At 49.4% G+C, this 286,914-nt stretch overlaps 3 protein-coding genes across 4 annotated transcripts in view; all 3 read left to right on the top strand.

Moving 5' to 3' along the window:
* Positions 1-65,607: 65,607 nt before the first annotated feature.
* RPS6KA2 (ribosomal protein S6 kinase A2) lies at positions 65,608-227,140 on the top strand. Its single transcript, XM_081250651.1, has 21 exons — positions 65,608-65,921; positions 138,989-139,105; positions 144,814-144,895; positions 159,030-159,110; positions 161,353-161,432; positions 164,207-164,313; positions 167,168-167,205; positions 169,509-169,651; positions 173,005-173,075; positions 174,742-174,830; positions 187,252-187,316; positions 195,035-195,137; positions 202,025-202,155; positions 203,164-203,289; positions 212,286-212,375; positions 214,141-214,299; positions 215,793-215,954; positions 218,504-218,580; positions 219,823-219,940; positions 223,265-223,402; positions 224,064-227,140. The coding sequence occupies exons 1-21, from the start codon at positions 65,823-65,825 to the stop codon at positions 224,187-224,189; spliced, it is 2,202 nt and encodes a 733-aa protein (XP_081106777.1). The 5' UTR covers positions 65,608-65,822; the 3' UTR covers positions 224,190-227,140.
* Positions 227,141-242,886: 15,746 nt separating this feature from the next.
* On the top strand, positions 242,887-255,011 carry MPC1 (mitochondrial pyruvate carrier 1). Its single transcript, XM_081250837.1, has 5 exons — positions 242,887-243,115; positions 250,802-250,805; positions 253,288-253,384; positions 254,013-254,145; positions 254,474-255,011. The coding sequence occupies exons 1-5, from the start codon at positions 243,045-243,047 to the stop codon at positions 254,496-254,498; spliced, it is 330 nt and encodes a 109-aa protein (XP_081106963.1). The 5' UTR covers positions 242,887-243,044; the 3' UTR covers positions 254,499-255,011.
* A 24,538-nt stretch (positions 255,012-279,549) lies between these two features.
* The window catches only part of SFT2D1 (SFT2 domain containing 1), a 15,332-nt gene continuing 7,967 nt past the window's right edge, over positions 279,550-286,914 (top strand). For both annotated transcript variants that reach the window (XM_081250481.1, XM_081250480.1), the window contains exon 1: positions 279,550-279,653. In XM_081250481.1, the coding sequence (XP_081106607.1) occupies positions 279,591-279,653 (63 nt within the window). In that variant the 5' untranslated portion in view covers positions 279,550-279,590. The remainder of the gene's footprint in view (positions 279,654-286,914) is intronic.

Genomic DNA, 286,914 nt, shown 5'->3' with positions numbered 1-286,914 from the left:
CTTTTTTGAGTCAGCGTACTTAACTTTTTATTCATTTAATTTTAGAAAACTTTAATTCTGCCCAAAGCAACTGAAATCATCCATAAAATTCTTTAAGGCATACTTAGATTTAGATATAAACTGTGAAATTTGCATATCATGCTCCACCTTTGTCATGAGGTCTCATAACTTTGTTATCAGAAAAAATTTTACAAAACATTGTATTTCATCATAGAAATTGATGTCACTCATATTGCTATTTTTATCATTTCTTAAAGTAGCCTCTGGTTCCACACAGTGGAGATGAAAGAATCAGCAGCGTGTCCACGTGTGTGGACGGATGTTTAGGGGAACAGGTTCACGGTCAGGAAGGACGTGACTTGTTGAATATTGTAAAATCTTCCTCAGCTGCCCCCCGCAATTTTTGCAGATCCCACAGTGCTGCTTAAATCGTGCATCGGCACGTGAAGAGAAGCGAGGAAACGTGCAGGTGGCAGCCGTGGGAAGGGTGTCCACACTGAGAGCGGCCTTGACTCGCCTTGTCTAGCTCGGCGCGGCCCGTCCACACCCGCGCCGCGGACCGTGTCCGTCTGTCTGTCTGTGTCTCCCAGGTCACCGCACTCACCCTCACGGCACCCACCTTCGTGGGGTTTGACTCTGCGGCTGAGAGTTTGGAATAGCAGTTCCTGGATCCTGAACAGAGCCGGTCACGACACCAACCCCTCGGGGCATGGGTTGTGCTGAGATTGTGAAGGCGAGGACCCCTGAAGCACAGGCCCAGGCTCTGGGTCTGGGGGTGCGACTGTCCTTACGAGGGCAAGTAAGGTACCCCCCGCCCCGGCCCGCAGGGCCCTGAGGACAGGGGGCGACAGAGCAGGACGCGGCTGTTTGCGGGCAGGGCGACCCAGAGTGCTCTGGAAGCGCAAAGGGTGGGTCAGAGATGCCCCCTGAGAGCTGAACGGCGGAGCCAGCGTCCGGGCTGACGGTGCCGAGCTGAGGAGAGTGTGGGTGAGGCCGGGCTGGCCGAGCGGGAGAGCAGGTCGGGCCTCGGGCGCGGATCTAAAAGGTTTGGGCTCCTCCCTGAGGATGACGAGGGTCCTGGAGGATTTAAGGTTCTCATTTTAGAGCCGGTCTGGATGCTCCGTGGAGAATGGGTTGAGACGGAAGACTGGACCTGGAGGTCCCGGGCGGGGCCGGGGGTGGCGGTCCTGCAGGAATCCGGGGGACACGCAGCACCCGCCGGGGGGCAGAGGCTGGCGATACAAAGACAGGGCGGAGAGACGGGTCGGTGTGGGGAACAGAAACCACTTCCCCTTTTCTGTCCTGAGTCACTGGGTGGAGGACGTGCCGTCGCTGGGACGATGTCCTGCGCAAGCAGGGAGGGGGTGGGGAAGGAGTTCCGTGTGGATGTCCGGAACCGCGTTGCCTGCTGGACGCCCAGAGGACCTATTCAGCAGGTGGTAGGTGCCGGGTTCTGCAGCTCAGGAGTAGGTGTCGGCTAGAGACCCCGCTTGGATCTGGCAGTCTGTGCGTGATGTTTAGAGCCGTGGGGAGAAGCCAGCCTCACCTTCCTGGGGCCTGGAATTACAGCCTTATTGACAACAGCCAACAGTGTCCCCTGCCATTTACCCTGGCCACACACGTCGCAGGTAATGGGAGGTGGAGGCCATGCGGCCAGCCTTGGCGCTGGCGGTGTCAAAGGTCTTTTCATTTGATCAGGAGCTCCATCCTCACCTCTTCGACGTTACTGGAAATCTCTGCACAGTGCAACAGTGACCGGGTCTAGGTACCACGATGGTGACTTCACTGTGCTGGAAGACGGTGGACAGAGGGGTGATTTCCAGCGACACGGGAAAAAAAGCAGGCGAACTTCTCCTGCTCTTCTGAGACCTAGGTGATCGCTTCACCAGGAAACAAACGCGTGGTTTCTGTGTAGGTATGATCTGCCCAGTGGAATTCTTTCCCAAGCCTTTAGTCTCCACGTGGTAGAAAAACCACGTGTGGGCAGCGGAGAGCATTTGGACGGGCCTCCCTGGGAGATTTATGGGCACAAAGGTACGCTGTACCTTCCTGTTAAAGATGATTCTTGTTAAAGAAATTTCCGAGGAACGGCAAATCCAGGTAATGCACGATAGAGACATTTCTTGATTTTGTCATTCAGTGGAATGGTGAGACTCATAATTAAGTGAGGGAAGAATGTCCTTGCGGGGTGGACGGAGAGACACCTATAACTAAGGTCATGTGAACTGAGGTGCCGGCCCCATCGCTCAGCAAACCAGGCCAGTAACCTTTGACTAAGAGGTGTGTCAGCCAGAGCATGATGGGTGGAGTTTATTTTGTACGAATTGCCTTTATTTTGCTGCTTTCCCCCAAAATTGCTAATCCCAATTAAGCTGCTCTTGGGAAAGCACAGAACAAAAATCTAGTGGCTGTGGGTGGAATTTGAAGTTGGTGGACATGCTGTACTAACGGGGAAACAGAACCACGCCGCCTCACCGCTGTAGACTTTTTTAACGACATCATTACAAAACTGCTGGGAACATTGTCTGAATAATCTGAGTCTACTTTAGCTACTCGTGGCTACAGATGGGGAGAGAGGTTCTGATTTAGGACCCTAAGGAGAACAGCCTGGACATGGGGAACAGAGAATCCTCTTTGTGGCTTTGTGGTCAAGCTGTGTGGCCTCGGACTCAGTTCTCCCAGTGTTAAGTTTCTTCTGGAGAGGACCTACCCAGGGTGCCAGGAGGTCAGAGTTTCAAAATGACACCAATAGAGTCTCCAAGAAAAAAAATGCATAAAAACAATATCAACAATGCCATTAAGAATCCCTTTCTTGGAGACCACTCTGCAGCCTTCCAGGTGAGCAGAGGGACCAGAACACTGCACGTGGCAGTGAGGCCAGTGCCCGCGGCTCGGTGCTGCCCTGTCACCTTTTGGCTACACGACAGTGGCTGGCTCAAGACAGGCAGGCTTGCAGCAGAACAGGTGGCCAAGCTTGGAAAGCTTGCCGCCCACGGAAATAGCAGGCCCTATATTAAGTAAATGACCCTGAGGCGCTCGATTAAGTCAGTTACTAAAAGCGGTTCTGACTTACCCTCGCCCCAAGGAAGCGGGGCTGTGTCCTCGCCCCCTTTTCGGGTGACGAACCTGCCTGAATGTTTACAAACTTCTCATAGAGGTTTGCTCTCTGACACATGGATGAGTAAGAGCCTCGATGCCTGAAGAGGAAGGCTGCTTGGTTCCCCGGCCATAACTGACATCATTTCTCATTAGGGGTCATGCTCTCCTGCCTCCACCAAGCCTTCTCCAGATTCTATGGGGCACTGTTAGTAAGTACCTTGGCTTACGTTTTTACAGAGCCCTTTGGAGTGTGCAGGGCTTTCTTTTCAACACGGTCCCCAATCCTATTTGGAAGTCAACTGGCCAGTCACTTAGGTAATGATTTTTTCAAAGTCACGCATGACATTTGTAACCCTTTTCCCCCCTCTCTTCTTATTTTCGTTAATGTCAAACTTCGAGTATGATGTTTTAAACATTCACTTGTCTCATTTTTGTCTTCATTTGGGCCCAGTCTTGTTCTCTTTTATTTCTATTTTCCTTTCAGTTTTGGCGTGCAGAAGCACCCCGTTCTGCAGAGCAGGGCCTCTGTCTCCTGTTACTTGATCTTGTTCTTGTGTTTGCTGAAGTTCTTTTTGTCCCGTGTGTCTCTGCACAGGTTCTGCTCACAGGGCTGTGTGCTTACGGGGGACATCCCTGTGGTTTCTTTACAGTGAGGGCTGATTTCAGTTTATCTGAAGCCTGAGCACTAGCCAGTGGGAGAGCTGTGTTTTCTCTGCTGTTTCTCTCGTACCTCTTCTCTCCATCTTTCCTTTGTCTTTTTCTCCTTATTTTATTCTGCTTTCCTCCTTTTCCTCCCCATGCTTCCTTCCCTAAGACAGCAGGTGCTGGGAGGGTGACCGTCATCCGGGAGGTGGGATCCTTGTCCTGGGCCTGGTCTGTGGGACTTTGTCTCAAGGACCCTCACTCCCATCTCTCTGTTACCCCTCTAGAATGTTGTTCGATTTAATTGCATCTTTGCTAATTTGTAGTTCTTTTCCCCCAACACGGGGATACCCTGTCCCGTTACTGATCCCAGATAAAGGGGATGATTTTAATTGATGGGCAGTGCTTCACTGAGCATCGTGAATGCTGCAGCGGGCCTGTGGCCTGGGTAGCTTCCTTCCAGTCTACTGTGCTTCTTGCTCTTCTGTTCTGGGCTGTGGATAAGTAAGTAATTACCTAAGTGAATGCCTGAAATGTACTGAGCACTGTTCTTTGGAATGTGCCTTCGGTCCTTCTGAGGATAAGCTATTTAGATAGGGGTCCTTAGAAACCATTCCATCCCTTGTGTGTCACGCACGTGGTGGTGTGGATGCAGGGTGCAGACAGAATCCGGAGTCTGGTGCGTGCCGTGGTTAGGAAAGCATCACGGAGAGGGTCAGGCCTCGCTGGGCCCTGCAGGGTTGAAGGCGTCCAGAGGGGACACTGGCTGAGAGCCCCGCACCCTGGAGGACTGGGGATGGGGGGTGCAACGTGGGAGCGATGAGGGCAGCGGGCCACGGGGAGAGGGAGGCGTCTGAGCGGGTGGCCCAGAGCAGAGGTGTCTGGGGACATTGGCCGGGCAGGTGTCACGCTGGACCGCTTTGTGTCCCAGAGCAGGTTTGATTAGTTGCTCTGGACACATCGTACACATTTGTGTGAGAGCCTCGGACAAAGGCCTCTGCAGCTCCAACAGTGGAGCTAACGACGGGTGTGGAGCTGGGAGGTGACCAAGGGCAGGGGCGTCCTGACCGGGACTTTCACATCTGGGGGTCAGGGATGTACAGCTTCTCGCCTTTATCCTCCCCCTCCACTCCCACCATGGACTTTCCCTGGACAGGCCACCTCCCAGGGCCCTCGTGGGAAGGGATGTGGTCAGGACCCCTGGCTCTGCCAGCAAGATCGGGGACCTCGGAGATGCTGGTAGTCCCACTCCAACTTCCTATCAGTCAACTTGGAGGCAGAATACCAACCTGGCAGGTGGCTTCACTGGTCACAGCCTCCTTCTGCAGCATGGGGCGTCCTCTGGAGCAGATAGACGCCCATCCTCCCAGCAAACTGCCCCGGGATCTGGGCTCAGCCCCGGGCAGTGAAGGCCTGGCAGGTGCCGGCTTCCTGAGTTACAGGTGGACAGTTTTGTTCAGAGGTGCCAAATATTTGCCTAGGGACTATGTGGGGGGGCACTTATTTAAATGAACTTATTTACAAAACAGAAAGAGACAGACGTAGAAAACAAATTTATGGTTACCAGAGGGCAAAGGGGGGAGGGATACATTAGGAGTCTGGGATGAACATATACACACTACTATATATAAAATAGATAAAGAACAAGGACCTACTGTAGAGCACAGGGAACTCTATTCAGTATTTTGTAATACCTATAAAGGAAAAGAATCTGAAAAAGAATAGATATATGTATGTCTAAATGAACCACTTTGCTGTGTGTCTGAAACTAATGTGCTACTGTAAATCAACTATACTTCAGTTTTTAAAAAGTGGGTGTTGGATATTGTCTAATGCCTATTAGCATCCAAGAATCTGAAAAAAATAAATGCACACGGCTGCTAGCAGCTGAAATGGTTGCATCTACTGCCCACGCCTATCCTGTGGGGTCCGTCCAGCTGGTCCAGGGCTGGGGCGGCAGCAGGGAGGGTCTGATCCGGGAGAAGCACTGGGAACTAAGTGGTGGAACTGGCCCGGCTCAAGCCCGACCTCCACGCTCCTCGGCATCCTTTACTTGCTCATTCAAGGAGATGGCGACTGTTTTTCATATGGTGCCTGTAGTTTTGCTCTTTTCATCAGACTGAGGGAACACACGCACACATACCCGTGGCGGGGCGCTCAGAGGTCTGCGTCAGAGGTTTCCTTGAAATTGTCACAATCTCTGCTCTCAATCCCAGGAGCCTGGGTTTGAGTGTCTCTTCCTGTGAATTCAGACATGAATTCTGCTTGCAGAAGGGGAACCAGTCCTTCTATAGTAGAAGAAATAGTGTAGATTCATACAGAAGCGTGAGGGACCTGGGGTTGGGAAACCAGTGGTTTTATGGCATGAAGTTTTTAGGGCAGCAGCCATGAGTACCCAGAGTGAGGTCTGGGGGCCGGCACTGATCCTGGCTGGTCTTACATGGAGCCGAGAGGAAGGTGGCTTTAGAGGCTGCCTTTGGGTGGAGCCTGGTTACGTTTAAGTGGTTTCAGTTGTTTGGACTGAAGAAAGGGAAAGGTATCTCTACTTCAGCTGAAGTGCTTCACTTCCATTCAGAGGACGGCCAGGCAGAGGCCCTTTCTCAGGAAATGTGATCATTTGACAGAAACGGCCAAGGTCAAAAGCAGGCCCGTTAGGCAGCTGCGTCTTGGAGAAACAGATGCAGCCCCAGCCCCGTGGGCAGAGGGACCCTCTCTCCCCAGAAGGAGCTGAGCCCGGCGAATACTGGGGAAAGGCGGCCTGAGATGGCGATGGGGAGGGACAGCACCCCGTGGCGTCACGGACGGAGGTACCCGCACCTCTGGGCTGCGTCTGCCCGCCATGTGCTGGCAAACGCGCTCCTTGTTTCCCGAGCTCGGGCTCTGCTACCCGATGAGTGAGCTTTTCTGAGCAGGGGGGACGGTGCAGATGAGGGGAAGGAAAGGGTCCGGGCCAGGAGAGGCGGGCGCGCCATGAGTCGGGGTCTTGGGGGCAGCGGTCGGGATCTGCTGGAGGCACAGGGTGCCGTCAGGGCACAGCGTGTGCTGGGGCAGGTGGACGGCCTGGGGCTCATTCCTTCCCGTGTCCCTGGAGTCGCACTCTGTCTGTACACCCCGTGGATTTGGGGGTCTTCCTTTGTGTTTGGCCTCCACCTTGAAGGGGTTCCCTCTGCATCGTGAGCCCTTATCTGCTTACTGGGGGTTACGCCCAGGTTTTCTTGATGATCGTGACTTCCTGGGGCTCAGGTGTGCGTGGGTGTGCAGGTGTGTGCAGGTATGCATGGGGGCTGACCTGTGGCTCACACTCTAGGGATCCCTGATCCCTGCGCTGGTCCATTTCCTCTCTACCTTTCAGCTCCGACCTCGCTCCCATAGCTGCCGTGACAAATATGTTCTCACCCCGGGTCTCTTCCTAATTCACCGATTCCTTGACGTTAACGGTAGGTCCTCGTTGCTTAGAGATCTGAAATTCTCATTCCCCGATTAAAAGTTCGCCAAGCACATCCCACATAATAATTCATTTAACTCTTCATAATTCTTGCCCCCCCACACACAATTACTATCCCATTTTACAGGTGAGGAAACCGAGGTGCTTATGTGTGAATATGTCGGTGGGTATAAAGCTGTCCCCAAGCTCTCCTTGCGTACAGGATCGCGTCCGGCAGCTGAGCTGGGCGTTTCCCCAGCGCCGCACACACCTGTGGTTCTCCTCGGTCACCCCGGCTCCACTCGGCCGGCCTCACCCACACCTTCCCCTGCCCAGGTGTCACGTCACCGTGTGCCCTTGGTTAGCTGTCTTTCTTCCCTAGAAAGTTATCAGTGGTGATAAATTGCTTCTGCCGTTTGCTGAGTTTCCATGAGTGGACGTGGTGAGGCTAACAGAGTGCTGACCTGGGATGAGGGGTCCTCACTGCCGGCCTCCCGGGAGTCCTGCCCTCCACAGGTGTGTGGCTCACGTGTGGGAACGTGACCCCCTAGCGGGGACCTTGGGGGTGAGAGAGCAGAGCCTCCACCCTCTGGCCCCAGGCCCCCGTGGCACGGTGGGTCCACCAGGCGCAGACGCAGACTCGGCTCCTTTTCAAATCGCCCCGGATGTCCTGATGCGCAGCTTTGGGGAGCAGGGAAGACAGGCCCAATGTTCTGGGGGGCAGGTGGAGAAGGAGAAAGACTACACCCACCATCTCACAGGAAACCCAGAAATCCTGCTTCATCTTCTGCCTCCAGACACCCCTGCCCGCTGTACCCCTGCCCGGGCTTTCCCGCCCCCAACGCACAGCCCTCCCACCCAAGCCCAGGCCCAGCGGCCCCTGCTCGAATCCTCCCCCCACTCCACCCCCTTCCCCCGCCTTCCTCTCCCCTCTCTCCCCGCCATCAAATTCCAGTCCCACCCGACCGGAAGCAGAGCTACTCTGCTTGCCCAGCTCTTCCCAAGCTGGGAGGTCCGGACTGGTGATGAACCCCTCCGGCCAGCGCAGGCCGGAGCCTTGGGCGTGAGCACACACGCAGCATGAGAGCAGTTCTGGGGACACGGTTACTTGCGGTTGTGCTCCCTGTCCTGACAAACCCTGATAGCATTTCACACAGGGTGGTGTCCGCGAGCCACTGCCGCTTGCTCAGAGACGGTGCTGTGCCTTCTTTAAACATTCCCACATTTAATTTGTTTGAACATTCTGTGTTTGCTGTTCAGCACAGAAAATCAAAGTCTAACAAGCTCCATCTGGGCAAATATAAATGATTGGATACATGCAATCCAAATAATCCAGTAAACTGTCTTCATGGAAAAACAAATATGATGACATCAGATGGACACCAACAGTTTTATAAAATTTTTTAGCAGACTCTTTTTCCTCGAAACCACCTGTTTTTCTTCAGTTTTAGTGGCAGGAAATTCCACTGCCTCTGCGGGTCTGGCCCTGACTCCCAAGCCCCTGGAGGGATGCCCCGGGACAGAAGGGGCTGCGGCCACTCTTTCAGGAGTGAGTATTTCAACAGCACCAATTTACCCTCCATAATAGTGGTTTATACCGTCAAGCACTTGAGCATGTAACTGTCCAGTGCAGTTCACAGCTTCACTTTCCTCGTCTGAAAGTTGAGCCTGAAGAGGGTGCCTGCCTCTCAGCCCGAGGTCAAGATCAGGTGAGGTCAGGCAGGGCAAGCGGTCACCTCTGCTCTGCATGCAGTAGACACTAAGCATGCGGAGCTGTTGTGATTAGGGGCTGTCACGTTGTCAGAGATGGTGGAAGCGGGAGGGGGGAGGGGAGGACCACGTAGCTGCGCTTCCGTTTCTCTGGCCTCGAGCGGTTGTGGGCAGAAGTGCAGGTGGCCAGAGACTGGGCCCATGTCCTCTCTTCCACGTGGGGTGTTCCAACAGCACGGGGAAGGGCTGCTGTAACCGTGACCTGCAGCTGCCGCTCACACTGGACTCGGTCCTTCCCGGCTTGTCCTGGGGCCGGACTCTGCCACCGCTGATGAAGGAGCCCCACAAAGACGAATGAGCACCCACTGCAGAGACGCAGAGATGAACACAGGGCCCTCAGCTGGACTGAAAGCATTGCCACAGACGTTGTGGAAAGACAGACGAAAGATGTGTAATCTAGGGCAGTCAAGGCAGGCTTCCTGGAAGAAGTGGCAAGTCCCACAGGAGAAACAGGCTGGGCCAGGGTAGGCAGAGAGGAGGGCACACAGGCTGGGGCACAAAGGGCTGTGGGTGCGCCTGAGTCTGTAGGCAGAGGACAGGCTGCGGGGCGTGGTGTGTGCTGGGCGGGGTTTATCCTGAATGACCCGAAGGTAGAGAGGAGGGCAGAGGCTGGGGGTCTTTCCACTCTGGATCCGAGGGAGGAGGGGCGGGAGCACAGTGATGGAAGTGACCAGGGCATCATCGTCCCCGCAGCCCTCAGAATCCCTCCGTCCTCCCGCCCGTGCATCTGTGCCTGTGCTTAAAGCCTCTGTGAGCATCTTCACGCTGCTGCCTGCTGCGAGGGGCTGAGCAGGAGGCCCTGGCGGGGCGGGGGCTGCTGCCCAACACCGACACCTACCCTCCCCCAGCATCCTTTTTGGGAAAAAAATCAAGTTGTTTGGGGGAAAGTGTTTGATAAACGTTCATGCTGGGAGGTGAAGCTGATGAGGGCTTGTGGGGTCCCTGGGCCCTCTGGGGCAGGCAGCCGCGAGACCCCACCTCTGCCTGGGAGGGTTACCTGGCCCTCGGTGTCCACACAGCTGGATGACAAGACCTCCTAATAGACTCACTCGTTGCCCTAGTTTGTTGCGGGACGTGTGGGACTGATGCTGCAAGGTGGAATTCGGGCTCTGGAACCCTTTGCTGTGAACCCCAGTGGGCTCTGGGTCTCAATGCAGGAGAAACTCACGGGAAGCAGAGGGGACACTGTGTCGCTGGATGCCTGCGGCCAGTCTGGGGTCCAATCCTGAGAGGCCAGGTGGCGGCCGACGCTCCCAGACCCCTCTCTGGCTCACAGTCTGTGGCTGGTGCGGGGACCGGCTCCGCCGTCTAAACTGTGGGTTTCCACCCCTCAGGCTTCAAGGCTCTGGGTACATTCTCCCTCTGTGCTTCTTAATCCGAGATGCTCTGGGGGCATTTCTGTGTATATAGTGATTTTCCTGACAGGGACGCACTGCCAGGAAAAGGGACCTTTATTGATTAATGGAGGGAACTGTTTTAGTCCTGGATCATCCTTCGATGAATCACTGATTTATTGCAAATGAAACTCGACATTACGTGACCACGTAAGTAATTACGTAAATTCAAAACTAATCGTCCACACTGGGACCAGTTGAAATATTTCTGATCTCTGGGACGGAGGGAAGGTGGCCTGTAGATTGTAATGGACTCCGAGAAGCAGACGTTTTGTGCTATTTACTTGTTGCTGGATTTGGAGAATACTGTGTCCTTTCTTGCCTTTTCAGTGTTTTCTCCTAATTAAAAGAACATAAGTGCATATCATTTATAAATTAAAACCTTCTGAGGCTCTAGACGTCTGCGATCTGCAGTAGCGTGCTATACAGAGACCCTGTGTCAACTGCGACTGAGGATGCATTTGCTTCTGTGTTCAGCTTTGCCTCTGTGGCCAGGGTGCTGACAGAGGCCTTCCTGGGAGCTCCTGCCCTGTGGGTGACACTGGCCTTGGGGTGAGGCGGGAGTCCCTTCCGACAGGAATGCAGCTCAGTGACCTCAGGGCTGGCTTCACCAGACCAGCGACTGGACCATGTGCCCACCTGCTGCCTGACCTTCCTTCCCATCATCCCTCATTTAATTTTCTCATTTATTTTTTCACTTTTTAAATAGAGTGATGTGGCTGTAAAGAACATGATGATAAAAGGACTTGAATGACTAAAGGTCTTACAAGGAACATCAGTTGCAGAAGGGAATGCAAGTCTTAGGACGCCATGGAAGCACGGCTGTGTTTTTCCTTGAAGTGGGAGGTCAGAGAACATTCTGAGGACAGACAGACAAGGCAGTGGTTTCACTGGGTTGGGGATGGAGGCTTATTTTTGTTTTCCAGTTTTGTTTCAGAGTGTCTGATGAATCATCTTGTTTTAGGTATGAAACAACCCCTGTCTCCTTTGTGTCACTGTATTTTTCTCAGCAGACTCTGGCGGAGCCTCAGGGACCCCACGGCTCTGGCCAACCCCTCTGGAGCTCGCCCTCCGCACCTCGTCCCCGGGCTCTCCCAGCCTGGCCTGTACAGGGCCAGCACCTTGCGGGCTGCGGGAGCTCTGGGCTCTGATGGGGCGAGGTGAGCAGAGGTCCGCTGCTTTGATGGTGTGAGCTGGGTGTCAGCCCCGAGCACTAATATTCATTGTCTTACAGTGAGTGGCCTTTCAACACCAGTGCTTTATTAAATTAAAGGGACTGAAAGAAGAGCTAAGTGGTGCATGTGCCTTTATTTTTTTAAATAATTTTTTATAATTTTATTTTATTTATTTTTGGCTGTGTTGGGTCTTCATTGCTGCGCGTGGACTTTCTCTAGTTGCGGCTAGCAGGGACTACTCTTCATTGCAGTGCACGGGCTTCTCTTGTTGCAGAGCACGGGCTCTAGGCACACGGGCTTCAGTAGTTGTGGCATGTGGGCTCAGTAGTGGTGGCTCGCAGGCTCTAGAGTGCAGGCTCAGTAGTTGTGGTGCATGGGCTTAGGTGCTCCGCGGCATGCGGGATCTTCCCGGACCAGGGCTCAAACCCATATCCCCTGCATTGGCAGGCGGATTCTTAACCACTGAGCCACCAGGGAAGTCCCTGTGCCTTTATTTTTAATTGAGCTTTTATGTTCCCCAATTCATTAACAAAGGAAAAGGAGAAGCTGGTACATTTTATTGCCTATAATTATTCAGTGGAAGTTTATTTTGAAACGTATTCCTTGGGTAAATTGCCCACAGGTTAAATGTAAAAGCAGCATCTGAAAACCCTTAGACCTCTCCTTAAGGATGAGCAAAATTTCACAATAAACAATATATTGTGTAGGCCATCTTTCTTTTATATTCTTATTTATCGTCATAAGCCTTAAACCTAAGCCCCCATCCTGAGAGAGAGTGGCCTGGTGGGGGCTGAGAGGCATGCAGGGGGAATTGAGTACAGGATTCCCTCCCAGGACCGCTAGCCAGGGGCCCTGGAGGGTCGGCGGGATTAGCATCCTGGAGGATGTGTTGGGGGTGTCAGGGCCCCAGCCCCAGCTCCTGGGGGTCAAGATGGGACGTTTGTCTCTGAGAGAGAGGCCCCCAGGAGCAAATCTGGAGCAGAAACTAAGCAGAAGCGCAGTTCTAGGACCTGGGGTCTCGTGAGGAGGGGACTGAGGCTGGGAGCCGCCCAGGCACGGTCTCCCCTTGGATGCCCAGAATCCCAGGCGCAACCAGCAGAAAGAAGGCTCGGCCTTCCTGGGGTCCAGGCCAGCACCAAGAGGCAGGCGCGAGAGAAGAACGGAGGGCAGTCCTGCCGGGTGAGGATGCCGAGTGGGCTTGCTGATGGGGGACTTGGCCCCTGTGTCAAGACAGAGCTTGGAACTGGGGCTTGGCTTTCAGCGGGGCAATGATTCCGTGTATAGTAGTGCCTCCCAGGCCGTCGGCTATGGGTCACTTGTATGAGGGATGGTAAAAGTCAAACCCACCAGGCGGCCCCCTGATTCTTTCTGTCTTGGAGTGTGGTGTCTGTTTCTTGTCCTCAGATGACTCTTCAGAGTGCAGTGTTCTAAGCTGTGGAGTCTTGCTTATACGTCTTTGAATTTTTCGGAATCTGGGTGATGTTTCGTGGAATAGATGCTTTTGCTCCTGCTCTAATGTTCACTCCCTTTTTCCTTCTGGCTCTTTTCTTTGACTCCCCTCCTGTCTTTGGTCTTAACTGTGGAACAAAGACTTACTTAGAGCAGAAACGGGTAAGAAGAGACAGAGGAGACAAGGGACTGCTGGGGAAGACGAGCATTCCTGAGTCTAGAGCTGCTCAGTCGGCCCACAGGCAGGCCTCCCAGAATTAAAGACAAGAGGAAAATGGCCGTGAGGCTGGAGCATTTCTGACTTCACATCTAGCTGACACTTGACCTACGTTGCTGGTTGCAGAATGTCTCATTTTACTTTTATGTCCTCTTTTTGACTACGTTCTGCATGTTTTCTCAGCTTTTCTTAATTTGCATTGTCTTAAATGGCAAATCTAAGTGAAAATATTTATAGTCATCTCTCAGTATCCGCAGGAGACTGTTTCACAACCCTCGCGGTTACCAGAATTGGTGGATGCTCAAGTCTATTATCTAAAATGGTGTAAGATTTGCAAGTAACCTACATACACCCTCCCATAATACTTTAAATCATCTCTAGATTGCTTATAATACTTAATACAGCGTAAATGCTATGTAAATAGTTGTAAATACAATGTAAATGTTGCCAACACTCTGCAAATACAAGTTTTGTTTTGTGGAATTTTCTGTAATTTTTTTCAAGTAGTTTTAATCCACAGTGGGTTGAATCCAAGGATGCAGAATCCATGGATATGGAGGGTAGACTGTACTACTTTTTTGTTGTCTTGTGACTTAAAAAGCAGCATCTCCCACTTAACTTGTCTTTTTGTTTACAGTTTTATTCTCAAGACTTACTATTTTCTTAGTTATTTGTGCTGCTAGTTGGTCAAGCCAGGTTTTGCGATGTGAACTAAATCCTATAGAATTAATATTTGTGGTTAAAAAAATTATGATTTTATGTACTAATGGAAATGATCCAAAATTTATTCTAATAAATAATAAATTCACTTGTGGAATAGACATCTAAATCTGCACAGTTCCTACAGTTTAAACTCTTGCCACAGTTTAGAAATGCATTTGCGGTCACCAGATATTTCCTATGTACTTGTGTATTAAATATGGTGAGCAAGGTGGGCAGGGGCTGCAGCAGAAGATGGAATGATGGATAACCAGCAAGGACCTACTATATAGCACAGCGAACTATACTCAATATTTTGCAATGAGCTTTAAGGGAAGAGAATCTGAAAAAGAATAGATATGTGTATACATAACTGAATCACTTCACTGTACACCTGAAACTAACACATCATTGTAAATGAACTATACTTCAACTGAAAAAGGAAAGAAAAGAAAAAACCACACTTTGAACCTTTTGGGCCGCTTCCCAGCTGGAGTCTGATGCAGGTCTCCTGGCCTCTTTGAAGCTCAGTCTCTCACCTTGCCTCACAGCCACCCCTCCCCTGGGTAAGAGTCATGAATCATAGTAATTCCCGTGTGTCGGGTGAGGTATGAGAACATCTGCAGAAACGATCTCACCTGTTGGGAAAGATGCTGGTGCATCATCCTCACCTGGCAGAGCTTCAGTCTTACTCAGGAGAACCAACATTTCTTATGTGAAACAAAGGAGAGAAGAAATGAAGGCAGAAACTTGTGTCTTTATTTAAATTGCTTTTAAGTGAAATAAAAGTTGAAGAAGACTTGGAGCTGCCTTGTTGTGGGATTCATCTTCCTTTGTTCTGTGGACTTTCGGGGCATCTTGAAGACTGGAGCTGTGGACAGATTTGATTCCACAGGCGGAGGATGAAGGCACATTCAAGGGGGTGAGGAGATGCTCTGAACAACGGAGCAGCCTTTCTAGGGAACAGAGAGGATCTGAGGCCCTGAGAGCAGCTGAGTGGAGGAAATAAGGCGAAACGGGGAGCGGGATGAGGACGTGGCCCCCATGGTGGGAGACTGTGGTGAGACGTTACAGAGCCTGGCGGCCGTGTGTCCCTGAGCTGGGCTGGCCAAGGGGAAACACCGCACAAGTTCGGTTCAGTGCAGAAAGTTAGTTCTGTATTTGCTCAGGGCTCCAGCTACGTCTGAGCACACTGGCTTTAAACGTGGCTTATTCCATGCTGCTCTACGAGTGGTTTTGGTATTAGAAGCTTTTTAAAAGCCATAACCTCTACAAATAATATACAACCACAGTCATTTGCTTGAGAGGTTAAATCCCTTCCTGCAAGCACATATAGAAGAAAAGAGTTGAACAGACCTCCATGGATGTGTCACCACAGTTATATAATTTCAAAAATTATCAAGGAAAAGCCAGTCTTATTTTATTTATGCATCTACCCTCTCTGCCTACCCCCACTCCAGATTATTCTGAGACAAATCGTAGTCATCATATAATTTAGTCCAAAAATATCCTCCCCCAATTTTTTAAGTGGCAAAAATTAAGTAGCACCAATACCTACTTAAGGTTGGTAGATGAAATTGATGTGGACAGGTTTATTATTATTTTTAAATGCTCTATGGTGAGATCTTGTACCTCCTCCTGTGTGTCCCCCTTGCTGGTTCCCATTTCTCAGTACCAGGCGGTCCCACCTCCTGTGTGTAAAATCCAGCCGAGTTGGGTCTCCGGGGAGGGGAGCCAGCACTGACCCAGCTCCCTGGGGGAGTTGTTGAGATTTCCAGAAGTTCTGTCTTTATACATTTTCAAAATAGGCAAACAGCTCTACGGAAATTCCCCTACGTTTGGTAGAATTCAGTCCATTTGCGACAGGAGAGTCTTCCCCCAAGTTAACTAAAGAACTCCACGGGAGAGAACTCCAGATGTTCAGGCACCGTTTCCTTCTGTGCTGGGTTGTGGAAGAAGCCTGCCCAGGATTCCAGGGTCCATAGTAAGTGATCGGTCAGAGCGTGGAGGCAACGGGAAGAATAGTTCAGTGGTGATGATCAGCCATGACCGTGCTCGGTGGTGCAGGTGACGTGCAAAGGTGTAAACTGCCGGAGTTTGAATCTGATTGGGAGTAAGCGTGTAGACTCTCAGTGGTGTTCACACCACAAGTTCAAACGTGTTATCAGGCGGGGGTCCACAGAGTCTGCTGCCGGTGGGCATGGCACGGGGATGCCCCCAGAGGGGCTGGGCAGGAGGAAGCGGGACCATCTGGGGCCTGCCTACTCGGGGTAGGTAAGATCTTACCTTCATGGCTGTAAATGAGAACGAGGGATTATAAAGTGTGAGACAGATGCGGAGCCACTGAGGATTTCAGAAGCCAAGGGGCAGGGATGGAATTCACTCCAGGAGATTAATCTGCCCCGTTTTATAGGGGAGACCAGGGAAGGGCTGTCTCAGAACTTCAGGAGAGAAGAGATGGATAAGGATGGTCTGAAGCTGGTCCACCCTGGAGCTGTCGTCTGTGAGCAGTAAATTCCCATATCGAGGCAAAGCCAGTTTGCACTTGGCTTTCTGTCCTTAGCTGGAGAGAAAACAAGACAGTGACCTCAGAGAAGCAGAGAGAGCTCGGAGAACAGATGAGACCTTAAAACCCGAGCGATCTCCGGGCTTCCCTGGTGGCGCAGTGGTTGAGAGTCCGCCTGCCGATGCAGGGGACACGGGTTCATGCCCCGATCCGGGAAGATCCCACATTCCGCGGAGCGGCTGGGCCCGTGTGCCATGGCCGCTGAGCCTGCGCGTCCGGAGCCTGTGCTCCGCAACGGGAGAGGCCACGACAGTGAGAGGCCCGCGTACCGCTGAAACAAACAACAAACAAAAAAACCTGAGAGATCTGAGAACATACGTCACTAAAGCCATGACTAAACGGGATGGGATGAAGAAGGCGTAATCGAGGGAGAAGAAAGCGTTCTTTTAGACTTAAAACATATTTGCTGGGAAAAAAACCCAGAAATAGCGGGGAAATGCTGACGAATTATTCTAGTATGAAGGAAAAAGACACAGAAAATATGATTGAAAAGAGAAGAAAGTTCCTTAGATCTTCATCTGTCATGGCAGTGAGTCCGTCACGTTCTTGACTCACCAGGGAGGAAGGGACCTGATCATTGTCCACACCCGCAGAGGGAACCACCCAGAAAGGCTGAAACCAGGACCAGGTGACACAGGGGGCTTATGAACTGAGGGGAGCCACAGGGCGACTTGGGAGCAGGGCTGGGAGGTGAGGCCGGGAGGGACTGAAGGTGCCGGGGGCGTGGGGGGGGGGCGGGTCCCCTCCCCTCCCCCGGGAACAAGTGAGGGGGGGCAAGGTTCCACAGGCCTGCCCGGGGCTCTCTGCTTCTTCCTGAGTCCTTTTCCAATGAGGAGGTGGGTGCTGACACCGACCGGGCACTTGTCTGTCCGTGAGCTGGGCAGGCGAGCACGGAGCCCAGGCCGAGGGCCCTGGAAGCGGGAGGAGGACCTCTGGAACCCCGGGGCATGACTTCTTTGTTTGCCGCAGATACTTTTCATATATCTCTGTTAGTGTCAGAAATATTTTGCAGAAACACGAGTTGAAACAGTTTGCTTTGGGATCATGGTGTTTATTTCTGGTTCACTTCCCACTTCTCTCAAGTAGGAGCTCTGTCTGCAAATAAGTTGTGAGCGTCTCCCTAAATTTCCTGCTCTGTGCTTCCTAATTCCCAGATGCTCAACTCAGCCGCCCCCCTGCAGAGGCATCAGCCCGTTGTTCTGTGTCCGGCGGGCTTCGCAGCCGGCTGTCCCCTCAGACCCAAGGCGCTGACAGCTGGCCATCTCCCTCCCTCCCTGGGACTGGACGGAAACGCAGTGTTCCCCTCGCTCTCTGCTGCCCGCTGCCCGGCCAGGCAGGGTTCCCGCTGAGAGCCCGCCTGCCTGTGTGTTCAAAGCACTGTTGTCCTGAATCAGAGGCAACCAATCTTCAAATAAGAGCTTCCCTGTTTCACAGAGATATAACTTCCTGAACGCGTTACATTGCTCTCCTTTTTAAAAATAATCTATTTATTGCCACGGATGCCTATAACGGATTGTCTCGGCGAGGAGCTCTCGCCACTTCCTGGGTTTGGACTCTGCAGGGGCGTGAGAGCGCTGGTGCCCGTGTTCTTTATCAGAAGGAAGAACTCCTTCCCCCGAGACAGCGCCTCCCCTCGGTGCCCGCGGGCACTCTGCGGACAGGAGTGCTCACAGCGCACGTCACCAAGGGCCAGAGTCCTTGGGCTCTTTTTTGTTTATCGGATGGCAACCTTTCTGAACAAGCACATTAAGACCGAGTGACAAATCAAGGCTATTTTTGGTGCAAACGGGGAGGAAACGGTGCCCACCTCGGAAGCCTGGCTGCAGCCTGCACACCCTCTGTGTGTGCCCTCGGCCAGCGCTCACCCCGCCCAGCATACCTGCAGGTGCTCTGGAGCTGGGGTCGGCTGGGAACTCAAAGAACCCGTCCAGGAGGGTCCCTGGCGGGTGATCAGGCGGCCAGGGCACACCAGGCCGTGGGCTCTGTGCGCTGCCCGCCGGGGGTTGGCAAAGGGGGAAGAGGCTCCGGCCCCGGGGACCAGTGCTCCCCAAGGCCTTTCCCAGTGCAGAGCCCAGCTCTCAGGCCAACTGACTGGGGCCCTAGATGTGTGTGTGTGCGGAGGAGGGAGGCTGAGCACGGGGCGGGGGGCACGGAGGGGCCCAGGTCCCACGGGGCTGTCCTGATAGTAAGCGTGTGTCTGACGGGGAGGTGGAAGGAGATGAGGAGGGCGGGAGGAGGGCGGGAGGAGGGCTGTCCGGGGCTGGACCCCCTCCGGCCCCTTTCCCGTGGCTCCCAAAGCCGGGGGCACAGGAGACTGTGAGGCCTGCTTCTGCGAAGGCTTCGGCCCAAGGTGAGCCTTTGTCCGTCAGCCGAGAAGGCTTCCCTCTTGAGAGGCAAGAACTTCCTGTCTCTACACGCAGAGTCCGAAGCCTTCCCGGGATGGGAGGGGAGGCCGCGTGTCCCGAGATGCTCTGGTGTCTGACGATCTGACCCCGTCTGAGACCGTGTCCTGGTAAAACGCTCGCGGCCGTCAGAATCGCAACAGACGGTTTAGAGCACTGAGCAGTTTCTGAATTTTTCTTGTCTGGGATCAAGGAAAAGATGCAGAGAGATCTGATGAAAGTGAAGTATCACCCTGTCTCCACTGCACTCAAAGAACCAAGATAGAGATTTGAAAATTTTCCACCTGTTACTAGCCGAGTGTTCGAAGATGGGGAATTCAGGAAATCATGGGATTTAGTCTCTGTGGGTTAATTAATTATGCTTGTTGTCTGGTGTGACACTAACAGATGAGTGTTACCAGCTGACTGTTCTTACCTGCCCTGAATCTTGGAGGCACGTCACTTGGGTTCCGGAGGCCTGCGGCGCTCTCACTGGCGGGTCCCCTCTTCCATCCCATGTCCGCCGTGGCAGGGCCTCCTTCTACAGAACTCTGTGTGCCTTTAGTCTCCGCTGATTATATTTCAAGACCATATTCTTCTTTGTTTTTATGTATTCTCTCCAGACAGACGTCAGAATATACACACAACCTGTAATCCCTCAGCTGGTAGGACCGTCCAGAGACTCAGGGGCTGTGTACGTGGCTCCGACTTGTAAGTCGGGATGAGGTGGGCAGGGGCTGCGTCTGGCAGGAAGGCTGATTTCAGACCTTCAGCATCTCCCCCTCCACCGAGCATCGACCTTTCTGATTCTGCCCCGTCTGCCTGTAAATCTGAGCCTTGGAGAGCTCTTATCCCGATTCAGACCTCGGAGGCTGCTGGTTCACAGATGGGGAATTAGAAAATCCAGCTCCCCCTGAGATTCCCAGTGTGGGCTGGTCCAGCCCTGACTCTGGCTTGCTGGGCAGCGCCTCCCATTCAGCCTGTGACTTCGCCCAGGCTTTGCATTTCTCCCTTCACTCGGTTGATCTCAGAGCCTAGAGGTGAAGGCAGATGCTGGTGAAGCTGACGTAGCAACCTGAGGCTGTGCGATGCCTTTTCCCAGCATGACAGCTCAGCTGGGCTGGTACCACTGAGCGTGAGTGTCTGTGTTCTGATGTTGAGGAGACTCATGCTCTGGGGTGTCTGTCCCTCCACCGTCCACACACCACTGGGGGTGACACCACCTGCCTGGGGATTTCACATCCAGTAATCACAGCTGTTCATAAGAAATGCCTTCTACCTGATGCAGCTGCGGCTTGGTGCGTTGTGTCCAGTTATGCGTCGAGGTGGTTACCAGACACACCTGCCCTAACGTGCCCCGTTTAGGTGGGGCTGGAGGGATGGACGCGATGTGCTCCCTCTACCCGAGTTGTACTCCACTTAAACCTGTCTGACCGTTTACTCTGCGGTGCGCTGGCAAAAAAGAAAGCAGGAAAATTGCATTTAAGTAACACTTTGGACCCTTAGTGGAATTGTAGAGCAATGCCTTTCATTCCTACCATCTGTAGGAACTATAAGTTGTCACATTTCAACGGTGACAAGTAAAATTTTGGATAAAAGGCTCTCAGAGGTGAGGATCACACTGTGACGTGGTACACAGTTGCCTGCTTTACCTTGGCAATCTTGATGAATTAGTGCATAAGATTATGTTTATGTTTAAAGAGGAATAAGCATTAAAAACTAATCATCTCAAACTCTGGGAGTCATGTTATCTCACAGTTAAGTAGTATGTTTCAGCTTTTTACTCTCTGTATTAAGTACCTTTTAATGGTTAGCAATGTACCCCAAAACTTATCGTCATTAAAAAAACAGGCATTTTTAATGCCTGTGGCTAGGGCTGTGGTCTCACCTGAAGGCCTGACTTGTGGGGAATTGCTTCCACGCTCGCTCATGAGACTGTTGGCCTCGGTCCCTCGCCACATGGGCTGTTCCGCAGGTCCGAGTTACAGCATGGCAGCTGGCTCCCCCCAGGGCGAGCCATCCAAGGGGTAACGAGGAAGCACCAAGACGGAAGCCATAGTCTTGTTGTAACTTACATCCCGTCACTTCTGCTGTATTCTGCATGTTGAAAGCAAGTTACTAGGTCCAGCTGGAATTCAGGGGGAGGGGATTGTACAAGTGGGTAAATGCCAGGGGGCAAGGATCATTTGGGACATTTTGGAGGCTGCCCAGGACACTCCTGCTTAAGGCAGGAATTATTCATTTTCATGGGGAAAGAGGAGAGAAAGAAAGATCACAGCTAACATCTTCCTTAGAAATCATGTTTCCATATTATTTTGGGTTTTTTTGATGGAGAGGAGGATGATTATTGCTATTATTTTGTCAGTGTTGTGAAAATCCTTAAGGGCGTGAGACTGGAAAAGATGCTTTTTTGGATCACTCCTGAATCACAAATTCTATAAGCAAATTTCAAATCTTATGGAGGGTTAATATTCACTGTTGCCTAGATCTTTCCGTAGTCGGCATGAATTTCTTTTACAGTAATAGCATGGATATAAGAAATGCCATTTAAGGCTTCCCTGGTGGCGCAGTGGTTGAGAGTCCACCTGCCGATGCAGGGGACACGGGTTCGTGCCCCAGTCCGGGAAGATCCCACATGCCGCAGAACGGCTGGGCCTGTGAGCCATGGCCGCTGAGCCTGTGCATCCGGAGCCTGTGCTCCGCAACGGGAGAGGCCGCAACAGTGAGAGGCCCGCGTACCATAAAAAAAAAAAAAAAAAAAAAAAAGAAATGTCATTTAAAAAAATTCCTTTAAACCAATTTCGTCTGCTCTGAGTCTGTTCCCCCCAGACTAGCAAGGGCGGCCCAGAAATTCAGTCCTGTCATTAACTGTTCTCTTCTTCTTTGCATTTTCCCATCCCAAGCCCCGTCAGGAAACTCCATGGCATTCTTAAGCCAGGAGGACATGTGGGGAGGACTCTCCTCTGCAGTCAGACCTGGTGGAGGAGAAGCACAGCTCGCTTCCCCCAGGGCAGAGGGTGCGAGAGGGAAGCCCCATCACACGAGTGTCACATCAGCCAATGGCCCACCGACCAGAGCAAGTCATGGGCCGAACTCATCATCTCAGGGTGAAGTGGCTGCAGGTGACGTGGCAAAGCGCAGGGCTTCGTGGGCGGGTGAAGAATTGGGGCGTTGGTGCCACCTGGTTAGTGACACTGGGAAGGCCGTCCTGAGGATGGGACTTGAGCGACGGCACTGACTGGAACAGAATATTCTCCATTTTCAATTAAGGTGGCGGTGCTTTGGTTTGCACGTCTGTGAGCTTGGTGAGTGTGAGCCACCCGGAAGGGCTGAGGTTCTGGGCCTGCACGTGCGAGGGCAGCCCCCAGCCTGGTGACTGCCAGGCCACGCCTCCCAAGGAGGATGTTCTTGAGTGTCTTTAGATCTCGGCCTTTATATTACACACTTTTTGTTAAAATAACTGGTGTGGTTTCTAGTGACCTGATTGGCCCTGAGTCGTCCACATGCCGAGCCTGTGCCCGACTGCAAGGAAGTTCGTGTTTGGATGCTCTGTGACTTGGGGATGAAAACGGCCACAGTCAGGCTGGAAGCAACGTGCTCTCGGTGCTGAGTCAGCCTGTGAACTTAGGGGCGAAGTTCAAAGGGCCCCTAAGCGCAGGATTTGTGACTGTGCTTTTCTGTTCTGGGCTGTAGGCGGCCTCCTCACTCTGTTTTCTGCAGTTTGTCCAAGTGTTCCAGTAACCCTTCATCATTGCTCTGTGGTCTCACATTCCAGGACCAGTCCCCCAAATTTGTGTTTGCCCCTCTGGCCTTCCAGGGCCCCCATGCTCCCGTGCGCTGTCTGCTTCCATCAGGGAGATTTTGTTCAGTGGGTAGGTTACTCACTTCCCGAACTTCTCCTGGGCTCCCATGAAAGGTCCTGTAGTGTTCACACCAAGTACTCTGGATCCCGCATCCAGATCTTCCAAATTTCGTCATATTCAAAATATGTAACCAATGGCATTACAAGTGTGGTTCCCCCAGGAGCTGTTTATGATGTTCTGTTTACCCGGCCACTGTCTTCGGCATATGTTTCTGCATCTTCACAATAGGCGGGATTGCAGTGAGCTCTTTTTGACCCATCCAGGTGGTCTACAGTGGGGAAATTTTGAAAGCTGCTGTCTGTAAAGAACTGTGCATTCTTCTGATACATTTTGTTGACTAAATGACATGAAATCTGGCCGGTGTGCCTGTTCTGTGAAGAGGTCTGAGCGTTTAGATTTTACACAGATACATACAGCACCAAAAAGTTTCAGTATGAATTATAAATTCAACTATGGTTCGATCATGTTAAAACAAAATAGCAGGACAACAAGCTATTTTCATTGAGTTTATATGTGCAGCAGTTTTTCATCCTCACATTAAAAAAATTTTAATTGTGGTAAACTATGCATAACGTACAATTTACCCTCCTAACCATTTATCAGTGTCCAACTTAGTGGGATTAAGTGCATTCATATTGTTGTACAGGCATGATCACCACCCATCTCCTCACGCATCTCTTTCTCCTGCAGAACTGAAACTCTGCACCCATTAAACAGTAACTCCCATCTCCCTCCCCCTGGCCCCGGGCACCCATCCTTCTACCAACACTTCTGTCTCTGGCGCTGGTGACTCTCAGTAGCTGTCCTTTGTGACTGACTGCTTCACTGAGCATAATGTCGTCTTCAGGGCTCATCCACGTTTGTAGCAAGCGTCAGAATGTGTCTCCTTTTTGAGACTGCCTAGCACCCTGCTGTATGCATGGCCCACGTTTTGTTTATCCCCTCCTCTGTCGGTGGACATGAGCTGCTCCCCCCTTTTGGCAATTGTGCATAACGCTGCTGTGAGGGGGGGGTGCAGATGTCTCTGTGGGACTCTACTTTCAATTCTTTGGGGTCTATATACTCAGAAGTGGGATTTCTGGATCATATAATAATGCTATGGTTAATTTTGTGAGTACCCGCCATGCTGTTTCCAGAGCATTTTATATCCCCACCAACTGGGCACAAGAGTTCTGATTTCTCGGGCTTCCCTGGTGGCGCAGTGGTTGAGCGTCCGCCTGCCGATGCAGGGGACACGGGTTCGTGCCGCGGTCCGGGAAGATCCCACATGCCGCGGAGCGGCTGGGCCCGTGAGCCATGGCCGCTGAGCCTGCACGTCCGGAGCCTGTGCTCCGCAACGGGAGAGGCCGCAACAGTGAGAGGCCCGCGTGCCGCAAAAAAAAAAAAAAAAAAACCGAGTTCTGATTTCTCTACATCCTCACCAACACTTATTTTCTGTTATGTTTTTTTTTTCTTTATTATAGCCATTCTAGTAGGTGTGAGGTGGTATTTTCAAAGTGGCTTTGATTTGGATTTCCCTAATGATTAACAACGTGGAGCATCTTTTCACATGCTGTTAGCCATTTGTATATCTTCTTTAGAAAATTTATCCTCGTGTTTGACAAATGAAAACAAAAATATATTGGCATTTTAAAATGGTATTTTATAGCACTTCTACAGATCAGACAAATGTCAGATTCCGATACCTGACTGACCAGTTAACCAAATGGAACTTTATTGACGTCAGCAGGAAGAAGGATTGTTTTACAAACCATCAGCAACATTTACAGAGGCCCCTGTGGCCTGCGTCCCCGGGAAGATGCCACATGACCTGCCGTCTCTCTGACGTACAAGAGAACATGCAGGCCTAGTGGACGTGGGTGACCCAGGCGTGCCTTACAGAGAGAGTCTCCAGTTTTAGAGCTTTTGCCAAGGTCACGAACTTCTGACAAGAGTTCAGCTTTTTTCTTCCATCGTTTCTGGATCCATCAGCTGGAAAAAGATTGCCTTTCAGTAACTCTTTTATTTTGGGATCGCTAATCACTGCTCTTCTCAGCTCACAGGCCCACGGGAGGGTGAAGTGGACGATGAGCCCTCTTGATGTTTCCCACTTTGATGTAAGCCGTGCGTGTGTAATCAGGCTCAGCACCCTGACTCAAGGCAGATTCTCAGGACTGTGAATTTCTTCTCTGAATTTCCCCTCAGCGGCAGCCGGGCTGTGCCAGCCAAGCAGGGTCATCTGCTCTGTTCTGAGCCGCTCCTGCTTCTGCAAAGGTCCCTGCTTTCTCCCTCCCTCACCTTCCTTCTTGGTGACGTGGGGACAGAAAACCAAATTAGTCCCCAAGCGAAGCTCGGAACAAGTTCTGAGGGATGCACTTTTCATTCCACCCTGGATTTTGGTTGGGGCTTTGCTTCCAGCTCGCTGGGTGATCTTAGAAAGTAACTTCCTGCCTCCGGTCTTGTTTTGAATGAGGGTTGCACCAGCTCTGGGGTCTCCCAGAGTGTAAATGTGACTCTGAATGTTTCTGTGCTTGTGCTTGGTTTCTGTACTTGATTCTTTCCTGAACTATGATTGTCTGCACGAATGGGGACAGCCACCTGGATGTTTCCCAGAGGAGAGAGTGGGACTGAGCTCCCGGAGTTTTTGCTGGAGGTTTTGTCTGACCACTGCTACAATGGAGCCTTCGTTAGGTTTGGTAATAGTGCCTGTAGACGCACAGGAGAAAGCCCAGTGCCAGATGCAAAGGGTTTTATAACATACTTTGATTCCTTTAAGCCTTTACTTTGTATTCTTAACACCAATTTAGGGACGCTGTGACTTGAGTGCCTTGTGAATTCAACCATGGTGTGTGTGCCTCACGACAGATCCCCAGGGATCTCCTTCACCTGCCTCAGCATCATCCGGGGCCGTTTCTCTGTGCACCTGCCCTGTAGATTTTGTCCTGTTTGCAAAGCAGAACCCACCTGAACATCTCAGCAGCTGTGAGACTGCAGGCTGGTTTTATTTAGTGCTGCTCCTCTGAGTGTAAATGGATACACCTAAGAGGTGTGCTGCTTCTCCTTCCTGGAGAATCCCATAAACAAATGACTCTTTTCAGCACCCTGATAGCTCCCACACTTCCCATGTTTCCAATGATCTAGAACTCTCCTCCTTTATTAAAAAAGAAATCTTTTTGAAAGCTATTTCAAATACAGATGGCTATACCAAAATTTGGTAATAGATGGTTCTGTAAAATCGTTCTTACATTCATTCTTCACATTTATTTATCATGTGCTGTGGGCCAGGTAGCTAGGTATTTCGATAGACTCAGGTCTCAGTAGAGCACAGCTGGGACATGCAGGCCTCGTGGGTGGACGGTTCATGGGCTAACTGCTGTGGCTTCACGTTCAATGCCGTGATAAGAAACAAATGAAGTACTTTGTGCCAGCCGGTGAGGTGCCTGTCGAGGCAGGGCACCAAACCACCCTGTGTAGATGAGTCAGGAGAACAGCAGGACAGGCGGACGTGACGGCACGAACAAAGGCCCTGAGGCACAGAGGAGAGTGGGCCTCGGAGACGCGCACCAGCTGTTGGAGGAGGTGGTGCCGAAAACAGAAGCTAGAATGTCAGATAAAATAATACCCACAAAGCGCCACGTGGGACATGCATGTCTGAGCCCACGGGACAGGAATCTGGGAGAGCGACGTGCTCAGACTTATGCAGGCAGGTTGGGGGGCAGAGGGTATTTAGTGAGGTCATTGTGCTCTTAAGGGAAGAGCTGGAGAGCTGCAGAGGAATGCGGATGAGAATTCGAGAAATTTACAGTAGTAACATTATATTATTGGCATAAAAATATTGGGCCCTCTAGTTTATGTTTATTAAACTAAGGATTAAAATAGGGCCATTATTCTCAACTGGATATGGAATCCCATAGCTTCATTTGTGGAAACATGCTACAGGCTTGTGAGGTAGAAATGACCCCGGCTGTACTGGGGAAGAGGTGAGGGTCCAGAGGCGTCCAGAGCTTTTGCCAAGGTCACACCGCTGTGTGGCTGAACCACGACTGGACTTTGGTAACTGGTTATAATTTCTATTCATTTACCATCTTTTTTTAGTATGTATGCCTGCTGTTTGATATAGAAGAAGCCAAAAAGCTAGGCTGTATTGAATTTTGTATATGGATAGTGGGGGTAGAGGGGAGAGTTCATGCTGCAGACATCCACAGGCCTGTGGAAAGTTCTGCTGGAAATTCCAGCAGCTAATTTTGGGTACATACACTTTGGCCAGAAGGAACCATGCTGTAGCCTTAAGTAAAAGACTGATTTGCAAAGTTTGACATGGCCTGCTTGAATTGGTGATCAACCAATGATTAGTAAGATTTTTTTTATTTTATTTTTTTTTGCGGTACGCGGGCCTCTCACTGTTGTGGCCTCTCCCGTTGCGGAGCACAGGCTCCGGACGCGCAGGCTCAGCGGCCATGGCTCACGGGCCCAGCCGCTCCGCGGCACGTGGGATCCTCCCGGACCGGGGCACAAACCTGTGTCCCCTGCATCGGCAGGCGGACTCTCAACCACTGCGCCACCAGGGAAGCCCCTAGTAAGATATTTTTAAACATCCGTTTAGTCTTTACCATTTTGTTGTCGTGTTGACCCAGTATTGGTGTTGGACCGTCTGGTTCCCACCAGGTCTAAACCCAGAGCGAACACTCTCACCTTAAAGATCTTCCTGAGGCTGATGGCTTGGATTGTTGCTGCCACTGCTCAGTCACGGGGGTGACCGTGAAGCAGTGACCCTTTTGCCCTACCTTCCCCTGCCAAGCATGGCCAGCATGACTGTTCAGCCCAGAGGAAGCAGAAACGCCGAGATGAGCCGAGGTGCGCCCCTCGTCCACCACAACCACTGGGGCACCCAGAACTCTGGAGAGCAACAGCCACTGTCTCTCTGCCTTAGCCCAGCCCAGCCGGGAGTTCAGAGACCTCGCCCTCCAGTCCACATGGGAAAGTCCCTCGATGAGCTCCTGTGCTTTTCCCACCCTGGGGCTGGGTCGTGAGAGCACAGCAGAGCAGAGATCAAAGCAGCATGACTGCAGTGTTGTTGATCCATACGTGGTAACACAGTCAGTACCGTCCAGCCTGAAATGATAGCCGTGGAGGGAAATGAATGGGACGCCCGTTGACAGGTGTAGGAATCCCGTTGATACACCTGTTGGCAAGGTGGGCTTCCAGAGGGGCTCCACCACGGACAGGAAGTGTCCTCTCATCCTCCCACATCCTTCCTAAACCTGTGTGTCCAATTTTTCCTTATACAACTGAGTACGTGACAGAGAAGAGTGCGTAAGACAAGACAAGCCAGGCATCTTTGGTGATCGTGTGGCCATGATTTGGGGTTCAGACACTTGCTCTTGATCTCAGAAAGCAAACTAGTAGAGAGCTGTGAGGACACACTTGGAAATCGGTCCCACCTCGAGATTTGCTTCTGGCTGCTGTTCTTCATGTGCTGTTGTGTGGATGGCATTGGACCCAAGTTCAAGAGCCTGGGCTCCGTCCCCAGATGGTCTTAAGTGTACCAGGATCCTTAAGCCTCTGTTTCTTCATATGCAAAATAAGACATTTGATGAAAGCAGTGGGTCCCAGCCTTCTAATCATCTTTGTCATTATGCTTCCATGTTTTCTAAGACTTTTGTATCAAAACTAATAAGCAAAATATATTTTCAGAGAACTTTTATTATTCAAACACATAACTGCCAAATTCTGATCCGGATAAGTCAACCAGTTGTACCATGCCAAGTAGCTATAACTGTAGCCAAAAGCATAGAGACTTATCTCTTTTGTCAGTTTTATCATGGGAAAAAGTTTTATAAGAGACTTTTCAAAATTTGAAAATCTGGGAACACGATTACTGCTTAAGAAGGCCCACAGGGATCCCAAGAATAACATTCTTTGTCAGGTTTCTAAAGCTTCTTCTGGTGTCAGAATTCTATGATTGAGGGACTTCTGTGGCGGTCCGGTGGTTAAGACTCCACGCTTCCACTGTAGGGGGTGCGGGTTTGATCCCTGGTCCAGGAACTAAGATCCTGTGTGCCACGCAGAGCAGCCAAAAAACAAAAAAAAATTCTATGATCAGTGCAAAAAAACCCAAAAGACCTTATTATTTTCAAAAACATTTTTAGTACAGCAGGTTCTTGTTAGTTATCCATTTTATACATATTAGTGTATATATGTCAATCCCCAAAGGCCTTATTTTTTAGAGCGGTTTTAGATCACAGCAAGGCTGAGAGGAAGGTGCAGCGGTTTTCGATAGGCCCACTGCCTTCAGGCATGTACAGCCTCCTCTGCTGGTAGCATCCCCATCAGTGTAAGCTGATGAACTTACATCAACACACTGTACTCACCAAAGTCCATAGTGTACCAGTTACCCAGAGTCCATAGCCCATTGGGATTCACTCTCGGTGTTGCAGTCTATTAAAATTAGTAAAATTTTCAAGGTATAAAGATAAACTCGATGGACGAATGGGTAGAGAGGATGTGGTACGTATGTACAGTGGCCTGTTGCTCAGCCATAGAGAGGAACACAGTTGGGTCATCTGTAGAGACGTGGATGGAGCTAGAGGCTGTCATGCAGAGCGAAGTAAGTCGGAAAGAGAAAAACAAATATCATATATTAACGCATATATGTGGAACCTAGAAAAATGGTACAGATGGACCGGTTTGCAGGGCAGAAATAGAGACACAGATGCAGAGAACAAACGTATGGACACCAAGGGGGCAAAGTGGTGGGAGGAGGTGGTGGTGGTGGGATGAACTGGGAGATTGGGATTGACCTGTATACACTGATGTGTATATGGAGAACTATTAAGAACCTGCTGTATACAATAAATAAATAAAAATTTAAAAAAATTAAAAAGTAATAAACTCATTACTGTTATACTTTGGGAAAGGATGAAGCCAAAATGGAAAAGGAAAAGTTGACTTTTGTGTAGGCACCACTGTCTCAGGCCCAACGTTATGAACTTGGGGAATGAGGTCCTCATTCTGGGAAGTAAGGGGGTCACATGAGGACCGCATCCCCTCATCGCATCGCTCTGCCTAACCCGTGCGCCCGCGAGGGGAGGGGCTCCGTGCAGGGGACGGGGTTGCCAGGGCGGGCAGGGAAGCCCAGGCTGCTGGGGGTGGGTCTCGTCCAGCTGGAGACACGCCAGTGATCGAAACCGTTGAGGTGGGAGGAACGCCGGGCGAGGAAGTCTAGAAAGGCGGCCGTGGACGAGGGGCAGGCAAGCAGCCTCCCAGAGGAAGCTCTGCTGAGCTGAGGCCGGTGGCAGAGCCTCCAGGGAGTGGACGGGGCCCCAGGAGGTGCAGGTGGGACGTGGCGACTTGAGACCTGTGAGAACTCAGACTCCCCAGAGCGTGAGTGGTGCGGGGGGTTGAGTCTGGGAAGGAAGGTGGGATGCAGGTTTGGGAGGCGCCTCCTAGATGGCAAAGCGGCACAGGGTTCAGGTGGGGGCGGAGAAGAGCCAGGGCCAGGGGAGCTGGGGGCCTGGCGAGCAGACAGGGACAGCCTGTTTGCAGTCAGTGCAGGTGTCCAGAGCTGGGTATGTGTTTCATAAGGCTCAGAGACCTGCCTGCAGAGTTACTTTCCCTTAAACCCCGGGATACAGTAAGGAAGGCGCGGGCCCACGGGGGCGGCTGCAGCTGCATCACCGACCAGGCTGGTGAGGCCGCCGGCTCAGGCGGGGACCAGGCCTGGCCGTGGCCGCTCTGTGCCCTTGGGCTGCGCTTGAAGGGCTCACAGAGGCCACAGCGCAGCTCTCAGGCTCCCGATGCTTCTGTCGGCAGGACCGTGGACTGTGAACACCAAACGGCACGCTTTGCAGAGGGAGGAAAGCATGGTGAGATGACTCCCCTGTGACCTGTCGGAAGGAGCATCGTGGCTGGAGCCCAGGGCTCTCTGTGTCCCGGGAGCAGCGCCATCAGCTCCCAGCCCCGCAGGCTGGCTCACGAGGCCATGAAGGTCGGTGAAGCCCGTGGCCCGTGCCCTCTCTCTGTCAGGACAGACACCGCCCCACAGCATCAAAGGGACACCTGCTTAGCAGGGTGATTCCGTGACCAAATCCTGGCAACTCCCCTTTTCCTCTCAATCCCACCCGCTCAAAGTCTGCGATCTTTGGCTGAAATTTGGCTTTAAAATCAGATCAGGATTTGAACTCTGATTTTGTATTTACTAACTGTGAAGTGACGTATTTGCTCTTACTCTCAACTTCCAAATCTGCGAAATGGAGCCTCTGCCCCTGGGGTGGTCATGAGGATTATGTGATTTAAGGAGAGTGAAGCCTGCCGTTTGCACCCCAGATCTCGGAGGTGCTGTCAGTTGTAATGTCTCCTCTTTTTCTAGTTCAGCCACTGCGGAATAATCTCTCACAAATACCACGTAACAGGCCATTTTCTTCTTCTGTAGGTTCTAAAATATAATATACAAAATTGTAATTTTTATTTAGAAATAGACAAAATTTTGGAAATTTAATGTGACTCAGCCTAATAATTTGTTTATTATACCATTCAAGATTCTTTACTGACGGCTTTGCAATTCCTATTCTTAAACAAACAAGTAAAACACAATGAAACAAAATAAAACAAAAGTGGGTGTATGTGCGTAAGTATTTGTGTGTGTGTGTGTGTGTGTGTGTGTGTGTGTATTCCTCAATCTCTCAAGAACAGGCCCTTTAAAGCATCTTTTAAAGTTCACATTTGATACTGAGTATTTGTATGAGTGGTTCTAAGAACATTTTATTCATAAGTGAATATCCCAAACATTGGCTGTGACTCTTGTCTCTCTTAAACTGTGTTTATTTTCCATTTACTGGTGGCACTGGGCTTTGTAGGAAGAGGCATAATGCCTTGTTTGTTGCCAAGGTTTACTCAGAATGACAGCCAGTAGAGACAAAAACAGAAACATCATGGTGATGTTCATTATGGCCTTGGAAGCTGAACAGAGCAAGGGAAATTAAATCAAGTTCAAGCGTGATGCTAAAAAGAGTGGCCTGCGCCATTTGCTACGTGCAGATGGACAAGTAAGATGCTAAGAGTTCTAACAAGTTTCCTCTATAAATTTAAAGTTTACAAAGCATTTTCAACCATTACTGAACTTTCCAGAAAACCTATGAGTTGGGTAGAGCTTGTCCTGTTTTACGGGTAATAAAACTGAGACATCTCTTGTCCAAGTAGTCTGTTTAAAGACCCACAGCTAAAGGATCACCAATTTAGAGCTTAAAGGCCAGCCTGGACAGGGAATCTTCTGCCGTTTGCTGATACTGAATTCCTCCCTTTCAGCAGTGAATGAGTACAGCGCCACATGCTGGTTTCCTGGGCGCTCAAGCCAGTCGCGGTGGCCGTGTTCCCGTTCTGTCTTCGGGGACTCTTCTCCCGCCTGCCACCCCCTCCTCCAAAGCCCTTTCAGGGGGAGGTGAGGACCTCCAGCACCTGCTTCTCGTCCAGGTGCTGTTCTAGGGGATCCAGGTTCCTTGAAGGACAGTGGGAGTCGTTATTCTAACCATCCAGAAAAGAAGGTACTCCTTTTGGAGCAACAAAGTGGGGGGTGCCCCGGGCTTCCCTGGTGGCGCAGTGGTTGAGAGTCCGCCTGCCGATGCAGGGGACGCGGGTTCGTGCCCCGGTCCGGGAAGATCCCACATGCCGCGGAGCGGCTGGGCCCGTGAGCCATGGCCGCTGAGCCTGCGCATCTGGAGCCTGTGCTCCGCGACGGGAGAGGCCACAGCAGTGAGAGGCCTGCGTACCGCAAAAAAAAGGGGGTGCCCCTTTCATGCCCCCCATCCTTTGGGGCATCCCTGGAGCACCCCTCAACATGGTGGGGAAGCCACCTGGTCTCTGCATTTTCAGGGGTGAACTCTGGGTTTTGGGGGTGAGGTGGGCAGCAGGGGCTCTGAGCATCACAGCTGCAGACCGCAAGGCCCTCCTACTCCCCCAGAGCTGTCTTTTCAAACTGCGTCTATAGCTCCCCGGTGAAGCCTAGCGTGTCAGAGGAAAGATTTCATTCTTACGGGCAAGTCCAGAGAGGTAGGTTATCCATCGGTTTTTGTTTCATGACAGTGTTTCAGTTCAGATCCCTGGTGGGGAAGCAGTGGACATGCCAGTTTTCTGTTAATGTACTATTCTCCTCGGACTGCCATAGCAAAGTGCCTCAGACTGGGGGGATAAAACAGCAGACGTTTATTTCTCGAAGTTCCAGAGGCTGCAAGTCCAAGAGCAAGATGTCAGCAGGTTGGTTTCTTCTGAGGCCTCTCTCCTCCGCTTGCAGTCAGCCATCTTCCTGTTGCCCCTCCTCATGGCCATCCCCTCTGTGCAACAGCAGCCCTGGTGTCTGGGTCCAGGTTTCCTCTTCTTATAAGGTCACGGGTCAGATGGGGTCAGGGCCCACCCTAGGGGCCTCATTTTAACTTAGTCACCTCTTTAAAGGCTCTATCTCCAAATGCAGTCACATTCTGAGGTCCTGAGAGTTAGAACTTCAACCTCTGAATTTGAGAGATGGGTACAATTAAGCCCATAACAGTTACTTTTGTTTAATGGGTTGTGATGAAATGTTGGATTTATACGCAAAATCAGAGAGCCCAGGTATGTGCTACATGAGTCACATTTCTGTGCCCCCGACACTGTGTCTGGTTACACTCACATGCATTCAGTGATGTCGCTGTGTTAAGCTTATTTTCTGTTTGCTCCCACATTTACACTGAGTGCAGTGAGCCAGGCAGGCACAGATGGTTGTGCATGAGGATGGGCTGGTTCCAGACGGAATATTTGTTCACCTGTTGTGTTTACATTAAGAAATCAGTCTTCTCTTTTGTATTTCACTTTTGGTCTCTTTCCATATTTCTGCATGCAAGGACCTGGTGTTAATTGATTGATGTTGATACATAAACAACCCCTTGTAATGCTAAGTGACGCTTTCCAAATATGGAAACAGGGGGGTTGGGCTTGCAGGCAGAGCTGTTCCTACAGCCCCACCCCCGAAAGCAGACAACTCACCGGAGTCCTGTAATCTGCAATCTGACGAGTCTCCGTATCCCCGGAGCCAGCCATCTCTCACCACTCCTGCATCAGATGTGGCCATTGCCTGCCAACTGAGAGCTAACTTACCTCCCCCAAAAGCCTTCACCCCACCTTTGCATCACATATTAGAATGGCAACATCCCAGAAAGAGGAGGACCAAAGAATTAAATTCATGTGAAGCAATGAATTGTACAGCTGTGATCATCTTAAAAGAGAAAAGAGTAATTTGGTAAAATCTAAGGTGTTTGTAATCTTAAGATAGTAAATAGTTAGAAATATTTGTAAGATGATAAAGAAAACCTGTCTTCTTCACATAAGGCAGCACTATTAAGTCAGGAGCAAGGCAAGGATTCCCACAAACCCCACTAAGAATTCATGTCGGTGAGGTGCTGCACAGGAGTGAAACAGCCTGAGGTAGTTCTTTAATACTTAGTGTGTAATGAAAGAATCCTCAAAATTGGGGGAGATATATACAATCAATAAGTCATGTTGGAAAGCTGAGTATGGGTCATGAAGACCCTCACTTTATTATGTGCTCCAAAACCAACTCCAGACGGGCTATAGTTAAAGAGAAATTACTAAATCATAAAGAAATGAAAATATGGTTGAGTATTTAACTGATCTCAGAATGGGTAAGGGCTTTCAAAGCATATAATGGAAAGGAAGGAAAAAAATCTCACAAAAAGAGATCTTTTGATTTGACTTACTAAAATACTGAGAACTGAATAATTTGACATTATATGTTAAATTTTATAAATAAGATGATAAAGCAATAGACTAGGAAAATATATATACCCAAACTTTGATAAGGGCTAATTCCTTAATATATAAAGAACTCTTGGAAAATAGTGAGAAAATACTAACTTGCCAATAGAAAAAATGGGCCAATAATATGCATATACTTTACAAAATAAAAAAATACAGCCGCCAAATTTTTTAAACATTACTGAAATAAATGCAAAATAAAATAGTAAACAATTTTAAATATTTATTATTAATAATAAATAAAATAGTAAAACAATTTTTTAAATATTTATTTATATATTTGGCCACGTCAGGTCTTAGTTGCGGCATGTGGGATCTTTGTTGTGGCACGCGGGCTTCTCTAGTTGTGACGCGCAGGCTCCAGAGCACACGGGCTCAGTAGTTGCGGTTCGTGGGCTTAGTTGCCCCACGTCATGTGGGATCTTAGTTCCCCGACCAGGGATTGAACCCGCGTCCCCTGCATTGGAAGGCGGATTCTTAACCACTGGACCACCAGGGAAGCCCCAATAAACGATTTTTGACCTTGCAAATTGGCACTTTTTTAAGGACAATACTTACTACTAGTAGGTGTTCTTTGAGTGATGTGGTTTAACTCTGCTGGGGAGCGTGAATTGATTCAGCTTTTGAAAAACAACTTGAGGTATGTATTATTAACCTCAAAATTTTTGTGATTTTTAACTCAGTATTCCAACTTGTAGGAAAATATTCTAAGAAAATAAGACGTTAGTTAATGATTTATGTTCAAGAATACTCCTTGCAGTATTATTTTTAACTTAAGAAATATAACAATGGGGAAATGATCAAACTGCACTATCCCATATCATGATACTATGATGAAACCATTAGAAAGCCTGTGGAAATGCCTGTTACACAATCAGGCTTGAAAACTGAATGTCCTGTAAAGCCTTAGTGTGGTGGGTGTTCTCCTGTTATACACGCTCATGTCACCCAAATTGTTCTTTGCGACACTTGATCTTTTGTGATTAAACCATTAATTGTGAAAATAATTGTTTATGCTTTTCCAGATAGAATTTATGCTCCTGAGGTAGGAACTGTGTTTATTTTAGTTGTACCCCCAGGAAGGATATTCCCAGCATGCTGTGTTGTGTGTTAGGCAGGCACTCAAATATTTGTTCAATAATCTCTCTCTTGCTCTCTGGCAGACACACACATGCACGCACACAGAGTGAGATGCAGGCGGACTCACACCCACACATTGGAAGAGAATATACCAAAATAATAGTACTGTTATATAAGTAAGATTCTTTACTTTAAAAAACATGCCATTATGTTTCCATCCAATTTATGAAACAATTACCCATTATAAGTACTGTAAAGGAATTGAGAGTGAAATTCCTTAGTTCTCCTAGTGGGGAATATTAATGCGCTGCACTTATCTAGTACTTTCCAGTTTATAAAACTAATTTTTGAATATTCTTAATTTCCCTTGATTCCTTTGATTCACCTACTAAGATAAGAGCAAACATCCCCCTGTGTTCCCACTAAGGAGATGGGGTCCAGGAGGCGCTATCCCTGGTCACATGGTTGGTGTAGGAGCCAGAGGACAGCAGGCCAGGGGCTGGAGAGTGAGGCCGCTGAGTCTGGACACTCACCCCGGTGCAGTCCCATCACTGCCTCGGGGACCAGCGGCACTGAACCACCGTCCCCCTTCTGCCCAAGTCCCTGGAATTAATAACCCACTACACTTGCAGGAAGTGAAATGCACATTCATGGCTCTAGTCCCCATTTAGAAAGAAGAAAACAAAACTTGGAAGCAAATCCTTTCTTTGCAGGGTAGTGAAGAAAAAGAAGTAAGCCCGTCACCCCTGAAAAACCTCAGCTCTGTCCTTCTGCAGAGCGGGTGAGCTTTCTGCAGCTGGCATCACCGGGAGGTGTCCTAGGACCGTCAGGGCCAGCAGGGAACAGCTGGGGGAGATTTTTCATGCAATTAGTTTTCTCGACCAGTATTTAAAATAAAGACTTAATGAGTGATCCGACATAATTTTAAATTTGATTTTTAATTAATAGGGCTGACGTTGGGAAATGGCACCTTTTGTCTTCATATATTTAGCCTATTTAACTTGTTTTTCTTCCTGCTGCATTAGCACTTCCTTTCAGATATCTGTCCAATTTGTATCATCAGCTGGTGACTCCGTGGTCCCCGCGTAAGTGCCACGAAGGCCCCTGGAAGTGAAGTTGCTTTATGGTCCCGTGCGGTGGGGCTGAGGAGGGAAGGACAGATGGTCACATGATGGTGGAGTTCACTCGGGGGGCAGATATGATCCTGGAGGGGCTGGAGGGTGGTACTTGTCAGGGGGCAGATTTGGCGGTCTTCGTTCCAGGGTATTTAATTATCCGGTTAAATGTCAGGGATGTTACATCAGGGCTACGAGGCGTGTTCCCAGCACGTCCCACCTCTTTGTCTGAGCGCTCCTGTGTCACATGCTGACATGCCTGCTGCACAGGACAGACAGGAAACGGGGCAGAGTCGGCCGGGCTACCCTGCGTTGATGCCTCGCTGCTTCCCCGTCTCGGGCGCAGCCCCTGCTCCAAGAACACACCGCTGGTCCACGTCCAAGGACTCACGGTCGGAGTCTGTCCACTCCAGCCCCCAAGGACAAGTTCCAGCCACAGCTTCTACTCTCTTGTCTTGTCCTCTGCTGTCGGGGACGGGGAAGTTTAGGGTCTTGCGTTGCCGGGATTACATGGCTCAGCAAGCCCCCTGGAGATGCTGGAGGTCAGGATCGCCCACGTGAAAGCCACAGCCGAACCACGTGGGGAAGCCTGGCGGCTCCCGCTTTGGTGGGTTTCTCGGCTGTTTCTGGTGTCTTCTCCTCCCAGAGCCCCTGGATGATTCTCTTGAGGTGTCAAGGTGCATCCTCAGGTTGATGATGGCTCTTATGAAGCAGTTTGGCCTCTTTGTCTAAAAGACCTTCAGCACATAATTTTAAAGTAGCCTCTGACCCAGGATGCTGACCTGCCTGATGCGTGTCATGTCTGAAGCCAGCATAACGTGAAGAGTCCGCGAGTTGCAGCGGCAGAGGGTGTGTGATGCTGCCCGGGCGGGACTCGGATGGAGCCTGGTCCCAAGTCTTCAGCTTAAACTCCCGAGGCCTCGGTCACCTGTGTACCACGGGCTGTCGGGAAACTTAGTGAGACTCTACATGGGCTCTTAGCAGGGTGATGGACACAGAGTAGACACTCAGTGTTGACACCTGTGGTTGATTCGGGGCAACCTTCCTCATTGCTCCCCATCTGTCACAAATGATCCTCGAGTCAGAAATCAGCCCTGGCTGAGAACCGTCAGTTCATCCCAGCTCACCTTTGGCTGAACTGCACCTAAGTTTCCGTTCTCTGTCCTAAGACGTCTCATAGGTATTTGCATGGCTTCTTGCCTCAAAACCTGCTTTTCCCCATGTCCTTTAGGGATGAAACCTGCTTAAATGTGAGGCCTTGCCGCTCTCCAGCTCCCTCCCGCCCCGACACCCTTCTGCACATCCTGGCTCAGAAAGGATGCGTCTCTGCATGTGCTTCCCGTGTGGTCCCTTGCTGCGAGCCCCACACAGCCCTCCTGCAGCTCCCCAGAGGTTAGTCTTTCGTTACAGGAAATGAGGGATATTACGGTTATGCATATTTGAGCCTCATCTATGCCATCATTTGGTGAACTTACGTTTTTTATCATTAAAACATATTTGTCTCTCCTAGTGTCTATTTAAAGCTTCCCTAAAGTTTTCTTTTTTCAGAAAATCAGCAACGGTGGGACAAACTGTTTGGCATCTAGCATTTACCCAACACAAGGACACTTGTCCTGTCACCCAGCCTTACTCACTGTTCTGTTTCTTTAAACTGGAAGTGACACCCTCGCCCAGGTGGTGGATTCCATATCCCGTGATGACTTTTTAAAAATTTTATTGAAGTCTAGTTGATTTACAATGCTGTGTTTAATTTCTGCTGCACAACAAAGTGATTCAGTTACACACACACACACACACACACACACACACATATATATATATATTCATTCTTGTTTATATCCTTTCCCTTATGGTTTATCACAGGATATTGAATATAGTTCCCTGTGCTTTACAGTAGGACCTTGTTGTTTATCCATTCTATATATAATAATTGGCATCTGCCGACCCCAACCTCCCACTCCATCCCTCCCCCACCCCCTCTCCCCCTTGGCAACCATAAGTCTGTCCTCCAGGTCCGTGAGTCTGTTTTTGTTTCATAGATACATTCATCTGTGTTGTATTTTAGATTCCACATATAAGCGGTATCATAAGGTATCTGTCTTTCTCTTTCTGACTTACTTTGCTTAGAATGGTAATCTCTAGGTAGATCCATGTGGCTGCAAATGCCATTATTTCATTCTTTTTAATGGCTGAGTAATATTCCATTGTATATATGTACCTCATCTTCTTTATCCATTCCACTGTTGATGGACACTTAGGTCGCTTCCACGTTGTGGCTATTGTGAGCAGTGCTGCTATGAACATAGGGGTGCATATATCTTTTCAAATTATAGTTTTGTCTGGATATATACCCAGGAGTGGAATTGCTGGATCATATGGCAACTCTATTTTTAGTTTTTTGAGGAAACTTCATGCTGTTTTCCATAGTGGCTGCACCAATTTACATTCCCACCAATAATGTACGAGGGTTCCCTTTTCGCCCCACCCTCTCCAGCATTTGTTACTTGTAGACTTTTTAATGATGGCCATTCTGACTGGTGTGAGGGGGGTACCTCGTAGTTTCAATTTGCAATTCTCTAATAATTAAAAGCGATGAGCATCTTTTCATGTGCCTCTGGGCTATCTGTATGTCTTCTTTGGAGAAATGTCCATTTAGGTCTTCTGCCCACTGGTGATGACATTTTAACTTTTATCTTGTGGCTCCTGGGGCTCAGGGACCAATGACGCTGCTTTTTAGCCTCGAGCCCACCTTCCATCTCTTATCTCATTGGCTCATCCCCCCTCCCAACTAGGTGGTTATTCCCATTTTGTAGGTGAGAAAGCAGAAACTCAGAAGGCTTAAGTCTCTTGCCCAAAGCCATGGAGGGAGTTAGTGACTCAGATCCTGATCCTAAGAACAGAGCAGCTGTCCTGTCCTCTTTTTTCGGTCAAGGTCTCACCAAACCCAGATGCTGACAAGAGTAGCTCTGTTGGTTGAGCACCGTCAGTTACCAGGACATTTACCCGAACCATCGGCTATCGGTCAGCAGCTCTTGGGAGGGGCTGTACCTTCTTGGACAAAGGGGGTTGAGAGGTTCTGAAATGTTCCAGCCTGTGCCAGAGCCTGTGTTCTGGGTCAGGGCCGTCCCCCTGCACATCCTGCCTCGCTCCGTGCTGAACTGAGTCCAGTGATGGGCAGAGATGACGTCTCTCTGGGGGCCTGTCATGGGCATCCTGGTGCACTGGCCTTCAGCTTGGGGTGCAAACGCTCGTCTTCCTCTCAGCCTAAATCAAGAGCTCCTTGAAATCAGGCACCGCACCGTGCTGCCTTCTAATCTCTGTCTGAGCACGGAGCCGGGGTGCTGGGCGGAGGAAGGGTTACGTAAGCACTGATCGAACCACTCCGTTCTGTGCTGATCAATATACACTTGCTGATTTCAGCCTCCTGCCAGTGGCTCTATTTTAGGCAACTTGCAGTCTCTAATTCGGGAAGCACACAGCGAGGGGACACGCACTGCGTCTGAGTCACACCTTGTAAGGCATGTGGGGTGAGCACCCACGTGGTCAACAGAGTTCCATCTGGGCTCACGGCACCTCAGACCTCGGAGGGGCTATCTGAGCCGGGCTGGGAGGAAGAGCATCTCTCATTAGTCTGAAACACAGTTCACATGCACGAAGGGTGCCTGGAGGACAAACCTACAGCTGAAGAAATGACCAGACACCCCACTCAGGCCGGCCAGCCCTCCTCCCATTCCAGAGGACACAGTCGCCCCAAGCGCTGTTTCCTTAGCGTTTACCCCCGTGGCGTGTCCTGAGCAAGAAGTGTGTTTCCCCTGTTTTTGAAGTTCATGTAAACAGAAACCATCTTCGCCCTTTCTTTTGTGTCTCTCTTCTCTCGCTCATCCTACATTCACGAAGAGTCTCCATGTCACCGCGTGTGGTTGCAGCTCCCTGTTCTCTCGTTGGAGATGCTCTCCTGCCTGCTTTGCCTCAGTGTGTGTGTTCCTTCCACCATGACAGGTCATTTCCAGCGCGAGGTGACTTCCTGGGCGTGTCTCTGAGCATTCAGCTGCCACATTCTATATGGTGGCTGAGGTCTGCAGTCCTGAGCCACGGCGCGTGAAGACCTGCAACCTTCCCAGATGGTTGCTTTCCAAACTGGTCACACCAGTTTACTCTCTTGCCAGCCAGTTGCTCTGCATTCTTGCCAACCTTGAGTAGCAAGCAGGATTTTAATAGCTGTGAGCTATTTCGAAATTTAGCAAGAAAGGAATATGGATCTTCTGGATACTTTTAATTTTTTATTTGCTAACTTTTGTGAAGTTAGTAACAAATAGAATCTCTCTTGTCCGACCTCCCATCACCCGCCCACCAGCCTAACCTGCTCTCAGCCCCGTCCCATGTGAAGAGCATGCAGCCCACACCCCTGGGCTGCACAGCCATGGCCATGGCCAGGGCGGAATCCTCCAGCAGGTCGGTGTGGCTCAGCTCCACCAGTGAAGTTACAAGCTTTCCAAGAGCCACCTGTACTGGTCCCCTAGCCTGTCCACACTACTTTGTGCACGTGGCACCATTTACTATAGGAGTGAACACCGTCACTGAACTCCGATGCTTCTTACAATCACGCTGTGTCACATCGAGTGGGCAGTGTGTTTGCGTCCTGGGTGAGGTGTAAATAATAGTGCCCCTTGCAATCAGTGTTACCTGAGGTTCACGAGGTATGATAATTAATTACTACAAACAGATGAACCTTGAGTGTGGAGAAAAGAAAGCAATATCTATGGAAGGTAAATTGAATACTTTGGAAACAGTCAACATACATGAACACGGACGACAACTGCTATTGAAAAGCGCTGGGTGAGATACTTGTAAACATTTGCGGGGGAGAGTCGCAGTTGTTCCGAGGGAGTCTCTGCCCCTGGGTGCTTTGCGAAGTTAATTTAAATTCTCCCCTATCCTTCTACCATGAGAATTCACATCCAGAAACCGTGGGGTGCTGGAAACCCCTGGTGACCACTCACATCAGCTTCTCCGTCTCTTCTTCCCAGGATGCTGCTTTTGTTCAGGTGTTGTCCCCTCACCTCTACACCCATGTGCTTCGGGACAGACTTCATCTCAGCCCAAGAATGGGTGCACAGCCCACCACACTACGCCCTACTCCCTGAGGCAGGCAGCATCTAACTGGCACCTGACATTCTCTTACAGTGCTGTTGGTCTGGGGGTGAGCCTGTGACCTAAACTGGCCAATTAAACCAAGGGTAAAATTTCCTCATATCTCACTGGTGCTGAGATGTACCTTTTTTTACATGTTAATACTACTGAAAATGGAATGCATTTTAGAATGGGTAGCATCTCCGAAGAGATGAAGTATAGGATTCTGTAATGGGGGCGAGTTCTCACCTTCCAGCTGAATGGATGGAGCCCTGCTTCACTTATGACTCTGAGGAGAGATGCACTTTGCGTCGGGCTGACCTTGTGGATTGCAGGGGAGAGTGGGAAGGAGCTGGGACCTGAGCTGGCATTAACCCTTGGAGCCCTAGATACGGGAATAAGGAATTTGTTATTACTTATGCCGGGTTGAATGGCTTGCAACTGAAAATAGCCTGCTACAGCCCAGTATGCGGGGGTATGATTTAGCCAAAGAAGAAAATGGACCCACATTCAAAGAAGCCTACCTAAAACATTTGGCAAATAAATACATGGGTTTCATGTTAAAATGGAGTGTTTGGGGAGTTGATCTCATTTTTTTCATAGTTTCCTTTATTTTAGCCAAAACTTCGCATTTCCGATACATTGCTGGTAGTGACTGGTCAGGTGAGACAGTCTCTGCTGAGTCCTGGGAAGAAACAAAGGCGTAAGGGGGCGTGGAGGGGGGTGGAGGACTGGGGGGGGGCGTGGTCTCTCCAGGGTGCCTGTGACCCCCAGAAGCTGGATACCTTTCAAGCTGGCTTTTGGAGGCCGAGCACACCCGCTCGTATATCTGGACACAGAGTTTGTAGGCTGAACGGTCTTGTGCTTCGAGATAGGATAGCATTTAGCACCCCTGCTGTCCTTGTCCCTGGGCCATGGCGGGAGTTCCCCCCCTTTCTTGCTCATAGACAGACACGGGATGGAACTAGGACTTCCTGTGATGATGGAAATGTTCCGGAAACGTGGCCAGTGTGACTAAGAAACTACATTTTGTTTTGTTTTGTTCCGGCTTTTGTTTTGAAATACTTCTAGATTTACAGAAAAGTTGCTGAGATAGAGGGGTCCTTGTGTGTTCCTCAGTCAGTTTCCCTATTAACAGCTTAAATGGCACGGCCACAGTACGATTGTCAAAACTAAGAAACCAACATTGGTATGTTATTATTATTAACTGAACTGCAGACTTGACTTGGATTTTTATCCGTTTTCCCTTTAATGGAGCTCAGCTTTAAATTGCATTCAATTTTAGTTAATTTGAAGTTAAGGAGCCTCGTGCGGCAGGTGGCTCCTGATTGGACAGCTCGGCTGTGGACTGTTTTCGCCATGACAGCCGAGGCCCCGTGGCGACTTTAGCTGTAGCTGCCCCTCCCCCGCTTCTCTCCCAGTGAAAGCTGAGCCCTCGCCCTGCCTGCAAGCGCCCCACACTCCCCGTCCTCGTGTCCCTGGACCCGCCCTCTTGCTCACCCTACCCAGCATGGCCTCTGGGAGCAGAGGGAAGTCATGGTGCTGGTTAACAGTTTTGGTTCACATCACACAGGCAAAGACCTTCTTTCTTAGCCGCGCCGGGTCTGCAGGTGGGAGAGCGTTGGGCTCCAGAGACAGGACCACCTGATTCCTTAGTGGCCTCAGCACGTATGTACTGCTGGTCTTTGCCATGCCAGGCCCTCTTCTGAGTGCTGGGGGGACCAGCGGAAGGAACAGGCAAAGTCTCCATCAGCAGGGAGCTTGCCTTCTAATCGGGAGCACCAGAAAACGAAGCAATAAACAGAGGTGTATAATAAGCCAGGTGCTGATAAGTAACATGAAGAATGTAAAGGAGCCACCTAGACGGCGCTACTCTCAAAGCAGGGGCCTTCGAATCCCAGCTTCACGCCTCTCCAGCCGAGCGTTCTTGCACAAGGAGCTAACTTTGCTGATGATCCGTGTCTTCATCGGTAGGATGGGGATGTGCGTTCTCCTTGATCACAGTGGGGATGAGGTGGGATATTCCCGAGGTGCCCAGCGGGACGCTGTACGTGCAGGCGTTCTAGTAACCTTCCTGTCTTCTCCTTCCTCCTTATTAGAACCTTGGGCCACAAGGTCGGGAGGAGGGTGCATTTACCAGAGTTTGGTTATTCGTGTAAATGCGTAACTGTATTGAGGGGGAAGGTTTAGAACGCACCCCCGAGAGCATCCATTAGAAACCACGCATTATAATCCAACTGCTGAGACTTTGCCCAACAAACCGAATGTATCTTTCTCTAGTTTTCTTGGGGGATTTAGTAAATAATACGGAGAGAGAGGGGCAAAAGATCATTATTTTTTCTGGCAATTTCCTTTACATTTCTCCTTCAAGATGGTAAGACCGTTAGGGGAAGGTTGGTTGGGGCACAGTTACATAATCTGAACTTGAGGCACAAGTTACATAATCTGAACTATCTATCTCGCCTATCATCCCTGTCGTGCTCATCCGTCACAAAGGGAAATGTCATCTTTACAAAGAGGATCACCAGACGGAACGTGGTAACTCAGTGATGGTCACTTGGCTCCCCGGGCCTCCAGAGACACTGCAATGCCAGGTACTCTGGTTGCCGGCACTCTTCCTGCAAATATTCTATCTTTACCTCTAATCAAGAAGAAACAACGAGGCAAGTCCAGGCTGTGAAGCATCCCCCAGGACAACTACCTGGGGCGCTTGTCACAAGTGTAAATGTCATAAAACCAAACACAAATAGAGGACACTCCCGTAGATCAAAGAATACTACGGAGACGTGACAAATGAATGTAAAACTTGATCCTTGGCTGGATCTTGGATGGAGCAAAATAAGCTGTTTTAAGGGTATTTGGGGGAAACTTGCAGAAATTGAAAACGGACTGCAAATTAAATAAATAACATTGTACACGTGCTAACTCTCTAGGCCGTGTTAACGACTGTGATTGTGTCGAGTTTGTTAGGAGATGCATGCTGAAGCATTTTAGGGGTGAAGTGTCATGATAGCTACAGTTTGCTTTCAAAACCACCTAGTGAAAACATGTGTAGAAATTTTTATATGCATATGCATATGAATGAGAGAAAAACAGTAAATGTGGCGCAGTGTTCACAAATCGGTGCATTTAGATGAAAGGTGTGCAGGACTACTGTACTCTTTCTGTAGGTTTTCAGTTTTTCAAAAATAAAAACTTAGATGGGGCTTCTCTGGTGGCACAGTGGTTGAGAGTCCGCCTGCCGATGCAGGGGACACGGGTTCATGCCCCGGTCCGGGAAGATCCCACATGCCGTGGAGCGGCTGGGCCCGTGAGCCATGGCCACTGAGCCTGCGCATCCGGAGCCTGTGCTCCGCAACGGGAGAGGCCACAGCAGTGAGAGGCCTGCGTACCACACACAAAAATAAATAAATAAATAAATAAATAAATAAATAAATAAATAAATAAAAAGTTAGAGAAAAAGAAAAAATGCAATGGCAGACTAACAGGCCTTGAAGAACAAAGAAGCGTTTTAAATGACATCTAATAAAACTCTGGGGGGAAATAAGTGACGTCACCACTGGATTTCTCAGGTTTTGGGAACTCCCTTTCCAGTCCTAAGCTGGCTCCCCCTGCAGGCCGATGGCCATGGAGGGAGTTGGCTCCACTGCGTTCCTTGGTCTAGTGGGTCTCTGACAACATAAGCAAGTCATGGGGTGACAAGATGCAGAGCTGAAGGTGGGGAGCATCCCTTAGGCCTCTGAGGCCCCCGTGGCCTCGGGGTCCACAGCAGCTCTTCACCCTCTCGGAGGCTGATTACCCACCCCTACCCCTGCCACGTGGCTCTGGGTGATGTGGAAAGGAAATGCCATGTGGAAAAAGAAGCTCCATCAGGGAGACACCCTGATGGACTGTATTTCACAAATTCCCAGTAATTTCCTCTTCCTTAAGAAAATGAGATGCTTTGACCATAACGTGTTGGAAATTATCTATGAGATCATCCAGTAAAACACGCTGACTTTACAGAGGACTAGAGGCTGAGAGTGATAAGCTGCCTAAGATCATAAACGCAGAACGCAGCATAACCCCAGCGTAACCTCAGCCTCACCGCCCACACCTCTTCCCCACCTCGTGGGTCTGCGAGAAGGTCTGTGTCTGTGCGAAGGTCTGCTGTAATTCACGGAGCTCACAGACGGGACCTAAGCCCTTTCATGCCCAATACAGCCAGTAAGGTTGCTTGTTCCATGTTCAATACTTGATGGAAAGCATTTGATTATCTTTATTGTGGTTCTGTAATATTATCTGCAGAAAAATATCGAATTTTCAGAAGAGTAACGTGCAGCAGTGGCTGCTTTATTTTCTATCATTTACCCTTTTTCCTTTTAATAGTTTGGAGACAAACACTTATTAAATAGAGGACATTAAGAATCTTTTACCCCGGAGTATGGGGAAGTGTTTTTGAAAACTTGACCAACATGGTTGAAGAATAATTCAATTTAGCTAAAAATACAACCTGCTATTACCTCTCATTCGTCTTCCTCGTTTCACAAAAGATATTTTTCGTACGAGGGTTCTGCCCGGTATCACAGTGGGTGGTGGGAAGGATGTCCTTGTGACACAGATTGAGACTATTCATGACTTTGGCAAAGCATTATGATCCACAATAGCAAGCGTTTGAAAATGTGTTTCTACTCGGTGCCACTCCATTTATTTCTGTGCTTATTATAACTGAGGAAGCCCCTGCTTAGACGAGCACAGCACTTCTTAGACCTAATGTCAGTTATCATTCCTTTCTCTCTTCCATCTGTTTAGTTCATAAAATGAACCAAGGGTCACAAATAAAATGCCACTAGCTATTGTCATCAGGTCATAGGAAATCTGTGCCAGGCTGGGTTCCTCTACACTCTGCACTCCTGGTTATTCATAGGAAGTCCAGGGAAATATCTGTGCTTTTCTAGGAAGAGAAGATGGTTTGTGCAAAGGCTTACGAGCCTTTCTAAATGCTGATGACAATGTAGATTCTGTCTTCTTGCCTGATTCACGAACAGAGGGGCCCAGCTTGATTGGAGCTCAGACCAAGATTGAGCCTGGTGGTTTGATGGGAATGATTTACCTCCTCAAAAAAAGACTTACGGGCTTCCCTGGTGGCGCAGTGGTTGAGAGTCTGCCTGCCAATGCAGGGGACACGGGTTCGTGCCCCGGTCCAGGAGGATCCCACATGCTGCGGAGTGGCTGGGCCCGTGAGCCATGGCCACTGAGCCTGTGCGTCCGGAGCCTGTGCTCCGCAACGGGAGAGGCCACAACAGTGAGAGGCCCGCGTACCACAAAAAAAAAAAAAAAAAAAAAAAAGACTTAGGAGAAAACAGTGGCCTAATGAACCACATCGTGGCAGGTTCCGGGGTTCAGGGCTACTCTGGGGAACACATCCCCCACATCCCGACGTGCAGCTCGTGGGGAGCGAGTGTGACAGAGGCCGAGAGGCCGGTGCAGCTGGGGGCGGTGGGGGGATGGCGTACCACGTGTGCTCGGTGTGGCTGATGGCAGGGAGAAGTTAAATAGGGCGCTTGCCTGTTTAATTAAAGAGAGCGTCCCTTAGTCTACACTGACCAAGACAGGGGGCTGGAAAACCCCGGAGCAGCTCCCAGGGACCAGCAGGCCTTCCAAGCCGCTGGACATGCTCTGACCCCAAGCCAAGCCGAGCAGCCGCTCTGGGGTTTTAGCAACCAGGTGCTTAGAGCAGCATCGGATGATGTCACCTTCTGCCACGGGGGCGGGCTGTTTATCAAGGACGCAAAGCAGCTCCTTAGGAGCAAAAAGAGGAAATAATTTGGTTCAGTCAAGAAGTGGTGTTGGGTTCATTGTCGCATCACCTGAAAGCCATCTCCCTGTGTCTTTGGCTAAGTTCCTCAACCATCACAAAGTGAAGAGTTAAACTTCGTCTGGTAACATTTAAAGGAAAGCAAACGAATTTCTTTTATGTTGAAGACTAAGTACTTTCAACCATCCTTCGAGTAAACCCAGTTGGTGTGAATGTCCCAAGAAAAGTTAATTTAGCTCTGTAAACTGTTTGAGGTCGGGAAGAGAATCGGAATGTAAAATGCACATAATAATAAGTTTCTATCAAGACTTTTTTAAAAATAGCAAATAGAGATAAGAGGGTGTCATACCCCAAAATGGCCTTTGCCACGTGTAATTTTCAGGTTTTTCCTCTTTCTGAGGCAATCTGCAGCGCTAGCCCTCCGACTTCTACTTTCTGTGTAGTGAAGATGTTCAAAGGGCAATATTCTCCTAGAGCCTCTATTTTAACCTTCTCTACCATTCTTAAATTCTTTTAGCATCAGTGGTTTTGAAAACCCAGTAGCAGAAACAGACGACGGTCTAGTGAAAGTGTACCAGTCATGAGGACACGCTTTCAAAAGGCCTCCTGCCCCCCAGATCTGTGCACTGTCAGCATTTGGGGCCGAGCAGACAGGGACTGGTCTGGCCCACAGTGACGTGGGCGCCTGCGATAACACAGAGCCACGGCTCACACGTGGATTACTCGGGAGAGAGCACTTTCCAAATGGGATGCATTCAACTGAATATTCAGCTGGCAGTGTGCTGTATCCATGCCTCTTTTTTTTTTAAGACTTATTTACTATTTTTTAAGTTTACTTAGTTTTGGCTGCGTCGGGTCTTAGTTGTGGCATGCGGGATCTCGGTTGAGTCATGCAGGATCTTTCATTGTGGCGTGTAGGCTTCTCTCTAGTTGTGGCGTTCAGATTTTCACTTCTCTAGTTGAGGCACGCAGGCTCCAGCGCACGTGAGCTCTGCAGTTTGCAGCACACGGGCTCTCTAGTTGAGGCGCGCGAGCTCAGTAGTCGTGGTGCCTGGGGTTAGTTGCCCCGCGGCATGTGGGATCTTAGTTCCCTGACCAGGGATCGAACCCGTGTCCCCTGCATTGTTAGGTGGATTCTTTACCACTGAACCACCAGGGAAGTCCCTGTATCCACGCCTCTTAAGCATACACACGTCGCTACCTGAATGTCATTGTCATCCCTCGCCAGTGAGTTAGACATAATATTTAAGAATCCTGGGGCTTCCCTGGTGGCGCAGTGGTTGAGAGTCCGCCTGACGATGCAGGGGATGTGGGTTTGTGCTCCAGTCCGGGAGGATCCCACATGCCGCGGAGTGGCTGGGCCCGTGAGCCATGGCCGCTTAGCCTGTGCGTCCGGAGCCTGTGGTCCGCAACGGGAGAGGCCACAACAGTGAGAGGCCCGCGTACCGCAAAAAAACAAAACAAACCAAAAAAAAAGATTCCTGCATAAGGGTTGTTGGCATCTCTGATGGCTTCTAAGCAAGCTTAGCAACTGGTGGCATATTTGATCACTGTCACCAGTATTTCAAAGTGACAGCATAAAGTGCTTCAAGGACAGTTTTCTCCCTTCCTTGAGATAAAAGCAGTCATACTTTTCCTTGGGTTTCCTTTGTCACCCTGTGAAGGATTGTCTCCTATTGATAAAATGTTCTTGCTATGCAAGGAAATAGCCTAGCGGGTATCACAAATCCTTTGCAAGGTTGAGAAATACAACAGAAGTGAATCAACTGCACTTCTCTAGTTTTACTCCTTGTAACGGCCTGTTTTTCAGGTGCACTTACATAATGCTGTGCATTGAGGTAATTGCGTAATCTGGTTAAAAAAAAATCTTTGAATCGCTGCCCACATGATACAACACTTTTCTGTACTTGCTGAGCTGCACAAATGGTTGCAGATGGTCGATTACAAGAAGATATGTTCTGCTTTTCACCAAAAAGAATTATAATATTAAGATGTAACTATGAGATAGAGTAGAAAAAGGACCACAGTGAAGTTGAGAGCTCTGGGTTCCAACCGAAAATGTGCTCGTGAGCAAAGCACTGGTGTTTCCTGGTGGGCAGGTGTCCCCAGCTCTCAGAGGAGGTGCTGGGTGAGGCTCTGTAATGGGGTCACCTCGGGTTCAGGTCCTGCAGACAGGGGACCTTTGCACGGAGCCATCCATGGGACATAGTTTTAGGTGCCAGAAATAAACAAACAAACAAAATGGCCTGTCCAGGGGCTAGACCCAAACCGACCTGAGCATCCACAGCTTCCACACCTCCTCAAACCCGAAAAGCTGCCCAGCGTGGATGAGTCCTGCAGTCCTGTCCGAGGTCCCGGGGGGAACCTTTCTACAGATGGGTCTGAGGGTCGACACCATTTAGAATTTCAGCTGAGACATCAGGGAGAGAGAAAGAGAAGGAGGGAAGAGAGAGAGAGGGAACTGGGGAGTTTGAAGCCAACTAATTCAATTCTTCCCACCCATGGAATGTCGCCTTTGCTTACATGCCTGAATCAGCTTACCTTTACGCCCAGCATTACAGGATATTGATGCTTTAGGACTTTGCGTCTGAGGCAAGCTGTAGTGCATACAGGACGCGGGCGTGAAAAAAGGTCATCCTTTCTTGACGCTAAAGTGATGATAGTGGAAAGAGGACGATAAAAAGGGACCCCCACTCCCTCTGCCTCTGGGCGGCAGGAGATTCTCCTCTCTCTCGTCAGCCTCTCCTTGTGCCGGCTGCAATTTGGATGTCGCGTATTGTTTCAGTGTCTGTGAGTAAGAATGCCGTGATGAAGGACTTCCCAGGAGGACCCCAGAATAGAAAGCCCAGCAGGGCTAGTCTCATTCCCACAGAGGGAGAAAGGGAATCTGGCTCGGCAGCTTGGGGTGTAAGGAATGGTAATTCCCAGCAAAACAAATGAGCATGATGCTGAGGGAATCTTCCTCGTGAATATAAATCTCTGCTTTTAAGGGACAAGAGCCCATCATGTTACCCCGACTAACAGTTCAGCCTTCAGGCCTTTGTTCTTTTAAGGGAGACAACGACTTTTTAAATAAGAATAGTTTAAAGAAAGACCACCATCTTTCTACCCTCAGGGTGACCACTACCTGTCAACTTAGGTCTGACACACGATTCCAGATTCTGCGCTAGGAGCCCGTTGTTGTGAAAGGTGGCAGAAAGACAAGGCTCCAGACAGCCCTGTGCTTCCGGTAGCACCAATCATGGGGGACATCACCGTGGTCCCCGCTTCACCTGCACACAAGCCCACGTGCCTGACGAGGTGCAGGGGATCCTCCGGCATCAACCCACTCAAGTGTCTGCAGTCCAGTCCCAAACCCTAATCTCTTACTGAACACCTGCTACGTGCAAGATGCTGTCCTCAAAGTGGAGGCCACATGGAGTAACGTAGATCCCTGCCTGTAGGGAGCAGAGACTTAACAGGAAGGATCACACAAGAGCGAACACAGGCAGCCTCGGAGCCACTGCGGGCTCGGGCCCAGACACCGCAAATAAAGCAAATATCACTGGGCTTTCCTGGTGGTGCAGTGGTTGAGAGTCCACCTGCCGATGCAGGGGACGCGGGTTCGTGCCCCGGTCCGGGAAGATCCCACATGCCACGGAGCGGCTGGGCCCGTGAGCCATGGCTGCTGAGCCTGCGCATCCGGAGCCTGTGCTCCACAACGGGAGAGGCCACGACAGTGAGAGGCCCACGTACTGCAAAAAAAAAAAAGTGAGTATCACAATAAAGCCAGTGACATGAATTTTTTGGTTTCCTACTGCTTATAAAAGTTTGTTTACACTATACTGTAGTCTGTTAAGTGTGCAGTAGCGCTACGTCTAAAAAAAAAGGATGTACACCTTTTAATTAAAAAATACTGTATTGCTAACTTATCAAAAAATGCTAACTTATCACTCTCGTCAGGGGAAGTTGAGGGCTGAGCAGTGTAGGGGCACGAGTCTGTTAGTGATGCGTGAACTGGACTGAAGTTGAGGAAGGAGGTCGGCGAGGAGAGCCTAGACCCGGGGGCAGAGGTGGTCGACGGGAAAGTGAATCTTTGAGACGCCGCACAGGTGAATTCCACGGGCCCTGGCAATTGGTGGAACGCCTAAGGGGTAGTGCGAGGGAAGAGTAAAAGCGCCGCTGGTGCCAGGCACCCTCGTTCCGAGACTGAGTGAGCAAGGGACGGGTGATGCCGTTATGAAGTTCAGGGCGTTGGAGGAGATGCATGTGTGGGCATAAATCTTAGAAATACAGATCGGAGCATCCACATGGAGCCGTCCAGCAGACAGTTATAAATATGAGATCGGAGCCATCGAGAGCTTTCGGAGCTGGAAGTATAGGGTTAGAAATTAGCTGTGTAAAGGTGATAGATGAAAATGCTCAAACGGTGAGTCCCTGAGTGAGAATCATTGGTTCACAAATACCTGAATTCATTTATTCATTCAATCAAGGAATATCTGTTAAATGTCCCTCTGGTGCCAGTTGCCTTCTTGTCAGCTGGGACACAGCTTCCACTCTCTTGGCTGTTTGTCCAGTCACAGGTACAAAGGCAAGTGAGCCAGCATGGTGGTTGTAAAGTGTGTGATGCAGGTGTGTATATTACAGTGGAGGTGCACAGGGAAAGAGCATGAAAATCAGGGGTGGGGCAATGTGTGTGTGGGGATGTCTGTATCAGTGTGTGCACACACACGTGTGTGTGTAGGAAAGTTTCCCAAAAGAGGTGGTTCTAAATGAATTCTTGAAGGATCAGAGGAAATTGAAGAAATGAAGATTCTGTTTTTTGAAAAATAACAGACACACTCTGTTTGGGTGATTTAAAGTAAGTCAGAACCACTGTAGTAAAGAGTTCCTATTCTTGAGAAGCAGGGAAAGAGGTTGAAGAGGTATGTGGGCACCTTGCGGGTTCATCTAAGGCGCTTGACCTTCTTCCTGAAAAGTATGGGAAATCATAGAAGTCATAGATAAAGGGGGGCTTGACCAGACTTTTAAAGCATATCCGAATGGCTTGTGGAATGACCCCCAAACTCAGAAGCCCTCACCGCATACCTGAGAGGGTCCTAGGGCCACGGGAGGCAGGAGGCTTCCCACACGCCCTCCACAGCCATTTCCTGCCCTGAGTGCGGAGGCTGGCATGCCGCGGGCACAGAGGTGCAAGTGTGTAATACCTCGACCAGCAGAGGTCAGTCCGCACAGCCGGGCTGTGGACAGAAGGGAAAGCAGCTCAGACAAGGAAAGATTGAACCCGGGAAGCACGATGCCCATCCTGAGTGGGGCTGGGTCACCCCACAGTCAGTACATTCCCAGAGGCCGTAGGAGAAACAAAACAAAATAAATCTTCTACCAAAAGAAGAGCTGTAGTATTCAAAGAACAAAATTAAGCCGTGGAATTGACGGTCAGCGGCATTGACATGGAAAGGATAAGTCCTAGGAGAGGAGGGAACCCCAAGTAGGGCGGGTCTACTCTTTTTTCCAGAGGCTGTGTCTGTGCAGAGGGAGCCCCCCGCCGGGGTGGCCTGTCCTGGGGCTCAGTCTCTATCCTGGACACGTCCTCCTGGCTCACCCGGCCCTCCCTGAAGGCGGGATCATCTTCTGGGAGGCAGTGTCGGGGACCCTAATTCTTTCTACAGGGGGGCTTCTTGCACCAGTACTTCTCGAAGAAGTGACCCCCAAGGCCCCCGCCCTGCCCCCGGCTCTCATGATGCTCTCCCCTTGCCAAGGCGTTGGCAGGGCTGTGCTCCCTGAAGGTGCTGGAGAATCTGTCTCCAGCTTCTGGTGCTGGCGGGTCTTGGCGTTCCCTGGCGCGTAGACGCATCGCTCCAATCCCTGTCTCCATGGTTGCATGGTATTCTCTCTGTGGGTGTGTGTCTTACAAGGGCACCAGACATTGGGTTTAGGGCCAACCTTCACCCAGTTGTGACCACATCTTAACCTGATTGCATTTGCAAAGACCCGATTTCCAATGAGGTCTCACTCACAGCTGTGTGGGTGGGGACACCAGCCACACCCCCAGTCATGTTAAGGCTACGTGAAAACGACAAATTCCCAGGTTTTTCATATTTTTAGACCGCCGTTTAAAATATTTCCAAGCTAAAATGCTTTTGCAGTATGCTTTCATGTTTGCAACTTCAGTCAAATCCTTCTTGAGAAGGTTGGGAGATTTAGCTGAGGCAGTTGCTCCTGGCAGAGTGTGGCAGGATTGGAGTCTCTGACTTCCTGAAGTCACCAGACTCCCAGCCAGTTGTCCCGGGAAGGAAGCACAGTCACAAGAATAACCGGAAGCAGCGACGTCATGGGCTGGAGGAGCAGACACCGGAGATGGGGCACGTTGGCTCAGAAATGTGGGTTGTACACAGCGTCGAACTTCAGGATGTACCATTGTGAGTCTGACATCTGTTCCCTGTGAAAGAATTCTCTTTTTTTTGGAAAGTATATGTCATATGTCCTTAGCATACAGCTGATTTGGCCCTCAGTTATGGGAGGTGATGTGCTAATTACTGGCTGAAAGACAGGAAGAAGGAGGGAGAGAAGAAGAGGGTGGGGAGCTGATCTTTCCAAGTCAGTCCGCATTCTACCCTCCGTCCTGCGTCACAAAAGCACATTGTGTTGAAAGCACTGGTGGCTCTCGGCCTGGCAGTCCACTGCCTGATTCGCTCATATGTCCACTCAGCAAATCTTTGCTTTGCATGTTCAGGCATCATGACAGGCAGTGTGGTTAGTGGTTTGCAAAATAGACACGATTCCTGCCCTTGTAGAGTCTACAGTCCGTTGGGAACAAGAGCATTAACCAAATCGTCACACATGGACACCTGAGTATTCCAGTCTAAATAGTTGCCATCGCCTTAAGAGCATCTCAGTTGGGGACTGGCTGATTCTGGGGGTTCTTGGAAAGCATCTCTGAAGGACTGGTATTGGAGGTGAGAGCTAGAGGTGGAGTCTGACCTCGTGAGTGCGAGTGGGAGCACGGCATGGTCCAGATGGGGGTAACTGGATGTGCAGTGGCCCCGAGAGAACAAGGAGGGGGCATATCTGAGAGCTGAGAGCAGGTCAGTGTAGCTGGAGCTCGGGAGCAGGAGAAGAGTGTGGAGAGATGAGTCAGAAGGGCTGAGGTCAGTTCAGTTCTTGACATCAGGCTCTTTCCATAGATTTGGGTGAGGACTGGCAGCCCTGCTTGGGTGTGTAGGAAAAGGAAGGCAGCCCAAGGCACTGATCTGGAAATAAGTTTGAGATTTGTGTCAAAACGTTATGGCTGTTTCTTAAAGCCTCTGATAGAGGGAATCCTATTAAAATTGTACTTAAAACTTTTCCAATCATATGGGGTTATTGATAATGACATAAAAGTGATCCTTGTGGTATGGTAAGAAAAATCAATCTACATGGCAACAATTACTTGTGAGATTTTTTTTTAGATAGTTTACTGCTCTGTGCTTTGTGCCTAGATTAAAACATGGTCAACGTTTTGTGAATATTTCATATGAACTTGGAAAGAATGCACAATCTAAAGTGGTTGGATATATATATATATATTCTTTATGTCAACTTTCTTAAATGTATTGTTTAATTATTCAAATATTTACTGATTTTTGTTCCTCTGCTTGATTTATCATTTATTGCGAGATGTGTTGGATATTTCCCCAAACGATAATGGATTTGTCAATTTCTCCTCTTGATTCTGTCAATTTTTGATTAATATGTTTTGAAACTTTATTATCTGGGGCATACAAGTTTGGAAGTATTGTATCTTCCTGGTGAATTTAAACCATCAATATGTAGTGAGTTTTTTATATCTTCACATGCTTGTTGTGTAATTTGTATTGCGTTTATATTGCTTCATCAGCTCTCCTCTCATTAGTATTTGCATGATAGATCTTTTCCATTCTTTTATTTCAGATTTTCTGTGTCTCTAATTTTAGAAATGTCTCTATAACTAAATTCATTTTAAACCAGTTTGGCACTGCTTGTCTTTGAACTGGAGAGTTTAGCGCACTCACACCGATTGTAATTTTTGATATATTTTTATTTGTTCCTATGCTGTTAGTTTGTGTAAGGTCTAGGATCTGACTCTGCCTTACTTACAAACTAACAATTAGCATGTTCCCGTTTTATGCGTGTTGTAAGAAGACATAAGCTTCCAGGATCAGAGAGAAGGGACGTTACCAGTCTAGTGACATGAGTACCAGATTTGCATTGGTTTCCTTTGCCCCCCACCACTCAAGGTGCAGTGAAGGGGGACGAGATGGATGCCATGTTCACAGTGAACCTGCGTCCCAGCCGAGGAACACTGAGCCTGGGGACCTTGTGTTTAGAGCAAGGGGTAAGCAGGCCTGTTCTTCGTCCTGGAGGAAAATGTTACCTCATCCTGCAAAGTTGCTCACTGCAAACACAGCCCTGAGAAATGGGTTAAGAGTGCTCAGTGTGCAGTGTGTTCCTCACACACTCGGCATGAATGGATGAGGAATGCAGAGACGCTCTGGCCCCTGGTGGTTGCCACTCCCAACAGCTTGTGTTTTCCCCTTATCCTCCTTTTTCTGAATTTCTTTTTTCCCTTCTTTCTTGTCTACTTCTGGAATATTTTCTTGCTCTATACTTTTGTCTCTATTAAGTTAAGAATTCCAGTCAGCTCTCCCATATCTGCAAATTCAGCATCTATGGATTCAACCAACCTTGGATCCACCAATGGTACGACAACATTTTATAAACGGGATTGAGCATCTGCAGATTTGGGTATCCGAGGGGGTCTTGGAACCAGTTCCCCATGGACACCAATTGACAACTGTACACAGTGAATTTCTACTTTTTCATGGGTTGCCCTAGAAATTTTAGCATGTATATTTAACTCAGTCTAAAAGGAATCTGCATCTTTATTGACTTCCAGAAAAAATACAAGAACGTTAGAAGATTGTAACTCTGATCACCCTCCTTATGCATATGCTGTTTTTTCAATCAGGGTTTCATTTCTAACTTGATTTTTATTTCTTTTTATGCAGTCCATGAGTGTTTAGCTCTCCCCATATGTTTTCATTGGTAGTGAACCTTCTCAGGTTCTTGATCTGGAAGTGTCCTTCTGGTTTGCATTCTGTCAATTTTCAGCAGATCTAACTTTTCCTTTATCAACTCTTTCTTGGACTTTGTCTAAAGTGCTATTTAATCTACCTGTTTTAAAATTTACATCATTACGATTTTATTTATTTATTTATTTTTGCAGTACGCAAAAAAGGCCACTGTTGTGGCCTCTCCCGTTGCGGAGCACAGGCTCCGGACGCGCAGGCTCAGCGGCCATGGCTCACGGGCCCAGCCGCTCCGGGGCATGTGGGATCCTCCCAGACCAGGGCACGAACCCGTGTCCCCTGCATCGGCAGGCGGACTCTCAACCACTGCGCCACCAGGGAAGCCCCTGATTTTATTTTTAAAGTTCTACTTTTGTTTACAAATCTGCTGGACCATTTTATAACCTCTAATTTCCTTGTAATGCCTTCAGGCCCCCTTTTTGGTCTTCAAACATATTAAGCAAATGTATTTTATATTATTTATACGAAAGTTTCAGCCTCTGCAGTCTTCATGCGTCTGATTCTGCAACTTGCTGTTTCTACTCACTCTGTGCTCCCGGTGGCTTACCTCCTCGTGTATTTAGCAATTCATGATCGTGAGCCCATATTCCTGATAATTTTCTCCGTGGTTTAACTTTGAGACCCCTCCAGAGTACTGACATTTGCTTCCATGTGGCCCTCGGGCTGCTATAAGCTGGGATCTTTAAAAGGTAAATATCTGGCTTGGAGTTTTTCAGAGTGTGAATTTTGGCCTCCACTGGCGTGAAGAGGAGGCACAGAAACATCAGAGGAGAATTCTCTTTCTCTTTCCAGCCCTCATACCTGCATAAGCAACTCTCCTCCTGCAGGGAGAGAATTTCCCAGCTTACCTTAGGGTCTGCCCCGCCAGGGTCCTGACTTTCAGGGTGGGTCTGCCCTGCCCTCCCACCTGCGTGTGGGCCCCAGGCTTTCTCCAGTTCTCCCGCAACCTGCCCATACCCCACACCCTGATAAGACCTGGGTCTCGATCACAGGGATTGACACTGGCCACAGGACAAATGCTGCTCAGAACACTGCTTACCTTTGGAGAACATCTTCTCATCCTCATCCTTTGTCTAAGTTTGTTTTCCCCCCCTTACTATTGGCCCAGCCGTGCTTTAAAAAAAAGAGAGAGGATTTTCCCTTTGTTTTACGTATCTCAGGAAATCTGCCTCTACATACGTAACCCACTGTATTGCCAGGAATGCCCTCACCCTGCCCCAGCCTGGTCCTGTGGCCTTCTGATGAGGATGATGAGGGATGGACCACAGGACACTACACGCCATGGAGCCTAAACCCCTACTGTTTTGTTGTTAGTGTCCCTGAGTATTTTTTCATGTGCTCATCTAGTTCCCATCCCTAACATAAATATCTAGTGCCTGAAAGGCTGTAGATGTCTATGAAACATTTTTTAAAAGATGAACATTTCCGGGCTTCCCTGGTAGCGCAGTGGTTGAGAGTCTGCCTGCCGATGCAGGGGACACGGGTTCGTGCCCCGGTCTGGGAAGATCCCACGTGCCGCGGAGCGGCTGGGCCCGTGAGCCATGGCCACTGAGCCTGCACGTCCGGAGCCTGTGCTCCGCAACGGGAGAGGCCACAGCAGTGAGAGGCCTGCATACCACAAAAAAAAAAAAAAAAAAGATGAACATTTCCTGCTAAAAAAAATTCTGGCAAGGATTTCACATTCTCCTTTGTACCCAATTCCAGGTCTTGAGAGACTTTTCTATTATAAGAGGTTTTTTTTTTTCTTTTTAAGTTACAAAAATCCTTCCTGCTGTAGTTTTCACCTGTTTCCTCTTTCCGGCTAACTCCCTTCCTTTTAAAGTTCCTCTCTAATTTATGTATAGGCTCAGGTTGACAAGAAAAAGCCTTTATTTCTCTATTCACAGGTCAGTTTCCTCACATACTGTTAATTCTCCATCCAGTCGTGAGCCTTCCTACTGACTGTCTTTGTCGTGAAGGTTCACTGCACATTTGTGGGATGAGAAGTGTGTTTGTCTCCACAACAAAGGGCTGCCGGCACAAAGCCCCACCAACGGGGTGGCTTCAAACAACAGAAATGTATTGTCTCATCATTCTGAAGGCCGGAAGTCCAAGATCAAGACATCAGGAGGTCCCTGGTCCTCTGAAACCCGTAGGGGACTCTTTCCTGCCTCTTCTAGCTTCTGGCCATGGCTACATCTCTCCCTTCTCTGCCTCCGTCCACGTGGCCTCCTCCACTGTCTCTGCCTTCACGTGGCCTTCGTACGAGGACACCAGTCACACTGGATTATGCCCGCCCCACTCCAGCGTGACCTCATCTTACTGTGTCTGCGATGACCCTATTTTAAAATAAGGCCACATTCTGAGGTCCTGGGGGTCAGGGTTCTAACATGCTTTTAGAGGGGACACAACCCAACCTGTAACAACACGTAAACAATAGTGAAGCTCAAACCCGGAAGTCCTACGGATGCCGTCGCCTCCCGGTGACAGAATGTGGGGTTTTGCCCCTCCCCGCTTTAAAACACTGATAATTAGAAAAGACCAAGTGAGAGCACCGGCATTAATGTTTTCAAATGTCCTACGGCGGCACGGACGTGTAGTCAGAAGCCTCACCTTGGTGCCCCTCCGCTGCATCCTGAGTAAACTAAGTTTTCACAAGGAAACCGAGCCTTTCTCCTCCCAGAGCACAGCATTCTTTTGCCAAAGGCACTCACGCTGTCTGTCCCCAAGGCCATAATGAAGCCACTGGAGGCTGCCACCTGGACTTCTGTCTGTGAGATGCTCCGATGGCAGACTCTTGGCCCCAGTGGCATTTCCTGGGCAAGTGCAGTTGTCTAGGGAAGTGAGGACCCCAGCCTGTCACCCCTTGGTTGCCACCCCTCTTGTGCTTTCTTTTGATGCCCATCCACTATTGCTTGATACACTGTGAACCTGTGAGGTCCTGGACGTGCAGACCTTGTCTGAATTCTTCTCTTGTTGTGTCAGTTTAGACGGTTGGTTCACCTCCCTGGGCCTCAGTTTCTCCACCTCATAAGATGAGGTTCACTGTATCTGCTTCATGGAGTTCCCAGTGTGTTACAGAGATGGAATAATAATGTAGGCCCAGATCTTCATAACCAACAGATCTCTGATAACAGTCATCACAGAATCCCTTTAAGCCAGCGTGCACAGAGTGCTTGCTGCAGACAGTGGCCATCCCATGTGCTTCCAGGTGGGTAAGAGACACACGGAAGCCAGGAGTCGTAAACCGGCACAGTAAGTAAAACAAGGACCCCAGGGGAGGACTCCCTAGCACAGCCTGCGGGTGCGGGGATTCCATTAGGCTTCCCAGCAACAATAGTGAATCTTGAAGAAGGTGGGAAAGCGGGTGGGAAGGACATCCAGGCAGTGGCCACAGCGCAGTGGAGGCTGGACGTTCCTGTTGACACAGGTGTCCGCGCAGTGGGCACAGGAGGAGAGGGCGCCGTGATGGAGGAGAACACGGCCTCCTGGCTCTGGGGTCGCACTTCATTCCTGCAGACGCTGGAGCTATGGCGTGCTATTTGCTTCTAAACAGATTGCTTTGGTAGTGGGATTGCAGACGGGTTGCGGGGGTGGGGGGGCAGCATTGAGCCAGGACTTACTATATTCCTGCACGAACAGTTACTGATTGCGGGGCTGGAAGGAAGGGAGACAGGGACGCTGCTTAGAAAGCGTCACAAGTCTGGGTCATTACGCATACGGAATGAAGGAGTGACAGAGTGGCTGGTAGTTCTCATCTTCTGCTTCAGGCGGTGGGGTGACTGGCCGTGCCCTGCACAGCACAATAGAGTTTAACGGAGAGAGCTTTCAGGCCAAAATTCTAGAAGAGGGGTATCTACTCCTTTCCCAGGCGTGTCATTGATTTTTCTGTGTGAAACTCCAGGATTTTAACACGTAGCATCTTGGTTGAGCGCTGTACAATTTACGGAGCACCTCCTCCGACTGCTTTCCTGTGTGGCGTTGCCAGTTCTGTAGGTGACAACCTTGTGAGGAAAGTAGACAGGTTTCTCCCCTCCCCCCTCCCCTCCCCCGCTCCCCCGTCATCACACAAAGCAGGCTTTCTGGACCTCAGCGCTGACGCGTTTGGGATGGGCTCGTTCTTGGTGGGGATGGCCTGTGTGCTGCGGAGATTCATCGGCATCCCTGGCCTCTGCCCACTAGATGCCAGCAGCATCCTTCCTGTCACCCCCACTTGTGACAACCCAAAATGTCTGCAGACGTTGCCAAATGTCCCCTTGACAAAGTCACCCCCAGTTCTAAAGGCTCGGAGGATTTTGGCAAAGGTGAAGTCATAATCGGAACAGTGGGTAGAAATTTAATTCAAGATGTTTAACCTTCTGACGTGCATTCCACGGTGCGATGCTTCTTACCACGGTACGTTTTTAGATATCGCTCCCTGAGCCACAGCTATGTCGTATTTGCCCTTTAACAAGGAGGACATTTATGTTCAGCTACATCTATTCCGTGTCCAGGACTACATTGTTTCATTTCCAGAAGTACTTTATTCATTTTTACAGTCTCTTGTTTGTTCATCACATTTTCATTTCTTCCTCTTATTTCCTTAAACATATTAGATTTGATAGTTTTCCATTCGACGTCTGCTAAGTCCAGCAGCTGAAGTCCACGCGTCTGATGCTGTGGTTGGTTGTCTTGCTGGCTTTGCCGACACCCCGTGTCCTTGTGAACTGTGCGTTCAGTGGCTGTGAGCTTGTGCTCCTGGTAACTGTGTGCGAGGAATTCTTTGAATCCTGGGTTTAATGTGGATTTCTCTAGAGAGCATTTCTGTGTGTTTCTGCTGGGCACCTGGGCTTAGAACCATCTGAGCCCACTTTAAGTTCTCAACTTCAGTTTTCGTTGTTGCTTTTGCTTACATGGAAAGTGAATTAGGTCCACAAGCCGGTGTCAGAGCTGCCTTCCCTGCCACCCCACCCTGCGTGGCTGGGCGTCTGACCTCCGTGGCCCTTGAAGGTTAAATTTGAATCTCCAGGTTGCAACCGTGGACGGCATTCTCGACTCCGCACTGACCACTTCCATTGTAACTGGTTTGTTGCACAAACCTGGCTTGTGCTTGGATCATCACACACCTTCCACTCTTTGTCGGAAGAGTGGACAATGAAAGGACCCTGGCAATTTCGACGGCTTTCCTTCCCTCTCTTGAACAAGAGACAACTGCATGCACTTTAGGTTTTAAACTTGATCAGGAAGTTAGTGTTTCCAGTCCTAGGACTGATCAGACTCAGACATTCTCTTTGCCCAGCTTGAATTTCCATCACACTGGAAGCCTGCAGCATCCTTTTCAGGGTCAGAGCGGGAGGAGAGGAGAGATGAAGACGTACTTAAACTGCTCCTGGCCCGGCTGAGCCCCTCTCTCATGCTCAGCTGTCTCGTCTTCTTCCGCGGTTACTGTATCTGGAGACCCTCCCCCGTGCCCTCTCCCCCCAGCTGCAGCCCACTTACAGGACAGCGGCCTTTCATTTTGGGGGTTACTTAGAATTCCTCCCTCAGCCTTGGGCTTGGTGCCGGGCAGGGCCTCAGGGACCTCCACACGTGCCCGTCTCCAGCACGGCCACGTCTCCTCTGTCGGAGACATTGATATATCCTTTTCCCCACAAGCCCCGGGAACGCAGGCCACTCCGTGAGCCGTCCCTCCTGGTGCCTCCCTGGGGCCGTGGCCGTCCTGCTCCCTCCTTTAGAAGCCAGGCCCCAGCACATCACAGCTGTCACGGTGGGGCTCGAAATATAGGAGAGGGCGTCCCCCCACCCCCGGAAGGTCCTTTGGGAGGAGGGAAGGGAAGGTGGAACGGCACAGGGTTTGCCAGTCACGTTGCTGAGAAAAGCCTCCCTCCCCTGCCTGCCCAGGGCATCCTGCGTTCTCAGGGACGGGGCAGCTCCAGGCCTTGGGAAGCTCTCGGTTATCATCCTTGGAATTCTGAAATCGTTAACCTCTTGTGTATCGGGGACTTGGTAGGAACTCTACTTTCCGTTCATCCATCATGAAATTCTGTTGTTCCAAGTTCTCCATAATCTTGTTCTTCCGCAGCTGGGGACCGCGTCCCCTCTGTCCAGGACACACATCCTTGTCTGCAGAGCTCACCCCAAATGCCGCCTCCTCGGCTTCTCCAGTTAGGATTCGCTCCTCATTTAGCTCTGTTCTTGTAGCATTTCCTTACATGTTTCTTTCACATTATGTAAAACCTGCATCCGATTTGTCTATTCGCTTTCCTTCTCTAACACACGGCAGTGTACTTCTGGAGGTCAGGAGCCGCGTCATAATCACGTCCGTTTCCCCTGGGCCGAGCACTGGGCCAGGTGCTCAGAGGAGCTCCATAATCGTGTGTTCAACTGAATCGAATGCACACCAGCCAGTCTGGTCCTCTCTTGGAAGCAGCATTAGCCATGGAATTCAGTCCCAGACCGATCGTGCTTAAGTCAGGGAGAAACTCAAGATAATCAGGTGTCTGCTGAGCTCTTGGTCTTCTCTCCAAGCTTCCCCACCCCATCATCTGGGCACCAGCCCAGCCTTTATTAAGCTCACTTTTTCTTTCCCAAAATTTGCTAGGGATCATTTGGACCCAGGTTAAAGTGGGCCCTGATACCTACCCCAGATTTGGTGGTCTGGAGGGTTTGGTGGTCAATGATTGCCAGAGACTTTGATATACCTCTGTTTTACTGGCAGAAGGGCAAACACACTTGTTCTAGCAATGAAATGAATTTCTCAGTTGAAATATGGAAGCTGCTTTTTTTTTTCTTTTGAGATGTCCAAGTTCAATAGAGCCATTTTGTAGCACTCAGTTGTGAGGGATTGTGGATGTCCCATAAGACACTGTCTTCCCAGTCCTGTTACACCAGGTCAAAATGCTCTTTTAAAAAAAAATTTTTTTTTTAAATTTATTTACTTATTTGGCTGCACCGGGTCTTCGTTGCAGCATATGGGCTCTTAATTGCGGCATGCGGGATCTAGTTCCCTGACCAGGGATCAAACCCAGGCCCCCTGCATTGGGAGTGTGGAGTCTTAACCACTGGACCACCAGGGAAGTCTCAAAATGCTCTTGTTGGTAAAACACAAGCCTTGTGTTAAAACACAAGCCTGCCCCAAGGCTATTGCTCTGAGCAGGGTGCCCCTGAGCTAGAATCATTGACAAACCATACTCCTGTCTCTGAGTAGTTGTACCATCTACCCACAGCCGGCTTCTTCCTCATTCTTGGAGCAGGTGACCAGACCGATGTCTGATGTCCGTCAGCTGCTGTCTTTTCCAGAGAAGCAACATGGCACAGCCCTGGCCTGTCTTTGTTTGCTTAGAGCTGGGATACCTGAGTGGTGGTGGCGGGACACCCAGGGTGGTAAGAAGCTCATTCCCAGCATAGGGATAATGGCCCTCCAGCAGAAGAATCCTTGCGGGAAGCAGGAACCGGTTTGGGGCATACTTTCATCTTAGGGATGCACAGTGGGAACACAAAACATGCAAGTGTGCTCAAGCTCATCAGGCAAGGAATGGCAGTGCCAGCATCTTGATGCTAAGCTGTGCTTACCACCATTAAACCCCAGGGAGACTATCTGACCTCACCTCTTGACCCAGATGCAGCATGAACCTACCAGTTCTTATCTGGGAGCATCCTCTGTCTTTACTCACTTTAGCAAAGATAGCCTGACACAAGTATTAATGCGACCTTGGATTAAGCCAAGGGATGATATGACATGTAGATTTTTCACAATCTGCCTAGCAAAGCAGTACTTGGCACACAGCAGCGGGTGCAAAAATGCTTCTGGACTTTTCAGGGGGTGGTGGCAGTATGCTAATGAGATTGTGTGGCCCTGTTTTAAACATAAAAATACGTGGACAGTGCACAAGAGGAAAACAAAAGACTGCACAGAGTCCTAAGCTCACAAATCCAGAACTGCCTACAGCCCTCTGGTGAGCATTTCTAGGAAAAAAAGAAAAACAAAGGGTGTTCCCCTTTAAGGTAAATCCCCTGCAGCCCTGCAGCTGGTTTCTGAGAGCCCTGACTCAGGACACTCTGTGTTTAGGCCCTGATAAGTCATCCGTTTGGATAATTTTCTATACATGGAGTCGGAGGTCATGGAGAACGGATGTGTCTTTGTTCTCCAAACACTGCCCTGGGAGGCTTCTCCAGCTGGCTGCCGGCGTCCCGGGCTGCGTGGGGATCCGTTCATCACCCGGGCAAGGACTGGCGGACCCCCAGGTCGGGCGCCCGGGCCGCGGGGACGGGCTCAAGAAGAGAGCCCCAGGGGCCAAGGGTTGAGGAGAGGTGCAGAGCGCACGTGTGCAGGCTCATGGTGCACCCCTCCACCCTTTTGTTCCATGTTCTAGAAGTGTTTGCTAATCAGCGATTAAAGTTTTGTACAGCACAGAAGAGCATGATTCCAGGGTGCTTTAAGGAAAGAAAACATGACACCCCAAGCTAGAAAAAAGCCCAACAGGCCAATGAAGTAGAACAGAGAGTAGGCGACAGGCACAGCTGAGCCGCCTCACCGCTCACCGCCCGCCCCGCGCGGCGCAGCAGTCCTCCGCGGGCTCATCAGGCATGCGCCGCCGAGGGCGCTGATTGGCGGAGGGGGCGGTGGGCGGGGCAGAGCCGCAGAGAGCAAGTACTTGGAGGCGGGTGGGGTGGGGGGGAGGAGAAGTGAGAGCCTGGGGCTGTAGGGCGGTGGGCGCTGATTGGCGGTAGTGGCTGAGAAGAAGGAGGTGGGCGTGGCTGGGCGCGCCGGCGGGCTCTGATTGGCGGTAGTGGCGGGGGCCTGTTCCTCCCTGGGCCTGAGGAGGAGGAGGAGGAGGAGAAGGGGGAGGAGGAGGAGGGAGAGCTTGGGGCGGCGGACTCTGATTGGCGATAGTGGCGGAGGGCCGGGCGGGGCGGCAGGTGCTGATTGGCAGTAGTGGCTGGGGGCGGGGCGGGGCGGGGCTGCCCGGGGCTGGTCCTCGCAGGCAGTAGGAGGAGGAGGAGGGAGCGCTGGGCCCCCGGCCGCCGTGGCCGGCTCGGCCTGCCCTTTGTGACCGCAGCCCGCGCCCCGTGCCGATGGCCGCTGCGCCGGGCTTCCCGACCGCTCGCGCCCGCAGACGGACCTAACCCCGCGCGCCTGGGATGCGCCGGGGATGCCCGTCCTCCGGCCCTGCGGCTCCTCGCGGCTGGGCGCCGGGCGATGGAGCTGAGCATGAAGAAGTTCACCGTGCGCAGGTTCTTCTCCGTGTACCTGCGCAAGAAGTCGCGCTCCAAGAGCTCCAGTCTTAGCCGACTCGAGGTAAATGCCCTCGCCTCTGAGCGCGCAGGTACCCAGGTCCCCGCCGCGCCCTGGAGGATGCTGCGGGTCTTGGGGCCATCCCGAGCCCTTTCCTATTGTCACATGCACGGTCACCCTGAGACCCATGTCAGGGAGTTAAAGTTGAAAGCTGGTCCGGTTTTCCTAAAACCGAACGTTATTGTTGGGACTTATAACTGGACCGGTCCTCGGGTCCTCAACAGGGACTAAACTTTGCCCCCATTGAATTTCTAACTAATTTTGTTCTACGCTCTGCGCAGGGTTTGGGGTAGTCGCCCTGGGTGCCCACAGGGGTGCTCCGGGTGGGGAGGGCTTTTCAGCCCGTGTCGCTCGCTATGGCACCTCAGAAGTCCCAAGTACAGAACCTGCCCAGCCCCACCCTAGGCTGGTGTTGATCGGGTTTATTTTGCCTTGACCCAGAGCCACACAAATACTACCATGTAGTGTAGATTGTTCGTGTATTTGAAATCAGTGTAGAATTGACAAAAAGGGATTTTTTTTTTTTTAAAGGCAGCAACACAATTTACTTGGACCAGTCTGAAACGGTGCTCAGTAGTAAAGTGCCTGATGCAATATCTCTGCAGCTCGGGGTTTGATATAGATTCGTCCCGAAAGCCTGAGGACCCTGAAAATAGTGTCCTTTTCTCGGGTCCTGCATCATGTCATCTTCAGGTTTCCAAGTCATCTGTGGACGGTTCTCTAATGTGTTTTGTATTTCAACAATCACATCTTATTCTCTTCATCCCAGTGTCCAGAGTACGTGGTTGAATGAATCTATAGATGACCAAACTGTGAAGCATGTTTAAGTAAAAAAAAAAAAAAAAAAAAAAAAGACATTGTGGGGTTTGGGGGGAGGGGGTGGGAGCTGATGACACAGCCTAGAGATTTCTTTTGACATTGCTCTCGCCTGTGCCACAAGGCTGGCACCTATGGAGGTTTTGATGTGTTTTTTTCTAGCGAAGTCAAATCAATTGGAACAATGTCACATTTTTCATCTTGAGTTTCTTTGTCCTGGCTGCCATGATATTAGATACAGGCATGGGTTCTGCAACAATTAAGAGGGCTTTAGGGAAAGCTCAGGAATAGACATGAAAGCAACAGGGAATTACTTGTTTAAAAAGTTTCTGTTATGATATCACTAAATCAGAATTTTAAGAACTAGGCTAGGTTTCTGAGGGTAAAACATATCTTTCAAACAAATACAACTATTAATTAAATTGTGGAGGAGGGCTTGCTTTAAACCTCATGCTGACAGAGATGAAGCATAAGTTCATCGAGATAAGTCATTTTCCTGGGTCTCAGGCACTCAAAAAACGAAAGTGGATGAGAATAGAAACTCAGAAGAGTATTCACCTTTATACCTAGTATGTCTTTATTCATCGAAATGCCAAGTTTATTATTCAGCTCCTTGTCCCCTTCCATTTATTGTCCTTGTCAAGGCGAGGCAGTGAACTCCCGGAGTCGTTTAAGAAGAGGAGCATAAACACTGGCAAACCCGTGGGGGTCAGGAATCCTCTCTCAGCACGATATACTCACCTCTGGTGTTCTGGTTTGCCAAGGAGAACCGGGTTGTGGAAGTGCCTCAAAAATATATATAATAGGAACCAAGTGTTGCTTAGAAACGATGTTGCTTCAATGTGAAAATAAAATTTCTGTATACAAAATAAAACTATAAATAAACCATCAGCTATGCAGAAGGTCAAGCTGACGAGGAAGAAATGTAGTCTGTCAGCATGTGGTCAGTGAGCACTTCGTCTGACCCAGGTGCCTGTGCTGGGGGCTGGACAGAAGGTCTGATAAAGATGCCCAGCCCTGATCCAGTGCTCTCTTCTCTGCAGATGCTCTCAGCAGCTGCTTGCAGTTGATACTTGTGAAAATCCAGGTAGACATGTGTTACTATCCTCATTCTACTGCTAGGGAGGAAAAACCCTGAGAACAAAACCTGAGAATCATGCTGAACACCGAACAACTAATTCACTCTGCAAGTGTTTACTGAGAACCTCCTATGTGTGCAGCTCTTTTCTGGGCATGGTAGGTCCAAAAAATGTAAGACGTAGCAGCCCTGGCCTCATGGTGCCTCCACCTAGTGGGGGATCGAATCAGTGACTGACTGACCTGTGCTTCAGTCCAGTAAATTCCATGTTCCTGCCCGGCTACCTTCCATCATTTCCCAAAGAAGCCTGTCTATTCGTTTGTATAGTCAGAGCAGATTATAGACCAAGAAGCACTCACCAAAAATTGTGAAATTTAAGAAGCAGGTTTGTCAATAATTTGAGGTTGAGAAATAGGACATATAAAGTACTTAACAGGGATATGTACAAAGTCCTCTGTTTGGACTAATGAAAAAGATAACTCATTTTGTAAAAAGAAACCTGGTTATTTTTAAACTCTTTCTGTGAAATTTATATTTTAAAATATACACAGAGACTTTGAAAATTTTTGTTTTCTTTACATTCAAAATCTAGTGATATTAACAGGAAAGTAACAGTACTTACTTTAAGGTTGAAACAGTATCATCTTTGTCAAAAAGACTTTTAGGGAGAGGATTAGTGTTTCACACTTGCTTTTAAATTTGACTTGACTTTCCAATCTAGAACTCAGCACTCTAACCACCAGAGAAGCCAGGTTGTTTGATCAGATTTGGAATCAGTTTATGAATTACATCTTAAATGCTTTTACAGTGTATCAGCATTGCAGCAGCTGAGACGGCTAGATCTTGGACTCTGGCAAGGATGATTTGGGGGGTTTCTAAAGGCAACTTGGATGTCTTGCACAGATTTCTATGTGCATGGCCTAGAATGGTTTCAGGGCTCAGCGTCTGCCAGACCCTCACCCCCGAGAAAGCTCTGATATCAGGTCATTGACAACATTGCCTGCGAGCCATAGTACCTCTAGAAGGTGTAACCATTGCCTCATCTAACTGTCCATTTCATAGATGAGAAAATGGGGCCCAGGGAAGCAAAATGACTTGCTTATGCTCCTAAAATGTTTGACAGGGAGTTCTTTACTATAAGAGCATGTACTGTTTATTATTAATTTTAGCCATTTCAGGTTGCATGGTTATTGGAGTTTACCAAGTATTAGATGATGCATGAATGAAAGCTATTACAAGTTTTAAAAGAAAACTACTCTAGGGGATATTTTGGAATGTGCTTCATAACCTAAAGTTATTCTAGAAAACCTTTTCTGGAAGTTAGAAAGTTCCAGGTGAATTTGGGCTTTGCATCAGATTTACTCAAATTGGATTCTCACTTCTACCTCTCACAGCAGGGCAGTTCCTTAAACTCCCTAAGCCTCATTTTTCTCCACTGTGAAATGGGGATGGTAATAGTTCCTGCCTCTTGTGGTTAATATGAGGCGTATGAGCTACCATATGTAAAGGCTTAACGCGGAGTCTGGATGATAAAATCAATAATCAATCATTGTTAGCTATGGATATTGATAAAATATTTCCCGGGTTTATTGATATTTTTCATATTGTTTAGTGTCTGCTGGTTCTGTCTGAAGCTGAGGTTGCCCCTACGGCCTGCGGAACCCATGGCTTGTGCTGTCTCCCAGCCTGGTAATTAATTAATCGTTGAGGCGCCCTTGCTGAGCGCCTTGGGGAAGAAAAGGCAGAGATCAGTCTTCCCAGGCTGGATTCCAGCCTGTTTCATTCGATAGGACTGGCCCCATTTGCTAAGATGACAGCCCCAGTCCGTCATCTGGCTGGGATGGTGATATTCCTTTTCCTTATCTTGCCTGTCACCCTGGGATCTGAGAATGCATTACAGTGCAGGTCCTGGAGCCGCGGCACCCAGAGCTCAGGCTGCTTCTAGAGTCAGGACCTGCCCCAGCGTCAACGTCCTGACTTAGCAGAGCTTTGGGAAGGAAGCCTGCCTGCTCATCCCTCAGTAGCCCAGGAAAACCTCCAAAGTGTGAGCAAACTCCAAAGCCTAGCCTTGGGGCTGGGGAAGGTTGAGAGAGGTTGGCCAGGAAAGGCTTGGGAGAAAATATTGGGTTTCAATTAGTGAAAAGTGCTATTGTTTACTCGGGGTAAGATTTATCTACCCATCTGCTAAACGTGTCAGTACTCAGTGTCGGTTCATTTAGGGAACACGTATTTTGCTTGAGGTTATCGCCAAAGACGGGAAGTTGGTTCTCTTTGTTTACCTATCATTTCATCTGGTTTTGACATTTTTACTGAAAGACAGTTGCGGGTGGGTGAGAAGGACAAAAGACAAGTCCTCTCTCTGGGGTATTGATGGTGGTAAACTGTTGAGTGGAGGAGAATTTCATTTATTTAGTAGCTCAGTTATCTACATACTCGGACTTTTTAGTGTAGACCATGTGCATTGTGCAAAGCAGTTGAGATATAAAGGTCTGATCCCTGCCCTCAGTGAACTTAACGTCTAGTGAGAGAGGCAAACACGTAAATGGAAGCCCCCTATGTAGGGTGTAAGTCCTGTGAAATTATTGGCATCATTGGCATTCAATGGTCTGATTACATCAATTGTCAATTTGTTCCGATTTCCAACGCTCACAGATAATCAAGCATTATCTATGTGCACATGGGCACACATGAATATATTTTAATTGCTTACCCCTTTTTAAAGGAAACATGGTATCCTAATAAATTAAATGTTAGGGGACTCTTAGCAAACAGAGCAGTGTTGGCTCCGGTCATGAAAAAAAAAAAAAAGAAAGAAAACTTCCTGGAAAGTTGAACATTCAAGCTTATTCTTGGTCCTTGACTGGTAAGCTCTTCTTGATATTAGGAGGTTTCCAGGAAAACCATTTCTAATTAAAATAATTTTCAGGTAATTTCAGTAAATACACCCTAAGAAATTCTGTGTTAATCCTGATTTTGTTGGGCTTTTGGATAGCAATAACAACAACAGAAAGTCAGAGAAGACCACAAGAAATAGTCCCTTTTAGTGAATACTTAATTTGCTTATTGTTTTGCTTATTTGTGCTTTGTTCTGTTTTGAAGACACTAGACTTAATTCCTTATTTGTGGTCTGCCTTATCTTTGCAATTTCATTACATACTTTTCTCTCCTTACATCCAAGAAAACTCCCCAAAGTACTGTTTCTTATTTAAAAATATGTGAAAAGACAACCCAAAATATTACTTCACCCCCCCCTTTTTTTTTTTTTTTTTTGCGGTACGCAGGCCTCTCACTGTTGCGGCCTCTCCCATTGCGGAGCACAGGCTCCGGATGCGCAGGCTCAGCGGCCATGGCTCACGGGCCTAGCCGCTCAGCGGTATGTGGGATCTTCCCGGACCGTGGCATGAACCCGTGTCCCCTGCATCGGCAGGCGGACTCTCAACCACTGCGCCACCAGGGAAGCCCATACTTCACCCCTTTTTAAAAAAATTTATTTTATTCAAGTATAGTTGATTACAATGTTGTGTTAATTTCTGCTGTACAGCAAAGTGATTCAGTTATACATATATGTACATTCTTTTTCATGTTCTTTTCCATGATTGTTTATCCCAGGACATTGAATATAGTTCCCTCTGCTCTACAGTAGGACCTTGTTGTTTATCCATTTCTATATATAATCGTTTGCATCTGCTAATCCCAAACTCCCAGTCCATCCCTCCCTCACCCCTTCCCCCTTGGCAACCACAAGTCTGTTCTCTCTGTCTGTGAGTCTGTTTCATAGATTCACCCTTTTTTTTTCTCCACCTCTTTGACCTATCCATTCTGAGTGTCTTCCACCACACACCCCGATGCAGCAAAGACTATTTATGTATATTTTTCATGCATTCAGAAATACAAGAATAAAATGAAATCACACTAAGTAAAAACTGGAATATCTGTCCACATCATCTGATTTGCTGCTTACCCAGGATTTCACTCTGTTTCTTGCATGCTGGGTGGGCGATTTCCTAGATGTGGCAAATTTATAAGTGGGTAGGAGGCCTCAGAACCCTGAGGCAGGGAGAGACCAGGGGCTTGAGCAGGAGGTGAAGAGTGAGCCTTGTGAGCCGAGGATTAGTCAGTGCAGGGCTCCAGTGGGGAGTGCCGCTTTCCAATGTAGGCAGACTGGGGGTGAGCTTGTTCTGTATGAAATCCAGTTGGTAACCAGCAGTTTAGCCAGAAATGTTCTTCATCTTTGGTCCAAGCTTCTGTGCTTGTTAAATAAGTAAAGCCAGTGTAGCACTAAAAGCATTCTCTAGAATGCTCTGCCTTTATTTCCGATGACGCTGGGTTCTGTTGTGTTGTATTTTTCCCCCAGTGTCATATGTTTGCTGATATATTTTCACTGGTAAAAGCTATTAACTTAAACTCAAGTAGGAATTATCAACAAATAGTCTGTTAAGCTACAGTGTGATTTAATCAAGCAAATGGCTCAGGCACAAATGTATTCAGTATAAAATATTGTTCATCGTATCTGATTTGCAGCTGTGTAGGAAGCCTTTCCTGCTGATGAGTTGGCTAAGGAGACGTAATGGTGGTGCAGCTATACTTAAACCTGGGAACCTGCCCCCTGGGCTTTGGGGGTGACTGCAGTGGCCGCATCTCCGTGGTTGATCACCAAGTGGGCAGGAGCCAGTGTTCGGGACCACCGAGATGCGCACTGACAAAGCTCTCCTCCCTCAAACTTTAGCCCGGCTCCCCGGCCCCTCTTTTCACCTAGGCCGGACCTTGGGCTTCTGTGTCATCCTTGCTGAGCCTGCAAAACCCGGTTTAGCAAGAATTCTGCTGAGTTGATTTAGAGAGCACCCCTATCCATCCTCGGCGTTTGATCACCCTCTATATCTGGTCCAGTTCCCCATCCCCACATCCCCAGGTGAGATGAGATGACCCTGACCTGCCTTCAGCTCAGTTTAGAAGGAACTGCCCTACCCCACCGCCCCTCACCTGCCCCTTGGCTGCAGATCCCCACGTGTCCTTCTTGTGTGGGGTCTGAGCTCCATCTCATCCCCCCTGTGGCAAGCCCCACTACAGTGGTCCCTTGAATAAAGTCTTCCTCACCGTCTTTAACAAGTGCCAGAATCACTTTGCTTGAGCAGCACCTATCATTAGTAATAATTTGCATGTGTTCCTTGAGATCTCTTAACGGGGGTCCCAGGAACACCACTGATCAGAGAGCCCTACTTGATTCCAACCAGCAAACACTCAGCAGCCGACCTTTCTCCACGAGCTTTGGTTTGCAAAGGTCCCTAGGGTCTGCAGGCCGCCCTCCCCCTGAGAGCCCCAAGATTCTGTCCCCGTGGGCCAGGCGGAGGTGCTTTCCTCCTCTCCCTGCATTGGGCCCCCTTCCCCGGCCCGGGGCTCCCACGCTTCCTCCGCTGGATGTGCCCGGATCTTGCTGGCTACCGTTCTCCTGGCCCCGGGCACTTCCCTCGTTCTCCTGCTGGCAGCCCCACCAGGCCACTTCATGCTTTTGAGCTCCTATCTCCTCAGCTACAAAACAGGGATTCCCCCGTGGTAATGCTGTGTCCTCAGGTTATTAAATGCTTAGAAGGTGAAATGGGCCTGATCAGGGAGGAGTTCGCCCTTGGCATTCTGTGATGTCACACAAAGCTGGCTTTGATTGGACCCCGTGTGGAAGGGGGTTTGCGCTACATTTTGGGGGAAGAAAGCTTTCCCTCCTCTGCCAGCCTCCTCTCCCTCGCGCTTCTGAGGACTCGTCTGTTTCAAGTTAGTCCTGGAACCACGGAGCTAGCCTTCCTAGGTTGTAGCTACGCTGAGGTTCCTGGGAGTGATGCTCTCATCCCTGTTGCTGTCGCTTTAAACATAATTCATGGAAACAACAGCTCTCGTAAAGCTGAGAGGTTCATGCTCGTGCTGTTCCTGGTGTCAGCCCTACAGCCAGGGGCTGAAGAACCGGTAGAAATGATCTGGCTTCTTAGGGAGAAGAACGGCTTTTTTTTTTTTTGCGGTACGCGGGCCTCTCACTGTTGTGGCCTCTCCCGTTGCGGAGCACAGGCTCCGGACGTGCAGGCTCAGCGGCCATGGCTCACGGGCCCAGCTGCTCTGCGGCATGTGGGATCCTCCCGGACCGGGGCACGAACCCGTGTCCCCTGCATCGGCAGGCGGACTCTCAGCTGCTGCGCCACCAGGGAAGCCCAAGAACTGCTTTTTCTTTTGGGTGGTCTCCTCTCCCACGTTAAATTAATAAGATTCAAAACCACAAATCAGAGGAGTGTTTACTTTGTTGGCCTGCGTGTTTCCTCCTGTCGCCCAGGAAAAGAAGGTTCTGAGTAAGACTGAGAAGCTCTGAAAAATCTGCCTCACACGCTGGGGTGATTTGGGTGCCGTATCATCAGTCTTGGGATTTTCGGGTGGATATTAGCCAGACCTCGCGTCCGGGACCTCTTTGACGTGTCTGTGCAGTCAACGTGAGCCGTGACATTCTTTGAGTCAGGACACCCAAGCCACACCAGCCTGCTCGAGGTAGCTTTTACTCCTCAAAACATGCGGTCAGATCTTTAAGGAAAAGGGACGGAGGGATTTACTTTGAAAGACTCTTCTGGAACGCCTGCGGCGGAAATGCTCCAGCGACTGCTTAGGAACTCGCTCATTCAGGCCCCAATTCTAACACTTTTGGCCCAGGATAATTGCCAACTTTCCACAACTAAGGAAAGTTAGTTATATTATCTAATATAATATTATATTAGATATAATATTAACCTGCAAATATATATTTAACATGCAAAATATAGTGTGGACAATCACTTTCTAAGAATGAAAAACTAAGAAAGCTTCTTATTCTGAAAAGTGAGTAGAACGCAGATCGGAGAAGGTGCTCTGGAGAGCCTTGGCGGGCGGGAGGCTGGGGGTGCAGGCTGGGAGGTCAGCGGCAGAGAGGAGCCGCGAGAGCGGGACGGCTGGGCGGGCTCTGTGCCCCGAGACCCCCGAGCTGCGCGGGCAAGGGGGCCACAGGAGGGACACTCTTGCCTTTGACTTGCTGCAGTGACTCTGTTTGGCTGACTTTGAAGATAAAGTAAAGAAAAAAAAAACAGAAAAAGCAGAAAGGAGCACTTCGTTTGAGAACACCTTCGGCTTCTTGCATCCTGCTTAGTTTGTAATCAGGTTAGGGAACAGGGCAGATGGGCTGCTGGAACAAGGTTGCGATTATTGCTCCCTGCCTTCACCCCAGAGAACCCCAAGAAGCAGCGTGAGGTTGGGCGTGACTTTTGTATTTCTAGATCTCAGCAAAAAAGAGAAGGCGTGAATTTTTTAAATATATACTTACATTCTTAATAGGATTCCCCTTCATTCTCTCTCTTTTTTAAAAAAATAGATTTATTTATATATTTATTTACTTTTCTGGCTGTGTTGGGTCTTCGTTGCTGTGCATGGGCTTTCTCTAGTTGCATTGAGCGGGGGCTACTCTTCGTTGCGGCGTGTGGGCTTCTCGTTGTGGTGGCTTCTCTTGCTGCAGAGCACGGGCTCTAGGCGCGCGGTAGTTGTGGCATGTGAGCTCAGTAGTTGTGGCTCGCGGGCTCAGTAGTTGTGGCTCATGGGCTCTAGAGCGCAGGCTCAGTAGTTGTGGCACATGGGCACAGTAGTTGCGGCATGTGGGCTTCAGTAGTTGTGGCTCATGGGCTCTAGAGCGCAGGCTCAGTAGTTGTGGCACACGGGTTCAGTAGTTGCGGCACGTGGGCTTCAGTAGTTGTGGCTCGTGGGCTCTAGAGCGCAGGCTCAGTAGTTGTGGTGCACGGGCTTAGTTGCTCCGCGGCATGTGGGATCTTCCCGGACCAGGGCTCGAACCCATGTCCCCTGCTTGGGCAGGCAGATTCTTAACCACTGCGCCACCAGGGAAGCCCCCAAAGGCATGAATTTTGATGTGTGACTCAGTTAAGACTTTGCAGAATCCACCCCGACAGAGATGTGAATAAAAATGTTCAACCTGGTCAGAAGATGCTGAAGCCCATCTGTGAAGGGTCGGTGTGCAGGACAGCTGGGGTACTTAGAGCCCCGTCTTACGCCTTCATCAGCGTGTCCCACTTTCTTCTTTGACTCGTTGCTGAGGTTCGCCACAGTGGAACTCCAACAGTGGGTGTAAGGAAGTGAGACTGATTTGTCAGAGTGAACCGGCTGTAGTCGCTGTGTATGTGCATGAGGATGGGGTTTATGCTCAGCGGGGTGACGGACATTTGCCCAGACCATCACGGGAGTGGGAGCAGCACCTGCGATTCCTGCCAGTGCCTCCACTTCCCACCCAGCTGAGTGAGCTCGGCAGAGCCCCTGTCCCCCTCCGTTGGACCCTCCTTCCCTCCACCCAGCCTGTTCCATCTGCGGCCCCCCGCTCCATGCACACCCTCCTGTGACGCCTGCCACTCAGGCACCTGGCAGCCCACATCCATCCACCTGCTTCCATTCCCAGCCTCCCCCTTGGCTCTGAGCTGACCCGTGGCTTAGATTCAGGACCATCACTTTCTTCCGAAGATTCTGGCCTGCCGCACTTGGATTTGGACAGGGGAGATCTGTGGGAATTGGGGAGAAGTATTCATTGCTGTGTGGCCCAGGGTGGCATGGAGCCCGCTGCCGGAGTCGGAGCCTGCCAGGGCGGTTCGTGTTCATCACACCCCATCTCCAGAGGAGGGTGCTGGGCAGAGAAGCCACTAGAAGAGTTCCTCCTGGTGGCCTGGGCTCTGTCACCCATTTCCATCAAGTTCTGGGTTTAAGGAAGTTCACTGAATCACAGAGCATCCCGCGGGGCCAGGCTGGGCCCGGGAGCTGCATGCCACCTCCGCTGTTGGGGAGATACCCCTGTCCTCTCTGAGGGCATCCTCCCTGTGGACACTGCCCGCACCTCCGCGCGAGCTCCGAGCCGAGCCTCGTTGCTGTGCGTGAATTTGCATAAAACCTTCTTTAGCCAGCTTGTGGTTGGTCTGGGACACGTCAGGCTCGGCTCCGGTGGCTCTGTGTCCAGGGACAGCTGTGGGTGGCTGTCAGGACCCTTGCCCTGCCGTGTCCCGCACGCGTGTTCTCTGTGGTGCGTGCCTTCTGGGTCAATGTGTGTGAAGTCTGTGAAGGTCTTCTCGGAACTTCTGTCTTAGGTATTAACTGAACATTCACCGTGTGCCTGGAGATTATCTGTAGGACTTGAGTTTAGAGGGTTAAAAAGTAGGAAGAAATGGCCTTGACCTAAGACTAATTGTGGCAGACTAAAACCTCTGTAGAAGTGAAGTAACAAAGAAGCCATTACAAAAGCACACACCCGCTTGAGGTAGGCCCACATACGGCAGTTCACAAACTGCAAGTCTGCTGTTTGGCGTTTAAAATCTTCCATAGAAAGAATGTCTCATCTACATTCACAATATAGCTGAGAGAGTGTCACCTGCAGGAAAAAGTATGGAAAAACAAAAGAAATCATTTTCATCCCTTAAAAAATTTTAAAGCAGTAAAATATCTTCGAAGGGTGAGAAACTGTCAACATTTTAAAAGCAAATTCAGAAATTTCAAAATGTTTGAATACTGGGCTTCCCTGGGTGAAAAACTGTCAACATTTTAAAAGCAAATTCAGAAATTTCAAAATGTTTGAATACTGGGCTTCCCTGGTGCCACAGTGGTTGAGAGTCCGCCTGCCGATGCAGGGGACACGGGTTTGTGCGGGAAGATCCCACATGCCGCGGAGTGGCTGGGCCCGTGAGTGAGCCATGGCCGCTGAGCCTGCGCGTCCGGAGCCTGTGCTCCACAACGGGAGAGGCCACAGCAGCGAGAGGCCCGCGTACCGCAAAAAAAAAAAAAAAAAGTTTGAATACTAGCAATTTTTAAAAACTGAAAAACGCTAAAAGTCAAGGGGGCTTTTATTTTAAAAGCCGGTGCTTACAGAGGAATAGGGTTAATTCCAGGAAGATGGCTTTTATGACATCTTGAAGCAATTTCTAGTCAAATTTAAAAGCTTTTGACTTCCTAATGTTGAGTTTTGTGATGCGCGATTTCACTTTAAAGCCTACCAGCCCACGACTGTGCCCTAGCTCTTGAGAGGGAATGGAGTGCCCTCCTCCCAGGAGGAGCCTGGTTCTCTGAAGGATTCCCTCTGTGCTTGGGACCTCGGGCCCCTTCCTTAGGGACACAGTGGCCGGCTGGGCGCCCTCTGCTCCCAGCGCCACGCCTGGGCTCGCAGCCCGCGGAGCACATGAGCCTGCGCCCCTGCAGGAAGGCCCTGGAAGGCCCCACCTGCGGCCCCCAAACCCTGTACCTGGCGGGCCGATCCCTGTGCCCTGCTCCGCCGTCCTGGGCGTGTGGCCCAGGCCGGGGCAGGAGCAGGACAAGAAGGACGGCCGGCCTCCGGGGACCCTGGGAGCAGGTGCCCGAAAGCCCAGGGTCCAGTTTGTCTTCCTGGCGTCTCTGGCCCCGAGCAGCCCCCAGCCCTGAGAAGGAGCTCCACCCACCCCGTGGGGAGTGTGACTGAGACGACCCCGCTCAGGAAACAGGAGTGCCTTGCTGGTTGCTGGCTGTGCAGGGGCTTAGCCTTTGCCAGTGACGTATAGTTATTTCTCCTGCCTTGGCTTCACACCTCACCCTGACCCGCACCACAGCCAGCTAGGTTGTTCCTGCCTGTGACACAAATGGCCAGTGGGGTCAGAGGAGACCCCACGTTTCTGTTGCTGCTCAGCCACTTAGTTCTTGTGTGGCTTCTGCAGGTGGCCAGCTAACCCTTCCTGAGGCTCAGTTTCCTTCTCTGAAAATTGGTACAATACCTGCCTGCAGGATCTAGCCAGGAATAGATGGAATGGCCTGTCCACGGGCCCCGGCGGGCACTTAGTTAAAAAAAAAACAACAACTCCATGTTTCCCATTACACTGCAATCTGTTTACGAAATTCAGTCCTAGCTTCCTGCAGCACTGCTTCTAGCCTGTACACCAGCCTCAGGGTCCGGCACACCAGCCTCAGGGTCCCGCACGCCGGTCACTGGGTCCCGCACGCCGGTCACTGGGTCCCGCACGCCAGTCTTGGGTCCTGCACACCAGTCTCGGGATCCTGCATACCAGTGGCAGCCAGACGTGCTGCAATCAGGGGGTTTCTTAAATACAACATCAGAAGCATTAGTAAAAAATTACAAATGCCACTTAAAGTGAAGGGTTCCAGGCAGAGGCACTCACATTTCAGGACTGGACTTTTTCCTGACTACTAGATCAAACTTCCCTTCCAACCTAGAAAATTTAGGTGCCTGCTTTTCATTAAAGGCTTGAAATATAAGGAAAGGTTCTGAAAGTTCAATACAAATGGACAGCTCCATTTCCTGTGGCTAAGCCTGCTCTCTGAGCCCTGATAACACCAAACTGCTGCTTAGTTTTGAAAGGTAATAGAGGAGTGGGAGTGGAGGAGAGAGAAGGGGGGGAAACAGAGAAGGGAAGAGGAGGGGAGGGATGAGTGAAAGAAACAGGGAGGATGCCGGCAGCAGAGGCCAGGAGGGAGCAGGGACAGGTGGGAAAGACACAGAAAGAAAGATGCCTTGAGAAGGAGGGGGACTGGCACTGAGGAGATCTGAGGTGGCCGCTTAGGGAAAAACACCAGCATGTGGGAAGCAGTTACATCCAAACTGTAGAGTCTGGGCGCCCTCACCCCCCGAGCGTGAAAGCAGCACACGCCTGGCCCTGTGATAGACAGAGTGTCACCTGTGGACTCCCCAAAGGTGTTTCTGACTCAATTAGAGTCATAGGATTAGACACAGTCAAGAGGAAAGGGTCAGCGAGCAGCCAGCAGGGATGCTAGACAGAGCTCCTCACTCTGGTCCCCTTGCCCTGTTTGTAGCTGAGGCACAAGGTGTGGAAAGTTCCAGAGCATGAACCTGGGGTGAAGGCTACGTTCCTGTAGGGGACCCAGAAGCATGTGAAATCTTCCTGCTAAAGAAGAGCTAGGATTCTGGATTCCACCAATGCGCTTGTAGGGAGGACCAGCATTGTCAGCAGATGGCCGAGGTACCAGAAATACTGGAGTCGCGGATTCCTTGCTTATGTCATACCTGGTGGACACGGCAGGATAGGACCGGGAATCTCCAGGCCCTTCTTCGGGGAACAGCTGAAGACGTCCCTCCTGCCGCCCCAAGCCCTCCCTGAGACGAGTGGGCAGAGCCTGGCATCCAGGGTTGAACAGCAAAGAAAAACTGGAGGAAAAAACAAACAGGATTTGGAAAGGGACCTTGGACACACAGTCATATGCTTCACGAATTCACAGAGTCTCTCCTGCAGTTAGCAAGTGCAGCAGGTAGGCAGGGCAAGGTGGCCCTGCTCTCAGAGGATGCTTGTACTTGGGTGACTGGCTGCCCGTGCACAACCCCCCACCCCCTCTCGAGATCCACGTTTGTGCCTTCCCTCCAGCCCAGTGGGGACATCCCTGGCCCGCTGGTGGGGCAAGATGAGTTTTGAAAACGATTTAAAGCTTTATGGAAATGTAGGAAGGTACTGTATTGTCCTCCACACAACAGTGGAAAACATTTCTTAGGAGCCCACAGGACTGATTTTATAGAGTTTTTACAATGTCTGTAAAGAAAGAATCCAGAATGGCAACTTACAAGGATTTGTTTTCCTTCCCCGAATTCTTTGTAACCAACATATTCTATGAATTGAACTCTTTTACAGTCTTATGTCAGCATCAGCAACTCACCTTTGTGTTTGAAAAGACATGGTTATCCGTAATTACCGTTCAAGTGCATTTCATGTTTCCAGACACACATCTGCCACTGAAGTAGTGAAAGATACTCTCACTCCCAGAGCTCTTCCATCTGGGAGAAAAGAAGTAGAGACAAGGGCTTCCCTGGTGGCGCAGTGGTTGAGAGTCCACCTGCTGATGCAGGGGACACGGGTTCGTGCCCCGGTCCGGGAAGATCCCACATGCTGCGGAGTGGCTGGGCCCGTGAGCCATGGCCGCTGAGCCTGCACGTCCGGAGCCTGTGCTCCGCAACAGGAGAGGCCACAACAGTGAGAGGCCCGCATACAGCCAAAAAAAAAAAAAAAAGTAGAGACAAAATCAGGATTAAAATAACTATTATTTTTCCAGCCAACAGATCTTTCATGCACTTTATAGGTTTTAAGGTGAAGGGGTCTGAACCATTTGAAAACTAAATAATACGAGTTTTCTTTCTCAGCAAAGATGAGTTTGAAATATTCACTTTGTCAGCCTGGAGATTAAAATGATCAGCTCTCTATAAATATTTAAGTTTTTATGTACATGTTTTAAACTATATGTGTGTGTGTGTGTGTGTGTGTGTGTGTATGAGGGCACACACTGCATGTGGCGTTTTCCTGGCCACAGTGATTAGCTCAGAGTTGAGCGTGCGGTCCAAGACAGTCAAAATGGGATGTAACTTGGGACCTTTGTTCATCGGCTGTGGAGGAACAAGGAGGCGTGGAGCCTGGGAGCTTTCTGAGACCAGGAGGTCACCCAGCCTACAGAGCAGCCAACACAGAGAGGAGAGCAGAGCTGAGAAAACCGTAGAGAAGGGAGGCTGGAGCCTTGATCAGCCCATGCCTGAAGTCCTTATTACCTGGGGACACTGTGGTTACGTGACCCGACCAGTTCCACGTATTGTTTAAGCCAGTTTGATTTGGGTTTTCTCTTATGCAAAGAGAATCGTCCCAATACACTTACTATCTAATTAACTCTTTACTAGAACCCTAAAAATGAGTACAATTATATTCTTTTCATAGATGAGGCAACTATATTAAAAGATCAAATAACTTGACTGAGGTCATCCTGATAGCAAGTGGGGAATCAGGTATCAAATTGGTTCTATTTTCCTGCAAAGCTTGTGCCTTTAACCACCGTCATATATACTAGACCTAAAATAACACGTTTAGACCAGATAATTCTGTTCTGTTCACACTGGCCAGGAAACTGCTCTCCTGAAGATGTTTTCTGTCTAAAAAAAAATCACAAGGGGATTTGCTTACAAGTTATACATTGTGTTTAAGGTTCAGGCTGCCTTGTAGCAGGTGCCTGGTGTACCTAGGTGCTCAGTTAAAATAAGTGGTGAAGGAATGAGCGTGTGAATGCTTCCTGGCCCTCTCCCGGGGGACCTGAGAGCTCAGTGGGGCCAGCCCCTCCGGGTCCAGGGTTCCAGATGCCACTAAAACACAGTGCTATTGTTGCCTTTGTAATTACAGAAGAGGCATGTCCCCATCTTCCTTTTTGCTCACCTTTTGTGTCCCGAGGTAAAGGTCCCAGTGAGAGGCAGGATGAGGATACTGGAAAGTACAGGTGAGGCTTGTGCTCGTCCCCAGAGGTCGTTCCAGCCTGTTGGCTTCTCTGCCTGGGGGCGGGGTCCTGCTGATGCATGTGTGTTGTTGGTTCATTTGGATGAAGGGACATATGTGGTATATTTAACAGTTTTGCAAATGTAGATAGAATTCTGCCAGGTGGCTGTCTGTGAAGAATAGGGACATGTCGTCATAGGATAATAACATACATTATTTGGAAAATATAATAATACCTTTAAATTTATGTTTCAAGACATAGTAGAAAGACTTTTTTTCAGATTTTCCAGTTCAATTGAGATGGCAAATTGGGAACATTAAAATTAACTTTTTTTATTCATTAAAAAACTGATGTTTTTTAAAATTTACTTTATTGAAGTATAGTTGATTTCCAATGTTGTATTCATTTCTGCTGTACAGCAAAGTGATTAAGTTATAAATATATATTATTATATATGTATGTGATTATATATACATTATAATATATGTAATACATATATATATATTATATGTATATATGTGTATATATATACAATCTTTTTCATATTCTTTTCCATTATGGTTTATCACAGGGTATTGAATATAGTTCTCTGTGCTAAAAACTGAAATGTATTATTTTATGTTTGCAACCATTCTTTGTGTGTTTAGTGGGTCTAAGAATACTTTTGTTCCTTTTCTGACTACTTTTCTTTGTCATAACTATCTCCAGTCTAAAGTCTAGACTATGTAAATAATAATTTAAAGAAATAAGGATTCAAAACAAGTTAGAAGTGGTATTGATTCTAGAAAGAGTATTTTGTTTATTATACTTAGTTTCCTGCTCTTAAAATTATTCAGCCATATAACTCTATGTAAAAATGGATATGCATATATTCATTTTATAGAATACATTTTGTGAAAACACCGTAACATTGTTTTCTTTGCCATTATTTTTCATATACTTTTACATCCAAATTTTTGCCAACACTATCTTTTAACTGTAGTGGTCACATTTTGATAAATTGTTAGAAAGAATTTGTTATATAAAACAATGTACAAAACTATGATATATAAGATAAAGACTCGTGAGCAAGCAGCCTTTTCTACCCTGGAAGTATCCACAAACTTTGTACTCAGTGCATTTCTAAGTGTTTGCCATCATGGAACGTATAACCTAATTGCATCGGATTTTATCTTTTTTAACCGTCAAGAGTTCTTTCCTTTGAATTGTGTCCTTGATTTTTGCTTATACATGATGGACAGCTAATTCCTTCAGAATTCAGGAAATTCACATTAATTTCCTGCCCCTCACTCTGCCACCAGTGTCTGTGTTGGTTTGATTATCTTTTTATTCACAGGGATGAAAACGAGAGAGCCTTTTCATTTTCTTCCATGGTGGTGTCATACTGCTTGATTGCAGAATAATGTCTTGCTTTCATACATTTATTAAATGATAAGCCACACCCTGTAGTAAATGCCTTCATGCTCACAGAGCCATTTCAGAAGACCTTTTTTACATGATATTTACCAGTAAGTATTGCTGTTTCTAGCAAGCTACTTAGTAGTGAAAGATATTGTGTCGAAATAAATATCAAGAGATATAGTAAGGAGAAGGGAGTGGAGAAATAAATTAAAACAAGAAAAAAAAAAGAGTAAGAAGGACAGAAAAAGAGAACAAGAATAAGTGATTTAAAGCTAATAAATTCTCTTTATCTTGAAAGAGTGTAGATGGATATTTTCTGATTACATGAGTATTCTAGTTTGTGAATTCCCCATTTCCAAATAAGTACAAGTTAACAAAATATACTTGGCGCTAAAACTTCTCTGAATAAAACTAAGCTTTTGATAATTCAGAATGTACTTTATGGTGTTTCCATATTCCTAGGTCATCAATATAAATATCCAACATTGTGGTCCAGCACTGTAGCTATAACAATACCGTATCATAGAAAAACGATGGAATCATTTGATCTAACGGTCAAGCAGCTCAGCGGCCCTTCCTGTAATTACCCTGAAAGTAAATTTGAATCAGGGTTTTTCCATTTGTCTATTACACTGGAATCCTGTTTCCAAACATCTCATGCGGACCTGCAGTACATGAAACAGATTTTGAAGAAGAGCCACTTTGGTTGCAAGGGGATGAGAGGGTCTTGGCCTCCCCCCTCCCCCATCGATCTGTGGCCAGATCACAGGACCCCAGGGTCCCAGAGAACCCCAGTTTGAAAAGCAACCAGTCTAGACAAGCAACTAGATAGCAGCCTTGTCCCCTTTATTGTCTCTACACATTAGTCCTAGAGCAAAGTTGACAGAACAGCCTGCTCTCTTCTCTCCAAATGTCAGCAGAGACCAGGTTGGATTTGGGCTGTGACCCTACTGTATATTCCTAAAGCTGTGCTTCAGAGTCAGTCCCCGATCCTAAATTGTTTAGTTATTCACGTTTAGTTCATTTTTCTCTTTCATAAAAGTTCTGTTTTTAAAAAATGTCCTTAGCATCCTGGTTGTTTGGATCTGGGAATAAACATGACTTTACGTCTAACTGTGTATCAGCTGTGGAAGACACAGAATAAACACCCCCATCCAAGAGAGCGGCCACAACTGAGAAAATCTTTGCTCGTAGAGCAGGACTGGAAAGGGGTCAGCAGACCCTTTTTCCAAGCTCTGCAGGGTGGCCTCTATCTGTGCAGGATCCAGGGACATTGCTTTCATATGCCTTTTAGATCTAAACGGTAGGCAAAATGTTATGTTTTCCCCAAGACTCAAAAGTTACTCCTGATTTCATCTCCCTCACAGACGGAAATGATTCCGAATCTGTAACTGGAAATTCTGGATGGGGATTTTTTTTCTTCCATGTACTGATAGACTGTTAAATTAGATGTGAGAATTTTGAGCCAAACATTTTTTTATTTTTGTAGCACCAAATTGGATTAAGTTTTCTTGGATATAGAGATACTTGTTGTTACCACATACAATTAAAGTTTCCAACTTCTAAACTGTGAGTGGTTGTTTTATACCATTGTTAAGGGAGGGTTGTCTATACCCTGGAAACTCTGTTTCCAAAACGTGTTAAATGCCCATCCTAAATTCTCTTGCACTGTCAGTAAGCAAATATCCTGGGAGACTGCTCCTCATACATTCAGCCAGTATCTCCTGGGTGTGTGGGGGGGGCTGTCTTTGTGAAAAATTCTAAAAATTTTCCTGAGAACTGACGCAGAATTAAAATCAGATACATGAGAAGCGTGTACGCTGCTTCGTTTTTTAATGTGCACTTTATGAAAGGTACCAAGAAAGTTCTCCTTTGAATCACCTCAGTAGTTGTTTTGTCCTAAGTTCCCTTGAATACTATGACTTTTTTCTTGTTTCTATAAACAGCTTTATGAGATCTAGTTCACATACCATACAATTCACCCCTTTAAAGTGTACAGTGCCAAGGTATATCCACAGAGCTGTACAACCATCACCACAATCTAGAACTTTTTCATCACCCCAAAGTAAACTCTGGACCCATTGCCCATGACCCTCCATTTCTGCATCCACTGCCCCTCCTTGCAACAGCCCAGGTTAACTGCTAATTGCTTTTACTCACTATAGGTTGGCCTATTCTGCACATTTTATATAAATGGAATCATAGAATAGGTGGTGTTTTGTGACTGGCTTCGTTCATTTATCACAGTGTGTCCACGGTTCATCCATGCTGTAGCAGATATTTCTCTTTATCACCAGATACTCCATTGCATGGTCATAGCACATATTATTATCCAGGAATCAGCTGATAGACATTTAGGTTGTTTCCACTATTTGGCTATTGTGACTAAAGCTGCTGTGAACATTTGTGAACAGGTTTTTGTGTGGACATATGTTTTCATTTCTCTCGGGTAGATACCTAGGACTGGAATTGCTGGGTCATATGGTAACTCTATGTTTAAGCTTTTGAGGAACGTCCAGTCTTTTCCAGAGTGGTTGCAGCACTTTACCTTCCCACCAGCAGTGATCGAGGGGTCCAGTTTCTCACCAACACTTGTTACTGCTCACCTTTTTGATTAGAGCCATCCTAGTGGGTGTGAAGTGGTGTCTCACTGTGGTTTTGGGTTGTGTTGCCTGATGACTAGTGGTATTGGCATCTTTTCATGTGTTTATTGGCCACATCTTCCTTGGAGAAATATCTATTCAGATCACCTTTTATAAATATTAGGTGATTTTTTAACTGTTGGGTTGTAAGAGTTGTTTTTTTATATTCTGGATACAAGTCCCTTACCAGCTATATTATTTGCAAATATTTTCCCCCATTTTGTGGGTTGTCTTTTCGTTTTCTTGATGGTATCATTTGCGACATAAGTGCCATGGCTTCTGTGTTTACCCCGTCACCCCACCATGATTTGCAGTCACTTTCAAGGCCCTTTCCAACCCTGCTTGGACATCCACATTTCCAGTGGGTGTTGTGTCCAGGATATATCTTTTTTTTTTAACATCTTTATTGGAGTATAATTGCTTTACAATGGTGTGTTACTTTCTGCTTTATAACTAAGTGAATCAGCTATGCATATACATATATCCCTATATCCCCTCCCTCTTGAGTCTCCCTCCCACCTTCCCTATTCCCACCCCTCTAGGTGGTCACAAAGCACCGAGCTGATCTCCTTGTGCTATGTGGCTGCTTCCCACTAGCTATCTATTTTACGTTTGGTAGTGTATACATGTCCATGCCACTCTCTCATTTTGTCCCAGCTTACCCTCCCCACTCCCCGTGTCCTCAGGTCCATTCTCTAGAAGGTCTGCGTCTTTATTTCCGTCCTGCCCCTATAGGATATATCTTTGAAGAATTGAATTCACAGGGCCCCTTGATTTTCTCATGTAATAAAGCAAGGAAGGCAAGGGAGACCCTTAGCTTGGTTTCCCCACTGTGAACAGCTAGTTGTATTTCAAAGGAATCCATCTTAACTCCTACAAGTACTCAGGTCTATGGGTCTCAAAAGAAATAGGGTACAGTTGGCTGAAATCTGATCTATTTATTCTTGTACTGCGTCCACCATCTTGTTTTCAAATGGGCAGGAATTGCTAAAACCACAACCCAGGGCTGTAGCTATAACAAAAAAGGATTGAAGAATCTCATGTATGGAGTCTGCCCTGCTCCCGTCCCATCCCAGTGCAAGGGTAGCCTTGCACTGGCTTTGCTTTCATGTAAACGCTAATCAAGGTTTTCAACCTGCAGTAGGGAATCAGGACCCAGAGGCCAATGATCTGATAACAGGTGGTGATTTTGTGCCTTAGGCTAAATTTGTATCAGCCTGCAAAGTAAAAAAGCTTTCTATTTGGGTTGTCATGTCTTTGGCACGGTAAAGCCTTTATATCTCAACCATTGATCATATATTTTCATTTCAGGCCTTATTACCACAGAAAGCAATCTTTGGGTTTGCTCTTTTCAGTAAAATGTGTATGCTATTTTTATTTTTATGTCACCTTTAGAACATCTCAGCTGAATGCATAACGGGGAGTGTATGGGTGTTCCCGCCTGCGTTTCTATCTAAAACGCCTACCCCACAGCCCTTTCACAGTTAGAATCATAGCCTGCATGTTCATTTGTTGCTATAATGTCACATCAGATTTTGAGTGCCTAGAGAGAAAGCATGGTATTTTAAAACTTAAATAGGAAAATCTACTAGAAACTTACAAAGATAAATTCTGATATTTTAATTGGATTAAGCCTAAACAAGCAAGTTTAAGTTCCAAGCCAGAACTTTAGGACCCCGTATTTCATCTTGTTTTCAAGGCTAAGTGGTGACCCAAGGGTTGCCTTTTAAGGGGCATATAATCGAATTAAGGAGACAAGAGTAATATTCTTGCAGTAATTATGAATGCTGTAAGATTTTGTCACATGCATGGCATAAATTACCTATCCTAAATCTATTGTAAATCAACCGTAAGACCATAGGGTCTGCGAAGAAAGAGAAGTCTCTGAGGGCGGAGCTCTTCAGTGATGGAATGAACTCATGTCCCTTGACCCTGGGAACCAGGACCCGAATGCAGATGACTTGTTGCAGGTTGCAGCTTCCACCCAGCCGGAATCTCTAGAGAAAGTCTGATTGGGGGAGGTTTTAGGAGAGGCACAGAGGGGGTAGGATGGCGAATGTGAGAGTGGACGGGTGCTCCGAGTGAGGACACCACGCCGGTGAAGCCCCTGGTGGAGGTGGTAGGGGAGCAGCTGCAGGGAGCCTATGTGCACAGCCCCAGCCGGCGCCCATTAGGTGGGGCAGGCTTGCGCAGGCCTGTTGGTGGTCTGGAGTGACGTGAACCATTGCTTTGCTGGAGAAATCTCTGCGTTTCTTAGTGGTTTGCTTCCTCAGGTCCCAGATGCACTGTGCTCTAAGCAGGCTCCATATTTATGTTTGATCCTCACGACAGCCCCACGATGTAAGTGCTTTTATTCACTTGCCCTGCAGGTGAGGCCGTGAAGGTACCAAATGATTCCATGACTGGCTGAAGGTCCGCAGGACCACGTGTGCATCCCAGCCTCACGTCCAGCTCAGCTGGCCCCAGCCCAGAAGGCCTTTCCATCCTGTCTGACAGAAGTCTGCTGTTTGCACGCTAGTTGAATTAGCTCAAGACGATTTCAGTCCCTCTCGCAGGGAGCCATGGGCCCTTGTGGACAGTATTAAATGTGGAGGTCATCCCTTTATTTGCTTCTGGCTTTTTCCTTTTTCCTTTTTTGTTTTTTGAGTTTTCCACAAGCTCATTCCAAAACCCCCAGATAGGTCACATAAGCAAACCTCTGTTGGGGAAAGTTTTAAGAAGAAAGTAAGACATTTTTCTACTTTTTACTAGTGCACTGTGATGTTCCCATTTAAGTAAACTCTGAAACTTCCAAACACTGATTTTAAAGGAGTTATTTCCTAGACCATTTGTCCAAATCACGTCTCGATGCCAGAGTGTCTGTAAGGGGAAAGTATTAGTACACATGTCTTCTGAAACAGTGTTGCTCACAGTAAAAACTTTAAATTGGAACAGTCTCCTGCTTGGGAATGTTTCCATGGAGGGTTAGTAAGAACAGAGCTTTTAGAAATGTTTTCATTGTCACTTGTTTTTAAATCTTTTGGCGTCTCGTTCCTCTTACTCTGCAGGCCTTCGCCTTTTTCCTTCGTGACCTTTAGGAGGGGCAGGCGTGGGCCCGGTTGGAGAAGTTCTCAGCGACAGCCTCACCCCCTCCCACGTGGACACGTGGCACTTGTCCAGTCTCTGCCTGCAGCAGCATTGGCTGCCAGTTTGGCGGGTGTTGGGGGAGGGGTCTTTGGATCCCCCACCATCCCTGACATTCCGTCCTGCTGCTCAGGATGAGGGGGCTCATTTGGTGCACCTGGGCCCGCCCCCTCCAAGGCTCTGCGCTGTTGAGGGTCCTTTGTGATGCCTGTGACTTTGCTCACCTGGTACCTGGGTCAGCTTGAACTTGCCGTCTTTCCTGGCACTCTGCCAGGGAAAGTGGGGAAAACCACCGTTAAAATCCTCCCCACAACCTCTCGGGAGCCTCACTGTCTCACAGGAGAGCTCTCTACCCGGGCGTCCTCGACTCCCAAAGGGAACTCGGACGCCCCAACGCCGATCCCATGTCGAGCCAGATGAAGCGCTAAAGAGCCCGCGTCTGACCCCAGCCCTGTGTTCCTGTCGGATGATGGATTGGAAGGAGGGCGTCACCCCACTCCCATAGCTGTGCCGCCACCCCACCCCACCCCGTGCTCCAAGACTACATCCAGTTCCCGAGTGACTACGTGAACTAAGGAGCACAGTGCTTTTTGGAAGTGCCACGCCCATCAAGGCAAGAATGCACATGGCGGATTCCAGCGTAGCTTGCCTCCCTCCGCAGCCGCGGCGTGGGTCACGTGGCTCTCAGAGGGGGAGGAGTTAGCAGAAGGAAAGGTCTTTCTGGATCTAGAATATTCAGTTCTTGACCCCCCAGTACCCTTTTATGCTGAGGGCTTATATCGTCATTTCAGAAGAACATAACGTCAACAGCCTATGTAGATTTAGGTGAATGTTCACACTGACAATCACTGAGCTTTTAGTCTTCGAACAAACTCATTCAGAGGGTGAAAGCCACGTCTCTCTCTCCACATTTCGCGACTACATACGTAGCCTGTTGCTCTGCAGAAAAGGGCCTCGATTCAGTAAACAAATATTGACTTAACTCCTTTCTCATTATTATTATGAGATATTTCAGACATAAATGCAAATAAAAAATACTCTAACAGACACCTGCATACCCATAATTCAGCTTAGGAAATAAACATGATCAATACAGCTCCCCGACCTCCTTCCTGTCCTTCGCATCCAGAAGTTACCGTTCCCGGATTCTATGTCGTCATCCCTCTTAATTTCTTCTGATTTTTCCTATGTATATATCCTAGACACTATCATAGTTTTTCATGATGTACATGCTTTATAAATGGAATCACATTGCATATATTTTAATGCACTGTGATATTGTTGGGATACATTCATGTTGATCCAATAGCTTGGTTCCTTATGTTTGCATCTGTGTGGTGTTTGCTGTCTACTCTATGAATATTCATGATCAGTCCTCCTGTGGGTGGACGCCTGCAGGCTCCTTCTGTCTTTACTGTGAACAGTGCTGCTTGTACACATGGGGGAGGGTATTTTCTAGGACATATTCCTGGGAGTGAGGTTGCTGGGCTGTGGAGCACAAGTTCTTCAACTTTACGAAATGTTGCCAAATTTCCCTCCGAGAGGGTCGTATAACCTGTAGCCCCAGGAGCAATAGACGCGGTCCAGGTCTCCGCATTCGCACTGTCAGCGGGCGTCGCAAGTTAGGCGTCTGCCCTGTGATGCCTGTGGGGTGATGTCTCGTGGTTCGAACTCACTCGGCCCACGACGGGTGTGGTTGGCCCTCTTTCACGTGTCATTGGTCATTTGCATTTCCAGTTGCACTGCCCCTTTGTGTAATTGTTTTCAATTCTCCTTTTCTCTGGCTCTTTACTTGTTTTCTGGGAGTTGTTTATGTATTCTGAATAAGAATTCTTCATCCGCTAGATGTAAGGTAGACAGCTTCTAGTGCGTGACCCATCGTTTAACCTTTTTATGCAGAAGTCTTTAGTTTTTACGTAGCTGAATCTGTCAGTCTTTTTCTTTATGGTTTGTGCTTTCTGCATTTAATCTGTTCTTACTCTGAAATCATAAGGACAGTCTGTTTTCATCTAAAAGTTATAAAGTTTATTTTGGCCTTTAACTACTGGACATGAATTCTTTTAAAGCCTTTGTATATGGAACTAATTTTGTTTCCTGTCTTTTTAAATAATGTAACCGTTTTCTCAGCCCCATTTGTTGAATTGTCCATCTTTTCTCCACCGCACGGCCTCTCTGCCACATCGCGGGATTCCCAGAAGGACTGGGTCCATTTCTGTCCCATTTATCTAACCTGTGCTGAAACCACCGTCACTTCCTATTGATTTAAAATAAGTCTTGGTATCAAATTCAGCAAGTCTTTCCTACCTCCACATTGTTTTTCTTCAGTATTATCTTAGCTTTGATGGCAGTTTATCATTGACACAAATCTTGAACCTACCTGGATTAACTTATTTTCAAGTCAGCTAAGATGTTTTCTGTGGAAGTGTTTTATAAGCAGTGGGGAGCTACACAGATTTAAGTTGTGGGTATTTACATCATGAAAGTGTTGTGATTTCTATGGATTTAAGAAAATTTTATGTATTCCATGGATCAGCTAGTATGTAACTTGCTTACAAGAAATATGGCCTGATTTTCATTGTTTTCTCTTTATAATGTCATGTAGCCTCTAGGTGCTCAGTAAGTATTGTCTGAATGGAATCATCAGTCAGTCAGGCTCAAGGTCGATGAGTTAGCTCTTTGGTTGGTTGGGGTTTGTTTTTTTTTTTTTTAATATTTCTGACTCTTCCTTCCTTTATTCACATCTTTTTGAGGTGAGGGCAGGAGGTTTTTTTTTTTTCTTTTAAGAAGTACTAGATACACAAGGTATTTTAATGAATTGCTCCCTTTGTCTACTAGGCAAAAGCAAAACAAATTTAATAGGAATATTATAATAAAAATGGCTTCAAGTTTAAAATTTAATTTCCTACTGATTTTGATAAGACCATTTGCCATTGTATTCACTTTGTGAACTAAAGAGCTTTTTTCACTGATTTCTATACATTCGGAATTTCATTTCACTTTAAAAAATTCTACATGCAACTTTATTATTTAGTCAGCAACTTTTATGTTAAAAGAATTATCGTTTGTTCTCCCGTCATTTATTCAACCAGGCTTTGGGCCTGATACTCTAACCGGTGCTTGTTCAAAGATGAATTAGGCACACTCCCTGCACTAGAGGATCTTAAATCCATCAAGAGTAAGAGGTGTCCCTGAGTTCCCAAGGAGTATGCCAAAGAGGACAAGTTAGAGGAATTCGGATAGGAAAGCCACATCTGACGGAATGACTCGTTCACGTCTTTGTGAACATGTCCGTATGGAATTTCGACAGCATGCCAGGCGCCGCCTTGGGAAAACCTCCAAGAATGAGACAGAGACCGTCTCTGCGCTCGGAGCCCGTGGTCTGCTTGGGAAGACAGACGTTGGAGCAGCAGTTTTAGCGTCCTGAGTGGAGTCGTAGAGAGTGCCGTGGTGCATGTAACTGAAGGGTGTAGTCTGGGAAGGGAGAACAGAGAGACCAGCACAGGCCAAAGCCCAAGGGTGTGTCTGGGAGCCAGTGTGGCAGGGCCCCACTGGACGTGACCTGACCCGCCCAGAGGAGACTTACGTTGTCATCTCCCTGTTGCGTGTAGAGCTCATCCCATCCTTGTCACCATCACGTGGTGAACGCACGTTGGGCTAAAACCTGTTGCTAGTGTGACTCCTCTAGTCTGTGGCTTATTCGTTTTTTGTTTGACAAGAGTAAGACCTTACGTTTATTTTTGTGACTTTAACTTGTTGGTAAGTTCAGCCTCGCAATTTATTGGTACTTTTGGTAACATGTATTCTGTCTTCTTGCAAAGGACAGGAAGCATCCTGCTTCACACAGGCACCTGGACAAACGCTGCATAGAAGAAGGCAAGGCTGGCCCGTCAGAAACTTTCCTGGTTGACGTGGGTTGCTTAATTACTCTCCTCTGGTTAAGGCAGCTATTAATCCATCCGTCATTAGTTCTTCGTTTTATCCAGTGTACCAATGAGAGAAACCTCATAGAACGTCTTCCCATGTTTACCATCTCCCTTACCTATCTATCAGGTAACCTCAACGACGTAGAAAAGGAGGCCCGCCTACCTTTCGTGTAACTCTCTGATTACTGTTGATCCCAGCTTTCTGTCTCACACGTTCTCCACTGCCCTCAAGCCTCCCGGCCTGTACTTCACAGAACGCACCTTTTCTAAAAGCCTTTGCGTGGTTTCAGTTCTTCCTGTCAGTTCAGACTCTTCAGACATCGCCAAGAGTAGGTCTTCAAGTCGCAGTCGCTGAGCTGTGACACAGGTATGAACCCAGGTGAGCAGTTACAGCATGTTAGATGTACAGGTGACCTGGGCAGTGCCTGTACACCTGCTTCCCAGCCATCCCTACCCTCCTGGGTCGTGAGGGGCCGGCAATCCATCCCATCCTCTGAGAGTGGCCCAGGGGTCTGATGGGGCTGAGTCCTGATCCACTGGGAAGGGGACAGGGATGGAGGGAAGAAAGAAGAGAGGCAGAAAAGAGAGATGCTGGGCGCTTAGACAAAGAAAACCCTTTTCGTTTCCTGGATCGTGACAGATTCTAGGAGGATCGGGACACGATTTCTCTTCCCCGCCTCCATTCTCCCAAAGAAAACAGGCTTCCTTTTCCTGACACAAGAGGAAAGAATGTTGTATAAACAGAGGCACTTAGAACCAAAATGTTTAGAGCTTTTACCCACACGAACCACACAGGATTTAGTTCACGATGAGCGGATTCCAGGTTGTGTAACCAAAAGTCTTGACGTCCAAAGGGTCATCTTTTTCCAGCTTCTCTCTCCAGGGCTGGCTCTGAAGTTGCATCAGCCCTGAATGTGGGTGGCTTCTCAGTCGCTTCGTTGGCCCTGCCTGTCTCCACTGTGGAGTCCAGTCTTAATTCTGCAAACCATTTCATCCATCCATAGGCCTCTTTAACTCGTTCCTGTAAGAGCATACATGCCTATGAGAAAATAAAACGAGCTATGTCTGCCTCACTGCCTCTGGCAGGGACCCCCGCCCACCATCCAGGCTGTGGAGGAGGGCAGAGGGGCGGGGCCCCAGGAGGCCGAAGCCTTCAGCGGGGGCAGCTCCTGTGCTCCCACCGCCCCCCACACGCCTTCTCTCCCCTCCCTCCTGAGAAGCGTTTTATGTGCTTTCTGCCTGAGAGGTGAGCAGTAAGGGGAAATAACAGCAACACTATGGTTGTTCGGAGCCCCTGGAAGAGCAAACCGTGTCCCAGTGGGACTGGAGGTGTCTCCTGAGCCATTTGGATGGGACCAGAGTGGCACGTTTTAACAGAGGAAGGAGAATGCCATTTGCACAAAAGCTCTGCTGCATGACTGCGGTGCTTCTAGGAGGCGGACAGGAGCTCCCAATACAGCCGGAGCTGCTGGTGGAGAAAGCCCAGCCCAGGCCGGGTGCAGCAGCCGGCACAGCGGAGGGCAGAGCCAGGCAGCTGGACCACTTTCACCATCCTCAGGCTCTGGACCTGTTTCTCCTCTCCTCTGCCCTCCATGGCGTCTTGCCCCTTGGGGACTGCTTGTCTCTTTATGTTTAGTTATTTGAAAGGTCCATGTGTATGTTACTGTTAAATCCAAAGAAAAAATCATGAACGTTTTGCTTTTGCCTGTGTTATCGATCAGATCAACAGTTTTGTATATCATCAAAATCATTGCATTTCCTTTCTAACATCCCTGATATTTTCATTGAACTTTTTCCCTTATCTACTGAATATCTTTATCTGCACACCAACCTCTCCCCCTCTTTTTGTTCCAGAAGAAGAGAAATTCTTCCTTCTTTACTGACAAATTCTCCCTTAGCTTCCTGACCCCTTGTCTCCTCTGGCTGTAGGCCTCCCTCCCTGGAAACGCTTCCCCTCCTACATCGACAGCTGCTCCTGCGCTGGGAGGATGCGCAGGTCCCTGGGTCGTACCGGCTGCCAGCGCGTCTCTTCTGTTCCAGCTTCAGCCCTGGAGCTGCGCTTTCTAGAGCTTCGTGCCAGCCAGCCCCTCTGAAGACCCCGCTTTTCTCCACGGTTGCACAGCCCTTATCTGGTGCCACCTCCCCTCCCTCCCTCCCTCCTGCCCGCCACGTGGCAGCCTGTCTTGTTTCTCCTCCTTTCTCTCTGAGATCCCACTCTGCGAGGTGTTCGCTGATTCCTCCTTTCCCCAGCAAACGCGGCAGGCTCCACAGTTAGGTGCTTAGGGTCCGGGTCTCAGCCCTCTCCCTGCCCCAGCTGCACACCCCCCACCCGGTCCCCCGTCTCTAGCTGCACAGCTGCGGAGATACACCACGTGCCCCTCCGATCTCCCTTCTCCGTATCTCTGTGTGTTGGTTTTGTAACCTCTCCTAGTCACAGTGAAAATCTCAATGGTGGAAACCCTCCAGCCTCTCATCTCCCACGTCCAGGTCACCTTTTCCTTCCTTCACTCTGGTCCTTACCCTGTTCCCTCCCCTCAGTGGCTGGTGACCACGCCTTCCAGACTCTACTGCATGTCACCTGCAGAGCAGCGTCCCTGGCATCTGAGTGCAGTTCACAGATTTTAAACCCATCGAAACGCTTTCCCTTCCTGCAAGGTCAGATACCAGTGAGTGTTCAGAGATGTCTATATCCAGACCCGGCTCTAGACTTCCACGCTGTCTTATTTTAAGCTTGTTAAAACTGTCTGAATACCATTCCCATAAATTCTAAGAGGCATTCCACGTCTAGAGGTCTTGATCTGTGATTGGCTTGGATTGGTCATCAGGCCGGCCAGTAAGGGATCCCGTTCGTTGATTCGGTAATAATCAGTTGAATTCGTTAAAAGCTCTTCTGTCTTTCTTTTCTATCCTTTACCCATCTTTGTCAGCGTAGATCAGGTCGGCACAGAATGTCTCTGAAGGTCAACGCACATTAGATGAGTCTCTAAAATGTGTGGACTGGGTTTCCTAACAAGACAGCTTCTTAGCAGTATGGGTCTCAGTGTAGTTACATAGGGTTTTTGTAAAGTTATTACGATTTCTAGAGGTTACTAATGTGTAAAAATATGTGCTCACTGGCAAAATAGAACCAGCTGTGACTGTCCCACTTTTCTATTTTTCAGAGTGGAAGAGGGGCTTACGATTAAAAAGTTATCCGAGGAGTGAAGTCCCAGTGGATGGGCCTCGTCTGGCGGGACCTGGGGCCCAGCCCACCTCCCTGAGACTTCCTATTGTTGAGCCCCAGGCTTTGGAATTGTGACACAGCATCACAGACTTTCAGAGGACAAAGTTGCATTAGGAATTACACGATGGTGTAACCTTTACAGTATTTTTCTTCCAAACACTTAGAATTCTTTTTTCAGGAGCCAAAAATCCACATTGAGATTTCAGGGTCCCCAGATACACATAATTGGAGCTCTCCAATTGCTTTCCTGCAAGCAAGCACTTCTGTCACAGAGGCTGCGGAGTGATCAGCTCCAAGACCTTGACTAACTACAATACCTTTGTTTGGCCCTCTTGTGTGATTAATACTGGGATAGATGTTGACTTAGAGGTTCAAGATCCTTCCCCTCCAGATTTCATGCTGATGTTTTTGTTCTCAGATGTCTAAGGATCCCTTTTTATTGATTCATACTCATGAATAAGTGAATGTAATTAGGAGAGGTTGCTGGTATGGTCTCTCCACAAGCCTCTTCTGTAAATAAGAGAGGACAAGTCCGAGGGTGGTGTTCCTGTTAGGCAGCAGGTGGGCTGGGACCCCGCAGGTTGCCAGGTAAGGATGCTTCACTGGAAGAAGTGCTCCAGGCAGCCCTCGCCTGCAGGGCGGCCTGCCTGCTCTCCCCTCTCCTCCCCCCGCCCCTCCGTGCCTCTCTCTTTTATCCCCCGGGGTCTGATTGGGACAGGCATTAATTAACTCAAGTTCTGACTGGCTTCTTTGCATGTATCTTGCGCTGTAGTAGGTAGAGTGGTCGGAAACCTTGCCTCTGGGTCCTGGCCTCAGACTCCACTTGCTAGTCAGGGGAGGAGCTCGTCAGTTACTTTGTCTCCCTTGTGTAAAGCGAGGTTAACAAGCAGGGCCTAACTCAAAGCTCGTGTTAATCCGTTAGCGCACATGGTGCTCTGAGGACAGGGCCTGGCACGTGGTAGCCACTAAGGGTCAGCGGTCACTGTCAGTGTGCGCAGTGCCCACGCCAGGCCCCTTCTTTCCCTGGAGAGCTGTCCTCTGGTTTCAGCTGGAGACAACACCCAGCTGATGCGCTGGAGGCCGGCTCTTCCCGGTTCAGTGGCTCGTCAGTTACCCTATTGATTTCCTCCTGACTCCCACCTACTGTTTATAGTTTTTGACCCTGCAGTTCCCTTGAGAAATAGTACCCTTTCTGCTGGTTTGTAACATCAGTTTCCTCTTTCCCACCTTTCAGGCTTTCTGCAAACTTTCCCAGCCATTGCTGCATCCTGACAGGTTGTCCAGCAAGGTTGTAGGGTGATTTTTTTTTTTTATTATTAAGTAAATCTTCCATCATTTTCTCATTTTCCAAGCTCTGATCAAGTTCTCTGTCACAGATGTTCTCTGTTCCTTGAAGGTACAAAAGATTCATCAGTCCTTTGGGTCGGGGTTGGTTCAGGTTTGGTCGCTGTTATTATAAAATTTGTGATACTGATTTTGCACAGTGTAGGCAAACTCGGAAGGGGTCATGGTGGGTCACCGCGGGCCATTGGTGTCCTGGTGATGGTTTAGGAAAAGTCGCGGTGCTGGCTACATGCTGGGTTCATTTCCTGTGGTTGTCAGAACAGACTACCACAAACTGGTGGGCGCATCAACAGAAATCCATGTTCTCACAGCTCTGGAGCCCAAAAGTCTGAAGTCAAAGTGTGAGTAGGGCTGTGGCTGTGCTCTCTTCAAGCCCCTCGGGGTGGTGGTGGTGGTGGTGGTGGGGTCCTGCCTGCCTTCTCCAGCTTCTGGTGGCTCCAGGTGCTCCTTGGCTTGGAGATGTGTCACTCTAACCTCTGCCGTCACCTGGCTCTCCTCCGTGTGTCTGTCTTCACGCGGCCTTCTTACAAGGACAGACTACATTAGGCCACCCTACTACAGCCTGACCTCGTCTTAACTAAGTACCTTTGCAGTGACCCTATTTCCAGATGAGGGCACATGCTCAGGGACTGGGGCTAGGACTTCAACATATATTTTTGGAGGAGACATAATTCAACCCATAACACATGCCAGTGACCATTTTGACCAGAGCAGCCCCACCACTGCCCGTCTAAAAACATACTGCTAATGCCACAGGGAAGTTTTCCATCGCCCAGCTTTTAGCTTTGTTCCCGTATCTTGACGTCACTCAGATACGCTTTCAGTACTTTCTGGAAGAAGACGGCCCGGTCGGTATCTTTGCTGAGCCCTTGAGATCGGCTCTGTTTCCATCCCCTGCATCTATTAAAAATGAAAGCAGTCCGTCTCAGGTGCTCCGTGCCCTGAAATAGGATCTTCTCTCTCCCAAATCTGAGGGAGATCGGAGGTCACCTCCGGTAATCTGTAAATTAAGTTTAAGTTGATGTTTTATCTGCCAGACCCTAGTGCCTCTCATACCTCCCAGATCTTGGGGCGTCCTTGCTCCTCTTGGCCTGTTGATGTGGAAACTAGTAACTTGCTATTCTGATCTTATTTCCGACTATTTCCAAGTTTTATGTAAGAAGTAAAAAACAAAACAAAACAATGGCAGACGTAGTCTCTATTGTTCGAATGGCGCCAGCACCAGCCCCTGTGTCTTTCACTTGGGCTGCTTTGTCCCTCCTGGAACGCCCTGCCCCACCATAATCTTCAGTCCCTCCCGGAAGCGGGCCCCAGCCACACCAGCCCGTCCCCGCTCCTGTGACCTCTCCTGCTGTCATCTGTCGTGCATCTCACGTTGCATGTCCATGACCTTGGACGCCTGTGTTTGGGGATAGATGATCTGCCTCTCCAGTTAGATTACAAGTTTCTCTCCATTCTGTTCATTTTACCAGAGTTCACTTTGTATTGTATACAAAGTAAGGGAGTTAGACATTTTGAAAATGTTTCTAACAGTTACCACGTTGGGCCTGAATAGTCCATGAGATTCTTTTTATGAGACTGACATTGCACGCCCTGTTTTAATGAAAAGCTGTGTCTCTAAAACGCAGCCCTACTCTGCACTGCATTTCCTCTAGAAATCGGCATTGAAGCGAAGCTGCAAGTCCAGAGGTCCCGGTCTCCTAATCCGCTTTTTGAGCTGGGTTAGAAGTTCTTATTAATAAAATGGAATGGAAGGAAAAAAATAAAATAAGGATAAAGCAGAAGACCTAAGGGCAGAATGGCATCGTGAGTGCAGTTTTTCTACAAATCATGGCTCATTTCTACTGATTTCCGGTTGGAAGTCACAGCCCCTCCTGCCAGGAGGAGAATGGATTCTGATCACGGGGGCAAGGTCGTTGGGCCAGTGAGTCAGGCTGGCTCACCTTCCAGTTCCAGGGTGGATTGTAAGGGTGGTAATTCAGAACATGTGTTTGCAAAACCTCCCACTTAGTCCAGTAGTTCTGCAGACGAATTCCGCCCGTCCCTTTTCTTTCTTCCCGTGAAAGTGAGCAGAGATGCCCACGAGGGCTTCCGGCTTCCGCGGGAGGTAGGAGGCGACCGGCCCCATGGCCAGTGTTTTCGTTTTCAACCTGACCATCTGTTTCCGGAACGTGTGAGCTCTTTTATAAAGCACTTAATTTTTGAAAGAGGGGCGACACCCCGATGTCCTTGGGAGGCACGTTACTAATTTCAGTCGTGATTCATCAAAGGCTGAGAGCTTTTTCCTCCTGTTCTGCAGCGGGCCGACCCTGGCCAGCCACCTCCTAGATTCCCTGACCCATTCACTCCTCCTCGCCCATTCGCAAATAAGCCCTGCGGGAGCGACCCCACCCCTTCCACAGCCGGAGGGGTGGCACCCGGGATTCTGTGCGGAGCCTCCTGGTCCTGTGGACACGGAACAAGGGCGTGTGTCTGGCCCTGGGCTGAATGTGCAGCAGCGTTTTCCTGGGCGCTGCTACCTCTCCTGTTCTCTCGGGGCCCCGGGCCTCCAGGAACCCCTGGGTCCATCCTCAGGGCCACAGTAGAAACCCCGGGCTGCAGTGTTCCTCAGTCACCCGAGCCACCAAGTCGACAACTGTAGGAACTGAGGTCAGGATCCACGCTGCCTCTGATGGTTTTCCTGTAGGAATATGAACCACGCTCGTGCAGAGCTAAAATCAGCACTGGAAACCGCTCTCAGGCTAAGTGCCATCAGCCTGGCCTGGGTGAGGGGTGGAGGCTGCAGAACTTCCCGGCCCTGTGCTGGCTTGGCCCTCCCTGGAGAGAAGGCAGTGAGGCGCGTCTGTGCCAGCAACGGGGAGGCGTCCCCTGAGACCCGGAGTCCCAGCAGCCATGTGCCCTGGGTCCATGCGCACCTGAGTGCCCTGCTCACCCACCCAGCAGAGACTTACTCCTTCCCCGCCTGAAAATAGTGACTCATTTTTTTGGAGCAACTTCCGTGTGGCAAGCCTTATAAATGGTGCTTTGAATATTTCTTTAAAACTTTCAATTTTTTATCTGATCCTCAGAACGATCTTACTGTAAATATTATCTTCCACATCGTCCTGATGAGGAAGAAAGTCGGTTCGTGGAGGGTAACAAAGGTCCACGGCTGTTAAATGGTGGAGGTGATGGAATTTAGCTCAGATTCATTTGATCCAAAGAGCGGTGCACACACATGCATACACATGCACTCACGTGCATGCACACACACACATACTATTTCCGTGAAAGCATTTGATGATGCTGCCCGCATCCCCTCTGAATGTGGAGCAGACTGCTTGGAGGTCTCTGACCCTCTTTTCAAACCTCACGCCAAAAGCAGCCGAGGGTGGAGGCTGAGCGGGGTTGGGGGGGGCTGAGTTCCCACCTTCTCCTTGGGCGCACCTGGGTTACTTCAGATCTCGACTTAGGCTTTTAAATTGGGGAGCAAAATGGAGGAACCTCCTGTTTCTTTGGGAGAAGTCCAGGTTTAGTTCCTGGTCCTAAAATTCTTGAACTGTCACCAGTTGGGGGGAGCCCACATCTATGCAGGGCAGGGGGCCAGGCCCTCCCAACGCTACAGGGAAACGAGTGTTAGCGAAATCGTGCCGTATGTGCCACTGTCACCACCGTGAGAGCCAGGAGGAAGTCACACTGCTGAAAATTTCAGCAAGACCAAACCTTTGGTTTTATCATCTCAAGATGTATTTTTTTCAGAGATTCAGGCTTTCCATCTTATGCTTCCAAATTTGTTTATATATCATGTTTATTTTATGATGGCTTGCTTTCTTGATCTTTTGCTACAGAAGCACAAACTTTTTCAAGGAAGGTATTGTGTCACCGTATCAGATATTCACGAGTCATCATCATAATGTCTCATGACAAGTAGTATTTTGAGGGCCTACCATGTGCCAGGTATTGTGACGAGTGTTTTGCATGTGTTACCTCATTTATTTCTCACTTCAGTCAATCAAGGTAGGATCGTCCCATTCGGCGGAGAAGCGGACGGAAATAAAGAGTAAGGTGCCTGCCTAGAATGACAGTGACTGGAACTGGCTTGGGTGAGCGGCTTCCCAGCTTGTGCTCATTTATTCTCCAGTCACTTCGTCCTTACCCACAGTGTGTGAGCTTAGAAGACGTCCGCTAACCCAGCATTTCTCGGGCTGCAGAGTCACGCGGGGGCTCTGGACTTTGCTGCTGTTTTGGTGCCGTGCCCTGTGTGATACTGCAGTGAGGTAACAAAAGCAAGATTCGTTTCTTGCTCAAGTATCAGCCAAATGTCAGTGTTCCTGGTCGGTGGGCAGTTTTCTTCTGCACCAAGTTAGGGCTTCAGGCTCCTTCATCTTACAGCTCCACCCCTCCCAGGGCCTGGAAGGCTCTGCATTCCCAGGAGAGGGGGGAGACTGAAGGAGAAGGCAGCTGCTTCTGAAAGGTCCACCCCTGCTCCCCTTCCATTGGCCAGAGCTTTGTCACGTGACCACACCTGGCCGCAAGGAGGGCTGGGAAATGTAGTTCGGGCTGGGAGGCCCTCATCGTGCAGCCCACCTATGAGGGGAGAAGGTGGATTGCAGTTGACGGTGGTATTCAGGACATGGGACTCCACGTGTAACTGATTTACACTGTCTGTCACTACTTCAGAATAAACCTTGGTAATTTTATGGAGCAGTTCCTAAGCATTATTAAAAAATCTTTTGATAGCATGTTTGAGTTTTTCCCTTTAATGTTATAAAATCATCCTGGGCAATTGCGCACAGTTATAAATAAATTTCAAAATTAGGTCTGTACTTAGATCGACAACCAGCCATAATGGAGAACTGTTAACTAATCAATACAAATATGTAAGCACACCTCAGTTCCTCACTTCCCAAAGGGAAACACTTATAATTCAGAAGCTGTAGTTGAACATGTGAGAATGAAATGATACCCCAGTGAGGTGTCTTGATTTCCCAACCCTTGTACTCACTACCATCTACACGTAGCCAGTGTCATATCTACTTGTATATTGTGGGACATTCTGGGGGGAAAGGAAAATATGGAGAGAACCTAGGCTTCCAGAGCCCCCATCCTTGCAGGCACTTGTCTGTGCGCACGCGGCCTCCAGAGGGGCAGAGACGCTGAGAAGGTGCAGGTCCCTGCATCAGTTGCCATAGTAGAAATCTGCCGTGTGTTTCTCAGACACTCTGACGTGCCACCGCCTCCGATGACGTTAAAATATCCCCCGGTGAATCTTTAGTCGCTGTTGTTCGTGTAAACCCCCTGCGTTCTGCCAAATGTTCCTGAGTTTCTGGACCAGTATCTCATTGCAAATAGATCATTCAAGATCTGCTCAATGGGAGATGATTCCTTTTGGAATGATCTTTGTGTCCACAGCTCTTCCCTGAATTTATTGACTGAAAACTTGGCATGGCAGCCTAACTGCTTTGTCTCATTAAACTTTCAGTTGGACCCACTGTAAACTAAGGTTGAAAAAGTGACAGATGTGATCACAATCACAGATAAAAATGAGCCAATGGGTGCGCTATATGACTCAGTATGTTGCATGCTGTAGGGCTGTGTGCTAGGCATAGAGTGCCTAAGCATTTTTCATTTATTGACAGTATTTCATGGCATAACTGCATGGTATATCCTGCCCATAAAATAGATTTTAAGATGTAAACTTTTATTGGCCCTTAATTGGAGTGTCTCTCTCACCACTGGGTGAGCTTATGAAATTGCTCTAAATAGATGTATTGACTGTTGCGCTGTTAGCTATGTCACCATTAAATAGACCCTGTAGTGCCTTTATGGAAATAAAATGCTGTAGAAAAATATGAGAACCAGCGAACGTGCACATTTCTTTTTGAACAGATTCATTTTTCATTTTGTACAGTGCTTCCTTGGGTGGAGATGAACCTAAACAGAGACATCCATGGCCCCTGAGAGTGGGGAGCCAGGAATCTGATGATAGTTGTCAGTTCTTTGGGCTTTTAATAAACATCCAAAAGGAGTTTAACGGGCTTGGCCTAAGTTTCCTATGTCATACTGTCAGATGCAAACCTTCCGCAGGGGTGTGAGGTGGAGAGTCACAAAGGTGTGGGGCGAGCAGAATCAAGGGAGTCATTCCCACAGGTCAAAGGGGACAGTGTGATGGTCCTGCCAGGACGCGGTCATTTAGACCCTGGTCACTGACGCTGGACATCTCACAGATGAGGGCCATGTGCTTTCTTTCTTTTTTTTTTTTTTAACATCTTTATTGGAGTATAATTGCTTTACAATGGTGTGTTAGTTTCTGCTTTATAACAAAGTGAATCAGTTATACATATACATATGTTCCCATATCTCTTCCCTCTTGCATCTCCCTCCCTCCCACCCTCCCTATCCCACCCGTCTAGGTGGTCACAAAGCACCGAGCTGATCTCCCTGTGCTATGCAGCTGCTTCCCACTAGGTAGCTATTTTACGTTTGGTAGTGTATAGATGTCCATGCCACTCTCTCACTTCGTCCCAGCTTACCCTTCCCCCTCCCCATATCCTCAAGTCCATTCTCTAGTAGGTCTGTGTCTTTATTCCTGTCCTGCCCCTAGGTTCTTCAGAACTTTTTTTTCTTAATTTTAGATTCCATATATATGTGTTAGCATATGGTATTTGCTTTTCTCTTTCTGACTTACTTCACTCTATATGACAGTCTCTAGGTCCATCCACCTCACTACAGATAACTCAATTTTGTTTCTTTTGATGGCTGAGTAATATTCCATTGTATATATGTGCCACATCTTCTTTATCCATTCATCTGTTGATGGACACTTAGGTTGCTTCTATGTCCTGGCTATTGTAAATAGTGCTGCAATGAACATTGGGGTCCACGTGTCTTTTTGAATTACGGTTTTTTCAGGGTATATGCCCAGTAGTGGGATTGCTGGGTCGTATGGTAGTTCTATTTTTAGTTTTTTAAGGAACCTCCATACTGTTCTCCATAGTGGCTGTATCAATTTACATTCCCACCAACAGTGCAAGAGGGTTCCCTTTTCTCCACACCCTCTCCAGCATTTATTGTTTGTAGATTTTTTTGATGATGGCCATTCTGACCAGTGTGAGGTGTTATCTCATTGTAGTTTTGATTTGCATTTCTCTAATGATTAGTGATGTTGAGCATCCTTTCATGTGTTTGTTGGCAATCTGTATATCTTTTTTTGAGAAATTTTTTTTGTCTATTTAGATCTTCTGCCCATTTTTGGATTGGCCATGTGCCTTCTAAACAAGCACAAATTCAGTGCTTTTAGCTCATAAATAGTAATTTGGTAGTTTCCAGGAACTAATTTATGTGTAATATGATACTTTGATAAAAACACCCAAAGTTAGCGTAAAACTTATCAATTGAAAGAGAAATAAAGAAAACCATCCCACTTACAGTGGCACCAGAAAGAATAAAATACCCATAAATAAATTTAACCACGGAAGTGAAAGACCTATATACTGGAAACTGTAAGACATTAGTGAAAGGAATTGAAGACACAAATAAATGGAAAGATAGTCTGTGCTCATGGATTGCAAGACAAGCTCACAGACACAGAGAACAGACGGGTGGTTGCCAGCAGCAGAGGGTGGGGGTGGGAGAAATGGATTTTAAAATTGCTATATCTTTTTTTTTTTAATTTTTTTTTTTTATTAACAGTCTTTGTTTTTTGTGGGGTTTTTTTTTGCGTTACACGGGCCTCTCACTGCTGTGGCCTCTCCCGTTGCAGAGCACAGGCTTCGGACGCGCAGGCTCAGCAGCCATGGCTCGCGGGCCCAGCCGCTCCGCGGCATGTGAGATCTTCCCAGACCGGGGCACGAACCCGCGTCCCCTGCATCGGCAGGCAGACTCTCAACCACTGCGCCACCAGGGAAGCCCTAAAATTGCTATATCTTAATTAGAATTGATGCTGGAATAACTATTTTGTTTTCCAAGTTCAATATTTATATGTGCTTTAATTCTATTTTCTGCAAATGATATTTTCGTGAATAAACAAAATTAAATTGAATGTATTTGAAAGTAGGTTCTGAGAAAGCATGGAGGATAAAAATATACTGAGGTGTTTTTCCTTCAAAGTACTGTCCACATCAAATTACAAAAAATATTTTAGCTTTTACTGTTCAACGTTTTTTTTTTTTTTCCCCTTGGTAAATGGGATGCATAATAATGTTCCTTACATAAAACTCTAAAAGTTTCTTTCAGAGTATTCTGGCTTTTTCAGTTAAGATGGAAATCACAACTAGCATTTTTAATAGTGGAAATTTTATTACTGTCTGTTTATTTTTTGGCACTTTTTCCATAGAGAAAATAAATGCCTATTAAATTTTGTATGCATTTCTGTTATGCTGTGGATTTGGTAAAAATTAATTGCTACTATAAAACTTGTGATTAAAAAAAGAACTCTCACAGTTCCGTGACACATTTGAGTAGTGAAATATAATTTGTGCTTCTAAGGTTACTGCACGTTCATGGACACCAGTTAAAGAGGTCACTGGTGCCAGGCCACTGGGAATGATCCATGCGATGGGTTAGTAATGGTCATTTAAACATCTTTCACTTTCCCTAGGAGTTTGGTTTTATTTATTTAAATACAAAGGCTTTATTTCAAAGAGTTCATGTCCCTAGAAGCCAGCCTAGCAGATCCAAATAACACTTGATGACCCATAGTTGAGATGGGCCCTGGTCTGCATTCTCCCTGGTCCTTTGTCTGGGCCCCCTACCCCGGCTGCACCTGCTCAGCCAAGGTGAGATGCAAGTGATGATTTCTAAGGGCTTTTCAAGTCATGTGTCTGGGCCCACGTCCACGTAATTCAACGTGAAGGGTACAGTGGAGGAGAGGTTCTCAATGACACCAGCCACCCAACCAGCTAGAAGCTGACCCCTCATCTATGGCCTGACCTTCTGCTCGGGCCTCTCCCTGGGCTCGTGGGAAATAACTGAATCCCTTCTCGGGGGAGGAAAAACTGCCGAGAGGGGACATCACCTCCCTCGCTGTGGTTGGGCGGGGGTCAAGGTGGACCCAGGCACCCAGGTGGGGGTGGGCCTGTGGCGGGTCTGGTGGAGAAGGCCTGGCGGTCAGAGAGGCCCAGGGGCCATCGGGATGGGCACCTAGGCACGCTCGGCCTCCTGTGTCCGTGTTCCTGGCACATGTGTCCCAGGGAAAGTGTTTGTAGTGGGAAAAGTAGACGATATCAAAGGTGGACTGGATATTTGAGTGAATTTTCAAGTAGAGAATTATAGGCAATATGGATATGCAGTGGGGATGATTTAATTGCTGTGTTTTGTGTCTTTCTCCATATAAAGGTTTAACATCCCCACTCATTCTCCCTCCATCAGACCCAACATCCAGTCCTCCCCCAGCGGCTTTGGTCTTCCCCAGGGGCAGGCAGCCCCAGGAGGGAGGGGGCTGGGCTGAACTCTCACCCCGGGTGGGAAGTTCCCCCGGCAAGTGTGACCTTGACCTGTGCTACCCTTGGTGGGAATTGTCCACGGAAATAATCAATAAACAATCTATAAAAGGAATAGAAAAGAGTTTTACTTGAGCCAAACGGCATGAGACTCCTGGTGGAAGTTCGCGTAGCTGAACCAGAGGTCTCATTCAGCAGGCGGGCCGGCACCCTGCATTTCAGCACCCCTACAGGCTCAGATGCCATCTGTCCTGGAGGACCAGTTTTGCAAACCCTCACCTCTACATTTGAGCCAAGAGGGAGTGTTTAAGCCAGGAGAGAAGCAAGCAGTGAGTTAACAGTGGGAGCCAAGATTCCTCACATGCTCGCTTTGCTCTGAATAATGTAACGTGCTTAGACTTCACTGGTGAAGCCCCCGTCTCTGCTTTGCAGAAGAGAGAAGTGAGTAAGGTGCAGAACGGCCACGGTACTTGCCAGGGTCACACGGCTCACGATACTGGTGCCAGGACCTGGGCCCAGGCAGCCCCCGACACCAGCATCCTCCAGGCTCAGGGCTCGTGCTCTCCTAAGGTGTATCTTTCAGACTCACTGTTTCAGAAGCCTTGTATTTCCTAAGATTTCCGAGTGTAAGCTCATTTTACAGAATGTCTGTACATGTGTGTGTGTGGCAGCCACGTATTCGGGGCAGGGATGAAGGGCCACGGCAGGTGCTTCCCGATAGAAGGAGCGCTAGGTGAGTGTTGGGGTCACAGGACCCCGGGTTCCAGGCCTGCCTTGTGCTGTTAGTGACTTCAAGTCATTTCACTCTCGACTTAAGAATCATTTCTTCATCTGAAATGATGGATGTCCTGACGAGTTCCCTTTTGCCTGAAAATTTTATTCTTCCAACTCAATCCATGGAGGGATTTCTGTTTTAAAAAGACATGGTGGGGCTTCCCTGGTGGCACAGTGGTTGAGAGTCCGCCTGCCGATGCAGGGGACACGGGTTCGTGCCCCGGTCCGGGAAGATCCCACATGGCGCGGAGCGGCTGGGCCCGTGAGCCATGGCCGCTGAGCCTGCGCGTCCGGAGCCTGTGCTCCGCAACGGGAGAGGCCACAACAGTGAGAGGCCCGCATACCGCAAAAAAAAAAAAAAAAAAGACATGTGATCCTTACTGGTAAAGAGACAACAACCCATCAGGTTTTTGTTGTTGTTGTTCTTTGTTTTTCGGTTCATCTAGGGGGTGGGTGTTGTTCTGAGCTCTTAACTCTCTTCAGATAAGCTGTTCAGTAACAAAGAACCTGCAAAAGCAGTTAAGTGGTGAGATATTTCCAGATGTAGAGAGAATAAACAAAAAGTAACGCCAAACTCATTGGCAAATCAGTGCATCATCAATTAAAACAGAAATTGCCTTTTTTTCTCTGAAAAGCTCCACTTCTCACATAAACTAAACAGGAAATGAGCACTCTTGCTCCTATGAAGTGCTTTTTGTCTTGGCAAATAAGGTACCCGCTCTTGCTGGATTTGGCAAGTCCGGACTCCACGCCGAAGCCAGTGCTGGAAATAGCCCTTCTCAGTACGTTTGGGAGAGCCCTTACCTGCTTCCCCAACCCCGATCAGGCATGTAATCTGGGGTCACGTTTCTGACTTTTTAATGTAAAGACAAAAAAATTCACAGAAACCATTATAATTCTTCACAGTTTAACTTCACCCTTTTATATTTTAAAAAATCTTCCCTCCACCGTGGTATGAGAAGTTGTAAAGCTTTTACCAACGTGCAACTTGTAGAAGCAGAAGCTGTGCACAAGCAGCTTGGTGATTTATGTTTATAGTTTTGGCTGCGGCAATAACTCTGGTTGTTGGGAAGTGAGCAACGTTAGTGTAGAAACTGTGGGTTTTTAAGTATTTGCTACATCTTGGTTTGTTAGTTTAAAGTCATTCTTGTCTGTTGGTAAAAATGGGACCCCCTCGGAACTCTTCCTGATTGTCTTAATAAGATTATTGTATTTTAAAGTAATAAAAGCTTTCTTTTTATGAAGGCCATTACTCAGATATTTTACTACTTCAGAAAGTCCTGCTTTTCAAGCTGCCTGCTGAATTAACAGGGTTTTCGTGCAGTTATTTGTATGGTTCCTGTTTCCGTTTTACCGTCATATTGATGTACACTTACCTCTGACGTACTCTTGTGGGCCGCCGTGAGTCCGTGCATCAGGACGTATGGATGGAAAGCATGTGGAGTCCATGTGTTACCTGTCTGTGGGATAGAGAGATGTATAATTACCTGTGATGTTGGCTAACTGCACCTTGATCAGACTGAATAGAAATGGGTTAGAGTTTATTAGAACTGAAAATCTTTTGCCTTTGAACTCTTTAAGGTTTTTTTTGAGATATCTATAACGTTATTTCAAAGTTGGCAAAATCCCAGACCACTTGACGACCCAGCTTATCGATTCTAGGTTGGACTCCCTCCCTCTCCAGCTCTAATGACCGTGGGAATCTCAGGAAGAACTTATCCCAGGACAGTCGATACAATAAGCCCCTGTGACCTTTACGGTGAAGAATCACTCTGTAAACAGAGGGATTGCTCTGGATGCTCCCGGGGCGGGGTGCACGGAGACACCTGGCCACCTCCCCGGCAGGTGTCTGTCGCTCCACCCTCTGGGTGAGAAGCAGCAGCCCGCTGGTGGACATGCACACGGCGTGCTGTCCTTGACCCCAAGAAGGACAGATGCACCCTGCAAGCCTCGCCCTTCTCCTCCGCAGCAGATCACAGGGTGAGGTCTGCGTCCGTGCGCACAGAGCATGCAGTTCAAGGGCACTAACCAGAGGTCAGGGCGGCTTCTCCGGGGCGTGTAAGGCCCGGAACTGGTGTGGCGCGGCTGGGCTTCGCGGGGCTGGCCTTGTCTCTGAAACAGCCTTTCCGCGTCTGGCGCAGCTTCACGGATGGAGGATAAGGCAGGAGGCTGCCCCCGCCAGAGAGGGAGGGCCACTTCCCAGTGGTTCCTGACAGCCCCGGGCACCCGTGGGCGCTCGCCGGCACCGCTGTCCCCTGGTGGGGGAGGGGTCTCCCCACCCCACGGCTTCTGTGCCCGAGCCCGAGGGGCTCCTCTCCCAGACTGTAGGGACCCTGGGGCCCTGGGAGCTCTGGTCTCGCATCCTCCGTGTAGGGGGCACCCATGGTGTCCTTAGTGACCGGTCCAGGTGTGGGTCCTGCTGCCCCTCGGGACCTGGGCAGCCGGAGGGACAGGAGCGCTGGCAGGTCCGGCTCCACACCCAGCGTCCCAGGTACGAAACCCTGCCCAGGGGGCCCGGGGGCTCAGCCGGGAGCCTTTGAGGAGGGGACCGGCCACCTGGAGAGCCGATCAGGGACTTGTTTCATTCGTGACCCGTAGAAAGCATCTCAGTCCTCTAGGGAGCTGCCCCCAGCACAGAGCTGGTAGGGGTCCTTCCCGTGAAACCTGAGGAGTGGGCATCCCTCCACGCTCAGGAGCGCCAGGCGACGGCCACTGCCACCGGCTGCTACCAGGGGGATGGTCCTCTTACACTGATCAGTTCTTAATTAATTTAGTTTTACAAGAGGTTTCTGTTCTTTTCCTAATATAAAATGAGTAATTGCGTATGCTTATGTCAGAAATTGGAAACACTTTCCTTCTTTTTACCAATACTTATTAGCTACTATATGGAAGACACTACACCAGCATGCAGAAAATGATCACAAAAGTTAGAATCCTCCTAAATCCCACCACTCAGACCTAAATATATGACATTTGGGGACGTTTTCATTCTTTCTGAAGTGCATGCCTGCATAATTTTGCTATAATTCTGAACACAGAATTTTGTATCCCTTAAAATAACTGAATATTATAGTATGTTTCCATGTCATTAAATATCATAAATGAATTTTATTTTATATGTAAAGATCTGTTGTATGTCTTTAATTTATTTCAACAACACAGAATACTAAGTGCTTTTCTTTTCCCTCATGTGTTTCACTGTGATTAATGCTAAAATGGCGTCCTTACACGTAAGTATTTGTCCCTCCCTCTGATTATTTCCAAAGATTTTGAAAGTGAAATCACTTGTTTCAAGATTAAGGTTTTTGGTACAAAGGTGCCGACTTGCTTTCCAGAACAAGTGTTGAATCTCAGTTTGCCCTGACAGTTACCAGCAGGTGATCACTACAGTTTGGCAAACACTGGATATTTTTATTTTCAGCATCTTGGCTATTAGCTAGGTAGACAGAAAAGTCTCATTTATTTAATTGTATAGGGAGTCCAACCTAGAATCTGGGATAGCTGGTGAGGTACTTTAAAAAACAATTTTCTTGGGGTTCCCTGGTGGCGCAGTGGTTGAGAGTCCGCCTGCCGATGCAGGGGACACGGGTTCGTGCCCCGGTCCGGGAAGATCCCACATGCCGCGGAGCGGCTGGGCCCGTGAGCCATGGCCGCTGAGCCTGCGCGTCCGGAGCCTGTGCTCCGCAACGGGAGGGGCCACAACAGTGAGAGGCCCGCGTACCGCAAAAAAAAAAAAAAAAAAAAAAACAATTTTCTTGGATATTTAATTTCCTTACATGTAAACCCTCTCCTCTTTCCATTGACCACTTCTCCATTTGTAGTGCCGGCACCTGCACGCAGACACACACACACACATCACATCACAGACATACACACACATCACACCATAGACACAAACCACACAAATCATGCCACAGACACACACATCACACACACACACACACACACATACACACACATTAACTGTTGCTTTGGTTCCAGGTATTTTTCCCTGTTTGACACTGGCCTTTTAAGTGTTGTTTATGGGCTCTTAACACCTAGAACTTTTTCCGTAGTCACATCTCTTTCTGCTTTGCCCCTGCCTCTACCTGCTGTCCTCCCATCCTGAGAGCAGGATGCCTTCATGTCTGCATTTCCTAGTTTTCCACGGTGTGTGTGCCTTGACCTTAAACCAGCTGGAAGGTGTTTTGGTAGCTCATGTTGGCTGGAGAGGGGCTGGGTTCCCCCGATACCAGGCTGTTCTCCCGGTTTGCTTGCGGGTTGAGTGGGGCGTCCCCGTCACCGAGCGCTGGCTCTCCACCCCAGGTCAGCCTCTGTGTCCAGCGGGTCTGCCCACCAAGCTGGCAGCTCCTGCACCTGCTCCACACTTGGTACCTGTTCCAGACTTACAATATAGGTCAGCGCCTGACAGGGCACACTCCCCTGGAATGCTTTCCATTTCCCCCAGATTTCTGTCCTACTCTTTATTATTTCATGTAAAATTTAGAGAAATCATATCTTTAAAAAATCTCTAAAGAAGCCCCTTAAAATTTGAATTTAAGCAGCGTTATAAATATGTGAAGTGGTGGATGTTAATTACCTCGACGGGGGGTACATCCTTTCACGATGTACACGCAGATCAAACCACCACGATGTACTCTTAAAATATCTTACACTTTTATTTGTCAATTATACCTGAATTAAGCTGAAACTTTAGAAAATTTAAAATAACAGGAAAACTGAGCTAAACCTCCATTACATTGGAAAGAATTAACAACATCCAGGCTTGCCAGCATTTCCTGCTACTCATTCAAATCCACTTTTGTGTCTCTGTAATGTTTTGGTCTACTTTTCTATATACCATTTAGTTGTTATTTTTAGTATTTTATTACTCCTTTGAATGTTATCTGGTTTCCCTGTTGCATTCACTATCGTGATAATTTTGAGTTATAAGGATGGAATTGAGTTTTGTATTTTGTTTTGCATCCAAACCTTCTATTATTAGATCTAATATATTTATTTTGGTTTATGCTCTTAGTATATGCTAAACATACTCGCTACTGCCTTTGACTTACATTTGTAATTCTTATTTCTATTTCTGTGCTTATTGCATTTTCTAGAATTTCCAAGAGACTGTTAAATAATGATGGTAATTATGTGTGTTTTTGTAAGCCTTGTAGTTTGCCGGGGGTTGTTTCTGTTTTTGCAGATGAAATACGAGAAAGAAAGATTAAAGCGTTGTCATTGCCGACATTAATTTCTGACTGTGGAACGGTTATAGCTGTCCAGGTAACTTCCGATCAGGTCGGTGGGCAGAAGGCAGCTGAGACCAGATTGCATGACCCCTTTGTGTCCTTGGATGGCTCTCGGGAATTCTGGGCATTCTGTGACACGTGTCCTGCGTGTGTGCACTTGTGTGATTTTCTGGGAAGAAGAGGCCAAGGATTCTGTCACATTCTCAAGGATTTCTGTCACCCCAGGAAAGTTGAAATCTGCTGCATGCAACGAAGTTCCTTTTGGTGGTTACAGGGGACGGGGAGCGGCAGACGGGGGACAGGGTGGTTCCTGGACCCGCAAGTGAGGGCGCTCTGGGCAGTGGGCGTCTGTCCTCATCCTCCAGACCAGAGATGAGACCCAGCCCTTGGGTTTCCCAGGAACAGGGCTGCTCTGGCGTGGATGCTGCAGGAATTCCACTTCGGTGCTGCTCTTTCCCCAGCTGAGTTGGCTTTTAGATTAAGACAAAGGAGATGGGTTTCTCTGGGCCATTTTCGAGCAGACCCTTGGTGAATTTAAGTTGATCCCGGATTACCTGAGAGAGGTGTACGCTCCTGTGTTCCGCTGGTCTGAGCAGGTCTCCCTGTCGCATTGCAGCACCTGGGTTTCCTCCGAGCAGACCTTCCAGTGCAGACGGGCTGGGTCTCATCCCAGCTCCATTTCAGCGATGCAGTGAGTTGCACATCCTGTTATAATCACCTGCTGATGTGGCTCTCTCTGCTTGGAGCTATTAGCCTCCTGGTCAAGAATTATTTTCTTGCATACCTAGTACTGTTAACACGTCAGCATTTCTGTGGAGTTAATCTGTCCAAGTCTACACTCTTGTATTAAATTGGAGCCCTGGGAAATGGACCAAAATTAGTTCTCTTTTTCTTATTTCCCCTTTGGGTGTTGCTCACCTCTTACTGTCTCTCTAACTTGGCCGTCCATTTTTCGTTCTGGTTTTTGAGTCACTGCTTTGAATCTTCTGGCTGCAGCTTCTGTTAATCACTCATGCCCAGCGCCACGTATGGAAAACATATACCAAGATCAGGTCCAGGTTTGCAGGCCAGCAGCCAAGGACCCGGGCCGTCACTAGCAAGTCCCTGGAGCACCACTTCTCAAGTCATGGTTAACCTGTAGTCAACCCAATTTAAGAGTCTGTTTTTAGCGAAAAAGGTATTTGCAGAAGAGTGTTAAGAGGACCCCTGATGTTTTAATGTCTTCCTAATTTACCTCAATAGCTCATCATGGATCTCTTTATCCATTAATTCATCTGACCCTGTTCTAGAAGCTGTTTTCTGCATACTCCCAACTCTTTGGGCCTTCACTTTACATTTGCCGTCTGCTGTGTAAATAGGGCTTTTCTTTTGTGAGTCAGTAGAATCTTTTTTTTTTTTGCTCAGTTCACCCTCTGTGACATGATGGCCTGTGCTCCTCTGGCCCTAGGCCTCTGGGCAGCTGCTGTGTGACCTTGAGCCATCCTTGAGCCTCTCTGGGCCCAGGTGGGTGCAGGTGTGAGGAGGAAGCGCTGTCCCTCCAGCCTCTCAGCAGGTGGAGCCCCTCGCCCAGAGGCCTGAGGGCCAGAAGTGAACAGAAAGGCTTGGGGAGACTCCAGGCCAGCGCTGGGTGATGCTCAGAAACTGAGGGGACCAGACGCAGGGGAGGCCTTGGGGCAGACGACAGGGTTTTGCACAAACGCCCCTGTCCCCACCTGGTGAGTTCTACCCACCGGGACCCCCAGGGCCGATGCGTCCGAGTCATCCAGAGACGAACCTCTCGCCGTACCTGGGGGCAGAAGCTCCACACCCACAGGGACGTGGTCAATCAAGGCGACAGAGGATAGGCAGCACGGTTCCCCCCTCAGGAGGCTGGGCAGGGGAGCAGGGGGAGCGGGGGCTGGGCACACTCGTCGGGCTGGGACCCTGCACGAGAGAGGGTCCCTTTGCAGGTGCTGAGAAACAGCCGGTGGGCGCTTTCAAGGGGGAACATTCAGAAACGACACTGATGTAGGCCCCTCCTACAGAGGAAGGTAGCCTCGTCCTACAGTGACGGCAGTGAGAGGGCCTAGGACATTGGGTTCGGGGATGGACGAATCTCGTGCCCACCTGATGGTAAGTGGTCACGTATTCAGACGTCACTTACAGGCGAAGCCCTGAATTCTAGTCTCTGGGTTGATGTGAAGACCTTCCATTCTTTATCCCTTCCCGGGTTCCAGGTGTCTCTCTTGAGAGGCAGTTATCAGAGCGACATGGCAGCTTTACACCCAGACAGGTGGCCTTCCTCCTGGCATCCTGGCTGCAGAATTCACGGGCAGTGTCTCCTGAGATGGCCTGAGGTGACTCTGGACCCACTTGGGATCCTGTGCGCCTGCACGCGGCTCAGAGCTTGCCGTCTCCAGGGATGCTGTCTGGGGGCTGGAGTCCACCCTGGTCCGTGCTGGCCCTCCACAGGCTGCACACCACCTGTCCAGGCTGGCGCTGGGCTCCCACGGCCGGTAATTCACGGGCTCAGGGCATCCACTACTGATTACGGTCTAAACCATCTGGGCCTGGCTCTGCTCTGCTGCCAGGTCCCGGCGCAGCTGAGGAACAGAGAGCTGATGGCACTTGGGGACCAGCCAGGCCCACCTGGGGAGCAGCTACTGGGCCACATGTGCAGCGGAGGGGCCGAGCGCACTCGGGGAAGCCCTTCCGGGCTGGCGGCGGGGCAGGACCACCGAGACCCTGACCGTCCCCGACGTTGCCCAGGGTCACTGCCAGCTCAGGCGTTTGCGCCCCGGGGCCTGGTGAGCCAGAATAAAACACGCATCGAGAGCCTCCTGGGGGGCGCTGGAGAAAAGACAAACGTAGGATGTGAAAGAGAGAATCCAGGACTTTAATTTTTAAGATTCCTTCTCATTGTCACGGCTGTCTTTCAGCTTAAAGAGTGGACCTGTCCCCTGAGTTTAATGATTTGGAATTGGTTGTAAATTAAATTATTTGGATGGGAGAGAGGCAGGGGAGCCAGAACCCCTCAGCAGGTGGCCGAGCAGCGTGTCATCCTAACCCAGCTCTCGTGTCACAGGCCAGCATGAGCGGGACCAGTCTGAGGATTGTTCAGCTTTTATAAAAGGCCCGTGCGAGCCGTTAACCTAGATTCACTGATAGATTCATTTTAGTGGTTGAATAAAATTGGCTTCTCTGAAGCACATCTGCATCGTTTAAAACAATTTTATACCGTAGAACACGAAGCGTGGCTTTGGGTGAGATTTTTGTAGAAGACCCATTTTCCTTTTCTCTTTTAAGTGTTAGGGATTTACTTCCCGAGCCTCTGAGAGGAGACAAGCTGATTCCTTCTTACACAAGGGGCTGCTGCTATTTCTTAAAACCCCGTGGTGTGGAAGTCCCGTTGGATGAGGGGGTCTTCTCGCTCACATGAACGTCAAGCAGGAAACACCCTTCCCACCTCATCCAGCAGCCGCTGGTCGTCCGCTCTGCCCGCTGCTGCAGCCTCTTGAGGGTAATTAAGTCAAAGCCGCTCAGTTAGCACTACCAGGTCACGGCCCCAGGTGGACGGCTCCGGCACGGGGCATCACGTATCCTCCGTCCCCTCCTGGACACCCGGCTCTGCTGAGACGAGGCCTGACCACTCGGGGTCGCTGAGGAAAGGCTGTCCTCCACCACAGTGAACGGACACCCTAGTGGTGACCAGGACCAGGTGACCTCGAGGAGAGCATGTATGCACACCCCAACCTGGAGGAAGGTCCATTTAAATTATTGTTACTACTACTGAAAATAATAGCCCTGGGTTTCTTTGCTTTTTGAAATGGTCGGTAGGTTGAACACACTTCCCTCAGGGTGGTAGCGAGGGCTTGAACCCCAGGTGCACACGCTGGTGAGAGGCCAGGACCCCCGGAGGAAGAAACGCCACGTTGGGCTGAGAAACGCTCCCAAAGGACCACAGGACAGGCCACCTGCATGGGAATGAGTGGCCACTGGTGGCATTTCTTGGGACCTACGCTCGGGGAAGGGTCAGGGAAGAAGAGAAGATAAAAATAAGACAATTCTAAGGATGGCACAGGCTCGGACCAGGAAGCCGGTCTTTCCCTTCGCGGGGGAGCGATGTGGGGGGAGGTGCACCCGAGCCCGTGTCCCCTGCAGCACTTGGTCCCCTGTGCCCAGCGCCCGGGATGCTGGTGACAACTCCATTCTCTTCGTCTGCTACTACTTACCTGTCCCTGTGGACGTGGGTTTTGTTGCCCTACCCAATGACACATCCCCTCTGGGCATGTCAAGACCCTGAACCCCATCTGAATTCTGATCACACATCTCAAGGGGCGGGCATGGAAGGCAGCACTGTTCATTACGCCGCTGCCTTGTGACACGTGCCTTAGGAGAGTCATTTCTTCAGGAAGACAAAGCAGATAATGTATTAATTTTGTATCTTCCTTCATTGTGCTTGGTTAGTATTTATTGTAAGGTACTTGTTAAGACCTTTAAAGAGATGCTGAGACTAGTTTTTCTTTGAAATAAAAATCTATTTCATTGAAGCACATTGAAATATGTGCTTACAGTCCCAGGAACTGGACAGTAGATCCAGATCCATAAGGTAGGAAGGTGTGGGTCGCGGTGTGCGTCGGTGTCCTGGCTGATGGCCTGTGTCCAGGTGTGGCAGGGGGTGTGCAGTCTGAACGGAGCACACGTCCGTGTAAATAGCTTTGCTCTGCATCTTGCAGCACAAGTGACCAGGAAGCTTCCCGTGGTGTGACTCCGTGTCAGCTCACACCCGCATCTTCTCCAGTGTCTTCCCAAACACCATGAGAAGAAATGACTGATAGTTCTTGGAAAATATGGGCCATTGGTCCTAGCATAGATTTCCTCTTCTTGGTAACATTTAAGAGAACACGATGACCATTTTTACTCAGACATGTTACTGAACCTCAGCAAAGTCTATTAGTGGTATTTTAGACCTAGGATGTAGATATTGACTACAGTGTAATTATTAACTAGTGTTTAATAAGAAAAGTGCTCATCACTTAGCACAGTGCTTTCCCACCCATTCTGACTGAAGGTTTCAGTGTTCAGAAATTGTCTGAGGACGTGCGTATTTGGCTGATGGGTGCACGTTTGGGAAATGAGGTGGTGCCGGTAAAACTCGGACGTCATAGACTCCCGCCCCAGTATTTCCTCCTAAGTTCTAGACTTGCAGCTCTCTGTGTGTTGAAAAAGAAAACACAAGCTGTCCGGAACCCCTGCTCTCCGCACTCCACGCATCAGGAGATGGCGGTGCCTGGAGCGTCACACTCCAGTCCCAAAGGCCTCCAGCTCCAACCAAGTCTAATCCTCTTGTGAGGGTTTGGATATCCTCACACTATTCATTTTTGAACATCAGGATCCTATGTTCCCTCATTCTAAATGGCAAACGTTATAACATGTCCCCAGCTCCACCAACTCAAAAGCATAATCCTTTTCCTTGAATATCGCTAAAACTCTCTGAAACTCCAACAGGATAATCACCCCAGGATTCCTGCCAGACACAGAGCACGGGAGACCCAGGCTGGCTGTCCCCGTGTTCACGGTGGGGTCCGTCTCGGACGAGCCACGGCTGACATCCAGCTGCACAAGCTCACCTCTCGAGCGTCCTGACTTTGAACTTCCTCCCGCTGGGCAGGCTTCTCGGCCCCTTAGACTCACCCACTTCCTTCAGGGGGTTTTCTATCATCTTAGAGGACATTTCCATTCCCCAGGTGGGGCAGACGACAGTGACACCCCACACCTATAGCACCTTGGGCATGGCCCCCATCCTGTGGGAGGAGAGCAGCCTCTCCCGCCTTCTCATCGGTCCTAAGGGCTGTCACTGGGGCACACGTGTGGTCCAGGCTGTCCCAGGCTTCCTGCATGGGGGGTGAACTGGGGGGAACACATCCTGCAAGTCATTATAGGGAATATTAGGAACGTGAGGGTTCAGAGATGGGGATCCCGTATATAAATTAAGAGCCCAGAATGATTTCAAGTTTTATTTTGATCTCTTGATACTTGCCTGGGAGTAACTTGACTATCTTGTAATTTATCTCTATTACTTCCTTACGTTATAGAAAACACTAGTTGTTTTAGTACGTGGCATTATATCTTCATTAACACTTTATTTATTTATTTATTTATTTATTTTCGGTACGCAGGGTTCTCACTGCTGTGGCCTCTCCCGTTGCGGAGCACAGGCTCCGGACGCGCAGGCTCAGCGGCCATGCCTCACGGGCCCAGCCGCTCCGCGGCATGCGGGATCTTCCCGGACCGGGGCACGAACCCGTGTCCCCTGCATCGGCAGGTGGACTCTCAACCACTGCGCCACCAGGGAAGCCCAACACTTTTTTTTTTGCTAACACACAGCCATGCAAACCCAAATCCAATTTTTCTCCTTTCAGCTTGGCTGACAGAAAAACTCTCTCAGTTGGGATGTTGGGTAGAGGAGATATTGGCGTAATTCAGTCCGTTCATTTTCCCCAAGCTCCACAACAGAACTTCAAGTGAACTTGAACTGAGTCACAGCCAGGTGCGATGAGACACCACTCAGCGTGAGAACAGTCCAGTTCCGGGGTGACCCGAGCTGCCCACTGTCGAAAGTCTACAGGGGCTTGGTTACCAGGACCCCATTTATGTTGGTCAGAGAGGCTTCAGGGCTTCATCTCCGCAGGCGAGCCTGGGAAGGATGACCTGCAGCCAGGCATGTGTCCCTGTGCACTCAGGCCTCCCTTGTGTCTGCTGCTGTGTGTCGGGGGAGGGAGCTGCCCAGCTCACTGCGCAGACGGGATGAGGGCGTACTCACCATGGGCTCTGCCCCGTGCACAGTCAGTGCCATTGGACGACCAGAAAAGACAGCATATTTGGTAAAGCAGGGTATTATCCGTAGGCACTGGTTAGTGCCCCTGGCATCTGGGTGTTGGCATTTGGCTTCTTGGCACTGGTCTAACTGGGAAGGTGTGGAGTTGTTGGGACAACGGACACCAGTTATACACCCAGTTCATGCCCATCACCCCAAGCCTCCAACAGGCTCTTAAGGTGGCCTCGGTAAGAGGATGGAACACGTTTCTTAGAGCAGTGTACTCTTATCAAGAGTACCCAGACAAGCCTTTGGGTTTGGTTTGGTGTCTGGTAGAACTTTTTGGAAGACTACAGGTCCTTTACCTGGAATAATGATGCTCAATTCAGACAATTGGATGCAAAAGTGTTATGTTCTGCATGAAAACAGCAACTTCAGATTCTCTCTTGATAATGTTCTTCTGTGTAAAGGAAGGTGTGCGTTGCTTCCTGGTTCATCTGGCCTCATCAAGTGCCACCTGCCCACACGTGAGTCTGTTCCAGGCCATTCCCGACAGTGTTCCTTCCTGGGGGTGGGAGTCTCCTGCCCTCTAAGTACTAAGTGATCTTCAACCGCAGCTCTTATGGAAGTTCACGTTTCTTCTAAGATGAAGGACCAGTTTGCTGAAAAGACCCATTGATTCAGAGGGGAGATGAGCATATATAGGTACTTTTCAATGGGTGTAGGAATGGTCTTTTCCATAATGTCAAGTATTAAGAGGAAAGCCTTCAGGGGCTCACAGGTCAAGAAAAATGAAAATGTGATGATAATGACATTCGGGTGGATTGAGCACCTAGTGTGCAGGGCCAGGTCCCTCACACAGCCATTCCTGTCACGCCAGGCAGGCGACACAGCTGCTCGGGAGCTGGAGTGGGGTCTCCTGTGGAGGGGAGGCTTCCTGATGACCTGGAACTTGGGAGAAGGAGCACAGAACAGCCCGGGAACAGACTGCTTGCTGAGTCCCCAGGAGATTAGCTCTGGGTGAAGGACGTGCTGATCATTCCTGGCTCGTCAGAGACAGAGACTCAGAAGTCGCCTCTTTTCCCCCCAGGTTTCCAGATGTGGCCCCTCCGTGCGGCACTCACTGTCCCCAACGATCTGCCCCCTCAAGAGCCTCACATACGTGCTTTCATGCTTGTCATGGTCCATTCAGGCTCCTGTTACACAATTCCACAGACCGAGTGGCTGACGTACAGCAGAAATTTATTGATTGAGGTCCTGGAGGCTCAACGTCTAATTCAGTGTCGGGTGAGGACCCGCTTCCTGGTTCATAGATGCCGTCTTCTCGCTGCGTCCTCACGTGGCAGAGGGGCGGGGAAGCTCTCTGGGTCTCTTCTGTAAGGGCAGAAATCCCATTCCTGAGGGCTCCACCCTCCTGACCAATCACCTCCCAAAGGCCCAGCTCCTGTTACCATCACATTGGGGTTAGGGCTTCAGTCTTTGAATCTCGAGGGACACATTCAGTTCAAGGCAGTGTCCTGGGACGTCTCTGTCACCTTCACCCTTAGTGGTCCCTTGTCTAGAGGCCAGCATCCCTCAATCCCTTTCCTTTCCTCAAAAAGGACACTCTCGATCGATGATGACTCTGTGTCCTCTGTCAGAATGAAGAAATCTCAGATATTGGAGCTGATAGGAGTGTCTCAGAAAGAGAGGTGTGAAAAACCATGATGTGGAGAAGGACCCTGTCTTGTCCGTTGTGTAGATCCTACCACATCCCTGCGAGGAAAGCAGGTTTGTTTGCTTAGGCGCAGCGTTCCTGGTTCAAGCTGTTTCAGTACATCTCAGTCCAAATTGCTGAAGAAATGGGTCATTTTTACATGGTGTTTATTGAATGGATGTTTTCTGTCATCACTTGGACCGTATTCTAGCTACACAGGGAAAAGGTCAAGGAATGAAAAATCCCTGAACTCATTTCAAAATCAGGTTTTTAAAATGACCGATTAATTTATCTTTGTAAAACTCATCACTGCCTTTCGTTTGCTGGTCCCTGAGTGTACGTGCAATTTGAGTATTTTTAAGACTTTCGATAGAGTTGCTGGTGGTGTCGTCCAGAGTGTCTCCTCAGCTTTACCCGGGGTGGAAGGTCACACTGTTTTCTCAAAAAACCAAAAAAAGAAACCCGCCACGCTTTCCGGCAACGCGTTGGTTTGCTTGCTTGGTCTCATGTCTGATGGGCCAGTGTGTGTCCTTTGGGGACCGTGGCCAAGGGACACCGTGTCCTTACTACCACCAGCACATCTGCCTCTGTCTTCTCGTCCAGTGAAGGCTTGAGACTCAGGCTTTATTCCTGCGCCTCTCTGTCCACCTCCTCTAAACAGCGTGCACATTCGGAGTCAGGGAGAAGAGGGCACGGAAGCTCCCCTGGGCTTTGTATTCAGTCAGCAGCTCCCAGTCCAGTTCTTAATTCTTTGTGTCCAGTTTTCACAACAAAAGAGACAGGTTACGCTTTGTCTCACATCCACCTTAGAAAGCGGGCCTGGCGATCTGGGAATATTGTAGTCACGAGGCTTGAGACAGAAGTTGAGATGTGCACAAACTAGTGAAAATTTGCAGAGCTCGCACTTAAGGAAAGGGGTAGGAGTAATTTCCCAGGGAATCATTATTTGAGAAGTTCGAAGGATAATGAGAAAACGACGTCACTCTGTGGGAAGAAGTAGCTGAAAGCTGAACTTATGAACTGTCAGCTGCTTCACCAATCATCCCAAGAGCTGCCTGAGATCATTCCCTGGAGTCCCCCTGCGCGCGCGCGCACACACACACACACACACGCACACGGAGGGCTGGGTGCAATTTCAGCCACCACTTTGGGGCAGCCTGCTGGCGAGAGCCCCTTCCTAGACACAGATGCTCTTTTCCCATGAACAGTCTCTGACCTAAACCTGTGATTTTCCCAGTGGGGCTCAGTTCTGGGTAAGATCCAAAAGGACGATGGAAATCCCAGTGGGATCTGCACTGGTGCTCCAGAGCCATCATTCTGGGAAAGAAGAGCAGCTGGGAGACATTCAACAACAGACGATAGTCGGCTGGTTGTCCTCCTTCAGTCTATCAGTGTGTAACTGCCGACAGAAAACAGCCAAGTCCATTTAAAGCCGTGCCACGTTTGGCTCAGGAATAAAGTCATTGACAGGGAGATGCGCCACACGTGTGATACTGGGACAGCTGAGTCAGGGCAGGACACAGCGGGGAGAGAGAGGAGAGGGCACTGGGACGGAGGGTCCCTGCTGCTCTGCCCAGGAGGCCTGCCACTCACGACTCCACCAGTGGGTGCCAGTCTGTTTAAATGAATCCTGGTCCTTGTAAGCATTGCTTGTATCAAGGAGTTTAACCAAAAAAATAGAAAAAATAGTGTGAAAACACATGAGTAAGTGGCCAAGGTACTTGATACCTACAGCGTATGAGCTCAGCCTACCATGAGAATTTTAAATCCAGCAGTATTATATGAGTGCGCTCATATGTTAGGTGATTATGGAACCATTCAGACTGAACACTGTTGACCTAGCCTGGTAGATGGCATGTTACAGCTTGACCGCAGAAGTGACACAGCACCTGCAGCTGTCGCCAGGCTCCCAGCCTGCATCCGAGGTTCAGGGCTTAGGTGTGATGGTTGGTTCATCACTGCTGTATCACCGAGTAAAGAATTAGTTGTCTTTGTCGGAAATGATAGAACTTTTACTCAGCAGTTTGGAATAATAGCCTCAGCTGAAGGGGTTTTCTAAACAAATTTTCAAATCACTTTTTCTGGTATAAATAGTTAATTTTTGACATACTACTACCAGAGTCTCATAAAAGTCTTGGGATTTTCTCCATCATCACTTAAGCCTGTTGTAGACAAAGTGTGTGATCTTGAAGTACAGCAAGATACCTGGAATTGCTGGATGGGGCTGAAGCATTTTGGCAAAACCCAAGCTAAGATAGACTTTTACAAACTTTTATAATATGATTTCTTTGAATTTCAAAATCGTATATAATGCAGATCATGACTCCACGAATGTGGGAAGTTCCCAAGCCCATGTCTTACACCATGAATGAGATTGCGTCTCAGCAGGTTGGCTCGGTTGTGCTGCAGGCCTGGTTCTGCAGACGTACTCTGGACCGAGCATCCCATGGATAACAGACGTGAGGGCGTTCAGTGCACCTTGTTTAAAGCACCCACAAGGTCTTCATTTATTCCTGTACAAACACGTATTGAGTAAATGCTGTGTGCTGGGCGCTTTGAGATAGGAGGGTACCACCGAGGACAAAACAGGTATTTGCACAGAGGGGCCAGGCCGATGGGGGGTTCAACTGGTGATGACAGTGATGTTGTATGTACCCTGTGTGTAAGCTCTGATTTCTCCAAGAACTGTTTGCAGGTCAGCTGCTTCTCTCAAACAGCCTCACAGGTCATTGCGTAACAATCAGCTTGAGTCAGATGAAACCCGTCTACTGTGGAGTAAAATTTTAATTGTCCAGATTCCTCGGTGGCCCTGCAGGCGTCCTTGGGTTCTCAGTCTCTGGTGCTTTGGGAACCGTGGCCATGCTGGTCGCAGGGCGCTGCATGGCAACAAGTCCACTGTACCCTGTAAACCAAATCAGTTTGTCACCTCACTTGACATACTTCATCTGTGCTCATGCCTGTTTGGAAATCTGCAACTTTGGCTTTTAGGGGCAAAAGCTAACCTATGTGTGGAGTTCACCAGGTAGCTTCATTGCATTTGAGGGGTCACTTGGGGCCGAGTTCTCGCAGCTCTGACAGCTCCACCCTTGGGGGTGGAGGGCAGTGTGATGTGGATGGGCTGATGGGGGCATTTGAAGACTTTAACACGCATCTGATTTTTTTATCAGAATGTTTTATCATTTTTTTTTTTTTTTTTTTTTTTTGCGGTATGCAGGCCTCTCACTGTTGTGGCCTCTCCCGTTGCAGAGCACAGGCTCCGGATGCGCAGGCCCAGCGGCCATGGCTCACGGGCCCAGCCGCTCCGCGACATATGGGATCCTCCCAGACCGGGGCACGAACCCGTATCCCCTGCATCGGCAGGCGGACTCTCAACCACTGCGCCACCAGGGAGGCCCTATCATTTTTTTAAATGTCAACTAAGTTGGTTTTAAAAAGAGGAAGAGGGATGGTTATTCAGCTAACTTCTTTGAATGAGGTTTTTGGCCAAAAGTTTCATGTTTTCAAAAATTTGGAAACCTGATAAAAGCACATTATCACTGAAATTGTTTAAGCTTAATTCTGAAGGTCATGACTGTTTTCTGTCTGGATTCTGTTTGTAAAAATCTTCGGGATAAGAAAGGGGATACAGCCAGGGCTAGCTCCATGTCATGTGTGTTCTGAGAGTCTGATGGCCAACCTGGCAGTCTTCTCTAAGGATATTTGGGACGATCTACTTTCAGCAGGAAAAAATGGCTGGGACCCGAGTGTTCACAGAAGTTCTCATCTGCTGCCCTAAGCATCGCCCTCATGCATTGGCCTTGTATGGGGGATGCCACTCACGTGGAAACTCCCCTCGAAGATTTAGGGATTATTATTAATCCAACACACATACACATTACAAAAGTGACTACAGTTGATTTTGCTTAGATTACTACTCACGACTGTTGAAGAAAAAAAATTTAAACCCTTTTATATTTATATCTATGAAACTATTTAAGAGATAGAAATTTATCACACAAGTCATTTTGTCTAATACGCCATAGCAGACAGTCATCTCTAATTTCACTTTAAAACTTTTTTTCCCTCATTTTTCAGTTTCCAGTAAATTCATACCACCCACCTCCCAGGAAAAAATTCTATTAACTCCCTGGCCGCCTGCCAGGCTGGGAAGTTTGTGTTGGTCTCTGCGTTGCACATTCTTGTGTTTACCATCTGTGCCCTGATTGCAAATACTGTATTCATCCACAAGATGAACTTTGCATGTTGAGTTTAAAATTTTTAATAGCTTTAAAAATATCGAGCCTTTCTTTTTCACCAAATGGTAGGCTTATTCTTCGCATCCAAAAAAAGGTATCCAAATTCTTTCATGTTGGCTTCCATCTTTTTGTATTCTTGCAGCAAGTTATTTGATCTTATCTGCTTTTCAAAACTCACAGTTCATTTTGCATAAAGTTTCCACTGTATTTCAGTTTAGCTGGATATGGTAGCAGTGGGTGAATATAGGAATCCCACATCGATGGTTAACAAGGTGACTTTATTGATTTAAAGTTTCTTATATGGAAGCCTGAGTCTTCTTGCTCACATTTACATTTCTATGTAACAGATTTAGAGAACAAAGGAAAGAAAATTAATCACTTACACGTCTCTAATACTGTCATTGCGAACTTCTTGATGTGTTTCCCACTGATGTTTTTCCAACAGCTCTTTGAAAGTCAACATAGTCATCATATACATAAAATTTACTTACTGCCTTCTTTAATTTAAACTCTTATAACAAGGCTCTTTCAACATTGCAAGTAGACTTTAAAATCACTTTTTAAAAATATTTTATTCTGAAATAATTGTAAAATAGCAGAAAGTTATAGAAACTAGTACGGAGGTCCTATCTGCCCTTCCCTCAATTCCTCCACTGGTAATATCTTGTATAACCACAGTACAGTATAAAAACTAGGAGTTTGGGCTTCCCTGGTGGCGCAGTGGTTGAGCGTCTGCCTGCCGAGGCAGGGGACACGGGTTTGTGCCCCGGTCCGGGAAGATCGCACATGCCGCAGAGCGGCTGGGCCCGTGAGCCATGGCCGCTGAGCCTGCGTGTTCGGAGCCTGTGCTCCGCAACGGGAGAGGCCACGGCAGTGAGAGGCCCACGTACCGCAAACAAACAAACAAACAAAACAAAACTTGGAGTTTGACACTTGATGCAATCAACAGAATTTATACAGATTTCACCAGTTTTTCATATACTCTTTTGTGTGTGTGTGTGTGGTTCTACGCAGTTTCATCACACGTGTAGATTCGCGTAACCTGCACCACAATCAAGACAGAATTTTTCCATCTCCACAGAGACCCCTCCTGTTACTCTTTTATGCAAAACACACACATGCACACATGCACACGGGCACACAATCCCTTACCTCTGGCAACCACTAATCTCTTCTTTTTCTCTAAGATTTTGTCATTTCAAGATGTTATAGGGCTTCCTGGTGGCACAGTGGTTGAGGGTCCACCTGCCGATGCAGGGGACACGGGTTCGAGCCCCAGTTCGGGAAGATCTCACATGCCGCGGAGCGGCTGGGCCCGTGAGCCATGGCCGCTGAGCCTGCACGTCTGGAGCCTGTACTCCGCAATGGGAGAGGCCACAACAGTGAGAGGCCCGCACACCGCGATGAAGAGTGGCCCCCACTCCCCGCAACTGGAGAAAGCCCTCGCGCAGAAGTGAAGACCCAACACAGCCCAAAATAAATAAATAAATAAATAATTTTAAAAAAAGAAAAAGATGTTATAAAGGGCTTCCCTGGTGGCATAGTGGTTAAGAATCCGCCTGCCAATGCAGGGCACATGGGTTCGAGCCCTGGTCCAGGAAGATCCCACATGCCACGGAGCAACTAAGCCTGTGCGCCACAACTACTGAGCCTGCACTCTAGAGCCCGCGAGCCACAACTACTGAAGCCCGTGCGCCTGGAGCCCGTGCTCTGCAACAAGAGAAGCCACCGCAGTGAGAAGCCCGCACACCACAATGAAGAGTAGCCCACAGCAACTAGAGAAAAGCCCGCGCTCAGCAACAAAGACCCAAGGCAGCCCAAAAAAAAAAAAAAAGATGTTATACAAATGGGAATCATATTGTTGATGAAAAGTTAATCAATAGTCAATCTAAGAAAGAAATAGAAATTTTAATTTGAGCCAATCTGAGCATTATAAGCCTAGAGACAGTCTCTTAGAGAGCTCTGAGGACTGAAGAGGTAAGGGGGAGTATATACTCCCCAGTATATACGTGATTTTCACAAAGGGGGTACATGCAATCAAGCACACATTATTTTTTCTTTTTTTTTTTTTGCGGTACATGGGCCTTTCACTGTTGTGGCCTCTCACGTTGCAGAGCACAGGCTCCGGACACGCAGGCTCAGCAGCCATGGCTCACGGGCCCAGCCGCTCCGCGGCACGTGGGATCCTCCCGGACCGGGGCACAAACCCGTGTCCCCTGCATCGGCAGGCAGACTCTCAACCACTGCGCCACCAGGGAAGCCCAAGCACACATCTTGATAGAAGGTTACTGCTAAGTACAAGGAAAAGACATCTTAGTTAATGGTTTCAGTGCTTTGGTAAGTATGGGAAGATGCAAGAATCCAGGTTCATAAAAGCTTCTCAGAATATCTAACTCTCTGAGGGCCGGTTCTGCCCGTTTTCCCAGAGCACAGAGTGCCTCATCCTTATCTTTGTTCTGAATTCCATTCAGGGTGTGTTGTATGTCAGCAACTGCAGTGGCTAATGATTTGATTCTTGTAGAACTGGATGGTAAGCAACAGTCTTTATTTTGCAATCCCTTCCCTTTCAATCTTAGTTTTGACCAGGGTTTGAGAGGCATTTCCTGACCAATTTGCCCCAAGGCGCTAGGAACGCTTATCCCCAGGTCAGGGTAGGATTTTGTCGAGAGGTCACTCCAAGTGCTGTTACTGGACTAGGTCCTGTTAACAGCAGCCAAAAGCCTGTGGACCACCTGTCTTACTGGTCTGTTATGGTCCAGGAAACAGTGCCCTCTTGTTGCTTCTTCCCAAATCTAGAGTTAACACTGTTACAATCATTCATCTTGTAGGACTATATGTTTGATTAATCCTTTCAAGTCACCTAATCATTGTTATTTTTATCTGACACTCAGTCACACATTTGGTAATGCAAGAACCAATAATCTTGTAAAAGAGGCGGAATACAAGTAATATAACTGGTAACATTAATAAGGTCATAAGTAGGTATTTAAGCTAAGAACTTCCCTTAGGTGTGGCTCAGTATCTCCTCAGGTTGTTTTACCAGACTGCTCAGCACCAATCACTATATTTAAAGGAATCGATGTATTGGCATTGGACATAAGGCTTGTCTGCACGTACAAGGCTAGTGGTGGGTGATCATGACCCCTTACGGTATTGAGGAAGGAATGCTATCTTCTAAGGAGTTGTATGGCTGACACAGAAGGAGTAAATTTGATCTTCATGGCTGAGCTGGCATTACTGCCATTGGGGAGGTCTGGTTAATGTATAATGCAGCTGCACAGAGCAAACTAGAGGGGAGGGAGGAGGCCCAAACAGGCAGAGAAAACGTTTTATGTTTACATTTTTCTTGTCTTGCCTCAAAATAGGAATTTTTATTTCATCAGTGTAAATATAATCTTTTGAGATTGGCTTTCTTCACTCAGCATCATTCTGCGGAGACTCACTCATGTCGTGTGTATCCGTAGTTTGTCCCTTTTTTATTGTTGCCGGATGATGTGTCCCAGTTCGCTTAAGCATTTAAGTTAGAGGACGTCTGGGTTGTTTCCTGTTTGGGTGTAAGGCTGCTGTGAACTATCACATTCAGGTTTTTGTGTGAACGTACGCTTCATTTCTCTGGGATGAATGTGCGAGAATGCAATTACTGGGTTGTACGGTAAGTTCGTGTTTCATTTTGTAAGAAGCTACCTGACTGTTTTCCAGCAGCTGATCCATTTTCCATTCCCACCAGCAATGGATGAGAGATCCAGTTTCCCTGCATCCTCACCAGCATTTGATGTTATCACTATATTTTCTATTTTAGCCACTGATATGTGTGTAGTGATATCTTACGGTGGTTTTGCCTTTCTCTCATGGCTAATGATGTTGAATATATTTTCAGGTGCTTGTTTGCCATTTGTATATCTTCTTTGGTGAAATGACTGTTTATCTCTTTTACCCATTTTCTAATTGGATTATTTGTTTTATTTTATTGTTGAGTTTTGAGAATTTTTATTTGTTATAGCTACAAGACCTTTGTTGCATAAGTGGTTTGCAGGTGTTTTCTTCCAGGCTATAGCTTCTCTTTTCATCTTCTTAGCAGAGTCTTTGTAGAACAAAAGTTTTAAATTTTGATTAAGTTCAATTTACTGATTTTCCCTTCTATGGATCATGCTTTGGAGATCATATCTAACAATTTTTCCCTTATTCCTAGGTCCTGAAGCTTTTCTCTTAAAAGTTTTATAGTTTGATGTTTTACATTTAAGTCTGTGATCCAATTTTGGTTCATTGTATAAAACGGGATTTAGGTCTGTTTTGTTTTGTTTGGGTTTTTTTGCCTTGAAGGTCCAGTGCTCCAACACCATTTGTCGAAAAGACTTTCTTTCCTCCATTGAATTTCTTCTTCAACCCTCTCAAAAATCAGTTGGGTGTATTTGAATGGGATGGGTTCATGCCCAGGCTCTCTGTTCTGTTCCATTAGTCTGTGTGTCTGTCCTTCCACCAGTACCTCACCGTCTTGATTACTGTAGCCACGTTGTAAGCCTTAACATCAGTAGAGTGATTCCTCCCACTTTATTATTCTTTTTGAAAATTGTGTTTAGGGATTCTAGGTCATTTGCATTTCCATATAAATTTTATTTTTATTTTTTTATACATCTTTATTGGAGTATAATTGCTTCACAATGCTGTGTTAGTTTCTGTTGTACAACAAAGTGAATCAGCCATATGCATACATATACCCTATGGAGGTTCCTTAAAAAAACTAAAATAGAACTACCATATGACCCAGCAATCCCACTACTGGGCATATACCCTGAGAAAACCATAATTCAAAAAGAGACATGTACCAATGTTCATTACAGGACTATTTACAATAGCCAGGACATGGAAGCAACCTAAATGTCCATCAACAGATGAATGGATAAAGAAGATGTGGCACATATATACAATGGAATATTACTCAACCATAAAGGGGAACAAAATTGAGTTTTTTATAGTGAGGTGGATGGACCTAGAGACTGTCATACAGAGTGAAGTAAGTCAGAAAGAGAAAAACAAATACTGTATACGAATACATACATATGTAATCCATATAAATTTTAGAGTAAGCTTATCTATATCTACAAAAAGCCTTGTTCAGATTTTGATGGGAATTGCATTATACCTACAGATCAATGTTTGGAGAATTATACTCTTTACTGAGTCTTCCAATCTGTCAACATGAATGTCCCTTCATTTTTTTACCTCTTCTCTGATTTTGTTCAGTCGCGTTCAGTAATTTTCAGCAGACAGATACTGTACGTGTTTTGTTAGTTTTCTCCTAAGTATTTCATTATTCTGGGAGCAACTGTAAATGGTGTAATCACTTTTAATGCCTTTGTAAAATTTCATTTGGTGGATGTCATCATTTACTCAATTCTTCCACTGTTTGCTGGACATTTAAATTGTTTCTCATTTCTTCACTCTTATTTAAAAAAACATTGTAACAAACAGCTTTCCATATTCAGATTCTTTTGATAAAGTCTGAGGAGTGAGATCCCTGGGTCAGGCGGTGTGAACGTGTGTGCCTCTTGGTGACCGTGGGATTTGTGTGTGAATAAAAGCAGGCTTCCTGCTCAGTGCCCACCAGTCTGCCCAGTTGTCCAGTAAGACCGATGGCTTTCTGTGCATCATGGCATATAATTTTCCAAGACGTGGACTCAGTGGTTTTTAGATCCTTTCCTGCCTTGTGACTGATTACTCTCTGTCAAAATATAAAATTCTTTGTAGGGCACATTGTTTTCCCAAACACGTGACCTCGTCCTGCACACGTGCCCACGTGGTAAAGTGTGCCGCCATCATCCCACTCACCCAAGTGGCCGCTTATGAGCCTTTTGCAAATTATTCCCATTTGCTAAGATGTTACCAGTTTGAATAATTCATCCTTATCTACACCCCACAGATTCTGCTTTGTCCGCCCTCATGAAGATCACAAACATGCCTACTAATGAGAGGGGCACCAACATCACTTTTTTTTTAATACATTTATTTATTTTTAATTTTGGCTGTGTTGGGTCTTCATTGCTGCGTGCGGGCTTTCTCTAGTTGCAGCAAGCAGGGGCTACTCTTGGTTGTGGTGTGTGGGCTTCTCATTGCAGTGGCTTCTCTTGTTGCAGAGCACGGACTCTAGGCGCACAGGCTTCAGTAGTTGTGGCACACGGGCCCAGTAGTTGTGGCTCACAGGCTCTAGAGCGCAGGCTCAGTAGTTGTGGTGCACGGGCTCTAGAGCACAGGCTCAGTAGTTGTGGCGCACGGGCTTAGATGGTCCACGGCATGTGGGATCTTCCTGGACCAGGGCTCGAACCCGTGTCCCCTGCATTGGCAGGCAGATTCTTTGAGGAAGAAGTGATCTCTACTTTGAGGAAGGGCTATAAATATAGACATTCCAGCATAAGACGTTCCCAATCATAGCGATCAGTTTTAGTAACTGTTGCTGTGTGTTTTTTGCACCATTAAAAAAAGCTTGTTACTTTAGCAGTGTTTTCTTTGCAGAAACCAAATGGCCCTTCTCCACATAAGTGTTGCTTAGAGATGCCCAATCAGTGCCTGCTCACTGGACAGGAGGGTGCAGTGTACTGGTCTGTGGTACCCGAGTCCGGTGTCTTCAGAGGATGTCTGAGTGATTGGATGGATACAGCCCAGAGCTTTTGCTATAGTTTGGTGTTTACCCTTGAGTCACTGTTTATGTCTAGTGTGCCAGTGGGTGATGGAGGATCTGTACTTTCGTTACAATTTGTACCTTTGACTTAAATGTTCCCATGCACAAATTTACAGTGATGCTCTTCCCAGTAGAGCAAGAAAAACACAAACAATCCACTAGACTTTGAATTTTCACATTATCTTTGAGAATATTCTTGCTCTTTTGAACATTCCAACCTACCATCTGACGACCAGCTTCGAATGCAAAGAAATTCTTACGGATGGTTCTGGAGGACCTTTCGTTTCATACCTGAAGAGGAAAATAAATGGAACCTTTGTAATGATGCTGGTAGATGTTCTGCCGCTAATTACGGGTCCCTATGAGTCCGTCACCTTTTACTAGAGAAAGAGCACGAGCTGGCCTCATGGAATAGTGAGAATTGACATCCAGCTGTCTGTACGGGTGGCTCAGCCTGTTTTTGTTGTGGAGAGAGCACAGTCGTGACCGGGGAATGCTGGGCCTTCCGTTGACAATAGATACAGAGACTTGGAACAGAAAACAGCCTGGCAGGAGGGACACATCCCACGGGCACAGAGTCCCTGACACCAGCTGACTCAGCATGTCCTTACCTCTATCAGAAACATCACAGTTATCAACAACTTGTTCTGATAGAGATATTTACCGAAATGTTGATTTTGAAAACAAAAATTGGATATCAGGTCAGAAATATGTAAATAATTAAGTCTTGGAGATGATGATATTCAGATAAGTGAAATTTTCCCTTTTCTGGAAAAAAACGTGAAGCTGTCCCAGTCGATCTCACTGGGATGAGACTATAGTTACACCGATAGTGGGTGATCATCGCGGAGGTTTTTCGTTTGGGAATTTCAAGCCCACGTTGTCAGCTTTTCTCAGCTCTCGGTGCAGCCTCTCTCGCTTTCACACCACGCATCTCAGATCCGAAGTGACAATGCTCTGAGTATGAGGATGGATGGGAAACGGTGATAATTGCCTGTTCGGTGCACGGCAGGCAGGCAGCCTGGTATCATTTTATCACCCACTTTACTCAGCACTATTTTTCAAGTTGTACTAAAGAATAAAGACTTGGCCCCGTCAGCACACATCCCACTGCCCCAGGACGGACCCTGTCCCCATACGGAGCTGTGTTCCGTAAGGAAACTCCTCTGCTTTGGGACCTAGCGATATACGTCTCCATCCACAGTTTTGAGGCTCTTTGGCGATTCCTCAGTGCCTCTTGACAAGTGCAGATAACGACTTCCTCATCCGTGTGCCAAGTGACTCTTTACAAAGCACATCCTTGAAGGTGGCTGTCCGGGTGAGATGGAAATTGTCCACGGCCACATCTAGAGCCTCTGCGCCTGAAACACCACACCCAGGTACCAGCACCTCTGTCATTTCACAGCTCATGTTCCACAGAACGCTGATTTCTCCGGGGGCTCAAGGATTGATGGAACTGACTAGAACTAACCCACCTGAGGGACGTCGAGGGGGCGGAACCTGGGAGCCTGCAGCCCGTGTGCTGTGGGCGCCTGTGCCCTCCTCTCTCTGTGCAGGAACGCTGCTCGTCTGCCCGTCACCGCTCTAATCACAGCTTCCAGGGCGTCCAATTTGCATAGACTGTGATTTATAAAAATACCAGCAGACCGAGAGGCTTTCAGAAGGATGGAAGGGAAGATAATTTGAGGGAACGACAGGCAAGGAGGGCGAAGGAAGAAGCCGTGACGGGGGGGCACTTTCCTTTAAAAACAGAGGGAAAAGCCCACCTTGCCTTTAATAACAAAATTAATAAAAGGGAGGTAGAGGGCAAAAGTCTGGATGGGAAGGAGAAGGCAGAGAATAAAAATGAGACGAGTCTTGGTTGTTCCTCCTCCCCTCTCCTCTGAGTTTCTTCCCTTCCCCCTGCTGTGATGTCTGAGTCCCAAGTTCGGCCCAGTTCAGACCCTGAGGGGCTTCAGGAGCCGCTCAAGTTTTCTTTCTGAAGGTGGACACACCTGGCAGGTTGTCCCTGCGTGTGAGTTACTGCCGTGACTGCCCTGGGGACTGGGTCACTTTCTTTGGTAAAAAAAAAAAAAAAAGGGAAAACGCCATTCCAAGATGCATGAGGAAAGAGTGCCCTGCGTGCCCTGCACGATCTGTCCCTCGGGGAGTTGCAGCATCCAGGCGGGCGTTGCACCAGGTGGGTCTGCGGTTCAGGCCCTGGACCCCACCCGGTGGACCCCAGGCAGGGGCCACCGCTCCGTGCATCGTCCTTCTGAACCTCAGAGCCGCTGCCTCCGGCCAATGGTTTCCTCCAGCGTTTTCCTTTTTCGTTCCCTTGCTCCTGTGCCTTCACGCAGGGTTTGTTCTTCTTCAGTGGGCCGTCTTTGTTCTGTCTAGAGGCCAGGAAGTGCCCATAGAACCAGCTGGAGTCCCACTCTCGTTGGGGAAGTGTCGCCATCCTAAATGCCTTAGCTTATATTTAGCCCTTTGGAAACGGAGTGGAAACTTTCAGTAGAAATAGTTTCCCAAGGAACCGATTGGACCAGTGCAGCTGGTCCTGTAATTTCATCTCACATTTGCTCACGCCAGCGGGAGCAGACACATTGGCGGAGACGTGTGAAGGGCAATTTAAAGAGCAGAGAAGAGTCTGCAATGCATGAGCCACTGCGTCTCAGAAGCTTCCTCGGGCGGGAGGGAGAGGAAGCCGCGCTGCCCGGAGCCCACATCCCATCCGGGCCCCGGGAGGTCGGGATCCGCTTGCGGCTCGGCCTCTGGGTTCCCTTGGAGAAGCCACCGGACCTGCCTAGAAGGAGGAGGTTCCTTCTGGCTCTGAGTCTGAGGCTCATGCCTGGTCTTTCTACCTGGTGTTATAACGTGTGCACAGCCATCTCCTCGGGGGTCTTTGTAGTGAACGGCCTGTGTCGTTGATTCTGGACGCTTTACTGGGGTGGGGTGCGCCTCCCCGAGGGACTTTTCAAGGGTCCCCTGTCTTCACTCCCTGGAAGAGACTGATGAGCTACTTGGTGACTTCTCTCCACTTTCAAAGCATTTCTGAACTTTGCTCCTAGCAGTACGGTGGGCTAGGTGTGGTGAGCCCTCTTGCTAAAAACAATTGAAAGTATGGATAAAATATCTCTTTTAAACAGTATCATTGATGAGCTGGGAAGTGGTAGGAGATACTCAGAGGCCTTGCCCCGGGTCAGAGCAGCTGACAGGGCAGAGGACCAGCGACAAATGCCAGGCTTGCCCCGTATCCCTTTCCCCTGCCCGCGTAGAGCGGAGGCCCTGGGAGGCTCCCAGCCCCTGCGGTCTCCCCGACTACACGCGCGCTCAGGACCTCACCTGGGATGAGCCTCACGTCTGGAGTTCTGGGGACAGGTCCAGACCTGAGAGCTGTCGGTGGTGTTCAGACGGTAACACAAAAGCCCCGAGACAGGACTAGGTCCCGGGGGGGTGATGACGGGGAAGAAGGGCCGGGGTCCAGGGGATGTTGGGAGACCGGGAGATGAGGAGACGGGAGAGAGGGGGTGTCGGGAGACCCGGGGGGCGTGGTGTCCCGGAATCCAAGTGAGGGAAGTGCTTCGAGGAAGATGGGGTGGTGGATGGTGCCCAGTGCGGCGGACCCTGAGGTCTGACCCCTGGGTTGAGCCCCGTGGAGGGTTTTTTTTTTTTTTTTTTTTTTTGCAGTACACGGGCCTCTCACTGTTGTGGCCTCTCCCATTGCGGAGCACAGGCTCCGGACGCGCAGGCTCAGCGGCCATGGCTCACGGGCCCAGCCGCTCCGCGGCACGTGGGATCCTCCCGGACCAGGGCACGAACCCGTGTCCCCTGCATCGGCAGGCGGACTCTCAACCACTGCGCCACCAGGGAAGCCCCCGTGGAGGGTTTTGATGACTTGATGAGGTGAAGAGAATGGGTGGCAGTGGGTGTGAGAGAGGAGAGGAGGGAAGTGAGGCAGCGAGTGTGGAAATCCCTTCAGAGAGCTGGCGGGCGGCGGTGGGACCACGCAGTCTGTTTCCTGAGCAGGATGCGGACAGGACAGCCTGTTTGTGTGCCGCAGGGAACCGCCCTGCAGGACGGGGAGTGGGGCTGGAGGTGAAGTCCCATCCTTCGCAGAGATTCCAGGCTCCATAGTCCCGCCCGGGGCCTGGAATCTGCATTTTTAACGAGTTCCCTGGTGGTTCTGATGCAGGGGCACCACGGCCACAGCCTCTGGAACAAGATGTCATTCCCTGACGAGGACAGCCTGTTTTGGGGTCTAGAAGAGGGAGCCGTGGTGCCCTGATGGGAGATGCCTCCGGCCGTTTCCATCACTGTCCCTGTGTCTCTAATACCTGCACAGGAATTTCCTCCATCTGTCAGAATTTCAACAGGGAGTCTAAAATTCACTGTCATAAATTATTTTGTCCTATGTTGATGTCATTTCAGCAATTCATTTCTCTAGTTTTTCTCTCTTGCATTAGAACATTTTTGAAATCCTTGCTTACAGAGCAAGTGCCTGACCACGACACCAGGTTCTCCCCACAGATTTCTCAATTTATTTAAAAAAAAATACTCTTTCATAGGAGTTATGCTACAAACCAAATTTTTAGTGCTATATGTAGAGGGAACAGGCTTTATTTTCTTAAGGGAATGGCATTAAAATCCACATCGAATTCTAGAAAAAATGACCTGCCTCATAAAAGGGAAAAGGCATTTATTTCAAAATGAAGCATAGACACTATTTTATGTCTGGTTGCCCTTTAAGGCAATAGTCACAAAATGATTCAGAAAATATCACTGTCCACTCTGGAAACAGAAGCAGACAGGCCCAGGCATGTTCTCCGTGCTCCCATCTGGGTGTTTCCTGTGCACACAGCAATCAGCATTGGATTCCAGACCTTTTCTCTTTTTTTTCTTTCTTTTTTTTTTTTTTTTTTTAATTCTTGGGAAAGAGGAAAACAAAATATCTCAAGCAAGTTCAAGCCAAAATGTCACTATGAACGCAGAACTCTAAAATCTAAAATGTGAAACTCTTGGTTCCTTTTTCTGTGGGTAGTTGAGACTCTTTGCTGCTCAAGACCTTACTGATTTTAAATGAGACATCAGCTGCCTTGCAGCCTTATCTGGGAGCAGCCTGAGGTTTTAACGCCTTTCCCGAGGAGGAGGTTAGCTATGTGCTTTGAGTGAGTTTGCTGTAAATACTTGGACAGCAAGAATCTACACAAAGTGAAATGTTAGGAGAGATCTGCTTCTAAGCCTTTGAGTCGAAACGTTCGGGCAGTGATGACTCGGGAAGGTGAATACTGACGTGTTGGTGGGATGCGCTGGGCTGGGGAGACCTGGTGGCCTGGGTGCTGGACTGCTTGTTCACAGCAGGGGTGAAGCGGGGCCCTGGGCGGGGATCCTGGGGTCCGGGGCACGGACCCCTCCGGGGATGCTGCACTGCAGGATCTGGGTCACCTGCCTGCTGAGGGGGTCACAGCAGGTTGAGTGACCTCATGCACCTCCCCACAGGAAAACACCTACTTTACAGTTTTTCCATGTCAAATAGCTGGTGGTGGGTAGGTGGCAATGACCCCTTACAGGTGCAATAATATGTCTCTGGGGACAGGTAGTTCTCTGATGAGAATTTGTAGTGATTTCTGCCAGTGTTTTAATTTAAAGATCAAGGGCCTTTTTTTCCTACTGGGAAGGCTTCTGGACTGGCAGAAAATCCTATCTGACTGCTTCTTCTGAAATATAAGCTTTGGGATGGCAATGAATCATTCTTCGCATTAGCTCTGGCAAAAATATAAGGGAGAGTAGAATGATAAGAAGGAGGAGAAAAAAATCTGCGTTTCACAGATGACTTCTGCCTGTGGATCCTATTGGTGACCTTCTTCTTCTTTTTTTTTTTTTTTTTTTTTTTTGCTGTACGCGGGCCTCTCACTGTTGTGGCCTCTCCCGTTGCGGCTCCAGACGCGCAGGCTCAGCAGCCATGGCTCACGGGCCCAGCCGCTCCGTGGCATGTGGGATCCTCCCGGACCGGGGCACGAACCCATGTCCCCTGCATCGGCAGGCGGACTCTCAACCACTGTGCCACCAGGGAAGCCCCTGATAACCTTTTTGACCACAGCAGTGTAGACGTTAAGACAGATTCTCAGAGGTTCGTTTTGTTCCGTGGTTCCCACATTCCTCCCTGTCCAAAATTTTGCCCAAACTGTTAAGAAGCAGAATGGATTTCACTGAGATATTGGTAAGACCATATGACACAACTCCATGGGGTAAAGAAACAGTTAAAGGCTCACAAACGGAATCATTGGTATAAATAAGCAAGTTGATTTTGTAAAGCTCTGTGGTGTCACAGCTTTAAACTCCTATCCTGAAGATCCATAACGTACCCGACTTGTTGTAACTTCAGAGGACGAATCCAGAGGAACCCCTTGATTTGTATTTTTGTCATTTTTCTCTTGCAGGAAGAAGGCATCGTGAAGGAGATTGACATCAGTCATCATGTGAAAGCAGGCTTTGAAAAGGCCGACCCTTCCCAGTTTGAACTGTTAAAAGTTTTGGGACAAGGGTCCTATGGAAAGGTAAGTTAGGTCCATGGTTCCCTCCAAGTGGGTCTCATTCCCCTGGGGCTTGTCCCGCATGTCAGGGCGAAGCACTTGAATGTCTGGTGAAGGAGACGGCAGAGGTACCTCCTGAGCCCAAGGGAGAGGTGGCCCCAAGCTGAGGGAATGAAAAGTACAGGCAGCGCCCACATGGTGGGTCCCGTGGTGGCTGGAGCTGGGGCCTCAGTTTGCCTGAAGCCCGTGACCGTGGAGCTGAGCTTAGGGACACCACACACCTTCCCTCTCCTGTAGCTTCCGTGGGACTTTAGTGTATCACCGTGCTGGCTAGATCACTTGAGCCATGCATCTTTGGAAGTGCATACCCCACAAGTATTTCTCAAAAAGAAAGAAAAAGTAGGAGAACAAGGAAGAAAGGAACAGAGAAGGCAGTTCCCTTCGGGACCGGTTCATGTGACTGTCACCAAGGAGTCAAGGAGGCTGGGACTACAGGCTGGCTCCCCTCACCCTACGTGTAAACTGTGCAGATATTTTGCCTGTCCAAGCCTCAGTTTCCCCATCTATGAAAGGGACATAATGTGAACTACTTTCTATAATTATTCTGTGGATTAAATAAGACATGACTCCTAGACGTCTAGCAATCGTCTACGATGAATCTGTGCACTAGAATTTTTCGTTTCCTTTCGTTTTTACCTTCAAATTAAAATGAAAACTGATTTCTCTCAGGAAATGAGAAATAGTTGTCTCTTTATATAGGGCCACATCCATATACAGCACGATGTCAATACATCTTTCACGAGGATAAGTGAATTATTGCAGGGCAGTGCTAATATCTCTACATCCTTGGTGTAACTGTTAGAAAGTATACAGACTTAGGATTTCTAGAATACAAGGGCCTGAGGTAGACAACGAAGCCAGCCTTTCCTAGAGTTTAAGCAGAACAGAGTCCTGGCTTTTTAAAGTAACTATTTTTGTATGGTATGTGGACATTCACCAAATTTCCCCATTCTTCATAGGACTTTGTGCCAAGATGAAATCTGGCGCATGTCGATTTCATGTAGGATTAATAGTTTGTTAGTGATGTTCTAGATAATCTCTTACAGACCACGAAAATTTGATTGTTTGTGAAATCTCTCTTTCGGCATTCTTAAACGGTAGAATGTCTTTTTATTTTATTTTTTCTTTTCCACACAATGTGGTACAGACATGTGTTTATACTAATGTATCTACAGACATGTTCGTTTGAACCATATGAAATTACCAGTGTTCAAAATGTTGTGGCCTCCAAAAATGGCTATTTCATATGGTTTATAAGGCATTTATGAAAGTAGGAAAATGAAGGTTTCAGGCTCTCAGGGTAAAAAGCTGTTACTAAAACATAGAGGCAGGCCTATTTATGTGGTAATGGACTGTCTTCCCATTAATCAGAAATGTTGGAAAAAGATGAAGCAGCGTAAGTCTTTCTCTAAGAACCATGACGTGGAAATAGGAACAAGCAAGGTGCCCCTTGCTCCCTTTCAGAGACGCTGCCCACAAGTTGTTTCTTGAGAACACGCGGGACCAGTGCAGCTGAATCACCTCTGTCCCCAGTGATGGAGATTGGGACCCACCTTGCAGGCGAGGCCCAGGGTTGCTGGGTGGGCACTGGCTGATGCCCTGGCCTATTGCAGGACCCTGATTTCACTGAGCGCCCTCCCCCCAGGGTGTCTGGAAGCAGCAGAGGTGGAAAATGCCTTCTGAGCTCAAGGAAAATGGATCTGAGCCTGTCCGTTCAAAACTCGACTGAACAAAAGCTACATTGACGATGCCCTGCTCAGAGATCTGGGCATTAAAAATGAAAGGAGAAAAGACTTTTTCCAATTCCCTGCAAATTTTGAATTTCAATTTTAATTAAAAAAAAAAAATTCTTTGGGAAACAAGTGAAATCCTGGTGTCGGGTGGAATCCCCTTGGAATGACAAGCTTTGTAACACTCCACACTTTTCCTTCCCAGCCATCGTTGTATGAGGCATAAGAAAGTAAAGTTTAAAAGATTAATATCTTCTGATATTAATAAATAAAGAGATTAATTAAGAGATTAAAAGTAAACTAAGTAAGTGAAGGGAAATAAAAGGAAGTGGCGGTGGCGACGCCTACAGATGTTCAACCTCCATTAACTACTGACTCACGAGCTCAACCGCTGCCTGTGTGTTGGGCCTGGTCACCGGATCAGGACCGTTGCAGACACTGGAGGTGAGGCTCAGGATTCCCGGTGGACGAGGCTGCTGTGCTGACGCAACAGGGCTCTGGAAAGCTCCACCCAGAGGTCCCCTGGGAACGGTGGGCACTAGAGAACCACAATCACAAATCTTATGTGTCCACACAGCAGTATTTGTTATGAATGTTTTATAAAAGCCAAACTAACGACGAGAGGGGGAAATCCATATGTCCTACCATCCATATTATTTTATTCTTCATCTCTAAATAGAAATCACATGTCCTTATGCAGGAGTATCTTCGTTTTGCTCTCGGTAAGAGAGAAGAATGGCACAACTACGTGTTTCCATCCTGCAGGAAGCTCCTGTTAAACGGACGTCTCTTGCAGAGACCCCAAAGAGTGGGGAGCTGGCGTGAACCTGGGCTCCGGGGTCACGTTCACCCCCCACCAGGTCCCTGTGTTCTTTCTCTCACCCCTTCAGTGACTGCAGCTGTTGGAGGCGTGGAAATGGATAAAATGCCACCAAGACCTCCTCGCTCATGCCTGCTGCTGGCCCCACACTGCTCCTGGGCATCGCCCAAGTGACCTTATCCTCCGCCCTCACCCGTCAGTCCCCTTTCCTCAGCCCCCACAAGGCAGCTGGCAGGTCGTTCCTGGAGAGGAGCAGCGTTCAACCCCAAGGGGCAGCCCCGGCTTAGGGTTAGGGTCTCTCACAGGGATGGTTGAGGCTGGCGGCCTCAGGATTGTCCCTAGACGGGACCACACAAAGGGCAGCATGCTCTGCCATCCCCACACTCCGCCCTGCAGAGCCTAGGGAGCCAAGTAGCCCGTTTGCTGAAGGAAGTTGCTGGGAATCATGGGGACAGTTTCTGGCCATTAGTAATTTGGTCAAACCATGATTATTTCAGTGATGGCCGGAGAGCAGGGGGTCGTAGTGCTTGGGACCAGAGGAAGACAGCCTGTCCTTAACGGCCAAGCAGGCAGTGGGAAAGCAGCGAAACACTCTGAGGAACGGGGCAGAGGGTGTCTGAGTGTTAAAATGTATGGTGCTGCCCAGATGTTCCCCGAAACCTTCAAGGAAGGTGGAAACAAAGCTTTTGCCCCCTCCCTGGCTCGTCACCTGCCCCTCGGTCTCCCCAGGCAGATAAGGACTGGATTGGGATTCCATGTTCTGAGGTGGGACCAAACCCCAGTGAGAAGCGTCCTCGCTCCCCTGTGACTAAGCAGTGGGGTTGGTAAGAGCAGGTCTGTAAATGTCTGCCTCTGGGGGGAAGGTTGGTGCCCTGGCATCCTCTGGAAACGCACGGCTGCCATCCACTTGGGTCGTGCGCTGGGAAGACGCTGCAGACCAGTTGCCAGGCTCGTGTGTTGAGGGGACGCTGCAGACCAGTTCCAGGCTCGAGTGTTGAGGGGACGCTGCAGACCAGTTGCCAGGCTCGAGTGTTGAGGGGACGCTGCAGATCAGTTGCCAGGCTCGAGTGTTGAGGGGACGCTGCAGACCAGTTGCCAGGCTCGTGTGTTGAGGGAACACTGCAGACCAGTTGCCAGGTTCCGGTTCTGAGACAGGGTTGAAAATCTCGCTCAGAGAATGAGGTAGTGATTTGGCTGATCGCGGTGATACGTGGAGACTAGGGCAGCTTCGGGTGGCACGGCATCTGTCTCCACGTGTGCTCTCGGAAGCGCTTTGCAGAGTCTCGGCTGAGCTTCTGAAGAAGCAGCTCTAAAAATAAAACGCGGGAGCGCATGAAAAGTCCCCTGGGTTAAGTGTTAGAGATTCGGCAGCTGTCTTTGTTGAAATTGTCCAGTCGTTTGGGAACTTATCTCACTACATTAGAATGTGTTCCTGAATCACGTAAGGATGAAGAGGCAAGAGGTACGGGATGCCTCGGACGGGAGGGCTCTCCCGGGGCAGACAGAGACAACCTCTTCACTTTTAAGTCGATTGTTACCGTATTTTGTTGTTTCTCTCGAAATGCGTTTGTCTCCTTTTGGATGCTCTGCTTGCTGTAGGGCTGTTCCTGCTGCGTTTCTTGCAGGACCTGGCGTGTGGCAGGAGCCTGACAAATATTGGTAGTGTGGTGATTTTTCCCCTGTTCTTTTGAAAATAAAAATAGAACTCCTTTGTAAAACAGATGAATATAAATAGCCATCATTATCCATCATCTCATTTTTACTAATAAAACCTGAGTTGCAATAAAAGAAAAAAGGTTCATGTGAAGCGATCCATGGCAAGATTTGCATCCTTGAAACTAAACCATCATGTGGTCAGATGCCATGTGAACATGGCCTTCCGTGTGGACTTGAGTGGACAGTCTTCCCTACTTCTGAACCCACGCATGTACCTCATATACATATTCACGTGTGAGCTCCTACGGACCCCCTTATATTGTGGGGAAGAGGCGGAGAAAGGAATGAAAAGGGGGACAGAAAAGACCGACTCTGGATATTCCAGAGGCTCGACCTTCCGGACGCACATCCTTCCTACACCTGTCCTCATTTTTCTCCGTCGTCCCCTCGTTCTGAAAGAGGGGTCTTACTCTTGTCACTAGCGTTCCGATGACGAATGCCTCGTCTTGGGGCTAACGGGTCACCTTCACTGCAGTACGGTGGGTAGATCACCCTGTCCCACAGCCCCTGTGGGTTTGAACACGATCCGTGGCGACTGCACGCAGGGAAGCTCCAAGCACACACGTGGGCAGCACCTGTGCCTTCTGGACACACACGTCTGCACCCGCGTGTCTGTCATGACAGCAGATTTTTGCATCTATTGGTAAATACTGTTAGGAAAAGCCAATACTGTTGTTTCATCTGCGTGGAAGGTGTTCTGTTCGTAACGGATACCCCAGGTTGGTTGGTTTGTTTTTTACTAATTTTGTTCAACAACTATGAATGTGACTTTTAAGCTCAGCCTCTCAAACAATTGTCTTTTCCTCCATGATACACGTCAAAATGTATCCCAGCAGATGTTGTGTCCACATAAGATGATGTAAGAGCCATTTAGAAACCAACTCCAACTATAAACTTAAGCTACTCAAAGCTGAAATTTGGGTGAAGAAAGCTCAAAATAAGAGAGTCTAGCTCATCTTGAGAGTCAGAGAGTGTCCTGTGTGGTTCACAGTGACTCTCAGGGTGGCCTTCGCCTTGGGGATTTACAGGGCATATTCACAATAAACCAAATGACCCCCCTGAAAACTTCTGAATAGTGTCTGTTTTTCTAAACAACTGGTCTTTTTTTAAAAGGAGGGTGCTATTCCCTCTGATATAAAATGTTTCATAGAAAGTGAGTGGTGCCGAAAACAAACGCGATTCTTCATACGAACACGTAACACAGCTCCTCACAGGGTGGTAATAAATTAGATGAACTTTTCCTGACATCCCAGATGTTGGAGAAGATTTTACATTTAGGTTTTTCCTACAGTGTATTTATTTTCTTGGAGTTTCCTAAACTCCCTATGTATCCCTGTGTCAAATCAAATAAGGAAAATGAATTTACAGTCATATCAACTGCAGGTGTTCTGTGTTCTCTTTCTCAGGTGTTCCTGGTGAGGAAGGTCAAGGGGTCGGATGCTGGGCAGCTCTACGCAATGAAGGTTCTGAAGAAGGCCACCTTGAAAGGTGAGAGGTCACAGAGGGGGAGACACGTAACTGTGGTTTATCCTCTGCTTGTTATTGGGGGAAATAGACATTCTGTTTAGTGTTGCATGATTTCTGTATGTCGACATGTTACTCTCTGATTGATAATACACATTAAAAGCATGTCCCTGAGTATCTAACATAGCCCTGCAAAATTTCCACAGTCTTCAGAGGGAAAGCCATATTGTGTAAATACCATCCTCCACATATGCTCTGCTGTAACGTGCCATTTGGGGAAAAGAGCATTGAGGAGGAAAGCAAAAGCAGGTTGTTTTGGCTGTATTGGGCAACAAATCAGCCTAAATTCATCCTTCAGGCTGGATTGCTCAGTTTTAAACAAAATGTGATTCACGGCTGTATTATTTCCCTTTCTTCCCCCGGACTGGGTTTTAGAAATTCAGTCCAACACCTGATTCCCTGCTTCTATACTCCTCCCCTCCAGAAAAGTACACGCACATAACGCAGGTCAAGGTAAGCTATTATCTAAAATCTCTATTCTAAGCTCAGGGTCATTTAACCAGCAATACGTACAGCTGAGCACCAACTACATCTGCTCTGATCACCTCCTATTCACCCATTGGTGAGGGAGGGATCCGTGTCCTAAATAGTGCTAGAGGCTGGGCACACGACACCTGGCCTGGGCAGGTGAGACGACAGAGCTTATCAGTCACCTACACTTCTCACTGGGGGCGGAGGGCACTGCACAGCATGCTGGGCCACGAGGGGCTGCACAGGAGCAGAGTGAGTTGCAGGGACTGTGAGATGCAGGCTTTGTAGTAACAAGAGGGTGGGGTGGCCCCTGGTTCCAGGGAAGATGTGATGGGCTTATTTGAATAGTTCTGTGGGCTGGCAGGGAACTGAACATGTTAGGTTAAAGACCAGATGGGGTACAGCTGGTCTGGCTTAGAGGGAACCAACAGAGTGGGGAGCCTTTCCTGCTAGGCGGGGGGGCATATCTGTCAAGGGCAGGGGAACTCGTGGTTAAGCCTTTCGGGCCCATGAAGCTCAGAGGTGTCAAGGCAGCTCTTGAATTTTTAGGTCTTATATCACAATGTCCTCAGCACCTACATGCAGGGGACAGTACAAAAATATGTCATTCTCTGCCTTCAAGTCACTTACTGTCTAGCTGGTAAATAAGATATATTTTGAGCCACACAGAACCAATAATATAGAACACTAAATGCATAGACCAAATATATATAGACCTAAACATTTTAGATACAAAGGAAGAAAGAGTTCTTCCACATGAGGCCATTCAAAAAGGTTTTAGAAGGTGAACGAGACAGTTCTTAAAGGATGGGTAAATACTTCTATAGAAAACAGCAATCAAGTTGACACTGTCAGCACAACCCATGAAAGAAAATACAAAAACTGCCACTTTGGCCAGACTGGAGCCTGCATCAGAATCACCTATATGTGTTTGGGGAAAGTTGTTAAAAATAGATCCCAAGGCCCCACTTCTGGCCTCCTGGATTGTAATCTCTTGGGGCAGAGCCTAGAATTGGAGTTTTCTAACAAACTGTCCCAGTAATTCTTCTGTACACAAAAGTTTAGGGTTCTATGATACAGTTTTGGTTTTATAGTTTATTGTTGACACTGGAGTTTTTAATTCAACAACATAATTTAAACCGTGCTATTTATAGTGAACGTTTTTTTATTGTAGCTATAATAATGTTTCTAAAATTGTTTGTCGATTGATCGTGGCCAAATCGTCCAAGATCCTCATAATAATATAATTCTAAAGAATGTTTGTTAAAAGACCTATAGGAAACAAAGCAGGTTTGGGCTTTCTATCCCCAACTTTGAATAAAATGATCTCTTCACTAAACAGTAGTTCCATAGAAATAGAAAATCAAATTAAACATATGTTAGTTCAAGATCATCGGACTGTCTAAAAGAGTGAACAGCTTCTCTGACACTGCCTCAAAAGTTAAATAGAGTTACCGTATGATCCAACTATTCTAGCCTAGGTGTATAACCAGGAGAAGCGAAAACATACACCTACACAAAAACTTGTGTACATGAATGTTCGTAGCAGCACTAGCTAATTCACAGTAGCCAAAAAGTGGAAAAACCCCAAATATCCATGGACTCATGGATAAAGTATGGTACATCCACACAGCGGAATATTATTTGGCAATACAAAAAATGAAACACTGACGCATGTGCCTTAGCCTGGAGGAACCTTGAAAACATTACGCTGGGTGAAAAGAAGCCAGTCACAAAGTTTCCCACATCGTAGGACTCCATTTATGTGAAAATCCAGAAGAGGTAGCTTCCACAGAGACAGGAAGTAGATTAGTGGTTGCCGGGGCCTGGGACGTTAGGGAGACAGGGTGTGGCTTAATGACTATGGGGTTTCTTTTGGGGGTGATGACAATGTTTTCTAATTGACTGTGGTGATGGTTGCACAACTCTGAATATTCCAAAAACCATCGAATTGTGCATGTGGGGTGGATTGAGTGGTACATGAATTATATCTCGGTAAAGCTGTTTTTATTTTTATTTTTTGCATTACGCGGGCCTCTCACTGTTGTGGCCTCTCCCGTTGCGGAGCACAGGCTCCGGACACGCAGGCTCAGCGGCCATGGCTCACGGGCCCAGCCGCTCCGCGCCATGTGGGATCTTCCCGGACCGGGGCACGAACCCGCGTCCCCCGCATCGGCAGGCGGACTCTCAACCACTGCGCCACCAGGGAAGCCCATAAAGCTGTTATTTTTTAAATGAACAGGTGGTACGTAACATGGCCATTTGCTAAAACCCACTCTCTCATCCTCAAAGCATGGAGGTTTACTCTCTCAGACACAGAGCAGGCAGCTCCCTGTGGTTGAAGATGAGGGCAGGTCGAAGCAGAAGCTCATCGTCTGACCAGGCTGTTCCTGGTGAGATCCCCCGCCCATCGCACCTTCCATCAGCACGTCTGATAACCTCACCAGCACGTGCTCAGTGCCCTTCAATTGTTCCCTTTCTCCTCAAGTTGTAACTGTTCCTTCTTTCCCATCAAATACCATCTCACCCTCTCCTGCCCCCAAAGGAGGGAGAGGGGGAAGTGGGAGGGAAATTGGAACCGTGGGGGAACTTGTGTGTTCACCCTGCTCTGGAGGCGTGAGAGAGGAGCAGCCCGTCCATCAGCCCCAGCCTTGACCTCATCTCGGTGATCTCAGCTTCCACGGGAACGCAAGTCTCCACGTGTGTTTATGATCCGATCCAGTGTCCTTGAGAAAGCGCTCCTGATACAAGGTTACATGGATTAGGCAGGATATGAAACTGTGTTACAGAACGATAGAGATGTTAAATGCATGTGTGCCTCCATTTGTACAGGTAGATGCCTCTGTGTGTGTACGAATATTGAATATATGTCGTGCTCGTCAGAAATATGCCAAAACAAAAACACTCATAGGATTACTGGGAGCCTTTATTTTCTTCTCTGTGTTCTATATTTCAACTTTTCATCAAACGTAGAATCTATTTGACTTTGTATAATATAAAGTTTTTTGTGTAATATTCCAGAACAATACGCTTAACTATGTAAAATCATTTTTACATTGTGAGAATGAGCCATATAAGCATAAAACTTACAAGCACAAAGTCAGAAAAATTTCCCACTTCCTAGTGCTCCTTTAAAAGCCAGCTTTTGAACCAAACGTTATCTTGTATCATCTACTATTTCAGCTTTTCAAAATGGTCCATCACTAAAGAATAGATTTTTCCCCAGAAGTGCAATCAGAGCTTATTTCCCTAAGAGAAGATATAGAAGTTTTACAAAACAGTCCTTTGTGTGAGGTGGTGCTTGGACCCATGATAGGAGGACCAAGTACGTCCAGCACGGAGGCCAGGTCTCTGAGCCACCGAGGGACCTTCTGAGCTTTCTAGGCATTCCTTTCTCCTCCCACGTGAAAGAAGCCGGTTGTTTAGATTTGTTTTGGCTCCAACACCTCTGCATTCTGTTAGCCTGAGAGATTCGAATATTCGTAAGCCATTCTCCATCCTCAAATCCTCACCAGTTTGCAGGCTCATTAGTGAATCAGAAGAACGGGTTAGAAAAGAAATGTGGGTGAAAGCAGCGCCCTCCAGGAGTGCAGACCAGGAACTTCAATAGTGAAATTATTTTGAAAAGGGGAAAACGGAGAGGGGGGCGGAGGACTCATGGCAATGACTGCAAACTTCCGGATGGTTTCTCAGAAACGCGGATGGCTGTCCCGTGTACAGAAGGGAGTGTCGTCGTCATTTGGATTCCAAATAACTTGGCAAACGGATAATAGTCTCTGACAGCTCTGTTTCTCCTTTAAATGGGTTTGGAGGGGTCAGGCGCCTGCCTCCGCCTTTCTTTAAAGAGGTGGCACGCCATTTCTAAGGAAAATGTCAACGGCTGAAGCAGCTGACAGTGTGACGAGCAGGCAGGCGTGAGCCGCCCCCAGCCTAACCCGCAGCCCCCCTCACGAGCAGGGATGGTGCTGCTTTCCCCCCCATCGCTTAAGGACCCTTTCAAAGTGTTCAATGTCTCTGATTGACAAAGTTTCTGTATTCGTGACTCAACACTGAATTATCGCAGGTGACAGTTCTATGTAAGGAATTCCAAACATAATGAATTCCAAAGGGTGACGCCCCACTTTGTGTTGTAGAGGAATTCGGTTTAAAAGACTGTCAGTGTATTCCCAAGCATGAAACCACAAGTGAAGCAAGCCTGGTCTCCATCCCCCATTTAGTGAGCTGGCAAGTGGGGACTGTCACCCACGTTAATAAGGTGGTTCCCAGCCTTGGCCACAAGCTGGAATGGCCTGCAGGACTTTCACAAAATGCTGAGGTCACTTCAGGTCAACTCCTCGAATCCCTGGTCTGGATGTGGTCTGGGTATGAGGATCCGGGTGTCTCTAGGGTACTGCCAGCAAGAGGACCCCGATGCAGCAGCTGGGAGCACAGACACTGGACCCTGGGACCCCATCCGGCTTAGACTCCACGGGCTGTGTCACCCTGGGGAACCTCTCCTGGCCTCTGTTTCCTCCTACTTAAATGAGATGATGTCAGTAATAGTATCTACCTCACAGCGTTGTTGATGTGAGGATTAAATCTGTCAATGCACGTGAGGTGCTGCTGCTGGCACAAGGTTCACCGTCACCTGTATTCATTTCTGGTCCTTTTCTCCATGAAAACTGGCATTGGAGGTGTGTTAGGACTCTTCTGGTCTAGGTTTGGCTTAGGTCTGATTAAGTGGGGGGCGGGGGGGCGGTGAGGAGGAGGGTTGAGCGTTAATTACCATCTGGTTAGAAAGACTTACGTCTCTGTTCAGCCCCAGTTCCTCCAGCTACGTGAAGAGCCTGTGATGGTGTTAGTTACTAAGGGTGCCTGGCACCTGCTGGGGACCACAAACATCCACCCAAGGAGGGCTCCTCTTGTAGAATTCCAGTGAGGATTGAAACACCTCTCCACAATGTGGAGAGCTTCTATGTGAAATATGTCTTTGCAATGAAAATTTTCTGGTAGGACTTCATCTATGTTCTCATGCCTAACTAATTTTTCAGCCGTTTTCCTTATAAGTCAACTTTCTAAGCCCAAAGGTAATACATGCTTCTTTCGTTGAAGGAAGGAAGTTGTGTCCTGTTGATTCTAAAGGAAGAAAATATTATTCTGGCAAATCTCTTTGTTTAGTAAGTAACTAATAGACCGTTACGGTCACTTCATGGGTGTTTCTGGCCAGCTGTGCGTGTGGGTTACTGCCAGAGCCTGGCTGGGAGACAAGATGGAAATGGTCCCGAACGGTGCTTTCTGAGCCTGTCGGATTGTCCTTTGGAGCCCAGTTTCTGTCACTCCTCTATCCTTTCTTTAAGTAGAGCTCTGATTCCATCCCTCGAATGTCAGCAGATACAGGAGGGAATGCGGGAGTGTGCGGGGTGACCAGGACAGAAATTCATGGATTACATTCACGCTGATTACAACATTTTGAAATAGCCCCTGGTCAGAGTTAGCCTGGTTGGTTTCAAACCTCAGAATGTGGTTTCCAGCACCATTTTATTTCCTTTTCTCTTACACCAAGATGCTTTGTTTTAAAAACACTGACTTAGAAACTAAGCTTTAATCGGTGCCTTAGTTTGAACAGCTGTTATTTCCATGCTAATTCATTTATGTCATTTGATTCACATTTGGATGATTACAGATTCCTAGGGGGGAAGGTAAGGCAAGTTCCAAGCACACGTTTTAAGTGCCCTTATTGGTATTGTAGGAAACTGAGTCACAATGCAGTGAAGCCACACACTCAGAATCACATGATTTGGAGGTGGCGGGGTCTCTATCCCGTGTTCCTCCCCTCCCAGGAAGGGGGCACCTGGGACCAGCCGTGCCCCCCACCCCCAGGGCATCATTTCCTCATCAGGAAGCCTCATCCAGCTATCCCTGGGGTATTTACTATTCAGGGGAGCTGTTTTCCCAGTAGATGATCTAAGACAAAAAGTAACATGTAAACATCATCCTTAAGTAATAGCTCTCCCGTTTGTTGTAATACACCGGCTGTGTGCCTTGGCATCGTTTATATGTTAATTTCTACCAGAATTGCATTTCTTACATTGTAGAGAAAAAGTAGGAAAGAGATTTTTTTTTCACTACTTGCATCTTTAATGCCTGTAAATATGAAAACATAATGGGCTGAAGATTTACCCACAGAAGGATTCTCTGGTAAAGAAGTTAGTTAAGTAACCATGTCAGTCTTGGTTTAAATAATCTAGCATAGAGACAAATCTTGGGGAATTGTGCCCGATAGAATCATCAGTGTGGCTAACGTTTTAATTTTCATCATGCCTGGTTTTCTTCCTTTTCTCTCTGAGGTGATGAGCAGTACAAAGTTTTGGTCACCAAACATTTAGCAACACAGCTTCCCACGGGAGGCCCCTCTTTGCTATGAATTAGACCTTTGAAGGTTAAAAGATATTGTGTGAAGGTGGATTTTTATTCCGTATCCAGGAGACCGCTCGGGATATAACTGCAGACCTGGCAGGTTTTTGTGGACAGAGGCAGGAGGCAGTAAGTGTGGTCACTCAGCTGGGCAGAGCCTGAGTTCTTCACCAGCCTGGTGTCCAGCTCCAGTTAAAAGGCTCAGGCCTCCCCGTGACCGCGGCCGCCTGCAGATGCACGGCTGCGTGCAGCGCGTGCGGTCCCGCGCCCCGCAGTCCCTGAGGGATGTCGCAGCCCCGTCCACAGCAACCCCGGGCTTTTCTAAGATGTACCTCCTACCTGGCCATCTCTCATCTTCACCGTGACCGATAGGACTTGTTTTTATCTCACGTTTCATTCTCTTTTCAAATACAGTCTCTATATAGTAGAATATAATGTAACATAATGTAACATGATATGACATGATATATAGTGTAGCGTAAAAGTAATGTGTATTGAGGGAGGTCATTTAAAAACAGGCAAATACAGGCAATGGTGTCCAACTCTAACAAGAGGATTTCGTCCCAGCCTCATTGCAGGTGGAGCTCTCCTAAGTAAATCCATCCTCCAAAGTAGGTTAATGATTCTTACCAGGGGTTCTTATGCAGCTTGCAGTTGCCACGTACTTCAAGATCAGTTTCATGAGCATTTCCCGACTGGCTCTAGGAGATCGTATGGACCATTTTTCAGAGAGTTGTGGTGACTCACAGAGGGTGGGGATGCAGGAAATCCCAGGAGGCTTCAAGGCTCAAATCCGCTCAGGGCGCCAAGCCGTCGGCTGGCTGGCAAAAGGGACCTGCGTGCATTGTGGTTCGTCACTTGCCAGAGACTTCAAAGGACTACGGATGTTGAGACTTTTTTTTTTGTTAGGGCACAAGGGGCATTAGCCAACTTTTTAACTCCAGAAGTCCAGAACAGGCCAAGTGGTTGAGGAAAGAAAATCAACAGGGTAGCATGACCTGCACCTTCAGTTCCACAGGAGCACCTGGGAGCATGTGCCCCTGAAGTTGTCTGATGGAGAGGGGGGCGTGGAAGCCTTGGGGACGTGGGCCCAATCCGAAAAATGTGTGTGTGTGGGGTCCAGAAAGCAGCTCTGGTTTTGTGTTGTGTGTCACGTCCAGCAGGGTAATCCCACAGTGTGCTTCATCCTCTACTTTCCTGGGAAGGAAACTGTGCCTTTCAGGTAGGACGAGTTTACAGGCGCTCCTGCCTTCATGTCAGCCCCAGGGGCAGCCCCGGGCCCGGAAGGCTGAAGGACGCGGGAAGGTCACAGCCGGCGCCTGGAGCTGCAGGTTACCGTACAGAGCAAAGCACATCACCGTAATCCTTCGCATGGCGGGTCAGCCACAAGTACAGGGTTGATGTGAAGTGTAAAAGATTTTAATTTATCACCGATGTCTACGGTTTATTAGTGAATCTCAAAATAGTCTAGGACATTTGGGTTTTTCCATCTATACGGTCAAGCCCCGCTCGATTCCAGACTCACATGTCTCATGCCAGAGAGTAAATATCACAGGGAGGCAGTGGCCTGGCTCCAGACCCCACGCCGGTCCAGAACACCCAGCGGGAGATTACTGGGGACGTGTCGCCTCAGGCTGGCGTGTCTCACCATTTCTGTAACTCGTTGGCACGGTAGCAATGGAAGGATGAAGGAAACATCTCTCTGGGCTTTTTTTTTTTTTTTTTTTTTAATGCATCTGAGTCTTGGAACTCAAAATCCCTTGGAATCCTTAGCCTCCAGGGGCAGCTTGAACTGCTCAGCATCAGAAATGAAGCACTTGCTCTCATGTCGGTTTTCTTTCTTGGTGGAGGGACCACTCTGCAGCTGCCCGTCAGATGGCTGAGGCACCGTTCAGGGCCTTTCCCTCCATCCCTGGTGGCCCGAGTGACTGCCGCCACCCAGAGAGGGCGGTGGTGAGGTCTGGTGCCGGTTCAGCCCGGCAAAGCCAGAACTTGCAGACCCGGAGATGCCCAGTCACCTTTGCAGGGCTGGCCTCACGCCTGCTGTTTCACATCTGAAGGGCATTGCCTGTGTGACAGCTGTCCTTGCGCATCGTGTTAGCTTGGCCCCGGTCAGTTCCCCCGTTGGCCGTCTGCAGTGATAAAATCCTGCGCCTCCATGAACACAGCCTTTCCCTTTTCCTGCTACCTTGGACCCAGTATGCTTGTGTTTCAGCAGTTTATGCCCCGGGGGTCAGCCTTACCAAACATGTTTGTGAAGGCATCTTCCCCAAAGCGATGTGTCTTATCTGTGCTCCATTAGGTTCACTGTTGGGGCTGGAGTCTTGGTTTCTCCTCTGTTACTTTAGACAGAATAAGAGTATTTAGATAGTGTGTGTATTTAGGCTCCTGGCCCTTTTTCTGTTTGTTTCAGATAATCTCTGAATTTTTTGTCTGCCTTTTAATTTTATGACCTTTTGGATGGGAAATCTGTTTGGTAACTCAGTCTATCACTCTCTCCTAGGTTATTTCTTCCATTGCTTTTATTTAAAACAAAATAAAATGTCCCACCCAGACATCAGATGAGTATTCATCTTTGTTACCATTTTTACAGCTTGTTTTTTTTTTAACATTTCCCTCTTTAATCGATCTTGGATTTATTGTTGTATAAAATGTAGGGAAGAAATATGTATTTATTTTACCCCTATAACTGGACAGCCCCTTGGAAATTTGAATGTAAGCATCTTTTTCTAATTTTGTCACCAGGCTTATTGTGGCCTTTGCTTTCCATGACAAATACTATCTTCAGATACGTAAGTAACACAAAGCAGTGTTCCTCATTCCAAAGAGGTCTGAACCCAAGATAATAACATCAGTCCCATTTAGAGGATTTTTAGATTTTCTTAACCAAAGTCAAAGAGTGAGCTTTGCAAGGAGATGGCAGGACGGGGGTGGGAACACAGTGTCCCGGTCCCCTGCCACCTGCTTCACCAGATCACGTCATGGGGGTGGGAGTGGACCAGGGCTTCTCCCCAGAGGAGGACGTGCCTGGGGGTGGCAGTACATGGGGGTGACAGAAGACTGCCTCCCGCGGGCCCTTCTCAGCCGGCTCCGCTCCCTGAGGCAAAGGACGCAGGAGCCTGAGGCAAAGGATGCAGGAGCCTGAGATGCGTTGGATGAGGTTCCCACCATGAAGAGCCCGTGGGCCCGCACAGCAGCTGCTCAGAGAGGCGTCTTGTCGGCCAGGGCTGGGAGGGGCGGCCCCAGGCCCCCTGTCACTGACGCATCCCCCCTTCCTTCCTGTGACCCTGTCCCACCCAAGGTCTCCTCCTCAGCCTGCGCACGTTTGGAGAGACGTCTTTCGGATCCCACTGCTTATGTGGGATCCCGTTCTCCCTTCAGGGTCTTTAGCTGGCATCCTCTGCGTCTTTTATTGAATGAATGGGTCTCAGCTTTTGCTTCTGTTGACTCTCCTGAAACCCGTTCTCTGCTGTTCTCCGTGGCAGAGCCACTGGAACCTGTAACTCGGGATAGACAGGAAATGGAGCGACTCTTTGTGCCGTCTGCCTGGGAACTGTCTGCTTCTGCCCCCTTTGTTCATTCTCCTAAGTGGTGGCCGTGCCGGGGTGTCCACGGCCAGAATTCCCAAGGGATGGGCTTGTGTTGGGGACGTGTCCTGATGGAGCTGCACAGATGCTGCCATAAAACCTTCTCTCTGGTGTAGCTGCAGTCGTGTTCAACAACAGACCCTCTTATTTTTACCTCTACCATAAACTACTTTTTAAAGAATGAATAGATGAAATGTGTTTTAATGAAGAAGCATATCAAAACTTCTTAAAACGACACCAAAAAAAGCCACCCAGAGACACCAACCTCTCCTCGGGTCTTGCTCACCAACGCCATCACACACCCGGTGTCTCCCCTCCCTCCAGGGGTGAAAACAGTCATGGCTGCGTCCCCAGCGGAGGAGTGCTGCCCTCCCGGGGCCCCTGAAGGTGGCATCCATGGAGACTCCCCCGGGCGCCTGGCCCCCGCTGCCCCGGGCGCACAGCCCTCGGGAGGCTCCCCTGCTTCCCTCTTCACACTGTGGCCCCCAGACTCCCGCTTGCCGGGGCAGCTCTGCGTCCTGTATGCCAGTGCTCAGCCCTTCCAGCGTCTCAGGGATTCGGGGCCACTGCAGTCATAGGGGTCTGTATCGGACCAGGAACAGCCAAGCATCAGAGCAGAGAGGAAGGTCAGGGAAAAGCCCTTGACTCTTATCATGCAGTGAAGCTGACTCCACTTACTAGGCAGTAAAATGACCCCAGCGCAGGCATGGCCTTGGCTGTGGGACCAGCACCGTCGTGCTCACACGCTACCCGTTGTTCTCGTCATGACCCCGTGAGGCAGGTACCATCTTCACCCCAGATTACAGAGGAGGAAGCTGAGCAGGGAGCCACCTGTGCGCTGGGAGAGACGGAGCCTGGGTGTGTGTGCTCCAGGCCGCGGGCCCCGGGCTCTCAGCCACAGACCCACCGGGAAGGTGAGCGGCCAGGGCACCAAAGCAGAGGTGGACCCCAGGGAGCCTGAGCACCTGAGTGTGAAAGAGGAAGCCAGTCATGGAGCAAAATGCAGGAGACTGTCCTGGGGCCCAGGGACAGGAAGGACTTCTGTTCTCTTTAATTGTGATAAAATATACATAATAGTACCAAACGTAAGGTAGATAGCTAGTGGGAAGCAGCCGCATAGCACAGGGAGATCAGCTCGGTGCTTTGTGACCGCCTGGAGGGGTGGGATAGGGAGGGTGGGAGGGAGACGCAAAAGGGAGGGGATATGGGAACGTATGTATATGTATAACTGATTAAATTTGTTATAAAGCAAAAAAAAATAAAAAATAAAAAAATAAATATATATATATACATAATAGGATATCCATCATTTTAACCATTTGTAAGTGGTGTTAGTAAATACATTTGCAACATTGTATAACCATCACCGCTATCTATACCCCAGACTTTCTCATCATCCCTAGCAGAAGCTCTGTCCCCATTAGAACAATTCCCCACTTCCCTCCTCCAGCCCCTGGCACCTACCCTTCTACTTTCTGTCTCTATGAATTTGACTTCTCCAGGGACCTCATATAAGTAGAATTATATGGTATTTGTCCTTTTTATGTCTGGCTTACTTTGCTTGGTGTAGTATTCTTAAGGTTTATCCCTGCTGTAGTGTGTGTCAGAGTTTTATTTTTTAGGGCTGAGTCATAGTCCATTGCGTGGACAAACTCCCTTTTGCTTATTCAGGCATCCATCAGTGGACCCTTGGGTTGCTGCCATATTTTTGCTATGGTGAATAATACTGCTGTGAATGTGGGTGTCCAGTATCTGTTGGAATTCCTGTTTTCAGTTCTTTGGGGAATGGAATTGCTGGTATTTCTGTGTTTAACTTTGTGAGGAACTGCCAAACTGTTTTCTACAGTGGCTGCACCATTTTACATTCCCACCAACTTCTCCACATCCTCACCTACACTTGTTATTTTCCATTATTTGTGGGGTTTTTTTTTATTATAGCCATCCTTTGGGAGGGACTTTTTAAATAAAACTTTAAAAGTACATATCATAAGACCAAAGTATGAACGACTTAAATACTTGGTCCATACGGTGGTATTCATCATACTTGTCACACTTAGGAATATTTGAGGAAAGTTTCTGCCTTCACACACGCAGGGCTGTAGGACGTCACTCGGACATTGCCCTGGGTGTACCAATTTGCTTGTGGAATCTTGGAGTTGTTCTTATTCTCAAGTGGTGATTTTGTTTGGTTTTTTGTTTATTTTTTCCTCAAAACTAATCCCATCTGTATTCCCAGATGGCTAAACTTTAGGCAATGTCAGCACCGAAAAGAATAATATTGTAATTGGTTATTTTTAAATAACCAATTGTAATTGGTCATTTTTTTTAAAAAAAATCCATAATCCATAGTTATCCTCAGGAAGAGGAAGAGAAGGGATTTTCCTCTTGATTTCTAGTCCCATCAGAAATGAGAACATTGCCATTTTGTAACCCTAAATGACTCACGCATCCTTGATCCGTATAAGCAAGGATCGTATATGTAAGCTAACGGATGAAGGATTGTAAGGGAACCCACAGGTCATTCCATACCAAAATATCACCCCTCACGTTATTTGTTACTTACAAGGGGATGTACACATCTTTGCAGTGAGAGGCTGATGACTTGACCCAGTGGAATTTAGCATCACTGAGCAAGGGTAGTGCGGCACCCCTCCCCGCATCTGCTGCACCTTGAGGTCTGCAGCATCACCCGGGAGGTATTTTTGCCAAAAATGTTTAGCCTTGGGGCTTCCCTGGCGGCGCAGTGGTTGAGAGTCCGCCTGCTGATGCAGGGGACGCGGGTTCATGCCCCGGTCCGGGAAGATCCCACATGCCGCAGAGCGGCTGGGCCGGTGAGCCATGGCCGCTGAGCCTGCGCATCCGGAGCCTGTGCTCCGCAATGGGAGAGGCCACAACAGTGAGAGGCCCGCGTACCGCCAAAAATATATATATATATATTTAGCCTCAACCTTATAAAGCCTCCAGACCTAACCTCGGTTTATAAGAAATATAGGAGTTAGAGCAACCAGTAAAGAAACAATCAGACACACGTAGGAACAATCTACAAGAAAACTGACCTGGACTTAACCAAAAAGCCCACAAAAAGCACAGGGGAAAAAAAGATGCGGGACCATTGTATTCTAGAAGCAAAAGGAATAAGGAAGTATAACAACCAGATCTAACGTGTGAACCTTGACCGAATCCGAGGTTGGAAAAAATAACAGCTATAAATGACATGGCAGGACGGGCAGGATTGGAATATGTACCAGATGTTAGATGATATTATGGAATGCTGGTGAATGTTCTTCAGGGCGACAGTCGCGTTAGGGTTATGTAAGAGATTACCCTGTTCTTAGGGCATGCTGCATGTAAATGCACCTAGGCGTCAAGTGTCACAGCGTCGACAATATATTGTCAGATTTGTGGCTAAAATGTGTGTATGTGTGCGGAAAGAGAGGGAGATAGAGAGAGGGGAGAGAACATGTATCGAAATGTAAGCAGTTGTTGAGTCTATAGGTGGAGGACTCAGGGGAGGCCATTCCACCTACTCTTTCAACTTTTGTGTATGTTTGAAAAGTTTGTACAAAAAGTTGGGGGAAATTATTTATATCTAATGTCTTGTGTTTCACATCCTGCCTTTGAAAGCCTTCGATTTTTCTGTCTTGCAGTTCGGGACCGAGTCAGATCGAAGATGGAGAGAGACATTTTGGCAGAAGTGAATCACCCTTTCATCGTAAAGCTTCATTACGGTAAAGGGAGGGAAAAAAATTCCCAGCTGTTGAGAGGACCTAGACCAACCCTCCCCCAAATCGGAGGAAATCGGCATCGATTCCTTGTCTCAGCGTCCGGCGCTGTCTGGGGTGGAGCTTTCTCCCCCCGGGTTCCTGAGCCTCAGATTCTTCTTCTCTGGGGGAGGAAGATGCCCTGTTTCATCTCGAAAAACCGAATCTGAGGGAGCGAGAGGTTACCCTTAATTAAATTATCAACATGGAGAAAGTGGTTTTAAAAAATGGTCTCAACCTAGATGGGGTGAATGTATGACATATTTTTGTGTTGTTTCAGAGTAAAGTGCCTATGACCCCATAGTTTCTTTAAACCAGAATGGTAACATCTCCTGCATTTTAAGTAAAGACTATATTTTAGACATTTGAAAGACGGTAGAGCCCTCAAAACTGCCTTTCAAGGTAGGCTATTGTTTCCATTTCTCAGAAGAGAAAACTGAGACTCAGATGGAATAATTCTGATTTCTGAGGCCACATATCTGCAATGCCACACAAGGCTTCTTCGTTTGCTTTCTGCCATTTTACCTCCTCGGAGAAGCAATAAGTGAAATCTTCAAATTAAAAATAATGAGATGGCGGCTCCAGAGTCATGGCAGACTGCATTACAGCTTTGTGCCCTAATCGAGTAATTAATGTGGGCGAAGCGCTGGGCACAACAAGGACAAGTCCCGTACCTTGTTGGTACAGGGTTCGGGGGGGGGCACAGTTGGAGGAGACTGTCCGTGACTTTCACCCACGTCGGGAGTGAAGGCATGAACACACGCAAAGGCGGGAGGACAGAGCTCTTTGCTCGTGAACTTCTGATATTCCTAAGAAGACAGTGTAGAAAGTCCTGTTTGGAAAGCACGGGGCCTCTCCTTTCAGAAATAATAAGAGCCAACATGGATGTGACCTTGCGGGCAGCCGCGTGGTGGCCGGATCCCTCGGGCCACGGGCAGGTGCCCTTAGATCCCACCGGTGGCGGCAGGCTGACCCCCCTCTATCACACGGCCGCCTCAGTGCTGCTGATTCGCTGGTGTCAGATCCGATCCAGGTGTCGTTTCGGTTGGTTTCCCGGGTGTTTTTCTGAAGCAGTTGAGAACTGGGGTCTTGCAGAGATTTTTAAAGGCATCCTCCACGTGACCTCTGTGATGGATCACAAGCTACTTGTCCTCTGTCTGCCTGTCAAGCCCTAGGAGGGAGCATTCATCCACGCTGCAGTTTACACAATTCTGACAAAGGGGTTTCTAGTTAGAGGCTTTATGTTTCTAAAACCCCAACAGTTATAATGCTTCTGGCATTGACTTTTAGAAAATGAAAAGTTCCCAAGTGTGTGGGGATGTCAGCACCCCTTCCAGCCATACTTCCTTTGTGTGTAAAATAGATGCCACGTGCCAGACCAGCGGGAACATTGAATTGACCATCCAGTAGCCACGGTGGTTAGTTTCTCTTGAGCCTCACACGCATGCACCGTGCCCGCCTTTGACCAAGGCGTGCCCTTGCTGGTGGCAGGCGGGGCCTGAACCGTGAGCTCCATGCCCATAACTGTGGCCCTCAAGGGCCAAAGGGAGAGCACGAGCGCTGCTGCTACCAGGTACAGGCAGCTGGGCCGACCCGTCCCCGGCGCAGCCGTAAAAGAAGGAACAGGTGGTGGATATCCTTGAGCCCTGAGTTGTACCGAGCACAGTTCCATAGGAGGGGGAGGGGACTCGTCCCAGATGTCGCGGCGATCGCCCTGCTGCTCACCAGCCACCTTCCAGCAAAGCCAAGTCTCTAACAAGACACGGTTGTGCCCAAAGCCCCGTGTCGGTAGTGGTGATGAGAGCAAGTGGAACCTACACATACTTCTCTCCGTGTGTCTTTCAATCCCTTTGTGATTAAAAAAAGGCAGGAAGAAGGAGAGGGAGGGAAGGAAGAAGGAAGGAAAGAGGAAGGAGGCGGGGAAGGGGCGGGGAGAGGAGGAGAAATAACCTCCAGACCATGAAGAAAAGTGAGAGAGACAGAACTCCTCACCGTCCACTCCCTTCCCCAAGTCCTGCCCTCACTCTGCTGTGCGGTCTCCAGCCCGGCCCCAGTCCTGTTTCTGAAATGACCCAGGGTTACAGGCTACGCGGTATTGTTTGAGCCAACAAGAGACGGGCTTTTTGCACTCAGAGCCTGGACCCAGGGGATTGATGTCCACCGCAGGGGACCATGACACCGAAATGCTCTCAACTCTCTCCTTCCGCAGCCTTCCAGACGGAGGGAAAACTCTATCTGATTCTGGACTTCCTGCGCGGAGGAGACCTCTTCACCAGGCTCTCCAAAGAGGTACACGGAGTGCGGGCTGTGGGTTTCTGCCTAGAATTCGAGGGACAGGAGAGCACGGGGCAGGGTGGGGTGTGTGTGCGTGCGTGTGTGTGTGGTGTGTGTGCAAGAGAATTATGAAAGTGCGTGTACATGCACGCACATTGTGTGGTGGGTGGCGTGTGTATGTGTAAGTGTGTGTGTGGTGTGTGTATGTATTTGGTGTGAGGGCGTATGGTGTGTGGTGTGTGCGTGTGTTTTAAAGATGTCTCACAAGTCACACAGGGAAGAAATCTGTTGTCCTGGAAAGTTCTTAAGAAAACGGACTCTTCCCAAGACCCCCGTGGAGCTCTAGAACCTTCCCTGTGTAGAGCAGATGGAAACTTGATTTATGTTACATAGGGAAGACTTTACGTCACAACGTTTCACTTTCCACCGTAGGAAGACGCTATTAACACGCTGACCACACATCCTGGGAGGGGCGTCGGGAGCGTCTAATTAGGGCTTCACCCGTGAGCGCTCCGTGACCCCCAGGGCTTGTCCTTGACCCCCACTACCTGACTTAGGAACATTCCAGGATGTCTTGCAGCGCAACGTGAAAGCTCTCTGGCCCCTGCTTCATGGGATGGAAAACCCAGCATCCTGCTCGAGGCAGTGATAATGCCAGGCTTTTAATCCTGTTGATTCTGTATAAAGTTTCCTTTATACAGAAGAGAGCATGATGAAGGTGACAGCGTGTTGACACGATGCACAGAACAGGTTCCCGGCCCTTCTGACGCAACCTCAGCCGGCACCGGGGTTCTTACTGGGCTGTAACGGGGTTCGGGCTGCCCTCCCCCTTTCCTCACCGCCCACTTTTTCAGCAGGAGGTCCCTCCATCCTGTGCGAAACTCCAAAGTGCAGTCAATCAAGGTGGAGCGTCAGTGGGGTCCCCAAGACCTCGAGCTGCTCTCTCCCTGTTTCCTGATGGTCCCTCGGGCAATGGCACTATTGACGTATTGGACTCTTGGCGATAGAGGTTGAAAGCACGGGCTGGAGGATTCAGATCCAAGTTCTCCAAAAGCCCTTTCGGATCAGGTCTCTGGTCCCTTAACCTGCCTCACAGCTGAGCTCACGTTTCCAAAGATGGCGAATCATTGACCTCGGCCAGTTTCTCATCTGATGCCTATTGATTTGCTTCCTTCCCACCCCCGCCAAAGGAAGTCAGGCCACTGGGGGTTGGTCTGTCCAGCATCCAGTGTGACACACCCTGTTGTTGGGCTTCTTGACCAAAAAGGCCACACGCAAGGTACCCATAGGACCCTTTATTTCAGAGTAGAAGTGAAGTTGTCCAGCCTGGGCTCAACAGGGTCTCAGAGTTCACAGAAACACAGGAAATGAATGATACCCTAACCCTAACCCTGTGTAAAAAAGTATTTCCCTTCCATCGTCTTCACCGAGCCCACTAGACAGCATCCTTGTGTGTGTCGGTCTCCGTACTGACTGCCTTCAGGAACTCACATCCATAGAGAAACCCTTTGCATTTGCACTTGGTGGCCACGCAGATCTGTGCCCTAAGAGCAGCCAAGGAGAGTAATATGGCCGCCCCTGAGCACTAAGCTGTAGACGTGCCTGTGTGGTTATACACAGAGATGGAGAAAGTCGGGCCAAAGAGAATTCGACAGCCAGCAGGATTTCCTACAGGGAACTCCTTCTCACAGGGAAGCCCACTGAGTATGCTAACCAATTTAGAGAAGAAATACCCAGCCAGGAAAGGTGCCGGTCAAGTGTGGAAGACAGAACAGGAGATTCCAGAGGCCAGAGGGGCAGCGAGGGTTGGTGGCACCCAAGTGTCATCCAGGACTTGGGGTGCATGTCCTCCCCACTGGGAGGCATCCCTTTTGTGAAATGGATGTGCTCCACCTTCATTAGCCTGATGTATTCACTGTTCAGTTCCCCAAATTGCCCTTATTCTGATTCTGAGCTTCCCAGGCAACCTTCTGATCATGTATTGATTTTTCACGCGTCTGCCTTCAGAGAGAATTCAGTCATGACGTGGATTTCTAGTCTCTGTGACATTCATTTCTCATGGGGCGGGTAAAGAATGGTTTCTGATATCATCTGGCTTGCTGGTAAGGTGACTACAAAATTACATGCTGGTTCTCACAACCGCAGGGACAGGGAAACAGTAGGAGACGATGACCTTGAGGTCTGCTGGGCGCCATGGCCTCGTGTGTGTTTTAGCTAAACCAGGGTCCCTCTCCCGCCAGCCTCTCCGGCAAGGGGCACCCACCGATGCTACACGGGTGGGTTGTATTTGGTAAGACTCGTCCCGCTCTGGGGAGATGTCAGTTCCTAGTTTGCATAAACCCAAGGGGTGAAGAGGTGAACTTGAAGGAGGAGGGATGACATTTGAGACGTATTTTCGGTAAATCCTTCAGGCCTGTTTATGTCAGACCTTCACAGTGTGGTTTAGTTTTTTGTATTAAAGTGTTATATCAGAAGCACGCATATTAAAACATAAACCCAGAAATACACTCCAGAGCTGCATGGTTTGTGGGGCAAGAAAGCTCGGGGGAGGGAACTCTGCCCGGGGCTCCGCCCACAAGGCCTAGTCGCTGTGTGAGGAGTGCCCCCTCCCCTTCACGGGTCCTAAAACTTTGCTGACAGCTCACGTTTCCATTGTAGCAGTTGGAAGAGCCTTGTCTGGGGGCCGCGGTCTGCAGAGCGGAGCGCAGTCTTGGTGGGGCTGAGTGCCTCTCTGTCTTTAACGCCAGCAGCCGCAGCGCAGGCTGAGGTCTTGTCCTCTCTCCCGCCAGGTGATGTTCACGGAGGAGGACGTCAAGTTCTACCTGGCCGAGCTGGCCCTGGCGCTAGACCACCTGCACAGCCTGGGGATCATCTACAGAGACCTGAAGCCGGAAAAGTGAGTGCGGACGAGGCGGGGCGGGGCCCTCTTGCTGCCCACGTCGCCTTGTCCCCGTACTTAATTCCCCAGTGAGGCCGTAGCCTGGGGACGTTCCGGTGCTGGCACCCCACAGGCAGGGATGCCACATGCCCGCCCCTGGAAAGGTGCCCAGACATAGGTGTGGCTTGTGCTGATTTGTGTGGGATGGTCCCAGCCTATTCTCACCTGACCCTCATAACACCCCCCAAGGGAGGCAGGGCCGGGCCTGCATCCCTGTGGTCCAGGGGAGGCTGGGCAGGTAGGCAGCCCACTATTCCTCCTCCCACACCCCGTGCCCTCCCTCCTTAGATGGGCCCCATCCTGCACTGGGAATGTCTCACACGTCACCTCCTCGCTAGTTTGTGTCTTCTGTGCCGGTCTCTTCCCCATCTCCACCTCCACCTTGGAAAGCCCTTTCAGCTGTCTTGACAGACCCATTTCTAGGTGACGAGTCAGATGAGCCTTTCTGAGTTTTTCCAAAAGACGGTGGCACCAGGTTCCCAGCCCAAATTCCAAGAAGGTTTGTGTATCTTTGGCCATGATCACCTGCAATATTACTTCCAGGTTTTCTTCCTGCTATTTTCTGTGTCGAGCTGCCACAAACTAGGAGGGGCCCACTGAAGAGGAAGGATCTAGAGGATCTAGAGGAGATTCTGTTTTAAGTTCATTTGGTTGGCCTGACAGTGGTCCCTGCAGCGAAGTTGATGATTTTCTCCCTCTGGCCTGTGACGTGGTGCATAACGGCCCCCTGTCCCCCTATAGACTGAGGGCCATGCCTGCCCCTGGATATATGGGGCCTGGTGGGACCCCAAGACTTGGAGCACAAGGCAGCCCAGGACCTGAGGGCACAGGAAGTAGATCCCAGCCCTTGTTCCTGGTCCCTTAACTTCTTCACCTGCAGGGAACTGAGAAAAATGCGAACTCTGCTGAGAAGTGGCAGGCGTTTAAGGGAAACGCCTGGGTTTGCCTAGAGACCAGGAACGTTGCGTATGTCCCTGAATCAAAGCGTATTTGCCTGTGACCAGAGGGAAGTGCTCCCCACGCACAGCTTCAGCTTAACCGCCGGCTGGGTAGAGCATCACTGGCTGCACGTGTAAATGATGTTTAAATAACCATGAGAGGCCCTCTCCTGAGTATCCCCATACTAAGAGCCACGTCCCGCCAACTCAGCATCGCCTTCAGAAAACAGGCGCTGAGGCCACTGTCACAGCCAGCTCGGCTGACCTGCTCACCCCTGCTGTGGGCTCTGCCCCATGAAGGCAGCACCCCGATTCTCCCTCTAGTTAAAGGTCAAAGGGATCTTTATAGTTAAAAATAGTAATATGCAATTGCAGGATTGAAGAAAAAGGATTTCGTTGTTCATTAGAATTAGAAGGGAATTAATCTTGGAAGTTGCTCACTTCTGGGCAAAGATTAAGTATAACTGAAAAGCAGAGATAAGAACATTTGCTTCTTTCATGATAAATTGTCATCTTAATTATACACTGTAACTTTTTCCTTCCCATTTCCATAAAATAATAGGTATGATTTTTATTCCCATGGCAGATTTTTTTAAACTGTGGTAAGATAAAGATGACATAAAATTTACCACCTTGACTATTTTCAAGTGCACAGTTCAGTCGTGTTCAGAGCATTCACACCATTTGTGCAATCGTCTCCACCATCCATCTCCCAGACTTCTTTCATCCTGCAAAATTGACACCCTGTCCCATGAAACACTAACTCCCCACCACCCTCCCCCAGCCCCTGGCACCCTCCCTTCTATTTTCTGTCTCTGTGGATCTGACTGCTCTAGGGACCACATGTAAGTAGGATCACAGAGTATTTGTCCTTTTGTGGCTGGCTTATTGCACTCGGCGTGGTGTCCTCGAGGTCCATCCATGTGGTAGCCTGTGTCAGAACTTCCTTCCTTTCCCAGATGTGTCTAAGGTACCACATATTAATCCTCACAGCCCACGTCCTGGTCTCTTTAGGTCCGGGCTGGTGCCTCCCAGGAGCTGGTGGAACAGAGTTTAATTACAGCAAAGAAAGAAACAGGGCAAGCCAGGAGCCCCGGGGACCTGTGGGCTGATGGGCTGGAGAAGGGCCTCGTGGAAGGCTCGCCTGCATCCATCCCCTCAGACTTTCCCTCCGCCCTCCCGTGGGCGTCAGCCTCGCCGTACTCCAGAGAGCTGGGAGGAACAGGGCAGTGCTCCCCGTGGGGCATCTGAACGTCAGACGCCTGCACGCCGAGATCGTGGCCCAGGGCACCAGGAGGGACCCCGTGGGACCGGCTCCCACAACATGGCTCCCGGGGGCTGAGGCCTGAGGTGTCACAGACTCCCCCGGAGGTCGCAGTGGTCCCCAGGGCCAGGCGGGGCTCGTGGATGGGTCTGGCCAGAAGAGCGGGCTCTAGCCGTCGCGGGCCCGCCTGGGTTCAGGAAGTCCCCTCTGAGCAGCTCTGCGTCTGCACAGGCCAGGGCACTCGCGGACCCTCTCAGGCCCATTCATGCAGGACAGACAGCCTGGGGGGGTCCCCAGACCTTTCCCTGAGCTTGAGAGGGTCTCACACCTGCAGTCCCCAGTGTGAGCCTGCTGAGCCAGGCACAAGAACATGGGGGTGCCCTTTGCACCCCACACACCGTGGATGTGCCTGTGCTCCTGACCCAGCAGAAGCTGCTGACTAGGGAAGCAGTGGTCTGAAGGCCACGTCTGCGAACAGCAGGTGACCTGCCGCCCCCCAGCCAGCGTGGAGACTGCTGCCCAAGGGCCTGGGCGGCTCCCCTGGGGTCTCCGTGCCCTTCCGTGTGTCTCGTCTCTTTTAAAGCATCCGTTTTCCTCCTCTTTCTTTCAGCATCCTCCTGGACGAAGAGGGACACATTAAGATCACAGGTTTGTAAAATTCCACCCGCTACCGACCGATGACTTCACCCCGGCGGCCCTGGTACCTGGGGGCCGACTCAGAGCTAAAGCCCTCTCTCTCATCACACCAGCGTGTGCAGACAGGGCTGCCTTCCCCGTGGCCGTGGCTTAGTTCTGTTGGTGTGTGTCTTCCCGGGGACGCTCACGCTTCCCAGGTCGGCCCTCCTTCCTTCTCTCCCTCTGACTTAAGACCCTTCTAGTGCCTTTCCTGCTGACTCTCAGCGTCACTGGATGTTTTGTTCAAGAATCTCATCTTAGCATGTCTGCGGGGCCGATCTCCCCACTGAAACCTCAAACCCCTCCCACTGCCATCGGTTCAGCCAGAACGAGCACCACCCCCCCTTGTTCCGTGACACCCACTTGTGCTAGTTTCCTCTTGCTGTGTCACAATTACCAACCTCGGTGGCTCAAAACAGCATCAGCTCATCATCTTAACAGCTCTGGTGGCCAGAAATCCAAAACAGGTCTCACAGGGCTAAGATCAAAAGGGGGGTGCACTCCTTTGTGGAGGCTCCAGGGGAGGATGGTCCTGTCGCCTCTCCGGCTGCCCACTTCCCTGGGCTCATGGCCCCATCCTCCTCCTTCAGAGCCAGGGGGCAGCACCCCAGTCTCTCTCTGACTCTGGCCTCTGCCCCCAAGTCCATGTAAGGACCTTGTGCTTATTGTGCTTCATCCTGGCGCCCCGGGATAACCTCCCTTCTCGAGATACAGCAGGGCCCCCTCTGCCAGGAAGGTGACCTATTCATAGGTTCCAGGGTTGGGGCATGGACGTCTCTGGGGGCCATTCCACTGCCCCCCGCTGGCCGGGTCCTGGCCTGGTGTCCCCTCACACCCGCTCCCCATGTCCACCAGCGGGCTGTCCCTGCGCGAATGCTCCCCCCTCGCCTCCAGTGGCCGCTGTCTCTGCTTGGGGGGGCACCTGCTCTGTCCGTGTTCTGTCTGCAGAGCCTCCCGTCCTCTGCTCCTCAGCCCCACGCCGTCTGGTCTCCCTGCTGCCTGTCCCCTTCTCTGGGCTGGTTCCCCCCGCTCCTGATGGAGCCCCAGTCCCAGCAGAGTGCCCAGAGCAATTGACAGTTACTGCTCGTTAATGTCAAACAGTGAGACTTCTTAAATTTCTCATGAATTATGCACAAGAGCCTGGCACTCATCTGACAGACCCTGTAGACGGCGACCTCCTGGCAGGGGCTGCACAGGTCCGAGGGCGTCCGCAGTGTCTGCTGGTGGGACCTGCCCCCCTCAATGAGTCCAGTTTGACCTGCTGGGGCCTTCTGTGCCTTGCCACGTGTAGAGCAGCAGAAGAAATGAACCCTTAACAAGCTGAGAAAGTAAACCTGACTTCTACAACGGGTCAAGGCCATTCAGAAGTGCCAGCGTGGCATTTCGTGGAGATTGAAGGTTCTGCTAGTACTTGACCGGTTTTCTCTGCTGAGTGAGGAACTGCGCGTGTATTATATAAATCTCACGTGTACAGAGGTAGCTGGAATGGGTATGAGCTGCCACGTTAAATTTACGTGTCGTATTATAGAGTTTTGGCTTCCCCGGTTTTAGTCATCGTGGTCAGAGCAGCCCCGAGACTCTGCTGTGCAGAGTGTCACTTCGGCAGCGAGGCAGCGGACCCACGCGGGTGCTGGAGGCTGTCACTGAGCCGTGAGCTCACTGGGTCCTCACGTGGCCCCGGGAAGAAGGCACGTCACCCTTAACCTCACAGACGGTGAACCTGGAGGGCTCTGTGATCTCAGAACCAGCGTGTTCACTGTGTCCTTCACCCACTGGGTGCAGTAACACGGGCACTGGAGGACGGCGGCCTTGGCTGAAGGTCTCGTGGACAAGGTCCAGGGGAGGATACCCCATGGCAAATGCTCTGAAGCCCCGTCCAGCTTGTCCTCCTTCCCCTCTGTGCCTCACCGGCCGGGACCTCCTGCTCGTACCCCCTTTCCCGCCCTTTCCTTCAGAACTAGCGCCGTCTTCCTTCCTTTCCTTCGGAGTAGCCCCTCAGGCCTCTCCGCTGGGGCCACTGACGTCCAGGGTGTCCTGCTAAAAACAGGCTCCCGGGGAATTGGTGTCGGGCATCAGGAATGCAGTTTCTGGGCGCCCTCAGGAGCACTCCTGAACGTGTGGGTCCCTATAGAAGCTGACCGGGAGGTGTCGGGTTTGACTCAGCTTCTGCGGGCAGCTCGGCCCCAAGAGGACAGCGGCGGGAGGTGGGCCGGCTGGGCAGCCAGGGCTCCAAGTGCCGCCCGGACACTGAGCGCTGTGTGCTCTTCCTCTTTTAGACTTCGGGCTGAGTAAGGAGGCCATCGACCACGACAAGAGAGCCTATTCGTTCTGTGGGACGATCGAGTACATGGCGCCCGAGGTGGTGAACCGGCGGGGCCACACGCAGAGCGCGGACTGGTGGTCCTTCGGCGTGCTCATGGTACGGCGTGCTTGTGGTACAGCGTGCTCGTGGTATGGTACGGCTTGCTCACGGTATGGCACAGCGTGCTCGTGGTATGGTATGGCATGCTCGTGGTATGGTACAGCGTGCTCATGGTATGGTATGGCGTGCTCATGGTACGGTGTGCTCGTGGTACGGCGTGCTCGTGGTATGGTACGGCGTGCTCATGGTATGGTATGGCGTGCTCATGGTACAGTGTGCTCGTGGTATGGCGTGCTCATGGTATGGCATGCTCGTGGCTTGACTTGCTTGCAGTGTGGCATCTGCGGTCCCCAAGGTGCCCGTGTGGCTGTCCCCTGAGCGCCCGCCCGTCCCTGGGGTTCAGAGATGCAGGAGTGACCCGAGGAAAACAGTGCCCATTGTGTGACTCAGGACAAGGGGGGCCACCGACTCCTGGCCCTAGCATTTCCTGGCAGCCTCCTCTCTGTCCCCGCCCCAGACTCCCAGCATCAGGAAACAGAGCTGGGATTCAAGTGAGGATGCAAATGTGTTCAGAGTCAGACCTTTGTACTTAATGCTCTTTTGGGTTTAACATGAGGATTTTAAGGGACGCAGCTCTCTCCAGATTAAAGATATTTTCTTATTTCAAACACAGAATTCCTCCACTTAGTCAGCAAAATCACCACGAACCAAAATACACGTGGAGCGAAGCGTTTTTACATCTGCATCGAGAAACTTGGATTTTCTTTGGGTCATGTGTTTGCAGACAGAGCGTGCAGCGAACACCGTCTAGCCAGGCGGTCTGTAGTCACAACAGAAGCGGGGTTGGCTGCTGTTGCCCGGCCTCACGCGGTCCTTCCTCTCCTCCCTTCCCCCTCCCCCCACCCATCCCCCGCAGCCGGGCCCTATGCAGGCAGCCCCTCCAGGCCCGCCGTGCCCTCGGCGTGGACCAGACTTCCGAGGCTGTGAGTCTGGCATTGACTGGATGGGAGTAGCATCGTGACATTCCCGGCTTGTCAGCCCCCTCCTTGTGCATTTCACAAATGAGGAAACTGAGGCGACGGGAGTTTCCGTAGATCCGTCGCTCGGCCAGCACCGGCGTAGCCTCCTTCGCACACACGTGCCTCTTGCCCTGGCCCCAGGACCGCTGGGCTGTGTCCTGCTCACGGTGCAGGGCATCAGCTGGGTGCCCCTAGGCTGGTACCCAGGAGGCCACACTCGGTCTCTCGGTTCTGGTCCCCGGCCCCACGGGCTCGGAAGTGCTGGCTCTGTTGGGTTTGTCGGCACGGACAGCTGACCCCTGTCTGTGGGGGGCAGACACGTCAAACCAGCTCAGGAGGCAGTTCCCACGGCTCCGGCCGGGATGCCAGCTCACGGGCGTACAGTAGGTGACGTCACGCCACGTGGGCCAGTGCCCCCGTCTCCAGGGTCAGTGCGTCCTCCCCCCGTCAGCCCCCTACGAGGGAAGTCAGACTGTAATGAGAAGCCTGTTCTCAAAACAGAATCACAACAAGTTAAGCACATTAATACAGGCAAGTGATGGGCCCAAGCTCGCGACCTGACAAGGGCTCCGTGAGCATCAGCTGCCAGGGCGCTGGTGACGCTTGCTGTGTTCGTGGTTATGCAGACCTTGAGTGGCCTCTGCTGGGGCGCAGTCCGTCTCCAGGCCAGAAGCCATGGGGACGTCCCGCTCTGCTTACCTTCCCAGCGATCGTCTCTCTTAGATACGTTGGTGAGACCGTCAGGGTCGCCTCTCCCTCTGCAGGGCGACTTTGCGTCCTCGACTCCGCTCCTGTCCACGGGGGTGCTTCCCCGTTACCCTGTCTGGAGGGTGTGTACTGGGGGGCGGGCATGGGGGCCTCAGCACCCTCGCTGCGGGTTTCACCAGAAGTTTGAAGTCGTCTTCCCGACACGGCATCCCAGGTCCGAGGTTACAGCTCTGCATCTTCGGGAGTGATTCCAATCCTAAGCCCGCATCCGCCTGAGAAGCACCTTCCTCTGGAGGGTGGGGTGGGCTCCCGGAGGGAGACCACAGGCTTCATCCTGTCCGTGGATCCTAGGGATACTCGCGAAGCCCTTAAAGATGTAGGCTGGGGGCTTCCCTGGTGGCACAGTGGTTGAGAGTCCGCCTGCCGATGCGGGGGACACGGGTTCGTGCCCCGGTCCGGGAAGATCCCACATGCCGCGGAGCGGCTGGGCCCGTGAGCCATGGCCGCTGAACCTGCGCGTCCGGAGCCTGTGCTCCGCAACGGGAGAGGCCACAACAGTGAGAGGCCCGCGTACCGCAAAAAAAAAAACAAACAAACAAAAGGTAGTGAAGGAGGAGGGACAAGAAAGGGAGGAGGACAGTGGCCCGTCCTGAGCTGATGCCCCCAGTCAGGCTTCTCCCCACTTCTTTCCTCCACGTCTTCCCCAAGCTCCCCACACTCACGTCTGGAACCTCTTCTGGTTCCCCAGCTGTCGATGGCTGGTGCTTTGCCGCGTTGCTCTTACGGGCCCTGTCATCTTGTGTTGTGAACACGCATATCTGTGAGGGTCTCCCGGGCACAGGGCGTGACCTTCACGCATCCCTAGCGCAGGTGGCGGTGCCTGTGCCCAGGAAGGTCTGTGCCCCGAGGGTCCACAGGCAGGGAGAGCAGAGCGGGCCTGGGCTCCCCGGGCACCTGCCCCCCCTGCCCCCATGAGACGGGAAATGCCCCTGGACTTTGGAGAAGCTGACCAGAGAGGTTGGCCCCTCGCCTCTTCCAGGAGAGGCCCAGCCTCTGCTGTCTGCCACGGTCCACATGCCACCAACGGTGCCGCCACCTTGGTCTCGGGCACAGGGCATTCCTCCCTGAATTGCTCACTCCTTTGACAGACTCGTCCCCTCCACGTTCGGTGTCTCGTGACAGCTGGGGAGGTGGGTCACAGTCGCCTGAAGGAGGCGGGTCGTCACGGGGATGATTCTTCAGGGCACTCAGGGTCTGCAGAGCAGCCTCCCGTTCCATCTGGACCCGGAGCTCTCTCTCCCCACCCCTGCCCTCCCCTCCTAGCTCAGCCCCTCCACGGCACCCGCCAGAGAAGGGCGGGTCCTCCGTCGACCCCGTGGAAGGTGTGTGGCCATGGGCTGCAGGTCCCCATCCCCCTCTCCACGGCACTGAGCACCTCCTCACAGCCGTAGAGCTGAAGCATTTACTGTGTCCATCATCCATCAGTCTCCCCACTGAGTGCCAAGGTCCACAGTGCAGTTCTGTTCGCTGCTGTACACCAAGCACGTAGGCCAGCGCCTGCACTTAACTGACCAGGATTTCGAGTGGGTACATGAACTTGGGCTGCATTTTGCCTGTCTGGGTCTCGCCACTGTGAAGTTCGTTTGTTCTGAACTCTTTCTCCTGTTCTGTGTTGGTCTGCAGTTCGAGATGCTCACGGGCTCGCTGCCATTCCAGGGGAAGGACAGGAAGGAGACCATGGCCCTCATCCTCAAGTGAGTAGCACACCCGCTTGGGACCCACCCCATACGTGTCAGCGCCTGCTGATGTCAAGAGCTTCGGTCTTCAGAACCGGGACTGTTGAGGAGGCGGTAACGGTGATGAGCATTCCTGGCATTTTCATGTCAGTGGGTGACGCCGGTGGCCTCTCTGAGTGATTCTGATGAAATCTCCTACCAAAGATAAAGTTTTCCATCAGTAAAAATCGTCTAAGTTGTCCAACGGCAAGGTCTTTGGACATGATGGTTGGTGACCTTCAAAAGTGCAGGTTTGGGGGGCAAAGGGCCGCAGGGGCTCCTGAGAGAGCCTTCCCTTCTCTGCCTGTTCACCCGTTCGTGCACGTGCCTGAGCTCTCCTGCCTGACGTCAGCAGGCATCATATGGCCCGAGTCACTGAGTACGAACATAATTTTCTCCTTAATTCTCATGAAGAATCTTTTAATACAGAAATGGGTTTTGCTCTTAGAACCCTAGAAGGAAGTCTAAACCCAGAGCCAGTCTTGGTGTAATAGCTTTTAAAAAACAAACACAACAAAAAACAAACAAACAAAAAAACACATCATTTTTTTTTTTTGGCCGTGCTGCACAGCATGCGGGATTTTAGTTCGCTGAGCAGGGATCGAACCCGTGCCACCTGCAGTGGAAGCGCAGAGCCCTAACCACTGGACCGCCAGGGAAGTCCCTTGCTGTAACATCTTCATCAGAGCAGGCTTCCTCTGAGCGAGGTGTCAGAGGGCAAGCTCTGGGAGAGAGAAGCGGACGGGGTGAGGAAGTGGCCCTGGAATCAGGCAGGCTCCAAATGACTGTCTGCCTGCTCAGTGAGAGGGTGGGCCCACTGCACCTGCAGGAGAATCCATGAAGGTGCTTGGCCTCACGACCAGCTCTCTCAAACTCTGCTTGCGGGTGGACACGCAACGTTTATAAAACCAGGAGGCACCTGCAAAGCTTACGGTTTTGTAGATACCTCGTTGTATAAATAGAAGGAGAGCAGTTCGTGGAAGACACCCCGTAGAGAGGATGTAAACGGTGTTTCCCTGTGTCACGTGACCTTACACTATGGATGACATGCGTAGCTACGGTCTACTATGTTTTTGTTTTTTTTTTGATGGCCTCTGTTCCTTTTCATTTTAAGAGGGAACAAGACCCTTTTTCTGAAGCTAGAATAATTCCCTCCAGCAACTCCCAGGTGTGAACTTGTAACCCGTCGTTGGGAGTGACACCATTTCTGACGGGGCAGCAACAAGCTGTGGACACGTGGTTCCCAGAGCGAGGTCCTGCCAGGCCGTCCTTTCCCAGATGTGGCCGCAGACCCCACCGGAGGCAGAGGAGAGAATCCAGCTGTCTCCTCAAGCCAAGAGGAGGGTCCTAAGACGTCGACCACGCTGGCATCTCTCCAAAGCCTTGTTTGTTGTTGTCTTGGAAACCATAGTTAATTTCCATTTAAAATGTTCTGTATGTTCGTGGGATCATTCTTGTTTATTTTTAGTGGCCTTGTTATTTTTAGTGAATCATTATATAGCTGTTGTAAACACCTGCTCTGGGTCACGTGGATATGATTGGACTTGTCTGTGAATGCTGACTGCAGAACCACACAGGCCTGAAGAAAACCCTGCGCCCTTTGGGGCTCATCCTTCTTACCCGAACATACGACTGTGCTTTTCAGAGCCAAGCTGGGCATGCCGCAGTTCCTCAGCGTGGAGGCTCAGAGTCTTCTGAGAGCCCTCTTCAAACGGAACCCCTGCAACCGGCTGGGTAAGACTCCCTGAGCCCCCCGGGCCCGCCCTGGGACGCCCACATGCTCACACTCTGCTCTGGTCTGGCCCCGCATTTCACCACGTTCTCTGACAGCAAAAGGCCCTGACGCAGGGGTGGAAGTTCTATCACGTGTTGTCCGAGCTCTGAGGATTTCAAAAACACACGGTCGCTGCCCGGGTATTGTTAGCTAACAGTCACCGTTTTTATACAAAATGGTGGCACTTACTTTAGAACTCCGTAAACTAAAGACAGAACCCTGGAAAAGCCACCCCGTCTAATTTGTCTTTGAATGTTACAGAGAGATCATAATGGTTTGCCCAGTTCTGATCTGGATCATGAATTAATTGATTACTTTTCGTTAATGTCTCCATCAGTTCAAGAGAGACACTGAAATAATCTCTGCTAGTCTAAGGCCAACTTGTCGTTCAGCTGAGCAGATCTTAACCCGATTTAGAACACACCTGCCTCAGAATCCGGTTTGCAGAGCTGTGAAACATCAAAGTGCATGTAAACCTCTTTGCACATCATTTCTGCTCCTGCCTGAACCCCTGAGCCTGCCTGGTCTAGAGCCCCACCCCCGTCTGGTATCATCAGTCTTTTAATGTTTGATCCCAGCAATTACTTTGGGTTAATTACCCCTTTGTTTTGATTCTGTGACTCCTTCCTCGTGCTTTATCCCCATCCAGTGTAGACACAGGCTCTCCGTACAGCACTGAGAGGCCAGGGGGCTGGGGAAGGCGGGTACACAGCCTCTCACATTCCTCTGCTGATTGGTTCTTTCACAAACCAGGTAAATAAGTCATTTCTCTTCCTGAGCCTCTGGTTCCTCTCGGGATGACAATGATACACATGGAATTCTGCACTAATAAAATTATTATCTCATTCAAATCCTCACAATACTACAAAGTAGATAAAAGGAGAAATGTTAGATTCACTTATGAAAAGGGGTATATCCCTAAGAATTGCTTTTAGCTGCAAAGTAAAGAACTCTTAAATAATTTAAAATTATTTAACCCAGCTAATTTAATGTTTCAAACTGCAGTTTATTTTTCTCACATTACAAGCCGTGTTGCAGTAGAGGGTTGTAACCACTGGCTGGGCAGCTGAACTATTGCTCTCAAAAGCCCGGATAGGTCTGTCTTCTTAGTTTACCATCCTCAGTGTATTGCCTTTTCATCCTCACACATGGTGTCTTATGATCACAGAATGGCTGCTGCAGCTCCAGGCATCACATTCATGTTGAAGGGAGCACAAGGTGGCTCCTGACCAGAGCCTCCCAGCTCTGTGGCCACAGGGTCCCACGTGTACCCCCCACGTCCCCGGGCCCCCGGGGCCCCCCTCACCTCATCATGCATCCTAGGAAACCGGCCCCATCATAGCTCATCTTCTGGTCCCTGTGGTTGACGGACTGTGCAGGTCTGGGGCACCACGTCCCTCTGGTGTTTCCGAAATGCCTGCTTTTTAGGCAACTGGGGGAATATTGGGGCTCCGTACTGATGGTCTCAGGCTGACCATCCACCTTTGAGAGGTAACTAATTAAAAACAGTCCCCCCCAGTTTGACTGTTCTGTGATGGGAGTGATGGAGAATGGCTCGGTGTTTCGTGTAAAATAGGATATGGGGGTCTCTCGCCCTCCCCCCACTCCTTTTCTCTCCAAGTGTCAACCCTCACCCTCCCTCGAACTATCTTTAGCTCACAACTTGATTCTTTTTTACTTTAATTTGAGCTGAGGATATAATTCTTCTCCCTTCACCTGTAGAGAACTCCCTGAAATTTCATTGTAATTGGATTTAATGAATTGTGTGAAAATCTCAACTTGTTTTCATTTTATATGGAATTTTCTTTCTGTGGAAAAACTGGACAAAAAGTATCAAGATTTAGAAAAACACAAGAAAGATAATACATAAAATCACAGTCTTGAGGAATAAAATGGTGTATTTATCAGACCCAAACATGAGGTGAGGGTTTCAATTTTTTTTTTTTTTTTTTTTTTGCGGTATACGGGCCTCCCACTGTCGTGGCCTCTCCCGCTGTGGAGCACAGGCTCCGGACGTGCAGGCCCAGCGGCCATGGCTCACGGGTCTAGCCGCTGAGCGGCATGTGGGATCCTCCCGGACCGGGGCACGAACCCGCGTCTCCTGCATCGGCAGGCAGACTCTCAACCACTGCGCCACCAGGGAAGCCCGAGGGTTTCAATTTTTACCTAAAGACCTCCCTATGTCATCAAGCGGCTAGCCAGAGCAATTTTTTTCTTGCTTTCCATAATTGCTATACTTTTTAACCAGTGAGTGCCTGTACAGTTCTTTGTGATATCTTATCCCCCTCCTGTCTTTTCCAATTGTGGTAAAATACACACAGCAAAAAGTTTACCGTCTTAGCCATTTCTTAAGGGCACAGTTCAGTAGTCAAGTACATTTGCAGCGTTGGGCAGCCGTCAACACCATGCATCCACAGAACTCTTTTCATCTTGCAAAACTGAAGCTCTGTCCCCATGAAACAAGAAACCCCCATTCGCACTCCCCCAGCCCCTGGCACCCACCCTTCTGCTTTCTGTCTCTGTGTTTTGACTCTCCTTGGGGTCTCATGTCGGTGGAAGCATACAGAATTTGGGTTTTTGTGTCGGGCTTATTTCACTTAGCATAAGGTCCACAAGATTTATCCGTATTGTAGCGTATGTCAGAATTTCGCTAATTTTTCAGTTGAATAATATTCCGTGGAACGGGTGTACCACACTGTGCTCATCCATCCTCCCTCCGTGGACATTTGGGTTGACCCACCTTTTGGCTGTTGTACATAATGCTGCTACGAACATGGGTGTGCAAATAGCTCTTCAAGACCCTGAGTTCCAGAAGTGGGAATTCCTGGATCCTATGGTAATTCTATTCTTAATTTATTGAGGAGCCACCTGACTATCTTCCACAGTGGCTGTGCCCTCTTCCTAACTGTAGAAGCGTTCTGGACCATTTTAGCCTCTCGATCCAGCATGGCGGCCCGTGTCTGGAACCATCCATTGTGGTGAGGTGTCAGGACAGGGGAACCCTCGGCAGGGGGTGCTTTTGCCCCGATCTCTCCATACATCAGTTGAAAATGTCTGTCAAAGTAAAGCACATACTCTTCCTCCAAGTAATTCCACTTCTGGGATGTTTCCTAGGACGTAGTCGCACAAGTACCCAGAGACATACGGGATGTTGTTAGTGCAGGAAGGAGGGGAAGAAAGGAGCCCACATTCCCACCGCCGACAGACGGTTCAGGGAAGCGGGGTCCATCTACCCGGGAGGTGAAGCAGGTCTGCACCACTGGCTCGGCGACACGTCTCAGCCAGAAACGAAGAGTTAAGGAAAAATAGCAAATGCCCAGAATGATTCTATTTGCCTTTTTAGAAGAGAGGGAGGGAAGTGAGCAAAGAAAATTTCTGGAAACACACACAAGTAGCTGTTAGCAGCGAGTGTGGAGGGCCGGGTGGGGAGGTGAGCTTTTCCTTTCACCCCAGACATGTCAGTAGTTTGATTCTTTAATCAATAACACACACTTGTTTTATGATGAAAAGCCTAGTTTCTTAAAACTTGGTTTTGAGAGAAACACGGGATATTCAGAGACTTCTGTGTGGTGCAGGAACCCATTCTTGGCCTCGGAGCTGCCCAGACGGGCAGATGTCAAGAGTGTGGACTCGTCAGGGGCTTGGGGCCTGGCCTGCCTTCCTCTCGGCAGATACTAAGGGTCCTTTAATTAGGAAGGAGAGGGACGATGTATATGTGACCCAGAAACACACACACCTTCACTGGTTCCCTGATACTTTCCAGGCTCTGGCACTGGGGAAACAGTGGAGCAAAACTGTGGCCCTCGTTCTCATGGGGCCTCTACGATGGTAAAAGATGGGGCACGCAAACGCCCCTCGGCTGCCGTGAGAAGGAGTGGGGGGAGACAGACCTCAAGGGACAGGAGCCGGGGGGCTGCTGGAACGTGGAGGGAGCACAGACGTGAGCCAGGGAGGGAGCTAGCGAGGAGCCCTGAGTGGCAGCGCCAAGCAGAGGGCGGGGATCCACCCCCCCAGCAGTGACTTGCTGGGCGACCTTGAGCAGATGGCTGCCCCGCTCTGTGGTTTCCTGCCCTGTGAACCGAGGGTGATAGCGGAACCTCTTCAGAGGGCCATTAGGAGGACGCAAAGAGCAGGACCAGTGCCTGACACGTAGGAAACACTCTAGTGTGTTTGACAAATAAATGCATAAAAAAACAGAGATAGGACTTCCCTGGTGGCGCAGTGGTTAAGAATCCGCCTGCCAACGCAGGGGACACGGGTTCGAGCCCTGGTCCGGGAAGATCCCACGTGCTGCGGAGCCACTAAGCCCGTGCGCCACAACTACTGAGCCCACGTGCCACAACTACTGAAGCCCACGCACCGCAATGAAGAGCAGCCCCCGCTCACCGCAACTAGAGAAAGCCCACAAGCAGCAATGAAGACCCAACGCAGCCAAAAAGTTAATTAATTTAAAAAAAAAGAGCAGAGATAATCGGAGCGCACGGACCTGTGGGGTGGGGGAGGGCATCCGGACTCTTGGCCGCATTGCTTTCTGCCACCTGGACCCTTTTCTTTCTCTGCCACTTGGACGGATACAGAAAGTTACCAGAGGCACAGTTACTGGTAAAGAAAGCTATCGGCCTTTGTGATGCGTTTTAACAGATCTTGTTAAACTGCCTCCTGACAGCATTGCAAAAAGGGAGGATGAAAGAGGAAGGGATTGTTTGACTGTCTCTGGAAAGCCCCGCATCACTAGACAGAGAAGCACCTGGCCAGGTCCTAAGTTCATGCTAGAAGCAGAACAAGGGGGAACCAGCTACAGAGAAGAGGGACCTCTGCAGCCTGTCACCCTCAGAGGAGTCCTCACGAAACTTGCCACCAGTAACTTTGCCGATGGTCAGAACTTTCCTTTCAGTACCAAGTTTTGTTAAGAAAATCCGTCCGGTCTCTGCCTTGTTATTCTTGAGTGCCAGAATAAAACCCGGACACATGTTCTATTATGAATACATATGAGAGCATGTGTGCAAAGTACCTGCCTCCTAGGTAAGGGCATGCCACTGCACTCCTGACCGCACTGCCCTTGGGTAGTGCCCAGGTGTGGTCTCACCTGCCTGACCTCCCTGGGGGCGGGAACTGGAATCAGGAAGGAGAAATGAAGACATCAGCTCCTTTATCCACCAAAACACACAGGAGAACAAACAACTTAGTCTCATCTCTTGCAGCGACTGAAGTTGTCTTGAGGGTCACTCTTTTCTTGCAAATATCATTGCATTTGGTGGAGAGGATTGTCACAGGGGACCAGGTGACTGTGACCAAGTCGGGGGGTAGGGGGTGCTAGATTTGTTCTCCCCTCGTTCTGGAAGAAGGAAATAATTTTATAAATCTGTTTTTATGTCTTAGAATTTAACATCACAAAAAATCATAGTTCTCTAACCCAAAATATTGTTGTATTATTTAGTTTGCATACCTGATGATAGAGAAAGATGGATTTATCTCATTAGGTGGATAGATAACCATCAGTTAAAAGATACTAGCCCAGTGGGGCCCACAGAAGCATGGAAAATGGCCCATCCATGGCCAAAGATTGCCCTTCAGATAATTTCTAAAGTGAATTATCATAAAGCTTTCCAGGAGTTATGGACCATCCTGCAGCAGTATTTCATATCCTAGGATGTCCAGACTCACATAAAGAAGAAATTATAGTCGGAATTATTACTCACCCAACTTGACCCGGGTCAGCTACTAAATTTAATTGCCTGAAAATCTTTAGCCTTAAGGTGGAAATTATCTTGGTCTGCACAGGGAGCTAGACTAGGAGGCTGGGACTCTTCCTCTTATGATTGCCTTGAGCCTTGTTCTTGACGCCCCCAAAAACGTCCACTGGCCATTTGGGGAGGTCGTCAATATCAGAAGGCCTCACCCAAACCCGGTTCCTCACGCAGATCTGTGGTTTAAGCACATTACCTTCAAATCAGCCCAGATCTCTTGTCTCTTGACCCTTGAACTGTTGGAGAGACCTGTCTGTCCACATTTCCCCTCTTGACCAGGACACCGGTCATGTTGGATCCGGGGCCACCGCTGCCCCAGCGTGACCTCATCCACACTAATCACACCTGCGATGACCTCATTTCCAAGTAAGTTCGCATGCTGAGGTTCTGGGGTTAAGACTTCACCATCTGAATTTGGAGGAACACAGTTCAGCACCTCTGAGAGGGTGTCCATAGCATTTGCAGTGGAAGAAACGGCAGAGGTTCTCCTTGTTGATGTCACACGCTCGGCAGGTGACAAGACCGAGGTCCTCGCCCCAGATCACCTGTCCAAGGCGGCATGGCTGCCAAGTCTAGAGCTGGCGTTTCCCCCCCATTGTCCCCTTAAGGTGCTGTGTCCTCACCCAAGGAGTCCGAGTCTAAGTCTCCAGCCCACCTCTGACCGCAGTGTGCACTGCTCAGTGAGGTGCCCCATGCACCTGTGGCAGGTGCTGGTGACACACAGGTAGAGGATGCTGCCGCGTGGGCAACCCAGTCGTGTGGGCAAAGAGACCAGAAATCTCGGGTAGAGATCCCCCCGCCTTTCCCTGCAGACCTGAGACACCTGAGGAGCCAGCCAGAGGGAGCCCCCTCCTCTGGGCAGGACGCCGGGGCTGAGGGGCAGAGGCAGGGCCAGGGTGGTGCTGGAGGGACAGACAGATGGAGAAGGCAGACAGGCCCCCACCCAGGCCGGGCCTGGCAGGGCTGGGCGGTCAGTGGAGAGGAGGGAGGGAATGGGTGGTTTTCCGTGCCGTGAGTGGAGAGAGTTTATTTTTGTCAAAAATGGAGTCAAATGTGAGTTTATTTCCACCACGGTGGCATGTGGACCCGGCAGCTGGAAAACTGGATTATTTGGGTTTCGCACTTGATGGAAGCAGGTGCAAAATGCCCGCCCAGCAGGGCTGCCTGGGACCCTTGGGTGGCACCTGCAGGCTTGTGCGTGTGCTGGGGAGGGGGCAGTGGGGGGCGTGAGTTCTGGGCCCGAGAAACGTCACAGGCGCAGTTGCAGATGCGGAGAAGACTAGCATATGAGAGCACGCGTGTCCTCCAGGCGGCCTGGGTGGGGGGCTGGGAGGGCAGGGCAGGCGGAGAGGCCTGGGCCCAGCCAGGGCTGCGACGCCCCTGGTCGGGACCCTCGGAAGGACGCGGCAAGTGGAGCGCGGCAGTCTTGTTTCTCAGAGGATCGATCGTTCTAGTCGTGAATTAGAGAAGAACCCTCTTGGGGCGTCTCTAGCTCACCCCTGTGAGCATCTGTAACGTAAGTCCTGGACATGCTGGACTCCTGGGGGCACACGGGGCAGAGGTTAGAAAGGTGTCAGACGTGCCCGTGAGCATAAAACAGTGCAGCCAGTCAACTACCGCTGGTGCCCGGAGAACACGTGTGGGCAGGGCCCGTCCACTTGCCCAGGGCTTCTGCTTTTCGTGTTTCCTTTTTCCATTCCAGACTCGATCTCCAGAGGGTGTGCTTTCCTGATCTGACTTCAAACACCAGCCGCTCTGGGCTCCAACCATCTCATTCTGGTCCCACGGGCATCGCTGTGACCTTTTGTAAAGGGCCAGCCTTTGACGGCTTGGTCAAGGCCGAGCGAACGCCCCAGCCCCTGGTTTGGAGCTGGTGGTCCCAAGCCAGCCCTGAGGGTGCTGCCGGGGCCCTGCCTCAGCCAGCAGGGTCCCAGAGGACACAAGCTACGCCAAGCAAAGATTTTAAACAGTAAATGAAATTTCAAGCTGACCGACAATACTTTAAGACTCTAAAAATAATGTGTAGATGATCTGTAAGTGACTGAGAAGTGAAAAAGCAGACCTGGTGTTCAAATCCTGGGTGGTTATGGACTGGCCTTTAGGAGTGTGCGGGTCCGGTAGAGTGCAAAGTATGCAAGGAAAAGAGGCAGACGTGAATTTATTCTGAACGTGCCCAAAAGCATTAGAGGGGGACTCTGTGTGACTCTCAAACGACAAAAACAAATATTTCAACAGAGTCACAAAGGGTCCAGGGATTAAACATTTCCCAAAGCTATCTGTGGACAGGAAGATTCAAGGAAAACATTTTTGGCCAATCCCCAAACCTTTTGGGGATGATTTACTGTGAAAGTGGAAGCCCGTTCATGATTAAGCCCAGGAGGAAAGGAACGGGGTCGCCTCGTTAAAAATGTGAGGTGGAAGGGCTGCAGGTACCCAGGGCCATAGAAGAACAGGTCCCAGCCTCAGGCACAGCGCTGCGTTTTACAGCCACGTGCCGCTGGAAGACAGTTCCAGTGGGATGCAAAACTGCCCCTCAACCAACGCGGAGAAATCCGAGACGGGGGTCCAGATACAGAGGTTCAGGAAGACAGCCCAAACGCGATTGGAACAAAAGTAATTAAATGTTCACACGCCAGAGAATAAGCGTGAATTCTTGAATCTGCTGCCCCAGTGAACTCTTTCTGCGTATTTGCCAGGCATTGGGGATCTTAATCAAGACTCGCCAAACTGCATAGAGAGAATGCTGTTCTTCCGTTCTCCATGTTTCTGTCCATAAGTACCTGTTCTTGTCAATTCTTCGTGAGCCCTCCTCTTGGGGACAGAGTGAGACTTGAGTGCATTTGGTGATGAACCCACAGCAAGTGAGCCGAGATTCAGAGACAAACACAGACACAGTCTCTGGACTGTCCCAGCTCAGACCTCTGCTCACTGCTGTTTGTCAAATGTATTAAACAAAAAGGAGTTGTCCAGCACAAAGTAGACTCTTTTAACATGTTTCAGGAGAGGATAAATAGAACTAGAATCCAAAATAATAACCCCATGTGCCCTAGGAAGGTTGACAAAGGCTTTAGAGAACTCTGTGCAGAAATTCTTTCTCTTTTACGTTTTCCCCTCTTTGGAACACCTGGAATTTTTGAGTAATAACCAAAGTGTTAATTCACTCTCGAGTGTTTGTTGAGGCCTCGAAGCACGAATGTGTGCAAAATCTCACTGCAGTGGAAGAAGGAAGATGCAGATAAAAATGTCCTGAGTAGGAACCCGAGAAAACCCAGCTGGTACTAGCAAACGATTGTAGTTACACCAACACCTGTATTTCCTTTCTGTTTTACTTCGTTTTGATTCTTGCAGAGCATACTTGCAAATGATGAATGAGCATGAAATGCAGTGGGTACAAAATGCAAAGTAGATTTTTCAAAGTCACACAGTCAGTGAGTCACTGTACAGGTGCCTCTACCTGGGCTCAACGTGTAAGCACCAGTCTCCCACCTTTGACTAACCCACAGAGCTTCCGGCAACGCAGCCAGCATTCACCAAAAAGAGCGGGAAGAGGTACAAATCAGAGGCGGTTTTTCGTTTCTCTTTAATCGTCGTGGCCAGAAGTCTTTTTCAATCCCGAGCTCTGGTCTTCATCAAAGGAGGCCTGCACGCAGGTGGGCACGAAGCCAGACATCTGTTCATTCTCGACATCTTGTTCCAGCAGCTGCTTGGGCACCTTTGGAGGGCCTCTAGGTGGGGATGCCTAGGCTGAGACCAGATCTCCGGACTCAGGTCAGGGGTTTATACAGCAAGGGATGGACATGGACATCCGGAGCGTCCTCAGCGTGAGGTCCTCAGTAAAACTGTTTCTCTCTACTCATAACAGCACTCCTGACACCAGACGTGTGGGGTTTTCCACACCAACTGCGTCTCCACTTCTCTGCAGACACCGACTGTGTGTCCTACGATTCAGCTCAGTTCTGGCACTGACCACCCAGAGTTATCTCAGACCCCAGGGTCAGGGTCACTCCCACCAGACACCCCATCTCCGATGCCAGTCCCAAGTGCCAGGTTGTCCATGTGCTTCCGGCCCACCAGCTGTAAACCCAGGGTTCCCAGGACCCCCTCCTCAGCTGTGATAATTCACTAGAACAGATCACAGAATCAGGAAAGTGCTTTAGTGAGTTACTGTTACCGATGTATTACAAAGGATGCTCTAAAAGATCAGATGAGCAGCCAGATGAAGAGGTGCATAGGGCGAGGTCCGAAAGGGTCCCCAGCCCAGCCGCTTCTGTCCCTTTGGGGTTTGGGGGGAGCCACCCTCCTGGTTGTTCACCAGCCCAGAAACTCCCTAACCCTGGTGTTCAGGTTTTGTTGGAGGTTCCATTATGTAGGTGTGATTGATTCAGTCACTGGCCGTTGGCGACTGGACTCAGTCGCAGCCCTTCTCCGCTCCCTGGGGTTGGGGCATGTGGGCGAGTTCGTCAGAGGTGGATGAAAGTTCCAAGCCTCATCACAGGGTTGGCTCCGTCTGTAGGGTCTTTCCACAGGTCACCTCATTAAGACAAATTCAGGTGTGGTTGAGAGGGGCTTATTATGAGTAACAAGAGATGCCTCTTTCACGCCTGGAGCCCTTCCAGGAGCCAGTGACCAAAGCCAGACATCAAAACAGGAGATGCTTCCTTCATTCTTCTGACTCAGGAAATTACGAGCGTCTTCGGAGCTCTGGCCAGGAGCCCGAGACAAAGACCAAAATATATACTTCTTATTATATCCTAATGTCTCAGGAGAAAGGCCAAATTGGTTACACACGTCGGGGTGGGGTTCTGGGGCACAGAGCGGGATCTGTCTTCCGGTTCTGCTCCTAAACTCCGGTTTGGTCCTGGGCATGTTACCCAGCCTCCTTCAGGCTGGTTCCTTATCTAGAGAGTAGGGATGGTGTCCAAGGCACTGGGTGTTGGTGGCATTTAGCAGGAGAATGCCTGTGATGTGTCTGCCCCGCGGCACTGCCCCATGTCCCTAGAGGGGGAAATTCTGGGTCTGACAGCTTCCTCCGTTCCTTGTTCGTCCATTTGCATACCAAAGGGATAATCCCCAGATCACTGGAGTCCAGCGTGGTGACAAGGCCAGGGGCTCTTTCCCAGGGTGCTGGCCCGGCCAGGCTTCCCCAAGGAGTGGGAGCTAGCCGGGCCCTCGTCCACCTAGAGGCGACCCCGGTGCCACGGGCAGCTTCGCGCCTCCTTTTCTGCACATGTCGCGGCTTCGACCAGGGAACAGGGCCGGAGGTGACAACAGGAGGCGATGAGCCCACAGCGGGCTGTGTCTCCCGGGACCCCCGGCGTCCTGGGGGAGGGTCCTCCCGCTTCTCAGGCCGGACGGCGAGGCCGGGCCGGGGGCTCCGCGGTGACCTCCGCACCTTCCTGCTTCCGGCCTCCCAGCCGCCTGCCTCCCTCCCGGGGATGAGGGGGGCGGCTCAGCCTCGTGGGGCAGACCGGGCCGAGCCTCCGAACGGAGCGGGGCTGGGCCCCAGCGCTCGGGGTGCACGACCGACCTGGTCGATTGAGACGCAGGAGCCGTTTCCCCAGACAAAGGCGGAGCAGGAGTCGCCCGGCCCGAGGCCGCCTGCCACCACTTCCCGCATCCGCGCTGCTTCCCGGCCCCTCCCTGACTCACCTTCCCATCCTGGAGAAAACGCAGACCTCGTGGGGCCTTAGGGCTTGGCTGTTTGATTTTTGTTTTGGGGGTTTTCTTTCAATTAATAGACTTATTTTTAGAGCCATTTTAAGTTTGCAGAAAAAATGGAAGAGAAGGTACAGCGAGTCCCCACATGCTTCGTCACCCGCTGCACGCAGTGTCCCCTGGTGTCAGCTCTTGCTGATTTGATGCGCTTGTCAGAAGGGATGACGCAGTATCGGCACATCATTACTCCCGGAAACCCGCGGTTCACGTCAGGGTTCACTCTGGGAGGGGTAGCTACGGGCTTCAGCAAGTGCATGACGACGTGTGTCTCCCATTAGGCGTCCGAAGTCCTGTTCACGCCCTCACCCATCCCTCTCTCGGGGCTCGGGATTTCACGTAAGCAACGAGGCAGGGAGAGATCAGGCAGAAGTAGCCAGCAAAGCAGCACTGTTTGTACACAGTGTCCAGGTGACAAGAAACCTGTCTCGCGCAGGCCCAGGTGGACACAGGCCACCTCCGTCTCTCTCCAGGTTCCCGTCCTGCTAGAAACGGCCTCTCCAGGCCCTGGCTTCCTTCCCCTTCCCCGTAAGCCCCAGAGCAGCCTTATAGGGCTCTCTGCACTGTAGCCTCCACCCTGCCCTCGCCCGCGTTTTCTCATCCTCTGGAAGGCCCGGCCTGATGCTGGCTCTAATGGAGACTGGGATGGGCCTCCACTTCCTCGCCCAGATGCCCGGGCATCCCCACACCTGCAGCAGGAGGTTCTAGCCTGCCCGCCCCACCTCACCTGGTCACAGCTCTGCAGGGCTGACTGGTGGCCTCTGCGGGCTGTGAGGGGGCAACTGGCAGGAGAGGTCACAGCTGGGGGCTCCTTCCCCCTGGAGGGCGTCAGGACCCCCGCCCCCTCCCTGCTGTGTCAGAAACTCCGCAGAACAGTCACGGGTCTGTTCTGATGCTCATCTCTGCTCTGTGGTCACCGCAGGTGCTGGCCTGGACGGCGTGGAGGAGATCAAGCGCCACCCTTTCTTTGTCACCATCGACTGGAACGTAAGTTGCAGGCCAGCGTCCCGACTGCACAGAAAGCACAGGGAGGTGGGGCAGGGGAGTCGGTAGCTGCTGGGTACAAACCCGAGGTCAGTATAGACCCGTCACCTGGAGGAGCGCACTCCCTCGGGGGGCTCCGAACGCGCAGGCATTTCCCCGGCGCAGACCAGGCGCCGCCACCCCTTCCTTCCCTGCGGCTCCAGGACTGGAACCCCTTCCACACTTTCCCTGTCAGAGATCGGCCGTCCTCAGTGGCCCTGCAGCCGGGCCACCTCCCCGAGGGCAGAGCAGAGGCCACCCTGGGCCCAGCAGAAGGCTGAAGGGGCCCCTCGGCCGCTCCCGGGCTGCACAGGCTTTCAGTTTGGGGCCTCTGGGCGCGCAGGTTCGGTACTGCTTCCTGGCTCTAAACAGCATCCCGCCTGCACTCAGCAGTCCTATAGAAGTTGCTGCAGAAAAACATTATCCAGACTGGAAAAGACAAAGCCGTTCGGGATGCATGTTAAAGACATAAAGAAGACTTCGCTCAGGGGGCTGTCAAGATGGCGTGGGGACCACTGCAGGGGGGTAGGGGGTCCAGCCCTCGGGAGAGAGATGGGGCTCAACTCCGAATACAACAAGGAAGGAGAGTCATGTCAGGGGCCAGAAAGGGACTAAGAGGAAGTGCCAGGGTAAGGGGCCTCCGGCTAAACCCACCGACCAGGATTCTTGCTGAGCCGGGTCAGGTGTCCAGACAAATCCAGCAGTCAGGCCTGCTGGGAAGAGCTCAGGGGCCCGAGCAGGTCGGGTCAGAGTCAGGGGACATCACCGGCTCCGTGCTGCCGGATGGATGTGGACTGCGGCCCCCACCCAGGGAGGACCCCAGGTCCAGTGCTCCCAGCCGCCTGACTGGACGCGGCGTGGAGCTGGACGCCAGCTCAGAAGTTCCCGACTCTCACTTCCCCGGCGCCCGGCTGCTGGCTCTGCGGGGGAGGGTCAGGGCAGGCAGCTCCCGAGTCACCAGCCGACCACCGGGCCAGGCTCCCCGTCTGGAACTGGCAGGCCTCCTCTGGGAGCAGGTCCTTGGTCCTTTCCCATTGGGTAAGCACAGCTCTTAGCTTTGGGGTTTTCTTCTCCTGAGCTAGGATTTGACCAGAATGTTTACAAAGTGGAAGTCTCTCTATGCTGCGGAGGGCAGTGCCCGTGTCTGCCTGCCCCCCTCCCCGCAGAGTGTGGGGTGTCCGCGAGCCTCGGGAAGAGGTGGCACCTCGGCTCCGGTGGGTGGGCAGGCCCCGCCCCAGGTCTCACCTCTGGGGACATTTTCGCACAAACGGCACGTAAAACCCGCTGCTCGCCAAGCTTCCCAGCCTCAGCCCGACAGCCTCTCCTCCGCTCTCCACCTCGGCCCAGGAAGCACTCCGACTGGCAGTGGCGGCAGTTCGCTAACCTAGTTTTAGATGCAGGTGATAGGATACGTGCACACGATTAGACTCGGTTTCAGAGGTAAGAGTAGAGAGAAACCTGGTGACTCTTCGGTGACGTGAGGCGCCTGGGAAACAGGGACAGCATCGCTGGGGCAGGGGCTGCAGTGGGAAGGGACCAGCACAGGAGGGGAAGGAAGGGGTCCCGGCGGCCACACCACTCAACACTAGAGCCTGGCTGGGAGGGGGCCGTGGGCAGTGCTGGGGAGATGCTCACCCCAGGACGGCGCCAAAGAAGGGGCTTGTCATGGGGGATCCAAGTCAGCTTCGTGAAGTGCGTGGGATCTTCACAGCGCAGTGGCCCTGGAACACTGCACGCTGGGTTCCCATGTGTTCCAGAAAGCCCAGGTCTGCGTGAGCTCTGAGCAAAAGCTGAGGCCATTTAGAGCAGCCCTGGTGCCCGGCTGGGCCTGGCTCTGTGGTCGGCGCAAAGTCCCTGGCTTCCTGTACCAAGCAGGTGGCACTTCTGCGTCATGTCAAAGCAATCGGGCTGGAGTTAGGTTGGGAAGTTTCTTTGGTTGCTTTTCGCGTTTCGTTTCATTTCATTTTGGTTTGGTTTGGTTTTTGAGGGAGACCCTTCTGATGCCCTCAGACAGCCTTACCTACTGTCATTTCCATGTTGACCCGAGGATGACCAGGCAGGGCCAGAGGCGTGGAAGGATCTCATTGCATCCCTCGCTCTGGATGAAGCAGCCAGAGACGGGGGGGAACGTGAGAGACCACTTTTGTGCACATTGATGTATTTAATGACTACTTGGGGCTCACCCGTGTCAAGGTGAGCAGGTGTCTGGGACATAACGATGGAAAGGCTCAGCTGTCCTCAAGCTGCTTCCAGTCCGGGGATGCAGGCGTGCCGTCACCCAGCCACGGAAGAGGCGTGCGGTGGGGCTGCCCCGTCTGGGAGGGGGTGACGCCGCAGAGATTGGAGGAGGATTGACAAGGGGGGAGCGGGGGAGGGGGAGGGGTCCTCCCAGCAAAGACCTCCTGGGACCGCAGCCTCAGTCCAGCCGCTCGGGCCCTTCCCGGGACGATGAGCTGTCGTCCTCTCCAGCCCCGGCACGAGCTGGTCAGCCCCGTAGGGGCCGCTGGGTCCTGGCCAGCGACCGGCCCCGGCTTTAGAAAGACGTACATGGGATAGATTTGTCCAGATGTGCTCTTTCTGCTTTCGGCAGCTTAGATAACTGGAAACCACAGGGGAGGGAGACGCATTTGCAAAAACCGTTAGTACCAACGGGCCTTCCCACTGCCAGGCAGCTGCTCGGAATGACAGTGACAGGGCATCTCCTTGACTATTCAACTCTACCCCAGAGCCAGCCTCAGGATCCAGCTTGGAACATATAAGGATATGATTTCACCTCTGCTTCGTTCTGTGACCCAGAACTGCCAGCAGAAGTTTTTGGTTTTTTTAAGTAAATACCTGTCATCCGGCGCTTCTCCCTGGGGACTTGGGGCTTCCTGCCGGGGCACAGTGAGTCCGTGGACACTGCACGGGGGGGGGGGGGGGGGGGGGCGCTGCCCTGTTCATCCTGCTCTGCCGTCACCTGTCCTCAGGGCCTAGCAATTAGCGCCTGCCCAGGAGGCATCCGCCCTGAAAGCTCGCTCCCTGCGATAGGAGAAGTGAAAAATTCCAGGTTAATTATAGACTGAAAGCCTCCGCAGCCAGTGATGGGAGAGTCTGGGAGAGTCGGGCACAGAAGCTGCGTTTACTTTTCCCGAAAATGAACACTTCGTCAAAGTTAATCATCTCGGGCCCCGTGAGCCTGGCCAAGGAGCCCTCCAAGCAGCCGGGCTCCCCTCGCAGTGGGAATAATGCTTCCACAGCCGAGGCCCTCCCTGTAACTATGACGACTCATCCTTCCAGTCACTTTTATTAATGCTGGGAGTACACTTGTGCTGTTCTTTTTACTTTCTGAAACCCTTCCAAGCACATCACCGGTTGGCGGGTGTGAGATGGGGGGGATTCCCCGGGGGGAACTGAACCCAAGGCAGTGAGAGGCGTGCGCACCGTCCCTGGGCGACCTGGCGTCGTGTGCAGAGCCCCCAGGTCGCCGGCCATGTGGGCCGGCAGGAGGAGAGTGGGGCTCCGGGCCGCAGAGGGGGGACCCTTCGGTGTGGGTCCCGGGAGCTACTGGCTGCTGCTTAGCATCTCACCGTGCGTGGGCCCCCTCCACGGCCACTGGAAGATTGCTGTCGACCTACTTCCATGTTAAGTACACCAGGAGAACTCACCCTTCCAAGGAGCCGACAAGTGTCTTTGTTCAAAGACTTCATCGCCCTTTGGCTCAGGGGTTTTGTAAATCCAGATACTGGGGTTGGAGCCGCTCTCGGTGGGGTCGCCAGTGGAAGCAGAGCTATGCACCTCGGGGACCTCGGGGACCAGTGCTGCGTCACTGAACTCCCTGTTCCTCCTCCTGCCCTGCCATCGCTCTGCATCTGGATCTGCATCATTTCTGCGTTGCTATTTCAGGAATCATCTCTAACGGTGCCCTTTGCCTAATTGGAGCGTGTTGATTTTGAAATGCCCGGAGCCAAAAGTGCCGGCAGAAAACAGGCATTAGGTCTGTGGCCCCGAACTAGCATCAGTCTTCTCTTCACCATCCAGTTGCTATTTTTATTTTGCTCCCTCTGTCCTTCCCTAGTCACCTGAAGGTCTTTTAGGTATACGTAGAATTCAGACGCACCTGCAAAGAGCATCCCAGCCTGTCCATGTGCGACGTGAAATCCGTTCCAGCGCTGCTACAACTTGCAACTTGAGATCATCATCCTGAGATCCTGGGACAAATGCCATGATTTAAAGTGACGCCTGGTGAATTTGCTCATGAGATCCCACTTTCTTTCCATCAGTGTGGGGTACATTGTTCCAGAGGCTCAGAAAGGGGAATCTAGGTCAGAACTATGCCGCATCTCATCAAGCTCAAAGTCCACAAAATGCATCTGCCTGTTCATTCTCCATTTGACCCTGTGCACAGCGGCGGACATTACAGAATGGGAAGCAAGGTCACCTTTTCCCTAAATCCTCAAACCCACGCCTAGGTTTGGACACCTGGAAAGAAAGAAAAAACATGTATAAAAATAACACATATTAGCACTTTCCAAAATGTTTATCCAGTAACAGGAAGACATTGACAGGCCTTTAAGACTGCAGCAAACACAAGGGTGTATCCAAAGGGCAGGGTGACCAAACACCCCAGGTGGCCTACACAGCTCTTTTCTGCCCACTTGAAACCAGGATGAAACCGCAGCAACCGCCGGAGACGGAGAGGGTGGTGGTCTGGGGGCCGGTGGGCAGATTATGCTCACAGGCTCTGTCTCTGCAGGGACCAGTGTCGGGGTGAAGAGGGGTCTTCGAGAGGACTTCCTGCTGCCCTCCTGCAAGCCTTGGGAAGCTTTCTTCCACGCTGTCCCTCGGGTCAGTCAGGCTCTCCGTAGCTGATGCACAGGCTTACAGAGGCGGTTTGGAAAATGCAAGGAAACACAGACATGTGCTTGCACACGTTGCCATGTGAAGCCAGAGGTTGTACACGCTGCACACCAGGTTCTGGGACTGGCTTGGTGGGCATCTGGAATTTGGATTCTGCACAGGGCGTGAGCCGAGCACCGTCCTGGGCGGGGAACCCCGGGTACCACATCCTCTCTTGCTTCCCGAGTCATCACTAGATACTTCAGTTAAAAGGGTGCCATGCTCTCCACCCAAACCAAGTCCACAGCAGCTCACGGCCAGGGGACAGTCTGATTCCGATGAACTCTTCTCTTTATGGCTGAGGACTTGGAAGTCAGGGGCTGTGTCTTCTCCCAAGGGGTCAGCCTCCCAGCCAGGACCAGTGAGCTGCAGTCAATGGAGGCAAGTAGAAGAATCGGCCTGGGAGTTGGGGTGAGGAGAGGAACTGAAATGTATGAGCTTCAGCCTTCAGATGCAAAATGTCTCTCATTTGCATGAAATGACAGCCAGTTCTGTGTGTGTGTGTGTATTGAGATACAGTTGACATATAACATTATGTTAGGTTCACGGTTTGCAAGGCAGAAATAGAGACACAGATGTAGAGAACAAACATATGGACATCAAGGGGGGAAAGCGGGTGGTGGGATGAATTGGGAGATTGGGATTGACATATATATATACACTAACAGGTATAAAATAGATAACTAATAAGAACCTGCTGTATAAATAAATAAATTAATTAAATTTTTAAAAAAGAGACAGCATGGGCTGTAAAAAAACAAAAAAGAACCCCCCCAAAAAAAACTTGGTCATTTGTAAGCTAAACAACAAATAAGCTGTTTGGAAAAGAAAAATAAAAAGTAAAAAAACAAACTAAAATTAAAAAACCATTATGTTAGGTTCAGGTGTACGACATAATGATTTGATCTTTGCATTGTGAAGTGATCACAAGTCTAGTTAAAACCTATCACCACACAGTTATAAGAAGTTTTTTTCCCGTGATGAGAGCTTGCAACACAGTCTTACGAACCGTAGGCACCAGGCTGTCCCGTACGTCCCCAGGACTTATTTATTTTATAACCGAAAATTTGCACCTTTCGATCCTCTTCATTTCATTGGGTCCATTTCAGCCGCCCCAACCCCCCTCCCCAAACTCTCCCAAGCCCCACCCCACCTCTGGCAGCCACACGTGTGCTTTTATAATGGAAATCTCTCCTGTAAACAAATTCCCGCTCATCATAGAAGCAGGAGTCCTGCTGCGGTGGAGATTCCTCTCCTCCCCCTTCTCTGGGAAGTAGCAGGAGGACTCCTGAAGGCAGAGGGAGAGGCTGTGATTTTTACTGGATCAGGACAAATATTTATTTAATAACCCAGCTCAAATATCGCTGGTGGGAGGGGGAGAGTCAAGCCCCGCAGGCCAGGCTGGGCAGCATTTTAATCGGGGTGCCGAGCTCGCCCCTGCTTATTAGATTTCCCCTGACAAGTGCATGCGTCAGGGAAGTGCATTCCCACCGTACTGGTGTGTCCGCGTGGAAGGCATCCTCTTTCTATCTGGAAAGGGCTTATAGAGGAACTCAATTCGGAATGAAATCTCTTCACCCAGGGCAGGAAATGACCGAATAATGCTCCACTGAATTAACTCGTTTTTTTCTCCTCCGATGGCTCCCAAGTGCACTGCCCCCCCAGCTCCACACGTGCACCTGCAGCCGCAGCTGCTCTGAGCCCCGGGAGGGAGCCCAGCGGCCACCGGTCAGTGCAGCTGTTTGACGGCGGCGCCTTCTGGAAGGGTGTGCTCTGGGCGGGGTCTCCCCTGGGATGGGAAGAGTCTGGAGACCCAGGCCCTCCTCCCGTCTGCCCATTCGTCGCCCTTGACCCTGGAGGGGGTCTTACCTAATCTTAACCTATTTCCTCGTCTGGAAACTCGGGTGACAAAATCTGCATTACATTGAAAGATTGAGAGTGGATCTCCACAAGTCACTGGCTCCATTTCCAGACTCCCCTGAACTGGGGGGTCCTGAGTCCAGACCTGGTGAAACAGGAGCTCTGAAAAGTGCCTGAGCCTGGTGTTTCCAGCCGGGAAACAGTCCTGATCAGTCCTGCATCAGGACCCCTCCCAGCAGAAGGGGTCCTTGCTGGGCCTGAGAGGCTTGGAACAATGTGCGTGAGGGTGTGGCCTCTGCTTCCCGCCAAGGCAGTGCCACACGTGGCCACTTCTCTGGCTGATGCTCCGTCAGGCCGTTAAAGTGTGCAAAAATGTGTAACTAAACCCAGAAGCCCGACGCAGCCCCTCGACTTGAGCAGAGGGGTCTGGACACCCAAATTTGGTGGCAGCCAGAGTAGGTGCCCCAGGGAGGTGCACAGACATTGGGTTGTGGGTGAGGAAGGACCTGGATGGGGACTGTGTCCCCGCAGAGCAGGGTCCCAGGTGCTGGCTCCGAGGTCTTCTGGGCGGGGAGCACTTGCCAAGGAGCAGGGCTCTTCCTGCTGTTACCTGAGGGTGGGGCAGGGTGTAGCTGTCCTGTCAGATTTTACTTGAAGAAGAAGATTCTACTGCCCAAAAGAGGTTGAAAACCATTGCCCTAAAATCAAGAATACTTAGATATTCCCAAACCCTTTTCCCTCGAACTATGGCTTTTATGTCTCTTTATAAGCTATGTAACTATATTCTATGTCGTATACAATAGATACCATATTTTATGTGTGTTACGAAACGTGTCAGAGCTCTGGGAGGGGCTGCCGTGTGCTGGCACCTGATTGGGGGGTGGCACAGATGGGTTTCCCGCCCGCATTCTGGCCCTCAGCGCCCTGTCTTGCTGTCCACGCAGAAGCTGTACAGGAAGGAGATCAAGCCGCCCTTCAAGCCGGCGGTGGGCAGGCCAGAGGACACCTTCCACTTCGACCCCGAGTTCACGGCGAGGACGCCCACAGGTGTGTGCGGGCAGGGAGAGGGGGGCGGGCCTGTGTGTCTTTCCATGGCGGGTCCTCCAACCTGGCCAGGTAGGGACAGGCATCCAGGAGCCAGAGAGCGCCATGTTCAAGGGCACTTCCATGGGATATAGTCCTCAGTTCTGTTTGATGCTCTTGTTCCTCTGCTCGTAGTAAAGGCTTACGTGATCGAACCACTTATCAGTTAGCCCCCAGGTAACACCCAGCTGGGAAATCTTGGCCTAAGTTGTCAGTCCGGTGACCACCTGTCAGAGGGACACACCCGGGCAAGCTCGAGAAAAGAACCTCAAGACAACGAAAACCTCTTGTTTAATTAGGGAGGTTTTATGGGAAGAGGGAGCCTGTCGGTTAAGTCTGTTAATATGTGGACTATTGTTCTTATTCATACAAAAAAAAACCTGTTTGAGAAGTTGCATCAGCTACTGTATCTCGGCACAGCAGATGGACTTGTGTATTTAGCCTCTATGATGTGTCTTAAATTACTCTTAAGGTCTACCAAATTCAATCAGAACTGGTCAGCTCCCTTTAAAATTTGTCATTTTGTGATATGGATAAATTAATATTAACCTTGTTTAGATATGGTAATTGTCCTAGTCTACCCAGGTGGCCATAACAAAATACCACAGACTGGACGGCTTCAACTAGAGAAATTTATCTTGGCTCCCCGTGAGAACTCTCTTCTGGGCTTGTAGACGGCCTCCTTCTCTCTGTGTCTTCGCGTGGCCTTACTTTGTGCTCGAGGCGAAGGAGAGAGAAGCCCCTGGTGTTCCTTCTTCTTCTTATAAAGACGTCCGTCTTGCTGAATCAGAGTCCCACCCCCATCACCTCATTTAGCCTTAGCTGCCCTCCGCGAGACTCCTTCTCCAAAGGCAGCCACATTGGGCTTCAACGTGTGAATTTTGTGGGGCACAGTTCAGTTCATCCCAGTGAAAATGTGGTGATTTTGTCTAAAACACAAATTAACATGCCCCTTCTGGAGATATGGGTGGGAAAAGTTCAGCCAGTTGGTAGCTCTTGGGGCTGTGTGATGTGCCCATGGGGGGTTCCCATGCTTTTCTCACTGTTATTGCATCTAAAATTTTCTGTGATTAAAAAAGGATCATGAAGCAAATAGATGGTCAGATACAAAATATCAAGTAGGTAAAGTTGCAACAGAGAATCCACTGGGCTCCCTCTGGTTTAAGCTGTTGGTGAGAGCCTGTGTCCCGCACGCCAGGGGCAGGCACGTTAGGGGTGTGAGCTCTGTGCAAACACAGAGGGTTGGGGACATCCCTGGGGCCGCTGGTGGTCCCAGGCCAGCTCCTGACCCAGGCAGCAGGGGCTCCAGGGCCGAGAAAGAAGCAAATTCTGGGGGTTGCCCTCAATGAGGGAGTCGGGACGCAGACGCTCACTCATTTCTTTCGGGTCCTCCCGCAGCCCCCAGATAAAGCTAAGAGTGTCCTCAGGGACAGAGCTAGAGTGATGCCTGCAGTCACAGTCTGGGGTGATGGCTGCTGCGAGACGTACCATGGCTGCCGAGGAGGTGGACGAGATCTACGTCTGTCCTCTCTAGTAGAGACGGTCCAATGTTTCTCCAGTTCTCAGCGGCCTCAGAAAGTTCTTGGGTGTTGGGGTCAGTCCTTCCTGTTGACAAAATTGACCCACTTCATAGAATCAGATTACTTTTTAGCTTCAGAGTTTGGAAAGGCGGGGCAGGATTGGGGATTCCATCCCAGGTGTGCCCACAGCTCACCTGAGCAGGTCGCTTTCTTTCTCCTCCTGTGGTTTACGTGAATGTAAAGGAACACAGAAACGATTAACCCTGCCAAAGGACACTGCCTGTGATGACCACCACCCACACGACCTCCCCCGGGTCCTTAATGAAATGTGCACTGTGTCACCGAGGGTTTCCGTCATTCGGAACTCTGTGCTTAAAATACTGAAATAAAGACCATGTTTGTGCTGCCTGGCAAGAAAATGCTCATACAGTCAGCTCGAAATTAGTCACCTTTACATGCTTTTTGTGTTCTCCACGAAGAATTTAAACTCCGACCTAGTCGGCCTGTGTGATTAGCAGGCTTTTTTTTTAGCACCTCATTAACCTTTTGTGCACAGAGAATTCAAATGTATTTTATTATTAGCCGAAGGAAAACGTCATTAGACACAATGCATTTTAATGACGTCCAGAAATGGCCTTTTTACTCCTTGCTATTTGGATTTCTCCAATCAATTGTACTTGAAGTCACCTTATTGCAGGACACTGTTTGCCTTGGAGGAGGTAGTAATTGAAGTGCCGAGACACAGAAGAATCATTCTCTCTCTCTGTATTGATAAGAGTAGAATTTTCTAGGCACGGGAGCTGAGTGCACAGCCCCTAAAGGGCAGCAGAGGTGCTGTGATTCTGAAACAGCGGGTAATCCGCATCCTGCGCTGGGCTCGGATGCTGCACTGTCGGAATTTTTTGTCGTGGCCTTAAAGTCTTTCTCTTTTAACTTAAACCAATGCTAAAGCTGGTGGATATTCCGTGAAGACACACCAGCTGCCCATCAGAGCCTGCTGACCGAAGGGAGTGGCCACTCGAAGATATAAAAACCCAGAAACGTATTGCACGAGTCAGAAATCACTCCTAGGATCAGCAAAGGTTGACTGTACTCAGCTTTAAATTTCCTTTCATCCAACTCACATCTTTGCTCTTCTTTTAGTACTGAGCTAAGAATCGGCGCTCCCTAGCCAGTTATAAAGCGTGTTAAATGCCGTTGATACCACCTACCATGTGGTCACCATCTAGCTACAACGGACCCAGTGTTGGCTGTGACAACCTCTCGTGAAGTACGTGTGAACCTCAGCTGATCTCTTGGTCTGAGCAGGGAGAGGCAGCCCGGGCACAGAAGGCATGGCCCTGGACTTCACGCCTCCTTGGTGGCTGAAAGTCCTTTTGCTTATTTGATCTACAGACTTTCCATTCAGTAGGGAAGGTGTGTATCAGTTCAAGTTCACCAGATGGTACCTCCCCACCACGCGCACACTCCCAGGTGCCGTAACTGAGCCTCCATCCACTCCGCCCTCAACCTATGCACAGCTCACACTAGTTCCTGGGACGGGCTTCAGTTCTTCCATCTAAAACCTGTGCCTCGGGGCTTGACGGTGACTGAATCGATGCTATATCCCTGTGCTTGGTGCAGACCTAGGGTAGGACACGGTAGCCTGGGGGATTTTTAAGAGCAGGCAGACCTCAAAGCCAGGGTTCTCTGCAGGGCAAAGCAAGGCAAAGCGCAAAGCCAGCCCGGGAGCAAAGGCCAGCATCTTCAGAGCACACTTGCTGCCTCTGCTGTCTTGTGGTGCATAATTTCCAAATTCTAAAAATGACTCAGCCCAGCCTTGTGCTTTTTAATTAAGCTTCTCTAGCCTAGCAGCTTATTTCCAAACACAGTCAGCTCTGATCTCATTAACTCCGGGGTGACTCTGGAGCTCTTTGCGAGGCAACAGGTACGGGGCTGAGGCCCAAGTCCTCTCCCTCGTGGTCCAGGATGCTGAAGGTGTGGTGGGCCAGGCACGTGAAGCCCCCTGTCACCCGACAAGGTCTCCCTGGAAGAGCCGTGTGGGCCACCGGGTCGGCCGCTTATCTGCAGGGAGAGATCCCACATCATGCAGCTCGTGGTGTAGCTCCCGGGTGTGGAAGGAGTGCCCCAGTCACCTTTCCCTCAAAATAAAATGCTCAGGAATAAAACCCACATTCTCTGCAGCAGCTCACCCCTGCAAGCCCCCAGCCACCTGCTCCACCATGAAAGCTTTAGTGTATTGTTTCCACATCAAAGGAAAGTATCAAGACCAAGTAAAAAGGTAAAAAGTAGAAAAGCAAACATCCACTCATGGCATTACCAGTCCCACTCGCCAGAGTTTTCTATATAATATGGATTTAAATCTTACATATGTACGTTGTAAGAAAAATTTCAATCCACATTATATACTTTATGTATTATTATAGATTTATATATATATATATATATATAATGCCTAAGTGGTAGCATTTATGTTATCATATTGTTATATATTGCTTATGAGTTTATTGTAATGTGTTTTAGTACATATATAGCTGATTTCACTTTGTTATACAGCAGAAACTAACACCATTGTAAAGCAATTATACTCCAATAAAGATGTTAAAAAAAAGTTTAAAAAAAAATTTTTTTAAAAATTTCCTACAGGGGCTTCCCTGGTGGCGCGGTGGTTGAGAGTCCGCCTGCCGATGCAGGGGACACGGGTTCGTGCCCTGGTGCGGGAGGATCCCACATGCTGCGGAGCGGCTGGGCCCGTGAGCCATGGCCACTGAGCCTGCGCGTCTGGAGCCCGTGCTCCGCAACGGGGGAGGCCCCAACAGTGAGAGGCCCGCGAACCGAAAAAAAAAAAAAAAAAAAAAAAAGAGAAAAATTTCCTACAGTGTGTACGTTCTACAGCTTGTTTTCTCTTTTTTGAGTTGACAGACTATTGTGTCAGTTCACACAGCCGTGTCTCATCCCGGGTATTGTAGTCTTACTAGTGTTACCTGCACGCGTGAACGTTGTTGGTCTTGTGCATGGTTTCCTCAGTGGTAAATATTTAGGTTGTCTCCAGTTTTTGTTTGTTTGTTTGTTTTGCTATTACAAATATTGCTAAGACAAACATTCTCTTTTTTTCTCTTTTTTTTTTTTTTTTTTGTGGTAGGCGGGCCTCTCACTGCTGTGGCCTCTCCCGTTGCGGAGCACAGGCTCCGGACGTGCAGGCTCAGCGGCCATGGCTCACGGGCCAAGCCGCTCCGCGGCACGTGGGATCTTCCCGGACCGGGGCACGAACCCGCGTCCCCTGCATTGGCAGGCGGACTCTCAACCACTGCGCCACCAGGGAAGCCCTTTCTCTTTTTTTAGTGTTTTTAAAGATCACATTTTGTTTGATTTTCAATTTTATTGACGTATAGTTGATTTACAATGTTGTGTTAATTTCTGCTGTACAGCAAAGTTACTCAGCTATACATATATATATATTCTTTTTCATGTTCTTTTCCATTATGGTTTATCACAGGATATTGAATATAGTTCCCTGTGCTCTACAGTAGGACCTTGTTGTTTATCCATTCTACGTATTACAGTTTGCATCTGCTAACCCCACACTCCCAGTAATTCTGTTCCCCACTCCCCCTTCCCCTTGGCAACTGTAAGTCTGTTCTCTATGTCTGTGAGTCTGTTTCTGTTGTGTAGATAGGTTCATTTGTGTCATATTTTAGATTCCACATATAGGTGATATCATATGGTATTTGTCTTTCTCTTTCTGACTTACTTCGCTTAGTATAATAATCTCTAGGTCCACCATGTAGCTGCAAATGGCACTATTTTATTCTTCTTAAAGGCTGAGTAATATGCCATTGTATCAGTATATATCTACACCAAGACAAACATTTTCTACATTTATTTCTAAGCACTTTTGAAAGTAATTCTGTCGGATAAATTCATAAAAGTCGAGTTGCTCTCCAAAAGACAGGTGTATTTTATACTTTGGTAGATAACCCCACTTCTACCTTGCAAAGATTATGCCAGCTTAGGCTCCCACCTACCACCGCAATGTCCAGCCCCAGCCAAACCTACATGCAGCTGGTTACTTTACATTTTGCTAACTTGTTAGGCAAAGTGTTACCCCGGTTAAATGTGTACGTGCCCCCATTAGAGGGACTGAGCACCTTCTCAGGTAGGAGAGCAGTCGGTGTCTGAGTCCTGCCCCATTTTTCTTCTGGGCATGTTCCTTTTTCTCATTGATCTCTGGGAGCTCTTTGCAAAGTAGAGAGTTTGGTCCCTTGTCTGTTGTATATGATGCAAATATTTCCTCTCCACCAATCTTTTATCCTTTTGTTTTCCTTAATGATAAACTGGAACTGGGACCCGTCTCACCAGCAGTCAAGCCTTCACACAAATCGACAGAGCTTAGAGGGGTCACGACTGAAGGGCTCCCTGAGGGTCCCTGGGAACAGAGTACCCTGCGTGCTGCCCTCGGGCTCCTCAGGCCTGGGGCAGCGGGGGCAGAAGAGTCACCAATGCCCGGGCCTGCATCCCTGTGCCCGCTTCCTGCTGACCTGAGAAGCTCAGAGGGTGGCCTCCTCTGCCCTGGCCCAGGAGTGACAGCTCACCCCGAGGTTGCTGGTGGCTCTGGGCTCGGTCTGGAGTGCGCAGGGCAGAGGGTTGCCACTGAGAATGAATATCTAGTAAGTGATGATCAACGATTACCCTCAGGTTTTTGTTCTGGGTATTTTTGCCGTGTATCAAACCACTGGCACCACCCAGAATAAAGTGTGGCTTCATATGGTTCAGCCTGTCTAATCTCCGTTTTACTTCATTCTCCAACACACACACTCACCACACACACACACCTCACACCTGACACACACACACCACACATGTGCACACACACCTGACACACTGAACACACACGTGCACAACCTGACACATACGCCTCACACCTGACACATACACACATCTGACACACACCTCACACCTGACACACACATCTGACACACACACACCTCACACCTGACACATACATCTGACACACACCTCACACCTGACACACAGCAAACACACGTGCGCACACACCTGACACACTGAACACACGTGCACAACCTGACACACCTCACACCTGACACACATGCACACAGATGCACATGTGTGCACACACACCTGGCACACACATCTCACCTCACACATGCACATGTCACATAGATGCACACACTTGCACACACACCTGGCACACACACACATCTCACACATGCACACACACCACACACATGCACACACGCACGCACACCTCACACACCCAGAGGGACACCTCACCATGCGTGGCCGCTGTCTCTCTGGCTGTTTCCCCTGCAGACTCACCTGGCGTCCCCCCCAGCGCCAACGCTCCCCATCTGTTTAGAGGATTCAGCTTCGTGGCCTCCAGCCTGGCCCAAGAGCCCTCGCAGCAAGATCTGCACGAAGCCACAGTTCACCCCATCGTGCAGGTAATCAGCCCCCATGGTGCAGGGCATCCTGCAGAGCCCGGCTCCGCTCACCCCCGGCAGGTTGGGGCAAGGAGGTGGCCTCGCCGAGGTGACCGTGGACTGAGAGCTGTCTCAGCCGAGTTGGGGTGCACTTCCTTCATGAACTCCTCCCCCCGCCTCCCTGGGGTCATTGAGACGGTGATCTGAGCTGTGCTTCACGTTTGTCCTCAAGACAGAAAGAGTCCTGAGAAGGATGTCATCGTGGTGTGGCTGTGGCTGGAGCCCCAGCAGGGCTCATGCTTGGGGGTCTCTGCTGTGCAGAGTCGAGCCAGCACCGCAGAGAGTGGCTGGGTTTGTAGGCACCAATCCCCATCAAGAAATGTAGTCTTCGGGGGGTCAGTGAAGGTGCTGTTTTTATAAGGAGTTTTCCACCGTATAAATATGAGCAGAGGTAGAGAATCTCAGAGGGAATCATGACAACATTTCCTTTAAGAACCAAGTCAGGGTACAGTGGATGGCGTTGGGCTTCCATGTTTCTCTCCCCAGGGGCCTCCAGGGAGACACAGCGTGTCTAAAGTGGACACTTGCTGTGGCAGTGTCCACTGCAATGGGTGACTCTCTCTGCGCCCTTAGTCAGTAGGGTGAGGATGGCGAGGGGGCGTCAGGGGGTCAGATTCCCAATCAGACGTCGGCATCCGGACACCGCTCTGGACACCAGCGTCAGAGCCGCACCCGGTCTCAGGGACATCTGACCTCTCACCTCTCTCGGACCTTTGGGGGGAAGCAGGCAGGTCGGCCAACACAGGGTGCTGGGTGTCTGAGAACAGGGTCCTGACCCGACAGATGGGGAAGCTGGGTTGAGATCTGGAACCACTGCCAGCTAGCTCCGTGACTGTGGTCCGAGGATGCCACCACCTCCTGGCCTCCGTGTCCCCACGTGCAAGGGCTGAAGCCTCCTTTGCACCACATTGGGTGCCCTTGCACGAGAGGCCCCTGATCGCGCTCTCTGCCTGCCCGCTCTCTCTGCAGCAGTTACACGGGAACAACACCCGCTTCACCGATGGCTATGAGGTCAAGGAGGACATCGGGGTGGGCGCCTACTCCGTGTGCAAGCGCTGTGTGCACATGGCCACAGACGCCGAGTACGCCGTGAAGGTAAGAGCGGGGCACGCGGCGGCCGCATCTGCAGCTGCCCGGGCCCCAGGCCCCGGCGGGCACGCCCAGCCTCACAGACACTCTCCCTCGGCCTCTTCTAAGCTCTGATGCGGGGCCGTTCCGTTGGCTTTGATATTAGGTCACCTGTTAAAAAACTATTTTGCAAATCCTGAATATGTTCTGCTCCAGCCGACGTGTAGGTACCGACCACCTTTAGTAACTTTCTACATAGAACACGCCAGAACAAAAGCTCTGGGCACTCAGCATTTTGGAAAATGTAGGGTTGGGGGCCAGGCAGAACATTTGGGGAAGGAGGGGAAGGAGGAGGGAGGGGGAGGAAAGGAGAAGGAAAGGAAGCTCCAGTCACCGAAACTGAAATCAAAGAAATAAATAGAATCAAATGTTTTGTAGTATTTGCAAAACCTTAAGGACAGAGCTGGTAGTTTTACCCTGAATCATCAAGAACAGAAAACAGTAACAGGGAACTTCTCTGGTGGTCCAGTGGGTAAGACTCTGAGCTCCCAGTGCATGGGGCGGGGTTTGATCCCTGGTCGGGGAACTAGATCCCACATGCATGCCGCAACGAGGAAGCCCGCATGCCACAACTAAAAGATCCCGTGTGCCGCAACTAAGACCCAGTGCAGCCTAAATAAATAAATGAATGCATAAGAAAATAATAACAACTACAGCCCAGTTTGGCACTCTCTCCACCCTGCCTTTGGCTTCTGTAATCGTTGCTAAATTAAATATTTGATCTGGAAATCCAAGATACCAGTTTCTTGCGTTTCCTGGTGCGTAAAATGTGGATGAAAGCTGAAGCGTTCTGCTAAAGTCATAATCTAATTTTTGTAAAAAGCATGAATTGTACATTCTCCCTCCAAGGGAGTGAGAGCTGGTCTGTCCACCACTCACCCACTCAGCTGACCTGCAGGCGCTTGAGGACCCAGGTCCGGCCGGTGGTGTCATGGTGACCAGACCATCCTGGCTTATCCCAAACTCATATGGAGCACGTGACACTACCCTGCTCTTCAAAGAACTTTTGGGGACAGATGGAGCCTGTCCAGCAGGCAGCCGTGTAAGAGGAGTCATTCCGTCCGTTGTGATTTTCCTAAGCTCTGAGAAGATTGTTCAAAACGGTGACGATGAAGCAATGGTCTCGTTCCACCTCACCTACGGCTCATGGCCGCTCTGTGGAAGCAGGTACACCCTCGTATCTGCTGGGATGTCTGCCCAGTGCTTCTGGCCCTGAGGAAATGCGCTGCCCTGTCAAAAAAGTCACCAGCCCCAAAAAACGCAGGCCCGTTGGTTTAGTTTTGGGTTGGGAATTTGCGGCTTTTGGGCAAGGTTATCTTGAATTCCTCAAACAAAAAAGAACGTTTACGTTGGAGGAAGGCTCAGTGTGTGGGTCCTTTGGGTCCATGGTTATCAGCCTGCCCAGTGTCTCGAACACACTGAGGAGTGGGTGACGGAAGGAAACTTCGCACGATTTAAAATTCCTGGGAGAGGAGCCTTGAGGCTGCACTGGAGCCACTGGCATGTGGGTCTGAGGTATTTCAGGATTTGGATCGTTGAGGAATTTTATTTTTCCCCATCCTTGGGAGAGTTTGTAGGGGAGCTCGGATGATGCCATTCCCGTATCCAGACGAGCCAATGGTGGAGAGGAGACCCTAGTCCTGCTTCAGACGAGAGAATTTCATTTTTACTTTAAATATATTTCACATACTTCATAAGCGTGCATAGGTATCTTAAAATTCTTTCTGCATGTGTCATTTCTCGCAGAATTTCTTTAGACAGTTTATCAGGTGACCAATTGCGGCTTCCACTGAGCGCAAAGAAGCCCATCTAGTGTTTGGCAAGCTCGCTGACCCTGATGCCTTTCTAGAAAACAGCCTGATGCTGGGAGGTGTCTGAAAATAAATCCCCAGACAAAGGCAATAGTGTCTTATGTTTCCATATCCAGCTCTCACAAAAAGACACCATCTGAATCAGCTTTGTCAACAAGTGGCTTATAACTCAATCCCCAAAGATCAGACCCCACGATGGGAATTTCTGGGGAATTTCAGCCCCGGCCTCTCTGGCAGCAAAGCCAGGAGCTGTGGTTGCAACTGATGGAGAAAGAAAGAGGCAGGCGTCCTGTTTGTGCTTTACAAAAGCTTGAAGTTCCCCGGGTGAACGGGGCAGGTGGACGTTACAGGGATTTCCCTCATCCTCTCCGAGACTCTGGTGGGTCATAATTCATTGTCTGGAAGATGCTTGAATTACCCGAGCACAGGAAGAAGCAGCGACTTTCCAGTGAGATGAGTGCCCCAGGACCCAGGGCTGTTTCGGGGCATGTTTTAAGCTGCTCGCTGCAGGTCGGTTCCTCCATCCGAGGGCAGATTTCCTTCAAAGATGGAAGAGCTGGCAGGAGTGCCGTGGCAAAGAGTGTTTAGAATGAGCCCGTTTGCTACCCAAACTGCTGTAACCCACCTAGGGTCACTATTCTGTTCCCTTTCCAGCGTTTTCTGGGTAGAACGTAGCTGAAATGTGTTTGGGCTTTTTTCTACTCTGTATCTTGATGGGCAGCAGTACCCCGCTTACTGATGGAGGAACTGAGAAAATGCACGGCTCAGCGTGTTCTCGAATATAGCACGGAGCCAAGGGTGCCGTTCAGTGCCTTGGCTGAGAGTGGATCTGCAAAAGCCCCGTTGAGATTCAGCCACTAGAGTTTAGCATCACCTCTCTGGGCCACCACAGTTTGCAAACCCAGCTCTGCAAATTCTTGGATGGAAAACGGTGTCCGTTTCATTTTGAGAGACATTCCCGTTGGTGCCTCCATCCAGCTACGGGGAGGGTTCAGGAACGTCCCCACTGAGTACAGAGCAACAGGAAGAGAGCAGGTCCCCAGGGGACTGTAGCTCTGTGGCCCGAGTACACGGGCTTTGCCTGAGGCCGTCGTATCAGGGTGATTTTGCCCCCCACCCCGGGGACGCTGACAGTGTCTGGATACCTTCTGATCGTCACACCTGGGGCGGAGTCGCTCCTGGTATGTGGTGTACAGAGGCCGGGGTGCTGCCCTTCCTCCTGCACAGGACGCCCGCCCACACACCCCAGAGACTCACCCAGCCAACGTGTCTGGGTGCCGAGGTTGGGAACCCCAGCCAAAAACATAGAGTTAAAGGGGTATCTTCTGTAGATAAGTTCCAGCAGCTGGTATCCGGAGATGAAGCAGGGTTTCCCTCTCTGTTGAGCCTCTGCTCACTGTTCTGGCAGCGGGAAGGTAATGGACCAAGAGCACAGCGGCTCCCACCCTCTGTGCAGGGGCAGGAATCCAAGTGCGGTCCTTCTGAGGGGACGGCAGTGCCAGCCCTTAACGGGCAGCCTCCAAACTCAAGAGTATGGGATACAGCGGGTCTCACATTCTTGGAAATACCATTGTGTTTTGCTTTAAGTGTATGTCTGTCTTATAAGTACCTAATTTTGCACAATAATTATTCTGTCATCATATTAACTGCATTTAAGTTAAACTTAACCGATATACTTAAACCAACCTACCCCAGTATATTCCCAGGCAACAGGATTGCTGGTTTTGCATTTGCTCTCAGCTGCATATTTATGCGCAGGTCCTAAATTAGTGAGACCAATTCTAGCTACCACTTAACAAAACCTTTAGGGCAGTGCCTACATGGAATAGCGACTCAGTAGTGTGGGTTCACTCAGAGTCTGGGTCCCTAGGCTTGGTCCCTCCCTTCTGCTGTGGCAAAACACCGTCAGGCTGCCCGGGATCCTCCACCGGGAGAATCTGGCCTCAGAGGACAGGATGCTGATGCCCTCCTCCACCTGCTGGAGGTGTCCTCCCAGTTCACCTGCCTTGGGCTAGGATGGCTGAATGAGATAAACCGTGACATTCTCTCAGACACATCCCAGTGAACAGATGTGCCCTACTTTCTAAGATCTCGGAACTATTTCCATGGGACACAATAGCTCAGGAGTCTGATGTGAAGCTCAAGTCCACCTTTGTCTTCCTAGCCAGCCCCAGAGGCTAGTGGTAGGAGGTGAAAGTGTGTAGGACTTTGAAATAAGCATGACATAATGCTGCATAGATGCCAAGGCATTAATGCACCTGTCATTTAAAATAAGACTGAAATGGAATCAACGATGAACTGCAGAAAGTAACTGTGATAGAGTAGATTCAAAGGGGAGAGGTGTACTTGGAAGGAGAAGATAATATTCTTATTTCATGAAAGGTTGTCTACTCACTTTACAAAAATTGCACAAGGTTTCATTTTTATTTTGGTTTTAGGTCTTTGTGGCTTGACACGATCGGGTGTGTATTCTGGACACTGCCATTTGCACAAACCCCCCCTCTGCAGTGGTTTCCGTCTCGCTCAGATGGAGCCCAGATCCTTGCAGTGGCCAGCAGGGCCTCACAGCCCCGTTCCTGGAGCTCCTCAGGCCCCTCCTCTGTCCCCAGCCCTCTCCCACAAGGGCGACACACCCTTCTCTGAGCCCAGAAGTTTCCTCCCCAGCCTGGGTGCTGATCTCTGACCCCGATGTGGTCCTCCCCATCGTCCTCGCCTTCAGTACCTTCTTTAGGGCTTTTGTAACCCCTGACATGCTTCGCAGCTCATTTCCTGTCTCCACACCCCCGTTACGGTGCTTGGTGGTGTCGAGGACCAATGTTATTTAAGAGAGAAAAATATCGGGAGTTCCCTGGTGGTCTAGTGGTTAGGACTCCGCGCTTTCACTGCCGGGACCTGGGTTCAGTGCCTGCTCGAGGAACTAAGATCCCACAAGCTGAGCGGTGCAGCCAAAAAAAAAAAAGGAGAGAGAGAGAAAAAAAATACAACTCAGGAGCTTTTCTTCAAATTCAAAATCACCTCATCCCTTTCTTTGCCTTTTTTATTGTCCAAGCGGGCAGTACGGCTGCTCCAAAGAACATTTCTTGTCTCTAGAATGCATTTCATTCTGCAGGGACTCCCCTGTTCAGTAACCAGTTCCTTTCATTCGTTTTGACAAATTTTTTATTAACTCTTTTTCCGAGGCAGACGCAGTGCTAGGTTCCAGGCAAAAACAAACCTGTTCTCAGGGAAATCACATTCCAGCCATGTAGGGATTTTACTGATCACAGAACCAGAAGCCATAGCAAAAAGGAGAATGTCACTGAAGAATCAGAAACTGAGGGAGATTTTCTGTCGCTGTAGCCTTTCCTGTTGGCCTGTTTTATCTTCCAACATACAGACACACGCTCCTCTTCGTTCAAAGCTCCACTTGCACGTTTTCCCCCTACTTTGTCTGAGACGCTCACTCAGGGATGGATGGATATCACCAGCCATGGCCACGTTTTCCTGGAGGGAAGCACAGCTGCGTGTCCTTTCAGGAGCAGATTTTTGTATTATTAAAGTAGCAATAGAAGCAGGTAAAAATAAAGCGAGATCCTTGAAATTGTACAAGAGTCTGTGTCATGCAGTCCTTAATTCTAGTGGAGTGTGGCTGACACACTCAAGGCTGAAGCTGGGCTGGCTCTCTCCAGAAGGAGCCCCAATCTGTATTCACAGCAGACCGTTGACAATTACATCGCGTTTCTGGGCTCATTTTCCTACTGTGTATGTAATTTGTCAACCAGAAAAAGCAATGGAATTGACAGATGCCTGACGTGAATAGAGCTTATTTTTAGAGGGAAAACTGATTGGCATGGAAATTTTAATTTTTTCCAGCAGGAAAACTTGGAGTCCTTTCTCTGTGTCATTTGTTTAAAGCAGTTGAACAGGAGAGGGTATCTGTGGCATTTTACAAGAGGGGTTCTGTGCTCTGCGACTCTCGTGTCAAATGTGTCGATCCTCTCGACACGTCAGCAGAAACGCCCGCCTCCGGAGGGTGTTGGGCCGGCCTGTGAGCTCAGGCCACCTCTTGTCCACCTTGAAGCCCCACGCCATTCAGTGTCCAGGAGGGGAGCCTGTGCTGGAGAGAGCTGGGGAAGAGGAAGATGGGGAAACGCAGAGACCAAAAGGGAGAGAGGAGACTGTGTGGATGGTAGTGAAGCCTGGACCAATCCTGCCCCCGCCTTCAGCCACCGGGAATAAGGATGTACCAACACCCACCTGCACGCTTCACCTGCTGAGGAGCATCACGTTGTCTGCCATCCTTTGTTGGGGCCAGACTTGCTTCACGGACTATGGAAATACACAGCTTGTCCAACAGCAGCCCCGTGAGAGTCTGGTTTGCCGGCCCCGTTGGGTGCTGACCTGTGGGTGGCTCCCTGCTGCAGGTGAGGGCAGGTCCACCGTTCCTCCCTGCTTATGGTCCGTCAGCAGCATTTGAGCATCGGCATGGAGAGAGGAGGCCTTGCGGGTGAACATGTTTGCTGAGAATGCCTCCCTCGGTTTTTCTGTATAAACAAGATGATAAAACAATACTGTTCTCAAAATAAGGGACTTAATTAACCAGGGCTCGCTTGAACTAGAAGCCAGTCCCACAATAGCAATCCCAAGAAGTGGACCCCACGGAGAAGAAATGCCTTCCTGGATGCATCGGAACAATGTGCTCAAACCACCCACCCCCAGGCTCTGCTGTACCCCACAGACCTGGGCTTTGTGCTCAGGGACCAGTCATCACACCTCACTGCTCTGTGTCTCTTCCTGACCTTTCTCCCAAAAAAATCCCAGAAAAAGATTTGTGGATAAAAGCTGCCAGCCTTTGCTGACAACGATCAGGGTCAGAACGCTGGGTCTGAACAGAACTTGCTGCTGTGGGTCGGTCCCACGTTGCCCAGACTAGGAAAGGTAGCGGCCGGCTGGGCAGGTGCAGGAGCCCGTGCTCGGCACCACTCCACTGGGGCCTCCCTTCCAGGCAGGCACCCACCCTCTCCTCCGTGCCCGCTAGGGACCCCATCACCCCACCCTGCCTGCCCTCTGGCTTCCAGTCGGTTCTGCCGGGGCAGACGCCACAGGAGGGAGGAGGGTAGAGCCCCCTGTTCATGCAGCCGCCCCTCTGGTCCCATACCTGCTCCCTCCTCCCCCTGCTCTGGGCCATCGGCATAGAGAAAAGCCTTCCTCTTTCTTGTTTATCTTGCATCCTATTCTATTGTGATTTATGCTAAAAATACATCTCCTTTATCATGAAATTTTATTTGAAAAAAAAATGAATCTACCACTAACTTTTTAAAAAAACCACTAGTGATTTTAACCTTCTCAAATTGCAAAGGGATCACAGCCCAGGGATTCAATGGCGCGGCAGGCAGCTGGGGCAGAGACGGTCCTAGAACCCTGTTGGTCAACATGTGATCCGGGCAGTGTAAGGATTTTCCCCGCGGCCGCCTAGGCATCCACATGTTAAGGCATCCCCTCCACCACCCACTGAATGAGCCTTTAAAAAACTCTCCTCTAGAAGGATGCATGTCTGTTGGCTTCTATCAATAACAGAAGTAATCCTGGTGTCCTAGCTAGAACTTTAGTAACAAAAGGAGGAAAGCTGTGTCAAGAAAGGAAGCTGAGACTTACCTGGTGGTGCAGTGGGTAAGAATCCACCTGCCAATGCAGGGGGCACGGGTTCGAGCCCTGGTCTGGAAAGAGCCCACATGCCGCGGAGCAACTAAGCCCGTGCGCCACAGCTACTGAGCCTGCGCTCTAGAGCCCGCGAGACGCAACTACTGAGCTCACGAGCAACAACTACTGAGCCCACGTGCCACAACTACTGAAGCCCACGTGCCTAGAGCCCGTGTTCTGCAACAAGAGAAGCCACTGCCATGAGAAGCCCGCGCACCACAATGAAGAGTAGCCCCCACTCACCGCATCTAGAGAAAGCCCGCGCACAGCAATGAAGACCCAACGCAGCCAAAAAATAAACAAAAAGTAAATAAATTTATTTTTTTTTAAAAAAAAGGAAGCTTGGGTTTTTCCTTGTTGAACAACGTGTGTCGTGGGGCTCACGGTCCCGGGCGCCGATGTCCTCAGAGCCTGGCAGTGGGTTTAAAACTGAGAGAAGCGCGGGCACCACGACCGTCTTCCACTGCAGTGAAGGGGCCTCAGGGCATTGGGCGGGCAGAGCTCCAACACTGGGTCCTGTGCCACCCGAGCATTTAGTTCATCTAAAGAAGAAAGTGAGTTTCACGCAAGCCTCCACTCAGAGCCTGGGACGTGGTAGAGAGTGAAAGTGAACTTCCCTCGTACTCCAGCAGTGAAATGACTGCACGTCCTCCACGTGGCGAATGTTTTGAACTTGAGTGAAACTAACGCACAAAAACGATCCTCCTCTTCTGAGTGTCGTTTCCCACACACGTGCTGTAGCCTTCGCCTGAGTGGGGTCCCCTCCCCAGCCAGCTCCATCCCGGTAAGAAGCAGGAGCTGGGGCCCAGGAAGCTATCCTCAGAGGTTTTAGTCACTATCCACCAACAGGTGACCCCCTGTCTCCAGGTGGGCTTTCATTCATGACACCCTGTGATTGGAAGCCATCTGTTTTCATGGGGTAAGAGAATTTTATCTGCCACCCTAAGCCCTGGGCTACACGTGCCAGGAGGAGGAGACAGGAGCCAGAAGCAGCATCCGCATGTGTAAGTCACAGCGCAGTCTCAGCACGCACGCCGCCGTGGCGTCTCTTGGTGAGAACCACGCTGGGTCTCGCTTTGTTGCCGGCGTGTGACCACCAAACAGGGAGAGAGACGCACAGCAGCTGGAGGCCCGCTTTGGACGGAGCAGGGGGTACAGGCCGCCAGCCCAGAGCCTGCGCTGCGAGTGGCGGAAGAGCACCTTCTGTGTTCTCGGTGGGGCCTGTGTGAGCTCCCCAAACCCACCCTTCTCCATCCAGCCCCGTCATAGCTTAAAATTAGTGTCTGGAGGCAGGTGCTCTCTTTTTTTTTAATGTCAGTCTCTTCTGCTCATTGGGAAAGCAAGGATTGCCGTGAATTTCTAGGCAGTTGTGGGTTATCTTGGTTGAGCTTGAGCCAGAGGGGAGGAGGGGCAGAAAGGGTCCCAGCCGCAGGCGCCAGCTGGAAGCCTCACGTCCACCTCTGTTTGTTTCAGATCATCGATAAGAGTAAAAGGGACCCCTCGGAAGAGATTGAGATCCTCCTGCGGTACGGCCAGCACCCCAACATCATCACCCTCAAAGACGTAAGCGCCTTCGTGCAACAGTGATGTCGCTTGCGCTTTGTGTCTCTCCGGCTGGCACCAGAGGCCACCGTTGATTTGGTGCACACTGGCTGCTCGGCTCACCAGCTGTTCCTGGCGCCCAGGAGCTCAGAGCCGGAGGGGGCTGCTGCCCAGACACCTCGGGGTCCCCCAGAAGCTGGGTAGCCCGACCTGCCGGGCCGCTTATTAGCCCCTATTGATGGCACCCCACTACTCCCAAATCACAGAATGCACACGTGTGAAAGAGGAGAGAGAGCTGGTGTGGGTTCTCACCCAGGTGTGTTTCACCTCGCTGTCACGGAGAGCGTGGGGCCCGTGAGATGGGCTCCAGCTCTGAGACTCCAGATCCGGAGCCCCTCCCAGCTTCCTTCGCTTTCCCGACTGAGCGATCTGTGGCCCTCATCCCTGAAAGAGGGGAAGGGAGCAGGGACCAGTCATGCTGGAGCCAGTTGGATGCACCTGGCAGCATCCACAGGGGCCTAGGGCTGGGCCTCTGGGGTCAGGCAGGGGAGAGAGCCTCATCTTCCTCTCCAACTCCAGAGCGATCCCAGCATCGTGAACCCCAAACCTCAAAATACTGGGGCCACCTCAGTTTCCTTCGGGCCCCACAAATGCCTGGAGTAAGAGGCCTTCCAAATGCCAAGTCAATTCTGAGGAAAGCGTGGAACAGGCCTTGTGTGAACAAAGCTTAAAGTGAAGCCCAGCCACATCCCTGTGGGTCACAGTCAGCCCCCCCCGCACGAGATCAGTCCCCTTGCTGTTTCCTTTGTCGTGTGTTTGCGAAGACCCGCAAACAGAAATCAGTGAATTTGAAAACTCCCGAAGAGCTCTGGCTGGGTTTGGGATGAGTGATGTCACCCGGGCACATTCTGGAAAGCAGAGCATTTGATCATAAACTCAGAAATAAATACAACAAGATCAACTTTACATCCTTTATAGAGCTCCGTGCCAGCCAGATTGTCTTAGTGATTTGTTCTGAAATCATTGACTTGGAAGCTAGAAAGTCACTGTTTTTAGGTGCTTTGCTCCATTTCTCTCTGGTTCTTCTCAGCACTTGGGCGGCCCCTCTGCTGGGCCATTGGCCTGACGGAGACCCAGAGCTTGTTGGTTTGGTTTGTCTTTTAAGTTCAGGAGATTAACGCTAGTATGACTAAAGCTCTCTTTATCTACTGCTTTTCTGAAATAAAAGCAGATCAGCCCTCCTACCTTCTCTCCTCCCGGACTCCCAGGGCTTGTCCCCCGCACAGGGCACAGCAGCGTAGAGGGCCCCCGGGGTCAGGCTCCCCACCAACCCCAGACCTGCTGGGTCCGGGCCGGCCTGTCACCCTGCTCGGTAAGGTTTGAAAAGCGTGGCCCTGGAGAACGCTGCCACCCGGGGCTGGGCCAGCGTCGCGTTGTCAGTCTCTGAACATCGCTCTCCTGGAGGCGGGGCAGTACCAGGGTTCACTGCAGCTAAATCCATCCATGCAGCTCTCAGTCCTGCTGAGCCATGCCCTGCCCAGCAGCAGGTCATTAAAGCTTTTTTTTTTTCCCAGTAAGAGCCTTGTCTGGCATGACTAGAAAATCCTCACTCATTTTCTACAGAAGTCTTGTGTCTGCTCCCAGGGGAGCACTGGGACTCCAGGCTCTATGCACTGCGGCGCCCCCTGCCCCTGCCGGGGTGGCCCCTCCTTCCCAGTGGCCAGCAGGCCCGCGAGGGTGACCGCGAGGTCCCTGAGGCCTGTGTGCTCTCCTGCCCCACCCCCAGGTCTACGACGACGGCAAGTTCGTGTACCTGGTGATGGAGCTGATGAGGGGCGGGGAGCTGCTGGACCGCATCCTGCGGCAGAGGTACTTCTCGGAGCGGGAGGCCAGCGACGTGCTGTGCACCGTCACCAAGACCATGGACTACCTCCACTCCCAGGGGGTAAGGCCACGCCCCCCGGGCAGCCCCGCGGGGAGGAGGACAGAGGGAGAGCGGGACCCGGGGGCGCTGGGAGTCCACGGGCTCAGGAGCTGGGAACTCGGGTGTCCTCGTCTTCCTTGTGAATCACAGCCGTCCCTCTTGGGTCTGAATGATTTTAGACACACACGCTGTGTGCCCAGGAGCTAGGTCAAGAAATTAAATTCACCGAGACCAGGTATAGCAAAAAAGTAGTTTGGGCTTGATAAAGGGAAACTTGGAATGTTCATCAGTTGCCCTATTTAGAATTGAATTCCTCCACCAGTGCCAAGGGATATGGTGACAAAATGGCAGTGACTGCTGAGGGTTCCAGGTGCTGCTCTAAGCCCTTCGTCTGGGCAGTTCTAGACTCTGGATCACACCCATTTCACCGCTGAGGAGACCAGAGCACAGAAGGGTTGGGTATCGCGCCCAGAGCTGCACACAGAGCCGGGTTCTAACTCAGCACCATGCTTCTAGACCCCTTGCCCTCAGCCCTGGACCCCCACCTTCTCAGCACCTCCCAGGAAGCAGCAGTGCTTCCCTGGCCAGCCGTGCACGTGTGCCTGTCAGCTTTTAAAATGCAGCCCCGTCTGACCAGGACATTCCTCCAGGGCCGCACGATGGTCATTTCCCAGGACGGTCAGACTGTAGAAGCAGCCCTTCCGATGATGGTTTTGCAGATTGACTTCTGTTGCACGAGGTGGGGCAATAGACCTGGAACCAAAGTCTTTTGTTTCCCGGCCATCGGAGCCGCTGTAAGCCGGCTGCCGGCCGTGGCCCTTTAATCTCCCTTCTCTGTCCTCTCCCTGGGTATTAGCAGGACAATGAGACACGTGGGCCCCAAGCCACATGCAGGCACAACACATGTTCTTACAATCGACCTCTGTCCCCTTCAGAAGAAACCGCTTTGTGCCCTAAATAGCTAAATAGCCGCTGTGCTCTGAGGTACCGCTGGCCCCATCCTTGGTGCTCAGAGCGCCCTGCGCCTCACTCCGCACAGATGCAGCTCTCGGGTTTCTGTCCACTGGCCGTGTGCACATGACAGAGGCTTCTTGTCTGCATCACCCGCTGGGGTGCCCGGCACCTGCCCGCTGGAACGTGGCATCACACAGCAGATGTTTATCTTTAGAAATCTTCCATCCATGTTACTGAGCTCACCACCAGTGTCTCTCTGTGTGATGGCCCCAGCGGGCCTCCCTGATCTTGGACACATGCTTACTTATTTATTCATCCAAATACTCACTCACCATCCAAGGGGCTTAGGCGGGGTCCTCAATTTTTGAGTGTCAGTGTGAGAGAAAGAGAGGGGGGAGGACCTACAGAGATTAGAGCATCCCAGCCAATTGCTTCCTGCCTCAGGACCTGCCCAGAATAAACAACTCCAAATAAGCCCTTATCTCCTGAGTGCATCCCCGCTTCTCTCTCCTGCTCCAGCCTGGGCCCCAGCTCAGGCATAATTCCTCCTGCCTCTCCAGGTTGTTCACCGGGACCTGAAGCCGAGCAATATTCTGTATATGGACGAGTCTGGAAACCCCGAATCCATCCGAATCTGTGACTTCGGGTTTGCCAAGCAGCTGCGAGCCGAGAATGGGCTGCTGATGACCCCCTGCTACACAGCCAACTTCGTTGCCCCGGAGGTGAGAGGACCACTGAGCCAGCGGGGAGACGGCCCTTTCCTACTTTCAAAGTCACTGCACAGTTTGGTGTATTGGAGTCAGCAGTAATTCTAGAGGGTAGAAGTGAGAAGCTTCGGTCTTTTTTTGCTCAAACACAGTTATTTTATCATTTTATTTCCTATTCGTAAAATTTGTAAAGGTGAGGTTTGCATGTGGAATTGTCATTGTGCTCTAGACGACTTCGATCAAATCTGCCTGTCCGTTAGGAGTTACGGTGAGAAATAATGTGTCAGTCTCTCCTACAACCGGGAGGGGAGCCAGTGGGTCACCTGGGATCAGAAATCTACCCAGCAGCTGCACCAGGAGAGAGTGCATGTGCGTGGACTTACTTGGTGCCAGAGTTCTTGCTCCAGATTGTTTTCCAAAGCCCCAGAAGCGAGTCAGGTGCTATGGGACTGAACGTTAGGCTTCCGCCGAGATTTGTGGATGAGACGCACGTGAATCCTGAGGGCCCCTCCCTCCCGCTCCCTCTTCTCAGGGCATCAGAGGCCTCGGCGGCACATCTCGTATGTGCTGTGCCCTTTTCAGCCTCCTGGGGATCATTTCCGGTAGGTCCTGAAGTCACTGATGTGTTTGTGAAGACAAATCCACTTTCTTGCTTTTTAGAAAAGCAACCAAACCTGAGATGCTGGTGAGAGCAGGAGTGGAAACAGAAGAGGCTGACATTGCTGATGGGGGCGGGGGTGGGGGGCGGGGGGGAGGTCAGGAATGAAAACAGACATTAGGTTCTGCGTGGATCCTTCTGGTGGTTGGTGAAGCTGCTCCAGAGTGGCCCCGGTGGGTGCAGTGACAAGTACAGAAAGTCCTAAGAGAGAGGCATGCTGGCCCCTAGTGGCCAGTCTGTGAGCTGAGAGGTGACCCAGGTGGGGTCCACAAGGTGACCACGGCCAGTGGTCCACGAGGAAGATGTCCACATGCCTGCCAGGATACGGATGGATGTGCAGCTGGGGCCATCATTAGGCTGTCCAGATGCTACCTGTAGCCCCTGTAAGAAAATCTGGTTCTATTTGAGCAATATTATTGCCTTATTTGATCACTACTAACGTTAATAGTATTAGTTTTAGTGACTAGAGACTACCTTACGTTGGTATATTACTTTACCATTTACTGAGCACTTTTACCAGTATTTTTTGCTTTTATCTTCCTATGCCACATGGAGTGGGCAGGGTAGATACTGTTAGCCACAAACACCTCACAGATTCAAAAAAAAACAGACTCCATGTGTTGAAGGGACTTTGAAGATCACTCAGCTAGTGAACGTGGGCAAGGGCTCGAACAGCGAATGCTTGGTGTGTTCACACGCCTCGGTGACCTGCCATGCTGCAGGCACCACGCCTGAGGTACAAAGATCCCGGCCCTTGTGTCTAAGGAAATTGAACATGGCTCTCCTGACTTCACGTTCCATGTCAGTCCAATAACCCGCAGTCACCCGGAGTGCCTGTGCTGCTTTCTTTATTGTTATTCAACTGTAAACGTATCAGAGGATTGCCCTCCCCTGAAGTGTGTAATCCTGGGACATGAACACTCTCCCGTGGTAACTAGTCCTCAGAAACTCAAACACAGAATTACCAGGTGGCCAAGCAACTCCACCTCTGGGTACAAACCCAGAAGAGTTGAAAGCAGAGGCAAGAACACGTCTGTCCACCGTGTTCACAGCAGCGAAAAGGTGGGAACAAGCCAAGTGTCCACTGATGGATGGACGGTACAGTGGATCATTAGCCTGAAGCACGAGGGAAATCCTGTCCTACGCCACAACATGGAGGAGCCTTGAGGACACTGTGTTGAGTGGGATATGCCAGGAAGGAAAGGACAATTATGTGATTCCTCTTACATGAGGGGCCTAGAGTTGGCAAATTCATAGAGACAGAAAGTTAAATGGTGGTTCCCAGGGGCTGGGGGGAGGGGAGGGGGAGTTGTGTCATGGGGACAGAGCTTCAGTTTTGCAGAAGGAAAAGAGTTGTGTGGACGGGTGATGCTGACAGCTGCCCAGCAACATGAAGGTACCTCGTATCACTCAACCGTACGCCTAAAAGCGGCAAAGATGGGAAATGTTATGCTAAGTATATTTTACCAGAGTAAAAAAAATTCTTCTGTTTTGTTTTCGTTTTTGTTTGGTTTTGGTTTTCGCCACACCGCACGGCTTGCAGGATCTCAGTTCCCCGACCAAGGATTGAACCTGGGCCACCGCAGTGAAAGCCCGGAATCCTAACCACTAGGCCACCAGGGGACTCCCCAAATTCTTCTGCCTTAAAAATAAACTGTTTCCTTTTCAGTCTGTCATGTATCTGGCAAGAGCCAGGGCTCCCTGTGTGCGCGGGTCTTTGGGGAATCCTACTGCACACAATTAGGGTTGGCCTTGCGGCGATAAGCGACAGTCCCACTGAAGTCACCCCGCATCCCCAGCCATCCCCCCGACCCCCGCCGGGGTTATGGACCCATCACAGCAACATGCTGTGACCTTGAATTTTCCCTGCCAAGTGCTTATCCGTCGTCTGCTTTTCCCCTGGCAGGTCCTGAAGCGGCAAGGCTATGACGCGGCTTGTGACATCTGGAGTCTGGGGATCCTGCTGTACACCATGCTGGCGGGGTAACGCAAACCCTCACGTGGGTGTCGGCGCTCAGGGAACCCCTGCCGTGGCTGCTGGCCCTTGTGGGCCTGTCCCTGTGCACGGGTGTGGGCCCATACCTACAGGCCTTGAGTTCAGTCTCCCGAGGCCCCTGCGGGACAACCAGAGAGCAAGGGCAGGAAGTCATGCCTTGTCGTTCAAGTGTGTCTCTGGAATTCGGGAACTGGGGCTCCACAGCTCAGCTCAGCTCATCAACAAAAACCCAAGCCTCTGACCGCGGGTCCACGTTCTCACCTCTGCACCACGCGTCCTCTGCAGAGGTCACAGCATCTTTCCTCACAAACATCTTCTCGAGCCAGGAAGCAGCAGCGTCTCGAAGAGGCAGGCAGCCCAGGCTCCGGGTCATAGATTCACCCTCACTAGTTCTGCTCCCGGGTGAATCACAAGAGCGACTGAGAGTGGCCTGCTTTGGGCGTGGCCTCAGTGAGGTGTTTCCTAGTCAGTCAGTGACTAGTGTCGCAGTGGAGCGGGGAGCCCCGGTGAGCCTGGGGCTGTGCCCTGATGACTGCAATAGCAGAGGAGGCCCTGCAGTTTCTCCCCAATGCCACACTTTGTGATTCTTCTGGTGCTTACTTTGTCAATACATAAACTAGGAGTACAAACCCTGCCACTGAAGGAAGTGCGTTAGGATTACATATAATTTCCTTTCTGGGGAGGCTACACTGACCCACCCTGGTTTATGTGAAGGGGTGACGATAAACATCTATCACACACTTACAGTAGGGCAAGAACCATTTGCATTTTGTGTGTGTTTGTGCGTACCGCTGCTGTAGACCCCTGCGAGTGTATTATTCTGCCCATTTTGCAATTGAGGTTCAAAAAATTCATTTGCCAGAGAAGCCAGAGTTGGTAATAGATCGACCATGGGTCTCTCAGACTTCAAATCCCAGGCTCCCATCCACTATATACCACTCTGTCACCATGGAAACTGCATCACCAGGCAAACCACTGTACCACACTGTCACCAGGGAAGCCAGAAACGGTCCAGAAAGGCTCATCCTTGGGTCCACAGAACTTTCTTCACTGGCTGAGTAAGGAAAAGAGACACAGCAGTAAGAAATAAATTACACTTTACCATGAATCCTGGACTTGGGGCATGATGGGAAAGAAAAAATTATTCTTTTTACAACAAAGAGGCAAAAAGAACTTTACCTTAGACTATAAAATGGAAGCTCATTACCACAAATTCTCTCATCACACAGATTTACCCCTTTTGCAAACGGACCGGATGATACCCCTGAGGATATCTTGGCAAGGATTAGCAGCGGGAAGTACGCCCTTTCCGGGGGAAACTGGGATTCCATATCTGACGCGGCAAAGGTGAGGACATGGCCCAGTGCTCTTACTTCTTAGGTATGGAGATTCTGCAGTCACCATTTTATCTTTGAGGAATACTAGAGGATACTTTTTGTGTAAATAATATAGATATTTTATACTCATAGATTTTTTTAAGACACACAGCTAAAAAAAAGAAATTTTGCAAAAATATTTCATAGCACTTTTCACATTTTCTACAGTCTTGGTGTATTAGGGTTCTCCAGAGATACAGAACCAATAGGATGTGTATGTATAGAGACAGAGACAGAGAGAGACTAAGACAGAGGATGAGAGATTTATTTTTATGGAATTGTGGAGGCAAGTCCAAAATCTATAGGGCAGGCCAGAAGCCTGGAGACTCAGGGAAGAGTAGATGTTGCAACTCTAGTCCAAAGGCCGTCTTCTGGCAGAATTCCCTTTTCCTCGGGGACTTCAGTCTTTTTTCACTTAAGACCCTCAACTGATTGGATGAGGCCCACGCACATTATGGAGAAGTTGACAGATTTAATTGTTAATGTCACTTTCACAGAAACATCTAGACCACTACTGGTTCTTTTTTTTTTGGGGGGGGGGGTTGGCCTCACCACACGGCCTGTGAGATCTTACTTCCCCAACCAGGAATCGAACCTGCACCCTCGGCAGTGAAAGGGCAGAGTCCTAACCACTGGACCACCAGGAAGTTCTCTAGATGAGTGTTTTTTGTTTTGTTTTGTTTTTCTTTTTTTTCATTGAAGTATAGTTCATTATGTAAGTTTCAGGTGTACAACATAGTGATTCACAAGTTTTAAAGATTGTACTCCATTTATAATTATTATAAAACAGACGGGTGTTTGACCAAACACTGGGTACCATGGCCTAACCAAATTGACACAGAAAATTAACCATCACACTTTTAGGGATGTTGCAAAATGATTGCCCTGAGTGTTCGCAGACTGATAAGTAGAGCTCTGGTACAGGGGTGTATTTCTGTTATTAAAAAATACTTTGAACTGGGGCTTCTCTGCAGCTGCACCATTTGTGACCAGCCCTGTTTCTCTGTCCATCAGACTTAGAATTCCTCTCTAATCAAATAGTAAATTATAGTCCAACCACAGTAAGAAACAGCATCAAAAGTCTGTTTCCTGTGTTTCTATAAAATGACCAGAGGAGGAGAAATTCTGGGGTTCTGATTCCAGCTCTGCCATTACTATCTCTGTATGACCTCATACAGTGATGGTGGAGGAGATGATGGAGGTGATGAAGGTGGTGAAGAGGATGGTGGAGATGGCAGAGGAGATGATGGAGGTGATGGTGAAGGTCATGGTGGAGGTCATGGTGGAGGAGATGATGAGAAATTATGGAGGTGATGGTGAAGGTCATGGTGGAGGAGATGGTGGATATGGTGGTGAAGGTCATGGTGGAGATGATGGGAATGGTGAAGGTCATGGTAGAGGAAGTGGTGGAGGAGATGGTGGAGGTCATGGTGGAGGAGATGGTGGGAACGGTGGAGGTGATTGTGAAGGTTATGGTGGAGGAAGTGGTGGAGGAGATGGTGAAGGTCATGGTGGAGGAAGTGGTGGAGGAGATGGTGGAGGTAATGGCAGCTGGCATTTAGTGAGCACTTCCCCTGTGTCGCATCCTGACACCCGCGTTGCTCCTTCCATCCACTCTGTTTTGAATGGGTATGGGAATTGTCTTAGTTCCGGTTCCCACAGTAGAGCCACAGACCAGGACTTGGGTGCTGGTGGTTTCTTTGAGAGGTGATTTCAAGCAGGAGTGGGGGGCATGGAAAAGGTGGCAGGAAAGGAGTTCGTCAGGTACAGGACACATTACCAAGGTCACAGCTGCAGGGAGAGGGCTTCGCTGCCTCCCAGGACGTTTTGCTGACCTCTTCCTGCTCCCTCCCTGCCATATCTTCCCCTCTCTCGTTCCCCTGTGCCTTTCCCCCCTCTGTGCTCACCACACAACAAAACCTACAATCCTCCGAAAACAGGCAAAGCCTACGGATTTGTATGTTTTTATAATACTTTATCCGCCTCCTGCATGCACTGTATAAAAACACACTGCTTTACTTTTTTTTTTTTTTTTTTTGGCCTCGCCACGCAGCTTGTAGGATCTTAGTTCCCCAACCAGAGACTGAACCCCTGCCCTCGGCAGTGACAGTGTAGAATCCTAACCACTGCACCACCAGGGAATTCCTTACTGTGAGGTCTTGAGCAAGTCAATAAAGGTCTCCCTGCTTTCATTTTTTACACATGGAAATGGGGAGAACAGTCCTTCCAGGAGATATTTGTTTCAAGAAGTTACCAAGATTAATGTTATCAAATGTTAAAAGGCATTGTATTTCTCTGTAGAAGAAGGATATTGTATTAGTGTATAATATTTCTCTGTTGCGGTTGATGACCACAAATTCTGTTGAGTGATGCAACTTCACATTATACAGATACTCTAATTGATTTCATTTCATTTTGGAATGTGATGGGAACAATAAAAGAAGGAGAGGAGGCTAGTGGAAAAGCACGGCTTCTCGCCGAGGCTCTTCCTTGGGCACCTGGTGAACAACTATACACATCACGTCTTCACCTACAAGACGGGGATGTAATATTCACCCGCTTTCCCCCAAGGACAGCCCTGATGACTCACAAGGGCAGGTGCCTCAAGCGAGTGAAGACAGTCTCATGAATTCCATGCACATGCAAATCACAGTTCTAATTGTACGTGTGTGTACATGTAGGTACACACATTTGCATGTATTGCCACATGTAAATCTAAAGTGGAGCTCAGTCTTTAAACCCATTGTACGAGTTTTTGTTGCTATTACATTACAATCAAATAAGAAAATCACCTCTATGGAACATGGGCCCCTTTGGACACAAGTAACGGCAACAGATTGTTAATTCCACAGTTGGTGATTATTTGTAGCAAATATGTGTGGATTTGAGGATAGTAATATTTATTATATGTGATAAAATGTAACCGAGGACATTGTTATGATTGGTTTATATCTGTGGGATAGTCATTATTTCAGCTTCTCCCTTTGGAAGATTATCGTTTTTATGCAAATAATATTTCAGTAACTTACACCCGCTATTGAACGTTTCCACATGTGATTTCTCTTCAGACATAAAATATTTAATACTGTATAAACCTAGGGTGATCCACCAAGTTGACGATGGTTAAAGCTTTAAAAAAAAATTCACATGTGTATAAACCCGGGGGTAAACGTTCGGCCCCAGGTGCGGAGCTTCACTCTCAGCACGGTGGTGAGGTCTCGCCGTGAGGAGGAGGAGAGGACTTTTGCTGGGAAGCCTCTGAGGAGCAGCAGCACTCACTCCCCTCCCCCCACAGGATGTCGTGTCCAAGATGCTCCACGTGGATCCTCACCAGCGCCTGACAGCAGTTCAAGTCCTCAAACACCCGTGGATTGTGAACAGAGAGTACCTGTCCCCAAACCAGCTCCGCAGACAAGACGTCCACTTGGTGAAGGTACCGACCGCGGGTCCCCACGGCAGAATGGTGGGGGCGGGGACTCCAGAGAGCTGCTCCGATACCTGCACGGCTAACCCCAGGGGTCACGGGGTGCCGGAAGGGAACCAGTAACAGGCCCAGATAGGCATCCCAGGTGTATTTACGGTTACTTGGTTCATTCCATACATGCAGTCACATGCCAGACTCTGAATAAGTGACAACTTCTGTTAACACAGAAGGGGTGGACCCTCTTCTGGGAGGTGTGCACTGCCCCCAGCCGTGCAGCGGCTGGGGTTCTCCTGCTGGGAGCCGCCCATTCAAGACCACCCGAGGGTTTAGAGCTGCTCCAGGAGGGGCCCAGTCACCCAGGTTGGTCCCGGATCCTCAAGATCGGCAGAGCTGGTGTGCCATTGCCAGGAGGGCACCCCAGGGACCCAGCAGCCGCAGGGCAGATTGGGGGCCGGGAGGACCTCACGCCGGGGCTCCCTGGGAGCCCAGTCACCGCACAGTTCAAAGATGGGGTCGGGGGCGGGTGGACACGGCAACCAGAGCAACACCCTGATGATTGAGAGCCGGTGCTCCATGGTCCTGAAGGAAGGCCTCCCGTAGCCCAGGCTCGGCGAGGCCCAGGCCGGGTCGGGGGCCGGCACCGCGTCACCGCCGCTCCCTTGTGTTGCAGGGAGCAATGGCCGCCACCTACTTCGCCCTGAACAGAGCCCCCCAGGCCCCGCGGCTGGAGCCCGTGTTGTCCTCCAGCCTGGCCCAGCGCCGGGGCATGAAGAGACTCACGTCCACGCGGCTGTAGCCGAGCCCGGCGCCAGCTCATCCTGCACCTTCTTGGGCAGCCGGAGAGGATCCAGGCGGGCGGCCTCCCGACGCCTGGCTGCGCCCACCTTGCCACCTCCGCCCCCAGCCAACCAGACGGAGGCCTTCCTCCGCGGACCGCGCCGAGCGCCTGGAGGCTCCTCCAGCCTGTGGGGCTTGCACAGTCATGGCTTGTGTTTCCATGGAGACGTGTGTTTTCCAGTTTTAAAGTCAGTGACCTGGTCTGATTTCCGGCACACACAGCCCAGGTGTCACGGTGTGAAGGTGACAGTTAACGGCAGAGCCCTGGGGGCCCGGCTTCTGCGCCTCTGCCCACGGCTGAGTGACCGGTGGGCACAGGGCACCTAGGAGCAGACGCCTGGTCCCTCCAGATGATCCAAAGAGCCCTCGTCTCATTGCCCCCCACTTGGCACTGAGGCCCCCGTGTTCTCTCCTGTTGCAGATCTGATGGGGCGAGGCCACCCTGGCTCCGGGAGCAGCAACTTCGCCTCGGTGGCCACGTTTCACAAGAATCGCTCGCGTCCCCGGGAGGGAGCCAGCCCAACTTGTGCCCATGTTTTCGCGTTCTCCTGAGGACCGGGGGCTGCAGGAGCGGCTGCTTCACACTCCTGCCCCGGTTCCAGGGTCGCCGCGGCCGCCCCGAGCTTCCGAGAGGGGCTGGCTTTCCCCTTTCATGGAAACCCTGTGGCCCGTGGGAACCCTCAGTTGGGGTGCCTCCCATCAGTCCCTTCTCGGCTCCCCTGGAGACCCCTGCCCCCCGCCCGGGGCCGGAGGAGAGCAGAGGCTGTGTTGCCGGGAGCGGGGGTGCCCGCGGGGGCGCCCTGTGTGGAAGCTGTGCTTTTGTGTCGTGCTTTGTGTTTCTGTTGCACAGGTCTGTCCTCACCTGACATGTCAGGGATATTTAATGTGTCCCCCGGGGCGTGTGAACACAGGAGTGGGTGTGATGCAGGGCGAGCCACCGCCGGGGCCTGGAGGACAGAGGCCTGTGTCCTCCCAGCCGGCCCCAAACCAGGGGCCCACCGGCCGGCTGACCGGAGGGCCCTTGCCCACCGTGCTGTGACTGGCCGGCATCGCTGGGCACCCCCTGCCTTCGGGGGGAGGGGGAGCACCTGTTGGCCTCAGCCGGGTTTTCACCAAGAAGACGATTTTTGAAAGTCTCTCCATTTCAACTCACTCTGGTACCCAACTCAACCGACAAAAACAAAAACAATGCCGCCTTCTAAAAAATAGCTCCCTAGCTTGGTCTAATGGTTTTCAGACCTGAAAATATAAATGTATCGCAGAAGCTTTAATTACCCCATGAGCCTTTTTTTTTTTTCCCTCAGAACCACAAGGAATAAAAAGGTGGGGACTCATTCATGTACCTGTTTTCCCACAAAGCCCTCTTGGGCACTTCGCATATTTCTCAATAGAAAGTGCTTTTTCCCAAGGCTCAAAAGATTTCCACCCACAATAGTTTTGTTTTAGGTCAGAACTACTTTGTCTGTTATTAGAAACTTAGGAAAACCTGGGTGGTCCCAGGTCACAGATTTTGCCCTCCCAGAAATCGACAGCGGTCCTTGTATCTTGTGTTTGCCACACAGGCAACGGCCGGTCCATCAGCCGCCTGGGCCTCTGTCCTGGGCTTGGGGACCCCGGGACTCGCCCCGCAGCGGACCCCGCCCGTGGCAGGGCACCCCGGCTGTTCCCCACTCTCTGCTAAACCAACTCGAATGCCCTGAGATACCTCCACGCCCTCGCCCTTGTGCAAACAAAGTGGTACTTGAAACCCTTCTGCAGAGAGGCAGCCTAGAGAAGCTGAGAGCCTGTGTTTAATTGAACTGGCTTAAGTCTCAAGTAGCCAGTGGCTGGGCTTCCTAACCGGCAGTCGGTATGTGAATGAAGGTGCCATCACCGCGTTATTCACCTGTACGGGGCACCTCCACCATTCACACAAGGCCTTGCGGGACTTGCACACGTGGTGTAAGTTAACTGGCTGCCCTGCCCTCCTGTAGAGTCAGACCCCCTCTGGATCACCAGAACCACAGACTTGGTTGTGATAAACCCGAACCTGGGGTCTCAGGCCTTCGGCCCTGCCGGTCCCCCTCCGTGGCACCCACTGTGGTCCCATCCACCCCGGCGCCTGCCCATTTTAAGAGAAACACCTGGCGCCCCCCAGAGGGAGAGCTTTGCCCGATGCTGTCCCCCACGTCACACTGGGCAAGAGTGAGATTTCGCTTGTTCCCCAGGGGCAGTCGGTCGTGATTTCAAACTTCCCGCGTGTGTGTGGCCGCGCGGAAGGCTGTCAGGGCTCTGAGTGGTCACGGCTCCGACGCGAGCCAGTCCTGCTGACTGACGTGACCCAGCGCCGCCTGGGGTGGTGACCTTGCTTCTCTGGGTGCCTCCAGCACAGGAGGGGTCCGATCTGCACTCGTTCTCTCCCATGTGGTTTGGTGGCCTCACCTCTCCAAGAGCCGTGGGATTCTAGAATGGAAAGGACACCGCAGGTCCTGAGTGATGAGGAGAAGCCACCCGCGGGCTCAGGGCGTCACCAGGAAGGGACCCGCCAGCTGCAGCCGAGCCCGCGCTCCCCCGAGGACACCGCCAGCACTTTGTGTCCCTGCCCGCGTCTGTGTTTACAGGGGACTCTCGTGTTCACGCTTTATATTTTATGTTGGAGATGGGCGGCCACTCTACGATATTTATTACGCTTTCCAGACTTTCTGAATAGATTTTTTTAATAAACATGGGTTTTATGAAGTGTAATATTTTTCGAGCATAACTGTGATATTGGACTTTCTATACCGTCACGAATAACAGTCTGCAGGTGAGCTTACCAGGCCCTCCCCCTCCCCTTGCACTGCCTTCCAGCTGCTCCCAGCCTCTGCTGCCACCAGCTGGCCTCTTCGTGGGGGCAGGCGGCACGGCCGTCCCCCACCCTGAGAGCTGTGCGTGCACGGGGGCACGCGTGCGTGCACGTGTGGGTGTGTAAATGCGTGCCCAAGTGTGTTGTGTGATGCACGTGTGCGCGCGCGCGTGTGTACGTGTACACGTGTGAGCACGTGTGTGTGCGTCCGCTCCCCGTGCAGCCCAGCAGGAGACGGGACGGTCATGTTGGTAGCGAAGCAGGTGGCCCGGTGGTCCGCTGGGCGCCATCCCCGCCGTCTCTCCCGGGTGTACCACCTGCCACCTCACGCCCATCTTTTCTTCGTACAGAAATAAAACAAGAAGCTACGCTGTCGGTCGTGAGCTCTGCAACCTAATTTCTTCTTCCCTCTTGGCCAGTTCCTAACCTGCGTGTGTCCGCCGGTGGGACCCCCCCACGCACACATCTCTGCCATCGTTTGGGGGCTGCTTCCCCAGCAGGTACGGGATCACCCCGAGATCCTACATCCTCACGGGACAGGTGGAGCGCTGAGTTTCAGGGCCAACAATAACGCCCAAGGAAATCTTTCTCCTGCTGCCCCAGAGCATGCTCAGAAAACGCCAACTGGAAGAGATTGAATTGGAGAAAACATCTCTTACATCCGATGTGTGTTATCTTCTCTTGCCACTGTGATAAATCCCCTTAACCTGGTGGTGCTGAGCAATTCGTTATGTGATAGTTCTGGAGGTCACAAGTCCGAGATGGGTCCCATGGGGTGAAATCAGGGTGTGGGCAGGGCTGCATTCCTTCTGGGGGCTCCAGGGGAGACCTTTCTAGCCCTTTTCCAGTGTCCCTCCAGCCTCAGAGCCAGCCGCAGGGGCCGAAGCTACGGTCCTCACATCCGTCACCCACCTGGAGCACCCAGGACACGCTCCCTTCTGTAAGGCCAGCTGGTCAGCAACCTGAATTCCACCTGCCACCTCAGCTCCCCTTTGCCCCAGGACCAGCACGTGACATCTTTGCAGGGCCCGTCGCTCTGTCTGCCGGGCCAGCGAAGATCTGGCCACACGTTTCAGCCTGTGTGTGGCTCACAGGGGGACGAGATTCAGGAACTGTGTTGCTTTGGGGCTTTGCTTTCTCAGAAGCTGACAAGTTACCTGCCGCAGTCTCGTGGATGCCGGACCGAGACACGAGACTCCGGGTCAGAGCCCACCCACCCCCATAGCAAACAGCGAGATACCGTGTGCGTCAGTCCCCTGGCCCCCCAGTCTCACGGGGGTGGTGGAATGTGGCCCAGGCTGAGGGTTGCCTAGAGGGCTGTGTGACAGCCGGGGCCCGACTTGGGAAACACCAGTCATTTATAATGGGCTGCAAGCAAACAGCCATGCTTTGCTCGGGACGGGGACGCAGTCCTGTCTCCCCGGCTATGCAGTGTCTCAGGGGACGTCCCGCTAACTCAACCGCAAGCGCGCACATCCGTCTTTTGCAGGATGTGACCTAGTCCTCCAGGTGCCTTTCATGCAGAGCATTGTATCCATACTTGCAAATCCAGCTTGCCACTTGTCCTAAGTAATGCCAACCCAGACCATTGACCGTATTTGTTTCCCAAGATGCTGGAAACATGAGGTGGGTAAGGGAGCCTCGGGCCTGGGCTCCTGGTTTCCAAGGCAGCCCCCGGCTCACCCAGCTATGCCGCCCACCAAATCCCTGGTGTTTTATCCGGTCTGTGACCTCCTAGGCATAATGAGTAAATCTCGTGTACGAGGGCAGATCGCAGGGCAGCTTGTGACTCAGGATCCCGAGTCAGAGGCTGGGCGTGGGGTCGGGCTTTGCTGCCAGTGTGGTGTGGACACGTCCCCATCCCAGGGCTCAGATTCCTTGGCCGTACAAGGGTCGAGGACACCTCCACGGACGGGAGGACAACTGCCCCAGCTGCTTCAGCTTGTCACAGTGCTCTCACATAGTGACAGTCATTTCGTCACTGGCATGTGGAAACTCAGACTAAACAGATGATCCCTCATAGCAGAGATTCGCTCAATCAAAACACATTTCATGGGCTTCCCTGGTGGTGCAGTGGTTGAGAGTCCGCCTGCCGATGCAGGGGACACGGGTTCGTGCCCCGGTCCGGGAAGATCCCACATGCCGCGGAGCGGCTGGGCCCGTGAGCCACGGCCGCTGAGCCTGCGCGTCCGGAGCCTGTGCTCCGCGACGGGAGAGGCCACAGCAGTGAGAGGCCTGCGTACCGCAAAATACAAACAAACAAACAAATAAAAAAACACATTTCCTGAGCTTGGACCACACTCCCCTCGCTGTCCTAAGAGGTTCCGCAGCCACAGGGCAGGGCCCTCCTCTGGTGATACTAAGCTTCCAGCAGGGGAGAGAAAGCAAACCAGTAACAGCACATAAACGGTAGATGCCAAGGTGGCGTGCGCTCTGAGGAAAAAGCAGAGCAGACCAAGGGGACTCGCCATTTTATTCAGGAAGGGAATTCAAAACGTACACTAATCCTTAAGATTTGCTGGTTCTCCTCAGCAACAGATATTACCAACCTTTCAATGTTGAGCCCATGACTTTTGGATTTTATTTAATTGATTCCCCTATAATTCAGGATGCAAAATCAAGAACACTCATTTATGACGTCTGTCCAATTTGGGCATGTGTTTGTCACTACCATGATGAGGAGAAACATCAAATAAATGTTTGGCAGAGAAACCATCTCCACTATGCTGTTTTCATCACACCTGAGCTTGGGCAAGAAAGCCACGATTTCCAAATCATAGCTGTGCTCTTAGCTCTGAAACATCATTGCTGGCAGCAAGTTCCGCTTATTTCGGTGTTTTCCCCAAATTTTATCACACGGGGTTTTCTTTCCTGAGGTAATAGGAAGCCAGTTTGGCCCCTGATCTCAGCTCTCCTGGGCTCTGCTTTGGGCTGAAGGACAGATTGTGAAATTGGAAACTTTGATCAGACGGAGACACGTCAAAACCCACAGACTTTCAAACTCTGCTTCTTTATGGACTTGGAAACTGGATCAATCAGGTTTGTTTTTAGTCCTAAATAACAGTTGAAAATAAGTGTTCAGACTAAAGAAAAGATTTTCTTAAGAGAAATTAAGAGCAGAGTTAAGCTCTTCACATAACTTTAAAACACATTTTTAGAGCCTAAGGTTTTGCTAACAACGTAAACTCTCGCCTAGTTACAAAATATCCCCAGTGAAACCTGGAAAACACCCAAGGAAACCCAGACTCACATAGAACTCGATCTAAAAGACTTTGGTATGAACAGTAGTGAAAGTTTAATGTGTAAGCCCTTGAGAAGATGAATGATAAAATAATAAACATTGGCCTCACAGGAACCGGACAGGCGACTGTCTCTGACATTTTAGACAAAAGGAAGCCAGAGGTCAGTACGCCTCCCAGACTACAGTTCACAGGCTGCGACTCAGGCTCCCACATCCCCCGAAAGTTCTAGTGACTCCAGACTTCCATTTCCTCCAACAAAACCTTCCAGGACCCCCTGTGGAAATGGGAGAAGGCAGTGACCCCTGGGCGGGGGCCTCAGCCTCCTGATGGCTGATAGAGGCGCTGAAAGGGGAGGGCCCACCGCAGGGGGTGTCCAGCGCTGTCCAGGAAGGAGAGCGCCGTGAGCCACAGTCGGGGAGGTTCTCGGTCGGACAGCTCTCGATCTACTGGTTCATTCACACAAAGATTTCCTGACACCAGCTCTTCGCCAGGCACCAGGGAAGCAGACAAAGCAGACAAAGCTCTCTGCCCTCCATCAGCCTTTTTCCTAGTGAGGGGAAACAGAAGAAACAAATCACACAGAGGATGTGGCTCTCAAAGGGTACTGAGCACTGTGGGAGAAACAGAGGACAAGGGGGGCAGCGGTGGGCAAATTCAAACAGGGTTGGAGAAGCCGTCACCGGTGGGTCAGCACAGGGTGGTGGGGGTCAGGTACTGCAGGGCAGGGAGGGTCACATGAGTTCATTTCCTCCCCCCAAAGCTTCACTACAGCCTCGGGCACAGAGCAAGGGTTTTCTGTGAGTTTGCAATTGTCACAATGTGCCACTAGAGCGCAGTGTTGAAAGTGTCCCCTCCCTCCCCGGCACCCCTCCCAGATCGCAGCTTCCCTGGGACAGTGGGGGGATGGCAGCTGTCCCCAATCCTGCCCCTGGCTCCTTATACCCGGTCAGGGACTGCCAGCCTGAGCTCTTGGCAGATCTGGGCATCTGAGATCTATGTCAACGTTGCCAAAAGCTGTGTGAGAAACATAAATTTACACACCAGAACCCTACACGGCAACACGTCAGGCTCCTCTGAGCTTTGGTTGGTTTTACATTAACTTTATCTCACACATAGGGGAAATTTTAAAATTTCTCTTTTAAAATACTCCTGTAGAGGAGCAGAAAAGTTACTTAACAAATATATCTTTATTAGACAGTCTTTCTTAAAACAGGTCTATAGGAAAAACAATTTCAAAAAAGGTCTTTGGTGGTGAAAATGGCTGTGAATCAAAGACTCTGGTAACCACCAAGGAGAGATGCTCAGACAATAGATTTGGAAAGTACCTGTATTTTTTTTTTTTTTTTTTTTTGCAGTAAGTGGGCCTCTCACTGTTGTGGCCTCTCCCATTGCAGAGCACAGGCTCTGGACGCACAGGCTCAGCGGCCATGGCTCACGGGCCCAGTTGCTCCGTAGCATGTGGGATCTTCCCGGACCGGGGCACGAACCCATGTCCCCCGCATCGGCAGGCGGACTCTCAACCACTGTGCCACCAGGGAAGCCCCTGGAGCATACCTGCATTTGTAAAGCATCCCTGTGATTCCATGGATCGGCCCTGTTGGAGAAGCAGAATGCCATGCGTGCCTCTAAGTCCCCAAAACAGCCAAGTCCTCCCCTGGCTGGACACCAAGCTGCTCGTTGCCACACGGACATTTGACAAGCACTTCATCCTGGTTCATCATCCTGAACCTGCGTCTTCACCCCAGCCTCCCAAAACTCGCCGCTCCTTCCTGATCCCTGAACTCAGTGGAGACACTTTGACTCACACCATTTCCAAAGGATCCATCCAGAGATGGATCCGTCCTTTGGTCCAGAGCCTCTCCCCCAGCCCCTCCCGCGTCATCAACCTTCAGATCCTGCTGGTTCGCCTCCTGAGCCGGGGCTTCCTTTCATTCCCGTTATCCCCACTTCTCTCTGCTCACCTGGGCAGCCACAATGACCTCCTGACTGGGCTCCCCACTGCAGCACTGCCCCCCAAGCCCATTGTCCATGCTGAGGCTTAAAATTCTATCAACAGACAGTGGTGCCCGTATTCCTTTACTGTGTTAAAGGAAAATCTTCAGCAGCTCTGGTTCTTCTGGAGAAAGTCCAGCCTGTTTATCTGGTATTTGACCCCCATGACCTTGGCCGGTGTGTTCTCAGCTAATCTCGAGGCGCACCCCACCTTAAGTTTATAATCCCGTGCCGTCCAATAGGGTGTGCTCCCATCATGGTTGTCTATTTAAATTTAAATTGCTTAAAATTAAATAAAAGTCAAAATTCGGTTCTGTGGCCACACCAGCCACATTTCAAGTGCCCCATGGCCGCAGGAGGCCAGGGCTCCCGGGTTGGACAGCCCAGATTCTAGAACGTTTCCATGAAGGCAGAAAGTTCCACTAGTACACCGTTCTAGTACATTGGTCAGGAGTCTTAGTTACAAACAAGAGAATCCGCTTTAGCAAGTTTAAGCAGAAAGGGAATTCTTATAGAGGAGTAAGTACCTTGCCGAACTTTCCGGAGGGCAGGCCTGGAAGCTGCACGGCCAGAGACAGCGCACTCTACCCGCTCATCCCAAGGCTGCTGGTAGAGCCCTGGCCACCTGCTGCGCCCAGCCCCCCTGGTCCTCTCCCCTCACTAGCATCCGAGCTGGCTGGGACTCTGTCTTCCTTTTCATCTGGGCCCGTGTCTGGCGTTCTCTGCCTCTGGCAGCTCTCACTGTGTGGTCCCCGGTCCCCCATCAATATTCCCCACTGGGCGAGCTGTGCGTGGGGGCCTCCTCCCTCTCCACTGTAGCAGGAGCCCTCATCCACCGCCGGCTCATCAGGAGAGGTCACCACGCGGTGACAGCTCTTGGCCTGCGACGCAGCCTGGTGGCATCTGGCAGACCGGTTTGATAGAGCCGCATTTGTGTCCCCGGGGAGACACTTACCCCTCGCTCCCCACCTGCAGCACGCAAAGGCACAGGCAAAGCCAAGACACGGGTTGCTCGTGGCCCGCCGGGTCCCACCAGCACCTGCGCCCCTCATTCTCCAGCCCCTGGGGTCCGACAGAGAAAAGCCCCAGAACTGTAGTGTCTCAGTGCCCACCGCTTGGGCCGGGACCACACCCCAGTCCCCCTCACGGTGACCTCTCTGCAGGCGGCCCCGGCGCTGTCCAACCCTGACACTGGCACAGGCCTTAAGGAAGCTGGGCAGGACCCTGAATCCTGGAGGCATCAGCCTTCAGGCAGAGTTCCTCGGGCTGGGGGCTGAAGCAGCAGACAGTTCAGGGGGGCCAGGGGTCTAAGGTCGGGGCGCCCGCCCACTCGGTGTCTGGTGGGGACCCGCTTCCTGGTTCAGAGACGGCTCTGGTCCCTTCATCTTGTAAGAGCCCCTCCCCATGATCCCGTCTAACCCTAAGCCCCTCCCAGAGGCCCCCCTCCACGTGCCATCACACGGGGGTTAGGGTTCACCATGTGGATTGGAGCGGAAGTGGCATTCAGCTCCCTGCGCCCCCTTCGCTCTGAGCCCCTTGGGCAGAAACGACACTGGGCAGGTCCATGGTGACGGGCGCTCGGTGAGCCCACGGCTGTTGTATGAAGAAGCCTGATGGGGGCCGGCTGATCGCACAGGGCTGTCTAGGAGCTGGGCTCACTCAGCCAGTCAGGGAGGCCTCCCCGGAGGCCGTGGGGAAGGTGCCAGGGGGCAGAGACACCAGCTGACTCAACCCACCTGTGCTGGGCGACCCGCCCTGTCCCTCACCCCAACTCCCAGCTGTTTCTCTAACAAAAGGAGTTTTAGTCCTCTCTGCCATCTCCTCTGCCCGGACACCCTTCCCTAGAGGCTCCTGCTGTGGATTCAGGCCTCAGCTTCTCAGAGAGGCTTTCTCCGATGATCCCCCCCAAAGCAGCAGCGGGTCCGCCTAGGCTGCCCTGTCCACATCCTGCTCTATCTCATCACCCTCCCTTCCTCTCCTGGCGCTTGGCAGAAGTGCATTAATTTGTTCTCTCTGTCTGTGTCTGCTTCTCCTGCTGGAATGTGAGCAGAGTCCTCATCTGTTTGTGTTTCCCTGAACCTCAGGTGCACCGCCTGGCATCTCCCAGGCTCTCAGGCAGCACCCGTGGGACGGATGGAGACTGGAAGTGGACCAGCATGGGAGCAGCGCAGAGATGGTGGGGGGGCGGCCTGTAAGATCTGGGGTCACTAGATAGAGAAAACCTCCCCCTTCCGCTCCCCACGCCACCCAAAGTCACTGGAAGACTTCATTTCCACAGCCGGTACCAGCCGTGTGTGAAAATAGAAAAGCACGTTCCCTCTGGCACCTGGAAGCCACAGGCTCAAACCCTGGGCTATTCTGAGCTGTGTGAGGAGCTGTCCTGTCTCAGGGGCTTCGGTGAAGGGAATGTGGAGTGAAGTTGGGGCCGTCCTGTTTCTCCCCCCAGGAGGGGAGCTGCGTGACACGTGGGGACCACAGGAGGTGCCACACCACACGGGGTCCCTCTCTCTCTCGGTGGAAAAGTCCAGAGTAACTTTTATTGCTGTTGCAGGCAATGTCTCCTTCAGCTAAATGACCCAAGGACCCTAGCGTTTGCTTGATCAGCATAGGATCCTGTAAAGCTGCATCTTCTCTTTTGAAGCGTAGAACTAGACCGAGGATAACAGCTGAGGACAGAGCAAATATTAGCCTTTAGATCTGCCGCTCAGACTGCAATCCAGGCCGCAGGGCACGGCCCATGTGGAAGTGTCTTTGAGGTCAAGTCAATAGACTTAACCCAGTCAAACTTTAACCCATTTTGTGGGTGAAAGGTCTCTGAAGAAACTGATTGATCTTATCCTGTGTTTCAGTGTTTGTGACTCATCTGTGTGGCCGCATTGTACTGATAGGGTATATGCACTTCAACGATGCCACAGCGCCACCAGCTACTTTCATCTCTGTCCTTTTCCCCATTTAGAAGATGTGTTAACTGAGGCCTAGTTGGAGCCGTTAGAATCCAAGCTCCCAGCCCACTGGCTTCTGGCTGAGATGAGGCACTGCTGTGGAAAGCTGGCAGAGCTTGTGGGGTGTTCTGCAGGTAAAACAAGAAGAAACCAGGATGGGGCATCAGAGGAAACCATCTGTAATGTGTCTTGAAGAAACTAGCAGCTGACACAGCAGGATGGGCACTGCATGTTACGATAAAGAAAATTCATATTCATGAAAAATTGGTGGCAAGTTGCCAATATTATGTATTCAGAATACACCCATTTTTCAATTGCTCGAAACATCATTTAGGTTTTAAAAGATAATAATAATAAACGGATCTAAAATGCACCTAAACAAGTCGAATATGGAACGAGATATGAAATAAAGCAAGATGGCATGGGCTGGTCCAAGGCTGAAGCCACGTACCAGGCCAACAGCAGACTTGCAAAGGTAGGAAGAAATATGTTGCCAATTCATGGCCTGGAGAATAGAGCCCAAGGCAGGCATTTTGGGGTCTTTTACAGTGTCAGCTACAGGTGAAAACAATGGGTGTAATTTTTAACACAATGGATGGTGCTCCAACTATGTTAGCTGAAATCAGGAATTTTGGGGAATTATTTATTTATTTATTTATTTCAGCTGCATTGGGTCTTTGTTGCTGAGCGCAGGCTTTCTCTAGTTGCAGTGAGTGGGGGCTACCCTTCGTTGCGGTGTGTGGGCTTCTTATTGCAGTGGCTTCTCTTGTTGCGCAGCATGGGCTCTAGGCCCACTGGCTTCAGTAGTTGTGGCACATGGGCTCAGTAGTTGTGGCCCATGGGCTTAGTTGCTCCACGGCATGTGGGATCTTCCCAGACCAGGGCACGAACCCGTGTCCCCTGCATTGGCAGGCAGATTCTCAACCACTGTGCCACCAGGGAAGTCCCTGGAATTTTAAAACATGACACTGATGTTTCTCTTATTGCTTTGTTCCTTTGCGTGATGCATATTGAAAATATTCGTATTCGGTTTTCTGAAGCAGACCCTGCGAAGAGTGTCATAAATAGTTTTTTTTAATTGTTCCTTAAATGTGTGCCAATGCTATGACTCATCCTCAGTTTAATGGATTTGTTGAAAGAACCCATTAAAGACAAGGAATGTAATGATGTGTGCCAGTGCTCACTGGCAGAGTTTTACTCTTACTTTACCTCCAGTTCAAGGATTTCTTGAAATAAAGGGACTGTTTGCCAAATATTCAGTGATCAAAGGCAACAAAGAGCTGTGTGGTTTGTGTTTTCTCCCCAGCATCACACTGCATATGAATGAGCTAAACCTGAAGCTTAAAAACTTCACTTAAAATGTGAATTTAGGGGGTACTTCCCTGGTGGCGCAGTGGTTAAGACTCCGCGTTCCCAATGCAGGGGGCCCGGTTTCGATCCCACATGCATGCTGCAACTAAGAGTTTGCATGCCACAACGAAGACCTGGCACAACCAAATAAATAAAAAAATATTTCTTTTAAAAAAAGTGAACTTTTTCACACTTGTGTCCTATCTAGACAGGTATGAGAATTTATTTGCAATTGAAATTTTTGGACTACAGATCAATAATAATGATTTTACAAAGCTTCCCTGACATGAATACATAGGCAGAACATTTTAATAGTAATAAACAGCGTTATGTAAATTAACTGCAAAAACTACCCTCAAACTAAAGAGATGCTTTTCCATTTAGGCAATAACTAACCTTTTTTTAAAAAATTAATTTATTTACATTTTATTTTTGGCTGTGTTGGGTCTTTGCTGCTGCACGCAGACTTTCTCTAGTTGTGGTGCACGGGCTTCTCATTGCGGTGGCTTCTCTTGTTGCGGAGCACGGGCTCTAGGCGCAGGCTTCAGTAGTTGCAGCACACAGGTTCAGTAGTTGTGGCTCGCGGGCTCCAGAGCACAGGCTCAGTAGCTGTGGCGCATGGGCTTAGTCGCTCCGTGGTATGTGGGATCTTCCTGGACCAGGGCTCGAACCCGTGTCCCCTGCATTGGCAGGCGGATTCTCAACCACTGTCCTACCAGGGAAGCCCTCTATGCATCTTTTTAAAGATTTTTTTCTGTTAAGTTTTAAAAAATAACTTTATTGGGATATAATTCACATATCCTACAATTCATCCCTTAAAAGTGTACAAGTCCATGGTTTCTAGCATAGTCACAGATGTGCAACCATCACTACAACCAATGCTGGACCATTTTCATCACCCCAAGAGGAGAGCGTAGACCTACTAGCATCTCTGTTTCCCCAACCCCCCCCAGCCGGAGGCAGCCACCAGGCAACTTACTGTCTCTACAGATTTGCCTACTCTTCACGTAAGTGGAATCACAGGATATGTGGTCCTTTGTGTCTGGCTTCTTGTACTTTAGCAGTGTTTGCAAGATCCGTCCATGTTGTAGCACCTGTCAGAACTTCATTTCTTTTTATTGCTGAACAATATTCCATCTTATGGATATTCCATATTTACCTACTCACAGACGATTAAACGTCTGAGTTGTTTTCACTTTTTTGCTATTATTTACAGGGCTGCTATGAGCATTCGTACACAAGTTTTTATGAGGATGCATGTCTTCACTTCTCTTGGGTGTATACCTGGGAGTGGAATTGCTGGGTCACATGGTAACTCTGTGTTTAATCCTTCAAAGAACTGCTAGACTGTTTTTCAAAGCAGATGCACCATTTTCCTTTCCCACCAGCTGTGCACAAGGGTTCCTATTTATCTACGTCCTTACCATTCTCCATTTTTTTGATTGTAGCTATACTGGAGAGTGTGAAGTGGTATCTCATTATGGTTTTGATTATCATTTCCCTGATTGCTAAAGGTGTTGAATATCTTTTCATGCATTTGTTGACCATTTGTCCATCTTCTTCAGAGAAATGTCTATTCTGATCCTTTGCTTATTATTTAATGGGGTTCTTTGTCTTTGTATTATTGAGTTCTACAAGTTCTTTAACTATTTTAGATACAAGTCGCTTATCAGGTATATGATTTACAAAAATCTCCCATTCTGTGGTGTATCTATCTTTTTGCTTTTCCCTGACAATCATGAACTCACAAAATCACATGCATGTTTCCACTGTCTGCAGTCATTCTTTTCAATACTCAGCCTGTCTGTGTTTAGTCAGGGGTAGCCCCTCCAAGGATGGCTTCCTGTTCTGTCAATACAACACTGTCTTCAAGAGCATCCTCACAGAGGTAGAATTTCAGGTCAGTGTTAGCTGGAGATGAGAGAGGACTTCCCAGGCCCCTGTAACCACTACCCCAGAGCCCCTCACAGGGCTCAGGGCCAGCTCCGCCTGCAGGCTCCTACCACCAGCTAAGCCTGGGTCGGAGCTGGGACCTACCCTTTGGGTGGACCTGGTTTCCCCCCAACCTGGTCTTCCGCATACACAGAACCAAATGATCGTGCAGGAGAAGCAGAGATGAGGCCCCCACCCCCACCCCGCGAGCTCTGACCCCTCCGACCTTCCTCCAAGGACAGAAATCCACACAGATAACCTATCTCCACGTTTTTCCTTCAGGAGAGTAGATAATGCTCAGAGGATTAAAGGGTGGTGCAAGGTACAACCTCTCCCTAATAAAAAAAAAAAAAAAAAAAAAAAAAAAACGACCCAGTAGCAAAAGACAGGAGGGCAGGTGGGAGCGCAGGCCCTTCCCAACGGGGACTCAGGGAAGGAGAACTGGACATTTATGTCCTAAGGGGATGCAGGGAAGTGGAAAGCTACTGTTGACAGTGTCAGGCTTTGCACAGACATCATTCCTTTTAATTCTAACAAAAACTCAACAACGTGTATGATGTGATACTTATTGGTTCCACTTTATAGATTAAAACACTGAGGCCTGGGAGGTTTGAATAACTTGCCAGCTAAAAAGTGGGAGCATCCGCCTGATTGCAAGGCCTGAGTTCCTCACCGTGCCCTGGCTTGGAGGGCTGGAAGGCAGGAACCCGGACGCTGGACCCGACAGACAGACAGTCCATGAGATGCTCCTTCCGAAAAGGCTTCATGGTTAAGGACGTTTGGGAAATGCTCCGTAGCATAAGCTTCTTTTATGCTCTCATTCACAGGAGCTTAGTCAAGGCTCTCTCGGAAGAGCTGCAGAAAAAAATAACCTTGTCTGATTCAAATAAGTTTTTGAATACAGTTGACCTAGAAAACTGCCCTCACCATTTCCCCCGTAAAAACTCCAGAGGACACAGGAGTTGGGGAAAGCTGTCCGTATCCACAGTGTGTGAAGCCTGTTTCCCCGTGACCAGCAGCCAGCGACTGTGGGTGACACCCGGGCACCTTGGGGTGATTCAGCTCCTCTCACCTTTCAGTGGATGGGTTCTGTCCACTGATGAATGCCTGAGTCACACATTTCCACAGGAAGGGCAAAATAGTGATGTTTCTATTTTCTTTATTCCTTTGCCATTTATTCACTAGCAAATTACTGAATCGCTAGGCAGAGTGAAGATTCCTGGCCTGTGAAAGTTTGTGATTTCCCTGACCTCAGTACTAGAACCGTAACCTGGGAGGGATCTAATTCTCCAAGCCCTGTGGGCAGTGCAGCTGGGCGCAGCGCAGCGGATTAATTTCAGGCCAGACAGGAAGAGCTAACTTGGCTAAGATATTAAGCCTTCAGATTCAGAAAGTTACTTTGGCTTTTGAATTTAAGTGTCATGGCTCTCATCGAAGGCCTGGAGTTCCGTGGTTTACTCTAAGCTAACCAAACTGACCCGTGCCTGCCTAACCGGAACCCAAGAAAGGCAGGTGTTGGGACAAAAGAAAACCGGGCAGAAGGACAGAAACAATACCTCTTTCCATTTATGACACTTTTATCACCACTAAGTACGTCCTCAGATGTTTCCTCTTTTCATCATAACAGATTATATGATCTGTGACCTGTGGAATTCAGTGTGTCAGCTCATAATGAGACCTACTGTTTAATTTTTTTTTTCTATTTTGATACTTAGGTGAGAAAATACAGCTTGTTTATCCACATGGAAGCTCTTCTACTGTACGAAGCATCACGGAGCTGCGTGCAGTGAAGCTCTCCATGGGACACCCAGCCAGGGGACACGCCCGCCCTTCCACAGCACAAGCACTGCCGTTGCACACACTGTATGTAAACACAGTGTGTACAAACAGAGCTGGCCATGAGGGTGCTCTGAACCCGGGGCCAGCCTCCCTCCATCCTGACTTCAGCAATCTGTCAAAGCTCACAGTCTGCTCCTCAGTCAACAGGGAAGCTCTGAGTGCAGCCTCGGGGGTGACTGCCTTTCCTGGACTTGGATGGGCATGCAAGTTCCCACTGCTAGGCCTTTGCAGTCACTTTCGCAAACCTGGGATTCAAAGTAGCCGGTGATGTTTGCATCTTCACCTCCCATGCTCTGTCCGTGCAGGGACCACGGAGGGTTGGGCCTTTCTGAAGCTTTAGGAAATAAAGTAGCTGGGTTTCTTATCTACTGTTATGTTTACTTCTACATTAGACCACACTGCCTGCTCCATATTTAAAGTAGCAAAGATACTATTAACATGAAAGTCCCCTTTGTCCCAACATTTGAAATAGTGGAGAAAGTATGGCTCTCAGAGTAAGAGAACTGGGCTCAGATCCCAGGTTAGCTACTTAGTAGGACATTTATATATTCCTGTACTTAAATACTCCAGTTGACATTCCTCCACACAATGGGAAACCAATGGAAAGCTCAAAGGCCCAGCTGAGGCCCAAATGGGAAAGCTGAGTCTTCGAGGCCGGCCAAGAGAGAACAGCAGTAATTGGGACAGGTGACCTCAGCAGCCTTTCTCCAAGTGCTGTCACTTGACAGTGAGGCTCAGGGATCCACTCTGGACCTCCTGATGCTTTGAGGTTGGGGGGTCTTCTGACAGCTCAAGTTTCAGAACCACTGCTCATGAGGGAAAGAAAAATATTAGGGGATAAGACTGAACCACTGAGATCCAGGAGCCCCTTCTCACATGGCAGGGGGCAGACACAGTTTGGTTTTATTTAAAAAGCCATTCAGTTTCCTTACACCCACCTTCTGGGCTGATGTGAGGAGGAGAAATTACATTTGAAAAGTGCCTCTTGGGACTTCCCTGGTGGAGCAGTGGTTAAGAATCCGCCTACAAATGCAGGGGACACGGGCTCGAGCGCTGGTCCGGGAAGATCCCTCATGCTGCAGAGCAACTAAGCCCGTGCACCGCAACTACTGAGCCCGCGTGCCTAGAGCCTGTGCTCCGCAACGAGAAGCCACGGCAATGAGAAGCCCGCGCAACTCAACGAAGAGTAGCCCCCGCTCGACGGAACTAGAGAAAGCCCGTGGTGCGCAGCAACAAAGACCCAACATAGCCAAAAATAAATAAAGTGCCTCTTGGTCAACAAATGGGAGGTATTAATAATATTATGAATAATAAAGACAGCTTTGGTCCTTCTAGGTCGTACATTTCTCTCTCCACAATAAAGCACCAGTGGAATCTAACGGCCTTCCTGGTGTTATTATGGGATTGCAACATTGTGTATTAAGATATACTTTCACAGAAGATCAAGGTTAGGTGTGACCCGTAGACATCCTAACAGGAAATAAATCTGATTCAATGAAACGATTGCTATTTTAACTCTCAAAGGCATTTCCTTTCTTCTTTAATGCTTTTTATTTTGAATAGATAGCATATGTTCATTGTACAAGTTTCAAAAGGAACAAGAGTATACAGTGAAGTTTCCCTCCATCCCTCACCCCCTTAGCCCTCCCTAGAGGTAGCCACTAACATTTCTCCTCTATCTTTGGAGACAATTTTATCCTTTCTTTGTCCCTATGTACAAATGACTGGCATACTTCACACAGGATTCTGCACCTTGATTTTTTTGCCTATAAATTTTAAAGATCTTTCCATATCAGCACACATAGTTCCCTTATTCTTTTAAACTACCGTATAGTATTCGATGATGGGATGGATGCACCACGATTTATTTGACTCTGTCCCTCTGGTGGATATGCAACTCATTTCCAATCCTTCCATATTAAAAATAATGGTGTTTACATTCCAACTGAAGTCCTTGCTAGAGATGCACGAGGGTCTCTGCCCCCATGCTCTCATCCGGGGCATTTTAGATGACTCAGCCGTCTACAGTTTTGGCCAGGATAAAACATTTACAATAAACAAAAACAAAACAAAGCCCTGAACAGCCGGAACCTCCCACGTCTCCCTCTCCACGCGGTGCGCCCCACACGTGGCGCTGCGGTTCCCGCGTTGGTCCCGAGCTAGCGGACCTGCTCTCCGGCACATGTAGCGGCAACTGCGGACGCAGCCCGCGCGCCGCTGCTGCGCTCCTCCCGGCGCCCACCTCCGGTCTGGAGCCTGCAGGCCCGGGAGGCCGCGGGGGCTCATGGCTGCTGCAAAGGCCCACGAGATGCGGGCGGCGAGGACAGTCCCGCGCGCCTTCGGACAGTCATCTGCCTGCCCGGAGCGCGCCAGCGCGGGTGCCTGGCAACCGCCAGCCAATCGCCGCCGGACCCCGGCCGTTTTACGGCAGCAGGCCTCGCCCCCACGCGCTGCGAGGGGCGGGGAGGAGGTGTGCGGCGAGCGCGAGCCAATCCGTGCCGCCGCCTCCCGCCCTGCGCCCTCCCATTGGCCCAGAGCCAGGCGGCGGGCCGCGACCGTATGGTGGGGCCGAGCTGTCGTGAGGCACGCCGGCGGGCGGGTGCAGTGTCCGCGCTGTCCGCTCCGCCGGGTGTCATTGGGCTCCGAGGAGCGGCGCCGAGGGCACCGCGGGCGGCCTGGTGTCCGGCACGGCCATGGCGGGCGCGCTGGTGCGGAAGGCGGCGGACTATGTCCGGAGCAAGGACTTCCGGGACTACCTCATGAGGTGACGAGTCCCCGGGGCCGGACCCGCCGAGGGGTCCGGGGTGCGGAGCCGACGCCGCCGGGACGAGGGGCCGCGAGGGTGCGGGCAGCGGGGTGGGCTCCGCGCAGCGGGGCGGGGATTCCGGGGCGGCGGGGCGGGGGGGTGCGGACAGCGGGGTTGGGGCTCCCGGCCGCGGGGCGGGAGTCCAGGCAGCCGGGCGGGGTCCCGGGGTAGTGGCGCAGGGGGCTCCGGACAGTGGGGCAGCGGGGCGGGCCGGATCCCCTGCCGGGGGACCCCCACCCCGGCGCGGGCGGGCGCCGAGAGCGGGCCCGGTCCGGCGAGTGGGGCCGGGGCTCCGGCTCGCTGCACCTGCTCGGCAGGTGTGTGCCCAGGTGTGCGGCGGACCTGCCCCGGGCGCGGGCTGGGAGGGGGCGTCCCGGCATCGCTCGGTGGAAGGTGAGCCGCAGGTGCTCCTTTTCCGCGACAAGGGCCCTGAGCCCGCCGGGTCGACCTCGACCTTCGGATTTCGCAGCTTCAGGACGTCAAGCGTGGGACGGAATCAAATCTAACATAACGAATATTCTGCCAACCAAGGGCATACTTTTTAATATTCTGCCTAAGTCTTTGTTTTCAATGAGAAAGAAAGGGCAGTGGCGGGATGAAAAGCCTAAAGACACTTCCTATATTTTATTTTATTTTTTGGCTTCGCCGCTCGGCAGGCGGGATCCTAATTTCCCCCCAGGGACCACCTGCGCCCCCTGCATTGGAAGCGCTAGTCTTAACCACTGGACCTCCAGGGAAGTCCCACTTTCTGTATTTTATTTTCGCCTGTAATCTTGAGATGCCTGCTTTTTATTTCATTTATTTAATATAACTTTAAAACCGTTTAATATAGTTTATTTAGGTGTATACATTTTAGTTTTTCTTTGTGTGATTTTTTTAAACCTAGGTAAGTGTAGGGTGCGGTATTTTTCAACAGGTTAGTGTAGTAAAGAGGTAAAGTGATGACAGCTGAGGAGAAATAACCATCCATAGGGTACAGTATGAAGGCAGCTTCATTTTACCAGTAAAAAAAAAAAAAAAAAGGATTATTTTCTTTTAATTCTGAATTTTATTGCAAATACTGTTTGCTTGTAATTTTAAAGGGCAGTAGGGTAAGAACAGTAATTGTCTGCCATGTGGTAGATTTGGAAATAGAAGCTTCACTCTTGACTTTCCAAAAATGAACTTTGTGTACTTGCATAGGACCATGATTAATTAGGAGAGATGTGTAGTACTGTGGAGGAGAGTATTTATCAGATTACTGTGCTGGGGAAATCTGAGGAAAGGAGTCGTGGGAGGCTGTGTTCTTAGTCCCTGCGGTTAAGTTTCTCTATGACTTCAAATATTACCTTAGGTTTTTACTAATGTATCTCCTTTGTATGAGCCTTCCTAATAGTAAAGTACAGCTAAGGATAAAACTGTATGATATAATTAAGAATAAAGTCTTATCCATATTAGAAATATGCTGATGATTACCTAACGTTCTATTACACAGGAAGAATTTGTAAAATATATGTATTTTCAAAGAAGAGAGTTAGCCCTGCTTTTCTAAACTTATGTTTTTTTACTAGACAGGTGTCTGTGAGCCAGGTATTTCAATTGAATACTTTGATATATGGTCTAACCTTTTTTCAAAGATTAAGTTCATGTAGCTTTAATGTTTACATGTCTTCTCTAGTATCGCTTTAATTGTATTAAGCTCTGACTAAATGAGGAAAAAAAGAGAACTGCAGTGTCCAGGAAAGTGCTGCCTGGTAGGACACCCAGCTAGGATTCCGAAGAATGACTTCTAGCCAAGGGATCCCCAGCAGTCAATCCCAGTGGACTTTTGTTACCCTGTCTGTGAAATGGGTTTAATGACAGTGCCCTATCTGGTTGGGTTGTTGAGAAAATTAAACCAGATGAGGGATGTGAAAATACTTGGAAACCCCAAATCACTACGTATTTCTATTATATCTTGCTATTTTTGTAGCAGGAACATTTTAAAAGGTGTACTGTTATGGGAAAAGTTAAAATCTTAAGTGTGAGTGTTACTGAACAGAACTTGAGTCTGTGCACCCGACACACAGCAAAGCCAGTCTCCTGACACCGGTTGTGGGGAAGGGAAGTGCAGCATTTACTTCAGGGTGCCTGCCAACCAAGGAGAAGGGGCAGCTCATGCTCTAGAGATGCAAACTCCCAGATGGCTTTCAGGGAGGGGTTTTTAAAGGCACATTAGGAGTGAGGGTTGCAGGGTGTGTGATCAGTTTGTGGACTTTCTTCTGACTGGTAGGTGGTGAGGTAACAGGGTGATGTTTTGGGAATCTTAATGTCAACCTTCTGGTTCCAACCAGCCTGAAGGCTGCTTCTTGTGGTGGGAATGTAGTGACCATCCTCCACCTGGGTGGGAGCCTTAGTTCCTGCAGGACAACTCAAAGATATGTGTTAGATTGATATGTATATCCCTCCAGGAGGAACCAGGACTCTGTTTTGTCGCTGAACTATTGTTTAAGCTATCATTGCTTTTCTTGCTTAACTGCTTTTCCTTCTTCCTGCGTTCCCTCACTTCCCTCATTAGCAACTGCTTGAGTCCACCCTTGGGAACTTGGGGAAGGCCTGGAAGACTAAAGCCTTTTTCTACAACAAGAAACCGGGGACACAGAGGGGCTTTTGTACTCAGGAAGGGTCCTGCTCAGTTTCATGAGGCGTAAAGCTCTGCGATTTTGACTTGGAAATACTTCTGTGGACTGAACAGATGAAGTGAGATGTCCGGCTGGCCTTGTTTTCCCTGCTGCTCTTGGCAGCAGTGGGATTTCATGCCAGCCTGCAGAGCAGTGATTGAGTGATTGGGCTGATATCAAAACGCTCAGCAGAAGCTCTTTTATTAGCTTTTTCTCCAGAAAGGAGTCACTTCTTCCCAGCATTTATTAGAGGAACGTTTCCTCTGTTTGTTCTTCTAGTCTTCTTGCTTACAGCCCCTGCTTTACTTTTGCAAATAAATAAACCCGTAATAAGACAATTTCACATTCTCTTCCAGAGACGGGGCCTGGGCCTTCTCACCTCATCAATCATTTGCACTCCTGAGCAACTCAAGCTCTCTAGCGTTCTTTATTTTTTTATTTTTTATTTTTTGCGGTACGCGGGCCTCTCACTGTTGTGGCCCCTCCCGTTGTGGAGCACAGGCTCCGGACGTGCAGGCTCAGCGGCCATGGCTCACGGGCCCAGCCGTTCCGCAGCGTGTGGGATCCTCCCGGACCGGGGCACGAACCCGTGTCCCCTGCCTCGGCAGGCGGACTCTCAACCACTGCGCAACCAGGAAAGCCCTCTAGCGTTCTTTTTATAGCCTGCCGAAGGGGTGTAGAGGTTTTCCAAACTAAAGCTGCTCTAGAATTTTAAGTCATTTTATTAACAACATAGTTGAAGTTTTTAGCAAAAATTTAAAGTCATATTTTACATAGATTATAACCGCCTGTCAATTACATTTTATGGATAAGACTGAAATGTCTTTCTTACTAAAGTGAATTTCCAAGTGTATTTTAAAATGTTGATTTTTTTTTTTTTTTTTCATCGAGGAACAGGAGTTAAAAAAAACGGGTTGTAACCAAAGGCAGTGTGTGGACTTTGGATCTGATATGGGAAAAAACAGCTATAGAAGGCATTACTGGGACAACTGGGGCATTTAAATTGGGTCTTAGTATTAAAGTATTAAGTAATTACTGACAGTTTTTGTTGGCTGTGATGGCAGTATTATTACACCTAGGTGATGAGTTTGAGGGATGGGTTTGAATCCCAGCCTGTTTGCTTCCCAGCTGTGTAGTCTTGGACAAATTGCTTAGTGTTTGGGCTTTGGTAGCTGTTTGACAACACAGCATAGTGCTGTGTATATTACAAAAGTAAATGTTCTATTTTTATTGTTATCAATATTCCATGTTTAATCCCTGGGTTCCTGGTACTCCTTTTGATGCCTTTCACTGATTTCTTCTTACTTACTTTAATGAAAATCTTGAATCAAGAACTTCCTGGATCTCTATTATCGTTTTGTTTTGTTTTTTTAAATAAACTATTTCCTCACATATGTTATTGGAGTAAAAGAAGATAGCTCTCTCTTTTTTGCTCTTCTGCTCTTACTCTCCCTCCTGAATTTTGGTTAAGAAAAATAAATTAGAATGAGCAACTAAGTTTTGAGGTAGGATGTATGTTCTAGTGACTTAGTCAGTCAAGGTCTGTGTATATTTATCCCAGAGATTTACTCCCCTCCCTCAGAGAAGTGAACGGATGTATATGTGCACATATGTATTTGGATATATGTGCAAAGAATGTTTTCTTAGGTAGAACCTAGATCACGAGTATTTGAAAATCAGTTCATCAGTCAGCATGCTCTTGTAAATCCGAAGTGAGTCGGCTGTTTGCAGTGAATATTCTCCAGTTAATAAGGTTATCTATTCTAAGTTATTTTAACTTCTTAGTTTCCAGGAGAGCTTTAAGAATTTATATTTACTACCCAAGTGAGAAGTTGCAGTGTAAAACAGGGCGTCTTTCACAAGTTATAGGATATTAGAGCTGGAATGGACCTCAGACATCAGATAGTCCAACACTTCACCTGCCATATAGAAAAACTGAGATCCAAACCAAGTGGAAAAGTTGAGACCCTCTGGATGCCAAACCTGTGAAGCCAAAACAGGAATGTCAGTTAAGATTTAAAGGGAAATAGTTATGCACAAAAATGGTTTTGAAAAGAAGGTTTCAGGTACTTTCTCTGCACCTCCTTTTCCAGCGTCTGCCTCCCTTCTCTGCCGCGCTGCTTGCATACCCGCCCCGGCCTTACTTCCCTGCCTTGTAAATGACCTTCAGAAAGTTACTGAGGCTGAAGGCCGGCCTTGAAGCAGAACTGGCCACAGGAATCTCTCTGCTGCCGTCCAGTGTAGTGTTGACCATCTAAATACAGTTGAATATCACACATTCTGATTGTTAAAGCTTTCTCTCATTTTACCTTGAACTAGAAGATCAGGTAAAAGTTGCTGAGCATAAATGAAATGGTGGTGAGCATTTTCAACCTATAAGAGAATTTCAGTCTAGAATATCTCCAAGCCTTACCCCGCTCTCAGTAGTGGTATAAACAGACTATGCTAGGCTGTCACTTAGATCCTTTTAGTACTGTATAAGCAAGTTATAAATTACCTAAATTACTCACAGTACTTTCAGAGAAAGCTAGCAGTTACTGTCAGTAATTTTAGGAAAGGAAGAAACAGATTGGCAATGCCGAGAAGACATTAAGAAAATAAAAATGAGCTTAGAAGAAACCTGGAGCCAAACAAGCAGTATTCCAGATTAAGGAGAAGCAGAGGATAGTTTATGCGGGGTAGCCATCCTCCTTGTCACCTCCATCAGCATTCTTTTTTTTTTTTTTTTTTTTTTTTTAAGTTTATTTATTTATTTTTTTAATTAGTTTCTGCTTTATAACAAAGTGAATCAGTCATACATATACATCTGTTCCCACATCCCTTCCCTCATGCATCTCCCTCCCTCCCACCCTCCCCTACCAAATGTAAGGTAGATAGATAGTGGGAAGCAGCCGCAGAGCACAGGGAGATCAGCTCGGTGCTTTGTGACCATCAGCATTCTTAACGGGGGAGATCGGTTTTTCCTCCACAAGAATTCAAGGTCATAAGTGAACCAAGAAAACCCTTATGCATTTTGAGGTTGTTTTAACCTTGACTGAGATAAAATACAGGCAACATACCAAATAAAGAGAAAGTCAAGGGTGTTTTCCACACAGTTTTAACACTATTGTCCCCCAACTGCAGTTTGTGTTTGCTTATAAGTTTATCTTTCTTCGGAACAGAAACTAGCACATACGAGGAAGCTTTTCTTTTCTAGTTTGGCCCTGCTCAAATATGCCTTTCAGAGTTTTTGACTGAGTAGTTGATGCATGTTTTGGACAGTTCTGACATAGAATTAAGGGATGTTGAGTTGTGGCTTTTTGTATTTCCCAGGGATGTTTAGAATAAATTTATTCTCAGATTGGCTTACCGTCATTAAACCACTATTAAAGTGATGTGATCAACATTGTTTCTGTGGTCCGTTTCACACAGGACTTTTGGACCGAACAGGGTATGACGGCAGAAGTTAACTCCTCCTCCACATTCCTTTATAACCTGCCTGTTGTAAAATAGGGTAGAATTGGAACTATTGTACAACTCAAGGAAAGAGTCCTGAATTGAAAACTAAATTATCTCCAAGTTGACAATTTAGATTTTAAGAAATAACATCTTTTAAAATACTTTTGTAGGAAAAAAATGTGCCATTGGTAATTTATAGATAAATAAAAGGCCTGTGTTCGGATCCTGAACAAAGAAGAGTGACACCACAGGTGACTCTAGTCCATAAACTACTGGTTCCTGCCCTCTGACCTGACGAGGGAATCACCCTCTCTGCCGTCCAAACACTGTGCTCAGCTTGGACTTGCTGTGAAATACGATCTTGGCAACGTAATTTGTTACCGCAGTTGAAACATAATCTATTAAAACAGTGCACTTAACATTGAAAGACGGACTCTTTCTAGGCTGTTCGTATTTCATAACAGAACCTATTTGAAGTATATTATTAGGATCGTCCACAGCTACTCTCATGCTGGAGATTAGAACCTCCCTGACCTCTACGTCAGAACTGCTAGGAGCTGTTTGGACGAGACGGTGTGTATCGGGGATTTTATCATTTTATTTCAGTAATTCTTTCAGGGCTACACTTTTAAGAGTTTGCCTTATCAGAACAATTAAGCTATATCCTGAAAAGAAGAATTGCCATCTCAGAAGTAAAAGTAATGCGACGTATTTCTGAATGGTATTAATTTTAACATTGAGGAAAACAGTTCCCTTAACATTAGAAGATTTTTCTCTTCATTCACTCAGCAAACATTTTTTGAGTGCCTTGTGAATTCTGGGCACCACTTGGGCCAGAGTTTCAGCTGTGAACAGAATATGGAATTACACGCCTATTTTTAGGAGCTTACATTCTGGTGAGGGCCTGTTGGCAAGTAAAAATGGAAAGCCTGTTGCTGGTAGAATTCTGCAGCATTGTGCTTCTCTCCAGCTTGTCGTTTTCAAAGAAATGCCCCCTCTAAGCCCGTGCTGTCCAGTCTGAGAGCCACAGGCCCCAGGTGGCAGGGGAGCTCGTGGAGGGTGGCCAGTCCAAGCTGAGCTGTGCAGCAGTGTCGACACCCACCGGATCTCGGAGACTCAGTGCCGAAAGAGAATGTAAAATACCTCATCAATAGGTTGTTATTGATTACATGTTCAAATTAAAACATTTAGAAATGTTGGAATAAATAATAAAATTAACTCCTGTTGTTTTTCACTTCTGTTAACATGACTTCTAGAAAGTTTTAAATTTCATGTGACTCCTGTTCGTGACTTGCACTATATTCCTGTTGGATGGCTCCACTCTAAGGGTTAAGTTTACGTTTCATAAAATTAAGGTTTACTTTCATTAGGTCAAAGTTATTGACCCAATATCACTCGATCTTCTCAAGAAAAAAAAAGAATATGTGCTGCTAGTGTTGTAGATCTGTTACTGAAACTTGAATACATGTATGAGGTTAAAGTAACCGAAATCTTTCAAAGCATCTGATCTTTTTTTTTCCCCCACATGTCTCTCCTGTCTGAACCTTGGTGACTCCTCACAAAATAGTACGGTAAGAACCTGTTGCTACTTCACATCAGGCTTCTGCAGACTTTCTGCATTAACAGAGTAGGGACAGGAGACAGCCATCATACCACATCCTTGTGGGTCCCGGGCTGAGGGCGCCTCCAGTGACCCCTTGGTCCTCCAGTTCCACTCTGGACACTAACTTCTCTGCAGGACCAGTGCATTGACTGGTGAATATCTGACAGAGCACAGACCAAACATGTATTCCAGAAAAGGGGAGAACTAGAATCTTGCACTCGATAGAAAAGATGTATTATTAACTTTCTATGGTTAGATATTTTAGTAACTAGTGTTGAAATTATCTTTACCTTTTATGTTCTTTTTATGAAATATCTCTTAAGTATATCTCAGTGCTTATAATCACAAGTGTCTATATAGCCCTTAACTTGCAGAATTCTGCTTCATATAACCCTACACTCACGACAGTAAAACTTTGAATACTGTCTTGTGACCAGAAGTCCCCCGGGCTGCCTCAGGTTTCAGATTTATGCCGTGGCCTCGTACTACTTGGCCGCAGCTGTGAGCGCAGACGCCTGGCATGGCTGAGGCCCTCAGGGCAGCCCTGAGTGTGTGCATAGTGCGGGGATCTGGGGGCCACTGTGCAGACCAGAGCAGAGCGGTGGAAAGTGATTAAACAGCCAAGCGTTGGGAATAGACTAACGTGGTCCAAACAAGGAGGAGGGGAACATCACTGGAGTAGTAGAGAGTTGGAAGTGGAGGGACACGGAGGAAAGGACAGGAAGGGAGACAAGCAGGTAGGTGAGGAGGGATAGATGCTCCATCGCCAAAGGTCTGGAGGATGAGGAAGGAGGAAGGTGGCCAGGCTTCATCTAGGTACAAGAAACAGGAAAGTTTCAGCAATGAGTAGCTGAGACAAAATCCAGTCTGAAAGCAGGAGGACCAAATAGCCACCCCAGAACCTCAAAAGAGTCTTTATACCAACTGTGCCTGAGTTACAGCGTCCATAACTCAGATGTGAGATTCTGCAGCACTCACCATGCTGGCAGTAGAACAGCTCTGAGAGTTTTATAGCTATTTAAGGCAGAGGCCTCATGCTTACATTAAACACGTTATGTAAACGTTTCAAAATATTCTTAGATCATGACAAAGGTAATTCTCACTGATTTTTCTTGCATTTCCTTGTTTCTCATTCTTACGAAGTTTTTGGATTTCTTTTTATTTTTTTTTTTTGCGGTACGCGGGCCTCTCACTGTTGTGGCCTCTCCCGTTGTGGAACGCAGGTTCCGGACGCGCAGGCCCAGCAGCCACGGCTCACGTGCCCAGCTGCTCCGCGGCACGTGGGATCCTCCCAGACCGGGGCACGAACCCGTGTCCCCTGCATCAGCAGGCGGACTCTCAACCACTGCGCCACCAGGGAAGCCCAGTTTTTGGATTTTAATGACTCTTGGTCAGTATTAGAAATGCAGGTCTAGAAAGGTATTTTGCAGTCTGCGTTTATCTTAAATGCTCTGATAGGCAGAAATAAAGCACTGCTTAATGTTCTAATAGCTGAAAAGGGTCTTTACCCAGCAGTGTGTGGTTTCCTTCATGTTTTATTTTATTTTCTGTTTTTCATTTTTTTTTGGCCGTGCTGCATGGCTTTCGGGATCTTAGTCCCCCAGCCAGGGATGGAACCCGGGCCATGGCAGTGAAAGTGCCAAGTCCTAACCATTGGACCTCCAGGACCTCCTTCATATTTTAAAGCATTATTTGCAAATTGTACATAAATAAAACAAGTTTTAATTTAATGGGGAAAGCCGCTGGACTTATTTCAACCTCAGAAGTTAGATTAAATTGGACGTTGCTACTGTTCAACGTGACAACTTAGTTCTGGTGCCTGGGACGGCCGTGGTCGCACATGAGAAGCTCCTGAGCCATTTCTTAAATATAGGCTGTTCCTATTACTTCAAAATTAATTTTCAGTTTAATTTCTCATTATCTGGGGGTCTGAGTGTAGATTTTTAGGTTCTCTGATCTTCATACAGCTCATATGAGGTGAAAAGCAATTTCTTCCCTTATTAAGTTACTTTCTTCAGAAAAAGTATCCAACTTAGGGTGTGCATTTTAAGAGATGTTGACAAATATCTTAATGAAAATTTGAAGAAAGTTTGATAGATTTAAACGTTAACATTACAGAGAATGGTTGTAAGAGGTTTAAGTTGTAGCAAGAGTGACTTGTGTAAGAAGTTAATCTCATTTGAAAATTCTCTAAACGGGACAGTCTGAGGTTACTTGGTTGTGATCTGGAAGTTGGTAGGGACCTTGGTAAACTGGCTGATCCCTTCTGGTCTGGGGCTCTCACCTTGTGAGAACTGCTGATTCACAGGCACATACTTGCACAACTGAACGCCTGCATGGTAACCCTCCCCAGTTAACCGCACATTTCACGTTACTGTTGAAGAGAAGTTGTAGCTGTTCACCGCTCCGTCTTGACTTTTCCTCTTCTTTCTCTTCTCGTTTTTTAACAGCACTTTTGGGGCCCAGTAGCCAACTGGGGTCTTCCCATTGCTGCCATCAATGACATGAAAAAGTCTCCGGAGATTATCAGTGGGCGGATGACATTTGGTAAGGATGCAGATTTGAATAATTGGGAGGATCTTTATATATAAAATGATAGCATAATACAGCTCCTGCTTACATTTCAAGTTTGTAGCACCAGACACTAAAGTCACTAATAGAAAGTAACGTAAAGCGCCTGACGTCATTGATGGGTGTTCTCCTCATGGTAAGGGAGAAAAAGGGTTACTGTAGTTGGAAGTATTTATTAAGGTCCTGGTTGCCTTTCAGATTTAGTACCCCTAGTTAAAGAGTGTGTCCTCTTGAACTTTATTTGGGAAAAGGATCTTTAAGTTTACTTGAAATCCTGATATTTGAACATAAAACTTCTTGAGGGGATTAAATAGCAGTTCTTTCAGATAAGGGACTATAAACCACTCTAGGGGACAGAAAAGGAGGTTAGAACTGATGTCGGTTTACTGACATTATGTTCTTTAACTGTTTAAGTAATAAGTAACAGAATACCTAACAGTGGAGCAAACCATCTGATGAGTTTCCCATTCATGTAAGCATTTAAGCAGTAACTTCTATCATCTGTAAAGGTTTTAGCAGAAGAGGTTCTTTTTTTTTGAGGCAGTTGAGCCCTGTCAGCCCTCAGTTGGAGGCTGTAAGTCACTGTCTTGCGTGTTCCTGGCAGCCCTCTGCTGTTACTCCCTGACGTTCATGAGGTTCGCCTACAAGGTGCAGCCTCGGAACTGGCTGCTGTTCGCCTGCCACGCCACAAATGAAGTAGCCCAGCTCATCCAGGGGGGACGGCTGCTCAGGCATGAGTAAGTAGATCCCACTGAGCCTTTGTGTTCTGAGGAGCTGGGGAGGCCTGTGTCGTGGGGCGGGCTGTGACTGTGCAGCTGGGGAGACTCGACGCAGAGCAGAAATACGCTGAGAAGTTAAAACAGGGACTGCGCCGTTGAGACAGTGGGATGAGAATTCACTTATTAAACACGAAAATTAGCATGAAATAGGGTATTACTGTTCTTATGATACCGTGACTTGAAATACGTGTTAACCTAAAGGTGTCTTCTTAAAGCCCTCCAAGGCCTTCGAGGCTGGCGGTGAAGTTTTGTTTCTCATTGAATTTGTCTTTGTGCTTCTTCCCAGGATGTCTAAAAATGCCTCAGCATAACAATGGAAAATGAAGGACCGGCTTCTTGAAGGGATGGCATTGCCAGCTGCTGCTGCTGAGTCACAGATTCCATCATAATGAATAGTCTTGCTAAGAAAAATATGCGGAATGCTATTTTTACTAACCAGACTATTTTTCTAGAAATAGCAGGGAGTTCCTAAACCTACTCTCTGCTGCCTTACAAGTACTGAATATTTTACTTCTCTTCAGAAAGAGTAGCTGAAATATGCAATCAATTTAATAATTCCCAATGATGGTTTTATCTGCAGTAATATGTATATTATCTGTTAGAATTTACTTAATGAAAAACAGAAGAGAACAAAATTTGTAACCATCAGCATTTAAGTACTCAGAAATCGTGACCTTTCGTTTAATGACCATGAGACAGCCGACAGCTGGCCACATACCTAAAATCACATTGCCAGTGTTTGAAAAGGTATTTGTATTTCCATGCAGTGTGTATATTGAAATGCTGTAAATTAATGGCAATAAATGATTTACATATTTGTCAAATGAGCATGATTAAATACCTTGTTATGTTTGTTAAGAAACGGAAGAACTATATCCCTGAAAGGTCAATTACAGGTGAAAAGTGGAACTCCTTGAAAATGATTAACATGGCTATAGGGAAGTGACAAGCTGGGGGCCAGTTTCGCGAAAGCATCCACATTCCCAGCTATTCATAATGCGCTCTCTCAATGGGCAGACATTAGAAAAGGCACCCAAGCACTGCGCCTGAAAACGGCCCCGAACTAGCCGACTGCAGACTGCCCAGAAGTGTCCTGGGCTTGAGTTTCCCCCCGAGGCAGGTCAGCTAACGTCTGTGCTGTTTCCAGGGAAGCCGTAGGGCTTGCAGGTCCACAGCACGTGTCGATGGCCTGGTGGCCAGCGCCGCGCTGGGCCCTGGGAGGGGAGGCTGACCTCTGGGCGGGGAGCTGGCTCTGCAGGGCAGGGGTGGAGCTGCTCCGTGGAGTGGGACCAGAGGCCCGAGAGCGTCCTGAGAGCACAGTCCTCACGCCTCAGGTCACGTCACGCAGGTAGTTGGAGTTCGTCAACCTTCACCGTGAACGCGAGCACGGTTTCCCATCTCCCGGCGATAGTGGATGAGAGCGGCGGGCGCAGGGCCGACGTCGGCGGGCCTGTGTCCCAGCTCCTCCTCAGCTGGCCTGTTCCCTCCGAATCATTTCTGTCACTTTCTTTTTCTTTCCTTCAGAGGCATTACACAGCTTTCAAAGCGCTTTAGGATACGTTCTTTGAGCCACACGCAGCCCTGTGAAGCTGGACTGGTTCTGCTTCCACCCGGGGGACAAGGGGGTGTGCGTGGCGGGGCCTCCTGACAAGCGGCTGCGGCTGCCCCGCCACCCGGGGCTGGGGGCGGGGAGCTGGGCGCAGGCTGTCCTCCCCCCTCAGGCTCATTCCTCCACAGCTCACTGGAGTTGAGGGTGGTTAAAAGCAGCTGGCGAGAAGAGCCCAGATGCGTTTAATTCAGTTAAAACCGTGCGTCCTGCTTAATCTGTCATACAAGTAACATAACTGGTAAGAAATTCAAACTCTACACGTGCATATAAAGGAGCCACCGCAGGCTCGTGCCTTCCTTTCCCATCTGTCCGGAGTCACCACTGTTAGTTTTTGTGGCTTTGAATCTTCCGCTTCCCTTTTCACCTTGGGAAACTCGTCCTACCTACCCGTCTCTAGTGCTAAGTGCGGAGCAGGGGTAGCCCTCGGGGGTCAGCTGGGCGGAAACCGCGGTGCCGCCCCAGGAGGCCGCCCCAGGCCCGAGAGATGCCGCCCCAGGAGGCCGCCCCAGGCCCGGGAGAGATGCCGCCCCAGGCCCGGGAGAGATGCCGCCCCAGGGCCGGGAGAGATGCCGCCCCAGGGCCAGGAGAGATGCCGCCCCAGGGCCGGGAGAGATGCTCCAGAGATGGGAGCAGGAGAGGCCCCGATAACGTCAGTCACCAGTCTGCTTCCCTGAGCTGCTCTCACACCTGGTGAGGAAATCGGGCGGAGGCCAGCAAGGTCACTAATGCTCTGAATGAACACGGATGAGCAGGGCGTGTGCACGGGCAAAAGGTGTGCGGGGAAGCGGTCCCGTGGGAGCCTCCAGGTGGACGGCCCACGTCAGAGCGGGTCCTGAGGGGCTCAGACAGAGGACACGGATCTTGTACCCTGGCAGCTCCCTGAGGGGGTCTCGGGCAGCTCCCAGAGGGGGTCTCGGGAAGCCCCCAGCTGTGCTCTTTCTCTGAGCGCAGTGTCCCGAGTACTGGCAAGGACTAAGGCAAGGATTCCAGGTGAACAATGAGAAAGGGCGGGGCAGGGTGTGCAGTGTGCCATGGCTGGGATCTGACCCCTAATTTCCTGCAGCATCCACACCAACAGGAAAAACTGTATTCTGGAACAAGATTTTGTAAAGGTTCTTGGTTCCTTTAAAATGACTAATGTCTCATTAGCAAAAAGGACACTTAAAACAAGTGGGCGTTCCATGTATAAGTGAAAGCCTCGTCAAGCAGACTGACCAAACGGTATGAAAACGTCATTGCCGTGGGGACTGGACAGGAACCCTCCTGGGAGCACTGACTCCAGGGCCTGGGCAAGCTCGGCGCTCTTCCTGGGAACTTAAAGAGCGCTGTCTCGTGGAGACATCTGAAGTGAGTCGTCACAGAATGTGGTGGTCAGCACTGTACATCAGCTACACTCCAATAAAGTTAAAAGAAAAAATGTAGTGGCTCTTTGGTCTACACTGTGAGAGCAGTGCCTGCTCCCTTCAGGATGTCCTCAGGGCATCATACCTGAGCACTGGGGGTGTATTAGTAGAGAACACTGCCAGCGATGTAAATACGTAAATACGTTAACAATGAGCAGGAGTTCACATTTACAGACACAATAGCTGCACAGCTAAAACATGAAAACACAAGGACTGGGTTGATGCAAAATGTAATTACTCTAAAAGCCCAGCGATCCTGTAACCAAGCAGGACCCGATGCGGCCTTCCTGGGACAGGCCCCTCCCCCAGGTCCTCTGCGTCAGCTCTGCTCTGAAGTACCCAGATCATAGTATCTGCTGCACCTTTCCTGAGTTGTTTTACAGATGCTAAAACTGCCACCAAATGGAAGAAATTAACTACTTGACGACCATGGGCACGTAGCCCCCAGCCCTACTGGCACCTAAGGATTGATCATGTGCACCCCTGTGACCCCACCCTGTGACCTCACCATCAACCAATCAGAGAACTGTGCATGAGCTGATCACACACCCTGGGACCACCCCCTCCCTCAGCTGGCCTTTGAAAATGCTTTCCTGAAACCCATGGGGGAGTTCAGGTGGTGTGAGCACAAGCTGTCTGGACTCTTTGCTTGGCGCCTGCAGTAAACGCTGCACTTGCCTTCCCCACAGCTCGGGGTCAGTGGATTGGCTTTACCATGCGGGCAAGTGGACCCAAATTTGGGCCGGTAAAAATACATTTCCAGATTTCTTAATTACCACATATAACGTTTTCTCTAAAAATACTCAAGATCTCAAAATATTTTTCATTTCACATAATAAAATACAGAGAGAATTTGAAGCTACGAATGCACTATGACACCTCCATGATAAGGGCCACTGACTGTCAGGGCCAAAGTGTCACGAGGGCTTCAGCCACAGAGCGTTTCCTTTCTCTGACAAGTCACGGGACAGAGGTGACGCTCGTGAAGTACGTCCTGCACTGCCCCATCTTTCCCACCCACAGCGTGAGTCCTGGGCTGGGACGTGTACTTCCTTGGGAGCAAAGGGGTGATAAGCGTTGGTGGTGACAGTTGCCACATGCCTTCCTGCAGAGCTCCTACCACACTCCACGGGGACCACTCGGAACCTCCAGTCGGGCTCAATGACTCCTTTTGTCTTTTTACATTTTCATCCAGGATTTCTTAGTTGTTTTCTCAGGTGCATGTGTTCGGAAGGTTTGCAGACAGTAGCGGGAAAGCAGCAAGAGTTGTTACAACATCTGAGGTCCTGACACCCGACATTACATCAGAGTTCTTCCCAGTCATTTTGAGGCTGGAGATAGATGGGCTCCAGGCTGGGCATTTACAACCAGCCCTCTGTTTGTACTTTGAGATAGAAATAACAACAGGAACAGGGTAAAGAGCTGGATTTTGCCTCCAGAGGACACTTTAAGATAACAGTCGTGGCAGGAACAGAGAGGAGCTAACCCTTGTTTGAGTAATAAATAGATCCACAGGTCACGTATCTCCCACCCTTGGGGCAAGGGAGACATTGCGCGTGTGCAGAAAGGCTCCTTGGGGGTCAAAAAGGAGGGGGCACCATCCCATAATATGTGACGCCGAGGCCCCCCATAGGCCTCTGGGCTGGAATCCATCTTGGAAAAATGTTGTGCAAGCATGGTAGGGAGGGTCCTAGAGGAGGTCAGGTGTGGAGAAAGAAACCAGGTAATTGGCCAAAGGCAAAGGAAGACCTGGAAGGGCTGTCCTGTAAATGACTTAACCTCCTCTTCTCTGCACTCGCCCACGCGCTTCCTCTCCAGGGGTGCATCTCGGCCCTGCTTCTGTCTGAACTAAACAAACTGCTTCTCCGTGTGCTCTCCCACTTGTTGTGCTGTGTCTCTAATAACAAACTTGTGCCTGTTTTTACAGTTTTTGCCTCCTTGAGAAATGCATTTTTCTTTCTTTCTTTTTCCAGTCAGCATTGTTTATTTTTTTAAATTAATTTTTATTGGAGTATAGTTGCTTTACAATGTTGTGTTAGTTTCTACTGTACAGCAAAGTGAATCAGCTATATGTACACATATATCCCCCGCTTTCTGGATTTCCTTCCCATTTAGGTCACCACAGTGCATTAAGTAGAGCTCCTGTGCTATACAGCATGTTCTCCTCAGTTATCTATTTTATACACAGTATCAATAATATATATGTGTCAATCCCAATCTCCCAATTCCTCCCACCCCTCTTTCCCCCTTGGTATCCATACATTTGTTCTCTACATCTGTGTCTCTACTTCTGCTTTGCAAATAAGATCATCTGTACCATTTTTCTAGATTCCACATATATGAGTTAATATACAATATTTATTTTTCTCTTTCTGACTTACTTCATGACACTCTCTAGGTCCATCCACGTCTCTACAAATGACCCAGTTCCTTTTAATGGCTGAGTAATATTCCATTGTATATATGTACCATATCTTCTTTATCCATTCGTCTGACGATGGACACTTAGGTTGCTTCCATGTCCTGGCTATAGTGAATAGTGCTGCAATGAACATTGGGGTGCTTGTGTCTTTTTGAATTATGGGAGAAATGCATTTTTCAGTGGGGGAAAGAGCCAGGGAAAATTTGCTTGTCTGGTGGCTTGCTGGTCTAGCAGGTAGGATTCCTGGTTTCCATCCAGGCTACCCAGGTTCAGTTCCTGGTCTGGGAACTAAGATTGCGCTTCAAGCCACCAGCCACTGCTGACTCTCTGAGATCAATTTCATTGTCTCAAAATAATTTGGTTTTTCAGGCCCAGGAGAGAGCCAACAAGAGCAAAGCTTGGTGACTGGGGGGCGGTAACCCCAGGCAGGGCCGTGGCCTTGGAGCCATGGGGGATGGGAGGAGGGCAGACGATGGCCTGGGGGGAGGTGCCGGCCAAGGGGTGGCCACAGGGCTCCCAGGATTGTGATGGAGCTCCCAACTCCACAGAAAAGTTGCATGAGAATCAGCTACACTCCCTGAGAGCTTTGCTACAAAAGCTGATCTCAAAGCCAAGATCTGCTTGCTGGCATGCACCTCAGGCAAATGTTCCTTAGGCGACGGGCACAAAACGGGCTGTTGGCCTATATTCCTGATGGAGCCTGGCTCTGATTCCTCTCAGTTGCTCTGAAGGTCCAGCTGAGGCCAACGAGACAATATTTCAGCCCCAACTAGTATTTCTCACCTAATCATTCACGAGGCCTGCTAGACAATGGTGTTCTATGTCTAGTTATCACAGGGCCTTCCATAAACTAGGGCTTTACTCCATTAACTAAGTCTATACCCTTACACCTGGACATGGGCCCTACTGAAAAGGCAGGATAAGTACTCAGTTCTTTCCTTTTCTGCCCGATTTTTAAAGTATAATTGGCTCAATAGCTGTTTCAGTTGTAACACATTATTTTGAATTATTTTTTCTGGCGTTTTCCCTTTTGAGCATAACAGACACAAATTTTCATAGATTGAAAGTGTTTTTATCAACAGTGTTTATTATCATTTTTTGGCTCAATTGTCGTAACTTTGGCCACTGGGTGCCCCCTTCCAGGTCTCTTGGGCTTTGATCCCACTAAGCCTCCAGGTTTCCTGGCACAAGATGCCTCCTGCCCACTCTGAACGTTCGCTTCCCCACCACGAAGACATTTCTACATGTATGGGGAGCGCGGGCTCCATGTATGGGGAGTGGGGTTTGTACCCTACACACAGGCTCTCAGTACCCACTTGCTGCTAGAGGTACGGGGCTTCTAGGCCAGTTCAGCGCACAGTACTCAAAAGGACTTTAAAAAGAAATCATGCATTCATACTGATATTTCCCTGTCAATTCTACTATAGTACTTCTACTTAATTTCTTTCACTTTCGTAATTGAATCTTTTATACTTAATTGCGTTATTTCTAACACAAGCATTTCATAACTTACTTGCTTTACCCAACAATATAAAGAAGAATGATTTCTCAATCACACCATTATTACTGTAAACAATGAAACTACTGAATACAAGCCCGAAATTTCCCTTATTCTTTGTCCTTGGAATGAACGTCCCAAGTATGTAGGTTCCAAGTAATAGTTCTAAATTCACTTAAAATAATCTTTTGGGCTTCCCTGCTGGCGCAGTGGTTGGGAGTCCACCTGCCGATGCAGGGGACACGGGTTCGTGCCCCGGTCCGGGAAGATCCCACATGCCGTGGAGCGGCTGGGCCCGTGAGCCATGGACGCTGAGCCTGTGCTCCGCAGCGGGAGAGGCCACAACAGTGAGAGGCCCATGCACCGCAAAAAAATAAATAAAATAAAATAAAATAAAAATAAATAAATAAATAAAATAATAATAATAATCTTTTGTCTCTGCTACGCAAGCACTTACCCAATGGAGAGTTCAGCACAGTTGTTCATATTTATTTTCAGCGTGAAGGCTTCTGCGTTCCAGCAGCTGCTATAGTTCTTAGAAGGTGGTGGCTCTTGGCTCGTGTTCCTAGCACAGGAAATTGGAGGCCAGGCTAACAGTTAAATGACTATCCGGGAAAGTCCATCTCTATGATCGCTTCAATTCTCCAGTGTAGACAGTGAAGTCTGTCTACACTCATGGGTTCTGGCTGAACAAATCAACTCTACCTTTTCCTACTTAATTTCTAGTTCTGTTACAACCTACATAGTTTAATTTTTAAATCTTGTACTGATGTACAAGTTTTATCTTGTGCCCTTTTTGAGTTATCACTTTTCTCTTTAAATAAAAATAACAATATCCAAATTTTCTGCATACCACACTCTGTATTTTCACACCAAGGTTTACATTATATACATTCAAATAATTCTCAGTTAGTATTTTCTTAACCGCATGCAGTCAGTGTTTAATTTTCTTGTAGGGAGATTTTGAGGAGACACATGGTCCCAAGATTCCACAGGGTAAGCAAAGGCAACACATGTAAAAACAAGCTCTCTTTATTTTTTAAATTTTTGTCTGAAATCCTCTCTTCACTCAGAAGTCAAAATGCAGGGTTTGCTTTTTGAATATATTTTCTAGCACAATCAAATACCCTCTAAGTAGTTCACCCACCTCAAACCTTATAGTGACTATAGTTATGTTCTTTAAAATACAAATAAAACACAAGAGTTTAGCCTGACCACATGTGCTTAGTTTGTAAGAGTAGCACCACTTTTGACACAATTTTTGCCAAAAGTCAGGGTAAAGGTCCAAGCGAGCCAGCTGGAAGTCTAATGTGTGCAGCAGTGACTTTCGCTGCAATATCTTTGCTTCTGGCCAAGAGTGAAACAAGAGCATGGGATGAAACACGTTCAAACAGGCTCCAGTCACCTGCTCTGGGCCTGCTGAAGTCCTTCCTCTGTATTTTTAAACTAGCAGTACAGATACAATAATCTGCATTATTATATAGATGATAATAACAGTCTATAATGGATGGATTCAATCATTCAAGTTTTGCTTCAATTAAATCCAACCACATTCCATTTACTTCTAAAAGTCTTTCTAATTAAGCGTCCCTGGCAACTGGGAGGCTTGGAGGGCTCCCTCTGTGCCACACAGGCCTCCCAGGTGACCCTGCATTTGGAAGCGAGCATTCCAGAAAGCAGGCTCTCCACACAACGTCCACTTTGCGGGTCCATGTGCAGCTTCCATCACTGAGAAGGGGCGTCAGTTCCGGCAGCAGATGCCCAGGCTTTAATCAGGTGGAGGCCGTTTTCTCAGTTGTCCAGTCCCATCGCACGGTCCAGGTGTTGGTCCTGGAAACATAGTCTTAAAACTCATTTCCATTCTGCACGATTCCGTGGTGGACCTCAAAGCATTTAGTAAATCCCTTTTCTGCTTAAACTGGTCCAAGTAGATTCCATTGTTTGCAATCAGCAGCTCTAACCATCCTGAGACAAGGAATGTGACGTCTTAGGCTTCATGTCCACAATTCCTGATGAGACATCAGTAGAGCCATGGGCATCTGGAGATACCCTTTACGATTAGCCCAGTGTGACGTCTTCTTAGGGAAGGCCAGAGGATGGGCCTCCTGACTCCGCAGGCCCAGAGTGCCTAAGACTGTGAAAGCACTCAAAAATTAAAATGTACTGGAGACAGAGGTGCACAACAAAATCCTTTATAAAAATTTGCAATGATAAATATACGTCTCACATAGACTGAAAGAGGTCCTGTGGGCAGGATAAGTGACTCTCTGCATTTGACTACAATAAAGAGTCTGGGAGTGAAAGAAATCACAGCAGGAGTCACTGGGACATAGATGGAGGGAGGAAGGAAGGAAGGAAGGGAGGAAGATATGGCTCAAATGGAAAGAATTCATAGAAGACCAAGTAGGGGACCACAGAAAATCCACACCTAGGGACTTCCCTGGTGGCTCAGTGGTTAAGAATCTGCCTTCCAATGTAGGGGACACCGGTTTGATCCCTGGTCGGGGAACTAAGATCCTGCATGCCTCGGGGCAACTAAGCCCCCGTGCCACAACCCCTGAGCACATGGGTCACAACTACTGAGCACGCGGGCCACAGCAGAGGATCCTGCCTGCTGCAACTAAGACCCAACGCAGCCAAAAATATAAATAAATAAATAAATATTAAGAAAAAGAGAAAACCACACCTAAAAGTGTTATAGCAAACCCCAAGAATATCAAATGAAAGAAAATTCTAAAAGCTTGCAGAGAGAAAGGATCAATCACCTATAAGTGGGGTGACTAAACCACCTGTAAGTAAGCAGAGTATTATGTCTCAGTTTATGCAGGATCATCCTGGTTTACACCTACCGCCCAAGCTTAATTACTGGTAGTGCCCTCTTCACTCTCAAATATGTCCTGGTTGAACAGTAAATTTTATCTTCACCCTAACCTATAAAGGAGTAAGAGACAGACTGGTAGGAAAATGGTACAAGGGGATACTGGTGTAATGGTTTTAACGTAGTAAAAGTAAAGAACTTTGAATGTCAGATTTTTTTATCCAAATTGTCACTCGGATGTGAGGATATAAATATTCTCACTCATATAAAGCCTCAAAAATGTTATCACACAGTGGAAATGCTCTTGAAGGAAGGATTCAGAGAAGAAAAGAGACAAATTCAGGAGATTGCTATAAGAGGTATGGACTTAAAGATAATCAAATGCTTAGGTAAAGTCCACTATAGGACCCAAGTGGGAAACAGACTGTCCATAACAGTCTAGAACTAAAATATCAGCATTATGGGGCTGAGGGAAGAGGGAGACCAAGGGACATGATCGTGGGCAAAAAATCCTGAATTATAAGGGTACAGTAAGATATTTCTAAGTTTACTACTACAGGTAAATATGCATAATTATAGATTTTCAATAGAGGGTAGCCACAGTAAGAACAAAAATATAATGTTTAACTTTTTAAACTGGCAGAATACTCAAAATGACCAAAAGAAAACAGGAAAAGAGAATAAAAGAAGCCAAAAAAAAGTTCAATAAAAGCAAAATAAAATATGAAATAGATAAATCCTAATATATGGTCACCATAATAATTATAAATAGATAAAACTTACAATATAAAAGATAAAGACTCTCAGATGGACTATTAAAAAAAACAATGTCCAATAATATGATGTCTAGAAGAGACATAATTAAAACAGAAAGATACCAAAAAATTGCATATAATGGATGACAAAAATACAAATAAGATGTTAGCAAGTAGAAGTCAATACCACATTAAGAAAATAATTCACCGTGACCAAGTGTGACTTATTCCAGGAAAGCAAAGTTGGCTCAATATTTGAAAATCCATTAATATTATTCACATATTTACAGATCCAGGAAGACATCATATAATTACAGTATCTCCACAGAGGCTATAAAAGCCTTGGACAAAATTCAGAACACATTCCGGATCAAAATTACTCAATGGATTTGAAAGATGCTTTCTTTTTTTGTTGTTGTTAATAAATTGATTGATTGATTGGTTTATTGGTTGATTAATTGATTTTTGGCTGCACTGGGTCTTCGTTGCTGGGCGTGGGCTTTCTCTAGTTGCGACAAGCAGGTGCTACTCTTTGTTGCGGTGCATGGGCTCTAGGTGCGCAGCTTCAGTAGCTGTGGTGCGTGGGCTCAGTAGTTGTGGTTTGCAGGCTCTAGAGCACAGGCTCAGTAGTTGTGGCGCACGGGCTTAGTTGCTCCGCAGCATGTGGGATCTTCCCAGACCAAGTATCGAACCTGGGTCCCCTGCATTGGCAGGCGGATTCTTAACCACTGCTCCACCAGGGAAGTCCCCAGATGCTTTCTTAATATAATAATAATAAAGATAACATACATATTCCTTGTTCTTGAAGCCAGCATCTTATTTAATGGAGAAACATTAGAGGCATTTTTACTAAGATCAAGAACAAGGTTAAGGATGCCCAGTATCTCCTCAACTATTCAACACTGTATAGGGACACTAGGCAATGCAATTAGAGAAGAGTAATCAAGTTCAGGTGTAAGAATTGGTAAAGAAGAAGTAAAAACTCTCTCTTTATATATGATATGAAAGTATACCAGGAAAACCGTAGAAAATCAATGACAAAACTAACTCAATAAAATAATTTAATGTAGTAGCAAGATATAAACCTCACATACAGAAATTAACAGTTCTTTTACACAAACAATAACCAATTGGAGGACACAGTAGTAGAGAAAACTCTATTTACAAAAGCAACAAAGAAGATGAAATACTTAGGAATAAACAGAAGATGAAATACTTAGGAATAAAAAAAACATGAAATATGCAAAAACTATAGGAGGAAAACTTTAAAGTACTCTGGAAAGACACAAAAATAAACTTGAACAAATGGAAAGACACCACCTGTTCTTGGATAGGATGATTCAAACTTATAAAAATGTCAGTTCTCCCTAGATTAACTTATGAATGCAATAAAACCCCAATAGAAATAAAAATATCCATAAGCTTTTTTTATGGAGTTAGACAAGTTAATATTAAAGTTCATTTCGGGGACTTCCCTGGTGGCACAGTGGTTAAGAATCTGCCTGCCAATGCAGGGGACACGGGTTTGAGCCCTGGTCTGGGAAGATCCCACATGCAGCGGAGCAACTAAGCCCGTGCACCACAACTACTGAGCCTGTGCTCTAGAGCCCATGAGCCACAACTACTGAAGCCTGTGCACCTAGAGCCCATGCTCTGCAACAAGAGAAGCCACCGCAATGAGAAGCCCGCACACTGCAACGAAGAGTAGCCCCCGCTCACTGCAATTTGAGAAAGCCCGCGCACAGCAACAAAAACACAGTGCAGCCAAAGATAAATAAAAAAAAATTTTTTTAAGTTCATTTGTAAAATTGAACATGTAAATATAGCTAGGAAAACACTAAAAAAGAAAAACTATGAGGGTGGCTTATCTCTGCCAGACATTAAAACACACTATAAACCTTTAAGTTACCATACTGTGGTACGGGGGAATGAGCAGACAGAGACCAGTGACATGGAACAGAAAGCCCAGGGATAGATACAAGCACATATGAAAATTTAATATACTCAGGTCACTGGGGCAAAGAATAAGTCAGATTGAAGTGGACTTCTCAATAGCAAAACAGGACACAAGAAGACTTTGATAAAGTGAGAGAGTGGCAAGGACATCTATACACTACCGAACGTAAAATAGATAGCTCGTGGGAAGCAGCCGCATAGCACAGGGAGATCAGCTCGGTGCTTTGTGACCACCTAGAGGGGTGGGGTAGGGAGGGTGGGAGGGAGACACAAGAGGGAGGGGATATGGGGATATATGTATACATGTAGCTGATTCACTTTGTTATACAGCAGAAACTAACACAACATTGTAAAGCAATTATACTCCAAAAAAGATGTTAAAAAAAAAAAGAAGATGATGACAGTCAAAACTCTAAAAAAAAAAGAGGACTTTGATAAATGTTGCTGGGACAACTGGGTAACCATTTGCAAGTAGACATTGTCACAGTCCTATGTCACACCATACACGAGGATAAACACCAAATGAAACAAGGACATAAGTGAAAAAGGAAACCATTCAAACACTAGAAGAAACCATGGGTGAACTCCTCTTTAACATTAGTGGACAGAAAGGCTTTTTAACTAAAAATTCAGAAGTTATACAAAAAAAGGTGATAAATTTGACTTACCAAAATAATTTAAAATTTTTGCATGGAAAAAGCACTATATGCAAGGCAACTGTCAAGCTGGGAGACAATATTTGCAAGTCATGTCACAGAGAAAGGGCTAATAACTATAATATATAAAAAACTCTTTAAAATTGAAGAACAGAAAGCCAAATTGTGATACAAAAATAGGAAAAATACACGATCAGACAATTCATCTAAAAGATATTAAAATGGTACTTAAATGTATGAAAAACATGTTCACACTCACTCATAATTAAAGAAATCAAAATAAAACAACATTGAAATATTTTTTACCTGTCCAATTGGTAAAAATAGAAATGCCCAATGATGCATCCTGTTGTCCAGGCTGTGGGCAAACACACTCGTACATGTGACTGGTGGGAATGCAAATCTGTATAACCTACCTTGCGGGGGAATTCAGCAATGCCCAGCAAACCTACAGACACGGACTCGGACCCAGCAATCCTCTGCTTTACCCTGAAGACACATTCTGTGACAGGCAGGCTCTTAAACGGCTCCCCGGCATCCCACCTCCTGGAATTCAGGCCCTTGTGCACTCCCCTTCTTCGAGTGTTACCTGGAACTAGTGACTCACCTCTAATGAACAGAATGTGGCAAAGGGTTGGAATGCCACGTCTGACATTAGGCTGCAAAAAGACTGTGACTTAGGTCTTGGTCTGTCTTGCTTGCTCGCGCTGATGGAAGCCAGCTTCCTGTGGATGACCTGGCAACTGAGAGCAGCCCGCAGCCAGCAAGGCTCTCAGCCCAACGCCACCGAGTGACTGCATCCTACCAACAGCCATGTGAGTGAGCTGCACCTGGATCCTCCTTCAGCTGAGACCACCGCCTTGCTGGTACCTCGACTGCACTCTGGGAGAGACCTGAGCCAGATGACCCGGAGAAGCCGTGCGTAGATTCCTGACCTCCGGATTCCGTGAGGTGATAAGCGCTCGTTGTTGTAAGATATTATGTTTGGAGGTAATTTGTTATGCAGCAATAGATAACTCATAACTCCACATACACATATGTATATATGTATGTGTGTGTATGTGCATATATGTATACGTATACATGTATGTGTATATACATGTATCTATATATGTATGCATTAAGTTATTCATTGTAACATTATTTTTTATGGAAAAAAATGTAGAAAGAACCTAAGTAGTCATTAAGAAAACTGCAGAATACAATGTAGCATTATGCAGCTGTAAAAAAAAAAATGAAAATGACCTCTAAGAACTGATATGGATATTCCAGAATATATTGCTAAGTGAAAAAAGTGAAATACAAAAGAGTACCTTAGTAGACCATCCTCATGTAAGAGAGAAGGGTGACGCAGGAAAACACACACGTATCTGCTCTTTGTGCAAAAGAAATGCAGAAGCACAAACTAGAAATTAATGAGATTAGTCCCCAGCCAGGGCGGTGTGGGAATGGGGTGGAGACCATGAAGGGAAGGGAATGAGGAAAAGGAGGTGAGGGGAGAGAGACACCTCTGTGTATCCTTTAGTTCTAGAACAGCTCCCTCAAATAAGTACTTAAAATCAGCCAGGATGGGGGGTAGCCCGGATGTAGTGCATTGGTCCCAGGTGAACCTGGCTGTGGGGAGACTGAATGACACAGGCACTGAAGCGAGTGGGGAAGAAAATCACTAACCCGTTACGTTTGGAAAACGGTATATTGACTACACGGTGAAGCTCAGGACAAAACGATCCATATTCAAGTATCTCACTCTCATTAGGAAATGTGTTTCCCAAGGAGTGAGGGTAAGAAGTTGTGAACTGAATTACGTTTAATCTAGGATTGAGCCAATATGTAAATACACCGCGGATGATGAAAGCCAGGTTTCTCACCGTCAGAAAAAGACGTTGAGTCAGGCAAAGGGGAGGACAGGATGAATGGGAGGTGTAAGAATAAACTCACGGTGTCTATATATTGACCCAGCTCTGTCTGATTGGGTGGCTGAGAGTCAAGGACACCCAGGGGCAGTGAGCATACCTGGAGGTCAGATACTCGTTTCTAAGTATGAGTTTCCAACAAAGGAAACAGTACTCCTTGGAAAATGGTCAACTCCAGCGTGGGGTTAGGAAAACACACGATGAGCTTGGAACATTTTTATGGTGCCAGAAATTAAGGCAGTGCTGAAAAAATCACGAGGGCATGTTGAAAGAACACAGGAGCCTGTTTGAAGAGCCCCAGTGGCCAAACCTGGGACAATTTTGGCAATAAAATAATGATAGTAATTACTAATCCATAGAATAAAATCAATACCCATAAATCCATAGTCATATCAATGAAGAACGAATGAATGAATGGATGAATGAATGAATGAATACACACACACACACATACATACATACATACATACATGCATACAGCAGAGAAGGGAGAGTTCTTCCTTATAGTAGAATTACAAAGGTAAATGTAAATGATGGAAACAGAAAATTTCCCTTAGGCCGACACCACAGTAATAATGGGCCTAGGCCAGAACCATCTACTGGTGCTAAACGTGGTGGTGTGGGCATGATGAGGAATCACATAGCTGCAGTCTCAATGTATCTCCTCCAAGGTGTGTACCAATTACAGATGGGAAAACAGTGACTCTACAGCAAGGACACGTGGCTGACGCCACTGGAATAAAGTTAACAGAACAGTGGTCCCTCATTATCCGAGGGTGATTGGTTCCAGGACCCCCCTCGGACACCAAAATCCACAGGTGCTCAAGTCCCTTGTATACAATGGTGTAGTATTTGCATATAACCCATGCACATCCTCCTATACTTTAAATCATCTCTAGATAACTTAAAACGCCTATTAAAAGGTCAATGCCATGTAGTTGTAAGTACAATGTAAATATTATGTAAATATCTGCTGGCACCTGAAACTCAAGGTTTGCTTCTTGGAACTTCCTGGAAAAATTTATTTTTAATGTTCTCATTCAACCTCAGTTGGTTGAATCCACCAGATTCGGAACCCACGGATACGGAGGACAGACTGTGTCTGTAATAAGACATATCAACACACGTCTTTCCTGACAGGATGCACTGAGAATTCTGCGGTATTCCTGCCCCAAAACGCGTAAGCTCAGTGTAATTGTGAGGAAATATCAGATTAGCCCAAAGCAAAGGACATTCTACAGAATCACTTGCCAGGAATCTCCCAAAGTGCTCAGGTTGTGAAAGAGGAAGGAAGCCTGCAGACCCGCTAGGGGCTGAGGAGTCGTGGCCGCTGAGCCCATTGGGACTGGGTCCTGGACACAAAGAAGCACATTAGGGGGACAGTTGGAGAAACGCCAATAGAGTCTACAGCTTAGTTAATGGTATTGCATCCACATTAATTTCCTGGTTTTATCCCTGCAGTCTGGTGATGTAAGATGTCAACATTAGGCAGAATTAGGTGAAGGGTATGAGCAAACTCTACTATGCTTGCAATATTTTTTCAAGTCTAAAGTTATTCTGAAAGGAGACTCCTGAAGGACAAAGATGAGCTACTATAAAAATTGTGACATTATAATAACAAGTGTATAGGAAGCACTTAAGATGCTCTGGGTACTTTACATACCACCGTGTTCCCTCTTCCACAGATAGAGACTGGACACAAAGAGGTTAGATAGCTTGTCTGAGATCAGGCACCCAGCAAGGGGCTCAGGGTTTGAACCCAGGTCTTTAAGACCAGAACCCACCACCCAACCACTAAGCAACATGGTCAACCTCAGTCCCCAGTAACCGTGGAACGTTCACCTAAGACAAGTTCTGACGTGTTAATTGCCGGTAGTCCCAGCAGCAAAGATGTTTGTCTTATTTTACCTGATCTCAGCTCAAGTTCCATAAGAGTACAGGCATCTGCCGTCCAGCTGGAGTTTTCCTAACTGGAACTCAGATAACACACAGCAGTCAGAGAAAATAATTTTCATCCTGTGGAAGCAATACAACCAGTACGAGAGGAAGTCCTTCCAGAAAGCCTGGCGCACAGAGCTGCCTTCCTAGGTGCAGGCCTAACCCTCTGCGCTTTCCCCTGTTTACACTGGCACTTGTGAGCTGGTCCCCAGGCAGAGGTGCAAGATCAAGGCCAAAAGAAATAAAGGGGATGGAGGCTCCTACATATGAGTTAGAAAGAAAGAAAGAGAAGGGCCGGGGTGGGGGGTGGTGAGGAGGGAGGAATTTGTATGTCGTTGTCAGTTTTAGCAGCCCATTAAATATTTGGGGTTTCCAATAAAATACACAAATCATTAAGATCTCCTATGCCCTCCACCTGTCTGCAGGGAGGACACTGCTCTTCCTGTGTTAAGCTGTGATGCCCCAGGGACACAGTCACTGGGCTGGGCTGGAAGAGACTCTGCCCCCCGCTTTGGGGAGCAAGGAGCACCTGAGGGAGAAGGTGGAAACCGCAGGCACCTGCTTCTCCTCCCGGACGCAGGTGGTTCCCAAAGCGGCTTTGCCCTCCTTGGCTCTCTCCAGGCTTGAGACTCTTTTGTGGCCAAATTACGCCCCCTTGTGGCCTCACAAGATTCAAACCCTGAGGTCATGGAGTTGTGATTTGTGTTCAGCTAATGTTTGTTGTAAGGAATATAACAACACTTTTAAAAACACATACATCCTCCTTATTAGAATCTCCCTTTCACCTCCTAACATATACATGAAAACCTAGGACAAAAAGTTCACACGTTTCTCAGATTCAGCGTCTGGGCCAGTTCAGGCAGGGCCAAGACTGTCTGAAAAAAGTGCTTTAGATTGTACAACTTTTATTTTTTTGTTTGTTTGTAACCAACCCTTCTGCAAGAGTGATTAACAATGAAATTGATTGCAAAAACAAATCTACCCCTTAACCGCCTTCTGCCTTCGGTTCCCAGGCTGACCGCCCCTCTCACACGTAACCTCGGTGAAGCCACTTGAGTGTTGGCTGAGTCCTTCTTGGAGAATGGCCGCCTCACACCAGGTCACGTCCGTCCCCAGGGGCAGCTCCTGTCCAGTGACAGGTGGATGCAGAAGTGGAGGCCTGGACCTTTGCCCTCACGATGGGTTGCCTCACGGGATGCGCTCGAAGCCTCTGCCTAGACTCTATGCCATCGTCTGGGTGCACACCTGCTCCTGTCACGCCCCTACCGGGGCTGGTCCTGTGTCCTGCACACAGACACCTGCCGTGCTGTCTCCGTGGGAACCCAGTCGGGGCAGGTGGTAAGGACCTGACCTGTGTGTAAGGGAGTCCCACGCAGGTGTGAAAGCCGAGGGACTGTCACCTGCATTTCACTGGTCAGCGGGATGGGAGCCGCATCAGAGCAGGAGAAGGGATGCCCGCCGAGGGGGGCCGAGGCTTGGGCTCTGCAGAGAGTTGAGATGGAGAAAGAAGAACGGAATCGATACAGATTTGGAAAGTAAGGTCTCTGGAATTCGGCAGCAAATCGTTGTTTTTAAACCAAGTATCCCTCCAAACCCGCCTCCTGAATAAAGCTGCCTCGGATCTCCCTGTTTCCCTAGTGGAGGCCAGTGCTTGCACACTTTGCTGTGCATATTCATCACCCGAGGGGCCTGGTAGCGGGAAGCCCTCACTCCAGGGCCTGAGGCTCTACACTTCCAAAATGGTCCCAGGTGCTGCCTTCAGGGACCACGAACGTCCAAAGTTAAAATTCACCTTGTGATGTCTTGCTTTTGTTCATTTCTGATTAAATATCATTTCAAAAATTAATTTGTAACTTCTTCAAGGGTGAGATAGTATCTTTTTCTTCTCTGAACAAGATAACAAGTACACAACAAATGCATGTTAATCTACTAATTCCTTCAAAGGCAGATTGTGTTATTTTTAATTGGACTGTAATTTAGTTGCACTGATACACACTCTTTTTCTATAGATTGCATCCTGGTCGCAGTTACCATGGGAACATATTTTAACCATTTGTGTAATACTACAGTCATGTTTCCATCATCTAGTAGGGATATAGCAAATGGAGCGGGAGAAATAAATTATCAAAATGCTGGATTTACCTTTGCTTTTAAGCAAGCAACATCCAAAACTCGTTTATAGCTGGTTCATTCATTCAAAGTCGTGAGAGGGTCCCTTGCTTTGAGGGACTAGTAAAGGAGTTTCCTGAAGACCTCAAATGGACATTAATAGGGTGACTGGAAGCTCCATTTACAGCACAGCTGTGACCTCAGCAGGGATTTTATGGCTGACACCACCACCTGTTGACAGAAAGACAGAAAGAGCAGAGTTCTGTTCTTACCTACCAGGCTCTCTGCTCTCTCTCAGGAAACAGGATTTGGGGGCGGCATTTTCTCTCGTCAAGGGGTTTGAGATATAAAAACTTCTCCCCTGGGGAATTCCCTGGAGGTCCGGTGGTTAAGACTTTGCCTTTCAATACAGGAGGTGCAGGTTTGATCTCTGGTTGGGGAGCTAAGATCCCACATGCCTCGGGCCCAAAAAAGCCAAAACATTAAAAAAAAAAAAAGTAATATTATAACAAATTCAATAAAGACTTTAAAAATGGTTCACATCAAAAAATCTTAAGAAAAACAAACAAAAAAACGTTTCTCCCCTGGAAAGACATAATGCCCAACAGATAATCATAAAAAGAATCACCTTTGTGTCTTTCTTTGGAATAACACATTTGAGCAAAATTAAGCAGCAGGATATTTTCCAAAAGAGCAGATCTTTGGCGGACACACCCTTCACTCAGCACCCAGTGGCTCACGCAGCTCGGTGTGTGAGAAGGGAGCCTGAGGGTCAAGGCACACTGCACACCACTTAGCCCACACATGGCGAAGGTTCGGACCCTCTCCTCCTCAGTAGTGGCGTGAGGGCCTGTGAGCGCCCGCGGTGGAAGCAATGCCTGGCTTATCTTGGCCGTTTGAATGCTCAGCTGTATCTTTCTAGACCTCACCAGCCCGCTGAAGGGACAGCTACACACAGGACATGCTCAACACATAATTGTTCCTTTATTGACACCTAGATTTACCTTCTCCCCTACAATTACCTTCAGACGTCGTATTGAGGCAAATTATGTCTCAGGTTCTTTAAATATGCTCTCGTTATTGTTACCCATGTATTCATTCTATAAACATCCTCTGAGCTTCTATCACGGGGTGGGGTCTGGACACGAGGCAGTCTAGTGGGATGACCGACCTCGGCCAGGCAAATTTGGGGAGAGACTGGTGACCCTGCTTAGGGATGGACAGACCATAAGGAGGGCGCTGGGCTCGGGCCGCTGGCCACGTCGTAAAAGGTCCGGGAGGGCTTCCCCGAGGAGGAGACCCAGAGGTCAAGTGGGCATTGGCCAAGAAAGGAAGTTTGGAGGAGCTGGGGGTGGGCATTGGGGGACACGGGGAGCAAGATTTCAAGCAACGAGAACAGGCCGGATGCCGCAGACTCTGAGCACAGAGGCCTGGCTAAACATGTGGGTCTCCACATGTGCTTACACGGTGTGCGTGAAGGCATGCACGTACGTGTGCCCCTGTATGTGTTGTGGAAAGAAAGATGTGGTGATGTGTGAGGCCGGAGAGAGGAGCCGGGGCTGGGTCAGGACCAGCTCTGTGCGTTACTCTAACCTACCCTGCCCTTTATTATCACGATAGCGCCTTTTACTCTGAGGCTGGAGTGGAGTCCTTGGAGGTTTTTCAGCAGAGGAGTGAGATGAATAGATTTACAATGACCTCCACGCCACGTGTGGAGAACGGCCGGCTGCGGGGCCAGACGAGGGATTGGCTGGAGCTGATGTCGCCCACTTCTGTGCCATGTGTGTCCTGGGACAGTGGCGTTTTCAAACCACATGCTGTTTGTCTGCCCAACCATCTGCCTTCCCCTGGGTACGGGAGCGGTGTGGCCATCATCTCAGGGTTCCTGCTGACCCGGGAGCGTGGCGACGGTGCCCACCTCCTGTTCCAGTGGGACACTTTGTGTCGCCCTTATGGCAGCGCTTGTCAGGGCGCTCCGCTTTGTTTCCAGGGATGTGGTCGGGAGGCAGAAAGGAATGAAGGTCTCTCCATCCCCACCCCTGCACAATGACAGCTGGTCCCCACCCTCTGCCTGGGGCAGCCTCACGGCCTTAACGGGCAACCGACTTGGTTCACTCACAAAGCATTCTGGGGCCTCAGTCCTCAAGGAAGAAAAGCTATTGCGTTCCATTTTGTGCCAAGCTTTGCTATCATGTCCAGAGAAGGGATTAAGGCAAGCTTATGGAACAGAGTAAAGGGCCAATGATGAACTGTCACCAGCTCTATCCCAACTCATGGCTGCTGCACTCTCTCTAAGGCCCTTCTAGCCGCTCAGGGGCTCAGATTCAAGTGTAATTTCCTACCTGAATTGTCACTGGAGTGTCTGATACATCTTTCTACAAAGTACTGTATGAAACTTAAGAAATGGGAATAGGAAACTTGAGATGTTTTGTATTGTCTTTGTTTCAAAATGCTTAAAATGTTTCCATGGGGAAGGGTTCCCGCAGAGGCTCATCAGGTGGTACCTCTCTCCTAAGGCCCCTCTGGGAACCCAGCCTCTTTCACCACAGTCAGCTGGTGAAGGGGTGCTGGTTTGTGCGTGGGGTCCCTTGGGGGCAGAGGTCTTGACGTGGGATGGAGTGGCCTCCGGAACGGACCACACGTCTCCCAGGGGGAACCTCAGCTTCCCGACCGGGGGCTCTGCTGGAACTTGTTGTTGCTTCCTTCACTCGGGCTCCCCTGCGGGCTGGTCAAGGGACAGAGGGCGGGTGGGTGGAGGGAGGAGGGACCGATCGCAGGTGCGGAGACCCCCTCAGGCAGCCTGGAAGGAAGCGGGGACTCTCGTCTCGGGGCCCAGGAAACATGTTCTCAAGCTTTGCGTCTCACCACTTGGAACCGCCTCCTGCTTGTCCGGCTGCCTCGTGTTTGGATAGGCCATTGCCTCTGGAAAGCTCTGTGGCTGGGAAGCAGGAAGAGGAAGGAAGTAGGAAGCTCCCGGCTTTTGTTCTAGGATTCTGGGCACGGGCTTCCTTACAGTCTGTTCACTAGGATGTGTCAGCCAAAAAAAAAAAAACATGCAGGAGGCTGCAAATAGGAAGAGGCTATTTGGGGTCCTAAGAATTGCAATTTGGGAGACAGATTCAGGGCAACCCCAAAGGAGTGTTCCAAGGAAGAGAAAGGATCAGGGGTTTCTGAAGACACAAAGCCAGGAAAAAAGAAAACAAGCCAGGAGGCTGTTAAAGGTTGCCTGGCAAGAACCGTGATTGACAGTCGCAAGTGAGAGAAGATTTGTCCTTAAGGAATCGTCAGTTGTTTTAGGGCAGGGGTTCAATAAGTAGATAGACTGTCTCAAGTTATTTTAGAGTAAGGGTCCGATAAGCATCTTGTGTTTCTGGCAGGTGCTCTGGACCACTTCATCAGGTCAAAAGGTCAGATTCCATCCAGGCTGAGGCATGCACGTCACCTTCCTCCGTGGCTTCCTGGTTCCAGGTCACAGAGCTCTCTGAGCAATAATGACTCCGTTTAGATTCTCCTTCCACAGATGGGGAGACAGGGACCCAGAGCAGACATTAGACACGGTGAAACAACAGTAATGGTTAGAATCACAAAACCCAGGATTTGTTCAGCACTTGGCATGTGGTAGGCCCTGTGCTTACACCTATAGTTGATCCTTGTCATCTGCAGGTTACGTTTGATAAAGTCACTGCAAACACTGGTTTACGAAGACTGAGGCCCCACTCCTGCAGACACAAGGTCCTGCGAGCCTCTGACTGCGCGTTCCTCAACTGATCAACCCATAACCTTGTCTGAAGTGATTCTGTTTAAAAACTTCGTATTCGGTATGTATTATTCGTTAATGTGGAACTCACAGACATCAGCATATAACAGCCTGAATGAAGCTTCTCTAACACATATTTTTTTTTCCATAAGCCTTCTTGTGCTTAGGACACTAGACAGCACTTCAGCGCTAGGCTTGGGGGCTATTTTAAACAGTGAGATCACCAAGAAAAGGCACAAGTATGTGAAAAATTGTAGCAGTAAGCAGACCGCAAAAATGGCGCCTGTTTGCAGTATGAGCTGAAACAAGAAGGCACATCACAGCCTTGTTCCACCCCAGCCGTGACGGTGAGTGTTGGGTGACTAACTTTTCACTGTTCTGCACATGTCCTGAGTGACTGCAAAAGTGCCTGCAAGTATTGATCTCAGGGTTACAAATAAATTTTGGCAAGTAGGTGAATTTGTAATATAGAACCCCTGAATAATGAGGGTCGACTGATGTATTATTTTATTTAATCCTCATAACAACCCTGCAAGATAGCAACTATTATCACCTTGATTTTCACATATCAGAAAGTGAAACAGGAGTTTAGGTTGACTTGCCCCAAACCTCACAGCTACAAAACAGGGGAGCCAGGATTCTAACCCAGGCAGTCTGACTATGGAGCCTAGACTCTTATTCAATTATCTCCATTGGGTTATGACTTCAATAAATTTTATGTGGTATTTTTTAGAAAACTAAGCTTAGCTCATAGGGCATGAGAAGTGAAAAGGCCCAAATCGCATTCTTAAATCTTCAATATTCTTTTCTAAGTAAAATTTCTTACACCCAGGTACAGGTTGAAAATTATGAAATTGCCCTTTTTAGGTTAAACACAATTGGACACTGGCAAATTCCATGGCTCAACTTCACATATCCTTGGAAAGCTTTCTCCCCATTAGTAGAGGTATCAGTTTATTTCATCTTTTTGCATACGCAAAACTAAAGTTACTATACTTCAAAAGGAAAAAATTTAGAGACTGTATAGATGTACTCTTATTATAGAAGCACACAGGTTTATTATTTCATAGCATTTTTCCGCTCTATTTTCTGATCTTTTTAAGTTAAGGACAAAAGAATAGGATCTCACACTTCAGTATAAATAGGTCAAATATAAGTATTTTCCACCTAAAAGATGCTGAACATTGGACTGTTTTATCAGAGCAAGTGTATCATCTGTTTTTCTAGGGGCCTTACCATGTGTTTTCTATCTCATTGTGATTAGATAAAATTCTACTGAAGGCAGTTAAGGATGGGCAATAAAAGCCTTTGGGGCTCCACCTTTTAATTGTCACATTTTAGGGAAGGAACGGAGTAGGTAATGTAATAAAACAAAACAGTAGGCATTTCATCACGATCACACCAAACTGGAAAGCAGGAGTGTATTTATGGAAAGCTCCAGGATTCTCTGGAATTCACACTATACAGGAAGCCCTAGTTTCTCATCTCTCCTTAGCAAGGTAGAGAATAAGAGAGAAAAGAAGTCACTACCGGCAGACCGAGAAGATGGCAGACTAGTGTCTCCGATAAACCACCTTATCGGGGTTTGGATGCCAGTTTCTTTTATAGCACAGAAAGGGGTTAGAGACGAGGAAGTAAAGTAAAAAGGCCATACGTTTTGCAAATATTCCTTGGAACTGCCAGCCTGGGTGAGGGGATGTGTTAATGTCTTTTTTTTCTTTTTGGCAGCCATCCACAGGTGGGCAGGGTGAGACTGTTTCCCTGGGAAACGAAGAGAGGCGCTTTAGTGTAACATTCAGGCAGAGGGGCAGGGTTCCCTGGGGCAGGCCATTATGTATGTGTATGATTACACCAACAAAAGCGACGAAAAGCAAAGGCTGAAATCAAAGAAACAGACGGGAACAGGGAGTCGGATTTAGCTCTTCCCTGTTACACCACCAGCGCCCAAAGCCTGCCTCTTGTTCCCGGACTCCCTTCGACCGGAGATACTCGGAGGACGGCAGTTTAGAACGGAATCCCTGCCAGTATTGGCACAAGGGCCCCCAGCCTTCTTCTGTCGGGCCTGGAAGCCGGTCTAGGGCACGGGGCCTCAGTACTGGACCTGAGTCTGCAGACCTAGACTTCTAGTCCCGGCACTGGAGTCCGGGTCCTTAGGCCTGGACGTGGGCCCAAGGCACGCGGCTTCAAGGACACTCGTGAGGATCCGCGTTCGTGGGTCTATTCATCCAACAAGCAACGGCTGTGCGCACCTCTGGGTCCCGACTCCCGGAGGTGGGAGGCAGCGACTGCTGAACCCGAGCGCGAGTGACCGCGGCTCTCCGCATCCTTCCCTGACAGCTTCCGCCGCGCAGGCCGGCGGGATGCGAGCGCAACTCGGACGCCCTCGGCCACAGGGCCCACACAGGCCAGCGGCGGAACCCGACGCGCATGCGCACGCTGCTACGGGGGCCGCAAGGGCCGCGCCGACGCGCCGGAAACGGGATACCCGGACTTCCGGTCGACCCCAAGAGTTTCCGGTTCCGGGTTTCTCGGAGGGCGAGAAGGGCCGTTGCGGCCCGGGAGCAGGGCCATGGAGAAGCTACGGCGAGTCCTGAGCGGCCAGGACGACGAGGAGCAGGGCCTGACTGCACAGGTAGGGAGCCTGCCTCCGGGTTGAACGTGTGTTGCGGCGGGGCCGCGGAGCGTGGGCAGCGGGTTGCTTTTACCTGCGGAGGTGATGCGGGAGGGTGCCACGGTCCTCCCGGGAAGAACTTGGGGCGCTTTCCAGGTTTCCGTGTAGTCTGCAGAAGCTCACTTTGAGACTCCCCCCCCCTCCCATTTGGCCTTGCGACTCTCAGGAATGTACTTCGCTGCCTGTCTTCCTTTCCCAAATAACCCATCTGCCTCCACGCTGCTCTCCCCCAGCCTCCGCTTGGTTTTCTGCGCCTGGTGTAGACTCTGAACTCGGGCTGGTAGCGCAGTAGGTGTGCGGGTACTCGTCCTGCCAGCTGCATAAGCTGAAATCTTAAAGCTTCGTTGCATCCGTTAGACCCTGGAATTAAGTGAGGTGTTGTGAGTGTGTGTATGTTTTTTGGAAGGAGGGAGACTGGAGGGAGAAAAGAAAAAAACACAGGTCATTGAGAAGTGAAATAATACTGAATTAAAAGTTGTCTGTTGAACCCTCATACGCGGTTTTTTAAAAAAACAATCCTTGTCTTCGTACTTACCCACGAGACTGATAAGGGTTACTTCCTTTAAAAGGAGGAATAAAAATAGTGCAGCAGGAACTGCTTTGTAAGTATCTTTGTTATTTGCATGCAGACAAATTCTTGCCTGCCTGTCACAGAAGTGGAACTTTTAAAATGAAACGCTATTACATAAGGACCTTTTATTTGTCCCTTCTCTTGTCCTAACTTCCTTCCTTGTTACAAACAGCACCTCTTGTGAACAGGATTCTGGACTAGTCTGTGAGGGTTCAGAGACTGAAAGCCAGGCATCTGCTCTAAGTGAACTCTAACCAGTTTGGCAAATCGTAATGGTAATACAAGAACCCATAAATGATAATATGAGAAATGTCCATTAGGCAGCAATGGCTTACCCAGCTCATTTATTTATTTATTTATGTTAATTTTTAAATAAATTTATTTATTTTATTTTACTTTTGGCTGCATGGGGTCTTATTTGCTGTGCGCGGGCTTTCTCTGGTTGTGGCGAGGAGGGCTACTCCTCTTTGCCGTGTGTGGGTTTCTCATTGCTGTGGTTTCTCTTGTTACGGAGCACGGGCTCTAGGCGCGCAGGCTTCAGTATTTGTGGCACGTGGGCTCAGTAGTTGTGGTGTGCGGGCTCAGTGTTTGTGGCTCGTGGGCTCAGTAGTTGTGGCTCACAGGTTCTAGAGCGCAGGCTCAGTAGTTGTGGCGCACAGGCTTAGTTGCCCCGTGGCATGTGGGATCTTCCCGGACCAGGGATCGAACCCGTGTCCCCTGCATTGGCAGGCGGATTCTTAACCACTGCGCCACTAAGGAAGCCCCCAGCTCATTTATTAAACCACTGTTTTGTGCTTCACATTATGTTCTAGGTCTGTGCTATACAAACAGTAGCCCTAGCGACATGTGGCTATTTAAATTTAAGTTAAATAAAATTTAAAATTCCTTTCTCAGCCATACCAGCCACATTTTAGGTGCTGGGTGGGCAAGTAAGTTAGTGGCTGATGCATAGGACAGTACATGCTTGGGGTATTCCATTGCAGGAAGTCCTGTTAGACTGAGCTGCTCTAAACCTTGGGGGCATGAAGGTTATGGTGCCACTTCTCTTGAGCCCACTCTCTAGAGGGGAGAAAAATTATGTAGAGAAGTCATTGACCAAAGATTGGAGTGATTGACTGGAATGGACAAGTGCAGTGAGTTCAGAGGAGGTGATCATTTATTCATTCAACAAATATTTTGGTGCCTGCATATGTCTGGCTCTGTTCAAGATGCTGGTGTTATAACAGTGACCAAAACAAAGGCCTCCCCTACATGGAACTTACATTTTAATTGGGGAAAACAGTTAATAAACAAGTAAATATAAAAATATGTCAGCCAATGATAAGTGCCATGGAAGAAGGTAAAGCAGGTGGATGAGGTTGGGATCATCTTGTTGTGTTGGATGGTCAGGGAAGATGTGTCTGTTAGGGTGACGTTACAGCATAGATCTGAAGAGCACTGGGATGTCTGGGTAACTCGTACAAGTAAATATCTTCCAGCTCATGCAAATATACATCCTGAGAACAGTGCTCAGCATGTTCAAGGCCGTAAAGAGGCCAGGGTGTCTGGAGCCAAGGGCTGGGGAAGTGGGAAGGTAGGAGGTGGGCTCCAGGTCACGTGGGATCTTGCAGGACAGTAAGGACTTTAGCCTTTACTCTGAGCGTGCTGAGGAGCCGTTGGGTTTTGAGCAGAGCGGGCATGTGACTGCCTTGGACTTTAAAGGGTCGCCCTGGCTGGTCTGTGGAGAACAGACTGCAGGGGCAAGAGTGGCAGCTGGAGCCTGGTCAGAGGACTAGGGTAGTGGTCCTGGGAAGGGACCTGGGTCAGGGAGGTGGGAGTGACGGTGGTTTAAAGTGAGAGTGGCCAGGCTCTGTAAATGGTCTGAGTGTGGAGCTGACGGGTTGGGTGTGAGAGTGCTGCTGGAGGGGCCCGGGTGCCTCTGGTTTTGACCTGAGCCACTGGAGAGATGGAGTCGCCCTTGACTGGGACGTGGAAGGCGCACGTTGGGGGGTCATCTGGATGTTGAGTGAGATGCCAGCTAGCATCTGAGTGCAGATTCTAGAGTTCATGGGAGGAAGTACTTGAGATAACGAAGGGATTGTGGGTAAGTAGAAAAGGGAGAAGGCCCAGGGTTTGACCTCTGGAGCTTTCAGTGAGGAGCTCAGGAGACTGAGGGAACCTGGAGAGGGCCAGGTCCTGGCAGAGACTAGCTCAGCAGCTCAAGCAGAGCCACAAATGAAGGGGCTAATTCAGCCGCAGATCACTTCCTGCGATGTAACCAGCCCGGGGCTAAAACCAGGGACGGGCAGTGATCTGGGGTCTGATGGGGCAGCGAAGGCCTGGGGTCAGGCAGTTTTATGGACTCTGAGGTCGGGGGAGGAGGGCGAGCGGGAGGGCCGAGGGGGATGAGTCAGGAGGAGCGGGTCCCCTGTTGGACAGGGAGCTCTCCTAAGGGCCTCAGACAAAGAGCCTCAGGGCTGGGGGTGCAGGGAGGTGAAAGGGCAGGGCCAGCCGCTGTCCTTGCCTGCAGCTCCTCTTGGGCTGTGGGCCCGGCAGCTTCCCCCCGCGCCTTTTTTTTTTTTTTTTTTTTTTTTTTTTTTTGCGGTACGCGGGCCTCTCACTGCTGTGGCCTCTCCCGTTGCGGAGCACAGGCTCCGGACGCGCAGGCTCAGCGGCCATGGCTCACGGGCCCAGCCGCTCCGTGGCATGTGGGATCTTCCCGGACAGGGGCACAGACCTGTGTCCCCTGCATCGGCAGGCGGACTCTCAACCACTGCGCCACCAGGGAACCCCCACCCCCACCCCCGCGCCTTTTAACCAAGAACCAGGCCCTCACCCGGCATTTAGCACCCAGGAGCACCCAGTAGGTATTTGTTGAGTGAATCAGTGAATGACTGAGCAGAGGCTGGAGGGTGAAGTCAGGCTTTTTGTCTGTTTAAGATGGAAGAGGCTTACGCATGTTCACAGGTTGATGGAAGGGGGTCTCTGCAAGAACGTGGTTCACTGTTGTACACGGGGAGAAAAGCCAGCCGTGTCAGTTCCCTGGGACGTCAGAGGGCTTGGCCTCTAAAGCAGGGCGGACACGTTGGCCTTTGCCCCTGTGCGGTGGTCCGGGGCCAGGAAGGGAGGGTGAGTGTTCCCAAGGTGAGCTTGGCGTTTGGCAACAGCCAGCAGTGCAGGGCATCCCCACGGGGCTTCCATTTTCTGTGGGAAAGAGAGGAAGTGTGTCTGCTGACTGGGGAGGTGCCAGGGCGGGGACTGGAGGGTTGAAGTGGAGGTGGATTGGCAGGGTCGGTGGGTGACAGTGAGAAGGCAGGTCAACTTAAACAACAGTGCACTTGGGATGCCTGGCAGGCAGTGCCCAGGGCCCCTTGAAGTTGGTGATGACCTGGTTAGGATGCCATGTCCTGCCGTGTGACTCCACCCAGAGGAAGAGGAAGGAGGTCTTGAGTCATGCCAGGGTTTTGCTGGTGATGGAGCAGAAAGGGAACTTTCGCTTTTTTATTGAAGTAAAGGAGGGGATAAAGGGGCCCGAGAGCCTGCGAAGCGTCGAGGCAGGAGCCCTTGAATCAGTGCCCTGGGGAGGATGTCGCAGCTTGGGAGCATGTGGCCTGGACTTGGAGATGGAGTGATTTCAGGGAGTGCGAGTCCCTGGGTCTCTGAGTGGAGGGGAGAGCAGAGGCCGTCGGAGAGGAGAGAGTGAGAAAAAGGCTGGGCTGTCCACGTGGATGTAGAAAGCACCCAAGACTCTGCTAGGATCTGGGGCAAGACCTGTGGTCGGGCTCCTGAGTGAGAGAGGATGCCTGGGAGAGCGGTAGGTGACGGCGATGAGGAGCCTCTGGGTAAGGGGAGGGGACCCCTGAGGAGGTGGGGTCAGGACCGCACTGGAGAGGGCCATGGGCACCTGCTTCTGTGCTCGCTGTCTGCTCGTCTTTATCCCATTGTCCACCATTGTCTCTGGAGGAGCAGTTCTAGGCATTCAGTGTATGCGGTGGTTCCCTTTATCCGAGTGGTGGTGGCCCGGGAGCCAGGCCCAGGTGCCCGCGCTGTTCCCCTGTGATGGTGTCCTTCTCCTCCCGGCTTCTCCATCCCCTAGGAAGGCAGCTCGTGTCTGTGCCATGGGTTCATTCCTTCACCTGTAATGTTGGTGCTGCGGTGAAGACGTTTTCCTCCATTGTTTCCAACTTTTTTTTTTTTAATAAGTTCTAGTTCTAGGTGAGGTTGATTTATTGCAGCAGGAAGAGGGCACCAGAGAATGGGAGAGTCGCTCCTGCTCTCACGAGGTTTATTCTTTGCTTCCTCTTCCTTTGATAACAAATAAGTAAAATAACTGGTGGCAATTTCAATGTGTATTTCTTTGCTAAGACTAAATTTACAAGATCAAAATAGTTGCTGGGTTTGGTGGGGTCCTTCCTGATCCCGTTGGACAAGCACGTCACACCTACAAGCTCATGCTAACGCGGGTCTGCAGGGTCAGGGCTCCCTCCGTCTCCCTTATGGACAGGGAAGTGCCTGGTTTTCTTGCATGGTGGGCACTGTATCATTTTCCCAATTGGGAGTTAGGGAATCTGATTTGTTTCTGTATCCTGGACAATCTGAAGGGCTTGCGACAGGTCATTTGCTTGTGGATCAAACATTCCAAACTTACAAATGGAAAGAATTTGTTACATGTTTCGATTTAAAGATCACTTGGCTGATGGTAATGAGAGGAAAAATATCTACTGTTATACAGATGACTCTGCTTAATACTGAGTTGAACTTAAGAACAATGGGGTGATTGAAACTTGTAAAAGGAAATAAAAACAGATGCTTCTTCCACTCTCATTAAGTCCTCACATCGTCATGTATTCGCACTGACCACTTAGAAACCCTGCTTACTTAGGATACCGTTTCTACTTTTTTACAAACCAGTAGATCATACCCTGTGCGATATGCAGTCTTCAGGGTTTATTCTGTTCTATGTGTATTCTACGTGATCAGATAAAAATGAAATTTAGATTTTTTATGGGCAGGATCATTCTTTGTTTAAAATACAGTGATCAGTTTTAGTATAAACAGATGACATTGCTGGAAACAAGAATGTCTGTGGATTAAAGCAGATTTTTAAAAATATTTGAAATGTGTTCAAAAGTGATGGATGTTACATTGACAGAATCTTTAGTTGTTTTTATCTACTTTTCATGCTACATAAGGATTCACAGATCAATCTATTGAGGTAAGGAATTTTGAGCTTTTGTATATAAAACTTTGTATTTTTGCATCATTATTCTTGAAAATACATTATAAGCATGTGGTCTTTTAAGTATATGATAATGCAAGTTAATAATAATTTTGGAATATAAATCCTTATTGTATATTTCTAGTTTCTTGAGACATCTGTTGTTGATACTTCTTCAGCCTTGTTGGGGAAATGAGTTTTAATGGTGTCCTTAGTAATGTACATGTGTACTTACATTCGCAACAGTGTAGATGGACCTAGAGAGTATTAAGCTTAATGAAGAGAAAGACAAGTTGTGTATGTTATTGCTTATGTGTGGAATCTAAAAAATAAAACGTGTATAACAGAACAGAAGCAGACTCACAGTATGGAGAACAAACTAGTGGTTACCAATGGGGAGAGAAGGGGGAGGGGCAGTATAGGAGGGGGGGATTAAGAGATAGAAACTGGTGTGTATAAAGTAGCTAAGCAGCTGAGATGTATTGTACAGCGCAGGGAAAAATCCCCGTTATTTTGTAGTAACCTTAAAGGGAATATAATTTATAAAAATATTGAATCACTGTGCTGTACAGCTGAAACTAATGCAATATTTAAATAATATAATAATATTATCAGTACTTCAGTTACACTGTGTAACTGTGTGCTTAATCGTTACTGTGTGCCACATCATCGTGTGACGTGTGTGGAGTGCGGCCCCGTATAATCTGGTTGGAGTCCGCGTGACATGCGGGGATGTGGTCCCCCTGCAGTTAATTCACGCGCGTTCCAAAGTGCATTTCTAATAACGGTTGTGAGGACGCCAGGGCTTCCGTGACTTGTAGCTGCGGTTGTCAGATGTGCCCCGTGGTAGACGCTGCGGGGGCTCCCCAGGTCGCAGTCACCGGGCGCCCGTGCCCGCCGCCCTGCAGCTCACAGCTGTCCTCTTGTGCTCACGCTGTAGCTCCTGCAGCAGCCTGGGCCCTCCGCCCGCAGCCTGCAGCCAGCGACCAACTGCTGGGAGGGGGTTCCCGAAGGGCAGCCTGGCCTCAAGCAGCACAGATGGTGAGCTGCGGTGCTCCCTGAGCTCCAGCTGCAAGCAGGGCCTCGCTGGTCCCTCCCCTTCTCCGTCCAGCTTCCTTCCCTTGCCTGAGGGCTCCCCCCCGCCCCAGAGAGAGGTTCCGGCAGGACAGTCCCCGTGTCAGGCTCTGCGTGTAGGGGCTTTGCCCAGACGTCCTCGGGCATAGAGATGTTGGGAGAAGGTGTGTGTCCATGAGTCCACCTCAACGCCTGTCAACATTTTGTCCGTCTTGTTTCATCTTTCCCCTGCTTTTCAATCAATGAGTATTTTATAAGGTATCTCATAGCTTATGTCATTTCATCCACGTCAGTGCTTCTCCTGTCCCTAACCGGTGAGAGCTTTCTAAAACCGTGTAACACAGTACTGCAGTTATCTCACCTGGCAGAGTTAACAGTGA

Source organism: Mesoplodon bidens (genome assembly GCF_964165515.1).
Source record: "Mesoplodon bidens genome assembly, chromosome: 12".
Lineage (NCBI taxonomy): Eukaryota > Metazoa > Chordata > Mammalia > Artiodactyla > Ziphiidae > Mesoplodon > Mesoplodon bidens.
The sequence above is the reverse complement of the archived record's forward strand: the minus strand, read 5'-3'. Positions and strand labels throughout refer to the sequence as shown.

Coding starts and splice junctions, on each gene's coding strand:
- RPS6KA2 (XM_081250651.1), top strand. CDS start 65,823: ATGGAGCTGAGCATGAAGAAGTTCACCGTGCGCAGGTTCTTCTCCGTG. Junction 159,111..161,352: donor CATCGTAAAGCTTCATTACG/GTAAAGGGAGGG, acceptor CTCCTTCCGCAG/CCTTCCAGACGGAGGGAAAA. Junction 164,314..167,167: donor AGAGACCTGAAGCCGGAAAA/GTGAGTGCGGAC, acceptor TCTTTCTTTCAG/CATCCTCCTGGACGAAGAGG.
- MPC1 (XM_081250837.1), top strand. CDS start 243,045: ATGGCGGGCGCGCTGGTGCGGAAGGCGGCGGACTATGTCCGGAGCAAG. Junction 253,385..254,012: donor CAGTGGGCGGATGACATTTG/GTAAGGATGCAG, acceptor TGTTCCTGGCAG/CCCTCTGCTGTTACTCCCTG. Junction 254,146..254,473: donor GGACGGCTGCTCAGGCATGA/GTAAGTAGATCC, acceptor GCTTCTTCCCAG/GATGTCTAAAAATGCCTCAG.